The 286,872-nt window shown below is 37.9% G+C and overlaps 16 protein-coding genes, 1 long non-coding RNA gene and 1 other non-coding gene across 34 annotated transcripts in view; 10 read left to right on the top strand and 8 right to left on the bottom strand.

Annotated features, from left to right (window-relative positions):
• Nucleotides 1-46,450, top strand: part of LOC102230348 (atrial natriuretic peptide receptor 1-like) — a 46,975-nt gene extending 525 nt beyond the window's left edge. Inside the window, exons 1-23 of the mRNA XM_023344601.1 lie at nt 1-35; nt 5,604-6,348; nt 13,959-14,103; nt 14,967-15,018; nt 15,106-15,219; nt 15,298-15,451; nt 25,311-25,405; nt 26,693-26,819; nt 27,675-27,759; nt 32,679-32,799; nt 33,325-33,399; nt 33,475-33,552; nt 33,630-33,734; nt 38,000-38,071; nt 39,155-39,314; nt 40,687-40,839; nt 42,269-42,437; nt 43,482-43,628; nt 43,715-43,838; nt 44,647-44,715; nt 45,186-45,360; nt 45,449-45,547; nt 46,131-46,450. The exon at nt 1-35 is cut by the window's left edge and continues 525 nt beyond it. Of these exons, the coding sequence (XP_023200369.1) occupies nt 5,637-6,348; nt 13,959-14,103; nt 14,967-15,018; nt 15,106-15,219; nt 15,298-15,451; nt 25,311-25,405; nt 26,693-26,819; nt 27,675-27,759; nt 32,679-32,799; nt 33,325-33,399; nt 33,475-33,552; nt 33,630-33,734; nt 38,000-38,071; nt 39,155-39,314; nt 40,687-40,839; nt 42,269-42,437; nt 43,482-43,628; nt 43,715-43,838; nt 44,647-44,715; nt 45,186-45,360; nt 45,449-45,547; nt 46,131-46,276 (3,177 nt within the window). The 5' untranslated portion in view covers nt 1-35; nt 5,604-5,636 and the 3' untranslated portion in view covers nt 46,277-46,450. The remainder of the gene's footprint in view (nt 36-5,603; nt 6,349-13,958; nt 14,104-14,966; nt 15,019-15,105; nt 15,220-15,297; nt 15,452-25,310; nt 25,406-26,692; nt 26,820-27,674; nt 27,760-32,678; nt 32,800-33,324; nt 33,400-33,474; nt 33,553-33,629; nt 33,735-37,999; nt 38,072-39,154; nt 39,315-40,686; nt 40,840-42,268; nt 42,438-43,481; nt 43,629-43,714; nt 43,839-44,646; nt 44,716-45,185; nt 45,361-45,448; nt 45,548-46,130) is intronic.
• Nucleotides 46,451-47,586: 1,136 nt separating this feature from the next.
• On the top strand, nt 47,587-62,563 carry ints3 (integrator complex subunit 3). The gene is made up of 29 exons (XM_005805487.3): nt 47,587-47,925; nt 49,766-49,849; nt 50,003-50,086; nt 50,166-50,279; nt 50,949-51,033; nt 51,114-51,180; nt 51,843-51,984; nt 52,055-52,184; nt 52,622-52,719; nt 53,744-53,935; nt 54,014-54,101; nt 55,188-55,267; nt 55,356-55,447; nt 55,535-55,641; nt 55,736-55,855; nt 56,434-56,563; nt 56,655-56,709; nt 57,520-57,623; nt 57,704-57,868; nt 58,618-58,771; nt 58,886-58,954; nt 59,910-59,985; nt 60,069-60,182; nt 60,567-60,615; nt 60,693-60,860; nt 60,950-61,050; nt 61,131-61,203; nt 61,274-61,430; nt 61,631-62,563. Exons 1-29 carry the CDS (start codon nt 47,842-47,844, stop codon nt 61,706-61,708), a joined length of 3,060 nt encoding a protein of 1,019 aa, XP_005805544.1. The 5' UTR covers nt 47,587-47,841; the 3' UTR covers nt 61,709-62,563.
• A 5,135-nt stretch (nt 62,564-67,698) lies between these two features.
• LOC111610464 (C2 calcium-dependent domain-containing protein 4C-like) lies at nt 67,699-68,534 on the top strand. The gene is made up of 2 exons (XM_023344692.1): nt 67,699-67,731; nt 67,958-68,534. The coding sequence occupies exon 2, from the start codon at nt 67,966-67,968 to the stop codon at nt 68,500-68,502; it is 537 nt and encodes a 178-aa protein (XP_023200460.1). The 5' UTR covers nt 67,699-67,731; nt 67,958-67,965; the 3' UTR covers nt 68,503-68,534.
• An 865-nt stretch (nt 68,535-69,399) lies between these two features.
• On the top strand, nt 69,400-90,597 carry LOC102219656 (GON-4-like protein). Its single transcript, XM_023344599.1, has 27 exons — nt 69,400-69,680; nt 69,836-69,863; nt 69,960-70,192; nt 73,908-74,131; nt 75,091-75,165; nt 75,252-75,302; nt 75,382-75,435; nt 75,918-76,013; nt 76,599-76,691; nt 76,766-76,921; nt 77,939-78,149; nt 78,935-79,036; nt 79,225-79,265; nt 79,916-80,016; nt 80,097-80,280; nt 80,991-81,077; nt 81,194-81,371; nt 82,016-82,166; nt 82,877-83,024; nt 83,100-83,216; nt 84,164-84,844; nt 85,632-85,724; nt 86,801-86,998; nt 87,067-87,210; nt 88,395-88,618; nt 89,458-89,560; nt 89,639-90,597. The coding sequence occupies exons 3-27, from the start codon at nt 69,985-69,987 to the stop codon at nt 89,720-89,722; spliced, it is 3,804 nt and encodes a 1,267-aa protein (XP_023200367.1). The 5' UTR covers nt 69,400-69,680; nt 69,836-69,863; nt 69,960-69,984; the 3' UTR covers nt 89,723-90,597.
• A 711-nt stretch (nt 90,598-91,308) lies between these two features.
• Nucleotides 91,309-98,228, top strand: LOC102232044 (protein disulfide-isomerase A3-like). The gene is made up of 13 exons (XM_005805488.3): nt 91,309-91,578; nt 92,324-92,402; nt 92,491-92,608; nt 93,342-93,449; nt 93,534-93,660; nt 94,606-94,719; nt 94,802-94,927; nt 95,665-95,847; nt 95,950-96,058; nt 96,386-96,514; nt 97,046-97,125; nt 97,438-97,495; nt 97,585-98,228. Exons 1-13 carry the CDS (start codon nt 91,415-91,417, stop codon nt 97,672-97,674), a joined length of 1,485 nt encoding a protein of 494 aa, XP_005805545.1. The 5' UTR covers nt 91,309-91,414; the 3' UTR covers nt 97,675-98,228.
• A 386-nt stretch (nt 98,229-98,614) lies between these two features.
• On the top strand, nt 98,615-106,780 carry cct3 (chaperonin containing TCP1 subunit 3). The gene is made up of 14 exons (XM_005805489.2): nt 98,615-98,701; nt 100,701-100,762; nt 101,045-101,095; nt 101,170-101,232; nt 101,334-101,430; nt 101,536-101,653; nt 102,798-102,984; nt 103,220-103,369; nt 104,369-104,501; nt 104,584-104,665; nt 105,311-105,491; nt 105,566-105,811; nt 106,321-106,452; nt 106,538-106,780. The coding sequence occupies exons 1-14, from the start codon at nt 98,674-98,676 to the stop codon at nt 106,628-106,630; spliced, it is 1,623 nt and encodes a 540-aa protein (XP_005805546.1). The 5' UTR covers nt 98,615-98,673; the 3' UTR covers nt 106,631-106,780.
• A 1,087-nt stretch (nt 106,781-107,867) lies between these two features.
• On the top strand, nt 107,868-112,700 carry glmp (glycosylated lysosomal membrane protein). Its single transcript, XM_005805526.3, has 7 exons — nt 107,868-108,012; nt 108,405-108,563; nt 109,047-109,145; nt 109,224-109,388; nt 110,054-110,272; nt 111,692-111,960; nt 112,039-112,700. The coding sequence occupies exons 1-7, from the start codon at nt 107,911-107,913 to the stop codon at nt 112,211-112,213; spliced, it is 1,188 nt and encodes a 395-aa protein (XP_005805583.1). The 5' UTR covers nt 107,868-107,910; the 3' UTR covers nt 112,214-112,700.
• A 1,019-nt stretch (nt 112,701-113,719) lies between these two features.
• On the bottom strand, nt 113,720-120,068 carry jtb (jumping translocation breakpoint). Of its 2 annotated transcripts, none has more exons than XM_023344694.1 (6): nt 119,802-120,068; nt 117,906-118,180; nt 117,770-117,810; nt 116,849-116,934; nt 116,287-116,366; nt 113,720-115,514 (listed from the first exon to the last, which is right to left on the bottom strand). In XM_023344694.1, the coding sequence occupies exons 2-6, from the start codon at nt 117,992-117,994 to the stop codon at nt 115,358-115,360; spliced, it is 453 nt and encodes a 150-aa protein (XP_023200462.1). In that variant the 5' UTR covers nt 117,995-118,180; nt 119,802-120,068; the 3' UTR covers nt 113,720-115,357. The 2 variants fall into 2 exon arrangements, with proteins under 2 accessions (XP_023200462.1, XP_005805548.1); XM_005805491.3 differs by having other exon boundaries at nt 116,849-116,931; nt 119,802-120,067.
• A 6,527-nt stretch (nt 120,069-126,595) lies between these two features.
• LOC102232991 (regulating synaptic membrane exocytosis protein 2-like) lies at nt 126,596-174,049 on the top strand. Of its 12 annotated transcripts, none has more exons than XM_023344584.1 (38): nt 126,596-126,898; nt 127,227-127,390; nt 132,196-132,228; nt 132,366-132,467; nt 132,721-132,931; nt 133,948-134,093; nt 136,818-136,995; nt 137,813-138,047; nt 138,448-138,729; nt 144,291-144,355; nt 144,460-144,576; nt 144,651-144,750; nt 145,620-145,743; nt 145,873-145,922; nt 146,864-146,952; nt 147,033-147,068; nt 148,068-148,198; nt 148,896-149,067; nt 149,918-150,077; nt 150,273-150,296; nt 151,600-151,668; nt 152,449-152,581; nt 157,528-157,695; nt 158,680-158,789; nt 159,825-159,854; nt 160,961-161,680; nt 163,076-163,117; nt 163,277-163,315; nt 163,697-163,723; nt 164,768-164,790; nt 164,865-164,962; nt 166,097-166,246; nt 167,580-167,764; nt 168,748-168,883; nt 169,954-170,066; nt 170,716-170,817; nt 171,967-172,106; nt 173,190-174,049. In XM_023344584.1, the coding sequence occupies exons 2-38, from the start codon at nt 127,242-127,244 to the stop codon at nt 173,376-173,378; spliced, it is 4,878 nt and encodes a 1,625-aa protein (XP_023200352.1). In that variant the 5' UTR covers nt 126,596-126,898; nt 127,227-127,241; the 3' UTR covers nt 173,379-174,049. The 12 variants fall into 12 exon arrangements, with proteins under 12 accessions (XP_023200352.1, XP_023200350.1, XP_023200355.1 ...); XM_023344582.1 differs by having other exon boundaries at nt 144,457-144,576; XM_023344583.1 differs by having other exon boundaries at nt 126,597-126,898; nt 144,457-144,576; nt 145,876-145,922.
• trnad-guc lies at nt 134,135-134,206 on the top strand. Its single transcript has one exon. It is a non-coding gene; the product is annotated as a tRNA-Asp (tRNA).
• A 1,100-nt stretch (nt 174,050-175,149) lies between the features above and the next one.
• lrp12 (LDL receptor related protein 12) lies at nt 175,150-188,681 on the bottom strand. The gene is made up of 11 exons (XM_005805493.3): nt 187,965-188,681; nt 186,199-186,255; nt 185,981-186,116; nt 184,456-184,658; nt 183,953-184,200; nt 183,290-183,439; nt 182,992-183,213; nt 181,491-181,757; nt 180,356-180,558; nt 180,143-180,275; nt 175,150-178,748 (listed from the first exon to the last, which is right to left on the bottom strand). Exons 1-11 carry the CDS (start codon nt 188,017-188,019, stop codon nt 177,828-177,830), a joined length of 2,595 nt encoding a protein of 864 aa, XP_005805550.1. The 5' UTR covers nt 188,020-188,681; the 3' UTR covers nt 175,150-177,827.
• Nucleotides 188,682-195,680: 6,999 nt separating this feature from the next.
• wdyhv1 (WDYHV motif containing 1) lies at nt 195,681-207,194 on the bottom strand. Of its 3 annotated transcripts, XR_002753652.1 has the most exons (7): nt 207,086-207,194; nt 206,620-206,719; nt 205,553-205,603; nt 205,317-205,465; nt 204,233-204,357; nt 201,350-201,714; nt 195,847-198,529 (listed from the first exon to the last, which is right to left on the bottom strand). XR_002753652.1 is itself a non-coding variant. In XM_005805527.3 (6 exons), the coding sequence occupies exons 1-6, from the start codon at nt 207,145-207,147 to the stop codon at nt 201,587-201,589; spliced, it is 615 nt and encodes a 204-aa protein (XP_005805584.1). In that variant the 5' UTR covers nt 207,148-207,194; the 3' UTR covers nt 200,358-201,586. The 3 variants fall into 3 exon arrangements, 2 of the variants coding, with proteins under 2 accessions (XP_023200455.1, XP_005805584.1); XM_005805527.3 differs by lacking the exon at nt 195,847-198,529 and having other exon boundaries at nt 200,358-201,714; XM_023344687.1 differs by lacking the exons at nt 204,233-204,357; nt 205,317-205,465; nt 205,553-205,603; nt 206,620-206,719; nt 207,086-207,194 and adding an exon at nt 199,466-199,578 and having other exon boundaries at nt 195,681-198,529; nt 201,350-201,586.
• A 598-nt stretch (nt 207,195-207,792) lies between these two features.
• bop1 (block of proliferation 1) lies at nt 207,793-218,581 on the bottom strand. The gene is made up of 16 exons (XM_005805494.3): nt 218,423-218,581; nt 217,402-217,560; nt 216,708-216,794; nt 215,343-215,497; nt 215,147-215,264; nt 214,051-214,152; nt 213,764-213,976; nt 213,006-213,167; nt 212,847-212,927; nt 212,067-212,136; nt 211,543-211,675; nt 210,788-210,971; nt 209,920-210,211; nt 209,755-209,839; nt 208,266-208,373; nt 207,793-208,188 (listed from the first exon to the last, which is right to left on the bottom strand). The coding sequence occupies exons 1-16, from the start codon at nt 218,537-218,539 to the stop codon at nt 208,035-208,037; spliced, it is 2,220 nt and encodes a 739-aa protein (XP_005805551.2). The 5' UTR covers nt 218,540-218,581; the 3' UTR covers nt 207,793-208,034.
• Nucleotides 218,582-219,888: 1,307 nt separating this feature from the next.
• On the top strand, nt 219,889-230,891 carry LOC102220432 (gastrula zinc finger protein XlCGF57.1-like). 2 transcript variants are annotated; one of them, XM_023344653.1, is made up of 3 exons: nt 219,892-220,115; nt 222,294-223,620; nt 229,919-230,891. In XM_023344653.1, exons 1-3 carry the CDS (start codon nt 220,067-220,069, stop codon nt 230,307-230,309), a joined length of 1,767 nt encoding a protein of 588 aa, XP_023200421.1. In that variant the 5' UTR covers nt 219,892-220,066; the 3' UTR covers nt 230,310-230,891. The 2 variants fall into 2 exon arrangements, with proteins under 2 accessions (XP_014326686.1, XP_023200421.1); XM_014471200.2 differs by lacking the exon at nt 229,919-230,891 and having other exon boundaries at nt 219,889-220,115; nt 222,294-226,218.
• Nucleotides 229,580-232,388, bottom strand: LOC111610484. Its single transcript, XR_002753664.1, has 3 exons — nt 232,091-232,388; nt 231,944-232,006; nt 229,580-229,649 (listed from the first exon to the last, which is right to left on the bottom strand). It is a non-coding gene; the product is annotated as an uncharacterized LOC111610484 (long non-coding RNA).
• A 1,131-nt stretch (nt 232,389-233,519) lies between these two features.
• LOC106699817 (gastrula zinc finger protein XlCGF57.1-like) lies at nt 233,520-237,294 on the bottom strand. The gene is made up of 2 exons (XM_023344637.1): nt 236,979-237,294; nt 233,520-235,536 (listed from the first exon to the last, which is right to left on the bottom strand). The coding sequence occupies exons 1-2, from the start codon at nt 237,145-237,147 to the stop codon at nt 233,963-233,965; spliced, it is 1,743 nt and encodes a 580-aa protein (XP_023200405.1). The 5' UTR covers nt 237,148-237,294; the 3' UTR covers nt 233,520-233,962.
• A 2,179-nt stretch (nt 237,295-239,473) lies between these two features.
• On the bottom strand, nt 239,474-268,397 carry LOC111610415 (gastrula zinc finger protein XlCGF57.1-like). Of its 2 annotated transcripts, none has more exons than XM_023344602.1 (2): nt 243,119-243,580; nt 239,474-241,815 (listed from the first exon to the last, which is right to left on the bottom strand). In XM_023344602.1, the coding sequence occupies exons 1-2, from the start codon at nt 243,285-243,287 to the stop codon at nt 240,260-240,262; spliced, it is 1,725 nt and encodes a 574-aa protein (XP_023200370.1). In that variant the 5' UTR covers nt 243,288-243,580; the 3' UTR covers nt 239,474-240,259. The 2 variants fall into 2 exon arrangements, with proteins under 2 accessions (XP_023200370.1, XP_023200371.1); XM_023344603.1 differs by lacking the exons at nt 239,474-241,815; nt 243,119-243,580 and adding exons at nt 247,906-248,091; nt 267,275-268,397.
• Nucleotides 268,398-279,652: 11,255 nt separating this feature from the next.
• Nucleotides 279,653-281,598, bottom strand: LOC111610452 (gastrula zinc finger protein XlCGF8.2DB-like). The gene is made up of 3 exons (XM_023344680.1): nt 281,325-281,598; nt 280,501-280,904; nt 279,653-279,972 (listed from the first exon to the last, which is right to left on the bottom strand). Exons 1-3 carry the CDS (start codon nt 281,596-281,598, stop codon nt 279,775-279,777), a joined length of 876 nt encoding a protein of 291 aa, XP_023200448.1. The 3' UTR covers nt 279,653-279,774.
• Nucleotides 281,599-286,872: the final 5,274 nt, after the last annotated feature.

Here is a 286,872-nt window from a genome sequence, read left to right as displayed (position 1 = left end):
AGCTGCAGGAAGAGAAGCTCTGAGGATCCGAACAGGTAAAAGAACCGACTGGCTTTAGAAGTTCACGAATCCTCTGTCATTTCAAGCAGCCGAACCAACTCAGAGCTGCTGAGTTTGATCTGGATCACATGTTTACGTTCACTGAAGGTAATTACCATTAATTACAGTTACTGGTCTAGTTAAAGTTAACCCAGAAAGTCGCCATGTTTAATCCTGATGGAGCAATTAATCAATCAGACATTAGAAGGGTGATAACATTTTTAAAGATTTCTAAGCTTGGCTCAGGAATTAAATCCAAAACCAAATAATATTAATAATACAAATTTTACAATGTCTTTGAATTTAAATTTGTCAAAATGCATAAAACAAAATATTACCAAGTATTTTTCTGTAGTTTTGGTGCAAATATACTTAAAATAAGAAACAATTTTTGCAAGATAAAACTCTAAAGTCAAGGACACACGAGAATAAAGATGTGGGAAATAAATACCTAACCTTGTAATAATCCCAAAATATAAAACTCAGATTCCTTATCGCCATGCCAACAATACAGACAGATTAATCATTTTAGTCTTGTTGCTTTAGTTTGATTTGTTATTATTTCTTCCTCTCTGCAAAAATACAACATATTACAGATTATCTTTGTGTAGTTTCTAGTGGAAACATCTTAGTTGAGAAAACTAACTTATAAGTAGCTTTTAAATAAGATATAGGAGTTTGTTTTAAGTAAATAATTCCTTAATATTGTAACACAGGAATCTTGTTAAAAGTGAAATAATCAAAAAATCAATATTCACCAATTATTAACTAAAGACAAACTGCTTGAAAAGTTACTTGTAAGTTAGTTTTGTTGTATTTCCAGTGTACTAAGATGTTTAGACTAGAAACTGGACCAAAACTACTCTGTAATATTTTGTGTGTTTGCCTCCTGCATGTGCTGGTTCTGTCTGGGTTCCCCTGCTTCCTCCCACAGTCCACAGACATGAGTGTTAATTTACGACTCTGACTGTGAGTGAATGTGAGTGTGCGTGTTTTTGTATCTCTGCATACCGAGCCTCTCAGTCTTTGCTACGTTTGAGTTTATGAAATGAACTGTCACAGCTAAATTTAACACACATTGAATTTAATTTCATTTTTAAACATTAATTCTGGATTAATCCATAAATTAATTGAACATACAATTGAAAAATATCTCATAAAACTAAAGAAAATAAAAAGTGTCAGTTTATGGTGTTTGCAGACATTATTAATTACAGATTACTGCATTTATTACTGTGTGGTAATAATATATTGCTGATATGATGGTATGTTTTTAAAGGCATGTGTAATATTTGTATCCTTCCACTTAGAGCTCATAATAGTTTTACTCACTTCCATTACAAAAACTGATTATTATCTCAAACAAAATGTTGAAAGACAAAAAAAAAACAAGCACAGTGAAGCTAAAAATGCAGCTGAAATTTTACTTTTTTTAAAAACGGTTTGGTACAAATGTATAAAACAACTCCAGTCCAAGACAAAATAAGTTTTATTTAACTCTCCAGCTGAAATTTTAGCTCAGAAAGTAACGATATATGTGGTGAATTTTTCAGTCAGAGAGCAATAACGCCAGGAGCTAACAAACCGGCACCCTGTGGAGGGAAATAAAAGCTCTCTGTGGTTCGCCCCGTCTGCCTGTGATTCATCACGTCAATCACTTGTAATGTGAAAAACCGCGATTCTAACAGAATTCAGACAAATATGATTTCTGCTCTGGATCTAACCAGCTTTGTTACTCTTATGTGTTCTGGGTCCCAGCAGCCAGTAAGTCTGTGAATCCTCAGATATGATTCATTTTAGGGTGAATTCACACCAGCCCTGTTTAATCCACTTTAAACATACTCTAGTCTGTTTGCCTTGATAGTCTGGTTCGTTTGGAGAATACGGACCAAAACAGTGAACTCTGTGTGCGCATTCAAACCAAACCTAGGAGTTTGGTTCGAATGCGCACTGCAAAAACACAAAATCTTGTTTTTGGTCTAGTTTCTAGTGCAAATTTCTTATCACACTTCAAATGAGACAAACTTAAAAGTAACTTTTCAACAAGATATAGGAGCTTTTTTTAAGAAAATAATTCCTTAATATTGATGGGGAAAGTGCTAGTTCTATTGGCAGATAATGTTTTCTTATAAGTTAAATAATCTGTCAGTGGAACTAATACTTTTTCATCAATATTAAGAAATTATTCACATAAAACTATACCTTGTTGAAACTACTTTTGGTACTTTTAAGTTAGTTTTGTCTTATTTCAAGTTTGCTGGAATATTTTCACTAGAAATTAGACAAAAACACTTCGTAAAATTTTGTGTTTTTACAGCAAGCAGACTGAAGACCGCTCCAAATGCAGGAAATGGACTACAACACAGGGAATTCTGGGTAAACCCAACCAAAACAAATCTGTGTTTGGCTTTGGCAGTAGACATGACTAGAAATGATGAGAAATTGTCCAAGCGTTAAAAACCCGTTTTTGTTTACATTTAGTGAAGAAGGAAGTTGCACTCATGTCTTCCTCAGAGGTTTTCATGTCGTTTCCTTCAGTGGTTCTTGGTGCAGCGCCACTACAGGCGAGGAGAGGAACAGGTTTTTCAATAGTTTCGATCGCTTGACACGGTGCAGTGAGAAAGTGAATCGCAGCACCTGAAAATGTGACAAATGTTTCAACTTTGGTCCCCAAACAAACCAGTAGTTTACTGAACTACCAGGAAGGAAAATACTCCTATATACCTGAAATGTTAGAACTTTGTTGACTATTTGTGAATTTTAAAATAATTCTTTGACAAACGGGAAGCCGGTTCAGTGATTTAAAAACTGGTGATAGAGTCATTTTTGGCTCCATTTGAATCCCATATACAGATAAACGAATGGATGAGAGTTCTTGTTGGGATATTAGTCGTTTAATCCTGGAAATATTCTTCAGATGATAGAAGACCGACTTTGTAATCGTCTATAAGTGTCTCTGAAGGTTCAGGTCCTTCACTACGTCCAGATTACGAAGATCTCATCCTCTTAACGTGTTTTTTAATCTCACTCATTTGAGGTCACAGTTAGAGCTTCTGTAAATTAAAAGCAGCTTCTTTTTCTCCTTTTGAAGTTTCTCCTAACAGATGTTGATGCTGCTGTTTCCTTCCCCGTTAATTTGATCGGACGATGAAGATGCATAAAGATGAATCAGAACAACAGGCTCGGCTGTGTCCTGTTTGATCTGCTGTGTCTCTGCTGCTGTTTCGCAAGACTTATATAAGTCTGTAGGCTTGCATGAGAACAATGGTGCACACACACATTTACTGCGGCACAAACACACACACATATTTATTGCTTTGGTGTTCCTTCTGATAAAGAAAGGAAATGTGTAATTAATTATCTTCAGTGTTTAAGTTTCCCCACTGAAGATGCTCTTTGTGTTGGTTTCTGTGGTCCATCATCACCTATTAAAAATGTTCTGAATCACTTCATGACCTGAAATGCACGGTAGCCTCAGTGAGTCACAGATGAAACTGCGAAACGTTCAAAAAACCTTCTGTCAACGTATTCGTGTAGTATTCGTTCCTCAGGTTTACTGCGTTTTATTCTGCCGTCCGTCTGAACGGTTCACCGGTTCCCAGCGCGGCGCATCAGATCTTCACCGTGTCAGTTCGTCAGAAAGCGTTTACTCATTACTCGAACGGTAAACAGGCTCGGCCGCTTCTGTTTGACCTGCAATTAGCTCACAACAGCTCAGTTGCTCACATTACTTCCATATCTGTGGACCCTCAAGCACACATGGGGCCCACATGGAGCTAATGGGTAACAGTTTATGGATCCCACATGGAAACGCTGGCTGAGGTCTCACATGCTGCAACAGTTCCTCTACATCAGGGGTCTCAAACTCCAGTCCTCGAGGGCCGCTGTCCTGCAACTTTTAGATGTGCCTCTGCTGCACCAATCATAAACAGAATAATTAGGTCATTAAGGCTCTGGAGAACTGATCTACACAAGGAGGAGGTAATTAAGCCATTTCATTCCAGTGTTTTGTACCTCTGGCACATCTAAAAACTGCAGGACTGCGGCCCTCGAGGCCTGGAGTTTGAGACCCCTGCTCAAGAGGATCCATTAGTTTTGAGATGTTCACTTCATTCAGAAAAGAGGATGAATCACTCTGGATTTAATTTAACAGCAAAAGGAAAGTTTTCTAATTTGATCTCCGGAGAGTTTAGCTGGTTTAGGTTTCGCCTGACAGCCTGTTTAACACTAAAACAAATTTATTTACTAAAAACACAGTTAGCAGGCAGGCGAAAGTATCCACACCCTCTCATTTTAGTGGGATTTTGTGTAATAGATCAACACAAACGTTACGCTGAACGCAACTTTTTCACGGCAGTCTGAACAACTCTGGACTTTTCGCACTAAAATAATCCGATCTTTTCCACTTCCACATGTTGCACCAAATCAGAAACGAATCCGATTGTTGTCAAAGCGTCTGTAGTCTGAACGGTTGTGTCGGATTTTATTAATGCATCACCTGTTAAGGAGTTTCTGATTCACTTCCTGACCTGAAACACATTTTTCTACGTCATTAATGTGAGACGTTCTGCACCAAAAAACCCCGACGCATTAAATCAGGATGTAAACAAGCACCTGTTATTCTAGGGCTACAGCTAATGATTATTTTAGTAATTTATTATTCTGACCACTAATCGATTAATCAAATGGAAAAAAATCTTGTTCTGCTGATTTTTATTTACAATATTAGAAATACATGAAAATAATCAAATAATTTAGGAAAATAAACATTTTATTGCCTAAAAATGCAGTAACAGTAGAGCTTAAGTGAACTCTTGATAATTTGTAGCAAACGTTGCTTAAAAATACGAAACTCAACCTTTTGTGCTTGACTTAACATCAGTACAGTTTAAGGCTAATCTGCTAATAATTTTTTGAATTAATTGATTAATAACTGCATACACGTTTAATTTAATAAGAGTTTTTTTGGTTTGTTTTTTGCATAATTTGAACCAGGTGAAACAGGTGTTTCCAGATGAAGTTGTTTTTTTAGTGTTTAATATATTTATTGAAAGGTTTTCATTACAAATACACAAACGTACCAAAATTCCCAATGAGAAAAAGCAAATAGTAATAATAATTAATAAAAACCCAATTCCATAACAATGAACAAACACAGTCCTCACTGTCATTTAAATAAACCAGAACAATTTATGTTGCTACATAATACCAGCTTAACCAGTATAACTACAAACCATCTGATCCTCAACCTGCGTCGAGGGTTGATTTAAAAAAAGAGAAAAGATTTCAAGTAAATTTTCACATCAGATTTTCTCCTGTTTTAGAATTTTTTTCAAAATTATTATTTTAAATACAAAATGTTTATATTTTTAAACAGTTTTGGCTTAATTGCTGCTCTCATTTTATTTTTTCAGAAAATAATTTTTTTGCATCTGTTTATTCTATTTCTTTTATTTCAATAAATCAATTTCTTATGATTAATCATTTCCCACAGAAACTCAAAACGGACCATTTTAAATTATCCGAATGTTGTTGTTTAGTAAAGTGTTTTCTGCTCCCTGCAGGTTGACTGTCAGGCGACCAAACTCCTCTTCGTCATGCTGCCTCGGCTCTGCCTCCTGCTCCTCTTCTCTCTTCCCCTCAGCCAATCAGACGACTGCGTCTTCGGTTCTGGCAACGCGACCGATGACCGCCAGACGGTCACCATCGCAGCTATCTTGCCAAAGACCAACACAGAGTATCCCTGGTCGTGGCTCCGGGTGGCGCCGGCCCTCTACCAGGCCATCTCGCGGGTGAACTGTGACCCCTGGCTGCTCCCGGGCCTGAAGCTTCATCTGGTCAACGGCAACTCGGAGAACACCGACGGCTACTGCTCCGACTCAATGGCGCCTCTGGTGGCCGTTGACCTGAAATTAGCCCACGATCCTTGGGCTTTCATCGGGCCTGGATGTGAATTCTCTTCCTCGCCGGTCGCTCGCTTCACCACCCACTGGGATGTTCCCATGGTGACCGCCGGCGCCCGCGCCACAGGCTTCAAATTTTACGCGGCGGTCACCAACACGGGCCCGACTCACGCAAAGCTGGGCGAGTTCAGCTTGAAGATCCAGCAGGCGTTTGATTGGTTGCGGCACGTCATGCTGGTCTACACCGACAACAACAAGGACAGCAACTATGACAGGCCGTACTACTTCACCGTGGAGGGCGTGTACGAAATGCTGAGGGTCCAGAACATCACCACCTACGACTACTCGCTGGAGACCGACATCAACTACAAGCTGGCGGTGCAAAAGATCAGAGACAACGGCAGAGGTCAGCTTCCTTTCCCCTCTCTTCCTGCTTTATCTCCAGTGATCAGTCGAAGGCATCTGAACTTTGACCCTACAGCTGCTCTCACTGTTTGCTCGAGTCTTGGAGCTTCCTCTTCGTTTCTCCACTTCATTTCATTTACCGATTTGCTGTCTTGGAGATCCACAGAATTTATTATTGATTTTTATACAGTGCCTATAAAATGTAAGATGTTTCGACCTTTTATTGCTTTGACAAATTAATTGTTACAATTATTTTGAAGATTAATCGATTAATTGGATGAAAAAATTCACAATTCTTCCGTTTTTTTATTTACCCACTTAAGCCTTTACACAAGATTAAAAAGACATTAAAGGGGACGTTTTATGCAAAACTTACAATTTGCACATTTTTGTTCTTCCATTTGGGTTTCTGCTGCTTGAAAAAAAAGACTAAGCACTTAAAAAAACACCCAGTTATTTTTGGGCAGTTAATTAATGTTTTTTGGTGTCTGGAAACGGGACGTTTTAAAGACCTGTTGAATGTAACGTTGCAAATCAGCAGGCACTGCACTTGACCTGGTAACCCCAGGAAAGCCCAACCCGTTACCTAGCAACCACAGCGGAACTCTGCCCGTCACCTAGCAACCCAGACAGAGCTCCAGCACATTTTGTCAGTCGGTGCCATGTGTTCTACGGCTTCTATTTAAGTTGACTTTGAATTTCAGTTCAACCCACAGAAGGAATTATTTAAATAAAAGCTAGTTTTTAAGTTTATTTTCTGTCATTTGTAATTTTTTAAAATTAAATAGCGAGGAAAACAAGTCTAGTTTTTATTGCAAATAACTTAGTACACTTGAAATAAGACAAAACTCACAACTAACTTTTGTTTCCCAAGCTTTTTTTTTTTAATTATTTTTTAAAATTCTTAAAATTGTTAAAACAGTTTCATTGGCAGATTTCTTTTCACTTTTATCATAAGATTTCTTTTTGTGTTACAATTCAAATAATCTGCCAGCGGAACTAGTACTTTTTAAAATCAATATTAAAGAATTATTTACTTAAAATAAGTTCCTACATCTTGTGAAAAAGTTACTTATAAGTTAGTTTTTTCTAAGGTACTTGGTTAAGATTTTGTGATTTTGCAGTCAAAGTCCAGACTTGATTGAGATGCTGTTTTACGTCATTTGAGTTAAAATCTGATAAAAATGCTAAGGTTTCTCCAGTGAATGGCAGTCTATTCACACAGCAAAGGGTTGGTCTGAAAAACTTTTTTCACTTAATAAATTTAATCAGATATTGAGATAAAATCAAGCTGCATCCTCTTCTAGCTTTCCGTAGTTTTTCCCTTCTTCTGTCTTTTCTTTACGACCCGCCATCCGTCGTGTTTGGATGATCAATCGAGGTCCAACACTTCAGCTGCTCTGACTTCCCTGTTTTGATTCCTCTTCACTCCCATGCGCTCTTTCCCGTTTCTTTCCTCATCCTCCCTTGTTTTAGCGCTCCCTCCCTCCCTCCCTTGAAGTCGTTAAATGAAGGTTAATTATTGCTTGATTTTTCTCCGTACTGGTTAATGACTGACCTCGGTTTTATATCTTTGTCTCCAAATGAGTTTGTGTGCTTTTTTTGCTTTGTTTTACATCCTACATTTATTGGCAGTCATTTCGGTTAAGGGCCTCTGGAGTGACGACATTCCTGCATCGTAAGGGCATTCCTGCAACGTCAGGACAGTCTGGTCCTCTGTGTGGGGCTTCAGTTTAGAAACAGAATCAGTGCTGAGTGCTTTTTGCCCCCTCGGTTGGAAAGACTAATGTGAGTGCATTTGTTGCGCACACCTGTAAGTAATCTGTCCCTTTGGTTCTTTTTTGCTTATTTAATGTGAAACATGCCGCTTCCGTCACGGAATGACGTAACTGCGCAAGTTAAGGTATCACATATAACCGCACGCCCCGACTATAAATACTTACTCCAACATGAAACCTGATCATCTGATTCTTGCTAAATCAGAGAGCAGATACGCTTTGTTTTCTTTGTCTTTATCAGGATTGGACTTTTCAGCATCAAATGTTTTTTACTTGAAATTCTTTGATAATCGTTCAAATATTCCTGGATACACAAAGCAAAGAATCTGTCCCCAGGACAGCTAGAAAAGCCTTAAGAGACTCCAAAAACATCTGGAAGATGAGCAAATTGAACTACAATTCACTATGGTGGAGCATGGTGGTGGCAGCATCAGGCTGTGGTGGTCCATCTACATAAAATACAAACCAGTCCTGGGAAAAAACAGGATTGGTTGCAGAAAGGTTGAGTTGGACAGAGTTCTACCTACAGCGAAAGGATGGAACACATTTATGTATTAGAGTGGCCTAGTCAAAGCCAAATAAAAAAAATATAGATATACATGTGACAAAACCTGGAACTATGTTTGATTTTTATTTGTAAAAATCAAACATATCTTTCTATTGCCACCTAACAATTATGTGCTGAGATGTTAAATAGAGCAACATTCCTTTGCTGCAGTCCCACGAGCTCCAAGCTCTTTTTTCCACAATAAGAAATCAGTTTTACAAATTAAATTTCAACACATATTTTTGAATAATCATTTGTTTTCATCCTGCAGCGATTCAAGTAAAGCTAAATACTTAAAGTTCCCTTTACTGTACCATGCTAGAAACTTTATTTTTTTATTTCTTTGTATGTTATTTTTTGTAATCATAAGAAATCCTTTGACTCAAAGTTGCATTATTAAGATACGTGCACAATTTTACATATTGTTTCTTAATTTTTTTGTTGCCTAGTGTCGCTAAAAAGCTTCAAACTCAAAATTAGAAATAGTCTCTTTGAATTTTGGTCACATGTTGTCTATTTTAATATATAATATGTAGAGAAGACTAGCAAACATAAATACGTGCTTTATTTCAGAATATGCTCAGTTTTATCAGAGTTTACCAGAAAGATTTGATGCGGTCAACACATTTCACACTTGCTTCCATGAATCACTTGTAGTTCACATTTCGACCACTAGGCGGAAACCAAAGGATTTCTAGTAATATCCTTAGTATGAGAGGCACAAAAATCCAACAACATTTGTAGTATTCATTCTCCTGTTGGTCGTATTCATGAAGCTAATTAGCATAGCCAGCCTGGCTGATATTTCTACGACTATGTCTGCTTTGTTACTTAATCAATCAAGAAATCAAACAATGAGTTTTAAGGAGGGAAATATGCTACAGATTATTCTTTTCCCAACTTTGTAATCTTTTCCAAATAAAACCGAAATTTCTGAGGTAAACAACATTATCACGTGTAGCTGGTCTTGTGTTTTGTCAGGTCTCATGTGACAAATAGCAGCCCTGCTTTTAAAAGTCCTGGTGGTGTTTAGGAAACACCTGGGTCCATTAACTTGTCGTGTTGTGAAGGTGTTGGCGTGAAACAACCTGGCCGTTTTCCCTTAAACCTAATAACTGGTTGTGCCAGATTTGGCTGCGACGTCTGCCGTTATGTGTTGGTGGCAACTGTAATGAGTTTTTCACATCACTGTGGAGGAACTTTGGTCCACTCTTGAATTTAATCATTTTTATGCCTGAACAGTCTCTTTAATCCCACAGCATCTCTTTCCAGGCGAAAATGTTGACTTTCCAAGTTTTCTTTCTAGGTATTTTCTGAGATTAGTCTCAACATTTTTGAGATTTTAATGGAAATTTACCCTTTTTTTCTCGCTACAGTGGCCTTAATATACAGTTGTGTGCAACCCTTTACACACTGATACACTGTAAATGCACAAAATCTTACAAAGTATTTTTGATCTAGTTCCTAGTGCAAATATCTCAGTATACTTGAAGAAAGACAAAAGTAACTTTAAGCAACTTTTGAGCAAGAACTTGTTTTAAGTCAGTAATTCCTCAATATTGAAAATAAAGTACTACTTCCCCTGGCAGATAATTTTACTTACAAGAAGAAATTTTTCTAATAATCTGCCACTGGAACTAGAACTGGTTGCCAGGTAACGAGCTGGGCTTGACTGGGGTTGCTAGGTAACGGTGCCATGTCAGTTGGTTGTGAAATAAGTGAAAATAAATCTGCCAGTGGATCTAATACTTTTAATCAATGTTACAGTTATTTACTTTAAACAAGCTCATTTATCTTGCTTAAACGTTACTTGTAAGTTAGTTTTGTCAAATTTGAAAATATCTGAGGTGAAAACTGGACCAAAAAAACATAGAAAGTGGCGATGATTTCATCATCTGTTCTTTAATTTTCACCAGCACGAGGCTTGGTGTGTTACATTTTGTGACTTAATTTAAACCTTTATTCCCTTCTGTGACATTTTTCCCGTAAATCTGCTGCTGTCTGTGTGGATTTCATAAAGCCTCTGCATAGATGTCCTGTTCAGGTGTCAGTGACGTCAGTGTCGGTAACCATCAGGTCTGGACCCCAGCAGATCCGAGGCGTGCCGGGTGCAGTTTGGTGTGTCCGATGACATCATCACGGGCTCGGTCGGTAACTGCTGCCGCTGTCCTCTCTCTAAGCGACAGCAGCTGCTGCCCCCGGCAACGCTGGACGTCCTCAAAGTAATCGCCCCGTCAGTGTGTGTCTGCCCGCTTGGCAGATATAATTCATGCAAATCTGTTTACACAGTCGGATTATGGGGAAGTGTCTTCAGTTCCACGTATTGTATATCAAAACGTGTTGAAAGTTAAGACGTTTATGGTTCGGCTGAGGTTGAGGAAAGGGTTAGGCGAGAGGTTGCTATGGCAACAACTGGAGAAAGTTTTCAGAAATAGGTGTCAGTTGGATTAATGTCCTGTGAAGTCATGGAAACAGAGAACATGTGTTTTTGTGTCAGCGAAAAGTTTCTCGCTCTGCCTTTTTTTTTTTAGAGTTTTATTAAAAGCAGTTTATGAAAGACAAACATGGTGGAACGTTCTGGGTTTCACATGTGAAACTCGCTGCCCGCAGTTTATGGGTCCACCTCGGGGGACCCAGCGGAGCCGGCTGGGGAGGGCCATTTTTCTTTCTGTGGAGGACTTTGAGTGACACTGCGGAGGCTGATATTTTCAGTCTGCTCCAGATTTAAACAGAATGTGGTACGACTGGAGGGTGCAGGAAGGATGTTTTCACTTGTTCTCATGCAACTTTAATATTTTATTATCTGGTGAAAACGTATAGTGCTAATGTTTTTAACCATTCCAGATCTTTCTTTCAAAGAGTCCGTTTTTATTCTAGTGGCATAAAGGAGACCTATTGTGCTTCCTTGAACAGGTTAGGATAGATCTATAAGCTATATAAAACACGTTCATTAAATTTTTAGCACAAAATCTTAGATAATGAGATTTTAGTTCTGCCTATTTTGAGCTGTTTTAGGGCGTCCTGTCACTTTAAATCCAAATAAGCTTCTGCTGACCACGCCCCCCAACTCAATGTTTACACTCACACGTGAAAATGACTGCAAACAGATGAGAAATTGTATAACCGTACATCTTTGAAAAGCAGAAGTAGAGCCTCCTGCACAACCAACAAGGTTGCAGCATGTGATTTTTGAATGGTAAGTCAGCAACAAAACATTTGTCTTTTCCAGCAGCCATTGTGCAGCACATAAAGCAGTAAAACCAGCTGACCAAACATGCTGCAGCTCCATTTGGGTTGCTATGTGACTGGGCTGGGGTTGGCTAGGGTTGCTAGGTAACGGCGTGTGGCCCGTGGAATGTGACTTTGAAACTGATCATTTTCCAGACACCAAAAAAACATCAACTAACGCCAAAAAAATGTCTGGGTGTTTCATTGTAAGCACTCGAGCTGTTTTAAGTAACAGCGGGAACACAAATGGAAGTACAAAAACATGCAAAATCATAATTTTGCAGAATAGATCCCATTTAAACAACAGTTTTTTTCTTCAGCTCTATTGCCATGACAACATAAAGTGCACAATATGCATTAAAAAAATTAGGAAAGCAGAAACATGGAGGACAAAAAAACAAGAATCTGGTCCAAGGCTTCAGGTTTCACACGTCACATTCCCCTGTCTGCATCTTGTTGCTGAACAATCTGAGATTATCTGTGAAAATAATCCAACTATCTCCTCTCAACATGCATTTGATTTCGGTTTATTTGTTGTCTCGAGGGTTGAGTTGACACCTTTGCCGAAGTATTGTTCATAACGATCCCTAACGAGTGTCCTGTCTAGCCGCTGAGCTCGTTAGAGGAGGTTCTTTGATTATCACCATGGAAACAGAGAGCTGAGGTCACGAGCCCCGAGTCGTGTCTGGTTCACAATCTGCTGGAGTCCAACTGGACCCTGAAGCACTCTGAGAACGGCACAATGACGTTAGACGAGTGCAATGTGAGAAAACGACCAAACGAGATCAGAGTGGAAGAAAACAGCAAAATCACCGCAAACAGAGAGAGAGTCACATTTAACGTACGAACACAAACTCTTCCAAAAGCAAAAGGAGTCGAAGTGGCTGTGACAAATAAAAGTCACATTCAGGAGCCTCCAAAATAAACAAAGACTCAAATCAAAAGACACAAAAGGACAGAAAGTTGAATCAAACCAGCTTCAAGGGTTCAGCAACAAGTAAATGCAGACATAATCAAGTTTAATGTTGAAGATGATTAAAAGAAACAAAACGCTGCAAAAACACAAAGTCTTACCAAGTATTATTGGTCTGTTTGTAGTGCAGACATCTTAGTACACTTAAAATAAGACAAAACTAACTTACAGGTAACTTTTACCAAAATATAGGAGTTTGCTTTGCATAAATAATTCATTAAAGTAGATTTTTTTTAAGTTCTTGTTTTAAAGATTGATTATTTCACTCATCAGACATTTTTCCCATGTTATAAAGGGAAATAATGTGTAAGTCTTGATAACTGCAGCAAAATGAGGAATGTTGAGCATCTTGTGAGGTTTTATTTTGCTATTTATTTTACAAATAAGGAAATAATCTGTTAACTCATCAACATCAAATTATTATCAATAGTTGAAATGATTGTGGCAGCGACTGACTGTTACTATGACTTTCTTCTCTTTATTGGACGACGCTGTAAATGAGCGTAAAAATACATTCATAATTTTACCCGCTCATTTAATGTGTAAATATACTTTACTACTGTTCTTCTTTCGCTTGCTTTTGTTTTAAATTTATTTTCTTTGTTTATTCTTTTATTACATTCAATAAAGTCCCAATCAACTCAACTCTCTGAATATTATGATTTTATTCTTGTAATATTACAACTATTTTAGTAAAACTACAACTTTATTCTCATATTATTAAGTTTTTATTCTCATAATTTATTTATTTTTTACTATACTGCGTCGTAATAATATGCCAGTGGATCTAGCTCTATATATTTCAATACCAGCTCCTATGTCTTCCTGAAAAGTTAATTGTAAATTAGTTTTGTCTTATTTAAATTGTTCTAATGTATTTACACTACAAACCAGGCAAAATATTTGGTGAGATTTTGCGTTTTTGCAGTGAAAATGAAAAATCAAATATTCTGTTTCCAGGTTGGTTTTCTCCCATGAAGCATCAACGTCTCTTTGCTGACTGAAGGCTCCTGTTTGTTTCCTTCATAATAAAAATAATCTGCCCTCTGCTTGTTGTAATAAAGTGGGTTTCCTGTCTCTGGCAGTGGTGTACGTCTGCTGTCCGCGGGACATCTTCAGGAACCTGATGGTCCAGTTCTGGAAGGACGGGGTGGACATGGAGGACTTTGTCTTCCTCTTCATTGACCTTTTTGCTGAGGGTCTGAGTGGCGGACGAAACGACGTGCAGAGGTGGGTAGAAAATACTCAAGTAAGAGTAAAAAAGTAACTGATCAAATTATCAATCAGTTAATATTTAAAAATTAGATCATCAGGCTGACCAAAATATAAAGATAAATGGAAATTTTTATATTTTAAGGATGAAAATGACAATAATTCATTTAACTAGCAAAGAAATAACAAAATCAGGCAAAACAATTTTTTAAAATAAGTTTCTTTCAACAATAAACTTATGGAAATGTATCTAAAACTACAGGCTTTTGTCAAACCTGTTTGAATTTTTTGGTTAAAACATGTTTGTTCTTCCTTCCAATCCAGAAATTTTGTACCCACTAAGACACATTGTGGAAATTCACGCGAAATCAACAACTCCCAGCACTTTTTTGCGGTAACACATTATTGGGAGTTTATTGCAGATTTTTCTCAAAAATTGTCAAAAACTTTCTTACTTGTCCTAAACATCTGCCTCAGCTTTAACTGATGTCAGATTATAGTCCACGATCTATACAGTGAGTAATAAAATTTTCATTTACCGTCATAAATAAATGCAAATATTTCCAAATTAGTATCACAAAAACAATCGCAAAATTCTGGAGGCACTGAAAAGATGTTCAGTATTATTTAACTTTAAGAATTCATTAATATTTTTAACAGCTTGCTAGCTGGTTTTATCAATACATTTGTCCCTTTAAGAGCATTTGGCCCAAAATGAAAATGAGTTTTCTGGAAGCCATACATCATAATAAATTTACTCCAGTAAAAGTAAAAAGTACGATGCAGTAAAAATACTCCTAAAAATAATTTAAACATTTTTTAAAAAAGGTTACTGAAGTAAATGTAATTGAGTAAATGTAACTAGTTGATTCCCATCTCAGGCCCTGGTACCGCGGAGACCAGGACGACCACGCAGCCAAAATGGCCTTCAGGGTGAGAGGTCACTCTGCTTGTTTTTCTAAAGTAGTTCAGTCTTACAGGTGAAGATTGTGGCTCTGAATCTGTTGTTTTTACTGTCAGAGTGTGAAGGTGCTGACCTACATGGAGCCTCGGAACCAAGAATATTTCAAGTTTGTTGAACATCTGAAAAGAGACGCAAAAGAAAGTTTCAACTTCACCATCGAAGACTCTCTGGTAAACACATCCACCGTGGCAGGATGACGTCAGGCAGACATTTCCTGTTAACATGACGCGTCTGTGTTTCCCTGCCAGTACAACCTGATAGCGGCAGATTTCTACGACGGCGTGATGCTGTACGCTCAGGCTCTGAACGAGACTCTGAGCCAGCAGGCGTCGGGACCGGGACCCATCCAGAGACCCAAAGGAGATCTGGTGACACGCAGGATGTGGAACAGGAGCTTCTCAGGTGATTCTTCTCCTGTTCTGGACAGGCCTGGCGCTCATATAGGAACGGGCTGTCGGCGGTGAACCAATCAGAGCGCAGCGTTGGACGAGAGCCGTCTGCTTTGAAAATGTGTGTTATTAATCAGAAAACCACAGTGCAGAAATATCCATCTCATTTTCTGCTTTGTGTTGAAATGCAGCTGCATTTTACCGGAGTTACCAGCAAAACACGCCTTTGATTTCACAGTAAATCTACACACTCAGTAACAGCAAAAACACGTTTAATTAACTGTTTGCTCTGCGAACATAAAATGCTTCAGTCAAGACAAAAATATGAATTTTAACACAATCACAGAGCTTTCATGTAGTGATAAGCAAACAGAGCAGAGACAAGGAAGACTGAGGGCATTGATGCATGTTAAAGGGGACTGATAATGAAAAATTCACATTTTGCATATTTTTGTTCTTCCATTTGTGTTTCTGCTGCTGCTAAAAACAGACCAAGCGCTTTTAAAAACACCCAGTTGTTTTGGCAGTAAGTTCAATTTTTTTAGGTGTCTGGAAACGACCCGTTTCAAAAACCTGTTGAATGTAACGTCACAAATCAGCGGACACTGCACTTGACCTAGTAACCCCAGCAAAGCCCAAACCGTTACCTAGCAACCACAGTGGAACTCTGCCCGTCTCCTAGCAACCCAGACAGCACGTTTTGTCAGTTGGTTTCACGTATCTACAGCTTTTATTTAAGTTGACTCTTAACTTTGATTGCTAAGTCAGTAGAATCTGCTGAAAACGTAAAACCTAAATAAAGGACACAACTTTATTGTTATGTCAGAAACATCATTTTAGTCTTGTTGCTATAGTTTGTTCTGGTATTATTTCTTCTACTCTGCAAAAACACTAAAGTATTTTCAGTCTAGTTTCTACTGCAGTTATATTAGTACACATAAAATAAGACAAAACTGACTTACAAGTAACTTTTCAGTAAGATATTGCAATTATTATTTAAGACAATAATTCCTTAATATTGATGGAAAGTTTCTAGTTACAATGGCAGTCTATTTCATTTATAATATGACATTTTTCCTATATGTTAAATATTTTACCAGTGAAACTAGAACTTTTTCATCAATATTAAGGAATTATTGACTTAAAACAAGCTCCTATATCTTGAAGTTGCTTGTAAGTTTGTTTTGCCTTATTTCAAGTGTACAAAGATATTTGTACTAGAAACTATACCAACAAGGTTTGTAAGATTTTGTGTTTTTGCATCGAAAAACATTATAAAAATGATATTAAGTGCGTGTAATTGCAAGATTCAATAATCTAGCAAAAACCACACTGTTCTTTACTGGAAAACATGTTAATTTGAAAAAGCCTTTGACCGTCTATTAAAACATTTTAATCATGAGGGAACGCTCTATGAAGTCATGATAAAATTGCCAATTAACTAGTATTTTTATGATTCCTATTTTTTACCGGTGTAAATCAGAGCCTCTGCAGCCTGAAGTTGGCTCAATGCGTCCTGAGAGAAACCAGCGTGTCTCTGCCACCAATCAATCATGCAGTCGATTAACCAACGAGCCTGAAGACTTATCAGGAGCCCCGGAGCGCCGCGGAGGTCAGCATGGGAATCTGAGCCTGACGGACGCTCACATTCTCACGCTGTGATGTGTGTCAGCGGGGAGTTGGCGTGTTAGCACAGAGCTGCGGCGCAAATTTGTACCAGCTGGCAACAGGGAACAGGAAGTCTTAGGCCCAAACCGACAAACAGGGCAGGAAAGTCACGCTGCAAGGAATTTAAAGGGGAAGTTTCACTTTTCTCTGTTCTGCCTGGTCAGTAATTCAGCATTTATTTAGCATGAAGCACACAGAGATTTGTGAGGGTTGTTTTTGTGAGTCATTTTGGAGAACCTGCAATGTCAGGCAGACCCAGGTTCTAGAGTTCAGAGTCGGTCCGAGGTATATTGTCAAGGCCTTACATTGTTAGCACACACAGGAAGTCGTCAGTCATTTTTCAGAGTCCCTAACAGCTTCAGGAAACAGTTTGCAAGTGTAAAAACAAAGAGAAAATTTTTCGCCTAATTTTACTGCTGACAGTGTTGACACAGGAAAACGGAGGATGTGAGTGTGTGTGTGTGTGTGTGTGTGTGTGTTGTTGAAACTGTACCTTAAACTAAATATAATTACTAGAGCTGTACGCTGACTGCTCCTGGGGAAAAATTTCCCTTCATTAATCAGGTTTATGTTTAAATAATGAGCGGCATTAGCAAAAACTTGTGACAAAATCCAGATAATAAATTGTCAAGTAGGTGACTGATTTGGTTGTGAAGTCAGTTCAAGCTTTAATAAAACATGCTAATGCTAACATTAGCATACCCAGTAATGTTTGAGGTAATTGTCTCAACTCTCATTCCTGATATTTATTTTGTAGCAATCCTACATTGATTTATTATATCTCAACATATGACACAAGCAAGTTTTAAAGGGGGTCGTTTTATGCAAAATTTGCATTTCACATGTTTTTGTCTTGCTTCTAAAAACAAGCCAATAGCTTAAAAAACACAGACGTTTTCTGGCAATAAGTTAAGGTTTTTTTGTGTCTGGAAATGAAGCTGTTTCAAAACTCTCCTGATTGTTAAGTCACAATTGATGGGCACTGTGCTGTTACCTAGCAACCTCATGGAAATCCTGCCCGTTACCTAGCAACCCAAGCTATAAGATGTAGCAATATTTATAGAAATAACCTGGTTTTTGGGGGGGGTTTGCATTTTGGTTTGCGTCTCATATAGTCACAGCCATACTCTGTAGCATCTGTCTGTAAACATCTTCTGTCGTGTTTAGTGGAGTAAAATGCTGAGCAAATGTGTTTTTGGTTTGCGTTCCTCACTGAGATACATTCTTTATATGGAAATAAGTTGATTGAATTTGGAACAAAAGCATTTAAAAATCTGTAGCTCTCTCTTAAGATCTAGCCTGACTCGAAAACAAAGAAACCTTTTTAGACATCACTTTAGATTAGACGTGTCAAAAGTGTGGCCTGGGGGCCATTTGTGGCCCTTGAAATTATTATTTTTTTGGCCCTTGACCAGAAGTCAAGAGTGGTAAAAATTTGGCCAACAAACTAGAAAACAATTGATGACCCAAAAAAAATTGTCTGTTTTTCTTTTAATATGGCAACAGACCAATGACCTTTTTATGTTTTTGATTTTTTATGTAATAAAAATGTAGTTTGTTGAGTAGACAATACTAAAAGAAAAACATCACAATAAGATAACTTTTGCATTTTTAATTTGATGTATTTTCTGGTCCACCAGTTGTTTAAATTGTCCAGTTTTGGCTCCCAGAAAAAGTTTGGACATCACTGCTTTAGATGGTTGAGTGATTTCTGGGGACAACTGGTTCCAGTGGTTTTTATTAGAGGGTGTCAAAGTAAAGTGGGTTAAAGACAAATATACATTATCTTCATACTAAAAGATAAAAGCACAGAAATGTTCATACTAGGATGTTTTGTTCTCCTTGTGTAATACCAAGATATAAATGGGTCATTTTAAAATGAACCCCCCAAAGAAAATGCATTTCCTAATTTCATTAAATATATTATTATGGATACAAAGTTTTTCTAACAATAGAGCCCCAAATTCCTACACTGACACCACACCCAGTTGGTTTTCCCAGGAAGGAGTTAGATAACTGTTTGTCAGTTTTGCTTTAAACTTATTTGTTTGATCCAGCTTAATTCAAAAATAACTCAGACGACAATTCTGGGATTAAATATTATCAGAAATGTTTCCCCTGATCTCTTTCCCTTTGTTTGCGTTTGTCTCTTCTGTTGAGATTTTATCAAACTTTTTTTTTTTCTTCCTGAAAACCTAAAAAGCAGCAGATAGTGTTTGTTGAATTTGGACCTTGGGACTGAAATAACTTCTTCTTGCTTCACCACAAAACTAAACAGAGAAAGAAAAACTGCTGAGCAAATAGCAGAGACAGACTGCGATCTATCATCGCAGCAGCTCAAACCGACCTGAAGTTTATGGTCCATAAAACACGCCTCGGTCGGTCAGATCCAGATGTTGATTCAAACTTTCGAGAAATAACTCCTCTGTTGTTTTAGTTTGTGAAATATTTAAAAGATAAACAGATAAGAGCGTTCATCATTCCCACTGAGATGACTCACTGGGTTTCTGCAAACTCAGACAGTGAGATGGACCAGATTAACAATCTGAGACAAACCAGAAAGAGAAAATCTAAAAAAGAAAAAAACAAAATGAGACAAAATTATGGAGGGCTGAAAGTGACAAAATTAAAGAAAAACATCTTTAAATAATTTTAATAATTTATTTAATAGGCAATTTATTAAGTATGTCATTAAGTGATTAAAATCCAAACATATAATAGACAATGCACCATAAAATAATTTTATCTGTCAAACCTGCCCATTAAAGTCAAGGGGCGGGGTTATGTTTGAGAGGCGGGGCTATCTATGGAAAGGGCGGGGCTAACACTGATCTGTCAGCGTTGGTCTCATTTTTTGAGGCTGGAGGATTTTTATGGCATACGAAGCTGGCATTCAGTCTGTCTTTTCTTTGACGTCATTCACCAGGTGGTCTGGATGATAATCTCTTGGCTAATTGCAAAATTGAGCTAGTGGAGTTCAACAGATTAGCGTTAGCCTCGCCCACCCACTCATAAAATTATTTTATGGTGATGCTGCAGGAACAGGAAGCATTAAATAATAAAGTACATAATTAATTATCTGCATTGGCTATTACAAATTAGTATTTTAAGGACTTTATGACATGTTTATTAAATAAAGATAGTAAATCAAATATCTACCAACATATTTGATATATCTGATTTTGGTGATGTCACTCATCAAAATGTAAAGTTTGTTAAATTTTTGACTGTATGGGGTTTTCTTTATAACTTTGTAATTTTGTGTTTTTAATATGTAAAGCATTTCAACAGTCTTGATTGGGTGATTAAATTATGCCCAAACACTAAATTAAACATTTATTTATTTTATGACACGTTTAATTAATGTTATTTATTTAATTTAATCCCTTTTGACCCTCCATACAAAATAGACATGTTCTGAAAATTCAAATGTTTTTGCTGTTTGTGTATTTTTTTTATTCCTTTTTTATTTTTGAAACTCATTGGACAGAACAAGTTAGACAAATGTGAGGTAAATAACCAAGAGGTATTTATATAGTGTTCAGCCCAATATGGTCTAATCATACTGTCACTTTTAGTTATAATTATATATAATTGGTACCAGTACAAGTTATCCAAGAAGCCCAGCTGATTGCATCCAATCATTGAGGGAAAATAGTTTAGTATATGAAAGCAGACAAGGTTTCTGTCTGACTTAAAGAGACAGAACAGATCTGGATCCAGAGGCAGAAAGAGTCACTTTGAATTTGTTAATATTTCAAGCAAAAATAAAATACCTCAAAAATAAAAGACAAGGCAAGAAGAGAAAGAACAGCACAAAATAAGAAACGCAAAGCGATGCAGGACTGGAGGAAGTGGGTTCTGGGTGTGTGAGAAACGTCCCCAGAAAGTGACGATGCATCATGGGAAGAACCAGACAGGCAGACGGTCTCAGCTGGACAGAAGCGCTAATCTGATCACTGCGTCATTATTCATGCCTGTGATCATGAATCTGTTTATGCAGCCGCCATGAAGAGACCTGCATGAAGACGAGAAATAATCTGCCTGGTTTTATACTTTACGCTTCAGGAAGTGACTGAATGAGCCATCTTTGAAACCAGCAAACCGACCTGTTTAGATTAACTACAAACCAACAATTACACATGTCAAACTCCAGTCAGCCTTATGGAAAAAACTTGACTGGTACAAAAAACATGTGATTGACGGGGAATTTGCTAACAGAACTTTCATAGAGTTGCATGTACGTATTTGAGCCAGAAGGAACAATTTTGACTCTGTGTGGATTTGAATAAGTTCAAAGCCCAAAATTTATGATATCCGTGAATATGATGAGTAAATTTAAAGAGGGTCTGTTGTGTAAAATTCACACTTTGGATGTATTTCTGCTTCCATTTGTGTCTCAGCTCCTCCTTAAAACAGACCAATAGTTTAAAAACCCACCCAGCTGGTTTCTGTCAATAGGTTAATGTTTTTTGGTGACCTATTTCAAAACCTTCTGGAATGTAATGTCACAAATCGGCAGACACTGCCCTTCACCTAGTAACCCCAGCAAAGCTCTGCCCGTTACCTAGCAACCCCAGTCCATCGCCTAGCAACCCACGCTGAGTTCTACCACATTTTGTCAGCTGGTTTTGCTGCTTTATAGACATGTTGCATGTTGTTGTTTACATCCAAAGACAATTTGTTTAGATGCCATCCATCGCTGCACTGCAGCAGTAGAACAGTAAATGAAACCTGGAGATGTAGGTATTGATAATTTAGTGCCACAGCTAAAGACAAATAAAGCAGAATATCTGCTGAAGAACAACTCAAAACAACTCGTTTTCTTCTTTTGTCTCACTCTCTGTGTCGGCTATGCTATACACAGACTCGTTGCCGTAGCAACTGACTGACAACAGCTCCACTAGTGTATCGGGAATCAACACACACACAAAAAAACACGCAAACATTTCCCACACAAAGAGCAGAATATTCAGTCTGTTACAGTATTTTGCTTCCAGGCTTGGTGTTTATTTTGCTGTTGTTAATAAATGAACGTCTGGACACAGCGGTGGCTGATTAACTAATTAAAACTCAGCTCTACTGTTAGAGTTGGTGTGTGAGTCACCTTTCTTTCTTTAACTGAACATGAACACAGAGTCCTGCGGCACATTTACATGTGAAGGTTGCCAAAGTCAAGCTAGCATAACTGACCCCCTCCCTATTTGTTTTTTATTAAAACCTTTTCCGAGCCTGTGAAGTATGATACCCTTGGACCTTATTATCTCGTTGTCCTAATGTTGACAATTAATGGACCTTACCACAGGAGCCGCTTTTCATTGGCTGATGCCCATTCTACGTGGTCACGTGCGTGGCCGTCTCACAAACACACTTAGCTTCCCGTTAGCTAAGTACAGCATAAAGGCAGAACTGATACAACTTCTACACCTTGAAGCCTGTCTGCTACACAGTCTTACGTTAGCTAAACAGATCAATATGCAATGTGTCTGTATCTGACATACACTAAAGATTTTATTTTAGCAGAAAAGGCTTTGGACTAAACTGTTACTCCTGTTAGCCACGCTAGCACCAAGTACAGCTAGTCAATCAACCATCGCTGTGTTCAGAGAAGCTGATTAATAATCGAGACATAAATATCAAGTCTGGAAACTTGATATCGTAACGGACTGAATGTTATGTTTTTAACGTAATCTTTGCTCGTCTTGCGGGGCGCAGGCGGTTGCCACGGTAACAGGTGTGCTTAAACTACAAAGAGAGAGAGAGTAAAAAGGTAGGAGTGGTTTTGAGTTGATCACCTGTTCAGGTTATTTTACCTTTGTTTACCTTTGCTGTGACGCATTACAGCCGCTGTAGTTTCTAAACGTTGGACTAATTAGCTCGTTCGTTTGTGAGGTTACCTCATTCACAACAAACATCAAATATAACAAATATATTTCATTAAATTTTAACAAACAAATGGCTTCTACCGAGGTAATTATGTGAAATTAAATGAATTATATCCCAACTTCAGAAGATTTGCCTTTACCTTTACAGAGCTCTTTGGTTCCTCCTATTAGTCTGTAGCTTCTCATATTGAGGTCATCAAACTAAATTTCAGATCTACCATAAGTGACTGACACCTGCTGGCCTCAGGTTTGCAACCAGCTTGTGACTGAGAAACCAGTAACCTCCTCCCAGATGATGACATGAACTTGTTAGTTCCTCTGTCCATTTAGTAGCTGATATACTGTGAAAATCCGGTAGAAATGATGCACTAATCGAGTCACGTTTACATAGAAACAACTCGCCGCGAGGCTGTTTGTGAGACTTGCTGTCACCTGGGTCGGTTGTGGGCGGAGCTTGGTAAGGTCCATAGAAAGCACTGCATCCTTTTTCTTTTATATATCAGGCTTTAACATAAGCCTGATCATTAAATCATTGATCACTAAATCGTTATGTTAGCATAACGATTTAGTGCATTATGCTGACCACTGGACAGGTAAAACCATCATCGTCTGTAAGCGGTTTTTGCCCTCCATCTGGGAGATGTTGGCCGCGTGACGTCACATTGCAACATGTCTATATAAATAAGCAGACCTGAGCAGAATAAAATCTCATTATCTGAAAATGATTTTATAGAAAAAAGTGTAATGACCTATTCTAACCTGTTCAAGGAAGCATGATAGGTCACCTTTGACCTATAAATGCCAGTGTTTACATAAGGAACCTGATACTAGTATTTACCCTAACTGCATCAGAAGCTCATTTAATTTTCCCCCTATATAGTAGCTAAATTTATACCTAAACTGTAATATAATCAAAACCAGGATCACATTGAGAACTCAGACACTCGGGTCCATGAAAACACACCCTTGTCATTTCAGTGTGACTTTCACCGTGTTGATGGCACTGATAAACAGGCCGCTCTGCTTGCTCTTTATTAGATTGAACTGCTTTTATCCACCAACACACACTGAAACTAAGTCAGCACCCATCAATCACCGGCGATGTGCGTCAGAAGTGGAGAGAGCGATGCTGGTTGAATTCAGGACGAACTGGACGGGAGCAGCAAGGCGACTGAAGTAGTTGACAGTGTGGGCCAGTAGAGGGAGCTCTGACGGGCAATAACAAAGTATTTCTGGTCACTGATTACTGTCAGCCCTGTAAAACAAAAAAATCCCTGAAATAGAACCTGTCTGACAACATGAAGCAGGCGAAAAGTGTTGAAAAAGAAACGCGTCATGCTCTCGTCTAAAGAAATTCCAGATTAAATGAGAAAAGAAACACGTAGGCTTTCAGACTCCTCACACTAGCACGTAAACTATGAATCGTGATGAAATAATTGTTAATTGAAGGATACAGACTCAGATCAGTAAGTAAAAACTTTAAAATAAATATCTACATTTGGTATTTAAGATAAAACAAAAACTCGTCTGTAAATATAATCTACCCAGATCATAATTTCCAATTAGCATCTTTTTAATCCAGTTATTGATCAGCAGATCAGCTGTATTGATGTTAAGTCAAGCAGAAAGTACTAATAGTTTTTAAAAATTATTTTATGCATTGGATCAAGTTGGTCTGAAATGGTATCATTTTTCACAGTAATTTCTTGTGACTTTAGCAGCAATAACACTTAATGTTACCAGTTTATGTTTGAATTCCCACTTTGCGCCACTCTTCCTCCTCCCACTGCTTTCCTGGAAAGGTAAATGATCCAGTGTTCAGCTTTACTGGTCTGTATGGTGTAAAAAATGCAAAGTTCTCACTCCACAACACTCACATCAGGTTTCAGGTCAGGTGTGGATTTACCTCTCAGATGCAGCTGAACGCAATCGGAAAACATGAGCAGAATAAGTGGAACATCTGGAATCCAGTTCATTTACATACCAGTCTGTTTTTTAAGGTGCTGAGCTCCAAATCTGGACTTTTTCACTCTTTTTTTGTGGATGCTGTGACTCTTCCCACCCTCTCAGCTGAAAGCTGAGTCTCCTCATAATTCTTTCAGTCACATTCTTGGCTTTTGTCAGCTTGTTGGACTTTAATCAACGAAAACAACAACTGTTTTCAATCACTCTCTGCGTTGTTTTGGGTTTTTTTCATTTAAAACAACACAGATAACTGTTATCAATTATAAAATATAATCAGGAGAAAAAGCAAACAAGGCACACAAGGAAGAGGATTTTTTATTAAATTAACTCAGATAGCATGTGCTGTCTCCACAGGCGTGTCGGGAGAGGTGAAGATGGACGAGGTTGGAGACAGAGAGACGGACTTTGCCGTGTGGGACATGACGGATCCAGAGTCTGGAGAGTTTCAGGTAAAAATTCAGATTAAAGATTGAGGCCTTCACTGTGATTTATAAAACCGGGATAAGCGTGAATCTGCGGCTGTGGTCAGAAAAAGGCAGCAGGAGTTATTTCAAACCAGTTCTGGGTCTGTTAGACAGGGGTTGGCAATCCTGGTCCTCCAGGGCCGGTGTCCTGCAACTCTTAGACGTCTCCCTGATCAAACGCACTTGAATCCAACAGCTGAATCACCTCCTAAATGCAGTCAAGTTCTCCAGAGTCCTGCTAGCGACCTCATTATTTGACTCAGGTGTGTTGAAGTAGAGACACATCTAAAAGTTGCAGGAGACCGGCCCTGGAGGCCTGGAGTTGCCCACCCGTGTGTCAGGATAATAATCAGAGGGATTGTTGAGGTAAAGACTAACTAATAACTGCAGGTACAGTAATAACAACAGTTTTTGAACTTCACGCTCTAGCAGTGTGTGAAGACTGGCCTTTTCCATTAGATTATGTAAGAAACAAATTGCTTATTAACTTAAAGGTGCTTTTTAACCTTAAGTCAGATAAACTATGTATCACTTTAAAAAACAGACTAAAGGTTTGGAAAGTTTCAGTAGGAGTAACATTTTAACCCAACAAACGCCTTCTTAATGTGTTAACTGGAAATAAAATGTTAACTGCGCCGTTTCCCTTCTTTCAGTAAAAATGGAAGTAGAAAAAACGTTCAAAATGTAAAATTTGCTTAAGAGTTTAGTCTAGTTTAGATAGAAACAGTAACGTTTGTTTTTACAGTTTGCAGTTTATCTGCACCAACACCCAGATTTCTGTTGGTTTGGCGTTATTTAACCGAGGCCTGTAAAGTTTAGACCATTCTTAATGGTCTTTCAGAGTGTAACGGACAAACAGACTACTACATTTACTTTGTTTTTCTCCTCTATCAACACTGAGGTCTCTCTGCGTTCAGATACAATCATCTTAATTGCTCTAGGTAAAAACAAGGCAATGAGGGTCGATGCGATCTGCCAAATATGGTTGTGGTATGAGATTTAAAAACCAGACACTTTTTATAGCCAAATCAGTCATTTGCAATGCTGATATTGAACACACTGACACAACGATGATAAAAACATTTTTTCCACTAAGAATATTATTCCTTACAGAAAGATTCATCACCCTGTTGCACTGTTTTCATACGGTAACTGCTGACATCTTTCCACCCTGACATTGTCTTAATGATGCAAAACTAAAGCATGAATGCTCCAGAACAGCGAATCATGGTTAATAATGATAATTTAATCATTGCTGTTGTGTGTTTTCAGGTAGTGTCTGTGTATAATGGCAGCAGCAAGTCTCTGGAACTGAAGGATATTCAGTGGCCTGGAGGGAAGATACCCGTCGACATGCCAGAGTGCGGCTTCAGGAACGACCACCCGACCTGCCTCGCACGTACGGACACAGTCCACAGCACACACACATGGAAATCTGACACAAATATTTACTTTAACCACATGTTCCACTGGGTTTTATGTGGTGGACCAACATAGTAGTGAAGCATAGCTAAGAAGTGAAAGGAAAAGTTTGTTTTACAAATAAAAATCTGAAAAGAGCTCCATAAATTTTGTAGAAGCACCAGCATATCCAAGTGTTTCGGGTTCACTGCAAAAACACAAAGTCTAACCAAAGTACTTTTGGTCTAGATATACTGTAAATATCTTAGTACAGTTGAAATAAGACAAAACTAACATAATTAACCCTTAAGCAAGATATTTTAAGTCAATAATTCCTTAATATTTTCCCATGTTAGAAGTAGAATAATCTGCCAATCGAACTGTTACTTTTTCATCGATATTAAGGAGTTACTTACTTACTTAAACAAACTCCTATATCTTACTGAAAAGTTACTTTTAAGTTAGTTTTGTCTTATTTCAAATGTAAGATATTTCACTAGAAACTATATCAAAAATACTTGGTAGGATTTCATGTTTTTGCAGTGTTGTCTCTCTAACAGCTTTGCAGATTTACTCAAGTTGTTGCTCAGGTTTCTTTTCAAAAGAGCTGAATCTCTTCACTAGAGCTGAAACGATTAATCGGATTAATTGTGATTAATCAATTATTGAAGTAATCGATAATAAATAGTTATTGATTAATCGTTAACGGGAGTATATGGACTCAAAAGAATGCCAATACTTGAAAGCATCGTGTGGCTGTAGAACCGCAGTAAGATTCCCATTTTCTACATGCTGGAAGCAAACAGCGTCTTCTTCCCATGCAGGCTGATGCTTTTCTTTCTCACCCACACAGGTACAGTTACAATGCATCAGATGGTTGCCATAGTGATCTGCTTCGTCTTTATCATCATCGTCACCATCACCGTCTTCATCTACAGGTGAGACTCACGGGCTCAACGGATCCTGGTGTCAGTTTGTGTTTTCCTTTAGAAAATGTAAACTACGTTAAAATAATGTAGGTCAACAAGATACGGCAGCTGGTTAGGAATAATTTTAACAACTTTTATGGTTTATTTTTGTGTCTTTGACTGAGCAGGGAACCAATAATTGCACCATCAACTTTCTGGAATAGAATAAGAATCAGAAAGTTGAAGGGGAAGCATTATATATTTTCTTGATTCTTGCTTTATATCACAATCAAGTAACAATGTTAACTTCAGTTATAAAGATGCCACATGTCAAATGGGATTTGACTTTTTAATTTGATGCCTTGAAATTGGGCCTCTGTCTCTTTAAGAAGCTCTTTCCAACACTCCGCCTTCAGAAAGTCGTCGCATCAAAGTTTCTCCTTTAAGCCTTTAATATTGTTCAGGGTGACTTTAACAGAAAAGGGAGAATAAAGGATTTCTCAAACATTTAGGAAAGAATCAAAACACTGCAGGTTTGCTTTTGATGAGAGAATAACATTTTAACATAATATAAGTAGATTTTACAAAATAATGCCCCTTTAAACTATTACATATATGTCAGCTACTCTGCTGAATGATTATTTTCTGTAATTAATCTTACAGATAACAAAATATATTTTTAAAATATGTATTTTTGTTAATACTAAAAAAATGCCTCTCAGCGTTTTGCTTCACTGAAAGTAAGAAATGCCTTCCAGGAGTAACAGCAAACGTTGACAGATGGAAGAGCAAGCTGTTAGTGAAATCCTGAGATTGGAAGCAGAACCAAACAATCCCTTCTTCGTTTTGTTAATCGGGTACAGAGAAACCTTTGTGGCGAACGCTCCAGAATGGTTCCAGTGAAATGTGAAGTTAAGGTGCAAACAGCCGCTCAAATGAGGCATTTAAAAAGCTTAATGATGAAAACAGAAAACTTACAGGACTGAGCTTGGAAAAAATAACACCCAGTGGACTGAAGCTCAGATAAGGCAGAGAAACAGAAGAGTCCAGCTGTGAACTATGAACAAAGAGAAGCTTAAATAATCGTCGTTAGGTGACAAAGGAACCAAAAACACAAATCACAGGAAATGCGGTGCAGCTGTGGCGAGAAGAATAGTAGCGACACTGAGGGAGGAAGACTCACGAACGCAGAGGAAGCTGAACTAATGCTCAACAAACCAATAAAAGAGAGAAAAACTGACTATAATCTAAGAAAAACTGATTCAAATCCGGTTGCTAGGTGCTGGAATTCCGTATTCGTTGCTAGGTAACAGGGCTGGGCTTGGCTGTGGTTGCTAGGTAACGCCGCAGTGGTCATCGAATGTGACTTAACATTCTGGAGGTTTTTAAAACGGCTTCTTTTCAAGGCAACAAAAAACACTTATTGCCAATTTCATGTCTGTATTTGTTTTTTTAAGCACTTGGGTTGTTGTTTTTTTTAAGCAAATGGAAATGCAAAACGTGCAAAACTTGATTTAAATTACTATCTTTAATATGGAGATTTATGTATTTTTTTGCCTGTTATACGACTAAATAAGAATTAATCAGAATCTGAATTGGCACATCAGAACTGAAGGAAAACAAGAAATCAACATTTCCCAGGAAAAGCTTGATCAGTTGGTTTTTAAACACTAAAGAAGTATAATCTAGTTTTATAGACTTTCAACATGTAAAAAGAGACACAATGAAAACATAGTTTTGTCACACAAAGTTTTTTTTGTTGGTATTCTTGAGATTTTTCTGCTTCTTCTGCTGAGTTTACAGGCGTAAAGACAAGCTGTCTATACTGCCACCATCTGGTGGATCTCTGTGTTGCTTTTTTTTATGGGTTAAAAAATGTGTAATTTACAGTTTTTTACTTCTGTTTTTTAAAAATTTGTTTAAGATTTGCTTTGACTGTGACTGGAAACCCAACAACAAACACTTTTGCACATTGTCACTTAGAGCTTTATGATGGTGACCTTTACTGAAGGTCACCGTTCACAAAACTCAGAAACTCACTTTGGTTCTCACAAAGATACGGAAAAAAAACAACACATTTTTGTGGCAGTTCAATCTCTCACAGCACCTCTCTCTCTTTTTCTCTCTCTCTCCATTTTATTTTGTATTTCTCTCTCCTGTCCTCTTTCACTTCCTTTCTTTTTCACACATCCTGTTTCCTCTTTTTCCTCCGTCTTTTTTCTCTCTTTCCTTTTGTCTGTCATTAATAGAGAGGTCACAGCGAGGCCCAGAGTCAGAGGGTGGAGAATAAACATTTAAGAAACAGAACTTAAAAGGATCAGAGCTTTTGCCTTTTTAACACTAAAATTGCTCTGATCTTTTTAAAAATGTCAGCAATTTTCATACAAGTGCTAGAAGCTGAACTCATCTGCATGTTTATATGTTTATAAAATACTAAATCCACTTTTCTTAATAGATTGAGACACAATTTACTTGGAAATTAAGCTATATAAAGAAACATTATTGTTGTAACTATGTTACCTTGAAACTGATGTGTTTTTGTGGTAGATAATAAATAATTTTGTTAACATTTATGCATCAATTTGCAGTAATAAAATATTGTAATATTCGAGAGAAGTGGGAATTAGTTTGAGGGATTTTATGGGCAAAACTTTACCGAAAATATTTTTTACTTATGAATATAGCTTTGTAAAATTATAGAATAAAATTTGGGAGATTGAAAAAAAAAAAGATTTATTTCTGTGCAGTTTGTGTCCATCTGATTAGATTTTTAAAGCAGAAATTGATGCGTATCATTTAGCTCAACTTGGAAAAGTACTGAAGCCTCAAACTGATTGGACAGTAACCTGGAAGATCGACCAATCAGAAGAGAGACTGTTAGCTGCATTTAGCATCTGCAGGAAGTGTTTATTCATGCAGAATGTAACTGAAAAACCTTCACAGAAACCTTAGTTAAACAAACCGGCATTAACACAATGAGTAAATAAACAGAATAATAATCACATTGAAGAAACAAAATAATGGTAAATTGTTAATGTAAATAGTTTCAGGGTAAATAATCTGATGAAGCTCTGAAGTAACTCTATGTTTCTGTAGGTCTTTGGATTTTTGGCAGCAGCGTTTTGGATGAACTGGTCTGCCAGTAAAGACTCCTTTCCAAATTTCTAATCTACTGAAAATAAAAGCGCACAGCTGCTTTTTGTTATCCTTTATTTTGAAGGCTGATATAGTAAAATACCTTCCTTAGATGTTAAAATTAGACCTGAATTCTTTGGCTTCACTGAGTGTATTTAAACGCTAATCTCTTACTTTACATTTTTTGAACAAAAATATTAACTTTACTCAGATTTTGACCCATCCAGTCACTTTTATTGTGGGCGTACTGGTGCTAAAACCTCTCTAAAGAGACGTTAATAAAGTGAATACAATATTTTTCCTACATCTGCAGATCAGTATCTACAGTCCAGTTAAACTTAATTTTACTTTATTCACAAAAATACAAAGTACAAAATATTTTTGGTGCATTTTTTTGCCCCTTTAATTTCTCTAAATAGAGGAAAATGGTTTATGTAAGAAAAAACTAATAACGCTTGTATTTAGTTACTGTGCTGTTTATGTTTAATATCATTAATAAAAATATCAAGCAATAAATCTGGGTTTTTTTCTGAGTCCTTAGGTTAAAGCAGCACACTGTAAAACATTTGAAGTTGGTTTAACTTGAAAATGTAAGTCAATAAGAAATTTAGTTTGTGTTTAACTCAGAAATTAAACATCATGAAGTTGATTTAACAGGAGACAAGTCATCTAAACATTGTTTTACAAGTTCATTAGTGAGTTTTAACTTAATGCTGCAATTTAAACCAAACACAATATGCAAGAAAAATAAACTTGTATATTTTTTAGTTAAAGAGACAAATTTCTCTGGTTTTTTTTTACTCACAATATCAAGTTAAAATAACTACTTATTTGACTTTAGAATAATTAATAACAAACAATAGTCAAATCAATGTAACGCACTTCCATATCAGGGTACAGCAACATGCCGCTAAGCATTCTGGGAAATAGTTCCCACTCCTGTGTTTTACTTCTTTCTGGGTTTTTTTAAACTCTAGTTTATTCAACTCTTGACAAAATTAATAAAAAGTTAACACAATTTACTGCTACAAGTTTATCTTTCACAAACTCACATTTAGGTTCAAAATCTAAAACTCACTAAATTTATTTGACTTAAACAGTAGAAGACAGTAGACACAACTAAGTGCAGCTCAAATGTTTTACAGTGTAACAAATAATAAATACACTGAAAAAACAAGTTTTTTGTCTTGCTTCTAGCGCAAATATCTTAGTACATTTGAAATATAACAAAATTGCTATTTAAGCAAGAAATATGAGTTTTTCTTACGTCAGTAATTCCTGAGTATAGATTTTAAAAAGTAGAAGTTTTTGGGAGATTATTTAACTTATAGGAAAAATGTTTTGTTTTAGTTGAAATAATTTGCTTATGGAACAAGTACTTGTTTTTATTGAATCTAGCTCCTATATCTTGCTGGAAAGCTACTTATGTGTTAAATTTTATTTAATTTAAAGTGTACTAAGATATTTGCACTAAAAATACCTGGAAAGATTTTGTGTTTTTGCAGTGTATTTATTTAATTATTGTGTAAGTTGAGCAAATTCAGTGTCAATATTTATATTTTCTTTTTTTGTGTGTGTTTTGGAAATTAACCGTCCGACGTTTAGTGGTTACCATGAGCCTTTCTCGGACGACAGTGTCTTAACGCTGAAATGATCAGAAATTGTTTTGACCTCAAAAATCGTTTCTGTCTCTTCTCTCTGGTAAACTCTCCTGTCGCCTCTCTCAGTGTTTCCCCTTGTTTTTAACACACACTAATACATCACCAGCTCTGCAAACACGCACACACACACCTGTCCTCCTGTCTGTTGGATAGGAAGCTGAAGCTGGAGAACGAGCTGGTGGCCCAGCTGTGGAGAGTTTCCTGGGACGACATCCAGATGGGCAACCTGGAGAAATCGCTGAGGAGAACCTGCAGCCGCCTCACCATGTCTCTGGTACCAAACCTGCAGCATAAACACGGCCACTGTGTTCATTTACAGTATCTAAACGTCAGGGTTGTGGTTCCTCTTAATGCGGTTCCACCTGAAGCTTTTAGCACATCCTGTTGCGTGACAATATTTTATTATGGCTTTTATTTTGAAATGTTTATGCAAGAAAGTCAGAAATGACGAAATGAACCTAAATAAGGCAAGGCAACTTTATTTATATAGCACCTTCAATATATAGCACCAGTCAAAGTGCTTGTACAAAAAAGTTAAAAACAACATACAACAAGAAGATAATAGTAATAAAATTACATTAAAAATCAAGCAGATTAATTGTTGTTATTATTATGTTTATTTATTTGGTAATATTTAAATTATCTTCATTTTGAACTTTTTTTTCTTTTGCATATTATTGTTGAAACCTTCCTTTACATAAAACTGGTTTTGTTCCATATTTACCTTAACTTGTCATGGAGTCATTTCAGATGAGATGTTCTGCTTATCCTGATAATATTTATGGGTTTTTTTCTCCAGAAAGGATCAAACTTAGGTTCTCTGATGACCATGGAGGGAAACTTCCAGATCTACACTAAAACCGGATACTACAAGGTGTGTGAGAGTCGCAGCACATTAATCTGTAAATCTGCTGTAAGGGGATGAAGACGAGGATTTTCTTCCTCTCAGGGAAATCTGTCTGCCATCAAATATATCAACAAGAAACGCATCGAGCTGACGAGGAAGGTTCTGTTCGAGCTCAAGCACGTAAGGGTCCGCTCTATTTTTAAACTGTCCTGCTTCCAGACGGCTTTGATGTGATTTCAGTTTCTTGTTTTCTGCAGATGCGAGACGTTCATAACGAACATCTGACTCGTTTTATTGGAGCCTGCCTCGACCCGCCGAACATGTGCATCATCACAGAGTACTGCCCCAGAGGCAGCCTGCAGGTAAAACTTTACACCCACCAACCCGCCGGACACAAACACTTTTTACATTTAGCTCATATTGAAAATCTGATGGGGTTTTTTAGCTTATATTTGATGTCCAAAAGCAAATACATCCATATTTACAAATATTTGGATAAACTTTTCAACCAGATTTAAATATTTTTCATTCTCAGCTTGTTAGTTTTTACTTTTTGAGCTGTTTAAACTGATGGCAGCAACATTTTTTCTTTATTTTTAGCTGAATTTTATTTGGTTGGCTAAAACTGAGTCACATATTCACAGCAGATTAAAAAACTCAGAAATTATCCAAAAAGCAAAACAAAAGAAGGTTTTAAACTTTTCTTCTGCTCAAAGCTTTAAAACGTTACAGAATCGTCTCTGTGTCTGAATCACTGCGTTATTTTTACCCATCATCCTCCATGACCCACCGTCCACATCAGCCTCTCAAACCTTCAGCTCCGCAGAAGTCCTCTGCACAGCTACAGTTATCTCCCAACACTGTAACCTAGCAACCTGCCAGCAGGGTAACCTAGCAACAGCTGCTCTGGGCTGCGTGGGGTTTGGGTTGTTGCCAGATGACCACTGAATTTAAGAGCGGAGCGAGTTATTTTCTGCCCTGAGAGGACAGAGATGGGGGGTTTCTTAACATCGTGGAGGAACATCTGCGAAGAGGTTTGCCTTCCTTGTGCAGATGTGGCACCCGAGTGGAGTACCCAATATGAACCAGCAGGGATTGTGAACAGAGTTCCAACAACTAATAAAAGTTCCAATAATTTATTCTAAAAACAGGGAATCAAAAGGAAGAGGAGGCGCAGGCAGTCCTTGGCAATCAAGTCAACGAGTCTATAAAATAGATGCTTAGCTCCAGCCTCTGAGGAACCTCAGCCGCACCCTGGTCCCGACGGCTCCTCCAGCAGCCCACACGCTTCTCAACGGCGACCAGTCGAGTAACCCGCGGCCTCCAACAGCAACCCGACAGATGGCGCTTCCTGGCAACCCGTCCTCCCGTCGCTAGTTCCTGAGCCTGCTCGTGCCGTCCTCCACAAAAAGAACCAGCCCAAGTCCGTCCGCCTCTTCTCAGTAGATGTCTCACCATCGATGATTTTATCCCAGTCCCAGTCTGCACGCTGCTTAATCAGAATGCGGAACACCTGTGCTGATGCAGTGGGCGTCTCCGGGTGCGCGTGGCACGTGACCTCAAAAACATGCAACACAACAATAAACACTTCAAAACACAACAATCCTAAGCAACAAATATAAAAAACATCACTTGAACTCAAAAGGAAAAACGAGGCCACATTACCACACCCCCCCATACTTTAACAAGGCCAGTCCCGGCCGATATTTACTCCCCATAGCGAGAAGGACACTGTCCTCTTGTAGAGCGTGTAGAGCGGCGCAGTACTTGTTCTTCATTAATTACAGGGTAATAGAGCATCAAAGGCAGTTCATGCTTCCCAACGGGAAGTTGCTCCATAAGCGCGTCGGTGGAAAGAGCAATACAAGTCTTCAGAGCATTTCTGTGTAAGGTTCGTTCCTTCCCACCCTTCTCTGGACTTTGGTTAACTCACGAGCAAGGTCCTTCATCTGGGCTTTCACCTCCTCCATGAGTTCCCTTTTCAGCTCCTGTCTCCACAAGTCATTCTGTTGATGAAATCGAACAGCATTAGGGTCCCTTACCGCAGCACATGTCACTTCAGGCCATTTTGAACTTAGTTCTTCTTCCAATAGAAGGGCCTCCTGCTGGACAGCACCGAAAGTCACATCCGGATCCAAACGCACAACTCGCTTTAACATCTGCAGCATGGCACCATCCTCCAGGCCAAGCAGGAATTGATCCCTAAGGTGGGTATCAGTGGGTGCTTCCGTTTCGTCATGTTTCTGTAATTTTCGATACAACTCTCTCAACCGGAGTCCATATGCCTGGACAGACTCACCCGGTTTCTGCACACAACCAAAAAATTGTGACCGTAAAGCAGAAACTGGAACCTTTTTTATATACAAGTCATCCAGTACTGCAAATACTTTTGTCACCTTATCACGTTCATTATCACAGAGCACATTAATTTGACGTCTGGGCAACCCAGACAAAGCACCAGTCAAAATCTTTACTTTGTGTGATTCAGATAAGTCATTTGCATCTAAAAGACCTTGCATTTGCTCCTTCCACTCATTATATTTAGTATTATCACCCTGCCCTTCAAATTTAGGTATCCAAGGGGCACCGGGATAAATAGGCATCATCATTTTTTTTTAAGTTATTAAAACACCGCTCACAATCCTGCGATCCTGCCGACAACGCCAGATTCTGTGGCACCCGAGTGGAGTACCCAATATGAACCAGCAGGGATTGTGAACAGAGTTCCAACAACCAATAAAAGTTCCAATAATTTATTCTAAAAACAGGGAATCAAAAGGAAGAGGAGGCGCAGGCAGTCCTTGGCAATCAAGTCAACGAGTCTATAAAATAGATGCTTAGCTCCAGCCTCTGAGGAACCTCAGCCGCACCCTGGTCCCGACGGCTCCTCCAGCAGCCCACACGCTTCTCAACGGCGACCAGTCGAGTAACCCGCGGCCTCCAACAGCAACCCGACAGATGGCGCTTCCTGGCAACCCGTCCTCCCGTCGCTAGTTCCTGAGCCTGCTCGTGCCGTCCTCCACAAAAAGAACCAGCCCAAGTCCGTCCGCCTCTTCTCAGTAGATGTCTCACCATCGATGATTTTATCCCAGTCCCAGTCTGCACGCTGCTTAATCAGAATGCGGAACACCTGTGCTGATGCAGTGGGCGTCTCCGGGTGCGCGTGGCACGTGACCTCAAAAACATGCAACACAACAATAAACACTTCAAAACACAACAATCCTAAGCAACAAATATAAAAAACATCACTTGAACTCAAAAGGAAAAACGAGGCCACATTACCACACAGATGTCCTCACTGAAACGACCTCAGAACGGTTTCACTGCGGGAAAAAAGTCTCCACCCTGCAGAAAAGTTGCTGAGGTGAAGAAAGATCTGCAGTTTGAAGGTTCAGGATGAAGTCAGGAGGAAATTTATTTCATTTTAAAGTAGGACTTTGTTGTGTTCAAACTGAAACCTTTTACTTCGAACAAGAGCTGAAACAATTAATCGTGATTAATTGATTATTTAAATAATCAGCAAGTAATTTAGTAATCGATTAATTGTTAACTGGACTCAGAAAAAAGCTAATTTGCTGGAAGAACAACATGCTCAGAGCAGTAATTAAACCAAAACTGTGCAAAATATAATATTTGTACATTTTGCATTTAATATACATATATATATATATATATATATAAAAATTCTAAACAAAATTTATCAAGTAGTTTTAGCTTCACCTAGTTCAAATCATGTAAAAAAAAAAAAAACACCTTCACCATCGAGAAGTTAGAACTTTGCAAAGTGCATAAATAAAAATAGGCAAATTAAATGTGTTTACAAAGCTTGTTTGTTTTCTGAATACTAACATCCACACTTCTAAATTAGTTTCATTGACTCACGTTTTATCCTTTCTGCTATGGCAGCTAATTTTAACCATAATTCTTCTCTAAGTTTAAACCAAGACATAATTTATTTCAAAAATAGTGATACCAGTTAGAACTTAAATGATTAATTGAAATAATTGTCAACTAATTTAGCAATTGATTAATCGTTAACTGGAGAATACAGACTCAAAATAAAGCCCATTTTCTGGAAGAGCAACATACTGACAGAGCTGTGATTAAGTCAAGTAAAAAGAACCGAGCGATTCAATTTGATGTTAGAAGTATTCACTAAAGGAATGCTGTTATTGCATTTTTGGCCATCAAAATTTATATTCTTTCTTCAAAAATGAATTTAATTATTTGGTTATTTAATTTTTAATTTTATTGTTAATATTGTATTAAAAAGCCTTAAGTGGTTAATTTAATAATCTGCAGATCTGATTAATCAGTTAATGGTCAAAATAAAGTTTCAGCCCTACTTCAAAGCGTTGTCTTTGCACAGATAAGCTGCAAGATGATTTAATATTTTGGACTGTAAGACTTTTTTCTGCTCGCTCTCTGACTGCAGTGAGGCAGAAATAACATCCCGTACTCCAGAAATGATGGCGCTGCCGCAGCGTGGGCGCGCTTGTTTAACTTGTCGGCGTCGTTTGCGGGGTTTTACCCGCCGGCTGCTTCACAAGCCCACACAGATGATGACGATGATGATGATGATGATAAAACAGCAAACAGGATGAAGCTGCGTGTGTTTGTCTTCCAGGACCTGATGGAGAGCGACGGCATCACTCTGGACTGGATGTTCAGATACTCACTCATCACCGATATCGTCAAGGTAACGACCCGCCCAACCAAACTCCCTGATTCTGCTCTACCAGCCCGAGCTGACAAACTGTTGGACGATGAAAAAAAAGTCACAGATCTAACAGCCTAATATTCATATTTATTTTGTTTTTAAAGCATACGAGTACAGATCAAAAAACTTGCTGCTTCACGTTTTCCTTCCACTTAACTTTCTGTAAATATTCTTCAACTTTTTTTGCAATATTCTATATTTGAAGACATTAAATTTTGTGTTTTATAACCATCAAAAATATCAGATATGAAGGGTTAAAATACTTTTCTCTATGTGTGATGATTCTATAGTGCTGAGATGACCAATCGGATTAATAGTATTTCAATTATTGAAATAAAATTCAACTAATTTAGTAATTGATTAATAGTTAGCTGGAGTATACAATATCAAAAAATGCCAATTTGTGAAAGAATAACATGTTCAGAGCAGAAATTGATCCAAAACTGTACAAAAAAATATAATTTTTTCATTTACGATAATAAAAAAAACATTATTTGTAAAAAATATTCCACCCAAAACTAAAGATCTACAGAACATGCCAGATTTTTTATTCAATAAATTCTCAGAATAATTGATAAAATAACTGATTACTAATATTACCTTTAGTTACAGCCCTGATTCTACATAATGTTTGAATTTAACTTTCTGAAATGAGAGCAAATATTGAAATTTTTCACAATATTTTGGAGCTATGCTTGTACATAAAGTATATACAGTATGTATTATTATCAATCTATCAATCAAATTTTATTTGTATAGCACATTTTAGCAGCAAGGCATTTCAAAGTGCTTTAAATCATATCAAACACATATTATTGTAAATATTATGATATTTACAATATTTTTATGTAAACTAGAGAAATGTGAAAGCCTCTTGATTAGCTCTCTATTGTAGCCGCTCTGGTTTTACTGACAGTAATAATTCATTTTCTTCACCAATCCAGTAATTTTCACATTTAGCATTTGACAGGCTTCACATGCTCCAGTTATTTCCCATTTCCACCATATATTTACAATCAATCACCCAACCGTCAGTCATTTTCAACGATTATTTCTGCGCAGGGAATGGCCTTCCTCCACAACAGCGTCATCGTCTCCCACGGCAACCTGAAGTCCTCCAACTGTGTGGTGGACAGTCGGTTTGTGCTGAAGATCACAGACTACGGGCTGCAGAGTCTGCGGACCAGCAGCTGCCCCGAAGACACACACGCCTTCTACGCACGTACGGACAAAACACACACTGACCAGTTCACAGCAAAGCGCACAGGGCATCGAAAAAATATTTACTCCCCTCGAACTTTTTTACAGTTGTTGATCAAAAGAAGTTGACTCAAAAGTTTTCAGGGGCCAGAAAGATGAAAGTAAAACTCAAAATAAATAAAGCAGTCCAGTGTTTTTGTTGAAATAAATCCAAAACTTAAAAAGGAATTTGAATATTTTCTGTATTACAATAAGAGTTTTCAAGTTGTTTTTATTCTCAGTAAAAGAACAGAAGTTGGGTCACTTTCTTTCAAGACGCTTGCGAATGTTTAGCCAAGGTTTATAATTCAGATACAAGCTGATTTGATGCAGTGAAGTCGACTTTTCAGAAAAGTCTCTGACGACGTGGCTCTGCTTATTATAAACGCTTGAAATGTAAAAGGACAAAAGCTTAATATTTTCCATTGTAAGAAAAGTATGTTGGCAAATTATAAATAAAGTCTGTACACTGCAAAAACAAAATCTTACCAAGTATCTTTGGTCTAGTTTCTAGTGCAGATATCTTACTTGAAATAAGACGAAACTAATTTACAAGTAACTTTTCAACAAGATACAGGAGCTCGTTTTCAGTCAGTAATTCTTGAGTACTTATAAATATTGTCAGATTATTTCACTTATAACATGGGAAAATGTCTTGTTATAAGTGAGATAATCTGCCAGTGGAACAAGTACTTTATGTCAATAAAAATAATTATGGAATTACTTAATTCAAAATACAATAAATGACCTTAAAACAGTCCCTACTACATAGAAATGGTTCCCAATGAACAGCTGACAGTTATAAAATTAAACATATCTCAAATGTGCGACATTAATTGCGATAACAGTTAAAAATTTATACAAAACGTGGCAAAATTACACATAAAGCCCTGTATAATTAAATTTGTCTAAAATATATGTTAAAATCTAATATTTGTAAAGAAAACATAGAACTGATGATCCTAAAAGTTACAGACGGCAACAGAAAATGGGGGCGGACCTGTCAGTTACTGGTTGCTATGGTAACCACCAACTGCCAAGAAGAGCGTAGCAGGAAAAGTTACTTTTTGACTCAACAAGACGAATCTGAAGAATAAATAAACAATTTTAACAAACTTTGAAACTATAATATTGTTAAAAGAAAAACCTGTTAGATAAATGTATGCAACAAAAATAGATTGTCAGCATTTTGTGTAAGATGTTTTGTTGGATACATATAAAATATGGATCCTTCTGTTCATAAAGTGACTACATTTCAAGGAGGTGTCAATACTTTTTCTAAGCGCTCTAAAAAAACTTTTTTTTTCCAGTTAAATTGTGGGGTTTTTTTAATGAATGAACTGTTTAAATGACAGGAAAGCTGTGGACTGCTCCCGAGCTGCTGAGGAAGGAGTGCCCGCCCTGCGGCACCCAGCGGGGCGACGTCTACAGCTTCGGTGTGATCCTGCAGGAGGTCGCTCTGCTGAAGGGAGTTTTCTACCTCGACTCGCACTCCCTCTCTCCCAAAGGTCAGAGCCGAACCCAGCCCCTAATCTCTGAGCCGAAACACAAACGCGATGAAAGCGTCGGGTTGTTTACATTCCTGCCTGGCAGCTGGACGGGCCTTCGCCGTCGGCACGTCGTTAACCCTTCGCCTCGTTGGCTGCATGGCGTCAGGTGTTATCTCCACTTCTGGAATAAACATGCCGCTGCCTGGTCCGCTGCAGCAATACACAACATTAAATATGATAACAGTTAAAAACATGTACCAAACATGGCAAAGATACAGACACATTATTGGCTTGTTTTAAGCCAACAATTCTTGAATATTTACAAAATTACTAGTTCCACCGGCAGATTATTTCACTTATAACATGGGGAAATTGTCTTATTATAAGAGAAAATTATCTACCAGTGGAATTAGTACTTTTTTACAATCAATATTAAGAAATTATTTTAATTCATAACCTTAAACAGTCTCTACTACAATAGCTCCCAAAGAGCAGCTAAGTAATTAAAAACATATTTTTTAAAAATGGCAAAATTACACAAAAAACACTGTATATAATTAAATTTGCCTAAAATAAACTCAGAACTGATTATTCTAATACATAACACAGCTATAGTTGGCGGGGGAGCTGTCGGTTACTGGTTGCTATGGTAACTGCCAACTGTCAGGAGCATACCGGTTGCTATGGTAACTGCCAACTGTCAGGAGCAACGTTAACATGACTTATACAGCAATAAATGTCGGGAGAAAATAACTTTTTGACTAAACAAAATGACTTGGAAGAAGAAATACAATCTTAAAGTCCCTCTAACTTTAAATCTGAACTAAAAAGGAAAACATCAGATATTTTTTGCAGGTCTTACACCAAAATAAAAATGGCAAGAGCTGAAATTGTAGCTTAAATTTAGTCAGATTTAACACACTCCAAAAACATAAAATCTTATCAAGTGTTTTTCATTTCTAGTGGAACTATTTTAGTACACTTAAAATAAGGCAAAATTAACATAAAAGTAACTTTTAAGATACAGGAGCTTGTTTTAAGTCAATAACTCTTGAATATTGATGAAAAATTACTAGATAATATCACATATAACATGTGGAAATGTCTTGTTTTAAGTGAAATAATCTGCCAGTGAAACTAAAACTTTTTCATCAATATTAAATTTAGATAATTTTGGCCGATGTGTCAAAACATTTTTGACGCCACTTCCTTCAGGTAACGCATTAAAGGCAACAAGCTGTCAGAGTGACGTTCAATAGGAAGTGATTCCTACTGAGTTTCGGGTTCGAGAACGTCCGGGTGGGTTTCCACGGCAACCAGAGCCTTAAATATTTATTAGTACGCGGCTGTTTTGGTCCACAGGTAGAGAGGCAACATGTAGATGTAATTGTTGTTGTGGTTTCGCTCTAACCCGGCTGTTCTAACTCGATGCCTCTGCATGTAACAGAGATCATCCAGGCGGTGATCCGGGGCGGCGTCCCTCCGCTCCGCCCCTCGCTCTGCTTCCACAGCCACAGCGAGGAGCTCGGGGTCCTCATGCAGCGCTGCTGGAGCGAGGAGCCCAACGAGAGGCCCGACTTTAACACCATCAAGATCCTCCTGAGGAAGCAGCACAGGTGGAGAAATCACATTCATTCAGATGAACACACCGGAATGGGTTCATTTATTTCACTATTTGAAACTAACAAAATAAACCTATTGTGGAAAAAATCAACATTTTATAGTTAACTAAAACTACCAAAAATAACAAAGAGTTAAATTTAGAAACATTTTTCATTAACGTTAATAAATAAAGAGGACAAACTATAAGAACAAATGCACCACTCCTGGTCAAAAACAACCAATCAAAGCCAGGAGGAGGGCCTTAGTGCTGTCAATCAAACTCATGTAGGTGCTGCTCGATGTGCTAATGGAGGAGAAACAACTTACTGTTACAGGAAAACTGGACTTTATAGTAAATACACATCAGAATATATTAATAATCAATAATAATAATTACATTTAATTATTGTTTCATTGTGGCTTACAGCTAGTTAAAATAAAACCAAAAATTTATGATTTTTAGTAAATCAGAATCACAAAAAGACTTTTTATACAGAATTATGTTGATGTTTGACTGTCATCCTCCATTAAAAGGTAACTGCTAATTCAGAGTAGTGTCTCTATGTATATTAATGAAAAGTTTAGTGGAAGGAAAAAGTCTGACAGTTCTTTTGAGTTTTTGAGTGTGAAAAAGCAACGAGATCCGGCAAATATTAAAATTTAAGGCACAGCCAGAACACTTCAATTCAGTTCAAGTTAATTTGACCAACGACGGCGCAGTAAACGATGCTACGAGATAAAAATAAAACAACCGTTGTTTTTTGTACGAAAGCAAATCACGTTCTTGGCTGCTCCTTTCTTAAAATTAAAGATTCCCACATCATTAACTGATTTATTGATTATTACAAACAATTCAGCCAGTTGTAATTTGATTTCTTTGTGACACAATGAGTCTACTCGTAATATCTTAAAGGAAAAAAGGCTTGGCTTATGATATTTGAGTGTCTTTTAAAATAAAATATAAAATTTATTATCAAAAACAATCGAGGGAAAAACATTTTTAATATAAAATAAGATTTTTTTTCATTCGTTTTCTTCTTGGTTGTTTGTATTTTTAGAGGTTACGGTTCCAACATCCTGGACAACCTTCTGTCTCGCATGGAGCAATACGCCAACAACCTGGAGGAGCTGGTGGAGGAGCGAACTCAAGCTTACAACGAGGAGAAACGCAAAGCCGAGGCTCTGCTCTACCAGATACTACCACAGTAAATATCCTCCACAGATAAACTGTGTGCACAAAGTGTTTTCTGCAGCAGCATGCGGCTGAAATGCTTTTATTTTGGGGTTCCAGCTCCGTAGCCGACCAGCTGAAACGAGGCGAGACGGTTCAGGCCGAAGCTTTTGATTCGGTCACCATCTATTTCAGCGACATCGTCGGCTTCACCGCTCTGTCTGCAGAGAGCACGCCGCTGCAGGTCGGTGGAAACCATGAAACCAGCGCCTAACTGGGGGGAATAGAAGCAGAACACCGGAAGATTAAAACTAGACTGCCATCTAGTGGAGAAAGAGAGTAACTGCATCTCAGATTTCCTGTTTCTGGCGAAGGAAATCACAACAAATCGACTTTTACACGGATTTTATGTGATAGATAAACATGAAGGAATGCATAAATAGTCAACCTTTTTTACTCTGATACCCCTAAATAAGTGCAAACAAATACCTTCAGAAGCCAACTAATCAGTGAAGAGAGTTAACCTTTCAATTAGGTGTTTCAGATTTATTTAAGTTCTTATTGTGATTACAAATTTACCACAAAATGATAAACGGTGAAATAATGCTCATCCCTAATATGAAACTATTAAAAAACAAAAGTATATCCAATATAAAATCATTTCCTTCCCCTTCACATTAATTACTGTGTTTCACCATCATAAATATTTATTTTATTCATTTATTTTGAACATGGTAGCAGTATATAATAACACACATAAACAAGAAATGCAAAGGACACATATTTTTGCACCACTGAAAAATAAATGTAGGAACCACAGATTTGATTTATTTTAAGGAATTTGGGCATTTGATTACAATACAATTTTCCTCTTTTGGTGATTTTTTAAAATGTATTTATGATAATACAGAACATTTTTCATATTTTAACTTTTTTGTTCAAAAGTTAACACAAAATGTTGGAAATGTGTCTTTTATTGAAAAACAAAACTTTCTATGGCTACTCTGTTTTGCATTTGTATTAAAAATGATTTAATTTGTTTCACCCTGCAGGTTGTGACCCTGCTAAATGATCTCTACACGTGTTTTGATGCCATCATAGACAACTTTGATGTTTACAAGGTGAAACTAATGTGTTGATTTAAAATTCTGAGTATGAGGCATATGAGGACTATTTTAGATTTTTTTTTAAAGTACATTTCCGCCAAAAAATTGATAGAAATGAACTTGAAAGTCTAAAATGTTCTCCAGCAAACTCAAAAATGTTCGACTTCCAAGTTACTTTCTAGAAAATTTCTAAGATTTTTAATCGCATTATTTTTACTTTTCCAGCTCAGGAATTTCTGCATTTTTTGAAGAATTCTTTTTAAATTAATCTCAGAAGTTCTTAATATTTTTCTAGCAAATTTTTGACTTTTCAAACTCAAAAGTTTCCAAAATGATTTTCTAGTAATGTTTTTAAATTAATCTAAAAATGTTGGAGTTTCTTGACTTAAACTTACTCCTTCATTTTCCTACATTTGCCCTAATATGCCCCCATAGCAGCCAGTCGGGCTAAATGTTAACCGATTCATTTACTGCGGTCTCTTCAGGTGGAGACGATTGGGGACGCCTACATGGTGGTGTCGGGTCTGCCGGTCAGGAACGGTAAGCGACATGGTCGGGAAGTCGCCCGGATGTCTCTGGCTCTGCTGGACGCAGTCAAGAGCTTCAAAATTCGACACCGACCCGATCAGCAGCTGCGGCTTCGCATCGGCATCCACAGCGGTACAGCCGCACCGCCGCACTCAAACTAAACAACAACAAACTACAAAAACGCTCAAATGTCCTGAGTTGTTGGTGTGTTTTCGTCTAGGCACTGTGTGCGCAGGTGTGGTCGGGTTAAAAATGCCCAGGTACTGTTTGTTTGGAGACACGGTCAACACGGCGTCACGCATGGAGTCGACAGGAGAGGGTGAGACCCGCAGGAAACCGCTCACGCATCAGCAGCAAAACATTTACACCCACAGAACCCAGAAGTTAGAACTTTACAGAACCACCATGCAAGGTTCAAGCACTATTCATTAAATATAACTGGGTAAATGCTAATTAAATGTGTTTACAAAGGTTGTTTTTTTTCTGTTGGACAATTCAACTCACACAGAATAATAAAATCCACACTTATACATGAGTTTAACTGGCTCATGTTTTATGTATTTTTATCTATATATATTATAGAAGCTAATATTAGCCATATTTCTTCTCTAAAAATGTAAGCTGGGACACAATTTATGTAAAAAATATTAATACTAATTAGAGCCGAAACGATTAATTCTGATTAATTGAAATAATTAACTAATTGAGCAATCGATTAGTCGTTAACTGGAGTATATAGACTGAATTAAAGGACATTTTCTGAAAGAACAATACACTCAAAGCTGTAATTAAGCCAAAACTGTGCAAAAAAATTAAACATTTAGCATTTAAGATAACACAGTGACAGTGACAAACAATAGATTCAATTCAGTTCAGTAATGTCAGACATGTTTACCTCTCAGCCCTGAAGATTCACGTGTCAGAGGCGACTCGTCAGGTCCTGCAGGAGTTCGGCTCCTTCCAGCTTCAGCTCAGAGGGGAGATCGAAGTGAAGGGCAAAGGTCGCATGAGGACGTACTGGCTACTGGGAGAAAATGAGAAGAACTGAGAGTCAAACAGCTGGATGGCGTTTTCAGACTGGCTGATCCAAGCTGGTTTCTCCAGGGATAAACTGTAGAAAAGAATAGACACAGACAAGACGAATGTTTCATTTGTAAGATAAAACATCAAAACTTGTGTAAATACATAATAAAATGGGTATTGTTACTTTTGTTTAAATGTCTCCTGGTAGTTTTCTGTGTTCAGTTTGCATGTATTGTGTTTCCTTTTTTATATTTATAATAATAGAGCATATTTTTCATATTTTAACATTTCTTTGTTCAAAAGTCAACACAAAATTTCTGAAATTTGTCTTTTATTCAAAAGTGTATTAAAAATGAGTTGAATTTGTTTCTCCCTGCAGGTTGTGGCGCTGCTAAATGTTTACAAGGTGAAGCTAATATTTCCGCATACTAGGGATAATCTAGATTTTTTTTTAAAGTAAATTTCCGCTAAAAAATCTCTGAAATTTTCTAGAAAAAACAGGGAAATTTTAGAGGTTGAAAATTCACACAAGGCATAAATTGGGTTTTCTCCAGGTTCGCATGTGAACAATTAAAAACACACAAACTCTATTTCTACTATTTTTTTATGATTTTACACTTGCAGGTAAGAATAAAAGACATTTAAGATTATAATATTACACCAGACAAGTAAAAACATTTTTAATGCAGGAATGTGAACTAAATGAAAAGTATGTTTAATAATATCTTAATGTGACAAACGAGCCTTATCAGAAATTAACACGAATTCTAATTTATTAAATATTATTGTAGTTTATGAGGTATGTCTGTGTAGCCCTGTGATAGACTGATGATCTATATGACAAACCATAACCACTCTTTGAAGGTGTTTAAATGGACATATTACCAAAAAAGAAAAAAATTGAATTAGTTTAATAAACAGTTATGTGCTTGGTACAGTGTACAAGTACAGTAACTTTACGGAGTTATTAAAATATCATCAGTATAAGAATATCGAGTTTGTTTAACTGTAGTGCTACTCTTACTTGAGCACATTTTTGGAGGGTAGTTGTTTAAATTTTCCAGTGTGAGATTATGCTATTACAATAAAATATGCAATCATTTAAAAGCCTTTCCATGCATGCTTACCAGGGAAATCATGTGTTCTCACAATTTTTGCATTTATACGTTACTTGTAAATAAGATAAAGTTGTTTCCATGCAGGTGGATGCCTGTATAATTATTCAGAGATTGGCCCTCGATTCTTTCGCTTTCTATTGGTTGTTACTGACGTCGCTCAGACCAACGTGCAACCTGATTGGTCATAGGCCTCCGTTGTTCACGCACCGTCCCCAGCTCGCTCTGTGCGGATGTCCGTTATGTTACTGTGGTCGGACGGTGTTACGGAGACAAGACTGGTATCCAAGCTGCCTCCAAATAAGTTTTAAAAACACATATCAACTGACCGAAGTGATTCACAGCGAGGCTCTGACCCGGGCCACAGCCCCCGTGACTCTCCGTTACATCGATACAGACACCCACAACACCACTGAAACGGTAGTCCCAACCCAGCACAGCTCCGCGGGGCCCCGGCGAGGCGCGGCGGGAGCAGATGGAGCCTGCACCGGCAAAGGCGAAGCCACAGGGCCGGCTCCTGGTGTCCACCCAGCTGGATGCTAAAGACGAGTTAGAGGAGGTAGGGAGACCAGGACTGGTTAGCTTGGATACCTAATTTTTTTTTTTTTTTTTTTTTGATGAACCGAGGCAGAACGGGGATATAATAGACCCAATTAAATTAAATTTGTGCAAAAAAAGCCAAAGGTACAAAGACATGGAACCATTTTATCAAGTGCTACTGCTAACAGGCTAGTTAGCGTAGCTAGCAGAAGATTAGCAGCGGTAGTTAAGAGGAATAGACCTGTGTGTGGTGTGTGAACACCTTGTTGAAGACATGGAGCTGAATGGGATAAAGTTATAGTGTTTGTTTTCAGTGTTTGGGCTCTTAGAAACGCTGCTGCTTTTATTTACAATCTCCAAGTTCATGAAATATAGCCTAGCATGCTAATGCTACGTAAACATATGGATGAGACCTATGTGACAGTTGCGCATGCGCCCTGTTTCACATGTCAGAACTGTTGAGACCCTGTTTATTTTTATTAAATTATAACTACTTGTGGAATCATCCACGGTTGGATCACAAAAGCAACCAAAGAAAAGTGCGTTTACTTTCACTTTTCGTCTTTAACCTGAAGACGAGAAGCTGAAGTTGCACAGATTGCACTATTTGTAAGGCCACCATGTTTACCTTGACTAAAAATACTGTAATATTATGGTATTAACGTAAAGATTTTAAACTGAAATCTATAATATGACTTAGCTGGTGTTATTTAAAATACAAAAGCAACAAACATTCATGCTGCTGCTAAGTAAATGTTGAGTTATTATTGTTACATCTTTAACATTAATTTATTGTTTTGATTGTGATGCCTATATTTGCGCATTGCGGATAGTTTTAAATGCTTAGTGTGTAGAACATTGCAGTATTTATATTGCAAAGAACAGCTTGGAGTGCAATACTTGTTGGTCAATATGTTCCAAGCGTTATGAACTTGCGGTGCACATGCCAATGCAATATTTAGCCAGTTGGACAGATTCTCATAGCAACACAATGCTAAAGTTTACAAAGGATAAAGAGAAAAAAGAAGAAAGTAGGCATATATTTCAACTGGCACCCAAAAATTTACTTTTCTGTTTTGCTATTGCAGTTTCAAGGATTCCTAAAATTATTGCAAAGATAAAAATCATTTATTCTTTTTCATTGCTTTTAGGTACATGGTCAGGGCTTATTGCTGAAGTTTTAATCCACTTAGATTTAACTTCTAGCTGGATTTTTGAAATCACCCTTATATCCTGTTGGTTAATGTCTTTAAATACCAAAAGGTTAACTAATTTACACCTGAGCAGATTCTTCTTACCCTAAGGAAAGGTTCAAATTCCATATAAAAAGTAACTGTAATATTATTAGAGTTTAATGATAGTGTTTACATTGGAACAAGTTGAATTAGCTCTTTTTGTTTCAAGATGAAGTATTTACTGTTATGAGTTTAAATGGTGATATTAGGACTGTTTTTATTGCACCTACTTAAAGACTAATCAAAGATTGTTTATTAAATGTTTCACGTGAATACTTAAATATGTTAAATTAAGCAACAAGTATGGCTACTTCAGTTTCCACATTTTGCCACTAGAAATATTTTTGAACGGTCTGCTTGTCTTTCAGCCAGCTGACCTGAAGGGGGCAGCAGCAGATGTGTTGCTGTTTTAAAATGTTGTATCTTGATACTGGAGCTGTCATTTATTACCAGTTTATTTAGATTGTTTGTTTTTCTCTGATGCTGCTCAGAACAGAATGGTACGATACTTTATTACATTCTGAAACAGCAAACTTAGTTTTAATTATTCTTGCAGAAGTTTAATAAAGGAGTAATGTCAGTGTTGGTGCGTCTAATGGTTCATGTTTATTTTATGTGTTCCAGAGATTGGAACGGTGTGTTGTGATCGTCCAGGCACTGACCAATGGGCTGTCAGAACGGGAAGCCAACGATGCACTCACTGCCAACGTAAGAAACGCTCATTGTTACAACAAAGTTAACGAAGTACGACAGAACATCTGTAAAAGATTTCTTATTGTGGGTTGTCAAATTAAAGGTTGGATTTTTCTAAATGTTTTTGTGTGAAATCATGGAGCAAACGTCTGTGTATCCTTTGTGCAGGTGTGTAAAGGCCAGCAGCAGCATGAGGAGGTCTGTCTGGGTCTGTTCACCCTGGTCCTCACAGAGCCGAGCCAGGCCCAGAGGGTGAGTCGCCTCTCCATGTCTCCTTCAGCATCACTGCAACTGAATCATAACAACCTTCTGATCTGGTGTGTTGGAACAGTGCTACAGAGATCTGACGCTGGTCAACAGAGACGGGATGAACATAGTGCTGGTAAAAATCAACCAGATCCTGATGGAGAAGTTCCTCAAACTGCAGGACAATCCCAGAACGCAGGTAGAACCCATCGTCAATGTGAAGGAAATAAGACAAATCAACCAATCAGTCAAGTTTATTTGTATAGCAAGAAGGCATTTCAAAGTGCTTTACATCATAAAAACCAGTAAACATTACATTTTGCCATCATTACACATCAAATTGTTTATTAATGTTTAATTTATTATGGTTCAAAGTAACTCTAAACAGGAGGGTTTTCAGTCTAGATTTAAAGGAACTCAGTGTTTCAGCTGTTTTACAGTTTTCTGGAAATTTGTTCCAGATTTGTGGTGCATAGAAGCTGAATGTTGCTTCTCCATATTTGGTTCTGGTTTTGGTTCTTCGGAGCAGAACCAGAAGACCTTAGACGTCTGGTGGGTTGCTATGACAACAGCTGATATTTAATATATTGTGCTGCTGAGCCATTCAATGATTTATAAACTAAAAGTATTTTAAAGTCTATTCTACAGGGAGCCAGTGTAGGGACTGTAGAACTGGGTGATGTGCTCTAACTTCCTGGTTTTAGTCAGAACACCAGCAGCAGCGTTCTGGATCAGCTGAAACTGGAGGATTATTTTAGGCAGACCTGTAAAGATGCTGTTGGTGTAATCACTGCAACTAAAGATAAACACATGGATGAGTTTGTTTAGATCTGAGTGCTCAGAGTGTTAATGGTTGGTTTGTGTGCAGCTGGTGTGGCTGGTCAGGGAACTGGTGAAGAGTGGAGTAATTGGAGCGGACGGCGTCATCATGACTCTTCTGAAGCAGATAGCAGGTTAGATTCTCGCAGACTTTGTCTTTTATTTCAGAAACCAAGCGCTCTGTTTGTCTTGATGTTGCTGTTTGCTTCTGCAGGCGGAGACATTTCCGCTAAGAACATCTGGTTGGCTGAGAGCGTCCTGGACATCCTGCTCGACCAAAAGTAAGCCTCACTCACATCCATTCTATAAAGAGGACCTATTATGAAAAACTCACATTTCATGTGTTTTTGAACTTCTGTTTGGGGTCAACTTCTTCTAAAAACAACCTAGACACTTAAAGAAGTATTTTTTGGCAATGCGAAACGAGCCATTTCAAAAATCTTCCAAGCATTGAGTCATATTTTAAAGGCACTGCACTGTTACCTAGCAACCCAAGCGGAGCTCCAGCACATTTTCTCAGCTGTATGCGCTGTACAATGGCTGCTGGAAGAGATAAGTGTTTTGTTGTTGACTTGCCATCCAGAAATGACTTGCTGCGTTCTTGTTGGTTGTACACAAGGCTCCACTTCTGCCTTTCAAAGATGTACGGTTGTACAATTGCGCATTTGTTTACAGCCATTTTTACAGTGTGCGAATGTAAACGTTGAGTCGCAGCATTTTATTTGGATTTAAAGTAACAGAGACCCAAAAACAACCTATAGGAGCTCAAAATAGGCAGAACTGACCAGACTAAAATTTTATCTAAGAATAATTTGGTGCAAAAAATATGATGAAGATGTTTCATAAAGCCTGTAGATCTGTCCTAACCTGTTCAAGGAATCATAATGTTTAAAGTTTGGTGAATTTTCACAATTAAGTCTCTAAATGTTTTCGTTCTCTGAAGGGAGTGGGTGTTGAAGAGCGGGATGTTAATAGCGATGTCGGTGTACACCTACCTCCGTCTGATTGTGGATCACGGCACGCCGAACCTGCTGCCTCTGCGCCAGAAAGAAGTGGACTTCTGCATCAGCATGCTGCGGGAAAAGGTGGGAAAGGAAGATCTCCTGTTTCAGTTCTCGTTCTCACGTCGATAACTCTCTCTGTCTGTGTTGGTAGTTCATGGAGTGCCTCATCATCGGCAGAGATCTGGTTCGTCTGCTGCAGAATGTTGCTCGGATCCCGGAAATGGAGCTGCTGTGGCGGGACTTGTTGCACAACCCTCAGGCTCTCAGTCCTCAGTTTACAGGTGAGCTCAGCTTCACTACCTGGAATCTGGCCACTAGGGCTGAAAGGTGGGTTTTTCATCAAATAATCACTTTTCTTTCCTTTTTTTTTCTCACCAATGTTTCGGTTCCCATAGTTCAGAGTGATGTCAGCACATAGAGGGCGGCCATCTTGTTTTAAATCTTCTGTTTATTTGGACTTTGAATTGAATTCAGATCAACTTTACAACAAAATATAAGAGTCTAGCGAAAATATATATTTTTTTGTGAAAATAAAATCATGATGTCACAAAATTAAAGTAATAGAAATACAATAATAAACTCATAAGACAAAAGAAAAAGATCAGAGATTTTATTTTTAAGCTGTATCGCCCAGTTCTAAATGTCAGTGTAGTGTTACGCTGTCGTTTTGTTTTATTATCGTTGGTTTAATGACATGTCTGTGATGTCGTTCCTGCAGGGATCCTCCAGCTCCTGACGGCTCGAACGTCTCGGAAATTCCTTGCCTGTCGACTGACTCCAGACATGGAGACCAAGCTGCTGTTCATGACCTCCAGGGTAAAAACATAAATTCTCTTCCTCTCGCACCCTCTGAGTTTCAAACACAAGCCTTAGTGAACTGAATGACGGTGATTAAACCTGTGGTCTGTGGCTCTTAGTGACTAAATAACTGTTGATTTCAAATTTGGATATAAACAGATGCTGGTCAGTTTTTATGGAACAATTGCTAGGCCTGTCACTTTAACAAAGTTTTCTGGACGAAAAATTGATCCAGAAGTTATTATGATGAACGATAACATTGTCGTTTTGATTCAATTTTCAAGAATTATAGTGGTAGAATAATGAAAGAACATATTCTCAAAGATCAATAAACTTTAAATTCTAACAAATATTTAACACTGGAACAGGAAGACATTTTAAATATCCAAACTGAATAAACAAAACATCAGAAATAACACATAAAATTAATTATAAAGTCGCCGTAAACAAAAAAAAACTGAAAACTTTTGTCATCCAGTTTTTGTTTGAAAGAGAAAAACAATAAATCATACAAATGGAAATTCTTGAGTTTGTTTTAATTTATGGTGTGATTAATTGGTTTATTGATTGTTGCGACAGGCCTAACAATTGTATAAAATTTCCACAACAAAATTACACCAAACTTACTTTTAAATCTGTTGTCATGGTCCTAGTGACCATGACAACAGAAGTAAAACAAAGCTTGGAAAAGATTATAACTTTGTGTTGTGTTTTTATGAGTAGATTTTGATTTGAAAGTTGTAGTTTTGTCCTAATTTATTCTGAACTTCAAACTATTCATTCAAATTTAAAAATACTTTATTGAACCCAGAGGTAAATTTACATCTCCTTCCTTGTACATCATGCTTTTCAGATTTGAATTTTCAAAGTAATTATAAAACTATGTATCATTTCCTTCAACTTCCCAGTTTTTATGTATTTTGTGTTGGTTTGTCTCATAAGTCTGAGATTTTCACTCAGAATATGGAGTAGTTGAAGGGATGTGATCATTTCTGTAAGGCTCTGGTCATGTGGTTGAATTTGTGTCCTCACCTGCGCCTAGGTGCGATTCGGGCAGCAGAAGCGGTACCAGGACTGGTTCCAGAGGCAGTACCTGTCCACAGCGGAGAGCCAGTCGCTGCGCTGCGACCTGATCCGGTACATCTGCGGCGTCGTCCATCCCTCCAACGAGGTGCTGAGCTCCGACATCCTGCCGCGCTGGGCTATCATTGGCTGGCTGCTCACCACCTGCACGGTAAGAGGTCGCGACCCCAGGCTCCCAGGGGGGAAGTGGTGTTTTTTAAACAGGCTAACTTGTGAACTTTTCCTGCAGTCGAACGTGGCGGCCTCCAACGCCAAGCTGGCCTTGTTTTACGACTGGCTGTTCTTCAACCCAGAGAAAGACAGCATCATGAATATAGGTAACAATGAAACACCCAGCAGTTACTATGGAAAGCAGTATAACCATAAATATGCAAATAGTTCTGGATCTTCACACATCAATAATTAAAGCAGGTTTCAACAATCGTTTTATGTTTTGACCCATTAATTTATGCCAAACTTAAAATCTGCTTTATAAATGTCTTAAAGAGACGGCACAGCTTGTGTTCTGTTTTATATTTTGCCAGTCAGAGATCCCCTGATCAATACCAGCTTTCAGTTTCCTTATAGACATACAAAATCCTATTATGCAAAATTTGTATTTGCGTGTTTCTATATGTCTATTTGGGTTCAGCTGAAGAGTTATAAAAAAAAAACTTCCAGGTCGTTTTTTGGCAATAATATAATATCTTTTGGTCTCTGAAAAACCTCCTGATTGTTGAGTCACATTCAATGGGCGCTGGGCTGTTACCTAGCAACTCCAGCAGAGTTCTGTCCGTTACCTAGCAACCCAGGCAGAGCTCCAGAAAGTTTGGTCAGTTGCTTTTACTGCTGTGTACGTAGGCTTGTCGCAATAAGTCAATTAATTGCATGAAAAATTTAAATGAGCTCAATAATGTCCATTTGGTGATTCATTGTTTTTCTTTTTTCTCTCTTTCTGCCGGTTATTGGTAAAACTGTATGATAAAAGTGTTCAGTTTGGTTGTTTGATCTTTCAGCTGACTTTTGTTAAGGACAGATTTGTTTACAGAGACTTCATAATTAATTTTATTTATTCTTTTGTTGTGGATATTTAAAATGTCTTCCAGTTTCGGCGTTAAATGTTAATTTGAATGTAAAGTTTATTGAGCTCTGTGAATGTGTCATACCATTAGCATTATATTACTTGAAAATAGTCTCAAAAAAACAATATTATAGTTTATTGCAGTAACTTCTGGGACAATTTATCATCCAGCAAAATTTGTTATCATGACGGGCTGTACAATGGCTGCTGGAATAGACAAGTGTTTTGTTGTTGACTTATCACCCAGAAACGACTTGCTGCATTCTTGTTGGTTGTGCAGGAGGCTCCATTTCTGCTTTTCAAAGATGTCTGGTTGTCTAATTTTGCATCTATTTGGTTCCAGAACCAGCCATCCTGGTGATGCATCACTCCATGAAGCCTCATCCTGCCATCACAGCCACACTGCTGGACTTTATGTGCCGGGTAACACACAACCTGGATACTAAGCTACACACAAATACACACAAAATCGTTTCCAATGAGTAACACCTCCTACTCACTGACCCCTCAGATCATCCCTCACTTCTTCCCTCCGTTGGAGTCTCAGGTCCGGCAAGGCGTCTTCAATTCACTCAACTTCATCATGGAGAAGAGGGTGCTGGCGTAAGAGCTGCGTCTCACTCACCGTTTTATGTTTGTTAAACTATCTACATGTTGTCCTCCCACTAACTGATCTGATTTGTCTCTCAGTCACCTTGCTCCTCTGTTCGATAACCCAAAACTGGACCGAGAGCTTCGCTCGATGCTCAGGGAGCGGTTCCCCGAGTTCTGCAGCCCGCCGTCTCCTCCCACCGAAGGTAGCGCATGCACACACTGAAAGCCACTTCACGGTAAAACTCAACAGGAAACCAAAGGAAACACCTTCAGCTGAAATGTTTCTGTGCCCTGCAGTGAAGATGGAGGAGGCGGTTTCCATGGAGATGGACAACCACGTCCTGGACAAGGAAGAGGGCTGCTACGACCACACGGAGGCAGCTTTCAGCGATGACGAGGAGGAAGTCAACAACAAAGGTAGAAAAACGGAGAAGATTCACTACAACCCAACGGTGCTCAAAGTAGGGGGCGGGGGCCATTTGTGGCCCCTGAACTGATTTTCTATGTCCCTCCCCCGAGGGGGGCGGATACATCAACTAAGTTTGAAGATTTTGAACCGTGTGACAAAATATTTGTTATAATCGGTTCAGACTGGTTTGATTTAAACAACCAGTTTAAGTTCAGCATCGAGTCTGGAACCATTTCCTTTAAACCAGTTAAAACCCAGATTAATCCAGGAGTTTTATTTTTATTTTTTTGTTTTATTTCCAAAAATGTACTTTAGTTTGAACAAATAATGTTACATTGTAAGCTCTTCAACACAAACACAGAGCAGTAGTTTTATATAACTAATGTAAAATAACCATAAACATTGGCAATATTGGTGTTAAAGTTTTCATTCTACAATGTAAAATAACAAAAGTGAAATAAATGTATACATAAGTAAAATAAAATTATTTGTACCTCTTTAGCACTCCATAATGGCTTGTTTTAGGGCTGCAGATGTTCCTGATGGGACGTGACATCACTCTAACCGTTGACCAATCACTGTGCAGGAAAGAAGAGGGAGTTCCGGTTCCATCCAATCAAAGAAGCGGTGGTAGAGGAGCCAGCTGACATCACACCCTGGCTCGACCAATTAGACGACACCATGAAGGAGAAGGTTCAGCAAATTCAGAAGACCAGGTGAGAGCTCAACACCGCCCCCTTCAGGTTCGGCCTGGAAGTACAACTGTCTCCATAGCGATCGGGTTTCTGACGTTTGTCCTCCTCTCAGTGACACGGAGACTCAGTGCGAGGTCATGCAGGAGGTCGTGGATCTAATCATGGAGGTCAGTTCACTTTGACACGAAGCAGAAAAAAATAGAAATGATGTGATCAAACAAATCTTTTTTTCTGGAGTCTTTAGTCGGATTTTCACAGTGAAAGAGAGACTGGAATTGGCGCTGCAGCTTCCTGTCTGTTTAGGTCATGTGACAGTTAGCACAAGCTTAGCTTTGCTTCTGTTTTTTAATAATTAAAATACTTAGAAACAACTAACATGCATTTCAATGAGTTATAAAAAGATATTTGTTTTCTTATAGGCCATAATGTAATTAAAGCTGCAGTATGTAACTTTTCTAAAACAATATTTTTTTTACATATTTGTTGAAATTTTTACATGACAGCATAAAACAGATAATCTGAGAAAAAATAGAGGTCCTTCCGTCTTCCAGTGCCAACTAGAAACAACCAATCAGAGACAGGAGGCGGGTCTTAGGGCTGCTCATCACCTCTCGTTCCCCCCTACCTCTCCGCTTACGCTGCAGCTAGCATAGCCTATTGTGAATGCTAAAGCTAGTTAGCATGGCCATGGATTAACAGTTTTCCTGTAACGATAAGTTGTTTCTCTGCCATTGTCACGTTTAGCATTGCGTTCACAAGGTTGATTGTCAGCGCTAAAACCCTCCTCCTGGCTGTGATTGGTGGTTTCTGGTTGGAGGTGCAGGAGGATCTTTTCACAGATTATCTGTCCCTTGTTATATTGTCACAACATGGTGACAGTTTTAACAAAGATGTAAAAAACATAATTTTTATAAAAGTTGCATACTTTGATCCGGTTGATCGTTTCTGCTCCAGAATGAGTTCTTCTTGTTTTCCAGGACGACTTCGACACGGAGCAGATGTCGGCTCTGGCTTCCTGTCTGGCCGAGCTCTTCAAAGATCACTTCAGAGGGGAGGTTCTCCCCGAGGAGATCACCGAGGAGTGAGTCCATCCTCCCTGACCCGAACCGACGTTCCTCCGCTCGGCGCCAGTCCGTTTGACGTCTCCGCCGCTCTCTGCAGGTCTCTGGAGGAGTCCGTGTCCAAACCCGTCTGCCTGATCTTCAGGAACCTGGTCACCATGCAGGAAGACAACAGCGGCTTCTCGGTGCTGCTGGACATGTTGGCCGAGCTTTACCAGAAGCAGCCGAAGATCGGATACCACCTGCTGTACTACCTGAAGGCCAGGTGAGAAAACGGCCTTCAGGGGCCGACATGTTGATGTCAATCATGTTTTTATTGTTATTATTATTATTATTATTATTATTGACCCTTTGCACGTATTCAGAACGCAACACCATCCCCCATGATGGACATCAAAACAACCAATGCGCTTCTGTAAAGCCTGTCAAAAAACCACACCAGTTTTTTAGTATTGAGCTAAATTAGTCTCATAAAGTCTCACAAAGCGTACAATGAAATTAGTAAGCTTGCTTTACGGTTGTTTTTTGTCTTTCTTTTCCTTTTACTGTGGCGTTCAAAAAGTTCAATAAACAACAAACTGGACTAATTCCCTTGTTTGTTCATAGAATGTGGTAATATTCATAACTATTGTTAAATAGAATTAAATAGTTCATAAAGTGTAGGAGACAAAGTTTGTTAAATTTTAAGAAACTACGTCTCCTAAAGTAGCCATGTCAAATTAAATCTGTCTGTCTGTTTATTGATTTATATCCAGGCAGATTATATGTCGCATATCAAAACATCAGCAAATTTCTCAGCTTCACTTCAAGACATTTTATAGAAATCGGATAAGAAATATTGTCACTATGAACATTTTTGTGACAGATTCTAACTCATCCCGCATTGTGGACATGAATCAACGCTGCGTAATAATGGCGCCTGAAGGAGCATTGCTAGCGTTAGCGGCTAATAGGTGATGTCCCACACATTAACGTATTTGATTCATGTGATCATCTGTGTGTTTGTGTTGACAGCAAAGCGGCGAACGGGAAGATGATGCTGTACGAGTCGTTTGCCCAGGCGACGGCGCTCGGCGACCTGCACACGTGTCTCATGATGGACATGAAGGCGTGTCAGGAGGACGACGTCCGGCTGCTCTGCTACCTCACGCCGTCCATCTACTCCGAGGTAAATACATCCTGACCTCTGACCCTTTCCCTCAAAGAGGTTTTAGAGAGGCTGTGTTGAGCCCTCCTCCCCCACATGTTGCTGAACACATTACGATTGAAAGTGTGTGTTTAGTTTCCAGATGAGACGCTGCGGAGCGGCGAGCTGCTCAACATGATCGTAGCCGTCATCGACTCCATGCAGGTAACTCCAGCGGCGTCAGACACCATGAATGTTCTTAAAGGGCCGGAACATATAACCATAAAAACTGTTAAAATATTAACAGAACGTGTCGATAAGCACTTCTTAAAATTAAATAATATTGAGCATCTTTCCACCAGGACTTTATGACAGTTTTCACAATTTCCTTTTTTTTTCTTGCTATCAAAATTACAGATTTTATGGAACTAATTTAGAAATATTTGCACTCATGGATGACAGTAAATCTTAACTTTTAGTTACTCGACATAATAATCATTGACTATAACTTGAAGTCAGTAGGAAATGAGTAAGAAATACTGCCACCTGCAGGTTGGAGTTAGCATCACTTAATCCTGGCGTTCAATTTTCAATGAATTTATAGTAAATTTTGCTGGATGACAAATTGTCAGAGAAGTTACTGCGATAAACAGTAATATTGTTTTGAGACCATTTTAAAGTAAAATAATGCAAGAACACATTCTCAAAGATCAATAAACTTTAAACACTGGAACTGGAAGACATTTAAAATATCCCCAAAAAATAAACAAAACAGAAACATCAAATAAAATTAATTAAAGTCTCTGTAAACAAAATTGTCCTTCCAAAAAGGGCTTGTTGAGGCTGAAAAATTTTTTTATCCAGTTTTTGGTAGAAAGAGAGAAATGAGGAAAAACAGCAGGAAATTCATTTTATGATTAATTGTGAATAAAAACTTAAAACTGCACTAGTGTGAAAAATGTGTGCCTGTTCTTTGTAGAAATTTCTACATTGGGAAAAACATTGGATTGATGTAATTTGGCAGTAAACCGATTAAAACTGTTTTGATTTGATTGATAGAATAATATTTAAGCACATAATTGTTTTTCTGAAGTCTTTATTTATGTGCTCATCTAAGGGCCACACGTTGGTGTGTTAATCAAAGTTTTCGTGGCGCTCACCTGGATGTGTCTGTGTTCAGCTACAGGAGCTGATGTGTCATGTGATGATGGGGAACCTGGTCATGTTCCGGAAAGACTCGGTTCTGAACATCCTCAGTAAGGAAACGAGATCCAGAGTGCGGTTTTGCTTTCCGTGGCTGTGTGGACTCCAATGTGTTCTGTTTGTTTCTGGTCCTCAGTTCAGTCACTGGAGTGGGAAACGTTTGAACAGTACAGCACCTGGCAGCTCTTCCTGGCCCACAGCATCCCACTGGAAACCATCATCCCCATCCTACAGCACCTCAAATACAAAGGTGGCAACTTTCACTGGGCAATAGAATGTCCAAGAACTAAAATAATAATAATGGATTATCAATGCAATTCATGAATGGATGAATGGTTGGCTGGTTGGTTCATTGGATGAATGGTTGGATGAATGGTTGGTTCAATGGATGAATGGTTGGATGGATGGTTGGCTGGTTGGTTCATTGGATGAATGGTTGGTTGGATGGATGGTTGGATGGATAAATGGATGGTTTGTTGGTTGGTTGCTTGGATGGATGCATGGATAAATTGATTGGTTGATGTATTGGTTGATGTGTTGATTGACGTATTTATTGATTGATGTGTTGATTGACATATTGCTAACTGTTATTGGTTCATGTTGTGTTTTTAAAACTCTGTGTTTTTGTTCCCAGAGCATCCGGAGGCCTTGTCCTGTCTGCTGCTGCAGCTCCGCAGAGAAAAGTACGACCAGATGAAGCGTGTTTTCACGTTGTGATCCGTCGCTTGGGCTAACGTCTCCATCTTTATCCTGCAATCAGGCCAAGTGAGGAAATGGTGAAGATGGTTCTGAGTCGGCCCTGCCACCCAGAGGACCAGTTCACCACCAGCATCCTGCGCCACTGGGCGTCCAAGTACGACGACACGCTGGGGGAACATATCAAGGCTCAGCTGATCAAGAACAACAACCAGCCGCGCAAGAGGCAGAGGTGGGGACAACTACACATATCCCTTAAACCAAGGGAGCTCAAACTGGGGCGCAGGGGCAGTGAATCAGTTTCCTCTTGTGTGTCTTCAGTCTTCGTAGTTCGAGCAGCAAACTGGCTCAGCTGACCCTGGAACAGATCCTGGAGCACCTGGACAATCTGAGGCTGAGTCTAAGCAACATGAAGAATAACTGTGAGCACAGACACGCACTCAGACACTCAGACAGCAGTTGATCCTGCTCAGGTCGATGACGCATCTCCTCTTTCTTTCAGTCTTCACTCAGACTCCCATCCTTCAGGCTCTGCAGCACGTTCAGGCCAGCTGCGACGAAGCTCACAAGATGAGGTGAACATGCTAAAAACACGCATTCATCACAACGTCACGGTTTCTTTTGACCGGCACTCTACCTCTGCAGGTTCAGCGACCTGTTCGCCCTCGCAGAGGAGTACGAGGATTCTCAGGCGAAGCCTCTGAAGTCCAGGAGGAAAGCGCCGGCCTCGTCGCCGCGCTCCAGGAAGGGCGTAGCTCCGCCCACCAACAACGAGGAGGAGAGCGCCTCCAGCAGCGCTTCAGTACGTAAAAATAACTTCCTGTCTGTTTCTGATCGCTCCAGTGAAGCAAAGAGTAAAATAGGCCACCATGTTTGCTTCTTAAACTGCATAAAATGAACAATCAATTTTTTGTCGTCCTTATATAAATGTATTTTCTCAAAGATGCTAGAGGAAGTAATTTACACATCATGAACTTGTTTCTGTTTGTCTGTTTGCTGCAGGAGGAGGAAGACTCAAAGCCCAAAGCGCCGAAGAGGAAGCGGAAAGGGTCGTCAGCGGTTGGCTCCGACAGCGACTGATGAACCTTCTGACCAATCAGACGCCAACAAACACCGCCATCCGACCAGTCGCTCAGCGCTCCCCTCCCCATTCCCTACGGAGGGAGAAGGAGGCTCCGGGTTTGGGACTTCAAATCCAGGTCGTGGGTCGACTTCCTCCTGATGAAATTGATGCCGTTGCCAGGGAGATGAGGAGCGGGCTGCTGGATTTTGATCGCGCTGGGAGGAAAAACCACAAACTCTTGATCCAAACTGACCGATTTTTAGACATTGATGAGAGGGACCCCTGTAGTTTTTCCCTGGAGGGGCGTGGACTCGTGATTTCCTGCTGTTTTTAGCAGCTACTTCCTGTTTGTCTCGCTGCAGTAAAAGCATCTGTTCCTTCATGTCAGGTGAATTCTTCATAAACACAAATGATGGTTTCAGGGTCTCATTCGTCTGTTACTTGGGAGTTTTGATTGGAAAGCAAAGTGGGGGTTGCTCAAAAGCACAACGGCAGCATCAGTCATCGTCACGGCAACCTTTTACTGTATTTACTGTTGTGTACAAAAACAATCTCAAATGTGGTTTTGATTTTTCTTTTTTTTTCTGTCCAGAGCTTCTGATCTTTTCTGGCTTTTGGCAGAAACACGATGAGATGGATGCAGATCAGCAGAAGTATTTTTTTATTGACAGTGAATCTTTTACAGAGTCGCGTTTTTAAGGATATTTGGAACTAAATCTTTAAGCTTTCCAAAGCCGAGTCAGAAAACAGCAGAAGTCCTCTGCCTCAGTTTTATTTGCAGCCATATGTCTTTACAAAGCCTTAACTGGTTCAGACACAGTGCTGATTTTACAGGATGTGAAAAATAATAAATGAGCAAATGATGAACGGCTGATGTTTGTAGAGGACGAAACCATTTATCTGCTCATGCACATCTCTGGAGCCAAATGGTGCCTCCTTAACCCAACCCCGGATTAAATGGATTCATTTTCATCTCTGGATCAAAATTAGCTTCTTTCCAGGAAGCTACATTGTTGTGGGAAAGTATTTTCTCCTTAACATTGTTTTTCTAATCTTTTAACAGGTTAGAATATGTTTATTAACATTACAAAAAACGTTCATTAAATTCTTTTACACAAAATTATTTCTAGATAATTCAGGTTTTAGTCTATTTTTTAGCTCCTTTCAGAGTGAGCTGATTTAGGGCCTCCTGTCACTTTAAATCCAAAGAAGCTGCTGCTGGCCACGCCCCCCAACTCAATAGCTGCCAACAGATTCGTAATTAGAAAATGGCGAAAAGCAGAAATAGCACAACCTACAAGAATGCAGCAAGTGGTTTCTGGATGGTAAGTCAACAACAAAACACTTGTCTTTTCTAGCAGCCACTGAATAGCGGGAAAACCAGTTCATTAAAAGTGTTGGAACTCTGCTTGGGTTGCTAGGTGACGGGACTGGACTGGGGTTGCTAGGTAACGGCTCCTTGCATGTTGAATTTGACATTCGGGAAGGTTTTTGAAACGGCTTCTTTGCCGGACACCAAACATTTACTTGTTGCCAGAAAAAGTCGATTGTGTTTTTTGTTTTTGTGTCTTAAGCACGTGGGCTGTTTTTAGAAGCTATAGAAACTCAAAAGGAAGTATAAAAATGTTCAAAATGTGAATTTTGACAAACACATCGTCTAGTAAAAGTAGTTCTCAAATTTTAAAAAAATCACTAGCTACATCCCAACTGGATCGTTTCAATAGGCCCAATGGAGGTGTTTAAATGCCAGATATTTAAACGCCTTAACAATTATTAATTAACAATAACAATAATATTAATTAATAATAACAATAAAATAACTGAAATAATATTGACCACATAATACCATTTTAGGTATTTCCTAAACAGAAAGCCCAAGTAAACTTTTTAAATAAACGGGTTCCTCTTCACAATATTTATAGGTTTACAGTTAATCTGTATTGTATATTTTATTATTTAAATTGCCATTTATATTACTTTGACTTATATTGAAAAAACGTATCATCCAAACTCAACATCCTAAGCAAATAATCAAACCATAATAATAGTCTATTAAAAGCACAATAGGAAACTTGATCAATCGTAAAATGTTCGATACCATTTTGACCTCAAGCAACGCGAATGTCTGGTTCTTTCGGTTCTGGTGGGTCCGTACTGTTTCCTGATCCATTCTGATGTCATGCAGCACTGCGCCACGATGGACACAGTTTTTTATTCCTGCAAGAGTTTTTGCTTCTAAGGACATGGCGGAGTATCAGGTGGACATTTCCAAAAGACGCGGGTTCATAGCAGCTCTTTGCCGCTGCGTAGTGTCCGTCTCTAGGCAACCGTGACAGCAGCGTCTGTTCTGGGGGTCCTATTTACGTCCCGCCACTACAGTTTAACTGAGCTTAATATTTCCTGTGTTTTATTTTGGCCATTATTGTTTTATTTAGTGTTGATATGTGTATGTGATAGGCGTGTGCGTCGAACATTTATAAAAATGCGGAACAAATCCGTATTTTTTGTTCAACATTATTCAACAAATGCTAACATTAGCCTTGTATCTAAAATACAAGGCATTTTACATAATTTCATATGTATTAACTATGTTTATCATTAAGTCACTGTAAATTAACATGCTGGTGCCACACATGCTAACGACAGCATTTAAGCTAACCTTGGCATTTTGGATAATTTTAATTTATACACCAATATTAGCATACTGAATGATATCAGTAGCATGTGTGATGTCACCAGCACGTTTGCTTACATTGATTTAGTCCATTCAGTATGGTAAATATTGCTAATAAATATTAAATTATGTAAAATGCTTATTTAGGTACAAGGCTAATGTTAGCAGGATTGCTATCATTAGCATATTGAGTCACTAGCATGTCAATATTACTTGCATCACTTAAGTTAAACTTAGGATTTTGTATAATTTTAATTTATACACTAATGTTTGCATACTGACTGGAGTAATTTTGTGTTAACATGCTAGTGATAACCTATGTCCTACTGGTAGTATCTACAGGCTAGTGGCTCAATATGCTAATGATAACCATCATGCTAACATTAGTCTTGTACCTAAAATAATCATTTTACATAATTTCATATTTATTAGCAATATTTATCATACTGAATGGACTAAGTCAATGTAAATTAACATTCTGGTGACATCATAGGTGCTACTGACGTCACTTCAGCTAAATTTAGCATTTCGAATAATTTTTATTTATACACTAATGTTAGCATACTCTATGGAGTAATTTTGTGTTAGTTAACATGCTAGCGATAACCCTCGTCCATATGGTAGTATCAACATGCTAGTAACTCAATATACTAATTATAGCCCTCATGCTAACATTAGCCTTGTACCTAAAATAAGCATTTTTGCTCATTTTTTGTTTATTAGCTATGGTTTATCATACTGAGTAGATTAAGTTTTGTTAAAAACAAAGGTTATACAAACAATTTAAAAATGACCTAACTACTAGTTAACAAACAAACAATTATAAAATGACCTAACTAACTATTGAACAAACAATTGTAAAATGACCTAACTAACTATTGAACAAACAATTGTAAAATGACCTAAGTAATTACTAACAATTTTAAAATGAACTACTACAAAACAATTTTAAAATGACCTAACTAACTGCTAAACAAACAATTGTAAAATGACCTAACTAACTATTGAACAATTGTAAAATGACCTAACTAACTGCTAAACAAACAATTGTAAAATGACCTAACTAACTATTAAACAATTGTAAAATGACCTAAGTAATTACTAACAATTTTAAAATGAACTACTAAAAAACAATTTTAAAATGACCTAACTAACTATTGAACAAACAATTTTAAAATGACCTAACTACTAAAAAACAATTATATAAAGACCTAAGTACTAATCAAATTAAATGACCCAACTGGAGGAATGAACGGCTCCACAAGTGTGACTTCATCCCACCTGGGCTCCAGTTCTAATTCCTCTTCCTGCAGGGTCTCTGGATGAACCCAGACCTCCATGGGTGTGATTTTAAACCTTTTCTCCAGTTCTAATTCCTGTGAGTCTTGTGAGGTTGACAGGATCTCTGGTTCAAAGTTTTCTAGATATATGATGTCTGACACATCATCTGGATCAATAAAGGCCTTTGCAGGTGAGATTTCATCCCACCTGGGCTCCAGTTCTAATTCCTCTTCCTGGGGGCGTTTGGTTGACAAACTCTCTGCAGGAATCAAGCCTGCCATGGCCGTGGTGTGAGAGGTTTTGGGTTTTTCTGGTAGATTCACTGGAGTAACCTTAGATGAATGTTTCCGAGCGAACCTAGTGAAAAAACCCGTGATCCTCCCTTTCAGACGTTCAAACATAGATTTTGGCTCAGCTGGGCGGACACAGGCTTTCTTGGATTCCTCTGCATGCAATCTGACAAAAAGATCCTTTATCATCACTTTGGTTTCGTCAACCATGCCACTGATTGCTTGTTCAACGTGCTTGCTTGAATTGTCGTCAGAGTCGAAGCTGGAATTGACTCTTTCCACCACATATTTGACAATGAGCTTGTTTAAATTGTCAGTGTGTTCTGTTCGGACATCTCCGCTGACCTTTACGACTCTTGCGAAGGCTTCAGGCACCTTGTTGCCAACTATTACTTCTATGGCTTCAGTGGTGCAGTTGTCCTTTGGAAGAGTATCCAGAGCATTAGCTACAAAGAGCTCCAAGATATTCTCCAAAATCCTGACCAGAACGGGAGTGGTGGTGCGAGTGGGGTTTCCTGTTGCAAGACGCATCCACTCAATCCAGGTCAAACGGATGAAAAGTGGATGGATTATACCCCTCAGGGTGTTGACCGCGATGGTCTGGGTTGGAGAACTCATTCCACTTGGCATAATCGCTGTAGACTTCACTGGTTTGGGGATAAGCTTAAAGTTTTCTGCTAAAACAGCAAGAACAACAAGTACTGATCCGGGCTCTGCGACCAACGAGTGCAAAATGAGGGTTAGAGAAGAAGAAAGTGCAACTAAAGACCCTGACGTTTATGACGTCTGTTCACACGTCATAGGCATCAAACCCGCCGAATTCTATGTTCTCACGTAATAAGTCACGTTTCCTAGACTTATGTTAAAAGCTGTGTCCGAATTCAGGGTCTGCATCCGGGTCCTTCGAAGACCGCGAATATCGACGACCGGAAGAGAGAAGCTGTGAATTCGGACAGGTTTAGCCTTTAGCTAGCTGCCTAGCCTCCGCCTCAGCGTAACTTATGTTGCCTAGCAACCGTGACAGCGAAGAAATAAAAAAAAAACGGCGCCGAAGTTTGTTTTTTAGCCATTTGTTGCTACACCTGATTTGTGTATTATTTTTCACATTTTGTAGAAAAGGCTGTTCCATAGTAAAAAAGAAAAGAAATCAGTTAGTTTTATTCTAAAATGTTCAAGCACGTACAAGAAATTAATAAAAGCAAATTTACAAATGTATACTCTCCAGATCTAAGACATGTTACAGTTAAATTAAACTATTATGTTTGAAGGCTTAACTTGCTCAGAAATAAATTAAATACTTTAATAAACTGAAAAATGTCGGCGTTTAACTTCCCCTCATTGGGGGAAAACTAGCGGGAGTTTTTAAAGCGCCGTGCCGGGTGTTAGCCGTTCTCTCCCGGTAAACCGAACCGGAACCTGGACCAGGTGACGGAGGCGAGGGGAGCTGGCTGTTAATGCAGCGGGAGAGGACGTCTCCGAAACTGTCGGAGCAATTGCAATTAGGTGATGCATTAATGAACCGAGCAGATATTTGAGATTTACAAAGCTACACTCTCGCCTACAAACGTTGTAATAAAAATTTAAAAAAGTTGTGTCTCTTAAAGTGTAACATAGTGCAGGTGAGATGTTTTTAAAACGAACTGAGTCATGATGAAGCAGCCAGTAAAAACGTTTCAATCAGGCCTTTGATTAATGTGATTGGTCCCACCTGCAGTTGCTTATATAAACAACACCATGAAGGTCCACTTGGTCACTGATACCAGCGCCAGAAACTGGTTTGTAGATAACTGTTCAGGTATGGTTATTTCATTATTTTTAAATAAAAGATGTTTATGTATTCTCTTGAGGAGTGGCCGATCTGTGGTTGTATTGGGGAGGGAAACTGCTTCAGGATTGTGAAGTTGAGTTGCTGGTTCGTCTGGACCTCATCGGGATTTTATCGGATCTTCCCTGAAAGTCTAAAAGTTTACAAACTACCTCCAAACCGTAAATTTGATCCATTTGCCTCTTTTTGTCTCAAGATAAAGCGATGAAATCCGGAGCGTCCATTCGGGCTCTAGTTCTGACTCCGGAACGGATCCCGACCTTCGTCATCCCATCTTCTTACCGGGCCTCTCCCATGTTCGACCGGGACTCCCCGACCCGCTCCAGGCTCCTGTTGGAAGATGACGACGAGGACCCAACCGGAACCAGCCCGACTCGGTCCTCCTCCTGGCGTCGCCGGCGCTCTCCACTGGCCTGCCGCCATCGCGTCGCCGACACGGACCCGACGACGCGAGCGGCGATGTCGCTGCCGCACGTACCGAAGGTGACGACGTCTTACGGCTTCCGCGGCGTGTTGGCCACCACGCCGTCCACCAACCGGAGGGAGTCTCTGTTTCACCGCAGCAGACGCGTTAAGGTGACTGTGAATGCCGCGGTGCCAAAAGACGCAGCGGAAGTTTCTCCCACCGGAGGGTCCCGGGTCAGCTTGCGGCCCGTTAAGGCGCTGGGCCTGAATATGATGGAGGAGCTGAAGAAAGCTGCAGCTTCTCTGAAGGCGCTCAGTCCTGCTGCTCGTTCTTAAATGAGATGATCTCAATTTACTCAAGTTTTATATTAAGGCCATTTATTTTAATAAAGATTTTTATTTGAGTTCGTGAAGTTTATGTCATTTTATCTTTACTAAACTGACTATCTGCAGAATATGCTTTGGTGTCAAAATCAATGTCCCTTCAGCTCTAGGTCTAAATTAAAACTTGGGCTGCGTTATAAATATCCGATTTAATGAGACTGTGTGGCTGCTAAAAGTCATGGTTTTTATTTTATTTTATATATATATCAAGGGCGTAGGTTTGTTCTACGTTTTGGGTGGACCTTACAACTTACTCGCCAACTCACCAGCATTTAAAATGAATGCTACCACTGCGTAGTATATTGAAATATTAAACTAATCAATGCAGATTTTCGTTTATTTATTTTGTTTTTGTTAAAAAATACATGTTCTTTTTTTTTTATTTATATGGCAAAAATTGGTCGGGACTATTTTATATCCCTTGAATATTTCGTGACATGTCACGACCGTCCATACCCAAACCTACGCCCATGATATATATATATATATATATATATATATATATATATATATATATAGGCCTTTTTTTCCCCCAAGGGCAAATCTGTAAAGACTAAAGTCCGCATCTCTTTCCAACTAAGTTTAGCAATGGCAGGAAAACGCAGACAGTAAATTACAATTTTCGCGTGACATGGTAGCTTTAAAAGCCTCTCTGACCCCAGAGTGGAGCCAGGAAGTGACTTGCTGCCGAAAAGTTATAAAATGTGTTCACGAAGCTCAATGATATTTACACGAGCGGCTTGCCATATTTTCTAAAGTTAACGTACACCGTATATCCAATAAATGTACAAATGTCTTGCCAGACACACCCAGAAAACGCATATTGATGGCGTCACGTCGGCGCCGCGACGCCGGAAATGTAGTTCTTTTTTTTTTGGAGGCAGAATAGCCTGATAGTTGTGGCGGTAAGCTTGTGTGAGTAGCGATGGATCCTGGTGGTTAAGGTTCCGTCCACCCAGAAGCGACACCGGGCTGATAAAGACTCCTGGACGGGACGTTTTCACCGGAAATCGGCTGCGTTTGGAAGGAGCGGTCCGTTAGCGTTAGCCGCTAACCGGCTGGAGTGTTGTTAGCTTTGTAGCCGCATCCTGGGCTTCTTATCAGCCTGACCGCTCGGAGACCCAACAGGCGTGAGTTTATTTATCTGTGGGCGGCTGCTAATCAGACTAACTGCTAAATATCAGGATCCAACATTAACTTTAACACAAACAGCAGCTCAGTGAGAGGTTGCACTGCTGCTGGTGACCAACATCTGCTGAAATCTAACATTGTTTTCATTTTACAGGAGCTTCAGTCTGCAGCTGGAAGAGGCAGTGAGTTTCCTTTTTAATTTCCTGACATTTTGTGCATTGTAAAGTGTTTCTATATATCCAAAGTTTAATTAAAGGATGTTCTTCTGTCTGACTCAGAGATCAGAGGTCATGTTTCTCCACTATGAGCTCAGTCCGAAAACGCCTGAAGTTAAGCCCAGCCAAGCAGCAGCATGCCTCCAGCAGCTCCGGTGTTGGACCAGCGCCGCTCAGCTCTGATGATGTTCTGCTGCTGCCACCAGCTGCTCCATGTCAGGCTGAGGAAGGGGAGGAGGAAGGCTACCTGCTGGTGGAGGAAGACACCACTGACTCCAGCCTCATCATCACTATGGGTAACACAAACATGATGGTCTTCCTGTCTTCACATTCAGCATTGATAAACTACTGATTGTTCAAGCTGGTTCTAAGCAAAAATATGAAGACATTTTATAAGTATTATTGTACTTTTCTCTATTTTATCATGTTGCAAACATAAACTCTAATGTGTTTTAATGAACACAGAATGTTGAACTGAGTTTTTTTTTAAATATATAATTCATTTGGAATCAAAATAAGGTAGAGCTGAAACTAATGAATATTTTTGTAATTGTTTATTCTGATGATTATTCCGTCTTAATTAGGCCCGAGCAGCAAAGCGCTGCGAAGGCCTATTGTATCTGTACTGTTTTATTATTATTCTTCCACCCATTTCGTGGGCCCATTTGGGGGCTTTATCATATTCAAAAACTCACCAAACTTGGCGGAAGCGACTAGGCGGTTTAAAAATTTTGAATTTTAAGGTCGCCGCAAAAATCGCAAAAAAAATTGCTCAACGGCAGCAACTAGCAATTTTCAACAGACCCATTGCTATTCACTTACTTCATCGTAGAGACTTGAAATTCGGTACAGTTGTAGAGCTCACTAAGACGCTCAGAATTTACAAGTAATGTCATAGTGCAACTATCACAGAAAGTCGGCCATTTTGTATTGAACGTCCATTTTTTACCTCGATTTTGACGTTTACAGCCTTCGTATTTGATCGAACTCCTCCTAGGGATTTCGATTGATCGGCTTCAAACTCGGTCAGTCTGATCATAAGGCATGTCTGATTTAAAGTTATCAAATTGGTGAGTTTTGGAGCATGTTGAAGGGGGGTTACCAGGGGTCAAAGTTCACCTACACGCCATGAAACAAAAACCTCTTATATTTCCTATACAAAAACACATAGAGGGACCAAACTTTCAGTGATTGATCGACATCGGGTGTCCTAAAATACCCTGCAGTGAAATTTTTTTTTTTACGTAGGCCACGCCCCCTGAGAGCAGGAAGTGTAATGTTTTACTGTGAACGGTCGCTATCTTAGCCCTTTGACCTAATCAACATGAAACTGTGTCCAGAGGCAGAAGACATGTTGGTGTGTTGTGGATTCCAACCCCGACTGGCTGCGATGAAGCAGGTGGGCGTGGCGGCGTTGCGAACGCCGTCGAATTTCGTTTGGCTCTGAATTCCACAGTTTCGGGGTGAGCTGCTCCAAACTCACTAGGATGGATCCTTATCCATCCCCGAACAGGAATCCATAGCGATATTTGGTGGGCGTGGCCTAATTTCTCTATAGCGACCCCTAGAGTATTTTAAATGAACAGCCCCAAGCCATGCTTAAACCTAGAATTACGAAACTTGGTACACATGTGTATCTTGTCAGGACGTACAAAAAAGTCTCTTAGAGCCATGGTCGAAACCCAACAGGAAGTCGGCCATTTTGTATTGAAGGTCCATTTTGGACCTCGAGTTTGACGTTTACAGCCTTTGCATTTGATCGAACTCCTCCTAGGGATTTCGATTGATCGGCTTCAAACTCGGTCAGTCTGATCATAAGGCATGTCTGATTTAAAGTTATCAAATTGGTGACTGTATGAGCTTGCTGAAGGGGGGTTACCAGGGGTCAAAGTTCACCTACTCGCCATGAAACACGAAACTCTTATATTTCCTATACAAAAACACATAGAGGGACCAAACTTTCTGGGATTGATCGTTATGGGGTTACCTAAAATACCCTGTGGTGAAATTATTTTTTTACGTAGGCCACGCCCCCTGAGAACAGGAAGTGTCATGTTTTACTGTGAACGGTCGTTATCTTAGCCCTTTGACCTAATCAACATGAAACTGTGTCCAGAGACAGAAGACATGTTGGTGTGTTGTGGATTCCAACCCCGACCGGCTGCGATGAAGCAGGTGGGCGTGGCGGCGTTGCGAACGCCATCGAATTTCGTTTGGCTCTGAATTCCACAGTTTCGGGGTGAGCTGCTCCAAACTCACTAGGATGGATCCTTATCCATCCCCGAACAGGAATCCATAGCGAAATTTGGTGGGCGTGGCCTAATTTTTCTATAGCGACCCCTAGAGTATGTTAAATGAACAGCCCCAGGCCATGCTTTATCCTAGAATTACGAAACTTGGTACACATGTGTATCTTGTCAGGACGTACAAAAAAGTCTCTTGGAGCCATGCTCTAAACCCAACAGGAAGTCGGCCATTTTAGATTGAAGTTCATTTGACCTCGATTTTGACATTTAGAGCCTTCGTATTTGATCGAACTCCTCCTAGGGATTTCGATTGATCGGCTTCAAACTCGGTCAGTCTGATCATAAGGCATGTCTGATTTAAAGTTATCAATATGGTGAGTTTTGGAGCATGTTGAAGCGGGGTTAGCAGGGCTCAAAGTTCCCCTGTGATCGACTGTGTAATATGTAATTACAAAGGGGATCCTTTATCATTCCGTAGTGCAATGCTGCCCTCTGGTGTCGAATTACTGAAATTACTGAAATAGTTTCATTATTTTAGTAATTCGACACCAGAGGGCAGCATTGCCCTACGGAAAGACAGAGTTCAATTTTGTAATGTAGGAAAAAATTAAAAATTTGTAATTCTACTGTGAACGGTCGATAGCTTCTGCACCAAACTTTGCACGAGTGACCCTGGCGGGACCCTGACGACCCTATGTCATCATATTATGACGTCATCTAAGCCCCGCCCCCTCAGAACCGGAAGTGCCGTTTTTTTCCTTGGAAAGCTCTGTTTATGGCTCTCTTGACCTAATCAAGGTGATTCGGATGATAAACTCTGTCAATGCTCGCTGCTGGCTGAACCGTGTGGGCGTGGCCAAATGGCAAATATCAGTCCCTCGCCATATGCATACGTTTGGCTCTAATTCACGCATGGATCATCCGATTGGCACCAAACTGGATATGTATGATCTTTGTTCACCTCTAAAGAGCCCGACGGGTTTGAGATGTAATTTGACTCCACTGCGCCCCCTAAGGTAAGACATCGGCCGTATCTCCTCGACGCATGGACCGATCTGCACCAGATTTTTCGACAGTCGTCGGGGAGCGCCGCCGAACGCATTCACGCGTGTCGCCCGGTGGACGGGCGGAGAAAATGCGCGACAGCTACTGCGGCGGCTAGCGGGCGGCGGTGCTAGAAACTGCGGCGGAGCTTCCGCGGTGGGGAGTTGGCTGCGGCTCTGGAAAACGCGCGAGAGCTTCTGCGGTGGCCGGAACCCCCGCGGTGGCCAATAGGCCGGAGCGGCGCTTGCTGCGAGGGCCGCCCGAGGCTGCTTGCAGCTTTAATTTTTTTTCTTTTTAAATATTGAAGAAATAAATTTAAAAATGTAAAAAAGGGAATATTATTACTGATTAGATTTTTTTGGGAAATTGCTGCAGTTGAAATTAAGTATGTCTTGGTTTTTAATTCATATTATTATTTTTTGGTATTTTCTGCCAATTTTATAATTGACTTTTTATTTTTACCAAACTAAATTTAATATTTTCTTTTATCTTTTATCTACGTGTGGTTGTAGTGAAGCACCTTAATCACCTGCGGTTGCTATAAATGTGCAATATAAATAATCTTTGAATTAAATGATTCCTGTTATTTCAAACTACAACTATTTGAACTCTTGACAACGTCCATATTAAAATCCTAATAAAACACTGAGATTTGTGGTTGTAGCACAACAGAATGTGGAAACTTCTTCTTCTACTGACAACTCAAACATCTCTGTCTCAGAGGACAGCCAGAAGGAAGTAAAGGCTCAGAGGAAGAAGGCGGCGAAGCGGAAAAAACGGACGCTGAACGAGAAGGAAGTTGATGATCAGGGCAGGAAGTCAGAGACGGAGGAAGAGGAAGAGACGGGCGTGGAGGTGGAGATCGACAAAGATCTGGACCAGGCTCTGGAGACGAAGTCCAAGCAGCACAACCTGACCACTGTGAACGTTAAAAACATCATTCATGTGAGTTCTGGCTGCACAGATTGAGGCTTTTTCTGTCTTTTTTTCCATCCCAAATACAGACGGACTCTCTGAGTGTCAGGACAGAAATGTTGTTTTCTAACAGGGGAGAAATTTTTACTTTTTTATTTTGCAACTAAAGATTATTTTAGATTATTTGATTATTGTATTGTTCATTCTGACAATTATTTGGATAAAAAATTGTCACATTCTACAGGCTTTTCATTTAATTACTTAAGCCTTTTTGATACAAAATTAGTAATACATTAAAAATGCAAATAAACAAATATTTAAATAAATAAATAAATTTAAATCATTTATTTTGCCTGAAATGCAATAATTGGATTCCTTTAGTTATTTTGAACTGAGTGAAACTAAATGTGCCACATTAGAAGTTAAACATATTTGCAGATAAAAATGTTTTTATCTTAAATGCAAAATTGATTGTATTTTGACATTTATTGTAACTTTAGTGTAAAATGTTTTTTATTGTATAAATTTGTTGTATTTTGTACAGTTTTGGGTTAATTTCTGCTCTGAACATATTGTTTTTTAGCACATTACCTTTTTTGAGTCTGTATACTCCAGTTGACAATTAATCAATTTCTAAATTAGTTGATGATTATATAAATAATTGATTAATCACGATTACTTTGATTAATCATTTCAGCAATAAATATGTGTTTAACCACTTGACCAAAGGAAAAGTCAAACACAATGTCTTTAACAAAAAAATAGACTAGTAAAACATTTAAAAATCTGTTTAAAATCTTATTTAAAAAAATAAATTGTAAAGCAACGCTGTAAATAATAAGCATAAGTCGTTGTTTTTGTCCTTTGAGGAACATAAAAAGACACTGAAATATTAAGTTATTCAGTTTATGCTATTTATGGTGATTCATGCAAGCAAAATAAAATGTTTCGATCTGTAATGTTTGTTTTTTTGTGTGTTTGTTTTCCAGGAAGTGATCACCAATGAACATGTGGTTGCCATGATGAAGGCGGCCATCAATGAGACAGAAGCCGTTCCTCCGTTTGTGAGTCTCCAGTTAAAAAAAACCCACTTAGTGCAGCTCCAGTAGAGTTCTCACATTCTTATATTTATGAGTATTTTCTGTTTCAGGAGCCTAAAATGACTCGGTCCAAGTTTAAAGAAGTGGTGGAGAAGGGTGTGGTGAGTCTTTTTCTGAAGAGATAAATGATCTGAAATGCAGCTGCAGCGATAGTTTGTTCATGTTTCCGTTTCCCATCAGGTGATTCCCACCTGGAATATCTCACCCATCAAGAAAAGCAGCGACGCCACCAAGGTAAAACACAACAATGCACCATTTTTACCATGATATGTCAGTCTGAAATTTTCTCTTCTGTAGTAAAAACCCACATGTTGGTTTTTATAATTTCTACTTAATTTAGGTATATCTGTTTAACTCATTAAAAACGAAACAATATTGTAAATAATTCAAGAACAGGAACTTTTTTTGGTCTATTCAAAGCACGGATGTCCAGACTTTTTATCAAATTATCATTTCAAAAGTGAAGGAAATATAAATATAATTTTTAAAAACTAAAATCACCAAAAAAAAGTTTTACTTACTAAAAAATAAACTAAGCATGAACTGCTTTATTTAAATAATCCCTTTTTTTGTTGTAGGAATGGGATAAAAAAATTTTTGGGGAGATTCCGTTTATTCTCTTTTACTATTTTTGATTTCAAAACACTGTGAAGTTATAAAGTATCTATATGTTGTCAATAAATTATGAAGTGTTGCCCCAAATAATTTTGTTTCAGGCTCCTCAGTTTGTGGACATCCCACTGGAAGAGGAAGACTCCTCTGACGAAGAATATCGCCCAGACGAGGAAGAGGAGGATGAAACGGCTGAAGATGTGAGGCTCTGATTTTAATGGCTACATCTCATTTATTTTCATTAATAATTAATTCCTGTCAGTGCTGGACGGTATGGCTGACAAATGTATCCCAATACAGGCGCTTCATATCAGTCAATATTGATAATTATTGATTCATTGTTCTGTTTTAAATATCTGAATTCTGCCAGACTAGTGACAGGACCTTTCCTGTTTTGTCCAGTTTTATTCCATACTGTCGTTTTCTATTTTTAAGTTATGAAGCACAGTAGTGAAACTTTAAGCTGCTGCTGTGCCAGTTACTGAGTAGGTTGTTGCTAGGTAACCATAGATTGAGTGAGTTGCTAGGTAACCATAGAGAGAGTGAGTCAGTTAATTACACCAACCTGGTTTAGCCCGCCTTCAGAGGTCGAGTTGCTAAAGTCTTTCCTTTGCCTACATCTCCCAGAATGCTGTGCGGTTCTGGATCGGAGTTCAGTGAAATTATTGAATATTTGGTTAGACGTATTATCCATTGATACTGATCGTTTGTCTATAGCTATGTATATTATTGGTTTATTGCCCAGGCCTAATTTTCTGTTGTTTTTATTTATTTTCATTATTCAGACGTTCCAGGAGAGCGACATGGAGAGCACAGCTTCGTCCCCCAGAGGGACTCGGCTGAATCGAGCCGAAGATGACAGCTGCAGCCCCTGGCAGGTAGCGACTGACAACCACAGGATTGGCTGAAAGTCGCCATTATCTACGGTCACGCTGTGTCTCTCTTTTGTCAGACGTCTCGAATTCGGTCCCGGCGTCTGAAGGACGGGTTAATGGGGCCCCCTCCTCCTCCTAAAGCCCCGCCCTCCAAAGGCGCGACAGACAGCAGCTTCCTGGAGAAGCTGCACGCGGTTGAGGAGGAGCTAGCTGGCTGCATGGAGCCGTACCAGGTAACTGTAGTAGGGCCGGCCAAAACCTTTTTGGGGCCCTAAGCAGATTTTCTTTTGGGGCCTCCATTACAAGAAACATGTCAATGCCAGACACTTCATCATTCCGAAGCTACTCTTTATTTGTAACATACCTGCTATCATTAGCATCATCTGTAGTTAGCTTACATTATACCAGTGTTATTGTGATTTTCAACTTCCATGAATAGCAAACTAAAACAAAAATTTGACTTTGAAATGGAGAGTAGTAGTAACTAGTTACATTTACTCAATTTACGTGAGTTGCGTTTGAAAAATTTGAAAAATTTACTTTCAGGAGTATTTTTACTACACTGTACTTTTTACTTTTACGTGAGTAATTTTTTTATTAAGTATTTCTACTCTTACTTGAGTAAAATGTCTGGATTCTCTATGTGCTGAATGAAAAATAAACATGTTTTCACCAAAAATACACCATAAGCAGACACACACCTGCAATTTTTGTTAAAGTTTCATAAGTTTTTTTTATTGAAATAAACTGATTTGGAAATAATTATATTGCCTGATTTTGTTATTTTTTTATTACTTCTATAAATTATTGTCAGTTTGGTCCTTAAAATACCAACATTTCCACATAACCTTATATTTTGGTCCATCTGATTATGTAATTTTTAAATATTTAATGATTGATAATTTGATCAGTTACTTAGTACTTAAGTAGATTTTTTTTTTTTACCAAATACTGTTTTTTACTCCTACTTGAGTAGTTTGTTGGACTGCTACTTTTTACTTTTATTTGAGTAAAAATATGTCAAAGTAATGCAACTTTTACTTGAGTACAATTTTTGGCTACTCTGCCCTCCTAAGTGTGCCATATTATTTCAACTATTTGAAGATTTATGTAAGCCTTAATTTCAGGACAAAGATGATTCTGATGGACTAAATAGAAAAACATGCCACACTTTTCAGATTTTATTTGTTTAAAACCTTGAAAACTAAGCTTAATTTTATTTCTACTGGTTATTAATCTAACTTCCTCAGCCTATGTCTGAGTCAGAGGATGAGTCCGGGGTGATGGCGTACCGGACCCGGTCCAAGCGTCCTCTCCGCGACGTCCCGTTAGGCCAGCTGGAGGCGGAGCTCCGAGCCCCCGACATTACCCCAGATATGTACGACTCCAGCTCGGCGCCGGAGGACCGGGACTGGACCGACTGGCTGAGAGGCCTGATGAGCTCAGACGTTGATAACGAAGGTAAGCGATCGTCGTAAGTTTAGTTAAAAAAAAGTAACTTACAAGTAATTGTAAGTTGATTAATAGTAAATAAAATCAGTTTCAGTCGATAATGTCAACCTTATAAGTCTTAGACTTTACTTTAGTGTTGTAGTTTGGCCGCCATCCAGCAGAGGGCGCCGCTGGGCATTCTTAAACGGAGCCATTGAGAGACATAAAGATGGCGGAGATAACACAAGAACGGCAAAGAGTCACGGTCCAACCAGAGTACGGTGTGGGATGGAAAGTGAACTTTATGCGGTTCTGTTTTGAAAAATAAACACTCGACAAGCTCCTTAAGTTTCGCTCTAATAACGCTCATTTAGTCGAACTGCTTGACTGGGAAGCGTCAACTTCTTATTTAAAAGATGAACTGATGACAGAAAAGCGGAGGAAAAAAAAAACAGTCAACCACAGACAATACTTATGGATCAACATTAATTAAGTTTTTCTTATATTTTATCCTTTTCATCTTTTATTTTTTTTTATTTAGCAATCCAATAGACTCCTTTTTTATTTTATAAATATGTCTAATTTTCATATTGTGAGAAAGCCACAATGTAAAAATGCAATTATGTGTTTTTTAAATTCAGCATATTATTAAAAATTTCGCCCTTCATTAAAAATTGTCGGCCCTCTTGATACAAGAGAAAACTCAGGTTTTTATGAAAATGGTCGCTAATCAAATAGTCATTCATTTATGGGGAAGATTAATCAACTTTAAATTAAGTAATTAACTGATAAGAAACTGTGTCTCTATCTACCAGAGGAGTGTGACGATGAAGATGATCCAGAGTACAACTTCCTGGCCGACATCGATGAGCCCGACCTGGAGGATTACCGTGACGACAAGGCCGTCCGCATCACCAGTCAGTACAGATCGCCTGTAAACTAGTCATGCAGCTTCACTGTCAGTCATCAGGGGTGAAACTGTCACTGTTTCCTTCAGTTTGTGTGAATATTTTCCCCTGATTTCTAAAAGTGGCTTCATTAGTCCATCTCTGAAAGCTGTTTCTCTTTTGAAATTGTGAATGATGGACGTTTTTCTCTCCTTCAGAGAAGGAAGTGAACGAGCTGATGGAGGAGTTGTTTGAAACGGTACAAAACTCTCTTCATTCATTCATTCATTCATTCATTCATTCATTCATTCATTCATTCATTCATTAATTGGTGAGCTCCCTGGTAATGAATAAACTACCAACTGTAAAGAAAGTATCAAATACTTTTTCTGCTTTTTTTTATTACTATTGATTCTTGTGGTAAAAGCATCAGTTTAATCTGGAGCTGAAGTGTTTCCAGGTTTCACTAAGGATAGAATGAAAAACATTTATGTTGCAAGATAATTTTTCCTTTCTCCATCTATCCATCTGTCTGTCCATTTGTTCGTTCATCTATCTGTGAATCATTCTTTTCTCCTTTCAGCATATTTATCTGTCCAATCAGTCCATCCTGCCCATTCATAAATTCATAATAAATGTTTCCATTTAGCCTTTTTTTAACAGTAACTGAATTTTGGGAATTTGAGTTTGGAAAATGAAAGAATTTTAACATAATAAAAGCTACAAACTGATTTATTTCCTTAACTTAACTCTGATCTTCACGATTCTTGTAAAGTTGAATGTTTGCTAAAAAAGAAAAACAGCTGAAGGTTTTCAGAGCTTATGCTTAGACCGGATATTAGTGAACTCAGCAATAGCTGTGTTAGCGCTAACCTGAAGCTAATGTTCAGATGTGTGTCTGTGTCTCAGCTGAAGGAAGACCTGGCTGGACAGGAAGTGGACGACGAAGATGAGGAGCAACAGGAGGAAACTCCCGCTTTTCAGGCCTTAACGGTGGAGGAGCAGCGCGTGTACGTAACACACTGACGAGCATCGCTATGACGACAAGGAGGCGCTTTTACTTCCTGTTGACTGCTGGTTTCTACCTCAGAGACGCGGCCGAAGACGAGGCTGAGGACGAGCCAATCACAGGGCTGCAAACGGTGAGGCAGCAGCTGGCTCTGATCAGGAAGCGGCGGCAGACAAACCCGATGTTCAGCGCTCAGAGTCCAGAACCGTTCACCCTGACGCTCAGCCCACAGCAGCAGCAGCGGCTTCAGCAGCAGCTGCAGCAGGTACCGATCCGGACCGGGTTCTGCTCTGCACCAGAACCTCAGTTCAACTCTGAGCTCTGACTAAAAGTGACTTTTACTTCAATTATCTGTTCTGTGAGTTGTGCAATGGAGTACTAGGGCTAAGATACAAGAATTTTAGTTTAATTACGTGAATTTAGTCATAATATTAGCAGAATGGAGACACAATTTTACCAGAAGAACGATTTAAAATTACAACAAAAATAAAAAAGGTTTTATGGAAAAAAGCTTTTAGCGTTATCAAGATCTAACTTACAGCAAACTATTAGGTCTATACTAGGGGAAAAAAAAGTGAAAAAACTAAAGTTACAAGAATAAAGTTGTAATATTATGAGAATAATGTCATAATTTTACAATAATAAGGTTGCGATACTATAACTGTATTCTTGTAATATTATGACTTTATTCTCTTAATTAAAAATGTTTTAAATCGTAGTCTGACCCTAATATTAAGTTGTAGATTTGACCTGAATTCAAAATCCAAATAAATAAAAGCTGTAAAGAACGCTTGTCAAACAAGATGGCCGCCCTGGGCGCTCTGATATCACTCTGAAATATGGAAACACATTTCATATTTCAGGAGTGGATTAGTGGGGGGAAAACATAAAATTTTCCAAAAATAAAATCTTCAAAAATTCAATAAATCATTTTCTCACCCAGTCCGACCTTTGACCTTCCTCTCTGTGTCTCAGCACATCCAGCTGCTGACTCAGATCAACCTGCTGGCCTCACCTGTCCCCAAGCTGCACAGTGAGGCAGAGACCACCAGGCAGTTCCTGGTAACTTGCTTTCTCCTCCTCTAGATTAAGATTTAATCCCAGGTTTCCCCCATTTGGTTCGACTGTCAAACTGTAGGGAAGACGCTGCTGAAGACGTTTCTGTTCTCATCTTTCAGTTTGAGTTGGACATGTTGGCTCAGAGGGTAGAAATCTTCAGGTCTGCAGATGATCCCGGTTTCCGCAGTGCTTTCAGAACCACCAACCTGCAGGGGGCGCTGGAGCTTCTGGAGGAACTGCGGCAGACGCCCATCGACTACCGGCCGCAGAGCCACAAGCCCGACGGCAGAGGACACAGTGAGTGTCTGTCCGACCCTCACAGCGCGACCACAAGGCCTTAAAACGTCTTAAAATCAGTTATATGAAATTAAGGCCTTAAAATGTCTTAAATTCATCACACACAAAAACTTACGTCGACTTTACGATCTTCAATTTTGACGTGGCATCCCCAGAACATTTTCATAGAGGTGGCCAGATCAGGCCAGTAAAAATTTTAGGAGCTAAAAAAAATAAAACAAGACATTTATATAATTTTATTTTTAGAATTATTGGGCTTACATTGTTGAATAAGGTTACTCTGTATGCCTTTCTAACACATGGATATGATTCTCTGGGGGATCCAGAGGGGCACCCAGTTTTTTGTAAGAGGGGCTCATGTCCCCTCTGTCCCCCCACTTTGGGGCGTCACTGGTGGCAGAACTATTTCATCTCATATATTTTATGTGGGATTTTTCTCATGGAGGTTTACTATCAGGCAAAAGTTTGAGTTGTGTGCAGACATCAGACATTACACAATTTTGGTTCCCTGCCTTTCTTGTGTACATCTCTGTGGTGATTAAACTTTAAATTTTATTTACAATGGTTTTATAAAGTTAGAAATGTGAGTTGGTTTTCAGTACAGCAGCCGTACGGTTTCAGTTTGTGTTTTTCGGTCTCTTCAGTGCGCTGTTTCCCCGTCATGCCAGCTGAGCTCGCCTGGCTGTTCGCCACGCGACCCGTGTTCCTCTACCCTGAACTGCTGCCTTGTGTCAACCTGGACCCAGCGATGTACTGCCCCCGCAGGACGGCGGCCTTCACTGCAGCAGAGGACTGGTAACTTAAACACCATTAAAGAGAGAATCTACTTCATTGAGCTGAAATTAGAGATTCAGTTCCTGGTTTTCCACAAGATCTGACCAAGGCAAATAAATCATCTTTTAGTGATTAATCAAATTTTTGAGAATTAAATTTTTGGAAAATCTGGATTCTTTTCTTCCAATGCACTCTTTGGATTTTCATAGTTCAGAGTGATGTCAGGGAGCCCGAGGCCGCCATTTTGTTTTGAAGCATTTTTACAGCTTATATTTATTTTGACTTTGAATTCAGGTCAACTTTATGACAAAATATAGGAGTCGGGCTAGGTTTTTTCTTTTCCTTTTTTTCCTTCTTACAAAAATAAATTCATGATGTTACCAGAATAAGATTATAATATTTAGAGAATGATATAGTAATTTTAAGACGTTTTTCTGGTAAAATTGTGTCTTTCTTCAACAAATATTATGATAATATTCTCATATTAAAACAAAAATTCTCATAGGTTGGCTTACAATAAATAACTGCCAGTAAATAAACGATAAAATAAATAAATAAAAGCCACTTAAATGTTTTTTGGTCATTTGTAGTTTTTTTTTGTTTTTTTTTTTAGAAAAGATAGCAAGAAAAAATAGATTAAAAAATAAAACTTACTTTAAAGTGTTAGAGGGAAAACCGTAGCAAACTGGGAGTTGAATTTGCGTGTTTTTTTTTTAATCTTTTCTCCTCAGTCTGCTGGTCCTCGGCCTCAGGAACATGGAGGGAGCCTGCGACCCGCCAAAGCTTGTGTCTCAGTTTCTGCTCAGGAAAACCGTGGTGCAAGTCCGCCGCAGGATCCTGCAGTGCTGCAGACCTGGAAGTCCTGACAACATCGTAAAAGTACGGGGAAAAAAATCACTTGCAGAGAAAGCCATCCTCTGTTCTCATTAGTGACCGACTCCTCCTCCTCTGCAGGCCTTCAGGTACCAGCAGGTGGTGTGGCCCATGCTGGTGGCCTGCAGTAATGTTGACCCAGCCGAACTGCGCCCCCCAGTGGCGAGAGACGAGAAGAGCATGCCTCTCTGGCTCGTGGTATTAAAGCAGTTTCCTTCAACAGAATAAAGTTACAGTGATGGAGAAGAGCTAAAGAAAACCATGAAGTCAGAGGTTCACAAAACAAACAGAGCTTTATTTAAACAGATTTATTTATGAGACAAGTAAAAATCATCAAACTCAACCAACAGAAGAAATCAGAACTAAATAGAATAGAATATTCTGTATTGATCCCCAAACGGATCAATAGGTTATTAGTTGACAAGCTACTTTGTCAAAGGTGTTAAATGTTAATGATACAAATATAACCATAAACAACAAAATTTATAAGGTATATATCGAGCTCTGGAAAAAATGAAGAGCCCACTGCACTGAACCCCATTAAAACCTCCTGGTTATTGGTTATTGGCATTTTTTTAGTTATTTTGACCATTCCCCATTTTCTGCTAATAAATACTAAATTTTTGCTTGGAATTTCAGATACATGTTGTCAGTAGTTCATAGAATAAAAGAACAATGTTCATTTTACTCAAACATAAACCTATAAAGAGTAAAATCAGAGAAACTGATAATTTAAAGTGGTCTCTTAGTTTTTCCCAGAGCTGTATATATATAAACTTTAGAGTAATGCAAGTAATTCAAATATGACTTAAAATAAATAAATAACAAGCATACACATGCAACTATGTTAATCTATAAATAATCTCTAAATGAGTGAAGAGAAAAATTTGATTTAAATTCCTCAGACTTGCGCTTGTAAAGTCTGATGTCTGCAGGCAGAAATCAATCAAGTTTATTTGTATATATGCACATTTCAGCAACATGGCAGTTCAAAGTGCTTTACATCATAAAAACATTACATTCATAGAAGCCTCTGTTGTTTTTTTAGGGGTTACCGCCCCTTTAAACCTTTAGGAATGATTTTCTGTGGTGTATTTTGGTAAAATATCAAGTCACCCTTCAATGTTCTGTTTTTTCTTCTCCAGCGGAGCCTTCCTGTTATCTGTCCCGTCATCAAACTCTTCAACAGCCCGCCCGGTTCCTCCCCGGAGGCGCCGGCCTTCAGCAGGCGGGGTAAAACCCGACACCTGACGCTGCTGCGGTGCAGCTACAGCTTCCCGTCCGGGACCAGGTACCCGCCTCGCCTCCCTCAGAACCTGGACTTCAAACGCATCGGGTTCGTCCTGCTGCAGCCGCCGCCGCCCGCCTCGCCTCCAGACGCCTCCGAGGGTCCGGCCGACCGCGCCTCCCATGTCCTCCTGAAGCGCCTCCTGCTGAGCAGGAAGGAGCAGAACTCTGACATCATCATCACCTCCACCATCTCTCTGCCGACGACGGAGCAGATTAAATACCACTGCAGGACGCTGGCCGGCCTGAGGAGGAGGAAGACGAGGCTGTGTTCTCCTGCTGCAGGGAAACCGAGCCTGAAGGAAGTCGCTTCTCCTCAGGGTTCTGCTTCCTGTGTGGACGCTGTTGACGAAGACGAGGCCACCACTGAGGAAGAGCTGGAGGAGGAGAGCAACGTGCTTCTGGTTTTATCCGAATCTTCGCCCAGCGCTGCAGGAAGCGTCTCCCATGACGACGATGACGACCTGCTTGGTCCGGCAGAGTCAGAACCGCAGAGGAAAGCAGCAGAAGATGAAGATGAAGAAGACGCCCAGCAGCAGGTAAATTAAACTCTTCTTCTTCTTTTATTGTCACTGTGCTCAAATGAAACAAACAAAATAAAAAAATGGCAACTCTGAGGCTAGTCAAAATTTTTTTATAAAATAATAACATTATATTTTAATATTATATATATATTATATTGATTCAATTTATAACCAGAGTTGAGTAGCAACAAGTTACATTTACTCAGTTGCAATTTATTTGAGTAACGTTTTGGAAAATAATCACTTTTAGGAGTATTTTTACTACGCTGAACCTTGTACATTTTGCTGTTAAGTACTGCTACTTATATTTTAGTAATTTTTATCAGAAAGTATCACTACTGTTAGTTGAGTAAAATGTCTGGATTTTCTACCCACTCAATGAAAAACAAGCATGTTTTAACCAGAACTTCACCAGACACACGTCTGATGTTTTCTGTTAAAGTTTCATAAGTTTCTAATTAAAGGAACTGATTTGGAAAAACGTTTCTTCTCCCTGATTTTATTTTGTAATTGCTATTTATATGAATTATTTTAATTTCAGTCTCTAAAATACCAAAATTTCCACATACATTTACATTCTGTTTCATCTGATGGTGTAATTTTTAAATGTTAAATGATTGATATTTTGATCAGTATAATTTTTACCAAATATTTTTTACTCTTAAGTAATTTCTCAGATGGGTAGTTTTTACTTTTACTCGAGTAAAAATTTCGACGAGGTGCTACTCTTACTTTAGTATAATTTTTTGCTGCTCTACCCATCTCTGCCTCCTGCCGCGTTAAAATCTAAATCTGTTTTCAGGAGAAGTTTTCATCGGAGGAAACTGAGGAAGAGGAGGACGATGGTCAGAGGGAGTCGGAGGACGTGGTGTTCGCTCAGGATTACCTCCACAGAGTAAGAACAGAAATACTCCTTACAGTACATGGAGACAGTATTCACAGCTCTAGAGGTTTTCAGATTACAGCCATGAACATTATTTATTGTTTTGTTGGAGTTGAACTCCACAGAATAACACGAAGTGATGCATAGCAGGATGAGGAAGTGATGCACGGTTTATGGAATTATTGTTTTTATTTGTCCACAACCCGACTCAGTAGTTTATAGTACCACGCTTTGCTGCAGTTAAAGATGTAAATAACTGGTTGTGATAAGCAAAAAATCAATGTTTACATACATTTAATAAAATACATAAAATACATTTCTGTTACTTTGCAGGTCTTAAATAAATTCATAATGGTCTTTAAAAGTCTTAAATTTGAGTAGGTAAAACCTGCAGAAGCTCCCTGTTGGTTTGTGATAAACTTTAACCTATAGCTGAACAGTATGGCTTAGAAATGTACCACAATATAAACGTTTCATATCAGTCAATTAATAATTATTGATTAGTTGTTGTTTTTTTTTAAATATCTGTAATATTTCCAAACTGGTGCCGTAACCTTTCCTGTTTTAGCCACATTCTTCACTCCACGTCGTTATATTTATGAAGCACAGTGGTGAAACTTTAAACTGCTACTGCGCAAGTTACTCCACTGGTTGTTGCTAGGTAACCAAAGAGCGACCATAGAGTGAGAGAGTTAAATGCTTTAGATTTTTTTTATATAAATATATAGTTTTAGTTGATTCCACGAATTTGGACATTTGTTTTTCCCAGCATAGCACAAAAATTTAAAATAAGTAAATAATAATAATAATTACTAATATTAGTAATAATAACTGTACAACAGTAAATAACAATTAGCAGTGCTTGTCTTAAAAACTCATACATATAAGTATGTTGGTAAAAATACATTCAGCATTTAAAACGCACAACTCTAGAGACTGTGTGTGTATTATAAAGATATCAACAGATATTTATAATAAGTATTGATCTCATGTCTATCGCTGTATATTTATTATTGATTTATTGTCCAGCCTGTTTTAAACTGGACTTTTTCTCTCTCTCTTCTCCGTTCTGACTGGTTCCTGTGTAGGTGTGTGAAGCGGTCCAGGTGCGTCCGGGCCTTTCTGAGCAGCTGCTGCAGGTGTTGGATGAGTTTTCAGCCTTGGGGCCCTCAGGGGCCCCGGAGGTTCTCTATGACAGGCTGGGCTGTTTGCTGCGGCCGTGGCCTCAGCTGCTCAAAGACTTCGCCGCCTTCCTGAATCCCAGACAGGCGCGCCGATGTGGACTGGTGAGTGGAGTCTCTGCCACCGTGATTTAGTTCAGGAAACAAGCTGAGCTGCTCTTCCTCTCCACCAGCTGCTGGAGCAGCGGCTGTTTGAGCGCAGTCGGCGGTTCCTGAGGCGGATGGGCCGCAGCCTGGGGGAAAGCTCGCCGCTCTACCAGCAGGTGGTGTCTGTGCTGCAGGGAAGCTCCGCCCCCTCATCGGAGGACGTGGACAAGGTAGGCGGCGAACACAGAGCCTTCTCGGGAATAGTTTATTTTATTGGTTACCATGGTAACCGTTAGTGGCATCAGTCTCTGTGAGTATTCCCAAGATCTATGGTTCTCAGTAAGGGTGCACTGATTTATTGTCGCCAGGTTCCTTAGATTGGCCGATATTTACATGTGAAGCCGATCTTATCTACCTCAGTAAAGGTCTAAAAATCAACCTCTGTCCTCTTCTGCTCGGCCGTTAGAGAGATTTGACTGACAGACCGGCCCACTAGTTCATGTCTGCATGTTTCCTGTTAACAATAGCCACACCACTTTTACCAACTCAGTGACTGTCTTGCTGTATTTAGCGACATTTCAGATAAAAAAAGGCATATTACAAAATTGGAATCAGCAGGTCAGGCTTTTCAAAGATCGGTAATCGGCGATCAGCCATAAAATTTCAATCGGTGCACCACTGGTTCTCCAGCGACACGCCAAACACAGAGGCTACTGACCTCAATTTATTTGTTCCCGCTTTGATTCCTGGACCGTTTGCTTCCTCTTCATCCAGTCCATTTACTGTTTATGTAATGCAACCAGTGCCATAAAAAATTATGCTTTATATATGTACTACTTATTTTAGTAGTCAATTAATGTAGCGATTTGTATGATGATTAATTGATTAAAGAGTTTGCTCATTATACAGATGTTTCATTTATCCACTTAAGGTTTTTTGTTGCAATATTAGAAATGGATTAAAAGGTGCAAATGAACCAATAATTAATTTCCATTTTATAAGAGTTAAAAAAAACATTTTATTGCTTAAAGTGCAATAACATTACATTTCTTTAGTGAATTTAAACTGGGTGAATATATAAAAAATTCCACTTAAAGAGTTTTGGATAAAACATATGTACAGACAAAAGAGTTATTATTTTAAAGGCAAAATGTATATCTATATTTTGTACAGTTTTGGCTTAATATCTGCTCTGAATTTTTTCATCAAATGGTCTTTTTTGAGTTTAGCTTCAGTTAATTAATTAATTATTAAGTCAGTTGACTATTATTTTAATAATCGATTCCTCACAATGAATTGTTTTGGCCCATATACATAGATAACATACAACATTCTTCTAATTTTTATGATTATTTTGTAATTTGTTTCCCTCTTGTTGGCCCGTCTGTCTTCTCTTTCTGCTGTTTCCTCTCAGGTTTCATCTTTGCTCAGGAAGCATCCAGACCTGCAGGACGAGGTCCAGGAGATTTTCCAGCAGCTCCACTGCTGCTCCCGGACCGCGGCGGACTCCGCCTGTCGGAACCCCAGCATCGACGCCTTGGTGGAAGGTGATGAAGATGACGACAGGGAGCAGCAAGCGGTTTGTGCCAAAAACATCACAGTTTCCTCCAGTGGAGAGAAGGTCGTGGTTTGGACCCGGTGAGAACAGATCACTTGTTTATAAAAGTTTCATAAGATCAGGACGTTTTTGTCATGTTTCTAAATTCTCTTTTCAAGAAATCGGAGTTCAAATTTAATTGTGCACACACTGAAACATTTCAACTACCAACTGAGAAGCTAATGCAGCTAATTTTCTACCTTAATGTTCTTTTGTAGAGTTTGACCTGACCTGCGTTGTGTTTTTACATTATAAAACTGCACAAAGTAGCACAGCATTGTGAGGTGGATCGAAAATAATAAATATAACTGTGAAATGCTACGTTCTGCTGGCGCTTAAATGACTGATCAGTTAATCATGATCAATCAATTTCTGAAATAATCGTCAACTTATTTTGTAATTGATTAATCGTTAATTGGAGTATACAGACTGTAAAACAGGCCACACTCAGAGCCAATCTTAACTCAAACCTACATTAAATTTAAGAGAAAAAATACTTTAAATAATGTTTTACCCAAAACTAACTGGTTATCATAAAATTACTGCTTCAATCTCCAAACATTATGGCTTTATTCTGATAATATTAAAACTTTATTTTCGTTTTTTTTATTTTTATTTTTTATGTAGCCTGACTCTTTCATCATAGAGTTGACCTGAATTCAAAGTCCAAATAAATAGCAGCTGTAAAAAAAAAAAGCTTGTTAAACAAGATGAACTATGGAAATCCAGGGAGAGCATTGATGAAAAAAAACAAACAGATTTTTCACAAATGTAATCTTTAAACACCAAAAATTATTTTAACCTCTAAAATTGATTAATTAATCAACTTTGTTAAATCAATTAATTGATCAGTTTCAAGCAGCTGTTCTTCCTGTTTCAGTGAAGCTGATCGCGCCATCCTGACAGCCTGCCAGCAGAGAGGAGCCACAACGAAGACATTCAGACAGGTGTCTGCCTTGCTGGGCAATAAGACTGTCAAACAGGTGAGAGTGGGCGGAGCCTCAGTGTTCAGGTGCATCGCCACTTCCTGAGCTGAACTGACGTCACGTGATTTCCTGCAGGTACGACTTCGTTTCCAGGACCTGATGAAGCTTTTCCTCTCCGCGTCCCAGAGGTCCAGCAGAGCAGAATCAGCTCCGGACTGATCCGGAGGCTCCTGGAGGAGTTTGTTTCTGACCACAAAGTGGATCCGTTTCTGATCCGGTGACTTCTGATGGAGGTTTACCTGAAACCAGCCCAGCAGAGGGCGCTCATGTTTAGTTCAGGAACTTTTAAGTGGAGGTGGAAGAGCCCAGGGCAGGTCACTTCCTGTGAGGGGATAAACACAGAAACACAGCTAAAGCTATTCTTATTTTAGTTTTGATTTGACCCTGGTGCTGTGAAAAAGGTTCTGAAAGTCCAACTTTCCTCCGAGCTTTAACCCTGAATGTGCCGGTCACTGTGAACATCTTAGGAGGGAATTCAGAGTGTTTGTGCTTCTGGTGAACCAGCTTGAACATATTTATTGTTGTGTGTGTTTAATATGTCTGTAATGACCTCAGTGATGCTGGGTTGATGCTCTGAAGGTTTTGGTTTCAATCCTAACATTCCCACTGCCGAGCTGAAGACATAAGGAATGAGTGTAAAAACTAATGCTGGCGCTCTCCATGTTGGGTTCCTGGACTCTGAAATGCCTTAAACATTTGGTTTCCCTTCAGTCTCAACACATCTGTTTTTGCTGGCAGCTTTAATTATTCAGGATTGGTGGTCAATAGCCGTTTAATAGCAATTAACATAAGTTAGTATTCCCTTAAGTAGAATTACGACTTCTTTTTTTGCTGTAACTTCTACTAGCAAGTGTTTTTTATACTAAAACTCTGAACATCAGAAGAAACAATTATCTTGTAATAATAGAGCAAAAAGAAAACTTTTCAAGAGCCTTGATCACATCTTCGATGAAGATTTTCTTGAAGTGACTGCTTTTTTGTATTTAACATGGACAAAAAAAAACACATTTAATAAAAATGTCCTATATTTTTTTGAAATATTCTTTCTTTTTCTTTTTTATTTGCATCAACACCAAAACAAATGTAAAATACCTTTTGCAGATGCTACAGCAGGAATCTACAAACTGCCTTTTAATTGTTTTTATTTAATTCCATCATTTAAAAAGAATATTTAATGGGACATGTATTGGTACAAATATTTTATAGTACATTCACATTACAAATTTGTCTTTCCCACTGTCTAAAAGATATTCTACCAAATACTGAATAAATGTATTTAAAGTTATTAGTAGAATCATCTATGCATACTTAATATACAATCAGGGGATAAAATAATTATAGTTTTTGATAATAAAAAGTGAAGGAACAGTTCTTTAAAATTGATATTCTGTTTGACCAATGGCGTGCTTACATCACATCGCTTACATGTCGCAGGACCAATCAGAAAAGAGATTTTTGCATTTCTCTCCATATGTCCCGCCTTCTATTTGGCAGTTGTATATTTATTGGCATCTTACAGAGGAAGCTATCGAAAGCTATTTATACTTCAAATTAAAAGCTGTTACTTTGATTTGCAAATTAAGGAGTATTATTTGGAATCATTTTATGTTAAATTAGTACAAATGTTGAGTACCGGGTACCTCTTTTTAAAGAGATGGCGTCGAGAGATAAAAATAAGAAATCATTGTTAAACCGTCAGCTATTATTTTGCTAGATGTGACCGGAAATGTCTGTATTTCGAGGTAGCTTAATGCTAAATGTAGAGACAGTCTTCCTCGCTCAGTGACAGCTCAATTTCCTTCGTGTTTGTTTATTTTTCCCGTCACATTTCGGTCCCGCTCTGTCTTCCTTATGACGCCCGTCATCCCCGTCCTGTCCGCTGTCTCGCTGGCGCTTGTGTCTCTGTGTCCAACCGCCCTGTGCGCGCGCAGAGACGTGCTCGAGCTCGGGGACGCGGACTTCGACTACCTGGCAACGGAGCACGAGACCATGCTGGTGAAGTTCTACGCTCCATGGTAACCGTTTCTCCTCGCTCCGGACATCCAGGCAGTGGGTTTGATTTGTATCGCATGCCGCTGCAGGTTCCTTGGATTTTCTCATTAATTCCACTTCAGAATATCTGGATTTTAAAGTTGCATACGATTAAATACTCTGCCTACCATCTAGCTACAAGAATATTGCGACTAATCTTTGAAACTAAACATCCATGTTAAATGTCTATTACGTTTTGGGGCAGATATTAAACGTTTTTTATAAAGCTGTCAGCTACTAATTCTTTTGTTTTGTTCATCCATCCGGCTCCCATCAATAGTTCAGTCTATCCACCCATCTATCTGTCCATTCACCTATTCATCCCTCCCTCTATATTCAGTCCATCCATCCATTCATCCAACCATCCCTCTTCTGCCCATCCATCCATCCAATCAACCGATCATCCTCAGTCCATTTATCCAACCGATCATCTTCAGTCCATTTATCCAACCAACCATCTTCAGTCCATTTATCCAACCAACCATCTTCAGTCCATTTATCCAACCAACCATCTTCAGTTCATTTATCCAACCAACCATCTTCAGTTCATCCATCCTCCATGATGTTCTGGTCTTGTTCCAGTGGGTAAAATTCTGGAAAACCTTTGTTGGATTCAGTGGGATCAGAGACTGATTTGGGCCTAGACAGAGAGCGGTACACACCTCCAATCAAGGTTGACTCCATACTTGTTTACCTCTCGTCTTTTGTCTCATTTCTTTTGTCTCCCAGGTGCGGCCACTGTAAGAAACTGGCTCCAGAGTTTGAAAAAGCAGCGGGTCGACTGAAAGGAATCGTTCAGTTAGCAAAGGTTTGTTGATATTGTTTCTATTGCTGTTGATGTTATCATCACAAACAGAGAAAAATAGAGGTTTGACTCATTTCCCTCTGGCTGCCAGGTGGACTGCACTGCTAACTCTGAGACCTGTGGTCGTTTTGGCGTCACTGGGTATCCGACTCTGAAGATCTTCAGGTCTGGGAAGGACTCTGCTCCGTATGATGGGCCTCGCTCTGCAAGTAAAAACATAAAACAAGAAAAACCAATTTAAAATTTAAAAACTAGAGGCTGTACTAGGTATAAAACCAGCTGTTCATTATAGATTTATATCCTGATAGACATCATATGTCCAGAAAAATAATCACTCCAATGGATTTAGACAGACTTTGTTTCAAGGTTCTAATAATAATAAAATAAATATATACATTAATATATTTATGCAAAGAGATTAAGAGTACCAGTAAACCAAAATTTATTAACTGGATTAATGAAGTATCCACAACTCTCCTAATGAAAAAGATTACTTGCAGTATAAGGGGAATCTATCAGTATTTCAAAACTTCAGGCTCCTTTTGTTTACTACTTTTAGTTACTAGTGATCCTCTAGTGTCCTAAAATTACCTTCTTTCTTTGTAAACTTCTCTTCTTTGTTCTGTGTGAACTGCATACTTGAGTTTGTATTTTTTGAAACACACAATAGTAAAATAATTTGGACTAATCCTTGAAAAAATAGAGAACCCTTTGTTGTTTTGATTGTTGTTGGGTTTTGTTTTTTCTCCTTTCTCATGCGTTGTCTATACATCTCATAAATAAGTGGCTTGCTAGGAAAGACAATTTATTTGCAGTTGACATTTCCTTCAATGAGAGGGAATGTTTTTTTTCTGTAGCATTGGAAGCATTTTTGAAAACCCAATAAAAGTTCTGTTGGAAAAAGAGTTAAAAACACTAATTTGTGTTGATATGTTTGTTCAGGTGGGATCTACAACTACATGACGAAGCAGACCGGTCCAGACTCACTCCACCTAAAGAGTAAAGAAGACCTCCAGAACTTTGTCAGCAACTACGATGCCAGCATTGTCGGTATGATACCGCCTGTCCTTTTGGGCTGGGTCCGCCTGGTGGCCCTGTTGCTCTCCTATATAGTCGTGTGTTTTTGTTCTCCAGGTGTTTTCTCAGGTACCGATGCGCCGCGTCTGGATGAGTTCCTGAAGGCGGCCGGTCTGTTGAGGGAACAGTTCAGGTTTGCTCACATCACTGACCTGCAGGTCGCCGAGGAGCAAACCCAAACCGAGTGAGTTTTCCGACACAAACACTGAGAAACACAAAGTCTTACCAAGCATCTTTGGTCCAGTTTCTAGTGCCAATATCTTAATTTTGTTTTGTTTTTCAAGTTTACCAGCTTACAAGTAACTTTTTGGGAAGATTTGGGAGCTTGTTGTATTTAATAACAAATTATTTAGTCAGAGTTGGGTAGTAACTAGTTACATTTACTCAGTTACATTTAATTGAGTAACATTTATGAAAAAAAGTACTTTTAGGAGTATTTTTACTACACTGTACTTTTTACTTTTACTTATGTAAATTTCTGGATTCTCTACCCACTGTGAGTAAATTTACTAAACAAAGAACAAAAACTTGATTTAACCAGAAAATCACCAGACACACTCTGGCAGTTTTTGATGAAGTTTTATACGTTTTTATTGAAATAATCTGAGTTTGAGACAAATTGATTTTTCCAGATTTTTTTGTGACTATGTTATTTATATAAATTATTTTCATTTTGGTCTTTAAAATACCAAAATTTCCACATAGCTGTATTTTGGTCTATCTTATTATGTAATTTTTAATATTAAATAATTGACGTTTGGATCTGTTAATTATTACCAGAGTCGCCTTTTTACCAAATACTTTTATACTCTTTTGTGAGTAATTTCTAGGATAGTTAATGTTTACTTTTACTTGAAGAAAAATATGTTAACTACAATTTTCAGGTACGCTACCCTCCTTACAACAAGACATTTCAAAGCAGTATTTACATAAAACAAGCTGTTTTTCTAAAAAGTTACTTATAGGTTTGTTTGGTCTCAATTCAAGTGTACAAAGATATTTTCACTAGAAACTACACCAGAAATACTTGGTAAGATTTTGTGTTTTTGCAGATTTACACATGTTGAGAACAGTTTTCAGAATTAAATAATTTTGCGGCGTTTTCTTTACTTTTCTTTATTTTTTCCAGGAGCGTTTTGCTCTTCAGGCCTCCCAGACTGGCCAACGCCTTTGAGGACAGTGTCGTTGTCTTCACGGATTACCTGACCATCAGCTCTCTGAGACGCTTCATCAGAGACAACATGTGGGACTTTTTCCACTTTGCAGATAAAAGAAGAAATCAGTTTTTTTTAACTTGGTTTTATTCTCTGTTTTTCTGTGCACAGCTATGGTCTCTGTCCTCACATGACTATGGAGAACAGAGACCGCCTCCGGGTTCGTGACTTGCTGACTGCGTACTACGACTTGGACTACCATCACAACGTCCGAGGGTCAAACTACTGGAGGAACAGGTGACACACCGTCACGCAAGACGGGTTTATTTCTGGGTTTCTGTCTTTGCATGCAGGCTACAGAGTCTTTCTGCAAAGTTTTTTAATGCTCAAACAAGCGATGGTTTTTGATTCCTTCATCTGAAACATTTCAGTGTCAGGTTTTTAAATGGTTATGTACTTATGGCTCTGCAGACGATCAGAACTGTCATGTCTGGAGCTTCAGTAGTTTGATCAGTGAAAGACAGATCAACTGTTCAGGGAGCAATATTTACATTTCCTCTGAAAACAAAGATCCAACAACTGGTCAGGTGAAGCGGACTAATATGGATGGATGGATGGAAGGATGGTTGGATGGTTGGATACTTTAATGGATGAATGGATGGAGGGATGGATGGAAGGATGGTTGGATGCTCTGATGGATTATTGGACATATTGATTCCTCTCTGATCGATTATTGGATCCTGATTTGATCAGCTCTTACAAATATCTTAACTTACCATGAAATCATGAGTCATGAAATCCAGTTTAGACTGGTCAGCGTGAAAAGATGTTGGATATTATTTCATTTTAATAATGAAATAACACTGAATACTGAAGCAAACAGCTTCTTATTGATGTGTCGACACTTTACTGGGTTTTATCAATAGATTCTGGTGCAACCGGCCCTTTAAGAACCCTATGGCCCAAAATGAAGATGAGTTTTCTGCCTTGTAGAAAGAAGTGTTCATCTCTCTCCTCTTCATGCTTGTTGCCAGGGTGATGAAGGTTGCCTCCAAATACAGTGGGCGTGGCCTAATCTTCTCAGTAGCCAATAAGAGGGACTTCCAGGCGGAGCTGGAGGACGACTACGGCCTGGGGACGGCGGACGGCGGCGAGCTACCATTTGTCACCATCCGGACCAAACTGGGCCATAAGTACACCATGAGGGAGGAGTTCACGTAGGTAACATGGCCGACTAGGGCCGCATGCCGCTGCGCCGGCGTAGAGCCAAACGCGTCTGGTCGCCTTCTGGTTACCCAACCTGACGGCGTGCGTTTCAGGAGGGATGGCCAGTCGCTGGAGCGGTTCCTGGAGGATTACTTCGCAGGTCGTCTGAAGCGTTACATCCGATCAGAACCGGTACCGGAGAAGAACGCCGCTCCTGTGAAGGTGAGCGGTAAGGCTGTGTTCGTTCACTCAGCAGGAAAATGCAACAAAATCCACTTTTTTTTCTGCATTTTCTTAGATTGTAAAGTAAGAAAGACCCTGAGCCTGTCGCTGGACGATAAATTGTCCCAGACTTTATCGCGATAAACGATAATATTGTTGTTTTGAGGCTGTTTTCAAGTAATGGTAGAATAATGCAAGAAAACTTTCTCAAAACTCAATAAACTTTAAATTCTAATGAACATTTAACACTGGAAGTCCTTTAAATGATTGATGGAATGACCTGTGGAGGTTCTGCTGTGACCTCTGACCTCTGCTTGTCTTCTGCAGGTGGTAGTTGCCGAGTCGTTTGATGACATCGTTAACGATCCAAATAAAGATGTTCTGATCCAGTTTTACTCTCCGTCGTGTCCACACTGCAAGAAGTTGGAACCGGTTTACAGGGAGCTGGCGGAAACGGTACAGGATTTGGGTTTTTTGTCGCATTTAAGGCGTAAAACAAAACGGATTTAGCTGCAACAAACTCATCGTTTCATTAGGAACAAACTACACCTCCGACTAGGGCTGGGCAGTCAATCGATTTTATCAACTGGTTGAATTTTTGAGGATTTAATATTTGGAAAATCAAGAGTTTTATTTTCATCAATGCATTTCCATAGTTCAGAGTGATGTCATCAGGCTGAGGGCGGCCATCTTGTTTGACAAGCATGTTGAACAGCTTTAATTTATTTGGACTTTGAATTCAGGTCCAAATAAATAAAAGGCTAATGACAATGTTACAAGAATAAAGTCTTAATATTTCCAGGATAAAGTCTTAATATTTGGCGAATGAAACATTTTTATGAGAACTCTAACATAAAAAATAACAAAAAAATTATTATTCAATATTTAAAAAAAGTTTCTCGTAATTTTAAGAATTCTTCCGGTAAAATTGCATCTTTATTCAGCTGCTATGATGACAGCATTTATAATCTTCCTCTGTTTTCTCAGCTGTATTCTAATCCAAACGTCGTCGTTGCCAAGATGAACGCCGTCAATAACGACGTCCCGCTGGGATACGATGTCCAGGGGTGAGGTTTCACTTTTTATCCTAGATCAACTTTTACACGTTTTATTACGTAACAACCAGAGTCATGGATTCTGTTCCTCGCAACTTTTCAAAAGTTTCTCATTTTTATTCTTATTTATCATTAATTAATCTGTCACAATAAGGAATTAATAGATTTATGGTATGATAAATTAAAATAAGCACAAATTTGCTTCTCTGTTATAAAATGTCAGTTAAATCCATTGAAGTTTGAGTTTGTAAAGTGAAAAAGATTTAAGACGTTAAGAAAACTTTCAGTAGATCTTTGTTTTATGCTGTTTTCCCCTCTTTCCAGCTTTCCAACCATTTATTTTGCTCCAGTGGGTAAAAAAGATGATCCTGTTCGATACCAGGTAACTCTCAGCCGGTCCAGGTTCGGTTCTCTCAGGTGCAGCGGGTCGTCTCATGAGGTTAGATGACGTCTCCTGCTTTTTTTTTCCAGGGAGCTCGGGAGCTGAAGGACTTCTTGAAGTTCCTGAAACAAGAAGCGAGTCACAATCTGGTGCTGCCCGGGTTTAAGGAGGAACTGTGACATTTGTTTACCCGTCGATCTTAACCGAGAAAGAATAAATCACGATGTCAGTGAGAAACAAAGGGACAAAGTTAGTTCTGCTCTCTCTGACGGACCTGATGTAGAATCAGTGAACCTCCACAGAACCGAGTCTGCCCACATTTCTTTCTTTATGCCCAAAATAACTTCTTATGTTGCCTCACTAGATTTATTTATGTATTTATTTATATTTGAAGCCATCACATATGCATTGGGTTTATTTTTTGTATTTTAACCCAAGCTGGATGCTATATTTATTTATTTATCATGTGTACAATTTGTATATGGTGCTTTGATGTATTTATTTATATTTTACGAGAGACTTTAAGCTTCTTGACAAACTAACAGATGTGATGATACTGATCCTGAACTCCGCTCTGAGCCTTTTTACTCTGTAATCTCTGCTGGGACTGTTTAATAAACTGTTAACTCACATCTGGCTGTTTAAATAAGAGCTTGTGTACTTCTTAAATGAGTGATAGCGTATGAAAATCTGTTTTAAAATTTTTGTTATTATTAAATGTGAAAATAAGTCTAGGTTAAATGTATTATTGTTCCTCCCTTTATTTTCTGTACTTCAACGTACAATAATAACCCTCAACAATAAAAGACTGATTTATTAACGCTGCAAACCCATAAACATAGTCTTAAAACATTAATTTACCGGGACAAATGTGCGTGTGGTGGTGTCAAAAATAATGTTAATATCTTTATTACTTCAAAAACATTTTTAAAAGTATATATATTGAAAAACAAGAACAGCTTAATACAATTTGTAAGGGGTCTCGTACAGATTTTCTCCTTAAAAGGCGGATTGCGTGCGAAATTTATTTCATTCACTCTATTGGTAGATTAATGTGTCAATCAAATTAATTCTCGTCGCTGATTGGTCAGGTTTTGGGTCCACCCTTTCGGACCCTCCCTCGCGCCGTACCTCCCAGAACCTTCCAGGCGGCTGCTGTCCGGTGCACGTTGTCAAAAATGATCGGCCAGCAGGTTTTAGTGCTCAGTAAGTACTGAAATTCACCTAAAGTTAAGTTTTTATTATTTCGGTTAGAAGTATTGTTCGCCTGGTGTTCTGGTTCCGCTCATTTTGTTGGCGTTAACACTCAGAGCGGAGCGGCTGAAGCACAAAGCGGCTAAGCAGCAGCATGTGCTAACCAGGCTGGTGCTGTTCGCATCACGGCGCCACTTCCTCAGTGCGGGTTAGAGTTAGCATCGTTAGCTCCAGCTACACGACCATCACCAGACTGAACGTCTCCACCCAGCCGGTGTTAGCATCTTTAGCTTAGAGGCGAAGAAAAGCGTGAGGGAGATGCTAGGTTAGGCTAAGCTAAATCGAGCTAACTGTCACCGTTACTCAGCATGAACATGTGCCTGTAAGGCTGAAAACTGACAGACATACACGTCTTTGTATGCATTTGTACTAAACATTGAGCTCTAAACACGGTTATAATTTTTGTTTTTGGTATGTTGTTAATATATGTAAGGAATTTGGCTGGTTTAGGAAACGTCTAAGCAGTATTGTACTGGATTGTGTTGGGTATTTTATTTAATGCGACCAAGCTATTTTACATTATTAGGAAAAGCATTGTTTTGATATACCGGTGTATAATATTTTAGCTACTTTACTGAATAGATTTTTTTTAATTTGATTAATATAGGAAGTATACTTGTATCATTTATTACCATCTTCAATCGACAGCCAACAATGAAAAAGTAAATTTTCTATTCTCCAATTTGTTTTTGATTTTAAAAAACACTTGTTTTTTTCAGTTTTTCAATTTTACTATCAAATCAAAAATAGAAAGTGAAAAAAATGAGACAGAGTTGAATTTTACTTTAATATAAATACCAGGCAGTTTACATTTGCACAAAAATTTGAAACCAGATCATATTGTACAATCTAAATGCTTTTAATTTGACACAGAAAAGCTACAATAAATCCTATTGTTGTTAAATTAATATATCTTTAGTTATTACATTTATGTTATCTAATATTTATTAAAATCATTCACACAATACCTTTTTACTCTGCTGGCCAATCCAACAAACTGACCATTGGTGTGTTTTCTATTTTATAATTCTGTAGTATTTTTAGAATGTTTTATTCTACTTTTAGTCTTTTTATTTTACTATTGTCTTGTTTCTATATACCCCTGCTATACAGCAATAAAAAATTATGTCCTTTATTAATAAAATGGATAGGACTGACATCCTGTTCTCTTAGGATTTAAGTGACCGAAACGCAGCGGAAAATTGTTGTGAAGACTTTGTGATGATGAGAAAGATTGATTAACCACATCAAATTATAGTAATCAGAGCAAAATCGTAATTGTATGACTGCTTGAATGCAGTATCTGGCAGAATATTGCTTTTCATCAATATTCAAGATTTCATGTTTTATTTTTCTGCTGTTATGTGAAAATTAATACTTTGTTTTGTCCTTAAAGCAGGGTGACTGCACATAATTAAAATAACTTTTAATTCATGTAGCTAAAATTAAGGCCTTAAAATGTCTTAAGTTTTAAAAAAAATTTTTAAAGTTGGCCTTATGTACTTTGATCACAACCATTATATTTTTTATGGTGACACTAACTAATCATGTATATTCCATTTGGTTTTATTTTCTTGTGGGACATTTCTGTCAGGCATAAGATTGAGCCTACAGACATTGAGACGGTTAAGGCTACCGCTTACTAGCTGTACAGCTAATTACCCATGGTACCTAGTTAGCTTTAATGCATCTATCATAGGTTTAGTGCAGCTACAACTATTAGCATTGAAGTTGGAGGTTTAGTGAATTTAAAATATGGTGGTCAAGCACCAGCCTTACCAAGTCTTAAATTTCATCCATAAGTCTTTAAAAGTCTTACATTTAAATTGGTAAAACCTGCAGAAACCTTGCTAAAGTCTTAACTACTCACCTTAATCTTAAATTAACTTTTTTCATCCTGATGCCACATCATCCAGGCTTGTTAATATCTCTGTTTGTTTTCTCCCTCCAGATCAGAACGTGAAGAGAGAGTCGGGACGTAAAGTCCAGACAGGAAACATCAACGCTGCAAAGGTCAGTTTGAACCACAGTGTTGTGGATTTCTACTAAATATTTCTCCTAAAACATCAAGCCGCTTCTTAAAGGTCAGACGCTAGCTGCGTTTCCATTGACCACGTAATTGTGCAATTTGACGTTTCAAAATAAATTCACTTAACGGAACCACGGAAATTTCTAAAAAAAAGTTTTGCTTACATTTGTGATGGAAACGCAGCTGGTGAATCTGTTCACTACAGATCTGAACGTCATGACGGTTCTGGTTTGTGGTTCTGTCTTTAACGTCCCAGTTTATTTCAGACCATTGCAGATGTGATCAGAACCTGCCTTGGCCCGCGGGCCATGATGAAGGTGAGTGTGCTCCAACATCGTCATCACATCCATTCTCTGCAGTGGTCAGTAATCCTCCATGTTCTTCCTCCCAGATGTTACTTGACCCCACAGGAGGAATCGTCATGACAAATGACGGGAACGCCATCCTCAGAGAGGTCAGGGTCACTGATGACTTCCTCAGCTTGGACAGATTGGAAATGTCCAACATGGATGTTTGGCTTTGTTTTCTTCCTAACATCAATCTCTGTGGTAACAGATTCAGGTGCAGCACCCTGCAGCCAAGTCTATGATTGAGATCAGCCGCACGCAGGATGAAGAGGTGGGAGACGGCACCACCTCAGTCATCATTCTGGGTAAGGATTTAGATTCTTTAAATCCACAGAATATCGCTTTAAAACAATAATATTAATAAAGAAAAACAGATGTGATTTGATCAATGATTTTTCTTTGTGTCCCAGCTGGAGAGATGTTGGCCGTCGCTGAGCAGTTTCTGGAGCAGCAGATGCATCCGACGGTGATCATCAGCGCCTACAGGCAGGCTCTGGAGGACATGCTGGAAACCCTGAAGGAAGTCAGGTAGACACAATCTTTTCTCAGTCACAACTCTAGCAGGAAACCAGCCAAAAATAAAATTAAAACTTTAGGACAATGGGGCACCTGGAACGCAAATTGCATATTTTTGTAAGGCCTTTGGATCTCTCCTGCTTCCAAAAACAAATGCTTTAAAAAAAAAAACAGTAATTTTTTGGTAATATGTTTTTAGGTGACTGGAAAATGAGTTGTTTCAAAAACCTCCAGACTGTTAAATCACATTCCAGGGCCACTGTGCCGTTGCCTAGCAACCCCAGTGGAGTTCTGCCTGTTACTTAGCAACCTAACCAGAGCTCCAGAACTGGAGCTGCTTTGGTCAGCTGCTTTTACTGCTGTATGTGTAGACCTGTCACAATAAATCAATTAATCACATGATAAATTAAAACAAACTCTATAATTTCCATTTGTATGATTAGTTTTTTTCTCTTTCTCTTGCTACTAAAAACTGGATGAAAAAAGCTTTCACTCTGATGGTTGGTCTCAGCTGGCACTTCTTTTGAAGGACAATTTTGTTTACAGACATTTTATAATTCATTTTATTTGTTGTATCTGTTGTTTTTGTCTATTTATTTTGGATATTTAAAATGTCTTCCAGCTCCAGCGTTAAATGTTTATTAGAATTTAAAGTTATTGATCTTTGAGAATGTGTTCTTACATTATTATGCCATTATATTAATTGAAAATGGTCTCAAAACAACAATATTATAATTTATTACAATAACTTCTGGGACAATTTACTGTTCAGCAGAATTTATCATGACAATTCTAAGCATGTGCTGTACAATGGCTGCTGGAAAAGACATGTGTTATCTACCAGTCATAAGTTGTTGCATTCTTGTTGGTTGTGCAGGAGGCTCTACTCATGCTTTTCAAAGATGTATGGTTATATAATTGAGCATTTTTTTCCCCAGCCATTTCCATATTTGAGTGTAAGTGTTGAGTTGGGGAGCGTGGCCAGCAGCAGCTTATTTAGATTTAAAGGGAAAAGATGCCCTAAAACAGATCTGAAAAGACTAAAATTTCATTATCTAGGAATGGTTTCATGCTGTTTTGTATAGCCAACCTGTTCAAGGAAGCAAAATAGGTGACCTTTAAGCAGATCACCAACCCTCTGTCTCTCCTCCTGCAGCACCCCAGTGGACACTTCAGATCGCTCCATGATGTTGAAGATCATTCATTCGGCCATCAACACCAAAGCTCTGAGCCGCTGGTCAGAATTGGCCTGCAGCATCGCGCTGGACGCCGTTCGGACCGTCGAGCTGGAGGAGAACGGACGCAAAGAGATTGACATCAAGAAGTACGCCAAGGTGGAGAAGGTGAGACCGCCAGGATTCACTCAGCCTGTAAAAACACCAGGAGGTTTAGAGGTGTAGAAAATTCAATCCAATTCAAAAATACTGAATTATTGTGCTTGCAGTTAGTTTTTGTTTTTTAACATCTTAATTTGAATGCTTTGTAACAGATCACTAGAGGAGCATTTTCAGAATAACTGCAGTTTGTTTTTAGCTGCTTTAAAGCTACATCTTGTTCTAATTCCTGTGGTGCGTTCAGGTTCCAGGTGGGATCATCGAGGACTCCTGTGTGCTGAAGGGCGTGATGATCAACAAAGACGTGACTCACCCCAGGATGAGACGGATGATCAAAAACCCTCGCATCATCCTGCTCGATTGTTCTCTGGAGTACAAGAAAGGCGAGAGCCAGGTAAACATTTATAGCCAGGCATTTTAATTGATTTTTCCCCCCTCGCTCTTTTCTTAAAAAAATAAATAAATAAATAAAAAATAATACAAATGACAAGCTATGAGATGTTTTGTTTAATTACAGGAATATACAGTAGTTGTAATAGCAGAAAAAAGATCCAATCATACCAGAAAAATATCTTATAAAAAAAAGTAATTTTAATGAGAAGAAAGCTTAACTAGATTATTTTTTGTTACTATATCATTCTCATACGACAGGGGTGTTCAAAGTCGGTCCTTGAGGACCGGCATCCTGCACGTTTTAGTTCTCTCCCTGGTGGTAGCAACAACCTTTTCAGCATGTTAGTGTTCTTCTTAGGTCTTCTAAGAAGAACACTAACATGTTCTTCTTCAAAGGTTTAACGCACCTTTGATCCAGGTGCATTAAACCAGGGAGAGAACTCAAACCTGCAGGATGCCGGCCCTCCAGGACTGACTTTGAACACCCCTGTCATACGACAACTAAAGAAATGTGCAGCTTTGAACACCTCCAGGTTCTGTTCATCTTTGATGGCCTGGATGAGAGTCGACTTCCACTGGACTTCCGAAACAGTCTGGTCCTGACTGATGTTACATAATCTAGTATTACTTGAAACTATGATTTTGTAAAATCATGGCACTAAAAAAAAAGTAACCTGGTTGTCCCTTCGATTTTGTTGTAGAGTGCATTAGTGAAAAAGAATCCATATTTTCCAAAGGCAAATGGAGAAAATCGGCCTACAAAATGCTAATTAATGTGCAACTGCTTTTTAAAAAATGCTATCTTGTTTTATCTTCACCCCCCCCAAAAAAACTTCAATAACTTTAACAAATTGACTATATAATGTAATCAGTAGCAGATCCGTGAAAATGCATAAAAAGCTGTCGCACCATACCAAAACGAAATGGATCTAAAGCATTTCGAAAATGTTCTTTTTCTGAACTCATTTATATGAAAATAATTTCATATGGTTTCCTGCAGACTGACATCGAGATCACCAAGGAGGAAGACTTTGCCAGGATCCTAAAGATGGAGGAAGAGTACATCCAGCAGATCTGTGAGGACATCATCCGCCTCAAGCCAGATCTGGTCTTCACCGAGAAAGGCATCTCAGGTACCAGAACCCATCACACCTGAACATGTGACTTCGTTTCTGCTCCTCTGGTGTCTTAACGTGTTTTTTTTTTCTCTCTCAGATCTGGCTCAGCACTACCTGGTGAAGGCGAACATCACCGCCATCCGCCGTGTGAGGAAGACTGACAACAACCGCATTGCCAGGTACGCTGCTTTCTGCTTTCAGCTTTTCCACGGCGTCTGAAGTCAATAAGATGATCATATCTCCAGGATGAAAAGCAGTTAAAAATTAAATGAAAACTTTCCGAAAGAAGTGGATGTAATGATGCAAAATGTATGTTTTTTTATGCTCCAGGCGCTTAAAAAAAATAAAACACCACCCAGGCGGTTTTTGGTAATATGTTAATGTTTTTTGGTGACTGGAAAATGAGCCGTTTCAAAAACCTTTGAAATGTTAAGTCGCATTCAATGAGCACTGCAGCGTTACCTAGCAACCTCAGCAGAATTCCATCTGTTACCTAGCAACCTAAGCTGAGCTCTGGCTTTTTTCAGCTGGTTTTACTGTTGCAAAATCGCTGCTGGAAAAGACAAGTGTTTTGTTGGCGACTTAATGCACGGACACCACTTACTGCATTCTTGTTGGTTGTGCAGGAGGCTCCACTGATGCTTTTCAAAGTAATACATTTGTATAATTTCATATTTGTTTGTAGCCATTTTCACATGCGATAGTAAACGTTAAATTGGGGGCCGTGACCAGATGTAATGGACATGTTTTGTGTACCCCATAGACTTTTTCCTAACCTGTTTAAGGAACAATGATAGATCACTTTTAAATGTTTTCTTCATCAGGGCGTGTGGCGCTCATATCGTCAGCCGGACAGATGAACTGCGTGAGCAAGACATCGGCCTCAAGGCGGGGCTGTTCGAGGTGAAAAAGATCGGGGATGAGTATTTCACCTTCATCACAGAGTGCAAAGACCCGAAAGCCTGCACCATCCTGCTGAGAGGAGCTAGCAAGGAGATCCTGGCGGTGAGAGCGGCAGCCCACTTGTTATATCAGCCTGGCAGACTGGTTCGTTTTGTAACTGTGTCTGCGGTCTGCAGGAGGTGGAGAGGAACCTGCAGGACGCCATGCAGGTGTGCCGTAATGTGCTGCTTGAGCCGTTCCTGCTGCCAGGAGGCGGCGCTGTGGAGATGGCTGTGTCGAAGCATCTGACGGAGCGTTCCCGCGCTCTGACCGGTGTGGAGCAGTGGCCGTACCGCGCCGTGGCCCAGGCGCTGGAGGTCATCCCCCGAACCCTGATCCAGAACTGTGGAGCGTCCACCATCAGAGTGCTGACATCACTGAGGGTAAAAGTCCAAATAAATAGCCTCCCTAGAGCTGAGAAAATCTATTGTGACGATTAGTCAGATTTTAAAAATTGACATATTCTGCAGATTTTTCATTTAAACCACTTAAGAGTTTTTATACTAGAATTTATTTTTTGTTATCTTAAATGCAAAATGTATATATTTTTTGTACAGTTTTGGCTTAATTACAGCTCTGAGTATGTTTTTTTTTTTTTTTCTAAAGCAAAATTTCCTATTTTTGAGTCTGTATACACCAATTAGCGATTAATCAATTACTAAATTAGTTAACGATTATGTTTAATCCTTTGTGTCCGTCAATATAAATTAATATTTAGTGCATCAGTCAGAAAATGCATTATGAACAGGAAAAACGCATAAATATGTTACAGGGCCAGCCAAAATTAAAAAAACAACAACAACCTTTGACCTATATTCTGGAACATACGGTAACTCGCCTGCTTTTTAAATCTGTGGAGCTCAGCGGGTTAAAGGTCGCCATGTCTTTTCAGGCCAAACACACCCAGGAGAACAGTGTGAATTGGGGCGTCGACGGAGAAACTGGCTGCCTGTCTGACATGTCCGTTCTCGGCATCTGGGAGCCACTGGCCGTGAAGGCCCAGACCTACAAGACTGCAGTGGAGGTCAGAACCGCGGCCCGATCAGAACCAGTACCGCCACTGGTGTTCATTACTCTCAACTCTTACCATTCTCTCCTGTGATAAACAGACGGCCATTTTGTTGCTGCGCATCGACGACATCGTCTCTGGTCATAAGAAGAAGGACAAAGACGAGCAGATGGGAGGACAGGGCGCCGAGTAGGTCCAGTTGGATCCGTGTTGACCCAGAACATCGGAGTCACTCCAGCTGTGTGTGTGTGAGTGGATGTGTGTGTTTAAACTCTGTATGTATGCATGTGTGGGGACCAGATGACTCGCTGAAACTTAATAAAAACAAATTTTGAAACCTGAACCTGTCTGCTGGTTTTGTTTATGTAAAACCGGAGTGCTCAAGTCCAGTCCTGGGGAACTACCATCCTGAAACTTTCAGAGCTGATCCAGGCCTGTTGGAGTAAGGATGCATCTAAAAGTTGCAGGACGGTACCTCTTGAGGACTGGACTTGAGCACCCCTGATGTTAAAGTTTATTTTCGCTAGAGTTCTGTTGGTTCTTTTCGCGCCTGAAGCTTTTATGCATCTAAACAAACTGGAGAGAAAGAATCCTGAGGTCTGCTGAGATAAATACAACTGTGAATCAGAAGTCAAGCTACTATTGCTGTCTGAACAAATGCTCTAACCAATTAGAGCCAAGAGGAGAGTCTTGGTGCTGTCTATCATTCTCATGAATAAGCTGCTAAATGAGCTTCTTTGTCACTTGTGACCATGCTAACTAGCTTTAGCATTCACAACAGGCTATGTTAGCTTCAGGAGAGGACAGCAGTGCCACTTTTTGGGTAATTGACAGCAGTAGGACCCGCCTCCTGGTTCTGATTGGTTATTTCTAGTTAGCCCAGGGAGAACTCAGATAAGCTTGATTTTTTTTCTTTCCAAATTATTATACCATATTTTCACAACATAGTGATTAACTTATTTTTTATTTCAACAAATAAGTGGAATAGTTTTTATAAAAGTTACTGCATCTTTGAGGACTCAGTATTTGTCTGAATTCACCAAAGATTTAATTTTTGGTATTTCAATGTTTCCTCCTTATTTATTTAACCTTTAAAAATATATATAAAATGAGTCAGCCTACACTTCAAATTGTGGTAGTTTCAGCTAGATATCTCCAGTCATGCTATTACCAGATTATACTAATTTGTGTTAAAAAAAAAGAAGAAAAAAAGTTTGATTTAGAAGATAAATTGAATTTTACATATTTAGAAAATTACAAAACTTAACAGGAGTTATCTTATCTATCTACCGCTGTGTTAGACTAGCTAATAGCAGCAGTAGATAATCTATCACAACGGAACATTGAAATATTTTTGCTTAGATTTCATTTCCTGCAGTAGCTGACGTAATGACGATTTGGGCGGGGCTTCTAGCAGTCAGCTGACGTGAAGCAGGCGGTCATGTGACTCACCACACAACGGTCACAACAAAGATGTCGGCTGCAGGGATCGGCCGGGTTTTCGTGATTTTAGTCGTTTGTGTTTTTAGTTCGTGTGAAAGTTTGTTCATCGGAGGAGATTCTTACAAAAGAGAGGTAATGAAATAACCAAAAGCCGAATATGTTTTAAATTAATTGCCTTAAAGGGCTGAATTACAGCAGCGAGAAACAGGAAGTGAAAGTTTTTATTAAACAGAAAATTAGACTTAAATCTTTCACTGTTCTTTAATGGGATTCGTTAAAACCTGCTTGATAATTGTTTAGTTTTTTAAATTTATTTTTTTAGAATGTTATTAGTGTGGGAAAAGCAGGATGAAACTCAGTATACTGATTTAATTTGATTAAAAACAACACTCATGTGACCTGAGAGACGAGATAATTGCACTGACTTTAACAATCTTAACATACTGTAATCTATAAACTGTTAATGACATGATCAGTGCTGCTGTTTGATCATAGCTGATTTGTTTTCTTCTTCTGTTCTTCAGCTTACTGTGAAGTTGTACCCGAACACGACGCCCTCTGGCGGTGAGCTCCTTCACGTGAGAGCTGTGGGCGGAAACGACACATTGCACTTCCTGTTCTGCAGCCAAGGGGCGCCAACATTGCTGATCGTTCACACCAACTCTTCTTCCTCTACTGTCAAGGTTTGGGCAAAATTCATTGGCACTGAACAGCTTAAAAAACAATTATTATACATTAACTAGCTAATTTAGCTTATTTTATTGGGTGGTCACAGTATTAAATATCTGATTGTTATACAAGTACTTAGTTTATTTCTATCACTGCACAAAGCTTAGTAAAGTTAGCATGTTTCACCTTTTCACATAAGTCCAACAAATCCTCATCAAAAAGTTGACTGGCATTAAAGTGAGTAAGAAACTAATTATTCATTAATGTTTTATCTTTATTTTTTAATTAAGACCATGGAAAGCATGTTAATAAATATTTAATATTGCAAATGTTCGCTAACTAAAATGAGGTGTATGAGGAATATGAGGTGTGTCTTGTTTACTCTTGTAGTAAATCAAGAGCAAAAATAATGTCAAGCCAGAATAAGTCATATCTTTCATCTATTTATTTTTTTTACCCCTCTGGTATCTAAATGTGTCTAAATGTTTGTTTTTCAGGTGAACTGGCCTGAGTTTTTGGCTCGTAATACCAGCGGCAGCCTGACAGTGGAGCCGCAGAGCAGCGTCCTGTACAGCACCGCCGTTGTCTTTAGCCGGGTCAGAACCAGTCTTTACCCTTGTAGAACAAACCCGACTGTGTGTTCACTGGAAAACCTTTTTTTTTTCTTCTCTCAGCTGTTGGAGTACGATGATGAAAACGACACAGCCGAGGCAAAATCCAACTTCTTCCCCGCCTACGAGCTGAAGGACTTCATCTGGACTCGGATGAACCTGTCCGATTCCACCGCGACGCTGTGCGGGTCTCCCCCACGGCCCGGCAATGGGTCGCTTTGCCTGCAGGTGGGACACTGGGACAACCCAGGACAGTCACACCAATGAGCAACAATAACATTATTATTATTATTATTATTATTGTTGTTGTTGTTGTTGAACTATTTCTCTGGATGGTTAAGGGAAAATTCAGAGCTTTTATGACTTTGTGACAAAGTCATAGAAATGATGCATATTCTAATAAATAGCTTTTAAATTTGACTTATTTTCTAAATATAAATGAGTTTTGACCCCAATTCTTGTACTATGAAATATTATCTCATAATTATGGCTTAAGTATTTTATATTATGAAATACAGGAGCTTAATTATGTCATAGTTATACCATAATTATGTGACGTGAAATTGACTTAGAATGATTCCATATTTTTTATGAATATTTTTCATAAATATATGGTGGTGCACAAATAATATTGAACTCTTATTATTGTTAATGTAATAATACTTATGACATAATTCTGGTATATTAAAATATAATTTAATTTTCATGTAGATGTTCATCATCCCTCTTGTCTTTCCTATAATGTATTTATAGGAAAGTCAATTTTGAGTCATGCTATGACTCAAAATTGAGTGATATTCATAAGATGGAGGCAGTATTTTTATTCTTATTTAATAAGTGCCAGAGATGGGTTTTCATGTTGCCTTAAATTTCCTAACCTTTTTGTTTTCCAGTTGTCTGTGTTTGGCTCAGAGGGGCGTGTTGACCTTGAGCCCCGCCTCCTCCATTCTGCTAACTCCTCCCAGTTGGAGGTGTGGCTTAACGGCCTGCCGCCCCGATCCAATACGTCCAGGTTCATGTTGGAGCTGGAAGCGGTGGGCGGGGCTTATCCACTGAACAAAGTGGAAGTTCGAAAGTTCATCGACGACGAGTACACACCTTCAATATTCCAGGTGACAAAACTTTATTTTAAAGTTCTTTGTTTGCATTATTTGATTTTATATATATTTTACCATTTTATTCAGCGTTAATGTGAATTTTTTAATATTTAGTATATATAGAAACGATGGCCTGCTTTAATGGTCTACTGTAACTCTTCTGTTGTGATGTTTTATTTTATTTTTTGTATTATTATTTATTTATATTATTTATCTTTTTCTTCAGCTTATTCTATGATTATTTTTTGTACAGCACTTTGGTGCAGTTTTAAACCTGTTTTTAAAGTACGACATAAATAAATTTGACATTAATCAAACTCTAGTTCTTTAATCTAGAAAGTTTGATCCGTTTGGGGAATGTGAATGCCTAATCGAACTCTAACTAGAGAAGCAAACTCTGGAACTCGTGGTCTCGGTTTGGTTGAAGTGAATTCTACTGCGGTTCGAATGCATATGTGAAAACAGGAAGTGGACTAGAGCACAGAGCATTCTGGGTAAATACAACAAAAATAAATTTGTGAGTTTAGAGCTAGAGGGAGAAATGGGACATGGGTTTTTTTAATCAGTCAAAATAGAAATCTTGCTACTGCTAAAATCTGACGCTCCTCCATTTTTCTTTACATTTTGTGAAGAAAGAAGTTGTACTCATGTCTTCTTCAGAGGTTTTCACGTAGTTTCTTTCAGTAGTTCTTGGTGCAGCGCCACCACAGGAGAGGAGGTGAACTGTTTTTTTCAAAGGGTTTGGTTGGTTTGACACAATGTAGTGTAGCAATTTTGGTCTCCAGTTGAACAGAGTCTACTGGACTATGAGGTGTGGAAACCCTTTGAGATCCACTTTTGGGCTGAGTTGTCATTGTGTGGCAGAAAAGCACAAAAGTTGTAATAAAATGCTGTGTTAGTGCACATATTAACTTATTTTGAAATCTCTAGAATCTGACGAAGGTGACATGATCAGTAATCAGTCATTGGTTAATCAAATGTCACATTGTAAGGCAGAAATCCCATGGCAACATCATGATTTAAAAAAAGACTTTAAACTCAAGTCTCATTGTGTTTAAAGAGTCAAGTTGTTCGCAGTCCTACTGGGATCTGGTTCTGGTCATAATATAATAAAACTACCAAAAATGTTGTGAATTATCACAGCCGATGACATTTGGGATTCAAAATTAGATATATAAGACAATATCTGGCTCTATCAACATGAATTTCTGGCAACCCTGTTGTTAGTATTGCCCTTCCCATGCTGCTTTTTTTTTAAAGCATTTTAAAATTTTCTGTACGTAAAAAAATGTGATCAAGTGAATTTTCCGTGAATTATTTAGAGTCACATTTCACAGAAAACTTTGTGAATACTGAACCGTGACTAGGCGGGGATTCCGGTGTAAACTGACCGTCTCTGCTGTTCTTTAACCGGGTGTAGTTTCTCTCCTTCAGGTGTCTCTGTGGGTGTCTTCACCGAACAACGGCTCGGACATCCTGGGTTTCGTCCAGTGGAAGCCAGTGGCGTACCGGACGTCCCGTCCGAGCCTGGAGGACGCAACGCCGTGCCGTAACTCCGATCCACGGCAGCAGAGCGGGAACTCGACGTCTGCTTCATCGGCTCTGATTAAAGGTTTTTACTCCGACCCAGCAGCCATGGGGATGAACGTTAGCTTCGGCATAGCTGGAGAACCTTACTACAACAGCACCATGTTCCTCAGCTGGTTAGTTCATCTATTTGTTTTTTTATTTAGTGTTTCTGATCCGTCTGCCGTTAAATCGACGTATTCCATCTCTCTCAGGACGATGCTGGTGGGCGTCGGCTCCCCTCCGATTGACTCGTTCTCCCCGCTGGTGATCGGCATCTTAACGGCTGGTCTGGGGATTCCCATCGTCCTCCTGCTGGGGGGCGGAGTCTTCGTCTTCATAGCGAAGAAGCGGGAATCCTCAGGAGCGGGCTACGAGCCAATCAACTGACAGCATAGCCCCAGCCAATGAGATGTTGAGACTTTTTTTTTTAAACTTCGGATGACATCACTGACGATTCAGCCAATCGAGAAGCAGTCAGTTTAATATTTCAGCCGTAACTCAGATCAGTTTCAGTCAGTAGATTAAATTGGCAGGAAGCAGAAAATTGTTTTAAGCGAGCATGACTGAGATTCAAAAGCATTTATTTTATATAAATAAAATTAGCTTTCTTTCGTTTTTTTTATAAAAATGTATAGATATTTCATATAATGTTGAGATTTTAAAGAAAGTTATTACTTCGTATCTCAGGTTTGGCCTCAAAATAGAAAGCTACTGATTACACAACATATTTATTTTATTACATATTTTTTGTTTGGTTTGTTATAAACCTGGAGGAAACGTTGCTTACGCCACAAAAACACAAAAATATTCCCAAGTATTTTAGTGTAGTTTCTAGTGCAAATATCTGACTACATTTAAAGTAAGACTAAACTAACTTGCAAGTAACTTTTTAGCAAAACATAGGAGTTTGTTTTAATGGAATAATTCCTTAATATTGATAAAAAGGTTGCAGTTGCAAGGAAGTTTTTTACTTATAACAAGCTTCTATGTCTTGCTACAAAGTTACTTGTAAGTTAGTTTTGTCTTATTTCAAGTGTACAAAGATATTTGCACCAGAAACTAAACCTAAAATACTAAATGTATATTAGATATAAATAAATGTACCTAAATTGTTGTTGGTTTGAGCCTGAGCATCACATATTCTGACCTAAATTGCATCAACCAATCAGGATTCACCATGAAATCACTAAGAATTTATTTAGGACATGAACCAAACCTCATTGTGAGATTTTAACTGTATTATTATTATTTTTTTTAAATTTTTGTTATCTTTATATTTTGCAGATTTAATGTTAAATTCAAGATTTTGTTTATTCGATGTGGAGCTGCTCAGCAGCTTGGTCTTCAAAACGTTTTGCTACAATAAAAAGTGGAACGTGTTATTTCAGTGATTTGAAGCGTTGTCATTAACCGTATATTGAAGCAGTCTGAGTTTTGATCAATCATTTTTTGGTTTTTAGATTTTGGGTAACATACATGATTTATACAAAGTGTGGGAAGGTTTGGATTTTGCTTTTGAGACTTTCCAGGTCTGGATAATTGTGGAAAAAGACAATTGAGGAAGGAAAATGTTTGATTTTTCAAATAACGTTTCTGTTAATTAAAGGAATGAAATTTTAATAATCTTTAACAAATGTAGTAGTTTTCACAGTGATTTGCCACGTAAATGCATAATGTTTAACAATTCTACCCAACAGTGTTAGTTTTTGTGTTTAAACTAAATAGTCAATCATACCTCCAAGCTGCTTTTTAAAAGGATGTTTAACAAAATAAAAGGTTCAAATTTCAGACTGCTTTAGAGAATCTCCAGTCTAAGATTCCCAAATTGTTATTTAGTTGGTCCAAGGCTTCTGTACGTTGAAAAAAAGTTGATCAAATATACTGAGATTGACCTTATTTGTAACGTATTTATTGAAATAAAGCAATAGACATTTTGAACTAAATCAAATCAGGTAACTCACACTGTTTTATGTTTCTCTGTGGTTTATTTTGTCAGAAACGTCACAGAGAAACAAAAAACGTCCAACATAAACCTATTATTTACAATAAAACATCAGTATGAGGCTGAAACACTTTGATAAAGGAACATAAAATTAAAAACAGTGCCTGTTTTGGTTGCCTTCTATAAAGTGTGAAGCAGCAACCAATCAGAGCTCAGCTAGAGGAAACGTGAACCAATCAGGTGAAGAATGGGCGGATATGATCGATGACGTCACGTCCTGACCAATTTCAAACTTTTAATTCTTTCCAGCGCATCCGGCATGTAGAAATGAGACATTTTCAGACTTCACAGTAGATTTGAAACTATAAAAACACTAAAAAGTTCGCCGCGAGTTCGGGTAAGATTACTATACTGTGAGCTGAAAAAAATTACAGAAACAGGAAGGAAACAATGGTTCGCATGGCAGAATCCAAACTTTTTTTTTAACGTATTCTCCTTTCTTTTAGGGGTGTAAGTCATCATTATTGAGTTACTCTAAAGTTGATTGATAAGCGGACGATCTCTTAAAAAACAGTTTTCTCTTGTATCAAGAGAAAACCGTCTTTCTAAAACAAAGGGCTAACTTTTGTACCATATACCAAATTTAAAAGAAGAAACATATTTTAACATTTTCTTGAGTCAGCTGTATTAAAGCGATAACTTCAGGAGCTTGACGAGTGTTTATATTGATAAACAGAACCGCAAAAACTGCAATTTGTATCCCACAATTTACTCCGTTTGGACCGTTTTTTTCCCCCGTTATGATACGGTCGCCATTTTCTGTTTTTCTTGTTTGGATCAACGGCTTCGCTTAAGGATGGCGGCCGAATCAGAACACTGAAAAAAGGTCTAAGCGGCCGTTATTAATCGATTGGAACTAATTTAAATATAATGAACCATTAATTGACAAATAATTGTTTATTTATCCAGAGCTTAAAAATACTTTCATCAAATTTCTGCACAGGAACCAAAATACAGCCACATCAACCAAAACACGGATGTAAAAACAGTTTTTAATGGCAAACTGAAACAGAACTGCATCTTTAAATATCAGATTTGAATCTTTTTCAGACTTTTATTTCGTACTTCTGCAGGAAAATGTTTAATCTTGAAAGAAAAAGACTTTTGTTCCACACTTCAGAAACAGCTGCTGCCAATTGTCACTTCCAGAGTCCATATAAGGAAGTTCCTGACTGTGACATCAGCGCGATGCAGGAAGAGACGTTTCAGCTTCTCTTCCTAAGGTTTGTCAGTTTCACTTCTGTTTTCATCCAGATCAAACTACTCCTTCCCTGATTTCTCTATAAACTCTGTTCATTAAAATATAATCTACAGTTTGCATCATGAGTCCGGACTCTCATTGTCCCGGTTTTAGTGTTTGTTCTGCTGTTTTAGCAGAGAAACAGTCGCTGGTGAAGAGGAAAAACTTCACAGATGGGGAGCTGAGCTCAGCCAGCTCCATGGAGGACGTCCAACAAGTCCGGTCCAAACCTGGATCCATTTTAAAAATACTGCCAAAAGATTTAAAAACCTAACAGGACCCTCTTCTCCTAGATGGACTCGATCTGTCGGCGGACCTTCTCAGAGGCAAGGCGATCCAGCCAGCGCTGGCGGATGACCACCAGGACGGCGAAGACGACCGTCAGAGCCAACATGGCCGCCTCAAACTTCCAGAAGAGATGGTCCTCCATCAGGGCGGAGCGACAGCTGGGAGGAGGAGGAGAACGGTAAGTGTCTGTTTACACTAGAACAGCATTTAATCTGGATTCGTTTCAGATCTGATATGGAGAAATATTCCCAGTGTCCCCAGTGCTTGATTTGAAATTTAAATTTACACCAATTTATGGCGGATATTTAAATAAAAGGATGGGATTAACACAGAGAATGGAAGAAGAGCACAAAGGAGGGACAGAGGAAGGAAAGAACAAGAAATTAAGGAAGGAAACAAGAGAGAAAGGACACAAGGAAGGAAGGAAAGAAAATAATGCCAGAAAGAAAGGAAGGAAGACAACAAAGAAGAAGAAAGAAAAAACACATGGAAAGACGAGAGAGGTAGTAAGCGCAAAAGAAAAAGGTGTTAAAAGAAGGAAGGAAGAAATATAGGAAGCAGGAAAGAAGAGAGAGGATGGAGGAAAATTCACAGAGACAAGGGAAGAAGAAACCAAGGAAGGAGTGGAGATAGGACACAAGGAAGGAAATAAGGAAAGATAAAGAAAAGAAGCAAGAGTATGAGGAAAGAATACAGATATGGAAGGAAGAAATACAGATAAGGGTTAAAGAAGGAAAAAGAAAATGGTGGAAGGAAGGACGTTTCTTTTTCATATTTTAAAAAAAAAAATTCCATTCCTATCCTGACCTGAGAGATGAAGAAGTTCACATTGAGGAGAGTTTTAATCTCCTAACAGAAAAATCCCTCAATGTGTTTCTGTCTGACCTCTAACAGGAAACTTCAGTCTCTTTTAACCCTTCAGGTTCTGACCTCTTGTACTCCTGTCTGCTGGTCTTGGTGCAGTTCACCAGCTCCACGTATCCCGTCTCTCTGCAAACCGTCTGCGTCTTCTGAAACACACACACACACACACACACACACACACACAGACGTTTGAAGACATCATCAGCCAATCGAGACCCAGCTCTTCATCGTCTCAGAACGGCTTCCTGATTGAATCTCAGATATAAAACTGATTCTTCAAGTACTGAAGGTAAACTAAAACTCAGACAGCATGAGATTCCCTCTGTGAGTTAAATGACTGAAAATACATCAATTATATTATTGCATCACAATCTGATTAATGTAAAACAGAAAAGATAGAATTACTCCCACTGCTCCTAAAATTACACTTAAAAATCTAAATCATTCTATCATTATTTTAAAGACGCATAAAATTTAATTAAAGACGCTTATAAATTAGCAATTGCATGATTAATAAACATAAGTACTTATCATAGTAAGACATTTTCCTTAAATGATAAACGGTACGTTAATGCCCACCCCCAGTAATCTGTAGATAAATAGAGCACAACAAGCTGAGTTGACGTACAGCGTTAAAGTCGGTGCAGCGGTTGCATTCCTCCAGCACCACAAAGTTCTCCAGCAGCCAGCAGGGGGCGACAACAGGCTTCACTGCTGATGCAGAAGAACAAAAGGTCAAAAAAACAAACGTGAAAAAGATGCTGAAGGTTTGGTCTCAGCTTTCAGATTAGTCCTGTTGTTTCCCAAAAAGATCTATACAGATACTAAAATGATTAAAAAATAGAGTAGGAATATCTTTTTTAATTCCAGAAATAAAAACAACCAGATAAATTAACAGTGTTTAGAGGTGAATTAGAGGCAACGCTGCTTTAGAATGAGTTAAAGAGGTTAGAGAAAAAAGTGTATATTGTGTATGTCATTACAATTTCAGGATTAAAAATGGTGGCAGAGGTCAAAATTATGGATTTCTACACAAATTGGAATCATTTTGTGGGAAGTGCTACAAAAAAGTGAATTTAAATGCTAAAATAAGTAAAAATGAGGTTAAGAATATAGTAAAATTCTACAATTAGAAGAAATGGAAGAGGAGACGATGCTAGATTTTATCATAGTACCCAAAAAAATGTTGGGAAATTTATAAAATGTATTGCAATAAAGAAAGAAGATGATTATATTTAGAATGAGATTTGGTCACGCAGAATTAAAAAGCATTCTTTAAAATAATCAAACTGGTTGCTGGGTTCACTGTGAACAAATGGAAACAATGTAAAAAAAAATACATTTGGACTATAGTAAATATCCACACAAAAGAGAGATTTAAATAAAAATATAAGAAGTTTTAGGTAAAAGAATTGCTTCAAATATCACATGAGGATGTAGTTTTTAGTTTCTTAAAAGGAACGGGTATTTCTGGGGGAAAATAGTTTTATTAGTGATGCCAGGCAACATAAAAAATAAAAGAAGGATGTTTGAAGCAGCCGAGGCGTACCTGTCGTCTTCTCCTCGCTCAGCAGCGCCGCTCCGAACACTCTGGAATGAAAAAGCATCAAAACGGCCTTTCAGCCCCAGAAACGCCGCTCTATTAAAACACTCTCAGACTCTGAGGCCTGCGGGTCCAAACCCACCTGAGCGAGACGAGACCCCAGAACAGAGCGTGGAGCAGGAGGATCCGAGGCCGACAGCAGGCGACTGGGATCCGGCAGTTGCTCTCCATCAGCCTGCCTCCCCAGCTGGAAGGTGACAGCGCCGCCACCCTGTCTGCTGCTGCTGCTGGTTACTCACCAGTAACCCACTGGTTCCGGTGCTGGTGCAGGCTAACGCTTGGATTGGTTTGCTGCCTGGTTTGTTTACATGGTGCTCAGATTTAACTGGGTGAGTTAAGGCAAAAGGCTGCAGAGACCTGGAAGAGAAAACATCATAAATCAGTCTGGATTTTCTCCATGTTATGATCTGATTAGGAAAAAAAGACAAACATTTACCAATTGTTTGCATTAAGAAATTAGTTTTTTAGTCTTTTTTGAAGCTATTTTAAGATCCCCGTTTGGGCCCTGCTGATTTTTGATTATTTTATATTTGCCAACCTCTAGCTACAGTTATAAATATTAGAGCTGCAACTAACGATTATATTAGCAATTGATTATTTTCATCTACCCACTTTTTAAATGACATTAGAAATACATTAAAATATGCAAACAAACAAATAATTGAATGAGAAATAGCATTCCTTTAGTATACGCTTGATCATTTGTAGATCAATTGATTAATCAACAAATTAGACTGGGATACATCGTCATATACTGCAAGCAGTTTCCTTGTGAACTTTGGTGCTTTTTTGTTTGTTTGAACAGCATAAGCAGCATTATTGCTTAGTTTGACATTTTAGACTCAGCAGTGAAATGGCTCTTTTAACCGTTCTACCACAAGAGTTTATTTAGTCAGAAACTCAATAAAATAAAACTCAAAGTGTGATGTGACAAATCACAGATAAACTATGGAAATTTCATATAAATCAAAGACAATGAATTTAATAAGCATATTATGCTTAGAGGAAAAAAGTGGAGGAAAACAATTTTAAAAAAATTGTGAACACAAATACATTTCTAGAACGTGTAGGAACTTTTGTATATAGAGGAAAGAAAAACCTCTATATACAAAATATATCGAGGCTATATAAAAAAGAAGTTAATAAAAAAGTGTGTAAATGTGTCCATATATATATATATATATATATATATATATATATATATACAGTATATATATAAAGACAATAAAAAGACAACCTTTTTGTAATAAAAAGACACCGTTGGAAGTATATACAATCTTACTGATGAAAAATACATTATAATATGTTAGATTTTTATGCTAGATTTAAATAGTTTCTCTCTCATAAAGAAAAAAACAGTTGCTAAACAACTCAAAGCTAAATGATCAACTTCTGCTAAAAATACCTGACCAAGTCGTGTCATAAAGATCTACAAGGTACAATAAATGCAGTAAAAATAAGTTAGAAAGCGAGACAAAGTACAAATAAATATGCCACTTGAGAAAATTGCTAAATAGTAATTGTATAATTTTGGAAGCACAACACAAAGAAAAAAAACAATTCAAGACTTTCCACGGGGTTGTGTTCCACAGCAAAGACAGAAAAAACTCCCAGCTAGTCATATTGTTTTTTTATTTTTTTATGTATTTATTTATTTTTTATCTTAAGTATTTTTCACCTTATTTTCCGCCTCATGGAAACATTTGGACACAAATGTTTAACCAGATTGGGATTATATGACCAACAGATGGTTTATAATCAGCTGGCTGTAAACACAGCTCAAAAACATAACGACTCAAAAACGATCAGCCGGCTAATAAAATAACAATTTATCAATCTGAACTCTGGTTACTTACAAATTTTAGAAATAACTCGGATGCTAGGATGAGGCAGCAGGGATTTACAGTCCTACTCTGAGTGTTTACCTAAAGAAGAGAAGCTAACGTTAGCAGCTGTTAGCTCAGCTCTGAGCACTGACCGTGATCCGCTGAAACAGCCGCCATTTTTAGATCCAACGCGGCAGCTGAGAGGAAGAGCAGCCGCTTTACAGCGACGGTTGAAACACAACGGTCGTTGAAAATGACCGGAGACCAGACAGAGAGACTGCTGAAATCCACAGGCTGTTACCGGACTGTCTGACGGGCCGCCTCTGCTCACGACGACACCATAAAGCCCAGAAACGTTCCGGTAAGGAGACTTCAAAATAAAAGCATCTCCACTGCGTTAAGCGGGTACTAAAGGAAGCAGATTTTCGTTATTTCTTTAGTGTATTTATTTTACATTACTTGCAAAAAACAAACAAACAAAAAAAAAAACAGTATGAGAAAAATAACAAGTAGACAGTCCACTATGATCCACAGCAACATTGCCTGAGGCTAAAATTGTTCAGCACTTAAGAAATAGTTAGATAAATAATGGTGTTCATGAAACTTTACTTTCAATAAAAAGTGTAGGATTTCGTCTTACCTTTACAAAACGTGTAATCTATACGAGCAGCAAATGTTTAACGACAAAAAATCAGAACAGATTATGATGGTACATGTGGTTTGAAGGTTTTCTAAGGAGTAGTTTAACCTGTTTACAAGTTTTTTTTTGTTTTGTTTTGTTTGTTTGGAAACTCACAGATGTCATGATTCGCCTTTGTGCAAACTTCCCAAAACATGGATCCAGTCCCCATCCAGAGTCCAAACATATTTATTGTTATTATTAGTGATTGTAGATTGTTTGGTGTGAATGATTTTTACTCAATGCCAGGAGGGAGTAAGTTTGACTGTAACATTAACATTTATTGTGAAGGGGAGACAATGTCACTTCCGTCAGTTTCCTCAGCTGAGTTGGAAACGTAAATGTTGGCGGAAGTCAGTCAGATGATCCACACCGCCGCCTAGAGGCCATGACTGAAAATTACATTACACTTTATAATGTCAAAATCAGAGTCATGACTAAATATTTGCACCAATGCAGAGAATTTTTTAATATGAATACAAGATATGACCCTCATAATCTCTGCAAAAGAACAAAACCATTTATGTTTTCATTTTTAAATATAGAGTTTACATGAATGTAAAGAAAAATGAACAAAAGCAAATCGTTCAGTTTGTAGTTTTTTGTTGTTGTTGTTGTTCAGATGCTGTGAAGGAAGAAATGTGAACACCTGGAGCCTTGAGGGCAGCGACACACCTGGCCAGGTGGAGTCTTCTGTCTCCTCCACCAGCTGCGGCCCCAGCAGAACTTCTCCAGGTTACACTGGAGAGAAGAAGCAAAGAGGCACCGATAAAGACAGACAGGTTTGGTTTTAGTTTAGTTTTACACTCTGGGGTTCCACACCTTTCACTTTGAGAATTCAACACACATTAACAAATCTCAGTTTTCCACAACCTAAAACGTTTGAAACTAATACTTACAGTAGGTAATATAACATAATACAATACAGTTCAAAGTACTATGATTTATTAAATGTTTACTGCAAAAACACAAAATCTTACCAACTATTTTTGGTCTAGTTTTTTGTGCATATATCTTAATGCACTCGAAACAAGACAAAAATAACTTATAAGTAACTTTTCAGCAAGATATATGAGCTGGTTTTAAGTACATAATTCCTTAATATTGATTTTAAAACGTTCTGGTTCCACTGGCAGATTATTTCACTTATAACAAGACATTTTTCTATGTTATAAGCGAAATAGTCCGCCAGAGGATTGAGTACTTTTTCATCAATATTAGGAAATTATATTGCTGAAAAGTTTCTTGTAAGTTAGTTTTGTCTTATTTCAAGTGTATTAAGATATTTGCAGCAAAAAACCTTTTATGATTTTGTTCAGTTGACCTTTAAATGACACAACAGGCTCAGCAGTAAAATTACATTAGAACAATGAAGTTTATGTAGAAAGCAGAAGTCACAATGAAAATGTGTCTGTCTGTCATCCTTTGTTTTTTTCTTTCCTGTGTGAGAGTTGTCATGGCAACAGTCATCAATAATTTTGCTGCTTTCTAGACTTAGATTTGCTCTTTTTTTAATCAATTTGTGCAGTTTTTAGCTAATCTAAGCTAAAACATATATCCTCCATCTAAACCTGCTTGTTCTTGCACTGTTCCAGGTATTGATCTCCACTAGTCATTATATTTAATTTCTTTTCCATGTGTTTTGTGGAATGGTGTGGGAAAAATCATCTCATCTCGAATGTAAAAAAAAAAAAGGAGATGATTGAAGATTTCAGGAGGAACAGAGTTAGATCAAACCCTATTTCCATCATGGGAGGAAAAGTGGAGGTGGCTGAGGAATATAAATACCTCTGTGTTCATTTGGACATCAGACTGGACTGGAGACGCAAAAGAGTGGACTGGACCTCTGGAGGAAGCTAAGATCCTTCAAGGTTAGCAGCAAGATACTGCAGATCTTCTATAAACCTGTTGTTGAGAGCTTCATCTCTTCTGCCGTCATCTACTGGGGCAGCAGATCAGACCTAAAGAGGCTCAACAGCCTGATAAAGAAGGCTGGTTCTGTCCTGAGGAATCTCTGGAGATGACATGCAAAGAAGGATTCTTCATAAAATCAAGAAGATTATGGACAACTCTGACTGTCCTCTTCATGAAACTGTCCTGGGTAAACAGCGTCTTCAGTCAGAGGCTCAGCAGTAACTCTGGCGATCCTTCCTGTCGACATCCATCCCTATCTACAATAACTCTTTGAAGAATTTGAATCAAAATAAGACATAACCACATTTTATTTCCCTTTGGGATTAATAAAACACTTTTCAAATTGAATTTGAATATTATCACCTTCCTAAAATAATGGCCAAGTCAGTTTTGGCAAAAGTGATATTCTTTTGCCAAAATCACTTTCAGTAAAAAATGACTTTTGCCATTATTTTAGGAAGTTAATTGTATTTTTAGGAACCCTGATGTTAGGATAGATTTTGTGTCTCTGTTGACGCTGTGTTGTGTCAGATATTTACCACTATTGTGACTCTGCGTCGCTTCAGGCGTCGACAGATTCCAGGAAGTCGCATAAAGCCGTTTTTCCTCAGAGACGTGACGGTGTTTGACTCCCAGTTTGCAGAAACTTTCTCCTAAAATCAACCAGAGAGATGAATTACCCTCCAAAGGATGTGCAGCAACTTTAAACACAGTTGGTCTCCGAGTTCTTATGTTTTAGTTTTTTGTCTAGTTGTCTTTGTTTGAGCCACCCGTCCTACCTGCAGCGTTGCCGTGGCAGGAGTGAAGAGCGGCAGGCTGCAGTCAGCCCTCTGCAGAGGGCAAATCAGCAGCAGAAACACGGCACAGGCATTCGGCTTCATCTGTCGATCATCTACCGATCAAACCAATGAATCAATAAATCCTCTGAGCGTCCAGATCCTCCCGCTGAGTCTTCGTCCAAAAGCAAACAGGCTGAATGACAAATATGACAGAAGGGAAAACAGAATAATCCTCTTAGTCTGGTTTATGAGTCATGTGACCACGTGATGACATCACTCTGAGCCCAAAAACTACTGACAGATCATCGACACCCACAGCAAACATGAAGCAGAAGGAGCTCAGGTCAAAGGTCACGCCTGGCCATTCCTCTGAAAACACAGTCACAGATGTGAATTAGGTGGCGGCGGCATCATGCTGTGGGGATACTGACGAGACGAACAGGGGAGAAAAATACGGAAAAGTCCTGGAAGAAATCCTGCTTGAGATTAGAGCTGCAACTAACGATTATTTTAGTAATCAACCACTCTGGTGATTAATCGATTAATCACTGGGATAGCTCGGTTTTCGAGTCCTTCCCATATCGGCTCAACAGGGCCAAAAGGCCTGAGTCGTCCACCCTGACGACTCTGATGGCTCAAATTAGCATCCCTTCTTCAATTGTAAATGTGGCCGTTGACCGTCAGGCCAGAAGGTAGGAATGTGAATAGTCCATGTTGGGGGTGGGTATCTATGATACCTGCAGGAGATCAGGTCTCCTGTAGGTAATGCTCTTCAGTTTAGTTTTGAAGCATACATGAAGTGTTTTTGGAGAGATGTGACCTTTTGCAGCTGATCCATGATGTTGTGCTGCATTATCCAGGTCATTTTGCCAAATGTACATAGAGTTTGCAAAACAGAATCTGTTTCAAGAAATATGCAAAGGTTTTTCTAAAAGAAATTAGTAATGTTTCTCTTTGAAATAAAGCTAAGAGGGTATAACATGACAGTTTAGAAATAAACTAACCAAATTAATTGTGTTGATCCACCTCAAAAAAATCATGCAAAAAGTGTAAGCAAAAGAAATCTGGGAGACTTTGCACATGCAAATTTGCATGCAGCCTTTTGTGCTGTGGAGGATAAATAGGTGACTGCTTCACCTATTTAGTTCACAAGAACTAATGGCATTTATTTCAGTCATTATCTTGCGGGGGGTGACCAAGGTTCCATCACTATGTGACAGCTGGTCAGCAAACCTGGCAAACATGATTGACATGGCAGCACTGAATGCACATGTGCTTTATCAGGCATGCATTGGGGTGCAGGAGAGACGGGTGGACTTCCTGGTTGAGCTTGCAAAAGAGTTCGGTAACTCTCATGTGAGTGAGAAGAAGGCACACAAGGAGAAACTGCTTCGGCAACAACCTTCCACACCCAGCTCAGGCAAAAGGGCGAAGTGCCAGGTCAACCATCGATGCAGGATGCGTGTCCTGAGGCTGAAACATCATCAGTGACCCCTCACACCCCCACCATGGACTGTTTTCCCTGCTGCCCTCTGGAAAGAGGTTCTGCAGCATCCGGTGCAGGCCCACCTGGTTCCGAAACAGCTTTTTCCTACTTGCCATCAGACTTTTATTTTACTCACAACATTGGAACTTCAAACATTATCCTGAGCCGTATGCAACGAAATTTCGTTCTGTATACACCCTGTGCATTGAAAATGACAACAAAGTCAGTCGAAGTCGAAGTCTAAGGAGCAATTGTGCAACTGTGAGATGCGTTGAGGCCATTACCAGGGTACTGATAAGGTAATGGCCCTATTTACTGAACAAAAGCACCTGCTAGATAAAATCCTTCAGGCCAGTTGGACTATCGAAGCCGAAATAGGTATACGTCAAAGTGGACTAACTCAAGCCATTCTATAATCAATTAATCCGATAAGAAAAATGGTACATTCTGCAGATTTTTCATTTAATCATCTTATTATAAGATATTACAAATACATAAAAAGATGAAAACGAACAACTTACTCATTTCAGTTTTTAAGTAACAAAATATGCATTTTATTCCCTAAAATGAAATAACATAGCATTTTTTTAGTGTACGGTTTTTGTTTTTTTACAGAATTTAAACTGGGTGAAGTTAAAACTAAGTCACTGGAGGAGTTCTGGGTAAAACATATTTACAGACAAAGAAGTTTTGTTTTTATCTTAAATGCAAATCTACACATTTCTGTACAGTTTTGGCTTAATTACTGCTCTAAAAATTTTATTCTTCAAGTAAATGACTTTTAAAAAAAAAAAAATCTGTGTACTACAGTTACTGATTAATCAATTAGTAAATTTGTTGACGATTACAATAATCAATTAATCACGATTAACCATTTCACCGTTTATTACAACATATCAGAACATTTGATGATAAATCTTAGCTTTTTAGAAATGAAAACAACATTAAGCTCTATACTCAGCTCTGTTTTTAACATGTTGTCCTTGATTAAATAAATTTGAATTGAATTGAAATATCAGATCATACTTGTTATCGCAATATTAAATAACAACTTTAATGTTAACAAAGGTAAAATTTGGGGAGTTTCAGTGAGCCTTAGTATAACTTAATTACATTTAAAGTTCAAAAGACCTAATTTGCTGGAGCCTTCAAAGGTTTTTTTCTCACCTTATTAGAATCAATATGAATTAATAGATGCTTTAACAAAAAAGATGGGATAATAAGGAATTAAGTTATGTTCGTAAAGGAATCCATGCACTAGCTCAATATGCATATTGCTGCTGTTTATTATCAATATTACCAGTATGATTGTTTTTAGTGGTGTTATTATTGGTTTTATCCAGCAGAGGGCGCAATTACCTATATTTTTAGTGGGGAAATATTGTGAAATAGTTTTTTTTAATTAATTGCTTAAATTTTTAGGGGTGTTAAATGTTGATTTTTATAAACTAGATTAAAAATATCTAATATTTTATTACATTAGATTATATTTATCATATTACATTATATTATATTATGCACTATTTTGGGGGGGGGATATCTCTTCAGTTCAATGTTGGCAGTTTGACAATAGCGTTATTGATTGTTACTATTATCATTATTATAGTTATTACTGTTATTATTAATATTATTATTGTTCACACAGGGGTGCAGTTTTCTTTAGAATGGTTCCCAAATTGTTTGTGTATTACAGACATATTATATTATATTATATTATATTATATTATATTATATTATATTATATTATATTATATTATATTATATTATCAGGAACTAAATATTTTGTCCGGTGTTTTTCCCCCTCTTATTTTTAACGTTAAAATTAGAGTGTTTTATTTATTTATTTATTAGGTTACCTGATATAAATATAATCGTTGCTATTCTTATCACCTCTTTGTGGATCCAGAAATAGTGTGAAAAGCTCCCAGGCCGAGTGTGCTGGAGTCATTTATAGCTAATTGATTGATTGACTGCTGTGAGAGCTCGGTTGTATTTCTATCTTTGGCTGCAGGTCTATGTTTAGCCTGTGGAGAGGAGAGCGGCCTCCACCACCGCCCACCCGCCCAACGACCAGCTGATCTTTGTTGCACGTAAGCGCCGTCTTGTCGTGGCTCCGCCCCGCTTCCTATGGAGGATTTATTTATTTTCTCCTCCGTCTCCTCCTCCTCCTCCTTCTCCTCTGGCGCCGCTGCGTCCATTATTACCGAGAAGAAACGGAGAACGAGCAGCGAGAAAACTCGACCACTGCAGGCCGAGCGGACCGCCTCGGAAGACTGAAGGATGAGCGCCGACCGCGGGACGCAGAGCCGACCGGAGCCGCCGCCACTGAGCACCGGAGGAGGCAACATGAGCTCGGACTAAGCAGGCGAGAGGACTCCGCTGCGTCCGTCGGTAAGGGATGGATGGATGGATGGATGGATGGATGGATGGATGGATGGATGGATGGATGGATGGATGGATGGGTGGATGGATGGATGGGTGGATGGATCGATGGATGGATAAACAGGTGGTCTGATGGCGGATGATGATGATGATGATGATGGCACAGCGCCGCACGGAAACGCACCTGGAAGAAATAAAATGTGCGCTCTGCGGCTTTGCAGGCTGCATCATAAACATCATCATCGTTATCATGATTTATTGACGGTATTGACGGCTCTCGGCCGCGCTGAAACACTCCGACACCGACTGGACTGACTCCGTCCTCCTTGTCTTGCAGCGGCTCTCGGTCGGGATGTCTGGAGCGGCCGGACCTGCACCGCCCACCGGGGCCGGACCGGAGCTGCCGGACCTGAGCCATCTGACCGAGGAGGAGCGGAGGATCATCCTCTCCGTGATGGAGCGACAGAAGAAAGAGGAGGAGAAGGAGCAGAGCATGCTGAAGTGAGTGGTTTTTTGTTGGTATTTTAAATTAATCGGCAGTTATCAATATTTCCCTGGTACCATCTGCTGCAGAAGACACGATGTTCAAAAATAAAAGGCTGCCATGTGCAGTAAAGATGAAGGTTATACCTCCGATATTTACTCACTTTCTCAATAAATAAACGGTCAAGCTGAGCAATGAATAAATCACCGCAAATAAAGGCTAATAATGAGAAATAAAAGAAAGCTTATTGGAATCAAATTGGTAATTAGATGAAACCCAGAGGAAGCCTGACCTGCAAAAAACGTTTTGATAGATAGATAGATAGATAGATAGATAGATAGATAGATAGATAGATAGATAGATAGATAGATAGATAGATAGATAGATAAGGAACACATGTACTTCCAGGTTTTGTACATTAAGGCCTACTTATAAAAACAAATATTTCTGCCACATTATTTAGAAAACTAACATTGTACATATGGTATTGGTTTCAGAAGAGTTTTCATCCTCGTGAATTCACAACTGAGCATTATTTTAGACATGCCAAACCCATAGGGGGCAGTGTAGCGCTAAGCTAAAGCCTGTCACCCAATCAGAATCCTTAAAAAAACAGCACGACTTTCTGTAAGGACTAAACATGGCGCTGAGAAGTTTGTGTGAACAAGGTTTTTTAAATCTCTACTTTGATCTGAGCTTTTATAAATAATTGTTTTTAGTGACATTAAACTGAGTTTTTAGTGGATAACAGCCTGAAACGTATTAGTTTTCCCAGATGTTACTACATGTGGACTAGGCCTATGTCTGTGAAAAAAACAAAAATCTGCAAGAAACTTTATCAATTTTCAAAAATTTCCCTAAGCTCAGCAGTATCTCTAAAAACATATTAATTACAGCATCAACAAAAAAAGGGGGAGAAAATGTAACAGTTGCTACGCCAGGTCTCTAAGTGGTGATGTAATGGAGTAAAGCATAAAATATAAACAAACAATTGTAGTGAATATGCCTAAAATCTGCTGTAATACCTAGAGGTTGGGGACCAAAGTGATGGTCATCTAAAAAGTCCAACAAGTCTGAACAACTCAGTTATATCTGCTCATTGTTTAGCACTGAAACTACAGAGATGTTCTGACGCTACAGATCGGATCGCTCTTTGCCAGCCACATGGAGAGGACATCAGTGCCATAACCAAGTGTGTTATTTAATTTCCCTTTGGGATCAATGAAGTATTTGTGAATTGAATTAATACAACTTTTGGTCCCCAAAACCTGGAGCCCTGGGCTACCGCCCCAGTTAAATAGAATAGAATAGAATAGAATAGAATAGAATAGAATAGAAGTACTTTATTAATCCCAGCAGGGAAATTACTTCGCAGTTACAGCATAGAGACAAGACACAATAACAACTACCACTGAGTAGTAGCTGTAGATAAAATAAAATATAAAATATAAAATGCTATGAATTGTAAAAATATAACATGCTGTCAATATAAAAAGCAACTTAGAGCAGTCCTTGCAAAGATTCAAAAAATGCAGATATGTATATGTAAATATATGTACAGCAAGTGTGCCACAGTGCAGTTGTGCAAAATTGGACTGATTAGTGCAGAACAATGATTTAGCTTTTATTGTACAGTGAGATGGCATGTGGCAGGAAGGATTTCCTGTATCTGTCTCTACGACAGCGGAGCTGGAGCAGCCTATGTGAGAAGGTGCTCCGCTGTCTGTCCACTATGTGGTGGAGAGGGTGCTGTTTATTGTCCATAATAGACAGAACCTTCTTCAGTGTCCTCCTCTCCACTACAGTTTCCAGGGACTCCAGCCTTAGTCCCAGTACAGAGCCAGCTTTCCTGATGATTTTGTCCAGTCTATTAGAGTCGCTGGTTCTGATGCTGCTTCCCCAACACACAGCAGCAAAGAAGATGGCGCCGGCAACAACACTGTGATAAAAGGTCTCCAACATCATAATTATGTGTTATTGAAAGATTGGAAAATTAATACCTGAACACCACCTATAAAGTCTTAAAAAATGCAAAGACTTAAATAAATAAGCAATCCTTAGCCTGGTGGGGGCACAAGTAAAGCCTGGTGGGCTGCCATGCTCGTAATGCACTAGGGAAAATAATTACGGTAATAATAGTAAAAACTGTCACCTGTGCATAGTTATAAAAGAAAATTTGATTCAGAAGAAACTACTTCAGACCAGATCAGAATGGAGATCCTGACATGTGGTTTTTACCCAGAATGCACTGCTCCAGGATCTGTGTGTTCACGTATCGTTGTGAACCTAAAACTGGGGGGTTTTCAGGCTGCACGCTTGTCACCCACAGCCCTTCTGTTTCTGTTGGTTTTAATTGGACTCCAGACTAAATCCAGTTATCTCATTAGTGGGAGTGTTGGTGGATCGGTGGCTGTGGTTTAACACGAGTCAAAGTGTCTTGAACTTTTGAGATCTTTGAAAAATGCAAAGACTTTGTGAAAAACGTCCAGTCATTTTGTGTTTTCTCTGCAGAATAAGGTTCAGGAAAGAAGGGGGATAAATAAGTAGCTGTTCCTCCAACAGTAAAGAGTTTAGTTTGAGTAGTTTATGAGGTGAAAACAAAACGGAGATGAGCAAACAATAACATCAGTCTGTCATATTACTAATTATTGCACACATTTGTAAAAATAACTTGAGATGTTCATTGTTCATGTTGCTATATCCACGTTTTGCCACCAGATGTCTCTAAACTCAGAGTCTCATGTTTCTATGAAGGAAGGAAGACTTGAGTTTTATTAGAATCTGATACATAAAGACAATATTGTGGTTATTTTCTCACAGAATGGAGAGTATTTAGGAGTTACACTGTAAAAACACAAAATCTTACCAAGTATTTTCTAGAGCAAATATTTGGTTCAGTTGAAATAAGGCAGAACTTTTCAGCAAGACACAGGAGCTTGTTCCAAGTAAATAATTCCTTAATATTGGTTTAAAAAGTACTAGTTCCACTGGCAGATTATTTTATTTATAACGTGAGATAAATGTGTTGTTATTAGTGAGATAATCTGCCAGTGGAACCAGAACTGAATATTAATGAATTATTTACTTAAAACAGGCTCCTACATCTTGCTGAAAAGGAAGTTGTAAGTTAGTTTAGTCTTATTTCAATAGTTGGTCTAGAAAATACTTGGTTAGATCCATCCATCCATCATTGAGTTTTTGCAGTGTAGGATGATGAATGGATGATTTCCCCCCAGGTCCCGGTGATCACATCATCAGTCTTGTCTGTTTGTACTTTGATTTAAGTTTTTATGTGTTCAATTAATTTACTTTGTTTTGTTTTTGATTTTCTGCGTAAGAGTTGCTGACGTCCGATGGAACAATGAGATCAGATGTGTTTCATTTTAAGAAATAAACAAATAACAGACCAGAGCTCACAAAACAAATAATTATAACGACATTACAGCAAAACAAAAAAGTCCACAATGATGTGAAAATGGTTTCCCAATGATTAAATAAAAGCTTAATTCCTTCTTACCTACAGTGATTCATCAGTGACCAATTTAAAATATTAATTTCTTATCTGATCAGTTTGAGTCTAATTGACTGAATCGCTCTTTAATTAGTTAAGAAATATTGCTGGACTCATAACACTGTTGTGTGTTATTTGCTGGTTTAAGCAAATAATTCCTTAATATTGATGAAAAAGTTCTAGTGAAGACAACTAAATCACAGATCTCCAGAAGCTCTTCATTAACCATCAGAACCTCTAGAACTTCCTTATTTATCTCATAAAGTTGTTGTCTGACCAGTAGAACTTTATTATTGATCAAATTAGAATTTTATCTGCCCTTACTATCATTATTAATTATTTACAAGTTACCTGTTGACCAGTAGAACCTGATCATTAACGACCAACGTGAGCTTTTCACTGACTGCTGAACCTCATCATGGCCTCAGGAATCACTTTATTTGTCTCTTGGACTAGAAAGACACCATATTAAGGCTCACACAGCATATCCTCAATGCTCAATTCAGATTTATTTCTTGTTTTTTTGCATAGTCGTTCATACTACCGAATGGTCCAACAAAAATCAACTTCCAAAGCGATGTGCACAGAAGAACATTTACGTCAGATATGTTTATGGAAGTAATAATGGATGCTGCCATTACTGAATCATTTTTAAAGTTTATTCAGCAATGGGAGCCGACAGTAATGTCAGAGAAATCATGACAGCACAAAGGTAGATAACATGAAACGAAATGAAATGAATGAGCGATAGCATTGACTGCATTTTCTGTGCAGAAGTTTCTTTGGATGTAGTCAGAGCTAAAAGTGGTGAGATTGTGATGTGATGAGCTTCAGCGACACAAACTGCTTTCATAATTTCATAATTGTAATTTTCATTCATTGTTTACGTCCTGATTTACCGGATCTGGCTTCTTCTGGTGCAGAATTATGACGTCAGTGACGTAAAAGTTGGACAAAATGTGACATGACTGTTCAGACTGCAGGCGCTTTGAAAACAATCGGATACGTTTGTGAATTAGTTCCTCATATAAAAGTGACTCAAATCTGATTTTAAATTAAAAAAAAAGTCAGATCTAACAGTCACATCTGGACCAATTACAGTACTACAGGACAGAGAAACAGAGAATACAGAGTTACAGTTAGCAACACGTAACTAGTTTACCTATTAGCCCATCATAGTTCATCTTCAGCTTTCTGTTCTGTCCATGTCTCCATGTTTCGGTTCAGTTTGTGCTTCACTTTTTTTAAACTTCTCTTTATTGTTTTTATTCTGTTTCGTCTTCATCCTCATCATGGCCTTTGTGTCTTCAGGGATGAGGAGGAAGTAAAACCTCCCCCAGCTTCGTAAGTACCTCAGAGTCCGCTGTGCTGTTTGAAAACCCCTGTCCTGGCCAGAACCTCCTTCCTGTTTCCCAACCTGACGCCTCAATCCCACGGCGAACCTGCTTCCTGTCCGCTGACTGTCTGTGTTACCTGGACAGGTGGAATCCGCTCTCAGGGTTCAGTCAGTTGGTCAATAATGTTGCAGCCAATGTGTCCGAAGTTCTGCAGGTTAAAAGTCCGACTGACAACGAGTCTCAGACGTGAGTAAAACCGAGAAGGTGAACTGATCGGAGGTCTGTTTCTGGCTCAGCTCAGATATTGATCGATTATTGGATATTTTACCAAATCAGATTTGATCTGGATCATTCATGAGGATCAGATCACTGCAGAAAAAAGTCTCTATCCAGGAAATATCACAAGCTAGTGGAGAGATTGGAAACAGTTGTAAAGTAGGCAGAGTTTGACGCAGAATTTGTCTTGAAGTCAGTGTCTGACTGCTCCTGTTCTTTACAGGAAGTTACATCAGCAGTTTGAGATGTATAAGGACCAGGTGAAGAAGCTGGGGGAGGAGCCTCCTGCGGTGCAGATGGCGAGGGCGGAGTCTCCCACCTGCGGCGTCTGCCACAAAACCAAGTTTGCGGACGGCTGCGGCCGAGCCTGCTGCTACTGTCAAAGCCGCTTCTGCGCGCGCTGCGGCGGGCGTGTCCCTTTAAGAGCCAATAAGGTTGGAGTGTGAGGCCGTATTTCCTCCTTTGGACCTTTAGTTTTTCTTTTTGCAAATCTTAACATCCACGTTCTTCAGCTTAACTCTGAAGATAACCACAATCTTCATGGCTTTGTTTAAGTTAGTATAAGTGTTGATTTTTTTCCTCTATATGATAATTTGATTTCAAGGTACCTTAACTCCAAAAAAATAAAGAATATATTTCTAAATATTAAAGAGTAAGACATTGAATAAGTCATGCAAAAAGTGTGATTAGGTGTAAAAACATTATTAACAGTTAATCCAGTGTCATTTAATCTCAAAACTCTGCAAATAAAACAACAAAATGTGTTTTTTGCAAAAGCATTTATGCTCCTTGAACTTTCACATGTTTTCACTGTGTTTTATTTGGATTTTATTCGATAAACTAACACAAAGTGTTTTGTTTTTGCAACTTGGAAGGAAATTTATTCATGGTTTGATGTGTTTCAGCCCCATTTACTCTGACATGCTAAGATCTTGGCTTCTCTGTGAAATATCTACTGGTTTGTTAGTGAAGAAACAGCATCATGAAGACCAAGAAACCCAGCAGACAGGATCAGAGATGAAGCTGTTTAGGTTACAAAACGATATACAAACTCAGAACATCTCGCAAAGCTTCAACTATCATCTGAACATGGAAAAAAATGGCACAACTACGAACTTATCAACCTAAACTAATTAAAAAGCAGCCAGAAAGTCCCATGGACACTGCATTTAGCGTGACCAGGGTGAAACATAGAGATGGCAGGGTAATGCTGTGGGGTTGCATTTGTTTCTTGTGCATAGGAACGCTGGGAGAACAATCCTGAAAGAAAACCTGTTAAAACTCAAGAGCTGCAATGAAATGGATTAGATCCAAAGGATAGAATGGTCCAGTCAAAGTCCAGACCACTTTGAAAGCCATTTTGGTATTGGTCTATCACATAAAATCCAAATAAAACACACTAATGTTTGAAATGTGAGCACATATAAACGTGTGTGTTGTTGTGTTTTAGGTGATGTGGGTTTGCAACGTGTGCAGGAAGCAGCAGGAGATCCTGACCCGGTCGGGAGAATTTTACCCCAACGCGTCGCCTCCACACGGGCCGATGCAGGGGGCGTCGGGGGCCGTGGGGCCCCTGAGCAATGGAGCCACAGAGCAGTAAGTGTCATTTAAAATATTAGACAACAAACAACAATATCTCCTCGTTAGTATAGTGGTGAGTATCCCCGCCTGTCACGCGGGAGACCGGGGTTCGATTCCCCGACGGGGAGTGAAGTTTGTTTCAGGTCCCTCTTGAAAATGAGATCTAGATCTCAACGGGGTTTACCTGATTAAATAAAGGAATATTATTATAACTCTTCTAGATGCAGGATAGAGAAAACAACCCACCATCCAACTGAGACCCAATATTTGATCTCTGATTGGATTCAGAAACGTAAACGTATGGTTTGGCACGAAGAAAAACTAAAGATTGGGTCTTTTTTGTGAAAAACAACCATTTCAAACATAAAATAACTTGGCTACATTTTTGTGTTTTCTTTTATTTTAATACTGGAACTAATTTGGGAAACTGCAGACGCGCTACATTTTAACTTTAAAAACAACCAAAAACTCACTATCAGTGCCGCCACATTCATTTTTTAATTACTTTCTTTTAACAATTGAAATAATTCTAATAATTATATCATCAGTATGATATACTTTTTCTCTTTTTCCACAGAGAGTAGAGATATCTCTGTTTATCAGTGATAAAATGTGTCATTCAAAGAAGCGCTTCTCTTCCTGTGGTTCTCTCATTGTTTAAACATCTGTGGTGCTGAAAGTGCATCAATTGCTTTTCTACATCAGTTTTATAGCAACGTGAAGGTGATGGAGAACCAGGAAATCTAACATTTTAACAGCCACCATAATGAAACTACTACAACGACTAGAAGCAGTCATTTTGACCGCCACATCTTAACCTCAGTTAATTCACCTGGCAAGCTTGGAACTAAAATAAAACTTAATTTAATTACAAACGCAATGCATTTAACAATATAATACATTGTTTTTAATTTAAGAAATTAAGTTTAGTTATTCATCAAAAAAGGTGGATTTTTAATTAGTTTGATTTAACATTTTTTAAACTTTTTCTTTTGCAATTTTTTTTAAATTGGAAAAGGTAAAAAATTAACTATACATAAATATAATTGTTGTTTAATCTCTTGATTCAGTAAGATTTAGGAAAGCACTGAGTGGTTTAATACCAACACCGATTTTTTTGTGAAAAAAAATAACAAATGGAGCACAACATCTTTGGGGGATCAGAAATTTGAAGTGTTTTTTAGAAGCTGCTTAAGGCTTAAAGGGGTTTTTATGTGTGACACACCAAAAAGAAATACATGTTTTACTATTTTTAAGTTAAAACAAACCAAAAATCTGATGTTAAATCTGCAGCAACAGGTCAGAAACAGGCAAAAAGGATATTTTTCTCTTTTTTTCGGTGTTTCTTAAACATTTAACCCTCAGTTTTGTCTGGAGGTTTTTACTGCTGAGTCAGTAAAATTCAGACTTGTCCTTTTGACGTCTGACTGGTCATAATTAGATCACACACATAATTTACCTCCAGACCCCATCTCCAACACACACACACACACACACACACACACACACACACACTGTGCCTGCCCTCCCCATCAAACACGCACAGCCCCCATACACACAAACTCAAACACACACGCTAATCAGATTAACAGAATAATAATCCCCTCAGCTCACTGGGGATTATTGCTGCTACTAAATACAGCAGGCTAACACACACAGGCTAACGGGAGCTAGTAGCGGTGATGTAATACCCCAGGTGGGCGGAGTCAGAGTGAGATAGAGGGCGCTGAAAGGGGCGGAGCTTCAGTTGTACTCCAGCTGTCAGGTACAAACCTGCTGAGTGTGTTAATGTGTGTCAATGTGTCGTGTGTTGAACCGGCACAGAAAAACAGAAACAGGCTCTTTGTTCATATCTCTGAGCAAAAAACACACGACTCAAACACGATGATGTCTGGATCCTCGTCTGCTCAGAGTTTCATTCGTCGTCCTGCAGCTGCGTGACGGCTGCGTCGGCGCGCACTGACAGGAAGCGGTGGCCGCAGGAAACGGTGGCCGTATGTAAGTCTGCGTCTCGCACATCCAGTTACAGGTTAACGCAGAGTTTGTGATCTTTGTTCAGAGAAGATTCAGTGAGATTCTGGGTGGTTGGAGTGAGCAGTTTTACTCTGAGAAAACAAAAAGTTTTCAAAGTTCACATTATTTATAATTAATTCATGTCCCTCAGTTTACTTGATAAAGGAAGGAAGGCGGGATCTCAGGTTAGGCTGCTGGACGACGTTCAATGAAAAGAAAAAATCTGGAATTTGGTATTATTGGGTCTGGATGAAGAAAAAAGAAAAGAAAGATGTATTCTGTCTTTCTGTTCTTGTTTCTTACATTTCATTCTTCCCTCCTTTTTCGTTCCCTACTTCCTTTGTCTGCTTCCTTCTGTCATTCTTTGCATTTTCTTTTCTTCCTTCTGTCATTCTTTCCATCCATCCATCTGTCCATCAGTCCATCCGTCCGTCATTTTGTCTGTCCATCCATCCATGAATATCCATCTATCAATCATTTTGTTCTTCCATCCTTCCATCCATCCATCCATCCATCCATCCATCCATCCATCCATCCATCCATAGATGCGGTTTGGATCTCTGTAAATTAAGATCTTCGCCTGTAGACTCGTCTCTCTCCCCTCACCAGACATGAACACCGCCATGTTGGAAACACTTCAAATACAGAAACAATTTCATCGTCTCCTTTGTTTACGTGAAGCAGTGTCTCCTCCCTCCTGATTGGTTCGCTCCCTGTGTCCGACAGGCGGCGGAGCCCCTCCGCGTCGTACTACGATGGTGGCGGCAGGATGCCTCGCTCGCCTTCCGACCACGGCTTGGACCGCCGCCCCCGCTCCACGCACAGCTACCATGGCAACGGCGAGGAGGAGTTACGTGTCCAGAGGCGACCAATCAAAGACCGGCGCGGCCGCTGGCACTCACAGGTGGGACAACAACGACGAAACGACTCTTATGTCGCAGTGGTGATTTAATTTCCAGAATGTTGTAATGTTCAACGTTATGTGTGCAAAAAAAGGAAAGAATATTGTTTTTATTTCTTCTTCATCATTGTTTCATCTCATTCAATAACTATAAAATATGTAATATTTCTATAATAATTTAAAAAGCCGCTTAGAGAAAGCATGAAGTGAATGCTTTGTATAACAAACATGATGGATGGATGGATGGATGGATGGATGGATGGATGGACGGACGGACGGACGGACGGACAGATGGAGGGATGGATGGACGGACGGATGGAGGGATGGATGGACGGACGGACGGACGGACGGACGGATGGATGGATGGATGGATGGACAAAACGATGGATTGATGGATGGATGGACAAAACAATGGATGGATGGATGGACAAAACGATGGATGGATGGATGGACGGATGGATGGATGGATGGATGGATGGATGGATGGATGGATGGATGGATGGATGGATGGACGGATGGATGGACAAAACGATGGAGGGATGGATGGATGGACATAACAATGGATTGATGGATGGATGGATGGATGGATGGATGGATGGATGGATTGATGGATTCTATGTGATGATTCAGATTTAAAGGTAAAAAATTTTTTATTGAATTTATTCAAATATTTAAAATGTTTTCTGGTTTTAAGTTTCAGTTTAATCCAGATTAAATTCTGGATTAAACTATAAATCCAAACTTCGGAACCTGAAGCTAACTGCGGCGTTTTCTGCTAGACTTGTGTTAGGAAGCTCACCTGTTCTCCTTCCTGGATCAGGACCACCCATTTGACCCGGTTCTGGTGGACCGTGAGCTGCGGCGGCGCCAGGAGGAGGAGTTTCAGGCTCGCTACCGAAGCGACCCCAACCTGGCCCGCTACCCGGTTAAGCCGCAGCCGAGCGAGGAGACCATGAGGATGCTGGCGCAGGTCGGCCGGGTCCGCCACCAGCGCCGGCACAGCGACGTGTCGCTGGCTGCAGCAGAACCGGAACATCTCAACCTCAGACACACGGGTCAGGATTTACTCTTGGCTTAGCATGCTGCTTATTTCTCTTTCCCACTTCCACCCAAAATGGCCCTAGATTAATTAAAACAAGAAAAATAATAAGAAAAAAAATCTTTGTAAATTTGAAATAAGACAAAACTAACTTACTTTTCGGCAAGATATAGGAGTTTATTTTAAGTCAATAATTTGTTAATATTGATGAAAAAATACTAGTTTAATTGGCAGATTATTTCACTTTTGACATGGGAAAGGTGAAATTATCTGCCAGTGGAACTAGAACTGGTTGCTAGGTGATGGACTGGGATTGGCCAGGGTTGCCAGGTAACGGCACAAAAAGACACATAAATCAGTAAATAACAGATTCATATTAATGTCTTGCTTTATTATCTCATTATTTCGCTCCTCAGCCGTCCGCCAGAATCGGCCTCAGGGACTGATTGGGTCTGGAGGTCAGAGGTCATTCTCAGTTGACAGGACTCCCAATCACCTCAGCCCCACGTCTCCTCGACGCAGCCCGTTGCCACAGCAACTCCTGGACCCGAGCTCCGCCCTCAAGAGGAAGCCCACCAATGAGAGCATGGCGCAGAGAGGGAGGATGATGGGGAAGATGCACGTGATTGGCAGCTTCAGCAGTTCAGAGGAGGAGCTGCTGACCACACCTGAATACACCAGCTGTGATGAGCCTGACAGTAAGAACTACAGGAGAAGAAAGCTACGTAGAAACACTCATCCAGAGTATCAGAACGTAGAAACACTCATCCAGAGTATCAGAACGTAGAAACACACATCCAGAGTATCAAAACGTAGAAACACACATCCAGAGTACCAGAACATAGAAACACACATCCAGAGTATCAGAACATAGAAACACACATCCAGAGTATCAGAACATAGAAACACTCATCCAGAGTATCAGAACGTAGAAACACACATCCAGAGTATCAAAACGTAGAAACACACATCCAGAGTACCAGAACATAGAAACACACATCCAGAGTATCAGAACATAGAAACACACATCCAGAGTATCAGAACATAGAAACACACATCCAGAATATCAGAACATAGAAACACACATCCAGAGTATCAGAACATAGAAACACACATCCAGAGTATCAGAACATAGAAACACACATCCAGAGTATCAGAACGTAGAAACACACATCCAGAGTATCAGAACGTAGAAACACATGCAGAGTATCAGAACGTAGAAACACACATCCAGAGTATCAGAACGTAGAAACACACATCTAGAGTATCAGAACGTAGAAACACATCCAGAGTATCAGAACGTAGAAACACATCCAGAGTATCAGAACGTAGAAACACACATCTAGAGTATCAGAACATAGAAACACACATCCAGAGTATCAGAACATAGAAACACATCCAGAGTATCAGAACATAGAAACACATCCAGAGTATCAGAACGTAGAAACACACATCCAGAGTATCAGAACGTAGAAACACACATCCAGAGTATCAGAACATAGAAACACACATCCAGAGTATCAGAACGTAGAAACACACATCCAGAGTATCAGAACGTAGAAACACACATCCAGAGTATCAGAACGTAGAAACACACATGCAGAGTATCAGAACGTAGAAACACACATCCAGAGTATCAGAACGTAGAAACACACATCTAGAGTATCAGAACATAGAAACACATCCAGAGTATCAGAACGTAGAAACACATCCAGAGTATCAGAACGTAGAAACACACATCTAGAGTATCAGAACATAGAAACACATCCAGAGTATCAGAACGTAGAAACACACATGCAGAGTATCAGAACATAGAAACACATCCAGAGTATCAGAACGTAGAAACACACATGCAGAGTATCAGAGTACCTTGCTGTAAAGTTAGAGTAGATTTGTTTTCTAGAGTAGCGCTACAAATTGAGATTGAATTGAATTTTTAGCTTGATTAGCCGTGAACAACAATAACCCACAAGTCAGAAACATAATATTTTTAATAAGGGTAAAAACTCACAATATATACAGTAGTTGCTCATAAAATAATATGGTTTTTCTATATTTTATTGTGTAGTATCCATTTATTCAGCACTTCAATCACCCCATATAACATCAAGTGCAATTTTAATTTAGTATGTAATATTATATACTAAATTAAGTTCTCAGATATAAATAAAATGGACTTAGAAGATGGTGGTAACTGCAAAAATCAAAATCTTACCCAGTATTTTTTGATAGTTTCTATTGCAAATATCTTAGTACACTTGAAAGAAGACAGAACTAACTTACATGTAACTTTTCAGTAAGATTTTGTAGCATGTTTTATGTCAATAAGTTTTTAATTCTGATGAGAAAGTACTACTTTCATTGGCAGATTACATAATATGAGGAAAATGTCTTGTTATAAGTGAAATAATATTCCAGTGGAACTAGAACTTTTTAATCAATATTAAGGAATTATTGACTCTAAGCTCCTTTATCTTGCTGAAAAGTGACTTGCAAGTTAATTTTGTCTTATTGTGCACTATTATGCACTAGAAACTAATAAAAAATACCTGGTAAGATTTTGTGTTTTTGCAGTGTAACTGTCGTCGTGGTGATAAATGAATATGCTTCCTGTAACAGAATATCGCATCAGTTTAAATTGTCTTCTGCCCTCTAGTGGAAATGTGAAGTATTTTTGCCTTTTTCCTGGAACTTGCCTTTCAGTGATATCTTGAGTTTTCAGGCTTTAAACTGAGAAAACAAGAAGCAGGGAGAGTGGAAAAGGAGACACTGTGTGTTCTCAGTGTCTCTGACTTAAATTAGCTCAGTGTGATAATCTTCTTACAGCTGAATCTGGCTTCACCTCCAACCAGCTTCACCTGCACTTCCTCAGCCTCACAACAGAGGGTTCCCGTGAGAAAACTCTCTACTTTCCTCTCATCATTTCCATATTTTGGTTGCAGGTTTCTGGTTTTTTATGGTGGTACTGTTCCACATTAGACAACTTTTTTCCCAGTTTTTTCCTCTGATGCAAATGATTGGCCATTGCCTTTGTGTTAAATTCTTTGGGAGTACCTCCAAGTCCCACTAAATGTTGTAGAGAGTTGTCTCTAATGGATTGGTTTGTTAAAGATTAACATTTTTGAACTCATTCTGTGTTTCTTCTCTCTGTATGCTTCTGAAAACATAAAAAACCATCAATATCCTACATTTTTTTGGACATTTTTATCTGTTTTCCAGGCCATTTTATAGCACAACCAAGTAACTGTTGCCTTCAATTGTTATACAAATGCTGCATATATCAAATTTCACTTAAAATAAATTTTGCTTCCTGATTTCACGCCTTGAAATTGGGGCTCTGTCTCTTTAAAACCTCTTGCCTTCAGGAATTCATCACAACATCCAAGCATGAACTCACTGCAGCTCAGATGGACATGAACTTAAAGTGTCCACACATCCTTAAAATGTCTTAAATAAATTTTTAAAAAGTGAATTGCCCTTTAATATGTTACTCAAAGGTCTGAAATTTTGTCTATTTGCACTATTTTATCTCATATATTCTATTTTTGTATTTTTTATTTGTGGGACTTTCCTGCCAGGCTAACATTTGAGTGGCACTCAGTCACATGTGTTGCGTTTTGTGACTTGAGAAGGTTGAGGCTACCGCTAGCTAGCAACGGTACATTAGCAGCTTTTTGTGTCTTAGTCATGTTTTCAAGTTTATCTCTAGCTCGCTGGTTGATGTTTGTAGATTTCTGTGGAGATGCAGGTCTTAAATATAATTCATGACAGTATTAAAAAGTCTTAAATTTGAGTTGTTGAAACTTGAGAAACTCTGGAACTGAAACAAGGCTCTTGGCGCTTTCAAACTTAAGTTATCATGTAAAACATTTCTCTATGAAGCTGTGCTGATTTTAGTTTTGGTTTTTGTCCATCGTTGCTCGGTTAATCTTCTGTGTCTACGTCTCAGGGGCCAAAGTCATGAAAGACGATGGAGTCTGATTGGCTCAGAGTGGCTCCTCCCATCGGGGTCAGAGGTGAGAGATCAGCTCAGAGTCTCTGACGCTGCATTACTGAAGGCACCTGGACCGCAGGACGCAACATAAAAACCTCCGACAAACTCGACTGGAAAACAGAACGGATCCTGGAGAAGCTGGTCGATAATCTGGCCATGGTGGGAGACAAACATCTCAGCCTGTCGGTTCTGATGGGTCACAGAATCAGCGTCGATGCTTTCCGTCAATTGGATTACATGTGAAGAGTTTGGATTACCAAGAGTTGCTGCAAGGAAGCAGGAATAGAAACAGTTCAGTGCAGGAGGGAACCAAACTGTGGACAAGGCGGCCTGGATCTGCTGCTGAGCTGCATATTTTGCTCATTTTCCTGGAAATCTGTTGGATTTTTCCAAGTTCTTAAGGTTAAAGTTTCAAGAAAGTGCTTGGAGTTGCTGAAATGTTTCTTCCAGTTCGCAGACTCTCTGACCCAAAGTGAAGCAAACAGCAGGTTAGCAACCGGTGAAGTTCAGCTGAAGCCACGATGCTGCCGCTGACAGAGAGACGGACTCTGTGTTTGGCCTGAGCTAATCTTGTTACAGACAGGTATGAGCAGCCCTGCAGCCTGCAGGCAGAGCTCGGGGCAAACTGCGATCCCTCACCCAGAGAGAGGAGGACCGAGGAGCTGCAGGTTCACCTCCTGCTCTTCTTCTTCATCTAAAGCTTCTTTTTTTATCATGCTGTCGTCCTCTCAGACCTGTGAGTACTGCAGAGGCTTTATGGCAGCGATCTGCACCTGATGACGGGTCTAAGTGGACTTCCTGTCCGTTTATAGGCTCAAACACTCTGTTATTGCTCTACATTTACCTGCATTTAATCGTCTTTCACTGATGACAGAAAGTTTATAGGTTCAAACTGCAGGTGACGGACAATAATGCTGCATAAAACTGATCCCAGAGCTGTTTTCACTGCAGAAAAACAAAATATTACCAAGCAGTTTTGGTCTAGTTTCTAGTGTAAATATCTTACAACACTTGAAATAAGAAAAAATCTAACTTAGAAGTAACTTTTCAGAAAGATACAGGAGTTTGTTTTATCTGCAATGGAGCAAGTACAAATTATTGACTTAAAACAACCTCCTACATCTTGCTGGAAAGTCAGTTGTAAGTTAGTTTTGTCTCTATTAAAGTGAACTAAGATATTTGCACTAAAAACTAGACAATCAATAAATCAGCCAAGTTTATTTTTATAGCACATTTCAGCAACACAGTAGTTCAAGGTGCTTTGCATTGTGAAAACATAACAAAAAAGAAACATATTTTAGTCAACAGTTGTGAAAACCAACAACAGACATTACATTTAGTCAAGAACCATTGTTAAAATCATCAATACACATGAAATAAGTCGGTCAATGTTCAATTTATAATGGTTCAAAACCAACTAAACAGCTGGGTTTTAGTCTAGGTTTAAAGGAACTCAGTGTTTCAGCTGTTTTTCAGTTTTCTGGAGGTTTGTTCCAGATTTGTGGTGCATACAAGCTCAATGCTGCTTCTCCATGTTTGGTTCTGGCTCTGGAAATGCAGAGCAGAACCAGAACAAAAATACTTGGTGAGATGGTGTGTTTTTGCAGAGTTATGCAGCATCATTGGGAGTCAATAAAGAAGACTTTTTTGTGGAAACGGAATCAGAAAAAAGATATCTGTAGTTGTGAATGGATGTGATCTCATTGTTTCCCCTCTGTGGAGGAAATGGATGTAGGTTATCAAACTGGCTTTTGACTGCAGGACAAACTGTCTACTGGAGGAAGTCGGTGCAACTCCTTTATTAGCAAAGCATGTCTGTCAACAGCTGTGAAAACTGAAGCTGGATCTAAGAAGAAAACCAGTCAAGGAATCAAAACAGAAACACACCAAATTCACACGGATCGGGACATATTCCAATTGAAATAGTTCCCTTATTGTCTTTTTAAATACAATTTCTTTTCAAGAAGATTTTAGAGGGATGTACATCAACAAAGGCCAAACCAAGCAGAGATACTTCCTTTAAAAAGAGAGAACAGTAAGGGATGCCATAACAAAATGTATCTATAAATATTAAATAGCTGAACGGTGTTATGCTGGATCTTGTGACCGTATGCAGAAGCCAAGCAGGATTTCATTTCAGATGTGTTTTAAAGGAAGGAAAGAGAAAAAACAAAATAGAAAAGTTGATTTGGACCAAAGATTAAGTTTTTTTTTTAGCTTTCTGAGTTTTAATTGTTTTTATTAAATTTGTTTTGTTGTTTTCAGGAGACATGGAGAGCCAGTGGTGGGATCATGGTACCTGGCATGGCGAGCCTGCACCGATGTCTATGGTAACTCAACAAACACGCCCTCCATCATAACATCCGTTCCCTGTCTGCCTTTCTGCCTGGCCGTTTTTATGAATTAAACAGTATTTTTTGTCATTCGTTAGCAGCCGGTCACATGGCAACAATCCAAAGATGGGGAGCGTCTGATTGGTCGAATCGTCCTGAACAAGAGGATGAAGGACGGGACGGTTCCTGCAGATACAGGAGCCCTGCTGGGCCTCAAGGTGGCGCTGCTGTTTCTCTTATGATCATCCCAGTGGTGTCCAGTGGCTTGCTGATGGGCACCGGGTTTTTTCAGGTTGTTGGTGGGAAGATGACGGAGTCTGGCCGTCTGTGTGCGTTCATCACCAAAGTGAAGAGAGGAAGTCTGGCAGACACGGTGGGACATCTGAGACCAGGTAAACACAGTTTGTGCTCATAGATTACGTCTCTTATTATACGTTAAATGTTGCTTTCTTCAACTTACAGTAAAGTTGTTATATTTGTTATAAAACGTCTGATTTTCTGTTTCCATCAACCTGATTGTTTTATTTTAGTCTCACTTTGTAAAAGAATCTTGACTTCTCATATTTTTTGGGTCATCTACATTGGCATATATTACTGGGTTGGACGTCATGTGATAACACACATCATGTCAGTCGGTTGCCTCGGCAACAGATCTGTGTGTAGAGTAGACCGACCCAATTTTGGTAGTAACTAGTTGCATTTACTTGAGTAACTTTTAAAAAAATCTACTTTTAAGAGTATTTTACTACGCTGTACTTTTTACTTTTACTTGAGAAATTTTATTATAAAGTATTTCTACTCTTGAGTAAAAATTTCTGTTTTTTCTACCCACTGAATGAAAAACAAACATGTTTTAACCAAAAATTCACCAGACACAGACACGCACCTGCAGTTTTGTTAAAGTTTCAGAAGATTTTATTGAAAGAAACTGATTTGAAAAAATTATTATGTTATTTTTTTTCATTTTGATCAATAAAGTACCAAAATTTTCACTTAACTTTATATTTTGATCCATTTAATGTAATTTTAAATCATTAGATAATTGATAATTTGATCAGTTACTCAGTACTTGAGTAAACATTTTACCAAATATTTTTTTACTCTTACTTGAGTCATTTCTTGGACAGCTATCTTTTGCTAGCTATAGCGGCTAATAGGCTCCATCCAATCCAGTAATAAATGTCGAAGTTCATCTAGTCAGTGTGGCTCGTTTGCTTTTTGCAGTGTAAACTGTGACATATGTTACATTTTTGATCTCCAGGTGATCAGGTTCTGGAGTGGAACGGCCGGGTTCTTCAGGGCGCCACATTCAATGAGGTCTATGACATCATCATGGAGTCCAAACCAGAACCGCAGGTGGAGCTGGTGGTCTGCCGACCGATCCGGTGGGTCACACATCTGGTCCAGTCCGAGCTAACAAATTAAAAATGTTTACATATTCTGCATCATATCTAACTTTAAAATATGTTTTATTAGATGCTAATGCTAACGGATATCTGTTGGTTCTTGCTCAGCAGAGACGTTTCAAGAGCAGCAGACGCCTCCAGTGTTCACCTGGACTCCAGTGAGTTTATACACAAAGAATAATCCAACACAAGCTTACAGAAAACCACAGCAGTTAAACTTTTTCCCTCAGAGTACGACATTAAGGCGTTCCTGTTTTAGCTCAGTTAGAATTAATCATATTGTTAAAATTCAAATATTGATCCCAAAGAGAACTTAAATTTAGTTGTAATCCTTACTAATTTGAATTCTTCAAAGACTTACTGTAGATGGTGATGGCAGAAAAAATCTGATGTAGCAGTCTGTGTTGCAGCGACTTTGAGGAAGCCTCTGATGGAAGACACTCTGATATTGTTTTCATTTTCTACATTAGTTCGGTTCTTTTTGGAGGCTTCTGTTATTTATTTTAAATTTATTTGGATAGAATATTGCTGTTAACTTTTTTAACCATTACAAGGTTTTGTTTTTACAATTGTTAGCAGCTGATAAACATCTTGAAAGCTCAGATAATACCTGATCTCTAATAACTAATGCCAGAGTAGTTGGAAAATGAGGCTTATTGAATGCAGAGAAGGGAAAGAAGCAGGAAGTTCAAACCTTTTCTTCCTGTTACCGTAATGTATAGATAGATTTAAAACAGAACAGCCAAAGCAAATGAGGTGGATTAGCATTGATTGCTAATGGAAACTGAGCTGTTAGCATGTCAACACAGTCATGAGATTGGAGTTGCAACATTTAATTTCCATTTGGGACAGTTCCTTTGGTCTTTTTCTTGCTAGCACAGAGAATAAGCAATAAGCAATAAATAATATTAAATTTTTTATTTTATTTATATTTTATTAAAAAATGATTGAAAAAATAAGTTATTATTATTGTATTTTTCTTTCTCATCTTCTCTCCAACCTTCTGAGGTTTTGAAAAACAGTGTTGTAAGCTCCTAAAGTATCGCGTGTTGGACAAAGCGGGCTCTAGTGGAACTGGGTTTTGTTTTTCTGTGCTCAGGTTCCAGTTCCTTCGACTCACAGAAGGTCGGCCCGACCATCTCCGTCACCTCTCCCATGAGCCCCAGCGTTCTGTCGGGACAAGTCTCCGTAAGTTCAGCCAACATCTCGCACCCAGGCCCAGAAACCCGTAAACAGACGTTTCCATGGTGATGTGTATGTGTTTACAGAGTTCAAACAGGCCTCCTCTGGTTCCCAGGATCCAGGTAACCTGTAGAGAGTTAGGCTGTAGGTTAGCTTGAGTTTGGTGTTAGCTGTAGAGTTCATCAGTTTAGTGTAAAATAGATGCTTACCTGCAATTTATGAAACAACTTTTCCAAATATGTGTCATTTTTTCTCGTGATCCATATAAGAAAACATGAAACATTGTACTGAAGTAAGACTTCAACATATTTTTACTCAAGTAAAAGTAAAAAGTAGCTTAAAGTATTTGGTAAAACTGATCAAAACAACAATTATTTAATATTTAAAACGACATCATCAGACAGACCAAAATATAAAATTATGTGGAAATTTGGGTATTTTAAATATTAAAATGAAAATAATTTATATAAATAACAATTACAATATAAAGAAAAATTTTCCAAATCAGTTTTTTTCAATAAAAAACTGATGAAGTTTTAACAAAAACTGCAGGTGTGTGTCTGTGCTGGTGAATTTTTGGTTAAAACTTAAGTTTGTTTTTAATCAGTGGGTAGAAAATCCAGAAATCTTACTGAAATAAAATTAGCATTGCATCATAATAAAGTTATTCAAGTAAAGGTAAAAAGCACAATGTCCTAAAAGTAAAGTTTTAGTTAAAAATTTTATAAGTAAATTAAACTAGTTACTAATCTGGCTGTGATTTTTTTTTTAAGAGACAATTTCTCCTTTTTGGCATACAAATATTTTTATTTTAAAGACAGTTCTGTTGTGATCACATGACCAGAGAAAGTGACACAACAGGATGGAAATAAATATTAGTTACTAAAATCGGTCCAGTTTTACGCTGACGCTAAAATATCGTTGACCTCTAGTTTTTTTTAACTGAGAGCAGCTGATTAGAGTCTCAAATAATGGCTGCAGAGCAGAGCGACCATGAGGGATGCCCCCTAAAAAATGGAGCCCTGGGCTACTGCCCTTTATAAAGTTTGAACCAGTATGAATGGGTCAGATCCATTCTCTGTTTCGTTTCTAATGTTGCTGTATTTAATGTTTTAATACAGATCAAACTGTGGTATGATAAGGTTGGTCATCAGCTGATCGTCACGGTCCTTGGAGCCAAAGAACTTCCTGTTCGGGACGATGGACGACCGCGAAACCCATACGTCAAGATCTACTTCCTGCCGGACAGAAGGTAGAAGAACAAAGAAAAACAAAACTACATCATTGCTATTATTCTGTAAACCTGAATAACTGATCAAATTATTAATCATTTAATATTTAAAGAAATTAGATATTTAAAATGCTTTAATTATACTTAATATTTAAAAATACTGGATATATTTTAAAATACAATTTTTATATATTAAATATTTAAAAAATATATTATAAATATAAAGTTAAGTGGAAATTTTGACATTTTAAAAATATAAATAACAAATTATAAACTAACAAAATCAGGCAAAAATGTTTTTTTCCAAATCAGTTTCTTTTATTATAACATTTATGAAACTTTAACAAAAAACGCCCATGTGTGACTGTTTCTGGTGAATTTTTTGATTAAAACATGTTTGTTTTTTTATCAGTGGGTAGAAAATCCAGAAATTTTACTCAAGTAAGAGTAGAAATAGTTTCTAATAAAATTACTCAAGTAGAAGTAGAAAGTACAGCATAGTAAACATACTCCTAAAAGTAAATTTTTCCAAAACGTTACTCAAGGAAACGTACCAAACTCTGATAATAATTAATACAAACTAGCAAACACACTCTAAAAACTAATCAAAACTAACTGAATTAGAAAAAAAGTCACAACAGAATAAAACTGGACTATAATGAAAAAGCCCAAAGCTATTATAACCCCAGTCCTTGTGCCTCATCTGCTTCCTTCCCAGTGATAAGAGCAAACGCAGGACGAAGACGGTGAAGAAGTCCCTGGAGCCTCGCTGGAACCAGACCTTCATGTATTCCCCGGTTCATCGGCGCGAGTTCAGGGAACGGATGCTGGAGCTCACCGTCTGGGACCAGGCCAGAGTCCGAGAGGAGGAGAGCCAGTTCCTGGGAGAGGTGAGCACACGTGGAGCAGAGACTAAAGCAGTCTTTATCATATGTGGCTGGTCCGCGGGAGCCCCCTAGTGGTCCTCAAGGTATTGCATGTAAACGACCGTTTATTTCCCGTGACGTTAGGTCACGTGCTCAAAGTGCGACGCTACAGCTAGCTTAGCAAAGGATTGTGTTTAAAAATAATGATGGATGGATGGGTTAAAATCGGGCCACTCACAATAAAACAACTCCAGAACTATTTATGTGATCGGAGGAAACTAAGTCAAACCTGCTGAGAGTTTTGATTTGTCGTTCGTTAACGATTTATTTGATTCTTTTGAACGGCTCCGCGTATTATGCTCTGCTCACTACTAACGACTATTAAATGTAATTAATTAAATACAATAGATAAACGCAGTTGATAGAAACGGGTGGATGATTTTATATTTATTTTTTGTTTCTGGCAAAGCAACTCAAGTTTGTTTTTCTTTTAATTGTGCTTCTAAATTACAAGCTGTAAATGTTATTAATGCACACAACACTTGGTAGTAAAGAACAACCTGTTTTTGATTTCCATTCTTGACATTGGAAATCCAAACTAAGAATCTGTAAATAATTAAAAACACCCTGAGTAGACGTGTTCATGGCTTTTCACATTTGTTAAGCAGCATGGAAGAACAAAGAAAACAATACGTGCGTTAAGAGACTAATATTTTCATTTTAGGTTGTATATATTAACATGTTGTGTTAATGAGGGGTAATTTGAAGCTAGATGGTCCGTAAGTGTTTGTTAAACAGGTTAAGGGATCCTCAGACTGAAGGTTTTAGGTAGGAACAGCGTCCTGACGTTTCCCCGTGTTTCGTTTGTCGTCAGGTCCTGATAGAGCTGGAGTCGGCGCTGCTGGACGATCAGCCTCACTGGTACAAGCTGCAGCTTCATGACGTTTCCTCGGTGCCGCTGCCCAACGCCTCCCCCTACCTGCAGAGGAGGGGACTGCAGACGGAGCCGTCCCAGAGCAGCAGGAGGCTTCAGAGTGAGGGTCACACCAGAAACACACCAACTCTCATTCAGTCACATTGTTTTTCTTATGTTATCGCTGCTTATTGATACATTTTTTATCAATTTTAGAAATATAGATCTTTATTTTGTGTCTTTATTCCATCATGTCATTTTTTTAACATCTATTTTTTGTTTGTTTGTTGTTTCACTTCTTATGATGCGTTACCAGATAAAGGTCCTTACTTTAACTCAGGTAATAACACCTGTGTGTGTGCCCGTGTGTCTGTGTGGAGTCTTCTGAATTTGTGTTGCAATTTTTGTTTCTGCAGCCATAAAATCAGAAACAACCAGGATGGGCAATTTGTAAATCTGTCCATAGAAATGTTAAAGGGGACCTTTTATGCAAAATTCACATTTTGCACATTTTTATATTTCCCTTTTAGTTCCTACTGATTCTGAAAACAGCCCAAGCATTTAAAAAAATGCAATGTGGGCCGTGCTGTGGTGGCGCAGGGGGTTAGCACGCCCCACTTTTGGAGGCCTTAGTCCTCGACGCGGACGTCGCGGGTTCAACTCCCGGTCCCGATGACCTTTACCGCATGTCTTCCCTCTCTCCTCACCCTCCTTCCTGTCTGCCTACTGTCGCAAAAATACGAGCCACTAGCGCCGCAAAAAATAAAAGTTTTGCCAATAACTTAATGTTTTTTTGTGTTTAAAAAAGAAGCTGTTTCAAAAAATTTCCGATGTTAACGTTTTTGTTGCTAGGTAACAACCTGACGAGCTCCATCCTGTTACCTAGCAACCCAAAGGAACTCCAGCACATTTTGTCCACTGTTTTTACCGCTGTACAATGGCTGCTGGAAGAGACAAGTGTTTTGTTGTTGACTTACCATCCAGAAACCACTTCCCTGACTCTTGTTGGTTGTGCAGGAGGCTCCACTTTGGCTTTTCAAACACGTACGGTTGTATAATTGTGTATATTTGTGTATAATCTGTTTGCAGCCGTTTTCATGTGGGAGTGTAAACTGCAGCAGCTTATTTGGATATTACGCGTAACTGTAATTTTCCTTAAAGAATTAGTGTAGATGCTCTAGCAGTCAGTGTTACAAAAGTCTCTGACTGAAGACACTGATAGAAGTTTGTTTGCTTTTTGTTTGTGGATGAAGGATTGTTATGATGCTTTTGACTCATAAATGGCATTAACAGGCTAAATGTGGTTCCTTGTATTCACTCCCCATTAACATTTTCATATCCTGTCACATTACCCCACAAATTTCTATGTATCTTATTGTGATTTTAGGTGACTATCAATACAAAGGAGAGCATTATTCTCAAGTGAGAGGAAAGAGACAATGGTTTTTAACATTTCTTGTTACTAAAAAGACACTTTGCACAACCAAAGGTTTTTGCCTCAATCAGAGTTGCATATTTATTTTCTATTTTCATTCTGCTCCTGAGTTTGACGGTTTTCTATCTGTTGTGCTTCCAGCTGAAGATGACACGTGATCTTCTAAAGATCCTCCTTCTCGTTTCTCCCTACCTCTGTGTGTTTGCAGGATCTCAGAGGATCAGCGATAGCGAGTTTTCAGATTACGACTGTGAAGACGGCATTGGCGTCATTTCAGGTAACCACAGCATCCCACAATGCAATTTACTCATCTTTTGAAAAAAAAAAAAAGGGTGTACAAAACATTTTGAATTTCTACAAAAAAACATTAACTGGAACACAATGTCTCCACTGGTAAAAATCTGAATTTATTTGGTAAAAATTAGATTTTCTTTTTACCAGTGGGATTAGTAAAAATCTGATTTCTTCTAGTGTTGAATTTACTTTTTTCTAAAAACAAAATGTTCAAACTGTCTTTTTATTATTGCTACTTCAAGATAACATAAGATGTACTTTATTTATTCCAGAATTGGGTAATTATTGGGCAGCAGCGCCATGACATGGACAAATAAGAGACAATATTCTCAATATAAATTTAAAAAAATACACAAAATAAAATATACATGTCTACAAAATAAAATAGAAGTGTTATCTATTAATGTATGATAACACATTATACAAGTACTAATGTATGTACATATTTTATGGAAATGGAGCCGTGATCATGAGCAGTAATCCGTAATAATTAGTTATTGTTAAAGTGTGATGGCATGTAAGATTTCCTGTTTAAATGTATAATCTCATTTACCGGAGTGTTCTGACCAAGTTGACAATAAAAAATTTAAACTTCTGAGACTCAGAAAGTTACTTTAATTCCTGGTTATTTTATGGACCTGATTTTCCGTCTGTTAAGTTAGAAACTTAAAGTTTTTCTCACAAGTTGTAGTTTGACTAAACGTTTTATCTTTAGATCACATAAATGTAGACGAATAAGCCACGTTTATTTGTTTCAATGCAGATTACAGGCAGAATGGGCGGGACTTCCACAGCTCCACCCTCTCAGTGCCAGAACAGGTGATATCGTCCAATCACTGCTCCCGATCTGAGATGGTGCGCAGGTCACGGTCGCCAAGCCAACCGCCTCCACAAAGGTAAATACTGAGCAGATCGCATCGCATGGCAGATAAATTCATTTTAGCTTTTGGAGATTTGATTTTGTGAAAATCTGGATTTTACTTGGGTTTCCATAATTCAGAGTGACGTCAGAATCCCCAAGGCGGCCATCTTGTTTTAATGTGTTTTACAGCTACTATTTATTTGGACTTTAAATACACATAGGCAGACTTTACTGTCATTCAGTTGGACATTTAAAATGTACATATTGAGTGAAATGTCATTGTAGGGCTTCAATAAATATAATAAAATAAATAATAATACAAAGTACTAATATAAATATATACAATAAAAATATGACTTAATTAATTCAGGTTAACTCTGCCACAGAATATATATATATATATATATATATATATATATATATATATATATATATATATATATATATATATATATATATATATATATATTTTTTTTTTTTTTCTTTTTTTTTTATATATATATATATATATATATATATATATATATATATATATATATATATATATATATATATATATATATATATGTTTTTTAATTGAGAATAAAGTAGTAACTTTATGAGAACTTCAACATGAGAAATTAATGAAAATGAGGAATGTTGAGCATTTTGTGAAGTTATTGATTTTACACATAAGGAAATATTTCACCTTTTATCACATCAGCATCAATTTATTATCAGTAGTAGTATTATTTGTTTTGAAGAAACAACCTGATTCTCATTAAAAAGTAACTTTTTTCTTGTAATTTTAAATAAAACATTTGATAAATGTGTGGCCTTATTCTCCTAATAAAGCAGAAATTCTTGGCGCCTGACCCTAATACTCCAGATCAAAATAAAAACCACTTTTTAAAAAATATTTTCTGTTATTTCTCGTTTAGGAAAGAAACCAAGGTAATAAATTGGTAATATATTATCTTGGTAAATTGTTATTAGATGATTCTAGTTTTAGATTAGTGGATTAAAGAGCAACGAGGTGAGATTTCTTTTTATGAGTTGAAATTACTTGCTGCTTTTCGAGGCACAATGTTTTTTGTTCTTTGAAGATAGCCTTTTATTTTTACCCAAACTTTTCTCTTCTTCTGTGGCTCTTTACCTCTCTGACTTCTGACCTCTGGTTGCCAGCGGCAACCCTCTGAATCCGTTGTACCGGGAGGACGCGGTGCGGCTGCTGCGCGGCTCCAAACTGAGTCGAGCGTATTCTGACGCCTGTCAGTACAGCAGCCTGGACAGGTAACCGAGGGAAACAGCACCAGCACACGTGGACTGGAGCTAGAGAAGCATGAAGTCCGGTTCCGGCTTAATTAAACCTTTAGAATGGGAAAACTTTAATTAATAAATCAGTACTGAAGTTATGGAAGAGCTGCAGTTGGATCATTGATGTAATGCTGGACTGGACATCACGTCAATTAGCGCGCGCCGTTGCTGTGCTTTGAGTCAGGAAGATCTGTGGTCGGAGAAATTACACAATAACATGAAAAAAGGACGCCATTTTTTTCCATTATTTGACAACACAGCAATAACTAGATAACAAAGGTATACATTTCAGTGGTCAGGAAAATGTTTTAATTTGATACACTTGAACGTGATCGCCGCTCTGCTGGCTAGCAGAGCTGTTGTCGGTTGGTTACCATGGCAACGGGTCTTTGGGTTTAGAAACTTTAGAGTAAAGCCGACTCAGAGCGCAAGAAAAGAACAAAGCAGAATACGAATGGTTTCGAGTTGCTCTTCCCCTGTTTTTCAGCGTTATTTTCCCTTGCTGTGTAAATCACTGCAGCTGCTGTGATTTATAAAAGTTCAATAAACGACAAAAACTGGAGTAATTGCTTCCTTTGTAGATTGTTGCAATATTCATAACAATCATCAAATAGGTTGACATTTTATAAAGTTTAGGAGCCATACTTTGTTAAATTTGAACAAACTTTGGCACCAGTAAAGATGTAAAATTTAATTATTGACCAGCATTACAGAGAAATTAGCTCAGTCCTCTCTTGCATTTTCACAGAACTGTTAGAAACCAAATTATTTATAGATTTATATCAAAGGATAACACAGATCAACTTTCTAAGCTTCAACTGAAGACATATTTTATAGAAATCTGATAAGAAATAAAGGTGCTACGAACATTTTTCTAACAGATTTTGCATCATTATTATGACTCTCTGCACTATAATTGCGCCTGCAGGAGCGTCACTAGCATTAGCGGGTAACAGGCGCTGTCCGATCCAGTATGATGTGCTGATGTGTTGGACCATGAAAAGCAGAAACGGGTCTGAACTGGATGTAATGCACTTTAGTCCTGATGTTAGAGCTGATTTATGTTCAGGTTTTAGTTGAGAATAACTTCGTCTCACTGTTGGTTCCTTGAGTCGGTTCTGGTTTTAGTTGTATAGTTTCACACTTCACACCTCTGACTTAGCATTAGCCTCCCTTAACGTTGTAGCACCACCTTCCTTCTTCCTTTGCTGTTTTTGGTACTTTAGTAGTAGAAGTTGTGGACATTTTGGTGTTTAGTTTGTGCTGAACATCTGGATTCAGTTCCTCCTCCTCTGTATTCAGGCGACACCTGAGGAGAATGTCTGTCGCCAACTCTCTCGATTCCTACGACAGGTACAGCTGCAGTAGCTAGTTGTAGTACCAGCAGAAACAGTTGTTACATTTTAAAGAGTAAACATGTAACTATTGATATGCTTCTCTGCATGTAAGATACTTTAACGGTGCACAACAAACCTGGACAAACCATATAATGAATGGGAGTTGTGAGGATTACAGGTAAGCTCTGCTAGTTGTTAATTTACAGGTGCATCTCTGTAGATTCAGTAATTTAATTCAAAAGAAGAAACTCATATGTTGCATAGATTCACAGGGCCGGATTTACAAGGATGTGGGGCCCGGGGCTGTAGCCAGCTTGGTGCCCTGTCCATTAAAGGAAATGTATTTTACTAAAGAAAATTAAAGTACATTAATAGGTAGTCGCCTTATTGGTAGGTACTAATCATAACTCCATATTCTTCCTGAAGAAACCGACTATAACTTCATAATTTTCAAATACAGGAATATTGTTTATGATCATAAAAATCCCCAAATATTGATGCACCTCAACTAATTTGGGCATATAAGTTTTATATAACATGGAATATTTGCAAAATATGTATTCATTAAAAAAATAAAGAAGAAGAAAATCTTTGGAGTCCTGGGCTACCGCCCCTGTAAGTGCTTTCTAAAGTGATTTATTTCAAGTGCTTCAACCACTAAATGCCACTGCTTGAGAAGTTTGTTTGTTCATGGAACACTGTATCTAAAAATATTAAACGAAAGTTTAGTGGAAGGAAAAATGTTTGTTAATAAGAGGTGGGCAAGTAACAAGGATGATCCTAACTTGGAATAAAGCAAAGTCATTTCATGAGTTTGGGGAAGATTCACAAGGTGTGAACCGTAGCTGCAATCAGTGAGCAAAATAAAGCTAGAATTTTATCGCACTATTTTCTGTTATTATTATGATAACAATAAACATGATTGTTTTATAAAAAATATTCTCATTTGAAACAGAATTCTTCAAGATGCCACTTAAGATTTATACCACTAAACTACACCCAATAACTACATTTAGTCATATTTTCTGCTATGTTTATGCTCTCCTTGAACAAATAGTGTAGAAAATATGAAAAATTACAGTTTTGTTTTTAAACATTATTAAATAATTTTGCCATATGTTGTATAATCTGTATCTTATGGTTCTTATTTGTAGCTGTTTCTTGAGAGAAAATGAACTTTGGGTTTTTATTAGATGTGAGTCAAATATTGCCACAATAGTAGCAATATATCACCCTGTGTGTAGTAACTCAAAATAATGCAAGAGTGTCAGTTTTTGAATTGAATTACTGAAACAATTAATTGAGATGCAGCCATAGTGTAGAAATAGTGAAAGGTTTTCAGTGTTTGACGTTGTTCTGTTCTGCAGTCAGGACTTCATCCCAGACTTTCCCTATGAGCCAGAAGCTTATGACGAGGAGCTGCTGAGGTAAACAGACCAGTTACAGACTGGAGGACACCCAGTTAGCTGTAGCTGTAGTGAAAGAGGTTTGGAAAGTGCTTCTTTTCTGAATAAAATCCTTCAAAGTGCTTCAGATTCAAACTGCGTAATTTCAAAATAAAATGCAATCTAACGATTTGATTAAAAGCCTAAATTTATAGTTGAAACCAGAAATTTTAAGATAATAAAAAGACAGTTAAGCATTTTTTTTTTATCACAAGCTATAGTTAAAGGATTAAACCTTTCTTGTTTTAGGTCCGTTAGAATCACCAAAATTATTTATTTTTGCTAAATGATAGAACATTTTTCATAATAACATTTTCAGGGTAGTAACATGTATAAAGGGACATTTCAAAACATAAACTTTTATTATATTTTAGTTTAAAATATTGTCACAATATATTAATAACATTAATAGATGATATCATAGAATCGTGAATTGAAACTGTCTTCTTTAGTTCATTTGTTTTGTTTTTATCTCCAAGCTTATCTCCTGGAAAAGCTTGGAAACTTACCTTGAAAATGCTTGAGAAGTTCTTGAATTTTACTGTGGGAAAAGTGAACGAACCCAGAAAACAGTTTGAAAATGTCGACTGAATTGTTGTCGTCTTTGACTTCTTATTTTCCTTCAGGGAAGTCTGAGCTCTTCTTCTCTGGAATTCTGACTTTTATGTCCTTCAGTTTTAGTTAAAAGCTTTTATTTTTCTGTTCTCACCTGTTCTGGTTTTTGTTGAAACTTCCTGGGAAACATCGTGCCAAATATATTTCCTCTCCTACAAACCGTGCCTTTTTTACTTTTGAGATCCACAGGTGACCAGAACAATGTCCACTCCGTGTCACTAACCCATCCCCCAGGTGCAGCGGTTGTCATGGTGACAGTAGTTGACAGTTGTCATGGTAATGCGCAGGTACAGCAGGGGGATGGACCGGAGGGATTACTACAGCCGCTCTCGCTCAGCCGACCAGCGAGCGATGGCCGACCGACCCGTCTACGCGCGGTCTCACTCGACTGACCGCGCTGACTCCTCCTACCTTAGGTCTGGTCGCTCTGCCCCCCCTTCACCTGCACTGATCAGGTGACCCGCTGCTGACCAATCAGGAGGCGGCTCAGTCTCTACGGTGCTTGCCAAGTGTCGTTTGGAGCATGAAGTCCAACTCTTTATTTATTTACTAATCAGCCATTTTAACCCTCTTTGTTTTTTGTTGCATGTTTGGCAGCCTGACTTGTTGTTCGTTGCCTTTTGTTTATTTGATTTGTTGTTTTGGTTCGACCGTTATGTTGCAACCATGCATGTGTGCAACCCAGAGAGAAAACATTTAATTTATCGTCTGCCTGCTTGGCTTTCCTGCAACCTGCTGTCGAATCCTCTAACACACACAAACACACCGAGTAACTGTCCTCAAATTAAAAACTGGACAAAAAAAGCTGTACATACATTAAAATATACATTGGAGGATTGGTTTGTTTTAATTAGGGCTGGAACAATTAATCGCGATTAATCGATTGTTAAATAATTTCAGCTAATTTAGTAATCAATTAGCCATTAACTGGAATACAGAATCAAAAAAGACAATTTGCTGAAAAAAAAAGCCAAAACTGTGCAAGCTACTGTATATATACAGTATATAATCAAGACACTTTTGTCTGTACATATGTTCCACCCAAAACTCCTCAAGTGGACTAATTTTAGCTTTACTTTATTCAAACCCATGACAGGAATGCTATATTACTGCACTTATATGTTTATTTTCTTATTTAAAAAATATTTCCAATATTGCATAAAGAAAGTTTAAGCGGTTAAATGAAAAATCTTAACAATTGTGCCAATTATTAAACCCAGTTAATTGATTAATCACCAGAATAATTGATTACTAAAGTAATCATTAGTTGCAGCTCTAATTTTAGCTATTGATGTTGTGTTTAATTTACTAAGCGAATGCATGGTTCCTAATCAAACTTTGACATTTGATTTTTCTTCCTTATTTCTGTTTGTAGTTTATTTTCTGGATACTCCATTGCCTTATATATTTATTTATTGACTTTATTTTTTTTAAAACAGGGCTAACGCTCGCGTCGGATCCAACATGACGAGTCCCACCGGAACGGCGGTCTGCCCTCGCCGCGGACGCCAGCTTCCTGTTGTCCCTCCAAAAGGACCTCTGGACCGAAGTATGTTTACTGGAGAACAGCTGATCTTATTGCCATTGGCTAATAATAATCAATATTATCTGCATTCAAGATATTTATCTACTTCATTTAATTTTTATTTAGTTAATTTATGCAGCATCAGTTCACCCATCTTGAGACACATAGTCAAAAAAATTTATATCCAGAGAAGGATAATCACATTCAATGAGTCCAGTACAATGTAATATATACAAACTCAAATTACGTTACATGCTTTATTTTGCTTTTTAAAACAGTTTCAGCTTTTTATTTAATTTCTGGGGAAATCAAAGTTTATCCCCTCTAACAAAAACAGAGACATTTCTGATTGGTTCTAATTTTTAGGGAGTTTTTTTTTAGTTCATGTCAAATTTATTTATAAATCACATTTTAAAACAAGTTTTCCCAAAGTGCTGTAAAAAGCAAGAGACAAACCAAGACACAAAATAAATATTTAAACCCTCATAAAATACTATAATTTAGGCAAAGTTCTAAAAGAGAAATCAGAATCTACGTTTTCTTAAAAACTGAAAAATAAAGTTTTAGAAAATCTTTTTAGAAACTGATTATTAATCAAAAGCTTTGGCCCTCAACATGTTACAGTCGACAGCAAAAAGTAAATGACAGAGTTTGAGGTTAAATAAATCTTTTGGTGCGATGAAGATAAAGTACATTTGTTGTTTTCTTTACTGCTTCTAAATGAGTCGTTTTAACCGATTTCTCCTTATTTCTGGTGTTAACTGAATACATATAGAAATGCTTCATGTACTTGTTTCCACCTGTATTACTTTATTTTGCCATTTGATCTGTAAATTAATTTTAAAATCTCATTGACATGAATGACCTGGACAATAAAAGCACTATAAAACGTACTTTCAAAGTTTTACAACTTATTAAACATCAGCAATCATCAAATTATAAATAAAAATTAAAAAGTCCGACAACATATTGATTCACCTTTTATAAAATTAATATTTTCTGTGCAGCGGATCCTGCTGAGTAGAGTTTAGCCGTCTAACGCTGAGTTGTTTCTTTCAGATGGAGAACCTTTTCACTGTGTTCAGACAGGTAGTGACTTCACCACCTGAGTGTCGTTCGTTAGAAATAGAGACATTCTCTGCATGTGTTGGGTCCTTAAGAAGAACGTTGTGTCGTAGCTGTAGTTGCTGATAAATGGAGGATAAAAGTGATGATTAGATGGAACAGATTAAGATGTGTGTGTGTGAAAACACTCGTGGACGTCACTGTGGGTTGATCAGGGCTTTGTGGGAAAGTCCTAGCTGCGTTGTAATGCAGGTGTGTCAGGGGTTTACCTGCACTGAATGTCTGAGGGTTCAGCTGGTGGATCTATTGGCTGGTAACTAGCAACCAAAAACTTCACAAAGGTGACATATTATGCAAAATTCTGATGTTGCATGTTTTTGGACTTCCATTTGGGTCTCAACTGCTTCTAAAAACTGCTCAAGAGTAACAACAAAAAGCACCCAGCCATTTCTTGGCAATAAGTTCAAGGTTTTTGGTGCTTGGAAAATTAGCCATTTCAAAAACCTCCAGGTTATTAAGTTTCATTCCACGGGCACTGTGCCGTTACCTAGCAACCTCAGCGGAGTTCTGCCCGTTACCTAGCAACCCAAGCAGAGCTCCAGGACGTTTGGTCAGCTGTTTGTAAGACTGTATAGGCTGTACATGACTGCTGTTGTCTTACTGCATTCTTGTTGGTTGTGCAGGAGGCTCCACGTCTGCTTTTCAAAGATGTACAGTTGTGTAATCGCACATCTGTTTGCAGCCATTTTCCCTGAGCTCAAAATAGGCCCAACTGACCAGACTAAAATCTCATTATCTAAGAATGATTTTGGGCAAAAACAGCAAAGGACATGTTTTGTACAGGCCTCAGATCTGTCCTAACCTGTTCAAAGAAGCATAATAGATCACTTTTAATCAATGAAGTTGATTCTCAAAGTTGTGTGAATTCAGTGGAAAGAATCTGGAGTCATTTTCTTCTTCTGCTACCTGCTGAACTTGATGCCTCCTCTCTGTGTTTTAACTACAGTAGTGATGTGATTGGTCATGTGACTGGTTAGCCTCTGAAGTTGATCATGCTGTCATTAATCCTCTCATTGTTTCTGTTCATCTTCTTGTTTCCTCTTTCTTTAAACTGAACTGCTGTTCATCAGTTTTGGCCACACCATCTGCAGGAGCACCAACAGCCCCAGCCCCACCCACGTCCCCTCATGAATTCCCGCCCCCCATACAGAAACATGCCGCTCCTCTAGTCAATCATCAACCTCCTCCAATGATACGAATTCAGGGGCCACCAGCTCATCCACCTCCATCCACTCCTATTCATCCTCCACCTGTCCCTCCACCTGTACGCGCACCTGTGCCTACATATGCACCCGTTCCTCTACCTGTACGCGCACCTGTTCCTACATCTTCACCCGTTCCTCCACCTGTACGCGCACCTGTGCCTACATATGCACCTGTTCCTCCACCTGTACGCGCACCTGTGCCTACATATGCACCCGTTCCTCCACCTGTATGCGCACCTGTTCCTACATCTGCACCCGTTCCCCCACCTGTACGCGCACCCGTGCCTACATCTGCACCCGTTCCCCCACCTGCACCTGCTTCTGTGCCTGCACCCACCCCTGGTCCTCCACCCACACCTGTACCTCAACCTGCGCCTCAACCTGCACCCACAGTCACACCAACACCTATAGCTGCCCCCGTTTCCATCCCAACACCTGCACCTACTCCGGCCCCGCCTCCTGCTCCTGTTCAGCCCCCTCCTCCTGTCGTACAACCACAACCACCTCCTGAATCCACTTTACCCCCAACTCCATCCCCAGCCCCTTCACCAGCACCCTCACCAGCCCCACCCCCTCAAACTCCAGGTGTGTATTTCTGTGGGCTGGTAGGCTGATATTGACCCTTTGCATCTATATCACCTAATTGCGTTGAGGCGCCATGACAGAGGTTTGGAGTATTGAAAGAAGCGACTGCGATTGTTTTTGCCAATATAGCCTTGCTTTTATTTGCTCAATTCAACCTGATTTGTCTGTGGAAGTAGTACGTCTGTTTGGGGCTCATAGACTAGTTGGCGGTATTTACAAAAACTGGACATAGCTAGCTTAGAAACCGACCCATAGCTTTTCCCTTATATTTGCCTGAATTCCAGCCACATGGTTTAAACCAATGTCATAAACAACTTTTCTCCTTACACCGGAGCGTATGAAAGTCTAGTTGCAGGGTTTCCCCCAGTGTATTATAAGCCTGGTGGGCCCCCAGGCTTTATTTGCCCCTCATCAGGCTAAGCATAGTTTGTTTTAAATAGGTTGTTTTCTACACCAGTATCTGTGAGCATAAATATGGATTAAGCTAGGGTTTATAGTTGATGCATTGAGTTGGGTGTGAACCTGAACCTGCACGTTAGCTTCACATGCTGTTATTTTAAATTGCGGTGTCTGCTTGTGCTCCTCCGAATTTTTGTAACTTCTACACAAAAACACAGACTGTCCTAGCGCCTCTACCACTTAGCTTAGCAGGTTTTCTAGGGGAAACCCTGAGATGCTTGCCAGTTTTTCTCAAACATGGTTGGCTACATGATGGTGCGGCATTCTCTCCAGGCTTACTAAGAAAGAGTCTGCAAACCTTAGTTACCGTCTACAGACAACGGCCTCCAGACCTTTAATGGTGTTTCATTTTGACGTTTAGTAAATGATAGACGTTTGCTGAATGTTCATGGGACTGTAAACATTCAGTGTTAGATTGATAGACGTGTACCTTCTCCATGATACAATGTTTGATTGCATCTTACTAATTTTATGTATGAAGATTAGTAATCATCAGTAAAAGTGTTTACTGCAAATCCTCGAATACACAGAGGACTGCCAGTCCTTACCATTGACGGCTGCTATGAATTATTGTCTTCTTTCCTCATCAAAAGACGTGCAACAAAATTACAAATTTGGTTAGCTTCTTGTGAGCAGCACTTTACGGTCATTTTTACAGTGAAATCAACTAAATGCAAGCGATATTTAGGGACCAAATGCCTGTTTTTGATTAAATTTACAGGCCTTATCATGCAGATAGGTCGTTTTGACATCCATCATGGCAGAGCGGCTATTTTCTGAAAAGCGTGATGTCACATGCAAACGGTCAATTCAGGAGTTTAGTGCTAGAATGTTCCACATTTCTCACATTCAATACTATTCATTCATCTAATGCTTCATTTATGTGTTCATGTGTTCATGTTTGTTACATCATCACATCATGTCTGCATGTATCAGACCCAGAGAGACGCTCAGCTACACCTGGCGGCACCAGAAAAGGCAAGTCCACTCAGGGTGGTCTGATGATGAGTTCAGGTGATTCTTGAACTCGTAAACTGAAGCTTTGGGTTGTTGTTGACAACGAAGAGGGGGTCACCTGAATGATGTCACTGTCACTGTGGGTTTGACCAATCACCTGTCTCTTTCTGCATGATGCAGAGGTCACATGGGAGGACCAACAGAGGAAAACACCCAATGGTACGGCAGCACCCTCTAGTGTTTAGATTGTAGTCACTGCAGTCTGGAGAGGGTATGGTTTGCTTTAGTTGGTATCCCTTTAATTGTTAGTAACCTTCCAGGTAAAGACCCGTCAGCCATAATTTGCTTGTTACCATTATTGTCATAAAAACATTGTGAATATTCCCTTTTTAAATTATTGTTTCTTTTTTGTTGTGTTAGTGGCTTGTAGCTAAACACAACACAAAACATTTTTTTATGACAATAAAATGGGACGAAGAGCTGAGCTCTGAGGTACGCCGTAAATATATTTATAGTAACAGGTGAAACTGATAATGCCCAGCTCTCTCATTTCATACACGATTTGTCCTGATCAATTTGTTTGATTGTTGTTGTTTGAAGGAGACATGTTGCCAGCGAGTGGAGAAGGTAAAGAGCTTCTTTCTTCTTTGTAGTTTAGATTTGAGCTGCTTTAGAGTTTTCTAGTGCTTGACTCAAGCTTGGTTTTCATCTCTGGTTTAAAAGATAGAATGAAAAACTGAAAGTAGTCATCCTTTTCACTTCGTTTTAGAAAATGTTTGACCCCTAATAATTTAGTCCTGTTTTCTTTGGTAGAAACAAAAGGCCAGGAATGGACACCACTAGCTAAAAAGTTAGCTGTGCTAACCCTAAGCACTAATCATAAACATTAAATCTGTTAGCGCTAATGTGCTACATATCAACATGGTATTTAGTTGAATCTAATGCTAAAGCGCTAATTTCAACCATGTTGACACTCCACCATGTGTCAATGACACAACATATGCAACCATGCAGCTTTAAATTGGTTATTGAACACCTATCAACATGGTTACACTTCTTTTGAACAGACCTTTCACTCATAATTTCAGTTTTATAGTTGTTGAGTTTTGCTAACTCTGTTGCTTTAATTTGCCTTATTGACCACGGAGAGGCTTTGGTCAGAAAGCACACAGGCCCTCAGCGCATTTTAACCATTTTACTGTGGAACAGCAATGCATTCTGGGTACAGAATAAACATGAGAGAAAATAAAAATGCTACATACATGATCTTCGCTCGCTTCAAAATAGCAGCATGAATTTAAATGTCTAACTACTTAACAAGATCTTAACAGTCAATAACTAAAACTTCAACATGGAGGTTCATTCAAGTAAAAGTTTAAAAAAGCACAAAAGAGGAGATTAGGGGAAGCTAAATGTGCTAATAGTTTTCAAATCTAAAAATTAGTCCAGCTAAAAATTAGTTGCGCTATTAGCGCACAAGAGGAAGTGTTTCCACCACTGCATAAGAGCATATTCTGAATTCAAAAACAGCTTCATGGTAACGTCTCTGTCCATAGAGACAAACCTGGACGTCACTGTTTTAAATTAAACACAATAAAATCCCATGATGACATTTTGTGCCACATTTCAAATTTTTTATTTTAAACTGATCCTCCTCTTGTGTCTCTGCAGGTGTGATGAAGGACCCCACTAAGGTAAAATGCTAACCCACAGCAATCCAAACCATGTCATGGCCTTACTCACCTGTTTGCTCATCTTCTGTCCTCAGATGAGGGACAGCCTGTCCTTTAAATCGTCAGACAGCGACGTCAGCGACGTGTCTGCCATGTCCAACGCGTCTGAAACCAGAACCGCCCTCAAGATCAGGTGAGAAGCCAGAAACCAGCCTCACGGTATTAACATATTTATGAAATTTGCCTCTTTTTGCCATCTTTCAACACAAACAATCAATGCACTTTATTAGGTTATGGATCTCACATTCTTTTACAAATTAAATATGAACATGTTGATGCGAATTTACAGTTAGCCTCTTTTGCTTTTAAATTAAATGCAACCTTCAAATTTTGATCTGTGAGCAAGAACTGCACAAAAAATCTTGTTTGCAGTTTGTCACCAGCAGTGTTGGTCAGATGAATCTAAAATTTAAGATTTACAAATTTAGCCAATAAAGCTAATTCTGATTAAATCTGTCACTAAAATCCTCAGAAAATGCATTAAATGGTGTGATTGTGTTGGAAAATGACAAAATGTGGACAAGTTGCAAGTTGCTTTACTATCACATACATTAAGTTAATATAGGACTGAGACAATTAGTTGGATTAATTGTAATTAATCAATTTTGAAATAATTGTCTAATCGTTAACTGAAGTATGCAGACTCTAAAAGGCCAATTGTTGACAGAACAAGACTGTGAGCAGTTGATAGATAGATAGATAGATAGATAGATAGATAGATAGATAGATAGATAGATAGATAGATAGATAGATAGATAGATAGATTGATTGATTGATTGATTGATTGATTGATTGATTGATAGATTTAGCTACAATTGACCAAGGAAAGGAATGCTATGTTGTTACATTTTCAACAATAAAAGGTTTTTGTTGTCATTTACAAAATTATTTGTTTATTTGCATTTCCTTATGTATTTCTAATATTTTATATAAAAAAGCTTAAATGGTTGGTTAAATGAAAAAATTGCAGAATGTACCAATTTTTTTCAAAACCTGATTAACCGATTAACAATCAGAGTAATCAATTAAAAAATAATCGTTAGTTGCAGCCCTAATCGATAGAACAATTAACTTCCGTCTCAGATCTGTCGTCTTTTCATTTTCTACTGCCTGCTTTATGTATGTTAAGTTTCACTTTATTTATTTTTTGCATGCTGTTTTTTTTTTTTTTTTGACGATGTTTGCATGTGAATCTTTTCGTCTGCCATCTTTTTGCATGTTTCTCCATTTGCATGCTGCCATCTCGTCCTCTGATTGGCCGAAACAGTAAGGCAGAGTCTGTGGAGGACCAATCAGGGGACTTGGGTGGCGGATCAGAGGGGGCACAGGAAGTAGAGGGAGCAGCAGAGGGCGAGTCTCAGCTCCATAAGAGCGAATCAATGGAGGAAGGACTGGAGGAGGAGGCGCAGTCTGAAAAGTAAGAAGGATGTGCATTTTATGCTTCAAAAACACAAAATCTTACCAAATACTTCTGGTCTAGTTTCTAGTGCAAATTTTTACTACATTTGAATTAAGACAAAATTAACTTAAAAGTCAGTTTAAGTAAAAAATTACTTAATATTGCTGAAAAAGTTCTAGTTCTACATGCAAATTACTTCACTTATAATATGGGAAAATGTCCTGTTATAAGAGAAACTGTTACCTTTTAAAATCAACCATTTACTTAAAAACAACTCCTAGATTTTGCTGAAAGGTTACTTGAAGGTTAGTTTTGTATTATTTCAAGTGTACTCAGATATTTGCACTAGAAACTAGAAAAATACTTGGTAAGATTTTTTGGTTTTGCAGTCTAACCCGTGTGCAGACTCATTCAGTCCAATCCAGCTGAACCAGTAGGAGACGCAGTGACGTACCTTTGTGAAATGGTCACACTTTGCAAAAAGTCAAAATCTTACCAAGTAATTTTGGTCCAATTTCTAGAGCAAATATCTTAACACACCTGAAATAAAACAAACTAACTTACAAGTAGCTTTTTTTTTTTTTTTTTAGCACAATAGGAGTTTGTTTCAAGTCAATAAGTTCTTAATATTGATGAAAAATCATCAATAATATTAACTGAAATAACAGATTATTTCTACTACTATGTACATCGTCGTTATTGTTTTCATTATTCTGACATCAGTGGTATCAGCAAGACAATAGATAATAAAAAACATGTGTACACAAATTTGAAAGTACAGTAGCAACCACACAATTCATATATATGAATAGGGAGTTTTAGTAAATATGTTAATCTATTTTTCCGCTTCTTTTTAAGCTAAATATATTCTTGTTTATGTCTAAATAGTATTATTGTAAAAAACATGAATTGGATGACACAATGTCTTGTTCTTACTGTGTGTTTATTTCTGTATATATTTGTGTATAAGTGGATAAATATATATTTCCTCTCATTTGTTTGTTCCTTTTTTAGCTACTAAAGGTATAATATGCAGTTTTTCTTTTATATGGCTCAAAATAAAGCAGTAAATATCAATGTCATGAGTGATTATTGACTTAAGATAAGCTCCTATATCTTGCTAAAAAGCTACCTGTAAGATAGATTTGTCTTAATTCAAGTGTACTAAGATATTTGCACTAGAAACTGGACAAATATACTTGGTAAGATTTTGTGTTTTTGCAGTGAATGTTGCCCTCAGCAGTGTTCATGTCACCCAGCTTCTGGTGTTTTTATTTTATCCCTCTTAATACCGTTAGTTTATTTAACCTTTTTTGTTTTGACTGAGAGAAATATATTTATTTTACTTCAGAGCTGCATCTACCTCCGGTGCTCCTCTCACCAAGTCCTCCAGCGTCGGCGGAGAGATTTGCTCGTTAGGGAGAAACGACGACGACGACGACGACAAGAAGCGACGCTCCAGCTTCGGAGCGAGGATGATGGGAATGGTGGGACTGGGAAAGAAGAGTCAGAGCGCGTCCCAGCTCAATCCAGAGGGTCGGTCCCAGTTCGATCAAAGCTCACAGACAAACAGGAAGTCAGATCTTAACAGAAACAGGAGTTCCACAAGGACCATTTAAGAACTTTTTTAATTTTGTCATTTCAAAATTATAATACCTGATTATTTATGTAATATATTCTCTTTTACCTGATATAACAATTCAATTTGATTTAAAAAATACTTTATTGACCCCAAAAGGAATTAAACATTGTTGTAACTCATTTCTTCTTCAAATAATATAATACCACTAATTTTAAATCTTAGACTTCAAGCCAACTTCTATTTCCATTTGAAAGACATAAAAAATATTGTGATTTCTTTTACTCTTTACTATGAACTATGAGCAAGAGTAACCTTGGAATAGGACAAAGCTGACATAAGTAACTTTTCAGCAAGTTATAGAGGTTTGTTTAAAGTAAATAATTGATGGAAAAAGTTCTAACTGGCAAGGGGCACTAAAACCGTTACCTGGCAACCCTGCCCAAGCCCAGCCCGTTACCTAGCAACCAGTTCTAGTTCCACTGGCAGATTATTCCATTTAGAATATTTTTCCCATGTTAAAAGTGAAAGAATCTGCCAGTGAAACTAGTACTTCTTCATCAAGGTTAAGGAGTTATTGACTCAGAACAAGCTCCTGTGTCTAGCTGAAAGTTACTTGTAAGTTAGTTTTGTCATATTTCAAGTGTACTAAGAGATTTGCACTAAATACTAGATCAAAAATATTTGGTAAAATTGACCATTTTTGCAGTGGCCAATTGTTAAGATTGCGTTCAGTTTTTTGGCAGAAATTTCCCCTTTTTATTTCTTCCTATCTACAGTGGCCAAAATACGCTGCCATACATTCCAGATGCTTTATGTTAACTAATTTCATGCAGTCCAGAACAAGTTTTTTAGTGCTTCCATCTGCTCCTGCAGGAGATCTACACCCTAAAACACTCATTCATATTTGTGTTAAATCTCTTTTGTTTGTCCCCTACAGAGGAGGAGAAGAAGAAGAAAGTGATAAGACTTCCTGTCCAGAGGAGCGTAGAAACCGGTTTGGCCATCGAGTTTAAATCTCGATTCACCCGACAGCCGAGTCGAGATCCGGACGCCGAGGATCCAAAACCCGGAGCGTACGCACTTTTCAGTTCAACACTTGTTTCTGTTTCGTTCTGGTCACTGTCTCTTTTGAAAAAGAATCACACTACCATCCTCCAGTTTAGCGTCTTTTATACCTAATTTCCACTGAGTGTCACAAAGCTGGTTGGGCTTCGTCTTCTTTATATGGTGGTTGGTAATAAACATTTTTATGCGCATTACTGCCATGTACTGGAAAGAGTGGATCAGGATGGTAAATATATCCAGAGGTGGTAAAGTACCCAAAATTATACTCAAGTAAGAGTAGCACTACTTCAACATATTTTTACTCAAGTAAAAGTAAAAAGTATTTTGGTAAAAAGTCTACTGATTAACTGATCAAATTATCAATCATTTAATATTTAAAAATTATATCATCAGGCGGACCAAAATGTAAAGTGAAAAGTTTTGGTAATTTAAGCACAAAAATGACAATAATTCATATAAGTAAAAAAAAGAATAATAAAATCAGGCAAAAGAAAAATGTTTCCCAATCAGTTTCTTTCAATAAAAAACTTCAGAAACTTTAACAAAAGCTGCAGGAGTGAGTCTGGTGAATGTTTGGTTAAAACATGTTTGTGTTTCATTCAGTGTTTAGAAAAGCCAGAAATTTGACTCAAGTAAGAGCAGAAATGCTTCACAATAAAATTACTCATGTGAAAGAAAAAATACAGCATAGTAGAAATGCTCTTAAAAGTAAACAGAAAAAAAGTTACTCATGTAAATGTAACCAGTTACTACCCAACACTGAATATTTCTCTTGTTGGACAGGTTTGCATTTTCTGTATTTTCCGTTGGCCATAAAATTTAAATTACGTAAATAAATCAGTTTAATTGAAACACATCAATTGAAAAAATATCTCATGTTTCTTAATAAAGTTTTGCACTGCAATGAGGGGATTTTTCAGCCAAAATGTAAACATTTTTGTATTTTGCATTTTAATTGCATGACGCAACAGGTTACTAGCAGAACATCGAATAAGTTTTTCACACATTTGTAATGGGAAAGCTGCTAATGCCTAATAATATTAATATGTCTGCCTGTTTGTTTGTTTCTTGTCGTCAGTCTGATATTTCCAGGAGTGAAATTGGCGTCAGATAAGCAGTTCACCGGCTTCCTGGAGGGATTAGGTCCCGGCCAATTGGCTGGACGCCAGACGCTGGCCACGCCCCCCATGGGTATCAATTATTATCAATATTTAAACATTATTTATTTATTCAATCATACATCATCCTCATGCAGTCATTCACATCTATACTTATTTATTTTAGAATTTCCACTTTTAACCATAAAAAGTTTTACTTTTTTTTCAATTACTTATTTTTTATTTTGAAAAGGGCAGATTTAAAGTTACACATTGATTAAAATAATTTTATAAAAAATCTTTGTTGTTTAACATTTAGTGCTGAGAATGTTTCTTCATCTATTCTCTATGTCTAAAAATATAGAATAAATATTTGTTTACATGTTGCAGTTTTCACATTCTTTCTAGTTTCTGTGAGGAGCTACTGTATCTGTCTTAGTTGATGAGTATGGAGGGTCAGCAGTGACAAAATTAAATAAATACACCCTTGTCCCTTAGTGGGGTCGGGAGGTGCTGGTGCCTATCTCCAGCTAATGTTCCGGGCCGTATTTTATGATACATTCAATTAATTAAAGGATGTACAGTATATATTTTATGGTATGGTAATTTATTTAATTTAGTCACTTCCTGCCCTCCATAGAGGAGGCTATGTAAGGATAAAAATATCTGCAGGAAGTGTCTGTTTGTATCTAAAAGCTCATTTAAAGAGACTTGATGCCAGCTGGCGGCTGTGTGTTGATCAGGGGACATCCAGATCGGGATGGTCTACAGGAAGGAGCGGCTGGACGTGGAGGTGATCCGAGCCCGGGGGCTTGTGGGTAAACAGGGCAACAAGAACACTCCAGGTGACAAAACAAACATTTTATAATGTTGAAGATTAAAAAAATTAAGCCAGTGCTGTTGATAAACTAGGCTGGAACTGAGACAACAACATGAGAGATGCAGACAGAATTACAGTGGGATGGTTTAAGTCTAAACATATTCAGAAGTTAGAATGGCCTAGTCCAAGGATTTGTGACTTTTATCATTTTAAAGAGTCATTTTTGCTCGCAGTCCAGCTAGCTAGCTCACACTATAAAATCATACCAAGTATTATTTTTGTTTAGATTCTAGTGCAAATATCTTATTTTGTTTTATTTCAAGTGTAAAAGCTTATAAGTAATTTATCAGCCAATAACTTATTAGGAGCTTATTTTAAGTAAATATTTTATAAATATTGCCTGTAGTGCTTGGTTCACTATCAAATTGTTTTCATTTATAATTTGGGAAAAATTTGTCTTTTAAGTGAAATAATCTGCCAATTGAACTAGAACTGGTTTAAAAAAAAAATTAATATTAAAAATATATATTGACTTAAAACAAGCTCCTAATTCTTTCTGAAAAGTTACTTTTAATTTAGTTTTGTCTTACTTCAAGTGTAGTAAGATATTTGCACTTGAAACTAGACGAAATGTTTGGTAAAATGTGTTTTTGCAGTGTATGCTCTACTTTTTGATGGTCTTATCAAATAAAATCCACATATAACAGACGAGGTTCTCTCCATCCATGCTGAATAATTCATAGATTGTTTGAAACTTTAAGAAAACTGTAAATAATAAGGGATTTGGTTTATTGCTTTTTCTATGATAGCTGGATAATATTGAGCTATAAAAGACTCTGACTGGAGTGATGCTAATATTAAAGGAGAGCCTGCAGCTCCCCCTGGTGGTGGGACGGAGCATTTATCCAGAGAACGTTAAAACAGGACAGAATGTAGACACACGTCAACATGTTGTTACCCTTTATTAGCTAATATATATAAGACTCTATAAATTATCCACATTCAGTTTTTCAGTCTTTTAAAATGATCTACAACCAAAACTGAGAAGAAATATCATGTATATGTTATAAATTATGTTTCTAATAAAGGACAGAAATGCAGCTATTCTTTCTACAGATGAACGTTTTGTGTGTTTTTACCAACTGATTCATGATTCTGTTTGCTTGTGTTGCAGCTCCTTATGTGAAAGTGTATTTAATGGATAACGGGAAATGTGTGCTGAAGAGACGAACGCGTCTGGCAAGAAAAACTCTGGACCCGCTTTATCAGCAACAGCTCCAGTTTGAAGAAAACCCTGAAGGAAAAGTGCTGCAGGTAAAAATCAGGGAATACAAAAGTTACACACAGATCTCCCCTTCAAACAAACAGAACCAAAAATACTGTAAAATATGTTATTTTTAACTCAGACATGCAGAAAAATAAACCATACAGCTCTGTGATGGATTATATTGATCTAATCTGAGGATTATTGATGAAAAACAATCTATTAATGTTCTTTTTTACTACTTTATGTTGCTTAAAAAAAAGAAAAGCAGGTCAAAGGTCACATTTTATTGTGCTTACAAATATTATGTGCACTTTCTTAGGTCATCTGATGTTAAGAAATGTGATATAAAGAAAGAAAGACTAATTGAAAGTTATTAGGTAAAAGAGGTTAGGAGAAATGTTTGAGACCTAAAAGACGAGAACTCTACATGAACTTTTAAAAGCTCTGTACGAAGAAGACTACCAGTAATTCACCACATTGGACTGTAATAGTTTATTTTAAATATCTATTCCAATTCTGACCTGCATTCTTCCTCTGACACTTTGGTGTCGACCAGCAGTTTATAATATCTTTGTATGAAGAGTAGTTTATATTTAGGAGATATATAACAATACCTGTGAAAGGAAGCAGCTGAAAGTCTCATTTTTCTACCCATAATCGGTCAGTATTTTACTCTTGAGGGCTAAACTACAATACAGTAATAAAACGGTCAACATCATGCTGAGGACATTTAGCCATCAGTAGCATCAAGCTAACGCCACATCCGTTAGGTAAGCTAAAATACCGCTTTTCAACAGCTAATTATTGTCTGGATAAAATGTTTGGTGAGAGTGGTTAAACATCTACAGATGTTGGAACAGTTTTTACTGACAAAATGTCAGGTCTGCTTTAAAACAAACCTTATGCTCACAAACAACATCTGGATGGTCTGACTCTGGTATAAAAAATATGCAGTTGCAATATATGCAAAGATTGTCCACAAAAAAGGCAGTAATAGTGTTTTATAAAGTAAATGTTGTCTTTTGGTTGCAAAGTATGCGCTTTGTTTAAAATAAAATTTTCACTTAAAAATTTTATTTAATAAATAAAAAAAACTGAAAATGTGTCTAAATGTTTGCTTGTCGCTGCAGATCATCGTCTGGGGCGACTACGGACGGATGGATCATAAATCTTTCATGGGAGCTGCTCAAATCCTATTGGACGACTTGGACCTGTCCAACATGGTGATTGGCTGGTTCAAACTGTTTCCAGCCACCTCATTGGTGGACCCGGCATTGGCGCCGCTAACAAATAAGGAGACCGAAGGCGGCAAATCGTAGCATCAGGAGTCGGGACCGACTGCGTCGTCGCGTCATATGGGCCTCGAGGCGAGCCAGAGGGGACAAACGGTCGCTGGGTGCAGTGACCCTCCTGTGCTCCTGCATGCTGCATGATGATGTCGCAACGATGACGTACCAGTGCCATGATGATGTCATCGGGGCGGAGGGAGGCTCCTCCCCTCGCCGAGGAGAGGGAGGGACCGGTTGGGCAAAAGATGCTTTGAAAAAGAGAGGCCAAAAGACTCGCAGCTGCCAGCCAATCACAGCAGCTCCTCTGTGTCATGTGACGGGCGGCCTCTGTTTCCATGGAGATGCAGGAACATGGAGGTCTGCTGCAGTGTGTTTTTTGCATGGAACGACAAAAAGATTAGAAGAAAAAAAAACCCTGTCAGAAACAGAGAAAACAAACCGACACCCTGGGAATGTCGCCTGAAAACTGGAAAATAGTTTCATCATTTATGATTTTTGTAAAATATCCCTGACATGCGACTCATTTTTCAGATTACATAACGTGACTTTAGATCCATGAACGTTCTCTAAAACATCGTCAGTCCTGTAAGGTTTAACGTTCTGCTGCTATGCCTGCTACAGCCTTGTTTTAAAAAACTGGGATGCTGTATAAAATGTAAATAAATACAGAATGCAATGATTTGCAAATCATTTAAACCAAATTTCTCTTTGAAATGTCTTTTGTTTGTTCAGACAAGAAATGACTCAAAAACAAAAAATGTACAAGAAAAGGAAAAAAAGGTGCTTTTTCTCTACATTTTGTGTTGCCGTCTTTTTCCCATAATGGATTAAATTATTTTCTTCCACAAGAATCTTCTTACAATTAGGGCTGGGTGACATATTTAGTATCCAGTTTTTGTTTTCTGAAGATTTAATCTTTGGAAAATCTGCATTTTTTTGCACTCCTGGTGATTCCATAGCGAATGATTTCAGAACGCCCAGGGCGGCCATCTTATTTGACAAACCTGTAAAATTAAAAAGTTGCAAGAAAAAATGTAAAATTTTGAGATTAATCTACGATATTTTCAAGCATCAAAAGTTGAAATTTGCTAGAAAAAAAGTTTTCTAACAATTTTTTTTAGAAAAAAAAAAACCTGGAAATTTGTTAGTTTGAAAAGTTTGCAAGAAAACATTCAAATTTTGAGATTAATCTAAAAAAAAATTCTAGAAACATTTTGGAAATTTCTGAGTTTTAAGGGTTGAACAGTTTAGACTTTTAAATCTCAGAAATTTCCACGTTCTCACAAATTTGACTTTTTTTCCTTTCTACAATGGCTCTAATACGTTGTCACTTGAATGCCCCTCCATAACAATGCGATTAATCTTTGTTATTATGAGCAGCATTTTGATACTTTCTTTTATGTCACATTTGCTTATAAATGTTAAACATAATCCAGTTTGGCAAACACAAAGCTTTTTTGCAACACATCACCAGCAGAGGGCAGCAGAGGCAGGGAAACTATAAAACATGGGAGAAAAGAATAAATACAGAACACTTTACATTTAAAGATGTTACATAGTTTTTAAAAATCAAAGTTAAGAGTTTTTAGAGTGTACTCTGAAACTTCACTTTATCTTCATTTGAATGAAATGTTCAATAATGATCAAGTAACAGAACTGCTTAAAGACCTGCTAATTTAGACTTCAAACGACAAAAAAACTAATTCAGGAGGTAATTTCTGTTTACCATACCTGCATAAGGCAGTCTGCAGTGTATTTGGTGAAAATGTGAAGTGAAAGAAGATAAAATCTCTCGAGTCAATTCACTTGATGTGAACCTTTAATCCTTAGTGCAGTTTGCCAGGTTTTAGTTTTACAGACTCAAAGAAAAACACCAAACAAGTTGGATCATGCAAGTCAGAAAAAACAGCTTCACAATAACAACTTAACACAATAATAATAACCATAGTAATATTAATAATAATAAATATACACAATCACACTCACACAAAGTCAGCCGAGTACCAAAACAGTAACGAGGATCAGAAATACAGACGCTTGAATGGCTTCAGTTTGGGTCGGGAAAAGAGGAGCCACAAACTAAAAACACGACGTTTATAATGCAGATATGATCGATGCTGCTTTTCGTTCCAGTTGTGGTTCTTCTTGGACTTTTTGGTCTCATTTTTTGTTTTATCAACTATCATAAGTGAATGAGAAGAAAAACCCAACAACTGGAGCGGGCGAGACACATTTTCCGATCCAGAACAAGCGGCATGAAGGACGGAAAAAAAACAAAAACTTTCAAGACCGCGATGAGGATCACATGACCGGGATCTCTAAGTGAGGATTTAGTTATAAAAATATTAAATTAAAGGTTAATAAAATGACATTGTGCTTTATATTCAGTAAAGGATAAAACTTTGTCCCAATATCTAACAGCTGACGGCTAATATCAGCATAAAAATCAACATTAAGATGTTTATATTGGCCACAGAGAAATAAAACCTAAAATAAAGTCAGCCCACTAGCAGGCCTCTTTGGAAACCTCCACTGGTCACATGATCCTCATCATTTCCCTTAAACAGACTCAACCAGCAGCCTTAGAAATGGAGGGACCTTTGAAACTTTTCCATTTGATCTGGAGTTCCCACAAATCACCCGGTCGTATGGTTTCCTTATCAAACAATTCCATTCTTGACTACAGAGAACCATCAGTTTGATCATTACTGTCGTACCATTAAGCAGAACATTTGCCTGCGATGAATAACAAGTGAACATGAGGACTTTGGGTCATTTTGCCTCTTTGCCAACAACCTCTTAGTCTCTTCTTGCCTCCATTTTGTATCTGTAAACAATAAAATGCGTACCTATATCCTTAAGCCATGGCGTACCAATTTATTTTTTGCTACAGTTAAATATTTTTATGAAATTCTGTTATAAATAGTGAGAAGAAAAGCCCAAATCTCACCCAGAATTTCTTAATTTAATTGTAAGTGACCTATTGCTGGTAGATATTGTTGATTGGAGTCTTATGACCACATTTCCTTGTGTCTAACGGTTTAAACAACACCATCTCATACTAAAAAACAAAATCTGTTAAACCGGTAACATAACAGCGTGGCGAAATGGCTGGTGGCTGAACGCGTGGTTGGCAGGCGGTAAACAGCAGAGGAACCACAAACCGTTTAGTTTTTTTGGTCGTACCAATAGGAAACAGTGACATCACACCCAAGACTCTGATTGGTACATTTATCTGTAACCTTTAATCCAGCTAGCATGCTAACAAACCGTAAAAGAAATTAGACAGAAGCTCTAGTCCAGTGTGACGTGCTAGCACTGTATGCTAGCTAGACATTTGAAGTGAAAGCTCTGGGTGGCATTTATAGCATTAGCTCGCTTGTTAGAAATGAAGAGTTAACTTGTTACTCTGTGTTAGCATGTTAGTCTCAGGTTTACTGAGTTAGCTGGGTAGAGTTTTACAGAAAAATAATGGCAGTCCTAAAGCTAACGTGTTTATAATGTTACTTGGATGTTGGCATGTTAGTAGATCAGTTAGCATGTTAGCTAATATATGAGAAGACGATGAAGCGCCATTTGCCTGCGAGAGGGAACAAGAGAGCATGTGGGATTTCAGTAATTTTGCTTCTTTGCTGACGACCAGTTAGTCTCTTCTTACTATCATTTAGTGCCTGTGAACAAATACATTTGTACCACCTGTATATTCAAGTATTTTCATGAAATTCTGAGATTAATAGTGAGAAGAAAAGCCCAAATCTAACCCAGAATTTAATAATATAGTGTAAGGGATGTAAGATGCAAAGTTGTTAGCAGTGGTGTGTGATCAAACCAAAGGAATGCCAAGTGACCTATTGCTGGTAGATATTATTGATTGGAGTCTTGTATCTAACAGTAAACAGCACTGTTTCATACTCAAAGAAATTTGGATAACAAAACAGCGAAGTGGCAAAATGGTGGCCGAACATGTGGGGTTGGCAGGCGGTAAACAAACCGCAGAGGAACCAAAAAACTTTTTGTTTTTTTGTTCGTACCAATAAGAACCAGTGACATCACACCCAAGTGTCTGTTTGGTACATTTATCTTTAACCTTTAATCCAGCTAGCATGCTAACAAACTGAAAAAGAAATTAATTAGTAGCTTTAGCACAGTGTGATGTGTTAGCATTGTTAGCTAGATAGTTAGCTATTTGAAGTGAAACGTCTGGGTGGCATTCATAGCATTAGCTAGCTTGTTAGAAATGAAGAGTTAATTTGTTATTCTGGGTTAGCAAGATTAGCGAGTTAGCATGATGCAGCTTCAGAGTAAAAGAATGGCAGCCCTGAAGTTAGCGTGTTAGCTAGCAGAAGAGTAAATTTAAGAGATGTGTTAGTAATGTTACTTGGAAGTTGGCATGTTGTCTTGTTAGCCAATCAGTGAGTATGGTAGCCAATGAATGAGGAAACGCTGGACAGTTAGCATGTTAGCTGGCAGGCTAGCCTGCTAGCAGAGCAGCAGCAGCTCGTCGTCGCTGCTCTCCGTCTTGCCCGTGGCCTCGAGGCAGGCGTCGGGGATCTGAGCGGTGTGGACCATCCCGCAGTGTTCACAGGTGCCGTCCCGTCCCCCACGGCCACTCGCGCCACGGTGGTGATGGTGGACCGGGCCGGCGGCGCAGGACGGGTAAGGCTCCAGCAGAGGCTGTCGTATGTCGCTAAGCGATGAAGAGGAGGAAGATGAAGAGTCCGAGTCAGAGACAGGGATGAGGAGCTCAACGTCTTCCTCTTCCTCTCTGCTTCCCCGTCGCTCGGCAGCCTCAGGGTCGTTTCTTCCCGTCTCCAGCTGGCGCAGTGGGCTTTGATTGGTCCACGGTTGGTTCTGCTGGTTCTGGTTAGTTCTGGTCAGATTCCTGGCGAGGCGGTGCAGGTTCTGGGCCAGGCGCTGCAGGGCGGTGGACGAAGGAGGCTGGGGCTCGGAAACGTCCGGATCGGAGCTGGTCGTTACCACGGTAACCGGGCTGGACGGGGGCGGGGTTTCTCTGGGCCGATCGCGGCCTCGGCTCGGCGTTGAGGCCACAGACGCCGCCACCGACCCGACGGCCTCCACGGCGGAAGGAGGCGGGGTTTTGTTAGGCAGCGGGGCGACGGGCCCGCCCACGGCGCCGACCCCTCGCCCTCTCTCCCCCTCTGTGTCGGTGTCGTCGGAGTCGGGAGACAGCAGGTCCGAGCCGGAGCTCCCAGTGCTCCCAGTGCCGGAGCTGTCCTCCAGGTCAGCAGAAACGAGAGCCAGAGAACCAGAGCGGCGAGATCGAGAGAAGGTGAAGAGTCTGCGCCACAGGTTGCGATGGCGGCCAGCGGAGGGAAGTCTGATGGAGGTGAAGCCGAGCTGAGAGCGCACAGCCTGGCGGAGGTTTTCCAGAACCGACGCCTGAGGAAAAACGGACCAGAGAAAACCTTAAACAGACGGGTCCATTTAAAAACACAGAGCTGAGCTCACATTATTATTAACAAGAACCTTTCACTAAAAGAGACGGGATACAGACAGAACATTTCTCCAACTAACTGTTTTAGTATCTATTATTCGATCAATTATTCTGATGATTAATCAAATATTTTGACTATAAATTAATTATTCTGACGAATAATCAATTAATCAGATTAATACCAAGTGTATATTCTGCAGATTTTTCATTTAACCATTTCAGCTTTTGTATACAGTGTTAGAAATACACTGAGAAAATGCTAATAGAACGTTTTATTCCTTTTTAAAATAAATATATTATTGCCTAAAATGCAAAAATATAACATTCATTTAGTGTTCACTTGATCATTTGTAGTAAAGGATGCATCTGCAGAGCATTTTCACAGACTATGAAAGGATTTTCTTATTTTAAATTCAAAATGAATATATTTTTGTGCAGTTTTGGCTCTGGGGGAATTGTTCTTTCAGCAAATGGATTTTTAAAAACGATTAATCGTTTGGTAAATTGGTTAACGGTTGATTAATCACAAGTAATGCGATTAATCGTTTCAGCCCTACATTTCTATGTGTGATTTAGATCTTAGAAAACATTTAATGCCTCGAAAAGAATAGTTTGCTATTGGTTTTTCATTTGTCTCAAGAAATGCCTGCAGAATATCCATTCACTTTTGGACATTTAATTTCATAACTATAACTTTGAAAGTCAAAATTCTGATTAATTCTCTCAATTAAGATTTAAGACTCAAAATCATAACATCAGCGTTCACATTTCTAAAGTATTTTTCAAAGGAGATAAATGAATTAATGATCAGATGGATATTTAAAAGTTGAATTGGTGTAATAGCACTTTGCTTTATGATTGTTGAACAACCTAAATAACAGATAAAAACCATAAATATATTATTTGTCTATTTAATAATTTAGCAACAGATATGGTTTTTGAATTGAAAATGTTGCTGTTATTAGTCAATAGTATTTGATTAAATGATGATAAACAAACTACAGAATATAATCCTTAATCAAGTCAAACCTCTAATAAAAATTTTTATTTTTATTTCTTAGTGTACAAGAGGCAGTGTAGAAATTTAATAGTCGGTATAAAGTCACCTTAAAGCAAGACATTAATTGAAAGAGTAACTCTGCAGTACAATCAAGTTGCTGTTGGACTCCTGACAAACTAAATGTTTTCAGTTCTGATGATTTTCTGTTCGTCTTGTATTTCCTCATTGAGCCGTAGAAGTAACACTAGATTTTCAGCAGGTTTAAGTGAAAACTTATCCAGTAAGCTGAATAATGGTGATGTGTAATCATGCATTTCTGGACCAACTGTGTATCTGTACCTGGTTGCCAGAACAGACAGGGAAATCCTCCACCGGGGGGATCAGGCCCTGAGCGATCAGCTGGCCGTAGGAGGGCGGAGCCTCCCTCCTCAGCAGCTCCGCCTCCACCCTGGACAGCTGCGTCTCAAACGACCTGCGGCAACCACACAGTTTTTATCCCCACCAGTCGCCCAGCAGAGATCCAACAACCTGCAACGCAGCGCGACGCCTCACCTGCGCTCAAACATGCGCAGCGAGTAAAGCTTGCAGGTGCAGCCGAGGGCGATGACCAGCAGCAGGCCGCAGATCAGGCTGCCGATGACGGCGGCGGTGATGACTCTGGTGGGGACGATGATGGGGCAGCTCTCCTCGTCGCTGCCGTCGCCGCAGTCGTCCTGCGCGTCGCACACCCACGACTCGAACACGCAGCGGTTGTTCTGGAAAAAATAAATAAATAAATAAATTAGTTTTACAGAACTAAAAGTGACACAATGTGTTTTTAAACAGTAATAGACACTGAGGTTGCAACTAACAATTACTTTAGTAATAAATTATTCTGACAACAAATCTGCAGATTTTTCATTTAAATCACTTTTTTATCCAGTATTGGAAATGCATAAAAATATACTTAACATTGCATACTTATAGTGAATTTGAACTAAATGAAGCTAAAAACTCCATTTGAGGAGCTTTGGCTGAAACACGTTTACAGACATTTAAGATGTTTTTATCTTAAATGTTAAATTTGTACATATACATATATAGTTTTGGGTTAATTACTGCTCTGAATATGTTGTTTTTCCAGCAAATAACATGTTCAGTTTACTCCAGTAAACATTTAATTCATAACGAAATTAATTGACGATTATTTCAATAACTGATTAATTAGCCCAACGTAAGAAACAATGTTTCTTCACCATATTCAATCAAATCAAGTCAAAGTTTATTTTTACAGCACATTTATAACAACCTCAGCCGACCAAAATGCTTCACAACAATCACAGGTAGATAAATGATGAAACAAAATTTTTTATTAAGTTTGGTCAAAATAATAAGCAATTATAAAATTTGCATACCAAAAACCAAGACGTAATTAATTTCAGCTGCAGCAATTTACCAAACAGAAAAATGTACTAAAAATAATAATATCCCATTTTTTAAAAGTTCCTCTTAATGTTTTTATTTATTCACCAATGTGCCTCCTCTTTCCCATTTCATCTGTAATGTTTGAACGTTTCCCTCGTTTTAGTTTCATCAAATTCAAACTGTTTTACTTTGCTAATCGCTGCATAAGGAGGTTATCTTTAACTGCTCCTTTGGGACAATAAAACTAAACATTTCCCGGCCTGCAGTCGGCCGGTCGTCTCACCTTGCAGTGGAAGTTTCCAGGTTGGCAGAAGAAGCAGTTTTTTTCATCTGACCCGTTGGGACAGCGGTTCTGGTAGTTGCAGCGGTCGGAGCGCGGGTAGCAGGCTCCGTTCCTGGAGCAGGGGAACTCGTCCTCCTGGCAGGACGAGCAGTTCAGCTCGTCCCGGCCGTTCGGACAGTGCCAGTAGCCGTCGCAGCGCTGCTGCTCCGTGTAGCAGCCCCAGTTCCCCCCGCAGGGAACCTCCCAGGGCAGGCAGAACCCATCCACCTGCAGCCGAACAGAACCGGGTCAGACACAAACACAACGATGGAATGGAAACTGATAAAACAGCTCAGAAAATAGTAAAGCTTCAAAATAAAATGTGCAAAGTTTTTCATACCAGATCCAATTTCTAGCTTTTTTTTTTCTAAAAAAAATAAATTACAAATGACAAAAAATATTTTTTTAAAAAGTGGCTTTTATTTCAGTCATCTCTTCTGCGAGTTATACAACGGAGTACTAGGGCGAGGCTATGAAAAATTTATTTAGAATATAGTCATGATTTTAGCATAATTATACCAGAATAACGTCATAAAATTAAGAGAAAAGTTGTTTTAATAAGAGAAAAGCTTCTAAAGTTATGAGGTCTGTGTTTATTTCTTCGAAACAGTCGTTTGCTCAAACGTTTCAAAATCCTGCGACAGATTGTAATTTAACACGCTGACGTGTTAAATGATTAACTTCCTGTATAACTTCACAAGATGTTCAACAATCTTTCTTTGAATTTTTGAGCAGAAGTTCTAATAAAATTACATCTTCATTTGCCTAATATTATGACATTACTCTCATATTTATAATAATAATAATAATCTTAGCCTGGCCCAAATATTTTGTCATACAGTTGATCTGAATTCAAAATCCAAATAAACAGAAGCTGAAAAACTCTCTTGCCAAACAAGATGGCAGCTCTGGAGGTGATGACATCACATCCAAAACACAAACTAAAAAAATGCAGATTTTCCAAATATTAAATATTAAAAAACCAAAAAGTCAATTAATCGACTAAATCTATTTATCGCCCAGTACTAGAAAACAGTGTGAAGTTGGCCTGTCTCATAAACAATAAATCAATTAATGGCATTATAATTTAAAGCAAACGTAATAATTTCCATTTGCATGATTTCATTTAATTGTTCTCTTTCTACAAAAAACTGGATGATAAAAGTTTGTAGTCCCTTTTTAAAAAAAATTTATTTTATTTGTCGTTTCTGTTTTTTTGTTTATTTTGGATATTTAAACTGTCTTCCAGTTCCAGTGTTAAACATTCATCAGAATTTAAAGTTTATTTATCTTTGAGAATGTATTCTTTCATCATTATACCATTATATCACTTGAACATGGTTTCAAAACAACAATATTATTGTTTATGGCAATAACCTCTGGGACAATTTATCGTCCAGAAAGTTTGTAATCGTGACGGGCCTAATAGTGAAAATCTTTTCAGAACCGAGTCTGGACCAACCTGGTAGGTGACGTTGAAGCCTCTGGCGGCGTTGATCTTGTCAGCGTAGAAGTGAACTCTGAGCTGACCGGAGGAGGAAACCACGGCAACGGGCGCTCTGGAGTCGAACGCCGTCAGCACCCGGAGGAGGCGGCGAGGGTTCTCCTCCAGACCGTCATAGACTTTAACATAATCGCCGTACCCGGTCCCGTCCAGCTTAAAGTCGGTGAACCTGAGGATGACCTGCAGGAGGAAGAGCAGGATGATCACAGAGGTTCTTCTTCAGATTTCTGCCTGAGTCCAGGGGGACAGAGGTTACCTTCCGGTGGTCACCAGTGTCAATCAGCCAGGTGCAGTTACTTCCTGGAGGGTAAAAGTCGGGGTAGTTTGGGGAGCTGAAGGAGCCGTAGAAGTTCCTCAGCCACTCGCCACAGGTGGGAACGTCGCAGTCGATCTCATCGCCGAGATCCTGAGAACAGAGAAACACCGACTTAATCAGAAACGTTTTTTAATTAGGATGAAAAACTGCTGAGTGATGAATTATATGGAGAAAAAACTGAATTAATCTGCCCTCCCAGTCGACTTGTTGTGTCTCTTAAACCTTTGAGATCTAAGTTTCAAATCTCCGCCTGGATATTTTTGCTTATTTTAATTGTACGCAGTTCTTTAAATGTCCTGTGAATAAATATTTTTGCCCATTTCTCCACAACAACTGGAACTTTCAATATCTAGCAGTTACTTTCACAATTTACGGTCTATTAACAGATTCCTCCTCAGATTAATTTCACTCCCTGCTCCGAAAGGAGTGAAAAGCGCAACGTCTCCCCTTTCAGAGACCGCTGGAATTTTTGAGATAGCGCAAAGTGTTGCGGAATTACGGCACTGCAAATTTGGCTGGATCGTTGGTGCTACGATTGGTCTAGAAGAGTTCATAAAGTCCATTCGTTCTGTTGGTGTCGCCTGCTTTGAACCGGGCTCTCACCTGGCAGTCGATGCTGCCATCGCAGCGCAGGCTGTGGGGCAGGCAGGTGTAGATCCGGGTGTACCGGGACAAGCAGGGGAACTGGTTCAGGTTGCAAGGCTGGAAGGAAAACGGCGAGTCCACACACAGCTCTTCGTCCGAGTTATCCCCGCATTCATCCATGGAGTTACAGCGCCACCAGTCCGGGATGCACTTCCCATTAGAGCAGTGGAACTGGTCCACATCGCAGCTGGACGCCTCCGGTTTACCTGCAACGTTAATCCTGATTAACGACAGCTGGAATCTCTCTGTGCTGCCCTGATGTCTCCATTTAGTTCTCGCTCTGAGGATTTAAATCTGAGTCTAATCCAGAATTACATCACTGCTCTCTGAACAGCCATTACGCAACAAACAGGACGACATGCCAGACCGGAGAGATCACAGGATGATGGAGACAGGAAGGGCGTCTCTTCAAATCACCGCCACTCTCAAATCTGACCAAGAGCTGAGCGCGCCGTCCTCACCGGTGATGTAGGACAGCCGGAAGCCTTTCCCCGCCAGGCCGTCGTCAGAGTGGAAGTGGATCCAGACGTGATCCTGGGACGAGATGTAAGGGGGCGGCAGGGAGGAGCCGCAGACCCGCAGGCCGTCCAGGCTCCTGTAGCTGCTGATGGACATCCAGTCTGAGGTGCAGCGGTGAGAACCCTGCAGGTCGAAGTCTTGGAAACTACAAAAAAAATAAATAAAAACGTTCTTCATCCTGGGAGAGAATGACTGAAATATACAGAGGAGGAATAGGGCCAGTGAAAAATATAAATAAAAAAGATTCTGAGTTTTTAATCAGAATTGATGTCGGATCTCAGAAGAAAAAGAGTCCGAAATTAAAGTCACAATTTTGAGGAAAAAAAAATTTAATTCTGCAAAAAAGTCTGTTTTTTTTAAAAGTCAAATTTGAGAAAAAAAAGTCATGATTCTGAGAAAAAAAATCAGAATTCTGAAAAAAAAACATTTTGAAAAAAAAGTGAGAATTTTAAAGAAACCATTGAGTGCATTAACTAACAAACAACACACATTAACTATAAAAAGTTTAAATGCAGGAACTGATCAGCAAAAAAGGTTTGAAATGTTTCCTAAAACTAACTCTGAAACAGGCCGGCACATGTCTGATTTAACTTTAGGTCTGAACGTCAGCCTGAACTTTGACCCTGAACTGAAATAAACCCAGCACAGACGGATAGCAGGAAACCACAGGCAGAGCAAAAGCACATCATGAACCAAGCAGCCGGCCAATTAAAAGGCCAGTTTTCTAAAATAATCCCTCAAGTTCAACCAAAATATGCGTCTAAAAACATTCAGAAAAACCAACTTCCTTCTTCAAATAAATATGAGATTCAAATCAGGAGTCTGAAAACTTTATAATCAAAGGATCCATGTTTATCCTCAGCTACAAAAACGTCGCTTAGAGCTGCAACCTAAAAAGACAATTAATTACTGATAAATATCTACTGTAGGAAATGAACCACAATTTTACTTATATTTTTCTTAAGTTTATGGATTCATTTTCTTATTGGATGTTGATATTTGTGGTAAGTGATGTAATAAAAGCAGATACTTTCCAGTGACAAGAAAAAAATATATATTACTGGTACTTTTTGTGACATTTTGTTGTGGAAATTCAATGCAAAAACCAGACAAAATGGTTGGTGGCCGGCAGATACTTATCCACTTCAGCAAAGGTTAAAAAAAAAAATCAACCTTCGTCCTTTTCTGCTCTGCTTTTAGAGGCTTGATTGAAGGACCGGCCCACCAGGTCGTGTCTGCTCATTTACAGTTAACAATCATCACCCCACTGTTACAATCTCAGCAACTTTCTTGCTATATTTAGCAACACTTCAGTCAAAAAAAGTATCGGTCAGAATCAGCAGGTCAGGCTTTGTAAAGATCGGTAATCAGAATCGGTGCAGCTCTACTCGATGCTGAAAAACTGAAAGGTTTAAGTTAATATTAACATTAATATAACATGCTGGCTTGCGGTGTAGCGCGCGTCACCTGATGGTGATGGAGTCCCCGGGTCGGGCCCTGATGTTCCAGCTGCAGTTGAGCCTGGCCGGGTACTGGAAGGGCCAGCCGGGGCTGGTGATGATGCCGCTGGACGCCCACAGGAGCTCGGCCACGTCGCCGCAGGCTGCATGGAGGGAAGACGACTTCTGTTACAGTTTCACTGCAGGAATCGCTAAACATCGACAGCTGAGAGACTCTGAACGCACCGTTAGAAAATCCAGACACGTAGACGTTGTCATTCTTCTGAGAAGAAGCAATGCATCCTGGGAGAACAGCACATTCATACGCATTAGGCTTATTCTTATTCTAAATAACAAACAACAGATTTTTTTATGATGGTAATCAGCCAGAAATGCTTAAATGAAACAGTTTCATTTAAAAGAAAAGAGCAATCTGTGTTTTCAGACAAAGCAGAACTCTAAAGCAAATTAAAATATGAAGGTTTTATTAAATAAGTAAAAAAAATATTTTCCATGATACACATGTTTTCTCCTCCTGACAGTCAGATGAATAATACTACGATGAATAGCATTATGCTGATGATCTGATTATGTCCCTGCAGAGCATCACTTTAATGCTGTTCCTGTGGAGGATTATGGGATGGCGTTCTCATTTCACTGGTAAACACTGGCGTAATGCAACAACAAAAAAAGAGAGAGAAAGCACTGATTCAGCCTTTCTAAATTTTTAATGCAAAAGCAGTGATTTATTTAAAAAAACAGCCCAAATTTAACCTGATCAAATAAATCTGACAATAAAATGTACATTTTTGTTTAAAAAATTTACATGTGAAGTTAAAATAGGTGATCTATATTTAAAGATTGAGAAGCACCAGAAATCAGAACTACAGATTTTTCTGAACATTAACAGATTTACAAATTTTTCTGTTTATCAAATCAATTTTTTGTCTCTTAAATCATAAACCAATAGCAGGGACTTTTCATACCTTTTAAAAAATTTAAGTTAAAATAATTTAAGGTGACAAATATACTTTGATGCATAAATTGGAATTATTTTTACATTTTCTCCAATTTCTGTTTGATTAAAAACAAATAATTTATGACATATAGTAGACCCTCAGATGAAAGAAATTACACTGAATGACATAAACTGACATAAATTGAAATAACCCAATAATTAACAAAAAGCACATTAACAAAAATCAAGATATTTTGTTTGATTGTAGACAAAAAATCCAATCAGATACAAAAAACTCGTCATAAATCAGGGGGAAAAAACTGAAATTAGTAATTACCAGGAAAAGTCACATCTTCATTTAAACATAATTAGGCCTGTCGCAATAAGCAATAAATTAATCGTATCATGAATTAAAACAAGCTCAATAATTTTTATATATATATATAATTTGCTGTTTTTCTCTCTTTTTACCAGAAAAACTCTTTTTAGTCTCAACTTGCCTTTTTTTTAGGACAATTTTGTTTACAGAGACTTCATTATTTATTTTATTCTGTTTTGTTTCTTTCTTTTGAATATTTAAAATGTCTTCCAGTTCCAGTATTAGATGTTCATTAGAATTGAAAGTTTATTGATCTTTGAGAACAAAATGTTCTTGCCATTTTTATGCCATAACCATTATATAACTTGAAAATATTATCGTTTATTGCAATAACAACTGTGATCATTTATTGTTATTGTCACGGGCCTAAAAGATCATCACATTAAGGAGCAATTACCAGAAATAATCTGTGTTTATAAACACTGATTTTCAGCTTAAGAAACATTTATACCTTTTTAAGGATCTTTACATGTTTTATATAATAAAAATCGAAACTAGAGGGGAGTTTTTAATGTTTGTAGTGAGATGACACCCTAAAAATGGAGTCATTTAATCGCGAAAACTGTTTACAATAGAATAGAGATCAATAACCAAATAATTTGATTGATTTTACACTGATGCAGTCATTAAATAAAATCTTTCTGACCCATTTGAACCCAGGAAGCGAGCACTTACCTGACAGGAGCAGCAGGTAAACGACCCTCTGCCTGCAGTCTGAACTGAGGGCCATAGTAACCCTGGAGTCGGAACCAGCTGTTGGGCTTATTTCTGATCGATCTGATGCGATGATACCAAGGTCACAGAAGAGAGCGCTGCATGTCAGCCGACCACATTAATAATAATTTTAAAAAACACCAAATTCCAGACTCAACGCGTTAAAATCTCCATAAAATCCTCCTCTAACGGCCGCCGCTGACCTGCGCCGCTGGAAACAAAGACATCCGAGCCCGTTAGCTTCAGCTAGCAGCGCTGCGGTTCTTACTAGCTGGTTAAAGGATTCATAACGAGAACAAGCTCCGCTGGTTCAGCACACCGACACATGTTGAGATGAAATACGGCTATCTAACTGCAACACGAGTAGATATCCCCCCCCCCATAGAGGAGCGATAACAGGCGGACTGCTGCTAATGAGCCCAACGGTGGAGAAAGTGGCCCAGAAGCCGAAACATGCTAACGGAGCTACATGGCCATCCAGCCCGTCCACCGTCACAGCAACCAGAACCCGAACCCAGTAACAGGCCAGCTGACCCGATAAGAGTTCAAAGAGCCGGTACTGAGCCCAGCAGAGCCGCCGTTACTCTGTTTATGGGTCCAATAGCATCTTTACGGTTCCGGTTAGCTGTTAGCTTCGAGTCAGACTGAAGAGCAACAGAGAGAGAGATAGAGAGAGAGAGAGAAGCTCCGTCAGTGACATCACGATCCTTCTCTTTTCCTTTTTTATCCTTTTCTTCTTTAAATTTTTATTTATAATTTCCTTCTTTTATTGTTTTCTTTCCTTTACTTTTAATGTATGTTTTTCTTTCTTTTACTTATACATTTACTTTTGTTCGCTTTCTTTGACTTTTTCTTAGTTTTTTATTTTCTATATCTTTCTCTTCTTTTGATTTTCTTTCATTCTTTCTTTTTCTGTCTTCTTTCTTAATCTTTTTCTTTCGTTTACTTTTCTTCTTTTGTAATTTTTGTTTTTATCCATAAATCAGGACCATAATATCAAAAACCCAAATAAAATCACTTAACACTTTATGAAAAGTTCTGAAACACTTTTAAGATAAAAAATAAAACCCGCCATGTATGTTGTCTCATCATGTTTTCATTTTATAAATCAAGAAAATACAATTTTTATTTTTTTTAGATAGATTTTTATTTTTATTTCGCACACATCTACATACACCCCAGTTTTTCAACTGCATAAATCTTCATAACAGCACAACATTGTCCTTTTCCACAACAACAGCACATCTGTTGTCTGTTGCTGGGTCTCACTTTCTGGACGGCAGCTGGAGCTTTTCTCGGCTGTCCTATTGTTGCCTTGATTGGAGACTCAAAACCCCCACAGGCCCTAAAAACTGTCCATCTGCTGTAAACCCCCTCACCCACAACCACATGCCACAAAGAAAAGACTAATACTGAGGTCACAGAGCTTTACATTAACATATCTATGTATTTAAGGGGCTCAGATGTGATTGGCTTCATTGTAGCACCACTGATAATCAGGTTTATTTTCAGGTTTTAGGTTACAAAATATGTATTTTGCTTCCATGTCACACTGTGTAAGATCTTAGCGGTTACTTTTCGCGATATGTTATTGCAAAAACTAAAACAATAGGAAACATGTAATTTGATTCTTATAGGAATTGACTGAGAGACACCAAACTGAATTAGGGATATGGGAAATGGAAGCAAAAAAAGAACTTTATAAAATATACAACTACCAAACAAACACACAAAAAGTTACGTTGTGAATTTTGTGGCGAAGTTTCTTTCAAACTGCAGCTGAACATTTAAGCACCTATATAAAGCTTGAAAAAGCTGTAGATGAACAAGGAGAAATATTAGAAAATAACATTCAGTACATGATTGAGTTGATATTCATAGTTATATTGTTTATATTAACATAATTTGTATCATACTCACGTATTCAAAGCCTTCCTCTTCAATGGTCTTCCTAAGATCTCGCCTCCATTCTCCTATTTTTTCCCACATTAGTTTTCCGTGACTCATTTCGATTCCAGTTACTTTGCTCAGAAAACCAGAAGCACAGTTATCACCCTTTCTTCCACATCTTTCTTTACATCGTGCTCCAACACCAAAGTGTCAGCTTTCTTCATGATCTCTTCCTCCAGACTTTGGAATGATGAAGCTGCAGAAAACGTCTCGTCTCATTTCCAGGAGTTTCTCCAGCACATCAATCTATGAAGAACCATCATTATTTTCCTTTTTATATTCCAACACACAAGAACAAAATGTAAAATTAAGACTCAACTGTGTAAAATACAAACATTTTCATTCATCCTCTGCAGTTCCAACTCCCTCTTTCTCCTTATCTCCCTGTGATTCTTCACTGTCAGGAAAGATACCAAGACTAACATGAATATAGCAGCAAGAAAGGTGGAGGGAAGAGAAATAATAATAAAAATCAATAAATATTGCATTTTAATTATATTTTTTGCATAAAATCTAACATATAATAATGTATTAAAATGTCATTTCCCATGTTAATCTCTCTTATTAACGATTTATAAAGCTGCTTGTTTGTCGCACTAGCATAGCAAGAGCAAAATGAAAAAGTTTTTGACAATAAACAGATCAAACCTTCCTGCTACAAAAAAAGAAGAAATTTTAATAGCAGCTGGACCACTAAAATCAGAAGGTTTCAATCAGCATTTATGCTAAATAAACGTAACAATTAAATACTGAATGAGAGTGCGGAAAATCATTCTAAAAGTTAATGTTTATTTACACATTAACATTGTCTGTGGGTTGGCAAAAAGTGTCCACAGCCAGAAACTAATGCAATTTTGGGAACATGGCAAAGGCAACCTTTGCTAATGTTGGAGCAGAAATTAGAGAGATTAAATAAACAAGTTGACATGTAACATTAGCTACAATTAGCGTTGAAATACAGCGCCTCATTAGCATACCAACGCAATATTTGGCGATCATTAACGGATCGTTATGCCCCTCTTTTATCACAAACGGTATGAATATAACGGAAAAATAACTGCCGCCAATAGCTCAATATATAATTAGCTGCCCAACAAGGCACCTGATGTAAAATGCCAGTTTTTTTGTTTGTTCTTTTACACCAGCATTGAACAAAGACGGTAATATGGTATAGAATGATAAATCAACTAAGTGATAAGTCAAAAATGATAATATTGAAATTATTTAATAAAATCTGGGAGGAGGGGAAATTACCAGAGTTATGGAAGGAATCTATAATTGTACCAATAGCTAAACCAGGAAAAGATCATTCAAAAACAGATAGTTACAGGCCAATAGCATTAACTTCAAACTTATGCAAAATAATGGAAAAAATGATTAATAATAGGTTAGTGTATTATTTAAATAAAAAGGGATTTATTTCTAATTATGAAAGTGGTTTTCGGAAAGGGAGGAGCATTAATGATGCAACATTATGTCTTGAGCATGAAATCAGAAGAGCTCAAGTAAACAAGGAAAGTGTAGTGGCAGTGTTTTTCGATATTGAAAAAGCATATGATATGATGTGGGTAGAGGGTTTATTAATTAAATTATACAAATTGGGGATTAAAGGAAAGATATATGAATGGATTAAAGACTTAACAAATAGAAAATTACAGGTAAGAATAGGTGAGGTTGTTTCAGATAAATATGTAGTGGAAAATGGTACCCCACAGGGAAGTATTATTAGTCCATTATTGTTTTCTGTTATGATAAATGACATATTTGAAAATATTGGAAAGGACATGGGCTGTTCACTCTTTGCAGATGATGGAGCTATTTGGAAAAGAGGGAAGAATATAGAGTTTATAGTTAAAAAAATACAAAAGGTTATTATAGATATAGAGTTGTGGGCATTGAAATGGGGGTTTAAAATCTCAGTGGACAAAACGAAGGTAATTATATTTTCCAAAAAAAAACAAAAAAACAAATAAGGTTATAGAATTAAAATTATATAATCAGAAAATTGAACAGGTAAAGAGTATAAAATTCTTAGGTTTGTGGTTTGATGAGAAATTAAAGTGGAATATTCACATTCAAAAGATTGTTGATAAATGTAAGAGAAAATTGAATATATTAAGATGTTTGGCGGGTAGTGATTGGGGAGCAGGGAGAAAAACCTTAAAGCAAATTTATACGGGGATAATTAGATCTGATCTTGATTATGGGTGCTTAGTGTACGGTTCAGCAGCTAAAACTCACTTAGATAGATTAGACAGGATTCAACATCAAGCACTAAGAGTATGTACCGGAGCATTCAAAACAACACCAACAGCAACATTAGAAGTAGAAATGGGAGAAATGCCACTAGATCTAAGGAGAACTACATTAGGAATTAATTATTGGCTAAATTTGATGGGCAATAAATGTGGACATCCAACTCGGGAAATTTTAAAATTATCTTGGGAAAAGGAAAAGAAAGAGATGAAGAGTTATGGATGGAAAATTGAAAAGGAAGTAAAGGAACTTAAAGTGGACACTCTGGAAATTAGTCAAACAGATCCAATATCAGTTATACCACCGTGGATTTTACCAGAAGCTATAGTTGATTTATCAATATTGGTAAAAAAACAAGATAAGTCAAATGTTGTAGAAAGGTATGCAGTGCAATCACATTTAAATAATTACTATAGACATGTCCAAATTTATACAGATGCTTCAAAAATCGACGGAAAACTAGGAATAGCATGTACAATTCCAGATTTCAAAGTGTATATTGGGAAGAGAATCACAGACGGGCTATCAATTTATACAGGAGAAATGTTAGCAATACTTTTGGCTTTACAATGGATTGAGGAAGTAAAGCCTTTACAAGCAATAATTTGCTCTGATTCAAGCTCAGCTTTGCTAAGCATAAAATATAATAATACGGACAGTAGGATGGACATTTTATTAGAAATATATCATAATCTGTTTAGAATACAACATTTGGGATTAGTAGTTACATTTGTGTGGGTTCCAGCACATATAGGGATAGTAGGAAACGAGAAGGCTGATATAACGGCAAAGAAGGCAATACATAATCCTATTAGTTTTACAGTTAAGATGAGTAAATCGGAAGGGAAAAGTAAAGTCAAAGAAGAGCTGATGAAAATATGGCAGAGAAGGTGGGATAAAGGGTTAACAGGAAGGTGGTTTTATAAAATTCAGGTGGCTGTAGGAAAGGAAAGAATAGGAAGGAGGAAAGAATAATAACAAGGTTAAGGTTCGGTCATACAGGGCTTAATTATTCACTTTTTAAAATACAAAAGCATAAAACTGGAAAGTGTGATTATTGTGAGAAGTCTGAAACAATAGAGCATGTTATTTTAGAGTGTTGTAAGTATGAAGAAGAGAGAAGATGCATGCTGAGAGAGTGTGTAGGTATTAAAGAAAGGTTTAATTTAATAGAATTTTTGAGGAGAGATTTCGGGAGTAGACATATTCAAATAATTATTCGGTATCTTAAAAAAACAAAGCTATTTCATAGGATATGAGTAGAGCAAGTTGGGTGTGAATGTGTAAAGAATATCAAAGAGGGGTATATAAAGCTATAAGTAAGTTGGATAATATAAGCAGGTGTGTATGTGTGGGGGTATGTTTAATCAGGAGTTAATGGAGGGAAAAGGTAGAAAGTGAAAGTTTATAGACCATCTCGAACCACACTCCATACTGGTAAGTGGCGGTAATGCTACTGTAAGTTTGTTACCAACCGCCAATAAATACCAAGAAGAAGAAGAAGAAGCAAGACGGTAATACTAAGGAATTTGTAACAGCAAGTTACTTGTGGTACTCGGGTCGGATGTGGCGGTCTGAGCAGAAGGCCATGGCCATGGAGGCTCGGGGGGTCCAGACCCCCCAATCTTGGAAAAGTCTAGAATTCCCCCCCACAACCCAAAATAATAATAATTGAAAAAACGTTTGCATTTAAACAATATTAATATGAAAAGGAAAAAGAAACAAAGGATGAAATAAATCTACCATTCATCTAAGAAAAAAAAAGAATTAATTTTTTCCTCCAACTTGTAGGAGGAGCAACAGCAGAAAGGCGAACGGGGCACAGGTTCTATTAGAGCTGCTGAAACGAGGAGCTAGCTGTTAGCTGTGGCTCTGTAGCACAAATAACAAAACGCTCCAATACTTAAATACTTAAAGCAAAAATACATGTAACACCTTTTATATAGTTTCACTGCTAAATAAGAAGAAGCACATTAACAATAAAAAAAATCAGACTGCATTTCATTATTTTGCTACTTTGGCTGAATTATGATAAACAGCCTTGTTATGCCTTGGACATTTTTTTTTGCAAAAATAACAATAACAACCTCAAACAACATGTCAATAACAGACATTACAAAAATGTTATGCCTTGGAAATCAAAACTAACAAAACTGCAACATGGACCTTACCAGAGGAGCCGCTTTTCATTGGCTGATGCCCGTTCTACGTGGTCACGTGCGTGGCCGTCTCACAAACACACTTAGCTTCCTGTTAGCTAAGTACAGCATAATGGCAGAACTGATACAACTTCTACACCCTGAAGCCTGTCTGCTACACAGTCTTACGTTAGCTAAACAGATCAATATACAATGTGTCTGTATCTGACATACACTAAAGATTTTATTTTAGCAGAAAAGGCTTTGGACTAAACTGTTACTCTTGTTAGCCACGTTAGCACCAAGTACAGCTAGTCAATCAACCATCGCTGTGTTCAGGGAAGCGCTGATTAATAATCGAGACATAAATATCAAGCCTGGAAACTTGATATCGTAACGGACTGAATGTTATGTTTTTAACTTAATCTTTGCTCGTCTTGCGGGGCGCAGGCGGTTGCCATGGTAACAGGTGTGCTTAAACTACAAAGAGAGAGAGAGTAAAAAGGTAGGAGTGGTTTTGAGTTGATCACCTGTTCAGGTTACTTTACCTTTGTTTACCTTTGCTGTGGCGCATTACAGCCGCCGTAGTTTCTAAACGTTGGACTAATTACCTCCTTCGTTTGTGAGTTTACGTCATTCACAACAAACATCAAATAGAATAAATATATTTCATAAAATTTTAACAAACAAATGGCTTCTACCGAGGTAATTATGTGAAATTAAATGAATTATATCCCAGCTTCAGAAGATTTGCCTTTACCTTTACAGAGCTCTTTGGTTCCTCCTATCAGTCTGTAGCTTCTCATATTGACGTCATCAAACCAAATTTCAGATCTACCATAACTGACTGACACCTGCTGGCCTCAGGTTTGCAACCAGCTTGTGACTGAGAAACCAGTAACCTCCTCCCAGATGATGACATGAACTTGTTAGTTCCTCTGTCCATTTAGCAGCTGATATATTGTGAAAATCCGGTAGAAATGACGCACTAATCGAGTCATGTTTTCATAGAAACAACGCGCCGCGAGGCTGTTTGTGAGACTTGCTGTCACCTGGGTCGGTTGTGGGCGGAGCTTGGTAAGGTTCATTGCTTTCATAGACTTAAACTTTTTTGTCAAAGGTAGCAAATATCTCAACATATTTAGCCCTTAACTCTTACGTTAATTAGAAGAGTTTGAAACGGGAGGGAGGGGCTGAGGAGTGGCCGACAGCTCAGTGTGTGGAAGCCAAGAACGGAAAAACAGAAAGTTATGCCTTTATTTCTCACCGTCTTCAATGTAGAGCCTTTAAAACCACTAAAAGAAATCTGAATATTTTTCTATATAAAATGGTGCTTCAAGTGTTACATTTAAGTTATGATACTTCCCAGATATTCATTTCTATCTACTTGTTTGCTTTCAGCCATGACAAAATTAAAGTGGTTTAAAAATAAAGCAACTTAACAAGTTCTAATATAAATAGCCCATAACTTGTATTGGGAGCCAGTACAATAAATCAATGTTCATGAGGAATTTTATTAAGAGCAGTTACTCATTAAAGCTTTTTATTTAGAACCTTACATTTTTTGTAAAGGTGTAGCAGAGATTAGATCAGTGAGACTGAACAAAACTCATATAGAAGCAACACTTGAATTGTAGTTGAGCTTCTCAACAGTTTGCTTACTGAGAAAAACACGTTGGATGTGCATTAATAATCAGTTTTGGTCCTGCAGCTTGAACGTGGTTTAAAAACTTTTTAAACCACGTTACGTTACATTTCAATATAAGTTTGCCGGCCCCCCAAAATTGCTCTAAAGAAATTTTCCTGTTTGTTGTCCTCCCCAATAATGACATGGAATTTACTCCCTTGTGGCTCCGTAGGGCCGCAGGCTGCAGGGAAACGACAACACAGAGTGGAACAGATACGGAGTATGATTTTGATGGTGATTGTATCAAAAACAAAAACACTAAAAATAATACAATTCTTTACAATCAGTTCCCAATCACGGCCACTGAATTCAGTGAGATGAGAAAAAGACAGTAAGACAAGTAAAAACAAAGCAGATTTAGCTGTAAACCTGTACTCTTGCCTGTTGAAAACAAGAAATGCTTTGGAGAGTGTCTGAAAAGTAAGTAAAATTTGATTTGTATAGCACCTCTCACACAAAATAACAAAGATAATAGATTAACATTATTAGATTAGCACAGTTAGATTAAGAGTTGAAGCAAGGTGTTTATATATTTCAAATAAAAAACATATACATCTTTTTTTCCTCAATTTGAGTGACTGAGTCAGCTTTGTAGGCACAGACACAGCTTTCCAAATCTTTCCACAGCTTACTGAGACCAAGGCGTTGTGATAGCCACACAAAAGCACAGACTTTGTTTTCCTTAAGTCATTTTATAACCACTCTGGCTATTTTCACCATTCAACTTTTACACTATTCAGCTTGTTTTGCTAATGCCGGCTATGTCTTTTGATATTCATAACCTTTATACTTTTTATAATATTCAGTTTTTCATTAAATTTTCAGCCCCATTGAAATTAATGGAACAGGGACAGCCCCCTCCTGTGGCAGAATTGAGAATTACAATATAAAATGTTTGTGTTTTACTGTTGATGTTTCGAATAGATCTCTATTTTTGATAGGGAAACATCAGACAGGGAAATGTTACTGCGGGGAAGATGACACAGTGGAACATGTTATTTTGAGTTGTAGGAATTATCTGATTCAGAGAAACAAGTTAATTAGGAACCTTAGTAATATGAAAATGAAATTTGACAATGTTGATTTACTGCAAAAGGACTCAGGAAGCAGAAGATGTCAGGCTATATTAGATTTTTTGAAAAAATGTAAGTTGTATAATAGGATAGGGTTTTTTTTTGGTTGTTGTTTTTTTTGTCATGTGGTCCACACTCCTTACCAGTTGGTGGCGGTAATGCTCACCTAAAGTTTAATGCTAACCGCCAATAAATTTCAAGAAGAAGAACAGTTGATGTTTCAGTTCCTGTCTAACTAATTACAATGAAACATCCAGTTTCAGAGCTGTCAGGGGGGAGACAAGGCAGTGGCCATTTTGAGGTTGGACAGGTAAACACCTTTTGTGCTGTTTAATACCTGCGACTGTTTGACATACAGGCTGTTTAAGTATTTTACATCCAGCAGATTATTGGTTGCTAATGTCCTAAGGTTAGACGATATATTAAAATTAGCATTGTCAGCTATTATGCTAGCAAAAATCAACATAATTATCATACCCTTTAAGCTAATATTTTAACTAATTTGAGCTTTTACATTGGTTTTTCTGTTTTTTGTAGTTACCATGCTAGTGCTAGCCTAGATGCTATAGTGAACATTTTAGCTAGCTTTGGTTTTTTAGCTAATTGTAGCTTTTGCATGGATTCTTTCACTCTGCGTGGAATATGGTAGGTCAACATGCTAGTGCTAGCCTTGGAGATAGCATGACATTTTAGTTAACTTTAGATTTTACATGGGTTCCTTCACCCTGCATGGATTATGTTACTGCAGGTCAACATGCAAGTGCAAGTTTTGGTTTCAACTGTACACAGGGGAAATTTTCTAAAATTAACCTTCACGATGCAACAGAAAAAGATCAACAGGAAGCAGCTAATGAATGGATTACTCTGTTAGTCATCTTTTTATGGCCATGCAGGCTGTAGTTTTGGTAGGCTAACAATAAGTGGAATTTTCACTCAAGTATTTTTCTTTCCTCACTGCTCTCCTCCAGTTTGCCAGATGCTTCCACATCATTTTACCATTCTTTGTTTTATCCCCAGTCATGAGGTATGATAGACAGGAAGCACAATGGCGATCTTCTCTGAAGATTTTCTCCAAGTTTGCCTTTACATTCTTCTTGTGGATAGCTGGTATTTTACCAGCTTTCTTAATGATCTCGTTCTCCATCTGCTCCCGACATGATTTTGGCGTAAAGTAGCTGCAGAAAAGATGTTGTCTTTCCACCAACATATCCTCCAACTCATCCAGCTGCAATAAACTGAGCAGTTCGGTTCTTTCTCTGAGCTCCATTTTTAGTGATTTTGTTTTCTCCATTAGTGGCATTTCAAAAAGGCCGAAAGCACTTTTCAGTGAGATCCACTGACTCTGTTGAATATAGACAAGGTTTCTTTTGATCTTCAGCTCCATTTCTTTCTTCTCTCTCTTCGCTTCAAGATTTTTCCAGTCTAAGTTATGAGAAAAGTGGGGAAAAAAGCGTTAAAAATACAAAACAGTAAGAGGCATTGGCAATCATTACAAAGCAGCCTAATCATATCCAGACCATTTTTAGAAAAAAAGAGAAATAGGACACAAACTATGAACCATTTAAAAAATATACCATAAAATTGGTTTGTTTTTCAAACCTTTTTAGCCTGAGGATCACTTAACAAACATCACAGACTACCTAGCCTGAAATTGCCCAACGATAATACAACATGTTAACATAAACAACCTGAAATGAAAATATTAATCTCCCTTATTGTTGTTTTCTTTGTTCATACAGTACAGACCAAAAGTTTGGACACACAGTTGTGTCCAAACTTTTGGTCTGTACTGTACATGCCGTCTGTTAAAAGTGAAAAGCCATGAACACGTCTACCGAGGGTGTTTTGAATGATTTACATATTGTGAAAGTGTGGATTTCCAACTATGTCAAACATCAAAATCAAGAAAAGAAGTTGTTCTTTACTACCAAGTGTTGTGTGCATTAATAACATTTTCAGCTATTTGTAATTTAGAAGCACAATTTAAAAAACAAAATAGCCTTGAGTTGCTTTGCCAGAAACAAAAATCCTCTTCTGCAACATTAAATATAAAAAATTCCAACCATTTTTATCAATAATATCTATTTACTGTATTTAATTAATTTAATAATTTTTAGTTGAATAAAAAGAGTATTGTTAGCAAAGTTGTAAAAAACAAAGAACAGTTCTCACCAACAGACTCGCTCCTTCAGAGCCGTTCAAAAGAATCGAATAAATCGCTAACAACAAATCAAAACTCTCAGCAGGTTTGACTTAATTTCCTCTGATCATATAAATAGTTCTGGAGTTGTTTTATTGTGAGATAAATTTGTACATTTAAAATTTAAACTTATAAATGCTATGATTTGACTAACTTACAAAGAGCAGCCACAGTGGCACCTGCTGCTGCAAAACAGAAAGTGCTGCTCCAACTTATTCCTCCTGTTCCCTCTCCGTCCTGTTCAGTACTGCCAGTGCCACTCATGTCTGCTCTGAAACAATAATGTTATAAAAAGAAGTCCGATTGAAAATGGGTCGAGTGAGAAATGACACTAACAGTGAACAAGAAAGAAAAAGAGGAAGCATTTTACTGGGCCTGACCAATCAAACCAGGTCCTGTCTGATGGAAACATGGGTTACCTGTTCTCTGGACCGCCAAATTTACCATACAGATTAAAATCATTGAGTTGTTAAGAGATGACTTGTTAGTGGGAAAAAGAAAAGAATTGGATAAACTCAAATAACCTAAGCTCTGTTTTTCTGTACTTTCACTTACACAAGGGATAGATGGGTGGAAATCCAAAGACATTAAGCATTCACCTGACATTCAACCTTAGAAATGACTAAAAACGTATTGATTTTTATCATATTCAGTCATGTTAAAAAAATACATAAAATAAAACAAAGAAGATAAATGTAATTGGATAGTCTTGACAAAATTGTACGTAGAACCTGAAATAAATTTGTTCTGTTTAACCGGCCATAATTTGTGCTATTCAAAAGAAAATCTACATTTTAGGCGACTTACATAATCCGGTTGGTGACATCCACGTCTGACTGTGATCTGCTTCAGTTTAGTCCAGACAATAATGACGAAACTCACACCTTCCTCTAGACCTGGGTCAGTGTAGCCACTCCTTGCATCTTAAAATAATAAACCTATCATGCTGGAGTATGATTATGTGGTGGAACAAGTTTCACCAAGTATCTGTTTATTGATCAACTGTATCACTGAGCAGGACGTTAGACCAGTTTCTTCTCTTTACTGGAATTTACAGACAAGGTTAAAGTTTTTATTTTTTTATTATTATCACCAAAGTACAATCAGGTTTCCAGCATGCAGAAAGACATAAAACCATAAACACCAAGCAATATGGAGCAGCGTTTACCTGCAGATGCCAGCCAAGCTATATGATTAATGGCAAATTACAGCAATTATGAGCTTCTCCTGATTAACTGCTTACCTTTTCATCCAATCTGATGATAAAGGGTGTATTCACATAAGGAAAGCACTTTGGACTGCTTGTTTGGTCCGGTTCAAATGCAGATTTTATTTATTTCACTTGTTGAGGTTTGCTTTTACTTTCACTTTGTACTTTTTGAAAGTAAAGTAAACAAAACCAAGCAGGTGAACCTCATTGCTCCGATTGGACAGAGTAGAGTCAAAGACTGATTGGTAGCTCTTACTGTCAAGTAGAAAAATGTCTCCAAAAGGGCAAGTATGCCAATTTTTATTCCTACATGTACGCTATTGATACATATTTTAAACCATATCCTGTTTAACTATTCTAATCCTAACCATTGTCTGTGTCTTTTAGTTAGGTTGTTAACAGCTGTTGTTAAATTTATCATTATGTCATGGCAGTCTAATATAAGACAGATAATCTGTCTTCTCTCTTTGTTCCCCCTATAACATGCAGAAATATACCACTCAGTCAGAAACAACCAATCAGAGCCAGGAGGCGGGTCTTAACGCTGTCAATCACTCATGCTCAATAAACGGCAATGCAAACAGCCACCTCAGTAATTAACTGCCTTAAAAACAACTACCAATAAAACTAGCATTAGCTGCGTTTCCGTAGCAAATGTGCTCAAATTTTATTGATTTTAGCTAAGGAGAAAAACTGAGAGTTTCAAACAGTTTTAGGCGTAGATGGAGGTCTGGGTCCAAAGCATGACCTTAAAAAGTAAATAACCACCTTTTTAATTCTTATATTGGTTAAAAGAAGCTCTTTTTTGTTTCTTAATCAATGTTTTACTCACACTCTGCTGTTTCCAGTTAGAAGTTGGTCCATCTTGTTTTCCTCAAGCTCTGATTTTAATGTCAACATGTCCATAGACGATAAAAATGTTTTTATTACTCAGAAAATAATCCACAGGTCGAAACTAGAGGATCCAACATCAGAACCAGGATAAAAGTCCAACACAACCGTTGATTCTGAACAATCTGAAGCAACAATGTCATGTAACCACATCTGCTGCTGGTGGCGTTGAGGAAGATCAGGGTGAAGACGATGCTGTGGACGGGTTTCCAGTGTATGTGAGCAGGAAGTGATCCAGACTGTAGACGGTTCCCCAGCCGCCAGCAGGGCTCATACTGATGAAGTCATCCAGGTTCATCTGACTCTCTGAGGAGGAGAGGCATCAAACCAGTGACATCATCATCATCATTATCGTCATCATCAGTATCATCACGAAACACTTAAGTGATTGTGTAGATTTGGGGCAATAATTACAAAACTTCTCTACAGGTGTTACAAAATAAAGAAATTAGAAATAATCTATAAAGTGGGATATTTATAAAACATGAACACGCTTTTTGTAAAATCTGAATTATTTAAATTTATTGACATAGTGAAACTACAGACGGCTCCAATTTTGTACAAAGCAAAAAATAAAAAAAATACCGAAAAACCTTAAAAAAAAAACTATTTAAGACTAACGAGCAAATTTCCAATTTAAAATATGCAAATTCAGGAAAAAACTGTAAGTGAAGTAAAACTGTGGAATAATTTGAATGTTGCACTTGTCCAAACATAAAACTAATAAAATGATCATACAAACATGTAATAATTGGTAGATATAATACATAATATTACACAGTTATTATATATTAACTGTAATATTGTTACAGTTATTGTTATTTTTGTTACTGATGCTAGTTTTTCTTTTGGTGATATCTAAAGAAATAATTGTTTTGCCATTGTTAAAATTAAATAGCCAGTAAACTGACGGTTTAACTTGTCCGTTATTGCGCAATAGCCAGCCCCGCCCTCTTCATCACAACTCCCTTGGGCTGACTACTGACCAGTTCTCCGTCTAACAGGTCCGGAAAATCTCTGAGACCTGGGTATTACCCTAAAAGTACTCTATGAGAGATAATCTGTTTAAACTGGTGGCGAAAGCGATTCGTCTAGCTCTAACTACCTCCAATCCAGAAGTTACGACCCTTTACAGTTAAGAAACAATCAGCTGAGTAGCCCTCGCAGCTGCATAATTCCAATAACCACTTCTGTTAACGGTAGCTCACTTTCTAAATTATAACTCGCTCTTGGAACCGGCTAGATTAAGTTTAGTGACTTAGATGTAAGTCCCAGGGTCATTATTTACACTCACCAAAGGAAATTATGAAGCCTCCTATTTTCTAGAATCGTGTACATTAGTTTTACCTCAATTAAAAGAACGGAAAATGATTAAATCACTCAATTAATTCCAATGTCCACCAACCTCATCAGAATTTTATATTATAAATTTATTAAGCAAGCTTAAGCAGGGATATACGACATACAAATCAATAATCAATAGTATATAATTCAAAAACAGTGTAATAGAATTTACATGTACAATCATACTACCCTATCTCCTTTCCCTAACTTATGTCGCAAGTTCTAAGATAAATATTTAGGGGGCAGATGCAACTCACACCCAGTTGATGGTGAATCTCGGCAACAGAAAACATCCAAAATCCTTGGTCAGAGTCTTTGTCCTTGTGTGGAAAATCCTCCTTAGACTAGAACAAAGTAGAGTGGATCTAAATCCTTCGAAAACCCAGCTCTTTATCCCTCAGGGACCTTTGTCTTTCCTCCAAGTCTGTTGCAGTGGTTGAGAAAGTTGGGTGTGGCAGGGCCGACGATCGAATCAGAACCCCGGGTTGTGGCGGTCGGATCTTGTCCCTTCTTGGCGGCGTGAAGTCTCAACTTTTCCCGTGGTTCCGAGGTGCGGTCCGTTGCTGTTTCTGGATCTGCTTCTACTTGTTGACTCTCTTCCAGCGCCGCAGACTAAGAACGGTTGCTTCCTCTTTTCAGCCTGTTTTTATACACTTCTCCACCATATGTGTGTATGTGAAGGTTTTGGTCTACGTGACTTCCTGCACATCTGCTGATTTTCACGGAAAACCCCGACGGCCCCTCCTGTCTGCTGAATAGTGTGGAAAGTACCGTCCTTCTCCAGCGTGTGGATCTTAGCTAACCACACCGCCCCACCCATCCTGTGCGTCCTGGCCATCTGTTCAGAACTGCTTGCGACAGCAGAAACTCACAAATTCCCCTTCTTTTTCTACTCACTATTCTCCCTGTTACTAATCCTTAAACACAGTCAACCTATATTAAAAACCACTTACATCGATTTTCAAATCATCACAACTTTGATATTCATTAAGAATTAATCACCCCTTTCACTTATTTATAAATCAAACATAATCATTTCATTATTGTTACTGTTTCAGATCATTATTCAGAAATACATTTCAGAATGTTATTTAGTGATTACTTATACCCATCTCATACATATACAATCAATTATTATTATAATCAAAGCACAAGATTGAATATACAATCAATTATTATTATAATCAAAGCACAAGATTGCTGTATTTCTCTCAGGCCTTTATGCACCTTTTCTGCGTGTACCTGGAAAGATCTCACAACCCCATGCCAGTTTTCTTAACAAACTATTAAAGGGTTTAGTTCTTATGTATGGATTATACATGTAGTAAATGTAAATATATATGTAAAGAGTGGGAATATTGATAAGTTTATACTTCCACCAACTTTCTTGAATATGTAAAACTAAAGTTTTGACATTATGCTTCATGCTGTATTTCTATGTACATATTCAAAACAAAATAAACCCTGAAAGAAGATCTACCTGCCGTCTGGATGGGTGCGTATGGAGGAGGACACATCTTCCAGGTTCCATCAGGGTTCCTCATGTGAGATCGATCAGACGCAAAGTTCAACAGGAAGCTGTCAGCAGGAATCACACGCAGCTTCCTGTCACAGACACAGGCAGACATTACTGTGGCATCATCAGATGTGTGACCTTCATCTTCCTGCAGCTGATATAAATTCCCTAGTATTACTGTTTGTTAGCTGTGAACGCCTCTCTAAGCTGTAACGCTAGCCCAGTGCTTTTCAAAGTGGGGGCCACCAAGGTGCTATGCTATACTATGCTATGCTAGGGGGGGTCAGAAAATAGAAGAAATTTAAAAACTTTAAAAATCATTGCTTTTTAATTTAATTTTTTAAAAATAAAATATATATTTTTAGTCATTGCATAAAATATGTTAAAACAATCCATTGAAATGTCATTTACCGTGCTAATCTTTCTGATTGGCTGCCAGTTAGATTTATAAAGCTACTTTGCTCGTCGAGCTAGCTTAGCAAAAGCAAAACAAAATGGAAGTTTTTGAAAATAAAAAGATCAAAGGAATTGTAAAAAAAAAATCTGAAGATATCAACCAGCATTTATGCTAAACAAACGTATTATTATTAAATATTGAATGAGAGTGAGGAACAACATTCTAAAAGTTCATGTTTCTTTACACATTAGCATCGTCTGTGGGTTAGAAAAGGTGTCCACGGTCAGAAACTAATGTTATTTTGGGGGAACATGGCAAAGGTAACCCTTGCTTATATTAGAGCAGGAATTAGAAACGATACATAAACAAGTTACAAAGAAACATTGGCTTTGAAGAACAGCGCCTCATTAGCATACCAAAGCAATATTTAGATCGTTATAAGTGGGCCATAAAAGCGTTATGACCCACTTTTATCACAAACGGTACGAATGTAACGGAAGAATAACTGCCGCTAACGCCTAAATATATAATTTTCTAAGGACCCTTTAGCTGCCCAACAAGCGCCTGATGTAAAACACTAGTTTTTTTTACGCCAGCATTTAACAAAAACAAATAGACAGTAATATAAGGGAATTTGTAACAGCAGGTTACCTGTGGTACTCGGGTCGGATGTGGCGGTCCGAGCGGAAGGCCGTGGCTCCGTAGAGCCGCAGGCTGCAGGGAAACGACAATACAGAGTCCAGATCGTAAACCAGAGAGTCCGACTGAGGGCGCACCTGAAGCAGGATCACATGGTAGTCCTGAAACACGCAGCGGCGCCGTTAATGATGCCAAAACAAAACATCATCATCACAATCAGGGATGAACAGGTGGAGGAAACAACAGACCCAGATCACAGGCTGGTCGCCATGTCCGGATTTCTGCTTCCACAGAGGAATCTGAGGGAAAACAGAGAACATCATCAGCTTCAGAGAAAAATCAGCTGCTCTAAATGTTTGATGATGTTTACCACTGAGACTGTAGAAATGTGTAAATCTTTGCTCAAGACCTAATTTTGCTCTTTGGCGTTTCATTCAGTTTGAGTTTCTTTTATAATGACAGATATGGAGAATATTTGTATTTTATTTTGACTATACTTTTCATTATACAGCTCTGGAAAATTAAAAGACCACTTAAAATGATCAGTTTATCTGATTTTACTTTTTATTACTATATGTTTGAGTACAATGAACATTGACGACATGTCTCAAAAATTTCAAGCAATAATTTAAAATTTATTTGCAGAAAATGAGTAAAGATCAACAAATTAAAAAGAAGCATACCTCAAATAATGTAAAGAAAACATATTCATATTCATTTGGAAACGACAATACTAATGTTTTAACTCGGGAAGAGTTCAGAAATCAGTATTTGGTGGAATAACAGGAGGTTTTCAATGGGTTCAGTGACGTGGACTATTAATTTTTTTCCAGAGCTGTATATTTTTCTTATTCTTATTGATATCTTACTTTTTTTAATTGAGTGAATTGTACAACACTTTGGTCAACAGCTGTTTCTTTATGAGCTATATTAAATAAAAGTTTTAGGTTTTTGTTATATAATCTTACCTAAAAGGTGGCTTGGAAAAATATTCACACCCAGCTTCAACTGTGATGTTTTTCAGTATAAAAAGGAACTATCTCCTGCAGAACGCGGTTCTACAATCTGCCCCACACGTTTCAGATTTTTTTAGCATTTTAAAAAAATACATACGCTTTTCCTTCCCAGTAATGTTAGTAAATAAAAAAAATTAAAAAAAAAACTGGTCTCAGTACTTCTTACGAGTGACAAAAGTATGTTAGAATATCAACAGAAAGTCTTCAAATAATCACATCTTATTCATTTTCACTAACTGGTTTATAAGGAATCTACATTCAGTATTATTAGAGGTCCATATTTATCCCCAGCTTCTCACCATCCGTTTGTCATTAGAGATAAAAACGACAAACAGCTGTTCCAGTGGAGCAGTTCTCTCTTTCTGAACAAATTCACACAGCTTCCACACATTTTCTTCACTGCAAAACAAGAACAGAAAACACTAAAATCAATAGGAAAATCCAGGCTAAGGAAATAATGACACCTACAGGACAGCAGTTCAACACGTTTTTAAATAAACATGTAAAAGGTGGAAAAAACACCAAGATACAAAAAGCATCAGTTTGTTAGACTTGATGAGAAATATTACATTACAAAATAAGTTAACTGCAGCTCGGATTTTAATTGATTTGCCTTTATTTAAAGCTAACACGTTTTTTGTCCTTTGTACTTATTTACATTTGAGTATAAATCCCCCGAACAGCACTCGCATAAAGCACAATCAACTACATCAACATTCAAGTGATCTACTTTTAAATAATAGCTGTTGTTTTAATCATATTTACCAATAACAGCTGGTGTAAACACAGTTTTCGGGGATCGGTGTGATTCTGTGTACTGTCGTCATGATCTAGTGTCACACCAGAAAAGGTCCGCCGGAAACAAGCAGCGACTTGATAAAAAGCTTTCAAAATAAAAGTTCCTAACAGAGGTCTGCAATCTTTACAAACCAGAGGCATTTATTCCCTCGGTCAACAAAATTATATTCTACTACAGGAAATCTGTTGTAAGTTTTAAAGAGCAATCTTTTTATTCCTATTTTAAGATTTTAATATAAACATTTCTTTTAAATGAGCACATTTTCTTATACACCATGTGATAAAGCAATTCAAAAAGTACATATAATACTGTAAATAATATAAAAAGGGATCTGAACTCTATTTCTATGATTTTTTAAAAGCAGCTTTTAGTCAAACAAAACCTGAATCACCAGACTTCAACAACACTTTGCAACTCAGGATGTTAAATATTAATGTTAATAACTGAATAGTTTTCTGCACTAAATCATCAAAGATCCCAAATAAATGTGGGGTTTTTTTGTTGAATATTTTTCATTAAATGACAGTAAATTGATTTTCTCTAATAAGGGTCTGAATTGAGCAGCTAAATGAAACAAAATGGTGGATTGGTCCTGATTTATGTTTTAAATCCCACTAAATCTGTTTCAGTTGTTTAAAACAGATTTTTCAGCAGATTAAAACACAAGTGAACATGAGGAATAAGAATATTATATTTTATTGAGTACAAACAAACATAAAAACTACAGGAAAGAACCTCCTCACTGTTGTATCCTAGCAACCAGTCAGAGCTGGTTGTATCCTAGCAACCAGTCAGAGCTGGCTGTATCCTAGCAACCTGGTTGCTAAGACTGGAAACCCAGCAACCAGTCAGAGCTGGTTGCTAGGATACAACAGGGCGGCAGAGATCCCCGCCACTGTCATAAAGGGCCGGTTCTCAGGTGAAGAGTCTGATGGTGGCGTCGGCGCCGGACGAGAACACCCAGGGTTGCGTGGGGTGAAAGGTCACGTCCAGGACGCCGAGGTCATGAGTGATCACATGACCCCGCAGAACTTTGACTGGGACGATCAGCGGGTTCTGCAGCAGATCGCTGGAAGACAAAGGAAAAGCTGAAACACTTTGATCCTTAAAGCAGGTGTGTGGCATGTGAACGGGAGGAGGTTTTACTTGTAGACGGTTCCGTGGCAGACGATGACTGATCCGTCGTCTGACGCTGAGGCGAACAGCGGGTAACCTCTGTGGTACGCCACACTCCTCACCGCCTTCTTATGATGTCTGATGGCCAGGAAGAAACCAAACCAATCAGTATACACAAAAACATCAAAACAAAATATAAAACCTACAATTCAACCCAGTGGTAGGGCTGCTAGGGCAGTCCACCAGCTGCCCCACCATGTTTTTGTGTTAAAAAAAAGGCTAAAAATTGAGAAATAAAACAACAACAAAGATATAAATATAGCAGTGCACTAAATAAAACTAGTGGTTCTGTAGGTTTTGTATGGATAGTCAAATCCCATTACCTTTTTTAAATATATAGAATATTTTATTATATATAAACCTAGCTTAGCCCATCTTTGCTGTCACTGTTACTGATGTATTATAACAAAATAAACAACATTTAGCCTGGTGGGGGGTCAAGTAAAGCCTGGTGGCCCGGCAGGATTTAATGCACTGGGGGAAACCCTGATATTTCAAATGTTTTATATCTGAAAATTCAAATAAATATAACTTACAGTAATATAAACCCAAAATGTTTATTATCAGAGCTGCTGCTGGTGTTTATTCTAATAATAGATTATTCTATCAATTATTTTTTACAATTAATGGAGTAATTAATCAAAAGAAAATTGGCACATTCTGCAGAATTTTTAGGTAACACACTTCAGGAATGCAAAGAAATGCTGAATTCCTTTTTAAATAAACAACATAAAACATTTTATTGCCTAAATAGCAATAATGTATCAGATGTTTTTTAAAATAATTAAGATAAAATAGACAAATAAAAACCAAACATGCATTTAAAAAAACAGGAAGCTTCTGTGTATCAATTATTTATACACAGAAGCTTAAAGTATATTTTGAATGATTGTTGTTTGCTTTTATTGTGTAGATTTCATTGCATATCTATTCTCAATTTTTATTTATTTATTTTTTAACTCTACTACCATAGAGTTGGAGAAACACAAAAATACCAGCGTTATCCTATAATGTGTCTTTGTGCAAATCGTAATAAATTCTATCTTATTCTGATACTTTATTGTACGATTGATCATTTGTGGAAAAAGATGCGTCTGCAGCTAAAGAAAATGAGTGACTCAATGTCATGTAATTTACTGTTAGATAACTAGAATCAATGAATGTGTGATTGAGCTGAAATAATTTTTTTGTAAAGTGTCGCGACGACATTTGTTGTAAACTTGTGCTACATAAATAAACAGAATTGAATGTACTAGTAAAACCTTCTGAAAAAGGTAACTATCAAAAATAATAAAAACCTGAAATATGTTTAATGAATGAGTTAAATTTTTTTAAGTGAATTTCTGAGCTAAAATAATATTATATATGATTCACTAATAAGTCCCTTAACATGAAAAACCTTAAATTACTGAGATGAATTTGTTCATTAATACCTAAATCATGAGAGATAAAAACGTACCGCAGCATCTTGTACGGTTTCGTTGAAAGGTCGAGGTCGAACCAGCTCATCCTGCAGTCGTAGCTCCCACAGATCACATGATCACCTGCAGACAGACAGGTGAGACTCAGGCTCCGCCCCCAGCAGCAACACGAACACTGGAATGAACAGAACCCGTCCACCTACCTCCAGAGTGAACGGCGATGCTGGAGATCCACTTTGAGTTGGCCTGGAGCTTCTTGGTCATTTCCTGCTTCACCAGGTTGTAGATCCGGACCGACCGCTGCGTCGCCACGAAGAAGTAGGGCCTGATGGGGTGGAAGGACACGGCCTGGACCAGGCCTTTGTTCCTCCTGAAGGGGTTCTGGCTCCGCCGACGGCTCAGCTGGTGGATGAACACCTGCAGGTGGCTGGAGTGATCCGGCATCACAGACGCCAGGTAATCTCCTTTACTGTGCCACGTCACCTGGTGGACGGCCTGAGGAGACGGATTCTCTCTGTTAGTTCCCTTTAAAGCTGCAGCACGTAACTTTTATTTAAAAATATGTTGTTTTTTTTTTTTTACATATTTGTTAAAAATGCCAGCATGTTGTCACAGTTTAATATGAGACAGATCATCTATGAAAAAAATCTATCTCCTTGTTCCAGACCAAAAACAACCAATCAGAGGCAGGAGGAGGGGCTTAGCGCTGTCAATCAACCTCATGTACTCGCTAGTTAATGTGACAAAACAACTTGCCGTTACAGGAAAACTATTTATCTGCTGTTATTGGTGGCTATGCTAACTGGCCTTAGCATTCATAGGAGTGCTAAAATCCGCCTCCTGGCTCTGATTGGCTGTTGGAGACGGCAGAAGAGCTTTATTATTTCACAGATCATCAATCTTATACCATACTATCATCACAATGTTACATGCTGCAGCTTTAAATCATGGTTCTAAATCTATTCAGGGGAATTATAGTTGTTATTGTGTCTTATCTCTATGCTGTAACTGCGAAGTAATTTCCCTGCTGGGATGAATAAAGTATTTCTATTCTATTCTATTCTATCTCACCTTGGGATGTTGGATTTTGAGGCGGATGCCCTGATTTAGCTCCTCCCCCTCCGTTTCTGACCAAACTACAGGCTGAGACCCTTCAGAGGGCCCTTCCTCCTGCTGGGCAGAGAGAAGCCTCTCCGACGATGAGACGACCTGTTTATCAGCCAGAGCTGGAGACAAGACCAACACAGCAGAGCCCCTAAAAAACCCAACGAGAACAAGATGTGAGACATAGGGCTGGACAGTAAATCAATAACAAAATATTTATCTGCGTGTATGTCTGTCAGACAGAATATTCAATAATTTCACTGATTTCAAACCAGAACCCCACAGCATTCTGGGGGATGTAGGCAGAGGAAATGTTTTAGCTGCTTAACCTCTCACTGCCAGCTAAGCAAAGTTGGTGGAATCAACTGACTCACTCTCTCTGTGGTCACCTAGCAACTCACTCATTCTTTGGTTACCTAGCAACAATCTGCTGAGTAACCGACGCAGCAGCAGTTTAAGGTTTTGCCACTGTGCCTCAAAACTGCTTAAAAATAAACAACAGTTTTCACATGGAGCGAAAACTGGATAAAACAGGAAAGGTCACATCAATGGTTCGACTGTATTTCAGATATTTAAAACAAAAACTAATCAATAATTATAAATATCTACCGACACGAAGCACTTGTATCGTGCTACATTTTTCAGCCAAATTATCCAGCTCTAGCGAGACATGTAGGGGATCAGACAGAGCGTCTTTATATTCTGAAAACAGAGATGCTTACACAGCGACAGCCACGAGGCAGAGCGACGGGTTCGGGTTCCAGGCAACGCTCTTCACGGCTCCGCCCACTGGGACCGTCTTCAGGCAGCGAGACGAACACACCTCCCAGAGCCGGACTGAGCCGTCATCACTGCCTGCAGACACAGCAAACGAGTGATTTTATTCAAAGATATATTGTTTAGTCAATATACACATTTTCATTTTACTAGGCATGTTATTAAAAGGTGATGGATTTTACCAAAAGTTTGGATCATTTAATGTCAGAATACTTTAAAGGTTTATCTGGTGAGGGTATGTTTGAGAGAGACAGGAAATCATAAGATCTTTCATATTTTAACGTAAAAATTGGACTTCAATTGGCATGTCTTATTATTGTTTTATTTCTGTTACATTTTATTGTCTGTTCTACACAAATAAAATGAAATACAAATGCATCAAAATCCAAATAATACTACATGTTACAGACAATATTAAGGCTTTATTAATTAGTGATGTATGATTTTGTTTGATAGGAGGAGTTCTTACCTGAAACGAGCCACTGTCCTGATGGAGACACGCTGATGGAGCGAACCAGGCCGCTGTGACCTCGATACACCTGGACACACAGAAACACACCAAATTAAAGCTCAAAATGAGGCCTGCAACTTGGAGCTATTGATTATTCTACTGATTATTCTGATGATTAATTCGTCGGATAAAAGAAATTGGAACATTTTGCTGATTGCTAATTCAATATTAGAAGTACATAAAAAAAATCTAAATTCAATTGCTTTTTAAATAAAAAAAATTTAATATTTCATTGCCTAAAATGCAACAATGCATTAATTTAGTGAAAGCTTGATAACTTGTAGCAAATTATGAATCTGCAGCTAAAAAATATACTTCTAATATCAAAATGAGAAAAGTTGACTTATCAAAACATTATAGATGATCTGTAGATTTAACTGATTACTAATTGGGCAGCAAAAGTTGCTTAATGTCAGATCTTTTATTGCAAAATTTGAACCAGATAAAGCTAAAACTGCTACTAAAAGAGTTCTGGGTAGAGAACATATTCATAAACAAATAAGGATTTTTTATTTTTAAATGGATAATGTTTATATTTTTGTACATTTTTTGGTTGATTACTGCTTAAAGTTTGTTGTTTTTTCAACAATAGCTTTTTTTAAAATCACCTGTTAATGATTAATTGATCACTAAATTAGTAGATGACTATTTCAATAATCGATTAATCACGATTTATCGATTCATCTCTAGTTGAAAGCATCTAATCTTTGCGTCTTTTAAGTTTTGTTTTTATTTTACCAGAGCCTGGGTTGTCGGAAACGGCTGCAGGTCCTTCGGTTTGGGAAGTTTGGGAATCAGATCTTCTGGGTTGACGTTCACCTGCAGGAAGACGGGGAATCGTTAACGTCACTAATCGGCTCCACCTGCTGGATGGAGGAGTAACGAACAAGTGGTCACCCTCATCTTCCTCTGTCGGGGACACAGGTAGAGGTCGAGGCAGCGCTCAAACCTCTCGTGGATGAACCGAGAGAACGCTGGAACCTGACGGAGGCTGGGATACTTTTTGGGGATAAACGGCAGTTTGCGGTCAGACGGATCCTGCTGCTCCCAGAGAGCTTTCTGTGAACAGAGAGAGGAAGAAACAGACCATAAGTCAGGTCTATTTGTACAGGACAATTCAGAAACAAGACAGAGTAAAGTGCTTTAAAACATCAGTCACCAATTGTGAAACAATAAACATCACATTTTGTCAAACGCAATAATCAAAATAGTCAAATATGTTGGTCAATGTTCCACTTACTGCTAATCAAAAGCAACTAAACAGGAGGGTTTTTAGTCGAGATTTATAGGATCTCAGTGTTTCGGCTGTTTGTTTGTTCCAGATTTGTTTTGCATAGAAGCTGAATGCTGCTTCTTCATGTTTGGTTCTAGTTCTGGGGATGCAGAGCAGAACCAGAACCAGAAGACCTGAGAGGCCTGGAAGGTTGATACAACAGCAGAAAATCTTTAATGTATTGTGGAGCTAAACCACAATACATTAAAGATTTTGTATTGAGCCGTTCAGTGATTTATAAACTAACAGTATCTTGAAGTCTATTCTCTGAGCTACAGGGAGCCAGTGGACGGACTTTAGAACTGGGTGATGTGCTCTAACTTCCTGGTTTGGGATTAATTGATTTACTGTTTATTGCATTTGGCCCTAGCAGGAGACTAACCTCCTCGTCTGTGAACATGAACTCTGGCGGAGGGTTGTAGGATTCCTCGTGACCTGGCAGAGGGATCTTAGGAGCCGGCAGGTGCATCTTGTGCTTGGCCAGAATGGACGAGTCCTCATTGGCCCACAGGTCGTAGAATCGCCCCCTACTGTCGTCCTGAACCCGCCGAGGTTTAATCCAACCCATTTTGATGGCGTGAACCAGCTTAGAGACCTGCAGGAAGGTGAATTCAAACATTTAGAGACGTGAGAAGCTGATAAAAGTATTTGTGTTTTGGTGGTTTTTACCTTCTCCTTTTCGATGAGTGAAGGGATGAAGCTGCGCTTGTCTGCAGGTCTGTTTGTGACTGGATGAATCATGACGTCGTTACTGAAGAACTCCACTGTGGGCTGAGGATGAAGCAGAACTGAGTCAGCAGAAATCTCACAAAACTAAATTACTAAATCTGCAGTGAAGACAGGGACTAACACAAATATATATTATGATAACGAGTTTCTTCCTGCCGTCTGTGTTACTATTATCAATATTAGTAGATTATTATTTTTATTTATTTTATTTGTTTCTTGCAAAACTTAGATTATGTAAGTATAGTACAAGGCCTGTTGAAATAAGCAGTAAATCAATCAACCGCATGGTAAATTAAAACAAGCGAATAATTTCCTTTGGCAGATTTGATTGATTTTCTCTTTTTCTCTTTCTACCAAAACTAGATGATAAAAGTTTTCATTTTGTTTTGTTTTTTTGGCCTTAACAAGCCCCTTTATTTTGAAGGACAATTATGTTTACAGAGACTTTATTATGCATTTTATTTGACGTTTCTGTTGTTTTATTTATTTACTTTGGATATTTAAAATGTCTTCCAGTTTCAGTGTTAAATGTTAATTAAAAATGTAAGTATTCCTTGGAAATTTGTTTTAGAAAAATAAACAGGAAATATTCTGCTGCTTCATGAAGATTTATGAATCTTCATGAATGAAGATTCATGAAGATTCATGAATGACAAAACGAAGGTTTAATGACCTTGTGTTCGGTCTTCACTTTGTGTTCTTGCCATTGACAGAAATTTAAATATTGTTTTTTATTTCTGTACTTGTTTTAGCATTGTGTGTTTTTTCATTTTTAATTTGTGCATTTAAAAAAAAGTTAAAACTTTCAATATCACAGGTTTTTCATTACATATTTCTGATAACTACTGTCAGTAAGTGATATATTTTATTAAACTGAGTTAAACTCACTTCTTCCTCCTTTACAAACAGAAAAGTTTTGGTAAGATAATTATTTTGTTATTGGATGTGTTTGCACATGCTTCCTTTTGTCCTACTGGTTATTTGTTTTATTAGTTTTTAAAATTTCAGTTTGAAGTAAACAAATAAACATAAATACCTCATATTCATTGAAGTTGACGTCTCCAAACTGTCCTTTCTGCAGACGGTTCACCAACTCGATCTGCTCGTCCGACAGCACAATGTCGCTCGCCGTCTTCTTGTCATGAACCGTTTTCCTGTTAAGAAAACATCATCACGACTTCCTGTCTGAAACTACAAGGAAAACAGACAGTTTTCATCCTTCCTGTTCCTACCAGTAGTCGGGATTCTCCATTTTCTCCAAGAAGTCATCAAGCTCGTCCTTGTTCCTGATCGGTTTGAAGATCTTCTTCCCGTCTAAATCGTAGCCGACGTGAGGGAAGTCTTTGTACCACTCCATGGGGATGTTTCCCACCGTGTTCCTGATGTCCTGCAGGACGATTCACAGCATTAGGACACTTAAAATTCCCACAGTAAAATTTAAGCACGTTTCACGCATTTTCAAGGCGAGTTTTCAAAATTTTCCAGCACTGCACTTTGGAAATAAAAAAAACAAATACATTAAAGAAGACAATTTCAATTCATAATTATGTGACACCATAAATAACTGTTAATGTATAAAAAATAACCTCACCTTTATTTCAATTACACAGATAAAAACTTGAACATCAAACATTTCCCAAACATTAAAAACACGACTGAAATTCAAGCACTTTCAAGGATTTCAAGCACCTGTGTGAATCCTGGATTAAATAGCGATGAGGCACACGAGGGAACAGAAACAAGAAACTATAAACCAAACCTTTTTCTGCAGGCGTGACATCTTCACAACAAACATTTTAATGTGTGCGTCACAGAAATGTGTCCCCTATTTAGTTTATTTTTTAGGGCTGCAACTAACAATTATTTCAGTAATAAGACTATTCTGACAATTTAATCAATCTGATTTTAAAAATTGGCCCCTTCTGCACATTTTTCTTTTAACTACTTATGCAATATAAATATATTTAAAGATGCAAATAGAGTCATTAAATTCACTTGTTAAATAAAATAAACATTTTATTGCCCAAAATGCAACAGCGTGGCATTCCTTTAGCGCAGGGGTGGTCAATCCTGGTCCTCCAGGGCCGGTGTCCTGCAACTCTTAGACGTCTCCCTGGTCCAACACACTTGAATCCAACAGCTGAATCACCTCCTAAATGCAGTCAAGTTCTCCAGGGTCCTGCTAACGACCTCATTATTTGACTCAGGTGTGTTGAAGTAGAGACACATCTAAAGGTTGCAGGAGACCGGCCCTCGAAGCCTGGAGTTGCCCACCCCTGCTTTAGCGAATGCTTGATGATTTGTAGCAAGTCAGAATATTTCCTAATTTGAGTCTGTATGCACCAGTTAACAATTAATTGATTACTAAATTAGTCAACGATTAATTCAAATATCAATTAATCATAATGAAGCCAACTAATCGTTTCAGCGGCTTTATTAAGTTTCAAAAAATGTTATGCTAAGGTCAGATTTGGTCTTGTTATTAAAAAAAAGTTTAATTAACTTGAGAGTATCTAGTAGATTATGAACGGACCGTCTGAGAAAACGAAAACACTCGAGGACACAGAGAGCGTCTGATTTTCAAAAACTCGTCCCACCTCCTCGTCTGACGTGTCATGGTCGTATTCGTCTTCCTTCTTCACTTCCTTTTCTTCCTCTGGTCCTTCCTTCTTCTTCACAGTCGACTGAAAAGTATCACAGCAGATCATCAGGTGAGCAGAACAGGTGAGTCTCTGCCAGCCAGTCAGAAATCAAGTTCATCAGGGGTCTGAAACTTTTACAATCTAAAGAGCAAAATATCCACTTAGTCCTACTGACTAAAACTCATTTAGAGCTACTAATGTGATATAATCTTTTTTGGCTATTTTCAAGTAATATAATGGTCAATAACTAAGATTTTATTATTATTTTAGAATAAATAAAAACAAAACTTTTCAATAAATAGTTTCCAATGTAATAACAAAAATGGTTGTAAAAAATAACAGGCTTAGTTATGTAATCGTTCAATGAATAAACAACTAAAAACTGCATTTTTTAAATTGTATCTAATATTCAAAACATTATTTGTTTTATGCACTGCAAAAACACACAATATTACCAAGTAATTATCTAATTTATAGAGTAAATATTTTAGTTCGCTTGAAATAAGAAAACTAACTTACAAGTAACTTTTCAGTAAGCTATAGAAGTTTATTTAAACTAAATAAGTCCTTATTATTGATGAAACTGTACTAGTTTTAATAATAAGACATTTTTCCCATAAGTTAATTTATCTGCCAAAGGAATTAGTACTTTTTCATTCTGGTCCTGTTCATCCTCATCATCTGATCCTCCCTTTTCTTCCTCCTCGTCAGAGTCACTCCCAGAATCCTGCAGTCCTGAGTAGACGCTCTCCTCGCTGTCTGATAAATCATCATCTTCTTCCAAAGATTTGTTGTTCAAATTGAAAAGCTGAGGAGCAAACAGACATTTAACACCAAACTGTAAACATCTTAAAGGTTCAGACATGTTTAAAAAAAAAACCACCAAGAAACCCTAAAATCCAATTTTTTTTCAGATCAGGGAAAGCACCATATTTACTACAAAGTTATTAATGAAGGAAGGAATTAAAGTTAGTAACACTTAGTATCAATGAGGTGTTAAAAATAAAGCCAGAAGTGAGAGAATATTGAAATAAAATCTGTAAAAATGTCTGTGGTTCCTTAATGCTGCAGAAGAGCGAGAGAGAGTAAGACTTTTAGCAGATAACATGAAGGCTACATCAGAGTTGCTTTGTTTTATCCTTTTGATGGTTCAACCTGTTGCAGTAGGTTACTCAGTATTCAAGTGTCTTATCCAAAAAACATTTTTAAACTCTTACTGCAGGGCGATTTATGGGGACTCTACATGTAGCTCAAGTCAATAATATTGTATAAAGTTCAGGTAATTTTTTATTATGTTTTATTAGAGAACAGGTTATATTTAGCATTACGAATATTGTGTATTTTATTTGCAAGTGGTGCAAAACCGTCTTATTTGATGTTGGGGGAATAAATAAACTTCAACGTGGGCTGTCATCTCTTACAGCAGCTTCCCGGTATAACTTTAATAAACTCTGTAAGGTTAAAGGTCACGGCCCTTCACGGTCTGCAGCTCGTAAAGGATTAAATTTGATAAAATCAGAACAGAAAACTGTCTCATTTTCTTCAACCTCAAACAATCCCTCGACTGTTTTGCTTCGCCTTCAGTGTGTTAGCATGCTAACAGCTAGCCACCAGTTCCTGACCACTTCACCCAGTTCGCCTCCTCTTCCTCCTGTCAGTGAGAGTCTCACCTGATCTTCCTCCTCTTCTTCATCGTCCTGTTTACTCCTCTTTTTGTTCGTTTTCTCTGTTTTCTTCATGCCGGTTCTCTGTTCGGCTTTCTGCACGTTTCCTCTGCTGGCCTCCATTGAACCACGTGGGGAACCTCCGGGTTCAGAGGTTACGCGGCGGAAATCGAGGAATGGTTTATTTTCTTGCGCCCCCCTCTGGTCAGATGCAGGAACTGAACAGAAAAGCTCAAAATACTGAAATAGATCTTGAAAAATAAATCTATTTATTCCATTATTAAGTTTTAATTTAATAGAATTTGGTTTTCTAACAAGGGATAAAGAGTAGAATTATGGTAGTCATTTAATTATTATAGCAAAGTAATTTTATTCATAAATACCGTTTCTTTACAATTACATAAATTTTCAAATTCTTTTATACAGATATGTTAATATCTTAAGTTAAGATTTAAAATTCCTTTTGTATTTTTAATATTTGCTGCTTTATTTTCATCACACTATACATAGTGTATAGTGTATAAAGTTTTGTGTGATTATTCCTGTTTGTATTCATAATTTTTTCTCTTTTCTGCTCAGTTCATTGTGTCAAAATGCACTTTTAAAAAATTAATAATGTATTCCTTGTTAAATTTTCAAAATAGATTTTTAAAAAAAGAATAGAATAGGTTTTGGACCTAAGTAGAGTCATTACTTTTATCATGCCGTGAAACGTTTTCTATGCTTTTTCTCACTAGGTGAATATAAATTTTGTGCAATGTATGACGAAGTCCATGTCAAGGTCAAAGGTTCTTCAAAAATCCCAGATTCTGGAATTAGTATTGGTTAACTAAGAAAACAATGGTAAAAAAAAAAAAATAACTACCTGGTCAAATAAATACATGAAATAATTTTTATTTAAATTTTTCTCAAGATTTAATAAATTCTAATCACTCTTTTCAGATGACTGAATTATTTCTGTTAAGAAGATAATTTCTTAGAGAAAAGTAGCATTTGTTTTCAAATCAAACAAAACTAAATGCAGATCACTAACAAGTGTAAGAAAAGTGGACAAGAAAGCATACTTGCAAAAATACATTGTAAAAAGTCATTTTTTTTCTTATTTTTTCTAATTAATTGGATATTTGAAAAGCCATATTAAGCATACTAATATGTGATATACCAAATATGTCATATTTTACTGAATTGATCTTGCACTAAAACCTTATTAAGCAATGCTTTTACTACAAGTACGTATGTAGATATGTATGCACTAATTTATTGTTAGAGATTTTGCTGTAGATCTTAATTACAGTTTGTAATTAATGTTTATGTTAAAAATATTGATTATTATTGCTTATTTCCTCCTAACAAATTTCACACGGATATTTTCGAATAAAGTAGGGAACAATAATTAAATTCAGAGACTGTTTTTGGCTTCCCCTGTTAAGATAAACTGGAAGTGGAACGAAAAGTTGGGCTCCAGTTTCCCCCCGGAGCGCCACAATGAGACAACAAGTCATTAATAGCAGCGAAATAGATCGGATTCCCGTCTGTGGGCAGAATTGGATCATTTTAGCCGTAGGATGACGGTGATGTGAATGTTTACAACAACAATATGTTCAGTTCGGCCTCTTAACGAGTTCACAGAAAGCGACCGAAGAAGAAGAAATGGATTCAGATCACAGGCTGCTGGATCTGAACCGAAGACACGGAGCAGGTTTGTAACAGATTAACAGATTTGATCAAACTGTTTTAAACGCGCTTTGTAGGTTGTTGTGTTTATTTATAGATTATTATAGGGATAAAATAAATAGTGGAGTGAATGTCAGCAGACAGAATAGAAATATCTCTTTCAGGTATTAATACAGGATAAAACAAATAGTAAATATTTGAAAAGATGTAAACATTATTGAGTTTGTTGGAAGGAGAGATGGTGAGAATCCAACAGCTGCTGGAACGAAGCACTAAATGCATATATATGGTGCAGTTGTGGAGAAAATATTCAGCTTGTTGTTTAACTTAGAATATTAATATGGTTTAAAACATCACGTCTCACTCCAGAGGTCAGTTTGCTTTTCTTCTAGTTTTTTTGTTTCGCTGAGGAATTTAATTACGCAGCGTGAGGTGGCTGAATATTTATTTCTAATTTTGGAAAAAGCTAATTTTCTGAGAGTCGTGTGAAAAAGATTGTAAAACTGGCAAAAGTAACTTCATATAACTTCAGAATGATTCGAAATTGTTCGCCATTTATTGCTGCTAATGTTTTTATCCAGGCTGTGACTGTTATTGCGTAACCTCATGGTCACAGCCAGCAGCCACTATAATCAAACAACTGAGAGTGAAACAGAGATTTGAAGATTCTAGATGGAAAACTAATTCTAACTAAATTAAAGATGTGATCAGTGATGTTATTTTAGCCAGAATCCTTCTGTCTCCCCCCTGCAGTGGGTCAAACACACAGCTGTCCTTCCTGATGAGCTTGTCATTGTAAAAATGATCACCTGTATTTTATTCATCTAGATCAGGAATGTTAAACTTCTTTTATTTCAAGTCACATCCACTTTATGAATTTCCTCAAAGAGTCAGTTGTGGCAGAATGCAATAAGAAAACTACCCATTAATAAGGTGCCAACACTGCAAAAACAAAATCTTACCAAGTGGTTTTGGTCTAGTTTATAGTGAAAATATATTAGTACACTTGAAATAATACAAAAATAATTTACAAATAACTTTTCAGCAAGAAATCTGAGTTTGCATGAGGTCAGCAAAGTAGTAGTTCCACTGGCTGATTATTTCAAGATATATATCTTATAAGTTAATTTATCTGCCAATGGAACAAATACTTTTTAAAAAGATCAATATTAAGAAATCATTTACTTAAAGCTGGCCACCTTATCTTGCTGAAAAGTTACTTTTAAGTTAAGTTTGTCTTATTTCACTTGGCAAGATTTTATGTGTTTGCAGTGAAAATATTAAAGTTTTTTCTGCGATCGATTAGCACTTCTTAAAATGTAACAATTTTTAACATCTTTCACAGTGAAGTAATTTGGTTCTATACAAAATACTATCTAAGCACACAACTGTTATCTTAATATTCAATATATGTGACTCTTTAGAGTCTGGAGGGCCACATAAATACTTATGGCGGGCCGGATTTGGCCCATGGGCCTTCGGTTTGACACCTGTGATCAAGATGGAGGAGTTGTATTCTGCAGCTGCACGACTTGTAATAATCCGTCCCTCCAGGATGTTTTTTGCGTTTGTTGCTGCCTGTGATTACTGATATTGGGGCATCTTTTTCAAAACGTTGCAGTCAAATTTGCAGTTTTAAAAAAAAAATTATTCCTATAAATAAACCTTAAAAAATCTTCAGTCTTCCAAAAATGTTAAAATTGATGCAGATAATCTTCCCCCCGGAAAAAGACAGGATTTTAAACGTAGTTAATATTTAAATGAAAACATTTTCAAGTACTTTCTTGAGATAGCACTATTAATACAGATAACATCATGTCCTGAGGAGATCAAGAGAAGAATTCCTTAATGGTCATTCAATTAACATGAACTGTTTACACAATATAAGCAAATCCTACAGAACTTCTCAAAATTATTTTTGCAGCAACAACAGAAAAAGCAAATGTTACAGTTTGACGTCACACATACTTTCACCTTCCAGGTTCGGCTTTCAAGAGACGTCATAAAACAGGAAGTTAAATTATAAAGAGGCTAAAGGTTTTCCCAAAAATGTGTCAAAGCCCCACTCAGTTCAATACACATACAGCTCAATAGATTAAAATATTAATCAACTTTATGGCTATTAATTAAATCTAAAATTCACATTTGTAATCTGTAGATCACACAGTATCCTGTAACGTTGTTCCTTTGTTTGCCTGTCCAGATCGTCTACGGCAGAATTTCACAGACCATCAGGATGGGAACTCTAATATGAACCAGGAGAAACAAGAACTAGTTCAGATTAAAGAAGAATGGGATGAATTGAAACCGCTGCAGATAACAGACAGCAAGAAGAAGCAGGAACTTCTGACTGTAACTGAGAACCAGGCGGCACTACAACATCAGAGGATAAAGGAAGAACAGGTGGAACTACAAGTTCTGCAGGTCAAAGAGGAACACAATGTGGAACAAGAGGTTACGCACAGATCGCAGAACCATGTGGAGCAAGAGGATCAACACATAAAACCAGAACCAGAGGAACTGGAAATCTTGCAGGTGAAAGTGGAAGAGATGGAAATGCGTATTAGTCAGGATGAGGAGAAGGTTTCACTGAAGCAGGAGGCTAGTTCCTTTGAGGATAGAGACTGTGTTGAGCCAGAACCAATCATAAATGGACCCGACTCCCAGGACTCTCCAGAAGCTGAGACCCAGAATCAGGAAGGGAGCAATCCTGAAGACTCCGAATCAAGCCGGGATGAGAACCTGTATTCCTGTGACGTTTGTGATAAATATTTTACACTCAGTAGTTACTTAAACGATCACATGAGAACTCACACAGGTGAGAAGTCTTTCATGTGTCTGACCTGTGGAAAAACATTCACTCAGAGATGTAACCTGACCCGTCACATGAGAGCTCACACGGGCGAGCGACCTTATCCGTGTGAAGTGTGCGGTAAAGGTTTCAACGACAGCGGGGATTTAACTCGTCACATGAGAACACACACTGGTGAGAAACCTTTCTCGTGTCTGACCTGTGGGAAGGGTTTTACCAGGCAGATCAGCCTGACCGCTCACTTGAGAATACACACGGGTGAGAAGCCTTACCCATGTCTGTCATGTGGGAAAAGTTTCACTCAAAGCAGCGCCTTAACTGTCCACACGAGAACCCACACGGGTGAAAAGCCGTATCCCTGCAGGGTGTGTGGGAAACGTTTCTCCCGGAGCTGCCACCTAAACGTCCACATGATCACTCACACAGGTGAGACATTCCCGTGTCTCACCTGTGGGAAACATTTCACCCACAACAGTGCCTTAAACGTCCACATGAGGATTCACACAGGCGAGAAGCCTTATCCATGTGGGCTATGCGGTAAATCCTTCTCTCGGAGTAGCCTACTGACTGTTCACATGAGAACGCATTCGGGAGAGAAGCCCTATCCATGCGAAGTGTGTGGGAAGTACTTCTCACGGCGCAGCCACCTGACGGATCACATGAGAACCCACACGGGGGAGAAGCCTTTCTCTTGTCAGACCTGTGGAAAGTGTTTCAGTGGCAGGCATAGTTTGAAGTTTCACATGGGGACTCACACACGAGAAAATGTTTAATCTGAGAAATCACATAGTCTGTAGTTCATTAAGATGCACTTATTGGGCACTTGTGTAAATAATTGATCTTGGAAGTTAAAAAAAGAGTACAACTTTCAGTTAATTCAAAAGTAAATAATATAACAAAACTTATATTTATAACCTGTAATTTTACCTTTTAAACATTTAAAGAAAATTATATGTATATTTATAGCAAATATACCCACTATATATTTTACTTTCTACTAAGGTTTTATTTTTTTAAGTGTGATTATTAATGTTGGATTGTGTGTTATTTGTAGAATGGAGGTGATTGACACTGCTAACTAAAAAGTTAGTTCTGCTAACACTAAAGCACTAATCATAAACATTTCTGCTAACACTAAAGCACTAGACCAACATGGTAGTTAGTTGAAGCTAATGTTAAAACACTAAATTCAATCGTGTTGATACCCACCATGTGTTAATGTCATGACATGGAGTATGTCGCCCTATACAAGGTGAAATCTGTGGCTGCACGCCTTCAGGAGGAGATTCTTTAGAATAGACATTCCCCCTCATAGTTTCAGTTTTATAGTTGTTGAGTATTGCTAACGCTAACGCTGTTGCTCATTTTGCCTAATTGACCAGTCAGAAAGCACACAGCACATCAAGAAGATTTTAAACTGTTTACTGTGGAACACTAATGCATTGTGGGTACAGAAAAACATAATTTGCTGCTGCTGCATCACAGATGGAGAACAGGATGAGAACCAATAAAAAGGCTCTAAACAATTAATATATGTGAATGTTTGCATGTATGGGTTTAACACTTCTGGTTGTTCATGTCTTGTATTTGTCCGTAAACCTCATTTATTGCCACCTAAACGTCCACATGCTAAACGTGCTAGAAATTAGTTCTGCTAGTAGTAAACTGGAAGACTTTCTAAACTCCTATTTATGTTGGTTAAATACTCTTACTAAAGGAAACTTTTTTTTATCTTGGTCCCAGATTAAAATTTTGTTAGAATCTTAGAATAGAAATATTCTTTACTGTCCCACAACGGGGACATTTCTGTGCAACGTCTACAAATTCACAGGCTCACAGAACAATTGAACATAAAAACATATACAAAACATAATAAAGAATGAAAAATACTTTACAATAAGGGCACAATTTTGACATAAGTACCACGCAGTTAGAAAAAATACTCCAGTCCAGAGGACTTTCATAAGAGTAAACATTAAAGTCTAACAAAAAGAAAAAACAGAAAAAATCTGTGCTGCTTTTTCACATCACTGTAAGAATTGGCTTCTTATTTTCCATCTGCACAGCAGTTATGTTAAAGTTGTCTGAATGAAAGTGTATGAATCATACTTCATTAACTTAGATGTAGTCAATGTTGGCCATTTTTTTCTTATAAAAGGAACTAAACCTTTTTCTTTCCTTTTACAAAATCTAGGCCTCATTGGACATGGATTAAAAAAAATTATAGATCTGATTTTGCAAACAGTCTTTAATAGTTTGATCAAAATAACAATGGTCCAGTTGTGAACATAATTATTTTTAAACTATTAATCCGAGCGAATAATCCATCCATCGCTCCCTTCAACCGCCTCCTTTATTAAATGTTTAAACCCAAACCATGCTAGAAGACCATTACTAGAGAAACACTCCATTTCTGCAGGGAAGTCATGCCAGACTGAAGAACGCCAACAACAGCCTGGAGAAATACTCTGCTGACTGGAAGTGCGCCCTTTGGTCGGGTGAGATAAAATTAAATCTCACCGGCCATAAATGCATTGCTTGTGTCTGGAGAAACAAGGGAGAGAAACAGCTACACACTACAAGATTTGCAATGGAGGATTCCTCGTCGTCTATAATAAGAGATCATTAGGAGAAAGACGCGATACAAACATAGCTGAAGAACAACTCCTCAATGAATCCAATCTGCCTCCATTTATGTGTACTTATTAAATTTAAGATGGTACAAAGGCTCCATACTGTCAAAACTCTTTCCCCATGTGAACACCATTTGTGACGGGAGTAAACTTTACACTCTGCCACTTTTTCGTCGTGTCCTGTTCTAACAGAATTCTGGTCGTAACTTTTGAAGCTTATTTAGGAGGTTTTAGAGTCACCATTCACCCATTTCTCTCTTTGGTGCATCAAAAAACAATGTTTCTCTCACAAAGCCGCCATTGAACTGTATGTCCTGCTCCTCCCTTCTAGCACATCGGCTCATTCTCTCGAACTAGAAAAGTGACCACTCCACAGATGGATCTGTCATGTTAGAAGTTTTTTTTTTAATTAAAGAGTTAGATTGACTTAACATGGCGCCCTCTGCATAAGGTGTTATTTGTTCTTTGGATAGTCACTGTATAACCCCATGGGGGCTTTTTGATGTTTTTCCCCCATGTCCTGTTTTGAGTGTTTATTCTCTGTGTAAAGTTTAATAAATCTACATTGACAAAAGAAAAAGCATGGTGGCGGCTTCAATGCTTGGATTATTATTCTCTCTGCATTTGGATGCTTTGCCCACTGTAAAACATTTGAGTTGCATTTAGTTGTGTCTACTATCTAATACATTTAGCCAGTTTTAGATTTTGAACCTAAATGTGAGTTTGTGAAAGATAAACTTTCAGGAGTTAGTTGTGTTAACTTTTTATTAATTTTGTCAAACTTCCAAGAGTTGAATAAACTGGAGTTTTTAGGTTAATACTGAAAGAAGACAAAGACAGGAGTGGGCATTATTTCCCAGAATGCTTAGCGGCATGTTTTTGTATCTGAGATGGAAGTGAGTTACGTTGATCTGACTCTTGTGTTTTATTAATGTTTATTTTAATGTCCTAAATGTTTCTGGGCAGAATTCATTGTTATCTTCTAATAAAATTCATTTTCAGATCAGAAATTTTGTCCATGGAATTTGACACAAAACTTTAAATCCTCCTAAAGTAAAAATAAGTTTATTTTAACTTGATAATGTGAGTAAAATAACATAAATGTGTGCTCTTTAACATATTGCATATTGTTAAATAATTATTTGGTTAAATTGCAGCATTAAGTTAAAACTCACAATTCAAATTTAATTAACTTAAAAAACAATATTTAGACAACGTGTCTCTTGTTGTAAAATCAACTTCATAAACTTTAATTTCTGAGTTAAAACCAAAACCATTTTCTTGTCGACTTAAATTTCATTTTCAGGTTAAACCATCTTCAAATGTTTTACAGTGTTGCTGGAAGGATTTTTACTTTGACAATTTTACTTCTATGATGCGTAACCGTGGCAACATGGTTTTGTTTTTACAACCGCAAGCAGCTGATTAGCATCTCAAAAGCTCAAAGAAAGCGATTTAAATCAGAGCTGCAAAAGCAAACCTGGTGGATTAGAAATTGGTTTCCAACAACTGATTGTGTTATGAAGGACACGTTACTTTGGAATATCGTCTCTGCTGCCTGAATATTGATCTGTTAGCATGTTAAATCTTCAGTCAGAGGCCTTTTCAGAGTCCTTGCAAGACTGACTGCTACCAGAGATCTTTCCTGCCCACAGCATCACCATCAACAGCAACTCTTTCAAAATACTTGAATGATAAAATGGTTCTTTACTAATCCTGTGGAAATTCAGGTATCCTGCGGCATCCATAAAAGTTACCCATTCCCAGATCAAATGGTTAAAATTCACATAATAAAAAGATAAGAAAGACAGTATGGTGCAGAAAGTGTCTGTCAGTGTAAACACACACAAGGCACAATGACTGAGAGACAGAAAATATCAGAAGTAGCCTCTTGTCTCCTTTTATTAGACTCAAAGTTTTTTGTACTAGAGACTTTCTGATTTTAGATTTTCAAAAAAACGTTTATCAAACGTGTAAAAAATAATCTACAGAAATCCAAAAATCCCACATCAAAGCTGGTGGTTAGTGCTGAGACAAAGAGGCTGTTTGTGAAAAATAATCCAAAACGGCAATACCCATATTTACAGCACCATACTGAAAACGTTATGTTAGCTACGCCTAAACAATTTTACAAAAACATTTTGTTATATTTAATCCATTTCCAGTATTGTTATTTTTTAAGTTCAAATTAAAGCGGAACTAAAGTTAGTTCACAGTTTCTCCCAGAGCGTCACAGGGAGAAGCACGGGAGATCCAAACACAGCCTGACAGCGTTAGCTTGGCTTCGGAGACTGTCAGGAGACTCCATCTGTTCTTTTAGGCGGAGCATTTCACTGTCTGCATTAAAAATGTCTTCAGTTCAGCCTCGGAGAGCGCTAAGTAAGGAGCATGAAACTCCCGCTGAAGAAACATTTCCTGAGTTTAAAGAAATCATCGTCAAGTCCGAAGAGGAGGTCGATGGTAAGCTCAGACTGCTGGACTTCACAGCGGTAGATGTGGAAAAAATACAGCGGCGCTCATTTATTTGGGTTGTTGGGAGGATTTGAGCTCATATGGTGGGTTTAGTTTAACGTCGACACTTCTACAGCTTCATTTAATCAGGTAAATGCGGCTTCGGGCCCATTCGCCGCGGTCAAGCCAGCCCCCATTCCCAGAATATACGGCGAAGCCCACAAACGAGCCAGACGCCACATTGGCTTCGTTGTCCAGTAGAAACAACGCGTCATCGCGTCCGCCATATTGAGAGTGGCGAGGGTGCCTACATAATTGATGGAAGCGTCCTTGGAAAGTGCTTTTTTTGTTATTGTTTTCAAAGTAACGTTTACGTTCAAGTCATTTTGTTAAACCATTTCAAACACAAAAATGTATAAATTCTTCCTCTAGTAATGATGATTTAGACAAAGTTAACACCATCTTCAGTTTAAGATACAACGTTTTGGCTAAAATTCAGTTAACAGGCAAATGGATGTCTCATGGATACACAAAAAAAATTACAATAGAAAATAGCATTAAAAATAAAATGGGTAAGATTATGGAAAAAAGTTTACTTTTGTGTGTTTGTGCAGAGTAGTAAAAGTAGTCTTTTTGCAAATAGACTAGTACTATCTTGATTATGATCATGAAACTTCATTTATTACACCTATTCTGTCTCATAAATATTGGTTAGGAGGTGAATATTTATAAACTATTTTTATTGTATCAAGAATGAGTTAACTCACTCTAAACTCGGTTTCAGTGACATCTAGTGGAGAAATAGGAGACTGTTTAGTTGAGTATAATTGGCCTAATGAGCTTTTTTTTAATGAAAACCCGTTTTTATGGTGACCTGCTACACTAAACATGTTCATTTTTTTGCACAAAATCATTTTTGGATTAAGAGATCTTAGTCTGCTTTAGAATGAGCTGCTTTAGGGCCTCTTGTCACTTTAAATCCAAATAAGCCTCTGTTGGCCACAACCCCAAGCTCAACATTTACACTTGCATGTGAAAATGTTTGCAAACAGATGCACAATTATACAACTGTACATCTTAGATGAGCAGAAGTAGAGCCTCCTGTACAACCAACAAGAATGCAGCAAGTGCTTTCTGAATGGTAAATCAACAACAAAACACTTGTCTTGTCCAGCAGCCACTGTACAGCGCATACAGTGGTAAAACCAGCTGACCAAACATCCTGGATCTCAACTTGGGTTGCTAGGTGACATGCCAGGCTTGCCCTTAGGTTACAGGGCAGTGCCCATCTAATGGGACTTAACAACTGGGACACCAGACATCAAACGATATTAACTTATTGCCAAAAAACAACTGAGTGTTGTTCTAAGCACTTAAACTGTTTTAGAAGGAGTTGAGACCCAAATGGAAGAACAGAAATGTGAAAAATGTAAATTTTGCATGACAGGTTCCCTTTAAAGTCAAGTGGGCTTTCACATTTCACTCACATTTCTAATCTTTTCTTCTTTCTCCTCATCCAGATTTGCCTCAATTTTATGACAGTAAAGATGACCAGCAGCCCTCTAGCCAGGAGAAGAAAACCAGTTTGGACGAGGAGGAATCAGAACCTCTTCTGATGAAACGGGACCAAGAGGAACAAGAGGAGCAGGTGGAGCTGGTACATCTGGAGATAAAAGAGGAAGAGGAGGAACTCTACATCAGTCAGGATCAAGAGAGCGTTGTGTTGAAGCAGGAGATTGATACGTCAATGATGACTCTTTACAATAAGAAAAAATCTGCTTCTAAACGTAACCAGGAAGCTCCTGAATCTAAGAAACAGGATCCCGAAGGCCCTGGATCCAGAAAAGACGAAGAACCAAAACAAAACAGCTTCCTGAAAACTCATACATTCAAGAATCTATACTCCTGTAAAATTTGTGGCAAAATTTTCCCTCAAAACAGTCACTTAACGAGACACATGAGAATTCACACAGGTGAGAAGCCGTTTTCATGCGTCACCTGTGGAAAATGCTTCAGTCAGAAAGGTAACTTGGCGTATCACATGAAGGGTCACACCGGCGAGAAGCCCTTCTCGTGCATCACCTGTGGAAAAAGCTTCAGTTTCAAAAGTATTTTACTCATTCATTCAAGAATTCACACGGCTGAAAAGCCCTTCTCATGTCTGACCTGTGGAAAAAGCTTCACCCAGAAAAGCAGTTTGACGTATCACATGCGGGTTCACACGGGTGAGAAGCCGTTCTCCTGCATGTTCTGTGGAAAAACCTTCAGGCAAAGATCGAAATTAACTCGTCACACCAGAATCCACACTGGCGAGAAGGCGTAAAACTGAAGCATCGAGGTGCTTTTGAAACTCAACTGTTCAGAATCTGGAGTGATTAATACGTAATCACAGCTTAACTACATTTTTCTGACGAAGAAAAATAAGAATCGCACTAAAATATTAATTACACTAATGTAATGTCTTTCTGCCAAGTTTGACTTCCCAGTTTAAAGGGAGGTTCAATCGGCGAACCAAACAGTGCTGATGTTTGATCTTTTTGTCTTCCTTTGCATGGATCTTCATTGACTTCAAAGCAAGTCTGACTTGTGATGTTTTTCCAGTGTATTTTTTTTCATATGCAGACTGTTTTGAAGAAGGTTTAGTTTAGAGAATGTGTTGATAAAATTATTTAAATGTCTGATTTAAAAATGTCTTGGAATAAATAAAAAAAAATGTCTGTAGGTTTTACAGAACAAAATGGACTGCTTGTGAGTTTTTCCTCACAACAAACATGAAATCCTGGTTGCTAATAGGGACCATTGAAGTTTAAATACATGAAAGCATAACTGACATTTTAATGTGAATGTTTTCCTTCGTGTTCAGTGTTATGAATAGAAAAGGAATAAAAACCTGGTTGAATACGCATCATTGTTGTCTGGAGTTTTTTTAAAACAAGTTTTAAGAATTAAAACTAAGAGTTTTAATCTTGTCATAATGGATGTTTAAAGTTTGAAATGACAATCCGATTTATGATTAATTGACACAAAAGAATCAGCTAATTTATTTCTGCAGGTTGTTAAAAACCTATGGTTGTGGTTAAACGTTTAAGCAATTATATTTGATCGAAACGTGAAAATAGCACAGAAAAATTATCACTTAATTTTCTCTGCAGGGACATGTGAGTAACGGATTAAATATTGCACAAAAGACTTATAAATAAAATGACAAAAAAAAGTATAAACTTGTATAACACAAGCAACAAATTAATGTGTCCATGTAAAATGTACGGAGCATTAAGGACCAGGCTTGGGAAACTTTACACTAGACTGCTGCCGAAAACATTACAGTGAAAGAGCGGCACACTTTCTGGCGGCATTCCTTTTTCATTTCATAAAGGCTGATGTTTTATGTTTTTATACTTTTAAATAAGAATGATTGACATGAAACAAGCTCCTATATCTTGCTGCAAAGTTATTTTTATATTTTTCCAAGTCTATTAAGATATTTGGACAAGAAACTAGACAAAAATTATTGGTAAGAGTTTGTGTTTCTGCAGTGTACCATAATTTTTGTCCAAACCTGTTTTAGATTTTGTTGAATCAAAATTCAAAAATAATGTTTTTTTAAGGGTTAATTTTTAGTAAAGTTTTATTCATTACTTTTATCAGTTGTGGATAATTTTCTGTCAGTGACCACTGTGGGCTTTTCGTTCATTAATTGGTGCGTCAATACTATAAGCAGAAAATGCACTAAAACAAAATCAGAGATGCTTAAAAATAAATGCTGCTAAAAAAAACATTAATGGATTATTGAGAGATTAGTGATAATCATTAGTTGCAGCCATAGTTTTATAACTGAACTGTAAGTAAAGCATCAATAGAGCCATGTAGCAAATACATATTTAAAAGCTTTTCTTTTTTTCATTATCAGAGCTTCCCAAATTTTGTGTATCAACAGTAAATAAGTTTTTCACTGACCAACATTTCCATGATCAGGAGAGGAACAGTAGTGCAGTCCAGGAGGACCCGGAACCGGAACATCTGCAGATGAAACAGGAGCAAGCAGAACTTCAACATCTACAGATCTACTGTAGATAAAAGACCAAAAAGAACCAGAACACCTACAGATAAAACATGAAGCGCAGGAACTATGCATCGGTCAGGAAGAAGAGATGCTTGTGCCGAAGCAGGAGACCAATACCTTCACACTGACTCCAGCTAATTAGAAAAAAATGCCACACTGAACCAGAACCAAATGGAACCCAAATTATCTTACAAGTTGCTTCTGAAGCTGAGAGCCAGGAGCAGGTCTGTGTGACAACAGGGGACGAAGACCCAAAACAAAAAATTAAAAGATGTCAGAAAACCAGTTCTCAACTGCAAGAAAACTCTCACAGATAAGAAGCTGTATTCTTGTCAAATTCATGATAGTTTGTTTTTTCAAAAGAGTCACATGACGAGAACTCACACAGGTGACAGTCCTTTTTCATGCATCACCTGTGGAAAACGTTACAGTCAAAAAACTGGTTTAGTTTATAACAAGAGAGCTCACACAGGTGAGAGGCCTTCTAAATGTAATTTAACTAATCACATGTGACCCACACAGGAGAAATGAAGCAAACCAATCACAGTTCAACCAATCACAAAAAGAAAGCCTACTAGGCATGCCGTGGTGGCAGATGGGTTAGCGCGACCCACATTCAGAGGCAACGTAGCCTCGACGTGGCTGTCTCGGGTTCGACTCCCGGACCCGACGACGTTTACCGCATATCTTCCCCCCTTTCCTGTCAGCCTACTTTGAAAAAGGGACACTAGAGCCCACAAAAAGACCCCTTGCAGGGCGATAAAACAAAACAAAAAGAAAGCCTACTAAAATAGCTTGAAAGGTTTAGTGGACTCCAGGTATTTAACAAATAGTTAAATTGTGTAAATCTAAAGTGTCTATTTTAATAGATGATACAGCAAATATGCAATAATACACACAGTGGGAACTGACTTAGGAGTAGCACAGAAGCTAACATCTATACTTTTTCAAATCGCTGGTCTTACAACCAATCTGTCAAGTAGCAGTGCACTCAGTTAGGCCAGCTTCCCAAGCTGCAGTTTTGTTTATGTTCTTTAGATCTACAAAATATTTGATTCTTCAAAAGAGTCAATGAATAGATGAATCTACGAATACTGAACCACGAATAGAAAGGGGTCCAGTGTAATACTCCAATAGTCCTCGTCATTTTTAGATTGATACTTTAAGACAACTGATTACAATTAACTAACTCCATTTAAAATGTAATCATGTAACTTTTTGAATTACTTGAATAATGTAAGTACACTTACATTTGTTTTCAATTGTTATTTGAATCTGTAAATGTCTGTAAATTCAACTTGCTATGTCTAGATCTAGATGCTGCTTTTAGCAGATTGTGATGTACGTAGTAATTACAATGACTTTTTAAAGGTAACTGATTTACACCAACTTTTATTACCTTTTTATGATGTATTTTGGTTGCATTAAATAAAATCAGGCAACTAATCAACTCTATGTTGGCCTTTTTATTATATTTATATATATATTTCAACAATTTACCACTAAAATGAAAAAAGAAGACCATCATCATGGTAAACTGACTTTATTACAAGAGACTTAAAAATAGTTTCACTGACAGTCACTTTCATAACAGAAGTTGAATCTATATCAAAATATTTTCAAACATCCTAAAAACTAAAAACCTTCTCAAACTGTGTAACTGATGAAAAAGACATAGGTAGAACAACAACCAGTTTGTTTAGCTTTAACAAATATGTCAGTAAAGATATTTCAACAAAAAATGTAAAATATATCAGTCATCCTTCCAAAATCAGAAATAAATATAAAATTTAAAATTTATAAAATGTTAAATTTGCATACATTTAAGTATCTTTAATTACAAGTCTTTTTTAATGTCACTGTATTTACATTAAAAGGAAAGTTACAGAGGAACTTGTTCACTTTAAAACATCTCATCTGTGATTCCCCGTGTGAACACGTAAACTCCTTTTAGTCTTGTAACTCTTTCCACAGGTCCCACAAAGGAAAGGTTTCTCACCTGTATGACTTTTCAAGTGAGAATTTAAACTATTTTTGGTAGACAGACCTTTTCCACAGATCCCACAGGAAAAAGGTTTCTCACCTGTATGAGTCCTCATGTGATAAGTTAAAACAGATTTATATCTGCAATTTTTTCCACAGGTCCCACATTCGAAAGGCTCCTTGCCTGTATGAGTTCTTGCGTGAGAAGTTAATCCATCTTTTGTAGGAGACTGTTTTCCACAAATTTCACATGAGAAAGGTTTCTCACCTGTGTGAGTTCTCATGTGTTGAGCTAAATTGGTTTTAGTGATGAACCTTTTTTCACAGCACTCGCATGTGAAAGGCTTCACACCTGTATGAATCCTCATGTGACAAGTTAAACTGTTTTTTGTAATGAAACTTTTTCCACAAATTTCACATGAGAAAGGCCTCTCGCCTGTGTGAATTCTCATGTGAGAAGTTAAACTATTTCTGTCATTAAAACCCTTTCCACAAGTCATACATGTGAAAGGCTTTTCACCTGTGTGACCTCTCATGTGATTAGTCATGTGACCTTTTTGAGTGAATTTTTTTCCACAAGTCATACACGAGAAAGGCTTCTCACCTGTATGAATCCTAATATGAGAAGTTAAACAAGACCTGCTTCTGAAACGTTTTTGGCAGGTCACACATGTGAACGGCTTCTCTTCTGTGTGAGTTTTCATGTGAGTAGTTAAATTAGTTTTATAAATGAATGTTTTTTCACAGCTTTTACACGAGAATGGCCTCTCTCCTGTATGAGTTCTCTCGTGAGAAGTTAAAACCCTACTTTCCCTAAAACTCTTTCCGCACATCAAACATGGGAATGGCTTCTCACCAGTATGAATCATCATATGCATTGTCAAGTGACCTTTTCGAGTAAAGGCTTTGTCACAAATTTTACAGGAATATATATATAGTTCCCTGTGAGTTTTCTTGTGGGTATGTTTTAAACCCTCAGAAGTTACTTTTTGCCCTTTGGTTTTCTGACATCTCTTGTTTTGCTTCTGCTCTTTTTCTCTCTTTTCTCCTGGGTCTTCAGAATTGTTTCCTTCCTGATAATGGTTATCTTCAGGAGAAGCATGAGAGACAAGTTGGTTCCTGTTTGATTCTGTTTCATTGTTGATTATTTGCACGTTAAGAGGAGTCACCAAAATGTCTCCAGTCTCCTGTTTAATCACAAACTGCTCTTCGTACTGAGTGATGCAGCGTTGATCCTCTTCATCTTTAAACTGCTGTTGTTCTGGTTCCTCTTGTTCTGGTTTTATGTGGAGATGTTCTGAATCTTCTTGTTCCTGTTTTATCTGTAGATGTTCCAGTTCCTCTTGCTCGCACTTTATCAGTAGATGTTCTGGCTCTATTTGCTCCTGTTTTATCTCCACAGATTCACGTTTTACTTCATTTAAAGTCAAGTTCTCATCCTGGGTGTTGAGTTCAGTAATCACTCCAGATTCAGCGAGTTCATTCACACAGTCTTGTGGAAGATCTGGACAAAAAAAGACAACACAAGCGTATAAATTTCAGTAAAATATAAACTTCACTTTAATCCCGTCATGCATCTAAATAGGCTGGACATCTGGCCTAAGGGCCTTTGGAAAAAAACCTCCGCATCTGTCGATAAAAAGTGCCTTTAAACATCTACATTAAGTTCCAACTAGCAACATTTAATATTAAATGTTGAGTAAAACACCATTCCTGTATGCAAATAATTATTACTTGGCACATAAAACTGAATGAAAGTGACAAGGTATGAGAGTTACATGCCTCAAAATTTGTTTAAGAGCATGAAGATAGAAAGTGATGACACTAAAAACATTTGACATTTTGGTCGAATGTGACAGCAACGTGCAAAATTAATCATGATGTAAAAGTGACTGATTTATATCTGCTGCCTTTGCAAACACAAAATACACACATTATCTGAAAATAAAATAATAAAATAAATAATGTTTAAATATGAACTACACTTGGCCTTCCGCCTGTGCTCTCTGTAATAGAGATAAAAAATATTCTGGAGCATGAATGAGAGTAATTCTGAAATATCTGTAAAAACCCTGTCCTGATTTTTCCCTGTTTTTCCCCACAATTGATCTATTTTTCTCAACAAGTTTCTCTGCTTACCTGCGAAGAACCTGCATCATCGTCCCTACAGCTGGTCTCTGGTCTAATGTCTCCTTTCTAAATACACACCTTCCAATGTGGCAATGAAAATCTCGTTCCTATATGTGGAAAGCAATGGCAAACACAACCTCCTCACAAAAATGAAGTAGGATTAGGTTTCATCCTGACTAACTGTCGGTGGAAATGATCACTGCCTATTTCTTTGTTAAATGTGTCTAATGACCCTTTTACTCAGGCAGACGACTAAATAAAAACTTTCACAAGTATAATAATTCCTCTTCTTTAAATTAATGGCATCTAACTCTGCTGGTCACCACTGAGATACTAATGTGGAGAATGATAAGTCCAAGTGTAAAAGTGGGCCGAAGACACCATAAAAAGATCCATTCTCTCCAGCATTGTTCATTAAAATGGTACAGCAACATTGATGTAGATAAGAAAATATGTATACAATAGGCACATTTAAAGATATTCTAGACTGTTGCATTCAGCAAATACATGTTCTCTCAATACTTTAAGTATATTTAAAAGCAAGTACTTACTTTGACTCAAGTTAAATGTTGATGTGTTTTTTTTTTATTTCTACTAGAATATATTTTTGTAATTTTGACATTATATGATGGACAGTAAGTAGTTCAGGTCACGGTTGATGATTTAAAGTATTTTATATTCAGCTGGAGCCTATTTGTTATTCCAGTCATATAATTTGGTGCAACAGCCCTTTAAATACGATGCCGAGTTTAGCGTCGGTCCCAAAACAATTTTCTTTAACTTGTCCAATCAGTAAAAGGCGAGGCTGTTTCATACCAACTCGGTCTAAGATAATCAGGGGCCTCCGGGAGAAATCCAGCAGTCTGCGATGATCATCCATCTCTTCCTCCGACTTGACGATGATTTCTTTAAACTCTGTGAATGTTTCTTCAGCAGCAGTTAACGGCTCGTTGGTTAACTCTCTCTGGCGCTGAACTGAAGACATTTTTACTGCAAACACTCGAATATTTACCTAAAACATCAAATCCGTATTCTAACACAAGGAACGCTGACGCCTTCTCTGTGCTCTGTTAGCATTTCCTGTGTGTTTCACTGTGGCGCCACTGAAGAAACTGTGAAAGAGTTTTAGTTCCGCGTTGAATTTTCAAGTCCCCTCGAACGACCTCTGTTTTATAATTCTCTTAATAATGTGATTATTTAGAAGTATTTATTTTTCAGTACTTTGATTCTCTAAGTGAAAGACACTATATAGGCTAAGACACAAAGAATGACCGTTAATTACTGAAATTTTGCTCTGACATCTAATATATTTTTAAAAATATTTAGTATTTAAATATTAAAACATTTAATTCAGAATCAAAGTGTTACATGAAACTATGCAGCTTTTATACAGTTGTATATGTACACACGCACAATGACTTTTGTGTATATATATATATATATATAAATATATATACATATATGTGTGTGTGTTCCTTTAATACACACTGTTAATATCCTGCTTGAAAACACAATTTTAAATCCATTTTATTTTAGACTCCTATTAATACTAAAATCTTGATTTAAAATGTAAAATTAGCAGGATAGTGTTAATTTTAAGAATGATTGTTTTCTGTGTGTTTCACTGTGGCTCCACAGAAGAAACTGAAAAAAAATTTTTTGGTTCTACGTTAAACTTTCCAGTCACCCCAGAACCACATCTTTTTTACATAGGTCTGGTAAAAAATTTGAATATTATTAAATCATTTTCTGAGGGACTCTCAAAATCCACTGCTAAACTGAAAAAACAAGACCATCATGATGATAAATTGCACTTTATTTTATAAGAGCTACAAATGATTTTACTGACAGTAAAACTATTTGCATCTACAGTATATCACCAATACATTTACTAACACAAATGCAGCTTCTCCACAGATTAGTTATACACAGACACACACACATATATACAGTATATATAGTATATGTGTGTGCAAGTTTTATATCTGCAAGTTTTGTTATTGCAGAGTCGTTTGGTTTGGTGCAGCGACAATTCAAAGAGGATGTCGAGTTCAGAGTCGCCCCGGACAATTTTCTCTAACCTGTATCATCAGTAAAACGTGAGGGTGGTTCCTACCTATTCGGTGTAAGATTATCTGGGGTAATCGGGAGAAATCCAGCAGTCTGCGCTGATCATCCATCTCTTCCTCCGACTTGACGATGATTTTATAAAACTCCGTTAATGTTTCTTCAGCAGGAATAAACTGCTTGTTGATTAACTCTCTCTGAGGCGGAACTGAAGACATTTTAACAGCAAACAGTCAAATATTTTACCCAAAACACCAAACCTGAATTCAAACTACATTCTAACAGAGGGGAAGCTAACGCTGCTAGCTACTCTGTTTTCATTTCTCGCGTGTTTCACTGTAGCTCCACGGAAGAAACTAAGAAGACTTTTAGTTCCGCTTTAAATTTTCTGATCTCCTATTAATCTCCTCTTTTAATAAAGTGATGTTAAATAAATTAGAATATTAATTAAAAGTAGTGTCTTTTCCAGTACATCACTTTACTAAGTGAAACACACTATAACTTAAAACACAAAGTATGATGTTTTCAACCATATACAATGAACAAATTAATTATAAGAATTTTGCGCATACACAAACACCCTTTTAAAGATTAGAATATTAAATAACTATAAAAAACCCTTCAATACAAAAATTAGAGCAACATGAGACTATGTTTAAAGCTGTCAAGATTAATTGAGCAAAATTTGTATTCATGTCAACGTTACGTTTTTTAACTATTTTATGAACCAAAAACTTAAACTCACAAAATAAATTTACCAACATTCTCAATACTCCAAACAATAACAGATGTAATTATGTTGTCTTGTTAACTATTAACTCAGTCTCATTTTAGACTTTATAGTAGAAAATGCATTTCAGTATAATTCAGCCATTTTATTTATTTGATATTTTTGTATCAGTGGAAAAGGTTAATTTATTGCTGTAACAAAAAGCAGAACTGCTTCAAAGTCATCACATTAGCTGTAGGTATAAAACACTACTCTAACCTGTCTGAAACATCTCACAGGACACACAACATATGAAGCCCAGATCAGATTACATCTGAACAAAAAGGGTTTATTAAACCCATGTCTGGACTCAAGAATGCAACTGGGAGTCTTGCCAAAACCAACAAAGGAATGGGAGAAGTTGCAAACCACTCAATGAGTGTTCAGGGTGTTGCAGTGCTCCGCACCTCCCCACTGCCATCCTGCAAAGTTAGAACAGATCCTAATTAAGAGTCAAAATGCACTACAAGATTGAAAAAAAAAGATGACTTTATTATATAAGAAGTACAAATAGTTGTAATGACAGTCACTTTTGTAAGAGAAATGGAATTTATATCACTTATACATTTACAAACATCTTTTAAAAATCCTTAAACAAAAACTCTGTATAATGAATGAAAGACAAGAAAATAAAAATTATTTTACAGTTCAGAATAGCTTTAACAAGGATTTATGTATTTAAACCAAAAATAGTAAAATATCTGCAGTATCAACATGATTTAGTCAACCTTATGCCTGCGTTGTTGAAATCTTATAATCAGCATAATTTCCTTCCTGAATTAGAAACAGAGAAAATAATGAAAATAATAATGTGTGATAATTAGATTCAAATACAGAAAACATTATGAATCCCAATGGGCAATTACCGGTCCATACATCAACTCTTAATATGAATCCACTAACAGAAAACATTTAAATAATTGAACAAAAACTCTGTATAAATACAGCAAAAGATAAACATAAGATTTTATAAGCTTTACATTATAATTCTGAACATTTAAACCATTTATTCCTTCAACACACCCTTCAAATCCATTTCATTTAAGATTCCCGGTGATTATTATCTGAAATCTGGTTTTAAGATGTGAAATTAGTAGAATAAGGTAAATTTTAAGAACTTCAGTTAGAAGTCTTATTTGAAATGCTTTTTTGAACTAAGCTACAACAAATCAAAGATATGATCTAAATGTAATTAAAGCACAAAAAGCAAGTTAGAGAGCACCATGGTATTTGAGGTTCACATAATGCTGTCTCACATTTGTTAGTCCTCGTGAATAGGTAAACCATTTTCATAGGTGAAACTTTTCCCACAAATCCCACATGAGAAATGCTCCACACTTGTGTGACCTATAACGTGACTAGCTAAATTATTTTTGTGAATGACTCCTTTTCCACAAGTCATACATGTGAAAGGCTTCTCACCTATGTGAAGGTTCATGTGTTTGACTAAATGATCTTTTCGTGTGAAACTTTTTTCACAAGTCATACATGTGAAAGGCTTCTCGGTCATATGAATCCTCATGTGAGAAGTTAAACGAGATGTGCTTCTGAAACCTTTTCCACAAGTTCCACATGAGAAAGGCTTCTCACCTGTATGAATTCTCATGTGAATAGTTAAATCAAATTTGATTCTGAAACTTTTTCCACAAGTCATACATGTGAAAGGCTTCTCACCTGTGTGAATTCTCATGTGATTAACTAAATGATCAGTTCGAGTGAAACTTTTTCCACAAGTCATACATGTCAAAGGCTTCTCAGCCATATGAATCCTCATGTGAGAAGTTAAACGAGACGTGCTTCTGAAACTTTTTCCACAAGTTCCACATGAGAAAGGCTTCTCACCTGTATGAATTCTTGTGTGAATGGTTAAATCAGATTTGATTCTGAAACTTTTTCCACAAGTAGTACATGTGAATGGCTTCTCACCTGTGTGAAGCTTCATGTGATTACTTAAATGATCTTTTCGACTGAAACTTTTTCCACAAGTCGTACATGTGAAAGGCTTCTCGACCATATGAACCTTCATGTGAGAAGATAAACAAGATGCGCTTCTAAAAAGTTTTCGACAATTCACACAAGAGAAAGGCTTCTCGCCTGTATGAGTCCTCATGTGAATAGTTAAATTTCTTTTGTTACTAAACTTTTTTTCACAAGTTCTACATGTGAAAGGCTTCTCTCCAGTGTGGCTTTTCATGTGAGAAATTAAATTACCTTTTTGAGTGAAACTTTTTCCACAAGTAAGACATGTGAAACGCTTCTCCCCAGTATGAATCCTCACGTGTGTCATCAAGTTACCTTTTTGAGAAAAGATTTGATGACAAAATTCACAGGAATACACATTTTGGTCCAGGTGAGTTTTTTTGTGCTTTCTATGTTTTGGACCTTCGGTGGTTCCTTTTTGCTGTTTGGTTTTCTGACATCTCTGGTTTTGTTTCTGCTCTTTGTCTCTCTTTTCTCCTGGGTCTCCAGAATTGTTTCCTTCCTGATCCTGGTTCTCAACTACTGGACCCTCCATAGTGCTTGAAAAGTGGAAAATAAGTTGGCTCCTGTTTGGTTCTGTTTCATTGCTGATTTTTTGTACATTAGAAGGAGTCACCAAAATATCTCCAGTTTCCTGTTTCAACATAAGATGCTCTTCATCCTGACTTATGCAAAGCTGATTTTCTTCTTCTTTGAACTGTTGATGTTCTGGTTCCTCTTGCTCATGTTTTATTTTAAAAGGTTCTGGTTCCTCTTTATCTATAGCTGAATTCCCATCCTGGTTGCTGAACTCAGTGAAATCTTCCTCCTCTTTACACACACAATTTTGTGGGAGATCTGGACAAAATAAACAACCAACAGCTTATAAATTTAGGTAAAAACAAACTTCATGTTTATCCATTGATGCAACTGAAACAGGCTTTATTTCATATGAATATTAAACTTAATCGATGTTGATCTTCTGATGGGAGAGTCAATAGATGTGCATCATAATACAATAAAAACATTGTTTTATAACATTCTGTTAATCTTCACCTTTCAATTAAATTAACTTTTAAAGGACCTTCGTAAGGAAGGCAAGGGATGACAAAATTAAATATACCATACTTGTAAATGTTCCTTTAAGGAACAAAATATATCATGAAATTATGAAATATTCAATTAAATAAATGACTTCTAAAATGATTAAATCTACCTTTTTAAATAATTTATTTTAATTGATTATTTAAATTATTTAGTTATTTAATTGACTATTTCCATGTTCCTCTTGAAAATGAGATATAGATATAGAACGGGGTTTACCTGTTTAAATAAAGGAAGTAATTTTAAAAGAATTTGTAAAATGTAACTTTAAGAAAAACATATCTAGAATATATTTTATCATTTCACTATATTCTTTTGAGGGATATCCGTATAGCACTTTTCAGCTTTACATCAAGAAAACAAAAATAAAAAAATCATAAAACCAACTTGAGAACTTGCAGTTTTCTAGAAGTTTGTTCCAGATTTGTGGTGCATAGATGCTAAATGCTGCTTCTTCATGTTTGGTGCTGATTCTGGGGATGCAGAGCAAACCAGAACCGGAAGACCTGAGAGGTCTGGAAGGTTGATACAACAACAGCCGATCTTTAATGTATTGTGGTGCTGAGCCGTTCAGTGATTTATAAACTAACAACAGTATTTTAAAGTCTATTCTCTGAGCTACAGGGAGCCAGTGTAGAACTGGGTGATGTGCTCTAACTTCCTGGTTTTAGTCAGAACACCAGCAGCAGCGTCCTGGATCAGCTGCAGAAGGGCGATTGTTTTTTTTAGTCAGACCTGTGAGGACACTGTTACGTAATCAGTGCGACAAAAGATAAACACATGGATGCGTCTCTCTAGATCTTGCTGGGACACTAGCCGTGTAATTGTAGAAATGTTCTTTAAGTGGCTATAAGGCAGACTTTGTAGCCGGCCTTTCTTTCCTTCAGTTAATATTATGTACATCCATGATCTAACTAAGCTTTCAATGGAACTGATCTGTTTCAGGTTTTTATTGTTGTAATATTTTAGCATTTAGTTTCATGCCCAATTCAGCGTCGGTCCCAAACAATTTTATTTAACTTGTCTCTAATAATTAAGACGGGACAGTGGTTCCTACCTATTCGGTGTAAGATTATCTGGGGCCTCCGGGAGAAATCCAGCAGTCTGCGATGATCATCCATCTCTTCCTCCGACTTGACGATGATTTCTTTAAACTCTGTGAATGTTTCTTCAGCAGCAGTTAACGGCTCGTTGATAAACTCTCTCTGACGCTGAACTGAAGACATTTTTACTGCAAACACTCAAATATTTACCCAAAATACCAAACCCGTCTTCAAACTACATCCTAACAGAAGGGAAGCTAACGCTGCTATTTGTGTCCTGTTTTTATTTCCTGTCTGTTTCACTGTAGCTCCACTGAAGAAACAGTGAACGGCTATTTATGGCACAGTGACATAAACAGTGTCAAAAATAGCAATCACTATCGCAATCACTCAAATATTCCTACAAAACACCAAAACCCTTGATCAAAATGCCTTCTGACAGAACAACTATCGCTGCTATCCGCGCTGTTTATTTCCTGTGTGTTTCACTGTGGCTCCACGGAGGAAACTGTGAACGACTTTTAGTTCCGCTTTGAATTTTCAAACTCTCCTTGATCCACCTCTTTTAACAGTTAGACTAAATAAATTACGTCAGAATTGTATTTTTCAGTATCCCAATTTACTAACCGAGACACACTACATAGGTTAAAATACAAAACAATAATGTTTTAAACTCTTTCCTTCTCCTCAGCATGTTATAATCGATCCTTACCTGCTGATGGTCTATATTTGCTCCCTGACTTTGCCCTTTTTATTGTGACAACATGATTTCTTTTAAATATGTGAAAAGCATAGTATGCAAAACATTTGTACATAAATGAGGGATGTACAAAGGGATGTAACCAAGGCAGGGGTGGGTAGAGTAAGCAGAGAATAAAGTCAATAGAATAACAAACAGAAAAGGATTAAAATAACTTGTGATACTTAGATTCAGATACAGAAAACATTAATCCCAAAGGAGAACTCAGTAGTTGTCTACCAGACCATGTAACCGAGTTCTGCTTCACTCCACTGTACCAGGCTGGCCCAAGTAACCCCTCGACTCTGCACCGTGTAGTCGTTTTTAATAAAGACAAGGAGTTTCTGGGTGATCAGGCAGTTTATTTCCTTAGGGTGGTCTGGGAGGCCGGCAACAGGAACACTGTTTGAAGACACGAGAGGTGGGGGATGTGCGATGAAATATGAAACAAGCTTACTTTGAGTTGTACATGGAGGTGGCAGGTAGTAGCTGCTGGCTGCAGAACACATGGGTGCTTGTCCTCGTCTGTTGACAATAACAGAAGATTCTTGAGCCAGACAAGAGACAAAGAGAATGCCAAGAAGCGTGATCTGGGAGGACGGACAGGTTAAGCACTCAAGAGGATTGAGGATGCCAGACAAGGTTTAAGCACTTATTATGGAGACGAATTCTTGAACGAGGGAATCCACTTTCTGCCAGGATATATTCTGGTTTTTTGGGGGGTTTTTTTTACAGAATTTCTGTCAGACGTTTCCCGTTATTTAACAGTTTTTTCCGTAAATTAAAGGTTTTCTGTGTTTAAAATTTAACATGGAAAAATTTTAAATTCTGGAAAACAATTGCTAAATCACTGAAAAAAAATTAGCTGGAAATTCCGTAAAAAAAACCCAGTAAATGTACTGGCAGAAAATTACCAGGACATTGTCGGTTTCTTTTACGGATTTTTTATTTTTTTTACTGTGTGGTCAGAGCAGGTATAATTTTAAAGAAATTAATGAAAACAATTACACAGGTCATCTGAAGTCATCATCAAAATCTTCAAAGCAAAATCAGCAAAGTGATTTTTTTTCACTGTACAAATGTTTGACAGCAATTAAGCTTGATTTGAAGACTGTGGGAGGAGTTATGAAGGGGCAACTTCACTCAGGTGTTATTGCAGAATAAAAGATACAGAGTAATTTCACACTTGAATTCATATTATATCGTCTGACCACTGTGAGTTCTCATGTGAATAGATAAACTCTTTTTATGGATGAAACTTTTAAAACAAGCAATACATGATAAAGGTTTCACATCTGTGTGAATCCTCATGTGGGTAGTTAAACTAATTTTTTTTGTGAAACTCTTTCCACAACTAATACATGTGAAAGGTTTCTCACCTGTGTGAATCCTCATGTGGGTAGTTAAACTACATTTGTGAGAGAAACTCTTTCCACAACTAATACATGTGAAAGGTTTCTCACCTGTGTGAATCCTCGTGTGTCTCATCAATTTGCTGTTTTGAGAAAAGGTTTTATCACAAACTTTACAGGGATATAATTTTTTATCAAGGTGAGATTTTTTGTGCTTTTTCTGTTTTGGACCTTCAGTAGTTCCTTCTTTCTGTTTGGTTTTCTGACATCTCTTGTTTTGTTTCTGCTCTTCGTCTCTCTTTTCTCCTGGGTGTCCAGAATTGTTTCCTTCCTGATTCTGCTTCTCATCTTCAGGAGAAGCATGAGAGACGCGTTGGTTCCTGTTTGGTTCTGTTTCATTGTTGATTCGTTTCTCATTAGAAGGGGTCACCAAAATGTCTCCAGTCTCCTGTTTCAGTACAAGATGCTCTTCGTCCTGACTGATGCAGAGTTGATTCTCTTCCTCTCTGAACTGTTGATGTTCTGGTTCCTCTTGCTCCAGTTTTATCGAGACAGGTTCTGGTTCCTCCTTCTTGTTGCTCGGCTCTTTGAGAATCTCCTCCTCTTTACACACACAGCATTGTGGGCAATCTGGCAAAAAGAAAAAACAAAAGCCTATAACTTTAAGTAGAACACAAAAATTTCACTTTAATTTGTTGGTGCTTCTGAACAGGCTCTATGGCATGTCTAGGTGATATTAAAGCTTGGTTGGCCTTGAACTTTTTAAATTTTAATGAAAACAAAACAGAGGTGATGGTGTTTGGACCCAGTGGCTCCTGTGAGTCTTCCTCTGTTGACCTGGGACCCTTGGAGGTTTATTTTAAACCTGTTATTACAGATCTTGGTTTTAAGGTGGACAGTGATTTTAAATTGGATAGTCAAATCAGAGCCGTGGTTAAGTCCAGCTTTTATCATTTAAGGCGATTGGCGTCAGTGAAATCTTTTCTTTCCAGGCAGCATTTTGAAACAGTGATCCATGCTTTTATTTCAACTCGATTGGATTACTGTAACGCACTTTATCTGGGAGTTAGTCAGTCGCTGCTCTCACGTCTGCAGCTAGTACAGAATGCTGCTGCACGACTGCTGACAGGAACTCGAAAGAGGGAACACGTGACCCCTGTCCTGGCCTCACTTCACTGGCTGCCGGTATATTTTAGGATTCATTTTAAAATTCTTATGTTTGTTTTTAAATCACTACATAATCTTGCCCCGGCTTACCTCTCTGAGCTTCTTCACCCATACATACCTTATCGGTCTCTTAGGTCCGCAGATCAGCTGCTTTTGGAGGTACCGAGATCAAGAAGGAAGCTCAGAGGGGACAGGGCTTTCTCTGTCATGGGCCCCAAATTATGGAACAACTTGCCTTTGCAGGTCAGGGAGGCCCCTTCACTGTCCACTTTTAAAGCTCGTCTTAAAACCCATCTATTTTATTTGGCTTTCAACTCTAGCGGGATCTAGTTTTAAATTGTATGTTTTTGTTTTTAAACTGTAAGTTTTTATTTTATGTTTTTTTTATTGTTATGTTGTGTTTTGATGTACAGCACTTTGTATCAGCTGTGGTTGTTTTAAAGTGCTTTATAAATAAAGTTGGTATGGTATGGTATGGTATTTTATTTGAAAATGAACCAACATCCCTCTGACTGGAAGGGAACAAGGTGTGTCAAAATACAACTCTGGAAAAACTGCACAGTTTTGTAAAAATCAACATCTCTGCATGTATGGTTGGCATTTCATTCCAGTGTCAGTTGAATTCTAACCCAAGTCCACCTCAATGTTTGCGGCAGGAATGGCATAAGGTCTCCCAAAAGCAGTGTGAAATACTGGAGGAAAGCATGACGAAACACATGACATAAAAACATTTTGCTAGACAATGTCAAACATAGAGAAGTTTAAGTTATTGTTATCAAACCTTATCAAATATGGAGTTTTGAAGCCAAAACTGCCAACCATGAGAATCAACTCATTTAAAGTTTAAACTCAGTTTCACACAAACACAAAGACCCTATAAATGTTGGGCTGTTGAACTGGACCATTCAAGCTAATTTTTTGTTAGCAGCTTAGTGGCCCTGGGGCCCTTAGTGGCTGCTTAGTTTGCTATGCCTTGTGCCGGCTCTGGCAATCAATGCAGGAAAATTAATTTGTGGTGAATCTTGCATTTTCTTTAAAGTACAAATCCATTTTATTTCATTTGAAAAGATTTTAATCAGAGTAAAACTGGTTAATATAATTTGAAAGAAAACTCAATCTCATTTTACTTTAAAGACAAAACTATCACAAATACTTTTTTGCAGATTTTAAAAAAAAACATTCAATTCTTTACATTCTAGCTTTGATTTTAAAAGCTTTTAAAATAAACCCCACTAACTCTCTCTATTGTACAGAATAATACAAATCAATCGCTCAAGTCCAATCATGTGAGAATGTTCTGGAAGGGAGTCCATGTCCGGTCAAACTCTGTTAATGCATGAAATAGTCAGTGGGCCCCCAAGCCTCTTCATCTATCAGCATCAGTACTGGCACTCCTCAGGGCTGTGTGCTGAGCCCTCTGCTCTTCACGTTGTACACACACAACATACAGTTTGACATAAACAGTATGTTAATACAACAACATACAGTTTATCATTATTGTTTTTTAATACAGAATATACCAAAAAGAACAAGAAAGCATCTCTGAAGGAAAATGTGTCACGGTTGCACATCTCCAAGTATCCAAATGATCACATTTAACAAATACAACAATTTTCAGCTTTATAGACATGAAACCCCTCCAGTCTTTCATTCTAGTTTTAAACCAAATCAGTTCTATAGTGAACCTCAACATAGAACATGTATGGAAAATACTTCTACTGCTTTTCACCTGTGTGACGCCTCATGGCGAGTCAAACTACCTTTGAGACTAAAGATTTTTCCACAGTTTACACATGAATATGGCTTTTCACCAGTGTGAATCATCATGTGCTGAGTTAAATTCCGTTTTCGAAAAAAACTTTTTCCACAGTTCACACATGAAAACGGCTTTTCACCATTGTGAATCATCATGTGCTGAGTTAAAATCCGTTTTTGACTAAAACTTTTTCCACAGTTCACACATGAAAACGGCTTTTCACCAGTGTGAATCATCATGTGCCGAGTTAAATCCTGTTTTTGACTAAAACTTTTTCCACAGTTCACACATGAAAACGGCTTTTCACCAGTGTGAATCATCATGTGCCGAGTTAAATCCTGTTTTTGACTAAAACTTTTTCCACAGTTCACACATGAATATGGCTTTTCACCTGTGTGAATCCTCGCGTGCCGAGTTAAACTCTGTTTTACACTAAAACTTTCTCCACAGTTCACACATGAAAACGGCTTTTCACCTGTGTGAATCATCATGTGCCGAGTTAAATCCTGTTTTTGACTAAAACTTTTTCCACAGTTTACACATGAAAACGGCTTTTCACCTGTGTGAATCCTCGCGTGCCGAGTTAAATCCTGTTTTTGACTAAAACTTTTTCCACAGTTCACACATGAAAACAGCTTTTCACCAGTATGAGTTCTCATGTGAGCATCAAAAACAGATTTTGAAGTCAAACGCTTTTTACAGATGACACATGAGAAAGGTTTTCTTCTTTCCTGATTTTGGTTCTCAGTTTCAGCAGCTTCCTGGAAGATGACTTGGTTCCTGTTTGGTTCTGATTCAGTGTGGTCTGTTTGCTCATCAACAGGAACCAACATGCAGGTATCAGTCTCCTGTTTTAATTCAATCTGTTCTTCAGCCTGACTGCAGTAAACTTCTTTCTCTTCCACTTTTATCTGATGATCTTCTGGCTCTTCCTGTTCTTGTTTCACCTGCACAGGTTCTAACTCCTCCTGGTCCAGAGTGGATCTCCTCTCCTGGTTATAAACGTTACACTTCAGGGAATCTGGACAAGAAAATAGAGCAAAAGAGCACTTGTTAACTTTACTGAAGTAAATAGGAGAAATTGTTCATCGTTTAAAACAGCAAGGAACAAAAAACCCACTTGAAAATTCAAGAGCGCAGACAGAGATACAGATCAGTCGATATATTCAGCTGACATTTGGAGAATTCTCAAATCAACAGATGTAAAAAATATATTTTATTTATTACAAAATTAATTGTAGTCGGGATTATTGTTCATATTTAACAGTAAAATGTATTATTTCAAGATATTTATTTTTATTACTTTGAATTATATTAAAATTTTATTTTAGTCCACTTTATATTTTTATGGTTTATTTCTAAACATGAGTTTATTTGTAGGTTTATTTGTTATTAACTTTCGTAAGTTGGACATTAAGAACTGTGGGTCCATTTTCTGTAAGTATAGGGACTGGTATAGGACCAGCATGCACTGGGTTGGGTCTGTGGGTTTTGACCAGAGCAGGAGAGGAAACAATGAAAAGTAGTGATGGTGAGATGCAGCTTCATGAAGCCCTGAGGAACTCCATCCAATCATTCGACTCATGAGCCGATGCACCGCGGTGCTTCATTTTCTCTACTGTGACATCAACTGGACAATATATGTAAAATAAGCAACGTGAAAACAACATGAAGCTTTACAATGAATAAACAAGTTTAAAATCTTTGTGATTCTGATACATAAATTCTGATTAATCTGGTTGTATGAAACAATGGCTGGATCCAAAAGAAACTAGAAACAAATAGAAAAGAGGGTTGTGATTGGCTTGTAGGCCTGTCACGATAGCAAATTTTGCTGAGCGATTAATTGTCTCAAAAATTATTGCGATAAACGATAATATTGTTTGAAGACCTTTTTACACTGATTTTATGGAAATGACGTAATAATGCATGCGATTTCCTGCCAAAGATAGATACACTTTATTTTCAAAAGACCACTAAACACTGGAACTGATAAACAAAATAAACAAAACAACCAAAAACGAAAATAAAATGGTCTCCATTAATAAAAAACGCACTTGAAAAATAAAACTAAACAACATAAAGTAAAAGTGGAAATAAATACTGCATTCAATCAAAAGAGTGCAGATTATGAAGTCTGTATACTATATTGCCCTTCAGTAATAATTAGATTTAAATAGAGAAGATGAATTGCAACTACCTGATGCAATAGTTCACACTACACGATTTTTTGCTCCTATTTTTCCCCATACAACAATCTTAGAACGTTGGTCTTTCTAAGATTGTGTGGTGTGTTATGGTAGATCGTCGTTGCCGCTCCGATCCAAATCAGTGGTTTTCTCCGACTGGGCGCTTTAACGCAGCCTGTTGAATGTGACAGGCAGCCAATCAGAAAGCGCGGATTCTCCTCCGCACTTTCTGAGGGGAAATTACGAAAGGGAATCAGAAACAGCTGAGCAACCCGAAGTCCAGCGGACATTGGAGATGATACGTGGAAACAACATTAATGTTTATTCAACATGCAAAGAATATAGAAATGACAAGAGGAGGAGTTGGAGCGAAATTGCTACTGCAGTTGATAAACCCGGTAACTTTTCAGCAGTTCTTCGTTAAGGTGACGTAAATAGGTTCTAATGATTTTCATTCAGTCAGGACTTTACGCTGACACTAGCCACATGCATTGCAGGTAGATTGTAGTAAAGCATTGATTAATGCCTGGTTTTAAAATTAGTTAAAGGGCAAGTCCACTTAATTTTTCACTACCTTCCACATCTTTAATAGAGTCTAGTTTAAAAACTACAACAGCTAGACTCTTCTGACCTGGACTGGGTTAATCTGCTCTCACAGCAGAATATTTATAACCATATTTCTGATTTGTGAAACTTCAATAAAGGTTGATTTCACCACTTTTTAATCTCTGTTATAGTATAACTGCTCAAATTCCCAAACTACCATAACACCTAAACTCTTGAAACCTGGACAAGATTATTTTCAACTAACAGCAGAATATTTAAAACCATCTTTGTGATTTGTGAAACTTTTATCCGATTTGTGGAACTTCAATAAAATGCCATTTTTACCCATCTTTGTATCCAGCTCATATTAAAACTGCTATAATGCCAAAACTACAACAACTACGTATTTCAAACTTGGACTAGATTATTCTTCTCTAATAGCAGAATATTTTAATTCATGTTTGGGATTCATGAAACTTCACTAAAGTTTAGATTACTATTCACACTTGTTCCATGCAGTTTTTTAAAATTCCAATTCAATTCTAATTCAAAACCACTTAATTAATCCTAATGGGAAATTAAATGTTGGTGTTACTCATGAATTCTTCCAAGGGTTATTGTAGATGGAGATGGTTGTTGGAAGGAAAGATCTTCTGCAGCCGTCTGTTACATAAAGTTTCACAAATCAGAAAAAAGTTTCCCAAATCAGATAAAAGTTTCACAAATCCCAAACCAACTTCAGCTTCGTGTAGTTAAAGGAGGAAAAGCCATAAAAGGTAATTTTATTTCTACATCAATAAGCCATTTTCACAGCGTAATTGTGATTCCTGCGTTCATTTACCGGTTAACAAAACATTTATACGGGAAAAGAACATTTACTAAAATGATCCTCATACAGAAAGGTGCAGACATTTAGACCTTAACCTGCATCCAAACGCTGGTGGTTCCTACCTATTCGGTGTAAGATTATCTGGGGCCTCCGGGAGAAATCCAGCAGTCTGCGATGATCATCCATCTCTTCCTCCGACTTGACGATGATTTCTTTAAACTCTGTGAATGTTTCTTCAGCAGCAGTTAACGGCTCGTTGATAAACTCGTTTAGAGAAACAGTCGAACATTCAACCAAACAGACCATGCGCCATTTTCTTTGTCTTCTTCTTCTTTGGGATTTTATGACTGTCGTTCATTCATGTCATCGCATTACCGCCACCTTGTGGATCTTACGATCATCACATCTAAAGATTTCTCATACAGTGCCAGTTCTCTTTGAAAAACGTAAAATCTTTTCTTCCACTTTATTTAAATAAAACAAATACAATATTAGTATTCCAGTTTTCCACAAATCCAAAGTTAATATTGTCTTCTGATTCGTATCTCCTACATCCCGCAACATGTTTCACAGTTTCTTCACTCCACCAGATCAGAACCTTTCCTATAGTTTCCGTATATCCACAATGATCGCTGCTGCTTTGTTCGGAGTTACCGCTGGTTCCGCCCATCCTGTGGCTTATTGAGAGCCGATCAGCACCGGCTTGTTCACTGAATTGTGCGGTGCTGGTGGTCGAGTGTAAAAGACTTTTACCGGTTTTATCTATTTGATTTTTCTACCGGTATTTTAATAATAGTTTGTATTTATTTCTTTTTTAGCTCTGAGGATTGAAGGTGGTGCGTTTGGCCCAGATGGTGGCGCCCCCTGTTGCTGTGGCTGTCCCGTGATCAACATAAATCGATTGAGGGAAATCCAACGAGTGTTTGTGACGTCACGGTGTTTGGTGATTCTTTGCTCGGGAGCCTCCGATCCAGAACCTGTCAGCACCTACCGCCAAGCCTCGGCAACTCAGCTTAGTTTTTCCTAACTTCTTCTCATCTACATAGAGGTATTATTTAATTTTACTGTTTTTATTTTAATAAATTATTATAACTTTGAAACAGTGTCTATTGCAATTCACTCTAAATTTCCCCTCTCGCTGCTCCTCTTTTTATTCAGACTTGGGAAACCCTAGTTACAGAAGTTAACAGCTGCTAGAAAAAGCAAATTAAAGTAAGATAAATGAGTACATATGAAAATAAGAAATTTAAAATCTAACAAATAGCTAAAAATGCAATTTATACCAGGTGAGTCTTTCTCCCCTACAATGTGGACCGGTACCAGTACTGGACTGATTCTGATCCTTCAAATGATTTTAACATAACTTAGAAGTTGATGTAAAAATAATGTTTGTTTTGGCCACAAAATGATTATGCTCAGCAGCAAACAACAAATCACCAACTACAGCATAGAGCAGCTCATCCATGTAGCAGCTATGTAGCCTGACGTAAAAACATTTTGCTAGTGTCAAAAAAGAGGAAATTTAATGCTAGCTTTGGACAAAATGTTTGGCTCTTTCCTCTTTAATTTCTTCCCGGGATCCTCGGCGAGTGACGGCGTGCTGCTAAAACGAAACAACAACAAAGCGTGTTGACATCACAGATCACAGAGTTTAATCCCATACAAAGCAACGCATGAATCAATTAACAAAGCTGCAGAGGTACAGAGATATGCATTTTTCTCATAAAAATAAAGACACACAAGGGGAAGACAAACAAACATAAAACAAAGACAAAAAAAAGCAAAAATTAGCGGCCGCTGTCTCTCTGCATTTTCTCTCCTTTGGTCATCTTCTACCAAATTGGTGTTTCCCTATTTAATTTATGCAGCCAAGGCGTTCCGTTCTTTGACCAATTGGAAATTCCGTGTCTGTTATTACGCAATAGCCAGCCCCACCCACTCCTCACAACTTCTCCCGGGCTGACTACTGACCAGTTCTCTATCTAACAGGTCCGGAAAATCTCTGAGACCTGGGTATTACCCTAGAAGAGATCTATAAGAGATGATCTGTTCAAACTGGTGGCGAAAGCGATTCGTCTAGCTCTAACTACCTCCGATCCAGAAGTTACGACCCTTTACAGTTAAGAAGCAATCAGCTGAGTAGCCTTCGCAGCTGCATAATTCCAATAACCACTTCTGTTAACGGTAGCTCGCTTTCTAAAATATAACTCACTCTTGGAACCGGCTAGATTAATTTTAGTGACTTGGATATAACTCCCAGGGTCATTATTTACACTCACCAAAGGAAATTACGAAGCCTCCTATTTACTGGAATCATGTACATTAGTTTTACCTCAATTAAAAGAACTGAAAAATGATTAAATGACTCAATTAATTCCAATGTCCACCAACCTCATTAGAATTTTATATTATAAATTTATTAAGCAAGCTTAAGCAGGGATAGGTGACATACAAATCAATAATCAATCGTATATAATTCGAGAGCAGTATAATAAAATCCACATGTATAACCATACTATCCTGTCTCTTTTCCCTAACTTATGTCGCAAATTCTGAGATAGATTTTTAGGGAGCAGATTCAACTCACACCCAGTTGTTAATGGATCTTTAGCAACAGGAACATCCAGAAGCCTTGGTCAGAGTCTTTGTCCTCGTATGGAAAAATCCTCCTTAGAATAGATGCAAAGCAGAATGGGTCCAAATCCTTCGAAAACCCAGCTCCTTTATCCCTTCAGGACCTTTGTCTTTTCTCCAAGTCTGTTGCAATATTTGGGTTGAGGCATGACCGACGGTCGAATCAGGAACCAGGGTTTGGGCATCAGGTTCTTGTCCCTTCTTGGCGGCACGGAGTTTCGACTTCCCCGTGGTTCCGAGCTGCGGACCTCTGCTGTTTTTCAATCTGCTTCCCCGTGTTGACTCTTCTCCAACGTCGCGGACTAAGAACAACTGCTTCCTCTTTTCATCGCTCTTTTATACTTTTCTCCACCATATGTGTGTGCGGGCAGTCTGATCTACGTGACACGTGACTTCCTGACCAACTGCTGACTCTGGTGGAAAACCCCGTCGGCACCCACCCTGTTTGCTGAGTAACTGGAAAGCCCCTTCTTTCCCCAACTTGCAACATATCAGCAGAGCCTCACTCATCCTGCTGATTCTAACATTATAACTTCCTCTCTTTTCTATAACTCTCTGTCATCTGTTACAAATCATTAAGCACATTCAACTTGTATAAAACATTTGAATCACTTTTCAAATTATCATAGCTTTGATATTAATTAAGAATTAATCACATTCCTTACTTATTATAATCATTACCATATTCATTACATTGTTGTAATCATTACAAATCATTAGTCAGAAGTACATTTCAGAAAGTTATTTAGTGATTACCTATACCCATATTACCGATTGTATTCATACATATTCAACTTAATTATTATTTTAATCAAATCACAAGATTGCTTTATTTCTCTCGGGCCTTTATGCCCTTTTTCTGCGTGTACCTGGAAAGATCTCACAACCCCATGCCAGTTTTCTTGACATCCGTAAGGACTCAGAGAAACTTAAGAACCTCCCTGATCTACGGCAAAGATTGAAGGCCGTCTGGTTTTCGTCTCAGTAAAAGGGCGGACCACTTAGTGCTCATCGCTGTCTGATACGGGCGCCGAAAAGTCTCTTCCCCCATCGGAATGTTACTTTTATTGCTCTGTCTTCAGAGGGGGGGAGAGGGCCCTGCTTGTCTGATGCCTGCTTATTCAGCTCCTTACCGCATCTCAGACGAAAACTGTTCCAAATACAACCCCTGGCAAAAAGTATGGACTCACCAGTCTTGGATGAGCACTCATTCAGACATTTCATGCTGTAAAACAAACTCAGATCAAAAACATGATACAATATTAAGGTCGTTCCAAAGTGCAACTTGTTGGCTTTCAGGAACACTCAAAGAAATGAAGAGAAACTATTGTGGGAGTCAGTGAATGATACTTTAATTGACCAAGCACAGGGAAATAAATATGGAATCACTCAATTCTGAGGAAAAAAGTGTGGAATCACTCAAATTGGAGGTAGAAAAAAAAGGACACACCCAGTCTATTTCCTTTCCCTAAATGGACACCTGCCCCAGATTAGATGTGCCCGTTAGTGTGCAGTTCAAAACACCTGCAGTCATGACACCTTGGAGGGCTGCTGGACGAAGTGGAGTGGTGAGAACCATGGCTCCAACAAGAGAAATGTCCCTTGAAACAAAAGAGAGGATTGTGAAACTTCTTGAGGAAGGTAACCCTTCACGCATGGTTGCTAAAGATGTGGGCTGTTCACAGTCAGCTGTATCCAAGATATGGACCAAATACAAACAGCATGGAATGGTTGTTAAAGCCAAGCGTACTGGTAGACCAAGAAAGACATCAAAGCGTCAAGACAAACAACTTAAGGCCATTTGTCTTGAAAACCGAAAAAGTACAACTAAACAGATGAAGCATAAATGGGAGGAAGTTGGAGTCAATGTATGTGACCGAACCGTAAGAAATCGCCTAAAGGAGATGGGATTTCAATACAGGAAAGCTAAACGAAAACCAGCATTGACACCTAAACATAAAAGAACGAGACTCCAATGGGCTAAGGAGAGGCAATCATGGACTGTGGATGACTGGATGAAAGTTGTCTTCAGTGATGAGTCAAGAATCTGCATTGGACAAGGTGATGATGCTGGAACTTTTGTTTGGTGCCGTTCCAGTGAGATTTATGAAGAGGCCTGCCTGAAGAAAACAACCAAATTTCCACAGTCCTTGATGATATGGGGCTGCATGTCAGGCAAAGGCACTGGGGAGATGACTGTGGTTAATTCTTCTATCAATGCACAAGTTTACATTGACATTTTGGACAGTTTTCTCATCCCTTCAATTGAACAGATGTTTGGTGATGATGAAATAATTTTCCAAGATGACAATGCATCGTGCCATCGGGCAAAAACAGTGAAGGCATTCCTTGAAGAAAGACACATTCAGTCGATGTCATGGCCTGCAAATAGTCCAGATCTCAACCCAATTGAAAACCTGTGGTGGAGATTGAAAAAAATGGTCCACAAGAAGGGTCCAACCAGCAAAGCTGATCTGGCAACTGCTATCAAAGAGAGTTGGCACCAAATTGATGCAGAATACTGTTTGTCACTCATCAAGTCCATGCCTCACAGACTGAAAGCTGTTATAAAAGCCAAAGGTGGTGCAACTAAATACTAGTGATGTATTTTGAATGGTCTTTTGTTTATGCGTTTTTCATGATTCCATACTTTTTTCCTCAGAATTGAGTGATTCCATATTTATTTCCCTGTGCTTGGTCAATTAAAGTATCATTCACTGACTCCCACAATAGTTTCTCTTCATTTCTTTGAGTGTTCCTGAAAGCCAACAAGTTGCACTTTGGAACGACCTTAATATTGTATCATGTTTTTGATCTGAGTTTGTTTTACAGCATGAAATGTCTGAATGAGTGCTCATCCAAGACTGGTGATTCCATACTTTTTGCCAGGGGTTGTAAGAGTATTGAATATAACTGTTACACATGTCGTAGATTAACTGTATTAAGCACTAAAATTAATCATTTTTCCTTAACACTAGACAATGTCAAACATTGAGAAGTTTAAGTTATTGTTATCAAACCTTATCAAATACGGAGTTTTGAAGCCAAAAATACCTCAGAAATATACAGAGCCAACCATGAGAATCAACTCGTTTAAAGTTTAAACTCAGTTTCAAACAAACACAAAGACCCTATAAATGTTGGGCTGTTGAACTGGACCATTCAAGCTAATTTTCTATTAGCAGCTTTACAAATCTTTTACATAACATTACCAAGACACATTAAAACAAACCTTTATCTTGGCGTTTTTCTATTCTTCCTTTCTTTTCTCCCTCCCTGAAGGATAAGTCCTTTTTGGAGACATTTTGCTGACTTGTCTTCTGACCGGAGCTTTTCACGTTTGGATGAGGCTCATGTTACCAGCGAAGCGTGCGGTACCTACCGCGGCCACCAGGGGCCGCCAAGAGCATATTGTTTCTTTCTATCAATAAAAAAATAATTTCTACATACATTATCAAATATATATATTATTGTAAAAACAAACCACTTAATAGTGACATTGTGTGGTTTTGATATTATGACAGAAATTATTACTAAGAAAAATAAATAAAATCAGCTCCACTGAGGGGGCCCCCTAGTGGCCCTGGGCCCCTAAGCGGCTGCTTAGTTTGCTATGCCTTGTGCCGGCTCTGGCAATCAAAGCAGGAAAATTAATTTGTGGTGAATCTTGCATTTTCCTTCAAGTACAAATCCATTTTATTTCATTTGAAAAGATTTTAATCAGAGTAAAACTGGTTAATATAATTTGAAAGAAAACTCAATCTCATTTTACTTTAAAGACAAAACTATCAAATACTTTTTTGCAGATTTAAAAAAAACAACACTCAATTCTTTACATTCTAGTTTTGATTTTAAAAACTTTTAAAATAAACCCCACTAACTCTCTCTATGGTACAGAATAATACAAATCAATCCCTCAAGTCCAATCTTGTGAGAATGTTCTGGAAGGGAGTCCATGTCCGGTCAAACTCTGTTAATGCATGAAATAGTCAGTGGGCCCCCAAGCCTCTTCATCTATCAGCATCAGTACTGGCACTCCTCAGGGCTGTGTGCTGAGCCCTCTGCTCTTCATGTTGTACACACACAACATACAGTTTGACATAAACAGTAAGTTAATACAATAACATACAGTTTATCATTATTGTTTATTGATACAGAATATACCAGAAAAATAAAACATCAATGAAGGAAAATGTGTCATGGTTGCACATCTCCAAGTATCCAAATGATCACATTTAACAAATACAACAATTTTCAGCTTTATAGACATGAAACCCCTCCAGTCTTTCATTCTAGGTTTAAACCAAATCAGTTCTATAGTGAACCTCAACATAGGACATGTATGGAAAATACTTCTACAGCTTTTCACCTGTGTGAATCCTCATGTGATGAGTTAAATTCTGTTTTCGACTAAAACCTTTTCCACAGTTCACACATGAAAACGGCTTTTCACCTGTGTGAATCATGTGCCGAGTTAAATCCTGTTTTTGACTAAAACTTTTTCCACAGTTCACACATGAAAACGGCTTTTCACCTGTGTGAATCCTCATGTGCCGAGTTAAATCCTGTTTTTGACTAAAACTTTTTCCACAGTTCACACATGAAAACGGCTTTTCACCAGTGTGAGTCATCATGTGAAGAGTTAAAACCTGTTTTTGACTAAAGCGTTTTCCACAGTTCACACATGAAAACGGCTTTTCATCATTATGAATCATCATGTGCCGAGTTAAATTCCGTTTTACACTAAAACTTTTTCCACAGATCACACATGAAAACGGCTTTTCACCTGTGTGAGTCATCATGTGCCGAGATAAATCCTGTTTTTGACTAAAACTTTTACCACACGTCACACATGAAAACGGCTTTTCACCAGTGTGAGTCATCATGTGCCGAGTTAAATCCTGTTTTTGACTAAAACTTTTTCCACAGTTCACACATGAAAACGGCTTTTCACCAGTGTGAATACTCATGTGATGAGTAAAATGTTGTTTTCGACTAAAACTTTTTCCACAGTTCACACATGAAAACGGCTTTTCACCTGTGTGAATCCTCATGTGCAGAGTTAAATTATGTTTTAGACTAAAACTTTTTCCACAGTTCACACATGAAAACGGCTTTTCAACTGTGTGAATCCTCATGTGCCGAGTTAAAACCTGTTTGTGACTAAATCTTTTTCCACAGTTCACACATGAAAACAGCTTTTCACCAGTGTGAATCCTCATGTGCACAGTTAAATTCTGTTTTAGACTAAAACCTTTTCCACAGTTCACACATGAAAACGGCTTTTCACCCGTATGAGTTCTCATATGACCATCAAAAACAGATTTGAAAGCAAAACACTTTTTACAGATGTCACATGAGAAAGGTTTTCTTCTTTCCTGATTTTGGTTCTCAGCTTCAGCAGCTTCCTGGAAGATGACTTGGTTCCTGTTTGGTTCTGATTCAGTGTGGTCTGTTTGCTCATCAACAGGAAACACCATGCAGGTATCAGTCTCCTGTTTTAATTCAATCTGTTCTTCAGCCTGACTGCAGTAAACTTCTTTCTCTTCCACTTTTATCTGATGATCTTCTGGCTCTTCCTGTTCTTGTTTCACCTGCACAGGTTCTAAATCCTCCTGGTCCAGAGTGGATCTCCTCTCCTGCTTTTCACCTGTGTGACGCCTCATGTGGTTAGTCAAACTATCTTTGCGACTAAAGATTTTTCCACAGTTCATACATGAATATGGCTTTTCACCAGTGTGAATCATCATGTGCCGAGTTAAATCCCGTTTTTGACTAAACATTTTTCCACAGTTCACACATGAAAACGGCTTTTCACCATTATAAATCATCATGTGTTGAGTTAAATCCTGTTTTTGACGAAAACGTTTTCCACAGTTCACACATGAAAACGTCTTTTCACCAGTGTGAATCAACATGTGTCGAGTTAAATTCCGTTTTACACTAAAACTTTTTCCACAGTTCACACATGAAAACGTCTTTTCACCAGTGTGAATCAACATGTGCCGAGTTAAATTCCGTTTTACACTAAAAAACTTTCCACAGGTCACACATGAAAACGGCTTTTCACCAGTGTGAATCATCATGTGCTGAGTTAAATCCTGTTTTTGACTAAAACATTTTCCACAGTTCATACATGAAAACGGCTTTTCACCTGTGTGAATCCTCATGTGCCGAGTTAAATCCTGTTTTTGACTAAATCTTTTTCCACAGTTCACACATGAAAACGGCTTTTCACCAGTGTGAATCCTCATGTGCCTAGTTACATGCTTTTTTTGACTAAAACTTTTTCCACAGTTCACACATGAAAACGGCTTTTCACCAGTGTGAATCCTCATGTGCCGAGTTAAATACTTTTTTTGACTAAAACTTTTTCCACAGTTCACACATGAAAACGGCTTTTCACCTGTGTGAATCATCATGTGCTGAGTTAAATCCTGTTTTTGACTAAAACATTTTCCACAGGTCACACATGAAAACGGCTTTTCACCCGTATGAGTTCTCATATGAGCATCAAAAACAGATTTGAAAGACAAACGCTTTTTACAGATGTCACATGAGAAAGGTTTTCTTCTTTCCTGATTTTGGTTCTCAGCTTCAGCAGCTTCCTGGAAGATGACTTGGTTCCTGTTTGGTTCTGATTCAGTGTGGTCTGTTTGCTCATCAACAGGAACCACCATGCAGGTATAAGTCTCCTGTTTTAATTCAATCTGTTCTTCAGCCTGACTGCAGTAAACTTCTTTCTCTTCCACTTTCATCTGATGATTTTCAGGCTCTTCCTGTTCTTGTTTCACCTGCAGAGGTTCTAACTCCTCCTGGTCCAGAGTGGATCTCCTCTCCTGGTTATAAACGTTACACTTCAGGGAATCTGGACAAGAAAATAGAGCAAAAGAGCAATTGTTAACTTTACTGAAGTAAATAGGAGAAATTGTTCATCGTTTAAAACAGCAAGGAACAAAAAACCCACTTGAAAATTCAAGAGCGCAGACAGAGATACAGATCAGTCGATATATCCAGCTGACATTTGGAGAATTCTCAAGTGAACAGATGTAAAAAATATATTTTATTTATTACAAAATTAATTGTAGTCGGGATCATTGTTCATATTTAACAGTAAAATGTATTATTTCAAGATATTTATTTCTATTACTTTGAATTATATTAAAATTTTATTGTAGTCCACTTTATATTTTTATGGTTTATTTATAAACATGAGTTTATTTGTAGGTTAATAGCTGTTTAGTTTTTGTTCCTTTGTTATTAACTTTTCTAAGTTAGACATTAAGAACTGTGGGTCCATTTTCTGTAAGTATAGGGACTGGTATAGGACCAGCATGCACTGGGTTGGGCCTGTTGGTTTTGACCAGAGCAGGAGAGGAAACAATGAAAAGTAGTGATGGTGAGATGCAGCTTCATGAAGCCCTGAGGAACTCCATCCAATCATTCGACTCATGAGCCGATGCACCGCGGTGCTTCATTTGCTCTACTGTGACATCAACTGGACAATATATGTAAAATAGGCAACGTGAAAACAACATGAAGCTTTACAATGAATAAACAAGTTTAAAATGTTTGTGATTCTGATACATAAATTCTGATGAATCTGGTTGTATGAAACAATGGCTGGATCCAAAAGAAAACTAGAAACAAAAAGAAAAGAGGGTTGTGATTGGCTTGTTACTCGCTATGTCACCAGGGACAACGATTTATTACTAAAAAATAAAAACTTTAACTGCTCAGGTTTAGGTGGGTTCTCTGTCTTACCCGCTTCATTACTCGACACATCACTAATGAAAAGTTTGATCTTTGTTATTTGCTTGTCAAACTGGGAGAAATAAACTATAAAAGCAATCTTCAAGGTTTTTGAACTTCTTTTACCTTCGTACGAAGCATCACCTCAGTGCAGCAGTCAGTGTTGGGTAGTAACGGATTACATGTAACGACGTTACGTAATTTAATTACAAAAAAAGAGTAACTGTAATTCGCTACAGTTAAAATGAGAAAATGTGTAATTCAGTTACAGTTACTTCCGAAAATATTAAGAATTACAAATTTAGTTACATTTTTTAAAAAATATGAACAAAAACCTTTGTGAAATATGTAACGATATTTTTATTGCTTTGCGCCCTATATCGCCGTTTCCCGCTGCGGCTCCTTGTCTCTATCATATTTGCCAGCCGCAATGCCACTCTGATGGTCCATCCTGTGCTGGCGGAGCCTCCTGGAGGAACAGCAAGCGAGCGGACGGTTCCATTTCAGCTCAAGCAGCGCATCAAAAATGACAACCTTCCAGCACTGGAAATATAAGGAGCATTTCATTTACATATGTGAAAATGGCTCAAATTTAACCGTGCAGTGCAAGAAGTGTTTGCCGGCTATCAAGAACTTGTCCACGTCGAAGCAATCTATGTCAAACCTGAGGAAACATTTAGAGGTAAGTGCAACTCACTGATAGACGAAGCGTATTGTTTTACGAATATTTGACTGTTTGGTGTTGATGCATGACAAACGTTGGAATCTATTCTTTCCCATGAGACATTGTATACAATGTGATAGTGTAATGGTTTTCATGATGAACATAAAGTAAACTAGAAAATTCCTGAAGAAATGTAACGGGGGCCTGCCAAAGTGTGCCCGTCGGTTTGGACCCAGCGTTCTGATGCTAAACATTAGCATCAATGCTAAGCTTAGCTAAATAGTAGTCATTAGCTTGTGGAATTTTATCACTTGCTTCGCAAGTCAGTCAGTCACTACTCTCCTTATGTATTGCTATGGGCAGGCCCCAATTAATGCTACTTTGAACATATAATTATTAATTATAGTATATTTTTCTTCTATCTTTTTTTCTCTCTTTTCAGAGGAAGCATCCAGGCGTTCTTCTGAAAGGCACGTTTAGTCCATCTGATACTCGGGACCCATCGTCCATCTTAATTCTTGATGCACTGTATTGTGCCGTGTTTAATTTTACAAGCAAGGGTGTGCAAAGAAAAAAATCAAGAAAAATAAAATGTGATGTAAAAGTCTTACTTTGCTTATTTATTACTAAACTAGAGCACTTCATTGTCATTGCACATGTATGAAGTAATGAAATGCAGTTTGGCATCTAATCAAGTGCAACGTGTGCAGATTGTACAGCATGCAGTATTTAGAGATAAAATGCAGTTATTCACAGCTAGGGTAAGGAAAGATGGTTGATAGATATGTGCAGCAGAATAAATAAATTACCCCTAGGGAAATGCATGTATGTGCAGAGCCACTGTAGATAGGGCTATACAAGTGCGAATTGAAGAGGAACACTGTACAAATGTTGGGATGGTACAGTAAGGTATGGATAGAGGGGAAGGAAAGACTGGTCTTTGGGAAGAGTTCAATAAGGTGACCGCTGTAGGAAAGAAGTGGTTTCTGAACCTGCTTGTGTTAGTCTGCAAACTGCGTAAATGGTAGAGCCTGGGGGAGGAGCAGAAAAGAGTATGGCCCGATGAGAGGAGTCTGAGAAAATCTTACATGCCTGGTGCTGGCATCTCTTCTTGTGGACCTCCTGTGATTGCCTGTCAGCAATTCCCTCTCAGCTTAGTGCTCTTTTAAGGTTCCCACTCAGTTCTCAAAAATTAAATGTTGAACATGGGTCAATACTCATTAAAACCTCAAAGTAATCAAAAGTAATTAGTTACATTACTTTTTAAAAGTAATCGAAAAAGTTACACTACAATTACATTTTAAACAAGGTAACTTGTAACTGTAACGGATTACATTTTTAAAGTAACTTACCCAACACTGGCAGCAGTGGCTTGTTGACTGAACTTTTATAGGATGTTTGGTTTGACAAACAATCGCCACTACAATTTATTTATTACAAATTATTACATTTTACAGCTACTAACACACTATTATTGTTTCATGCTGTTTGCTTTACTAACCTTGCGCTGCATTGTTCACATTTCTCCTGTTTTCAAAAGTAAGTTTGATTAGTTAGTTAAAGGAGGAAAAGCCATAAAAGGTCATTTTCTCTCTACATCAATAAGCCATTTTCACAGCGTAATTGTGATTCCTGCGTTCATTTACCGGTTAACAAAACATTTATACGGGAAAAGAACATTTACTAAAATGATCCTCATACAGAAAGGTGCAGACATTTAGACCTTAACCTGCATCCAAACGCTGGTGGTTCCTACCTATTCGGTGTAAGATTATCTGGGGCCTCCGGGAGAAATCCAGCAGTCTGCGATGATCATCCATCTCTTCCTCCGACTTGACGATGATTTCTTTAAACTCTGTGAATGTTTCTTCAGCAGCAGTTAACGGCTCGTTGATAAACTCGTTTAGAGAAACAGTCGAACATTCAACCAAACAGACCATGCGCCATTTTCTTTGTCTTCTTCTTCTTCTTCTTCTTTGAGATTTTATGACTGTCGTTCATTCATGTCATTGCATTACCGCCACCTTGTGGATCTTACGATCATCACATCTAAAGATTTCTCATACAGTGCCAGTTCTCTTTGAAAGACGTAAAATCTTTTCTTCCACTTTATCTAAATAAAACAAATACAATATTAGTATTCCAGTTTTCCACAAATCCAAAGTTAATATTGTCTTCTGATTCGTATCTCCTACATCCCGCAACATGTTTCACAGTTTCTTCACTCCACCAGATCAGAACCTTTCCTATAGTTTCCGTATATCCACAATGATCGCTGCTGCTTTGTTCGGAGTTACCGCTGGTTCCGCCCATCCTGTGGCTTATTGAGAGCCGATCAGCACCGGCTTGTTCACTGAATTGTGCGGTGCTGGTGGTCGAGTGTAAAAGACTTTTACCGGTTTTATCTATTTGATTTTTCTACCGGTATTTTAATAATAGTTTGTATTTTTTTCTTTTTTAGCTCTGAGGATTGAAGGTGGTGCGTTTGGCCCAGATGGTGGCGCCCCCTGTTGCTGTGGCTGTCCCGTGATCAACATAAATCGATTGAGGGAAATCCAACGAGTGTGTGACGTCACGGTGTTTGGTGATTCTTTGCTCGGGAGCCTCCGATCCAGAACCTGTCAGCACCTACCGCCAAGCCTCGGCAACTCAGCTTAGTTTTTCCTAACTTCTTCTCATCTACATAGAGGTATTATTTAATTTTACTGTTTTTATTTTAATAAATTATTATAACTTTGAAACAGTGTCTATTGCAATTCACTCTAAATTTCCCCTCTCGCTGCTCCTCTTTTTATTCAGACTTGGGAAACCCTAGTTACAGAAGTTAACAGCTGCTAGAAAAAGCAAATTAAAGTAAGATAAATGAGTACATATGAAAATAAGAAATTTAAAATCTAACAAATAGCTAAAAATGCAATTTATACCATGTGAGTCTTTCTCCCCTACAATGTGGACCGGTACCAGTACTGGACTGATTCTGATCCTTCAAATGATTTTAACATAACTTAGAAGTTGATGTAAAAATAATGTTTGTTTTGGCCACAAAATGATTATGCTCAGCAGCAAACAACAAATCACCAACTACAGCATAGAGCAGCTCATCCATGTAGCAGCTATGTAGCCTGACGTAAAAACATTTTACTAGACAATGTCAAACATTGAGAAGTTTAAGTTATTGTTATCAAACCTTATCAAACACGGAGTTTTGAAGCCAAAAATACCTCAGAAATATACAGAGCCAACCATGAGAATCAACTCGTTTAAAGTTTAAACTCATGTTCACACAAACACAAAGACCCTATAAATGTTGGGCTGTTGAACTGGACCATTCAAGCTCATTTTCTGTTAGCAGCTTTACAAATCTTTTACATGACATTACCAAGACACATTAAAACAAACCTTTATCTTGGCTATTTTCTATTCTTCCTCTTTTCTCCCTCCCTGAAGGATAAGTCCTTTTTGGAGACATTGTTTTGCTGACTTGTCTTCTGACCGGAGGTTTTCACGTTTGGATGAGGCTCATGTTACCAGCGAAGCGTGCGGTACCTACCGCGGCCACCAGGGGCCGCCAAGAGCATATTGTTTCTTTCTATCAATAAAAAAATAATTTCTACATACATTATCATATATATATTATTGTAAAAACAAACCACTTAATAGTGACATTGTGTGGTTTTGATATTATGACAGAAATTATTACTAAGAAAAATAAATAAAATCAGCTCCACTGAGGGGCCCCCTAGTGGCCCTGGGGCCCTTAGTGGCTGCTTAGTTTGCTATTGCCTTGTGCCGGCTCTGGCAATGAAAGCAGGAAAATTAATTTGTGGTGAATCTTGCATTTTCTTTAAAGTACAAATCCATTTTATTTCATTTGAAAAGATTTTAATCAGAGTAAAACTGGTTAATATAATTTGAAAGAAAACTCAATCTCATTTTATTTTAAAGACAAAAATATTGCAAATATTTTTTTGCAGATTTAAAAAAAAACCCACTCAATTCTGTACATTCTAGTCTTGATTTTAAAAGCTTTTAAAATAAACCCCACTAACTCTCTCTATTGTACAGAATAATACAAATCAATCCCTCAAGTCCAATTTTGTGAGAATGTTCTGGAAGGGAGTCCATGTCCGGTCAAACTCTGTTAATGCATGAAATAGTCAGTGGGCCCCCAAGCCTCTTCATCTATCAGCATCAGTACTGGCACTCCTCAGGGCTGTGTGCTGAGCCCTCTGCTCTTCATGTTGTACACACACAACATACAGTTTGACATAAACAGTAAGTTAATACAATAACATACAGTTTATCATTATTGTTTATTGATAAAGAATATACCAAAAAAAAACAAGAAAGCATCTCTGAAGGAAAATGTGTCATGGTTGCACATCTCCAAGTATCCAAATTATCACATTTAACAAATACAACAATTTTCAGCTTTATAGACATGAAACCCCTCCAGTCTTTCATTCTAGTTTTAAACCAAATCAGTTCTATAGTGAACCTCAACATAGGACATGTATGGAAAATACTTCTACTGCTTTTCACCTGTGTGACGCCTCAAGTGGTGAATTAAACTCACCTTGTGACGAAAACTTTCTCCACAGTTCACACATGAAAATGGTTTTTCACCAGTGTGAATCATCATGTGCTGAGTTAAATTCCGTTTTACACTAAAACTTTTTCCACAGTTCACACATGAAAATGGTTTTTCACCAGTGTGAATCATCATGTGCCGAGTTAAATGCTGTTTTTGACTAAAACTTTTTCCACAGTTCACACACGAAAACAGCTTTTCACCAGTGTGAATCCTCATGTGCTGAGTTAAATTCTGTTTTAGACTAAAACTTTTTCCACAGTTCACACATGAAAATGGTTTTTCACCAGTGTGAATCATCATGTGCCAAGTTAAATCCTGTTTCTGACTAAAACTTTTTCCACAGTTCACACATGAAAAAGGCTTTTCACCTGTGTGAATCCTCACGTGTCGAGTTAAATTCAGTTTTACACTAAAACTTTTTCCACAGTTCACACATGAAAACGGCTTTTCACCAGTGTGAGTCCTCATGTGATGAGTAAAATTCTGTTTTTGACTAAAACTTTTTCCACAGTTCACACATGAAAACGGCTTTTCACCAGTGTGAATCCTCATGTGCCGAGTTAAATCCTGTTTTTGACTAAAACTTTTTCCACAGTTCACACATGAAAACGGCTTTTCACCAGTGTGTATCCTCATGTGCCGAGTTAAATACTTTTTTTGACTAAAACTTTTTCCACAGTTCACACATGAAAACGGCTTTTCACCATTGTGTATCCTCATGTGCTGAGTTAAATCCCGTTTTTGACAAAAACTTTTTCCACAGTTCACACATGAAAACGGCTTTTCACCAGTGTGAATCCTCAAGTGCCGAGTTAAATCCCGTTTTACACTAAAACTTTTTCCACAGTTCACACATGAAAACGGCTTTTCACCTGTGTGAATCATCATGTGCTGAGTTAAATCCCGTTTTTGACAAAAGCTTTTTCCACAGTTCACACATGAAAACGGCTTTTCACCAGTGTGAATCATCATGTGCCGAGTTAAATCCTGTTTTTCACTAAAACTTTTTCCACAGTTCACACATGAAAACGGCTTTTCACCAGTGTGAATCATCATGTGCCGAGTTAAATTCCGTTTTACACTAAAACTTTTTCCACAGTTCACACATGAAAATGGCTTTTCACCAGTGTGAATCATCAAGTGCTGAGTTAAATCCCGGTTTTGACTAAAACTTTTTCCACAGTTCACACATGAAAACGACTTTTCACCAGTGTGAATCATCATGTGCCGAGTTAAATTCCATTTTACACTAAAACTTTTTCCACAGTTCACACATGAAAACGGCTTTTCACCAGTGTGAATCCTCATGTGCAGAGTTAAATTCTGTTTTTGACTAAAACTTTTTCCACAGTTCACACATGAAAACGGCTTTTCACCCGTATGAGTTCTCATGTGAATATCAAAAGCAGATTTGAAAGTCAAACGCTTTTTACAGATGACACATGAGAAAGGTTTTCTTCTTTCCTGATTTTGGTTCTCAGCTTCAGCAGCTTCCTGGAAGATGACTTGGTTCCTCTTTGGTTCTGATTCAGTGTGGTCTGTTTGCTCATCAACAGGAACCACCATGCAGGTATCAGTCTCCTGTTTTAATTCAATCTGTTCTTCAGCCTGACTGCAGTAAACTTCTTTCTCTTCCACTTTTATCTGATGATCTTCAGGCTCTTCCTGTTCTTGTTTCACCTGCACAGGTTCTAATTCCTCCTGGTCCAGAGTGGATCTCCTCTCCTGGTTATAAACGTTACACTTCAGGGAATCTGGAGAAGAAAACAGAGAAAAAGAGTAATTGTTAACTTTACTGAAGTAAAACGTATAAGGCAGAAATGAACAAAAATCCATTTGAAAATTCAAGAGCGTAGACAGAGATATAGATGAATCGACATATCCAGCTGACATTTGGAGAATTCTCAAATGAACGGATTTTAAACAAATACTATAAATTATATTCAAATTTCATTTTAGTCCACTTTTTTAAAAGCCCTGAGGAACTCCATCCAATCATTCGACTCATGAGCCGATACATCGCGGTGCTTCATTTGCTCTACTGTGACATCAACTGGACAATATATGTAAAATAGGCAGCGTGAAAACAACATGAAGCTTTACAATGAATAAACAAGTTTAAAATCTTTGTGATTCTGATACATAAATTCCGATTAATCTCGTTGTATGAAACAATGGCTGGATCCAAAAGAAAACTAGAAACAAAAAGAAAAGAGGGTTGTGATTGGCTTGTTACTCGCTATGTCACCAGGGACAACGATTTATTACTAAAAAATAAAAACTTTAACTGCTCAGGTTTAGGTGAGTTCTCTGTCTTACCCGCTTCATTACTCAACACATCACTAATGAAAAGTTTGATCTTTGTTATTTGCTTGTCAAACTGGAAAAAATAAACTATAAAAGCAATCTTCAAGTTTTTTGAACTTCTTTCACCTTCGTACGAAGCATCACCTCAGTGCAGCAGTCAGTGTTGGGTAGTAACGGATTACATGTAACGACGTTACGTAATTTAATTACAAAAAAAGAGTAACTGTAATTCGCTACAGTTAAAATGAGAAAATATGTAATTCAGATACAGTTACTTCCGAAAATATTAAGAATTACAAATTTAGTTACATTTTTTAAAAAATATGAACAAAAACCTTTGCGAAATATGTAATGATATTTTTATTGCTTTGCGCCCTATATCGCCGTTTCCCGCTGCGGCTCCTTGTCTCTATCATATTTGCCAGCCGCAATGCCACTCTGATGTTCCATCCTGTGCTGGCGGAGCCTCCTGGAGGAACAGCAAGCGAGCGGACGGTTCCATTTCAGCTCAAGCAGCGCATCAAAAATGACAACCTTCCAGCACTGGAAATATAAGGAGCATTTCATTTACATATGTGAAAATGGCTCAAATTTAACCGTGCAGTGCAAGAAGTGTTTGCCGGCTATCAAGAACTTGTCCACGTCGAAGCAATCTATGTCAAACCTGAGGAAACATTTAGAGGTAAGTGCAACTCACTGATAGACGAAGCGTATTGTTTTATGAATATTTGACTGTTTGGTGTTGATGCATGACAAACGTTGGAATCTATTCTTTCCCATGAGACATTGTATGCAATGTGCTAGTGTTATGGTTTTCATGATGAACATAAAGTAAACTAGAAAATTCCTGAAGAAATTTAACCGGGGCCTGCCAAAGTGTGCCCGTCGGTTTGGACCCAGCGTTCTGATGCTAAAAATTAGCACCAATGCTAAGCTAAGCTAAATAGTAGTCATTAGCTTGTGGAATTTTATCACTTGCTTCGCAAGTCAGTCACTGCTCTCCTTATGTATTGCTATGGGCAGGCCCCAATTAATGCTACTTTGAACATATAATTATTAATCATAGTATATTTTTCTTCTATCTTTTTCTCTCTTTTCAGAGGAAGCATCCAGGCGTTCTTCTGAAAGGCACGTTTAGTCCATCTGATACTCGGGACCCATCGTCCATCTTAATTCTTGATGCACTGTATTGTGCCGTGTTTAATTTTACAAGCAAGGGTGTGCAAAGAAAAAATCACGAAAAATAAAATGTGATGTAAAAGTCTTACTTTGCTTATTTATTACTAAACTAGAGCACTTCATTGTCATTGCACATGTATGAAGTAATGAACTGCAGTTTGGCATCTAATCAAGTGCAACGTGTGCAGATTGTACAGCATGCAGTATTTAGAGATAAAATGCAGTTATTCACAGCTAGGGTAAGGAAAGATGGTTGATAGATATGTGCAGCAGAATAAATAAATTACCCCTAGGGAAATGCATGTATGTGCAGAGCCACTGTAGATAGGGCTATACAAGTGCGAATTGAAGAGGAACACTGTACAAATGTTGGGATGGTACAGTAAGGTATGGATAGAGGGGAAGGAAAGACTGGTCTTTGGGAAGAGTTCAATAAGGTGACCGCTGTAGGACAGAAGTGGTTTCTGAACCTGCTTGTGTTAGTCTGCAAACTGCGTAAATGGTAGAGCCTGGGGGAGGAGCAGAAAAGAGTATGGCCCGATGAGAGGAGTCTGAGAAAATCTTACATGCCTGGTGCTGGCATCTCTTCTTGTGGACCTCCTGTGATTGCCTGTCAGCAATTCCCTCTCAGCTTAGTGCTCTTTTAAGGTTCCCACTCAGTTCTCAAAAATTAAATGTTGAACATGGGTCAATACTCATTAAAACCTCAAAGTAATCAAAAGTAATCAAAAGTAATTAGTTACATTACTTTTTAAAAGTAATCGAAAAAGTTACACTACAATTACATTTTAAACAAGGTAACTTGTAACTGTAACGGATTACATTTTTAAAGTAACTTACCCAACACTGGCAGCAGTGGCTTGTTGACTGAACTTTTATAGGATGTTTGGTTTGACAAACAATCGCCACTACAATTTATTTATTACAAATTATTACATTTCACAGCTACTAACACACTATTATTGTTTCATGCTGTTTGCTTTACTAACCTTGCGCTGCATTGTTCACATTTCTCCTGTTTTCAAAAGTAAGTTTGATTAGTTAAAGGAGGAAAAGCCATAAAAGGTCATTTTATTTCTACATCAATAAGCCATTTTCACAGCGTAATTCTGATCTCTGCGTTCATTTACCGGTTAACAAAACATTTATACGGGAAAAGAACATTTACTAAAATGATCCTCATACAGAAAGGTGCAGACATTTAGACCTTAACCTGCATCCAAACGCTGGTGGTTCCTACCTATTCGGTGTAAGATTATCTGGGGCCTCCGGGAGAAATCCAGCAGTCTGCGATGATCATCCATCTCTTCCTCCGACTTGACGATGATTTCTTTAAACTCTGTGAATGTTTCTTCAGCAGCAGTTAACGGCTCGTTGATAAACTCGTTTAGAGAAACAGTCGAACATTCAACAAAACAGACCATGCGCCATTTTCTTTGTCTTCTTTGTCTTCTGCTTCTTCTTCTTCTTGGTATTTATTGGCGGTTGGCAACAAACTTACAGTAGTATTACCGCCACTTACCAGTATGGAGTGTGGTTCGAGATGGTCTATAAACTTTCACTTTCTACCTTTTCCCTCCATTAACTCCTGATTAAACATACCCCCACACATACACACCTGCTTATATTATCCAACTTGCTTATAACTTTATATACCCCTCTTTGATATTCTTTACACATTCACACCCAACTTGCTCTACTCATATCCTATGAAATAGCTTTGTTTTTTTAAGATACCGAATAATTATTTGAATATGTCTACTCCCGAAATCTCTCCTCAAAAATTCTATTAAATTAAACCTTTCTTTAATACCTACACACTCTCTCAGCATGCATCTTCTCTCTTCTTCATACTTACAACACTCTAAAATAACATGCTCTATTGTTTCAGACTTCTCACAATAATCACACTTTCCAGTTTTATGCTTTTGTATTTTAAAAAGTGAATAATTAAGCCCTGTATGACCGAACCTTAACCTTGTTATTATTCTTTCCTCCTTCCTATTCCTTCTTCCTATTCTTTTCTTTCCTACAGCCACCTGAATTTTATAAAACCACCTTCCTGTTAACCCTTTATCCCACCTTCTCTGCCATATTTTCATCAGCTCTTCTTTGACTTTACTTTTCCCTTCCGATTTACTCATCTTAACTGTAAAACTAATAGGATTATGTATTGCCTTCTTTGCCGTTATATCAGCCTTCTCGTTTCCTACTATCCCTATATGTGCTGGAACCCACACAAATGTAACTACTAATCCCAAATGTTGTATTCTAAATAGATTATGATATATTTCTAATAAAATGTCCATCCTACTGTCCGTATTATTATTTTTTATGCTTAGCAAAGCTGAGCTTGAATCAGAGCAAATTATTGCTTGTAAAGGCTTTACTTCCTCAATCCATTGTAAAGCCAAAAGTATTGCTAACATTTCTCCTGTATAAATTGATAGCCCGTCTGTGATTCTCTTCCCAATATACACTTTGAAATCTGGAATTGTACATGCTATTCCTATTTTTCCGTCGATTTTTGAAGCATCTGTATAAATTTGGACATGTCTATAGTAATTATTTAAATGTGATTGCACTGCATACTTTTCTACAACATTTGACTTATCTTGTTTTTTTACCAATATTGATAAATCAACTATAGCTTCTGGTAAAATCCACGGTGGTATAACTGATATTGGATCTGTTTGACTAATTTCCAGAGTGTCCACTTTAAGTTCCTTCACTTCCTTTTCAATTTTCCATCCATAACTTTTCATCTCTTTCTTTTCCTTTTCCCAAGATGATTTTAAAATTTCCCGAGTTGGATGTCCACATTTATTGCCCATCAAATTTAGCCAATAATTAATTCCTAATGTAGTTCTCCTTAGATCTAGTGGCATTTCTCCCATTTCTACTTCTAATGTTGCTGTTGGTGTTGTTTTGAATGCTCCGGTACATACTCTTAGTGCTAGATGTTGAATCCTGTCTTGTCATGAAGTGCGGGTGGTGAGAGTGGTGAGGCAGAGGCAGCGGACCCAGGTATGATGAATTATGATGGTTTAATGAAGAAAACTAGTCCAAACAACGAGCAGCAGGCACATCGAACACACTGACCACGAATAGACTGAACATTGACGAGGACCCGACGAGGAACAAGGAACACAGGTGGAGTTAAATACACGGGAGGGTAATCACAGAACGAGACACACCTGGGAACAATCAAGGGGAGGACAGGACAACGAAGAGACTCAAGGACACAAAACACTCTAAATGAACACAGAAAACACAGATCCTGACATGTCTAATCTATCTAAGTGAATTTTAGCTGCTGAACCGTACACTAAGCACCCATAATCAAGATCAGATCTAATTATCCCCGTATAAATTTGCTTTAAGGTTTTTCTCCCTGCTCCCCAATCACTACCCGCCAAACATCTTAATATATTCAATTTTCTCTTACATTTATCAACAATCTTTTGGATGTGAATATTCCACTTTAATTTCTCATCAAACCACAAACCTAAGAATTTTATACTCTTTACCTGTTCAATTTTCTGATTATATAATTTTAATTCTATAACCTTATTTGTTTTTTTGTTTTTTTTTGGAAAATATAATTACCTTCGTTTTGTCCACTGAGAATTTAAACCCCCATTTCAATGCCCACAACTCTATATCTATAATAACCTTTTGTATTTTTTTAACTATAAACTCTATATTCTTCCCTCTTTTCCAAATAGCTCCATCATCTGCAAAGAGTGAACAGCCCATGTCCTTTCCAATATTTTCAAATATGTCATTTATCATAACAGAAAACAATAATGGACTAATAATACTTCCTTGTGGCGTACCATTTTCCACTACATATTTATCTGAAACAACCTCACCTATTCTTACCTGTAATTTTCTATTTGTTAAAAAGTCTTTAATCCATTCATATATCTTTCCTTTAATCCCCAATTTGTATAATTTAATTAATAAACCCTCTACCCACATCATATCACATGCTTTTTCAATATCGAAAAACACTGCCACTACACTTTCCTTGTTTACTTGAGCTCTTCTGATTTCATGCTCAAGACATAATGTTGCATCATTAGTGCTCCTCCCTTTCCGAAAACAACTTTGATAATTAGAAATAAATCCCTTTTTATTCAAATAATACACTAACCTATTATTAATCATTTTTTCCATTATTTTGCATAAGTTTGAAGTTAATGCTATTGGCCTGTAACTATCTGTTTTTGAATGATCTTTTCCTGGTTTAGCTATTGGTACAATTATAGATTCCTTCCATAACTCTGGTAATTTCCCCTCCTCCCAGATTTTATTAAATAATTTCAATATTATCATTTTTGACTTATCACTTAGTTGATTTATCATTCTATACCAAATTTTATCTTTACCTGGCGCTGTATTTTTGGTCTTTTTAAGCACTCCGTTTAATTCCACTTTGGTAAACTCCACATTCAAAAAATTATTTGTATCTTCCTCATTCTCCATTAAATTTTTATACTTAAGAACAGTATTTTCTCTTCCCTTTCTTCCCTCTTCGCTAATGTTATTTGTACTATGTATCTTACTAAAAACTCTTGCCAATACCTCAGCTTTTTCCTCATCCCTAATTATATCTACATCCTCAATTTTTAATACAGGATAATCAAACTCTTTTTTAATTCCATTCATTTTTTTAATTACTTTCCAAATCTTCTCAATTTTTGCATCTCTTCCTATTGTACTACAAAAATTTCTCCAATAATCTCTCTTAGCATTTTTAATAATCTTCCTTACTACTGCTTGCTTCCTTTTATAATCAATTAAGTTCAAATATATTGGGTTACGTTTTAATACCTTTAAGGCTTTATTTCTTAATTTAATTACTTCCTTACACTCACTTGTCCACCATGGCACCTTTTTCTTATCATTAATACTCCCTGACCTTTTAATAGACTTCTCTGCAGCTTCCATTATTATCTCTGTAATACTTGCATTTACTTCATTTATATGCATATTAAAATCTACCTTATCTAAATACATTTCACTCACATATCTAAACTTACTCCAATCAGCCTTATTAAAGTTAAATCTTTCCCCTCTATTTTTATATTTATTTCCAATTATTCCTACCCTTATAGTTATAGGATAATGATCACTACCTATTGTAGTTTCCTTGTCAACCGACCACTCACAGATACCCGCTATATCATTCGATACAAATGTTAGATCTATATCTGATTCCTTCCCCGTTTTAACATTGATTCTTGTACCCCTTCTCTCATTAATACATACCAAATTTTTCATTTCTATTACTTCTTCTATAATTTGCCCATTTTTATCATTACTATTACCCCACAGTGTACTTTTTGCATTGAAATCCCCACACCAGATTACTCTCCCCTCTAAATACTCTAATAATTCTACCATTATTTCAGCCATTAACGATTTACATGGATTATAGAAATTTATTATTTTAAATTTACCTCCCTGCTCCCATGTTTCAATTATTATGAATTCTAGTTCTTTCCCTTTTCCTAAGACCCGATATTGTATCCCTCGTTTTATAAATATTCCGCAGCCACCTCCTCCTCCCTCTTCTCGATCTCTTCTTATACTAACATATCCCCTAATCACAAAATCTAATGTTGGCTTTAACCAAGTTTCCTGCACACATATTATATCTGGTTGGACTTCAAGCTCATCAATATAACCTTTAAATTCCTGTCCATTAGCTATCAGGCTCCTAGCATTCCATTGAAGTATTAGCATAAACTACTTTCACCTGCTGCTCCCGAATTTTTCTCCACCTCTAACTTTTTATTTATTTCTTCCCATGTTCCTTCCTTAAACCCCAAGAATTTTTCGGCTCCTTTCACTATTATTTTAATCTTCTCAGTTTTGTTCTTAGCTTGATCAGTACAGTTGATAACATATGCTATGAATAAAACTAGATTTTCCACTGAATAAGTGATCTTAACTTCAGGTAGTATTTTAGTTTGCTGTTTTGTTTGGCTTCTCATTTGCTCAATCCCTCCTTTTTCCTGTTCCCTCACACTTTTTACAGCTTCTGCATAGCTAACATTTTTAGTTGTTTTTATCTGCACCACTTCTTTAGCCCTCTTCCTAACCTCGCATCCTCCGTACGTGACCCTATGATTTCCCCCACAATTACAACATTTCTCTACTACATTTTCCTTACATTCTTCAAATTTATGGTCTTCCCCACATTTTGGACATCTCTGCTTTCCTTTACATACTGCCGCAATGTGCCCGTACCTTTGACATTTATAGCACCGAAGTGGTGGTGGTGTATAATGTCTGACTTGGAAGCTTATATATCCTATTTTTATGTTCATTGGCAGCTCTTTTTCCTCAAACTCCACCAGAACTGACATACTCCCCACTCTCTCTTGTCTTCTTCTTCTTCTTTGGGATTTTATGACTGTCGTTCATTCATGTCATTGCATTACCGCCACCTTGTGGATCTTACGATCATCACATCTAAAGATTTCTCATACAGTGCCAGTTCTCTTTGAAAGACGTAAAATCTTTTCTTCCACTTTATCTAAATAAAACAAATACAATATTAGTATTCCAGTTTTCCACAAATCCAAAGTTAATATTGTCTTCTGATTCGTATCTCCTACATCCCGCAACATGTTTCACAGTTTCTTCACTCCACCAGATCAGAACCTTTCCTATAGTTTCCGTATATCCACAATGATCGCTGCTGCTTTGTTCGGAGTTACCGCTGGTTCCGCCCATCCTGTGGTTTATTGAGAGCCGATCAGCACCGGCTTGTTCACTGAATTGTGCGGTGTTGGTGGTCGGGTGTAAAAGACTTTTAACGGTTTTATCTATTTGATTTTTCTACCGGTATTTTAATAATAGTTTGTATTTTTTTCTTTTGTAGCTCTGAGGATTGAAGGTGGTGCGTTTGGCCCAGATGGTGGCGCCCCCTGTTGCTGTGGCTGTCCCGTGATCAACATAAATCGATTGAGGGAAATCCAACGAGTGTGTGACGTCACGGTGTTTGGTGATTCTTTGCTCGGGAGCCTCCGATCCAGAACCTGTCAGCACCTACCGCCAAGCCTCGGCAACTCAGCTTAGTTTTTCCTAACTTCTTCTCATCTACATAGAAGTATTATTTAATTTTACTGTTTTTATTTTAATAAATTATTATAACTTTGAAACAGTGTCTATTGCAATTCACTCTAAATTTCCCCTCTCGCTGCTCCTCTTTTTATTCAGACTTGGGAAACCCTAGTTACAGAAGTTAACAGCTGCTAGAAAAAGCAAATTAAAGTAAGATAAATGAGTACATATGAAAATAAGAAATTTAAAATCTAACAAATAGCTAAAAATGCCATTTATACCAGGTGAGTCTTTCTCCCCTACAATGTGGACCGGTACCAGTACTGGACTGATTCTGATCCTTCAAATGATTTTAACATAACTTAGAAGTTGATGTAAAAATAATGTTTGTTTTAGCCACAAAATGATTATGCTCAGCAGCAAACAACAAATCACCAACTACAACATAGAGCAGCTCATCCATGTAGCAGCTATGTAGCCTGACGTAAAAACATTTTGCTAGACAATGTCAAACATTGAGAAGTTTAAGTTATTGTTATCAAACCTTATCAAACACGGAGTTTTGAAGCCAAAAGTACCTCAGAAATATACAGAGCCAACCATGAGAATCAACTCATTTAAAGTTTAAACTCAGGTTCACACAAACACAAAGACCCTATAAATGTTGGGCTGTTGAACTGGACCATTCAATCTAATTTTCTGTTAGCAGCTTTACAAATCTTTTACATGACATTACCAAGACACATTAAAACAAACCTTTATCTTGGCTTTTTTCTATTCTTCCTTTCTTTTCTCCCTCCCTGAAGGATAAGTCCTTTTTGGAGACATTGTTTTGCTGACTTGTCTTCTGACCGGAGGTTTTCACGTTTGGATGAGGCTCATGTTACCAGCGAAGCGTGCGGTACCTATCGCGGCCACCAGGGGCCGCCAAGAGCATATTGTTTCTTTCTATCAATAAAATAATAATTTCTACATACATTATCATATATATATTATTGTAAAAACAAACCACTTAATAGTGACATTGTGTGGTTTTGATATTATGACAGAAATTATTACTAAGAAAAATAAATAAAATCAGCTCCACTGAGGGGGCCCCCTAGTGGCCCTGGGGCCCCTAGTGGCTGCTTAGTTTGCTAATGCCTTGTGCCGGCTCTGGCAATGAAAGCAGGAAAATTAATTTGTGGTGAATCTTGCATTTTCTTTCAAGTACAAATCCATTTTATTTCATTTGAAAAGATTTTAATCATCTGGTTAATATAATTTGAAAGAAAACTCAATCTCATTTTACTTTAAAGACAAAACTATCGCAAATATTTTTTTCCAGATTTAAAAAAAACCCACTCAATTCTGTACATTCTAGTTTTGATTTTAAAAACTTTTAAAATAAACCCCACTAACTCTCTCTATTGTACAGAATAATACAAATCAATCCCTCAAGTCCAATCATGTGAGAATGTTCTGGAAGGGAGTCCATGTCCGGTCAAACTCTGTTAATGCATGAAATAGTCAGTGGGCCCCCAAGCCTCTTCATCTATCAGCATCAGTACTGGCACTCCTCAGGGCTGTGTGCTGAGCCCTCTGCTCTTCATGTTGTACACACACAACATACAGTTTGACATAAACAGTAAGTTAATACAATAACATACAGTTTATCATTATTGTTTATTGATAAAGAATATACCAAAAAAAAAAACAAGAAAGCATCTCTGAAGGAAAATGTGTCATGGTTGCACATCTCCAAGTATCCAAATGATCACATTTAACAAATACAACAATTTTCAGCTTTATAGACATGAAACCCCTCCAGTCTTTCATTCTAGTTTTAAACCAAATCAGTTCTATAGTGAACCTCAATATAGGACATGTATGGAAAATACTTCTACTGCTTTTCACCTGTGTGACGCCTCAAGTGGTGAATTAAACTCACCTTGTGACGAAAACTTTTTCCACAGTTCACACATGAAAATGGTTTTTCACCATTGTGAATCATCATGTGCTGAGTTAAATGCTGTTTGTGACTAAAACTTTTTCCACAGTTCACACATGAAAACGGCTTTTCACCCGTATGAGTTCTCATGTGAGCATAAAAATCAGATTTGAAAGACAAACGCTTTTTACAGATGTCACATGAGAAAGGTTTTCTTCTTTCCTGATTTTGGTTCTCAGCTTCAGCAGCTTCCTGGAAGATGACTTGGTTCCTGTTTGGTTCTGATTCAGTGTGGTCTGTTTGCACAACAACAGGAACCACCATGCAGGTATCAGTCTCCTGTTTTAATTCAATCTGTTCTTCAGCCTGACTGCAGTAAACTTCTTTCTCTTCCACTTTTATCTGATGATCTTCTGGCTCTTCCTGTTCTTGTTTCACCTGCACAGGTTCTAACTCCTCCTGGTCCAGAGTGGATCTCCTCTCCTGCTTTTCACCTGTGTGAATCCTCACGTGCCGAGTTAAATCCTGTTTCTGACTAAAACTTTTTCCACAGTTCACACATGAAAAAGGCTTTTCACCTGTGTGAATCCTCACGTGTCGAGTTAAATTCAGTTTTACACTAAAACTTTTTCCACAGTTCACACATGAAAACGGCTTTTCACCAGTGTGAGTCCTCATGTGATGAGTAAAATTCTGTTTTTGACTAAAACTTTTTCCACAGTTCACACATGAAAACGGCTTTTCACCAGTGTGAATCCTCATGTGCCGAGTTAAATCCTGTTTTTGACTAAAACTTTTTCCACAGTTCACACATGAAAACGGCTTTTCACCAGTGTGTATCCTCATGTGCCGAGTTAAATACTTTTTTTGACTAAAACTTTTTCCACAGTTCACACATGAAAACGGCTTTTCACCATTGTGTATCCTCATGTGCTGAGTTAAATCCCGTTTTTGACAAAAACTTTTTCCACAGTTCACACATGGAAACGGCTTTTCACCAGTGTGAATCCTCAAGTGCCGAGTTAAATCCCGTTTTACACTAAAACTTTTTCCACAGTTCACACATGAAAACGGCTTTTCACCTGTGTGAATCATCATGTGCTGAGTTAAATCCCGTTTTTGACAAAAGCTTTTTCCACAGTTCACACATGAAAACGGCTTTTCACCAGTGTGAATCATCATGTGCCGAGTTAAATCCTGTTTTTCACTCAAACTTTTTCCACACTTCACACATGAAAACGGCTTTTCACCAGTGTGAATCATCATGTGCCGAGTTAAATTCCGTTTTACACTAAAACTTTTTCCACAGTTCACACATGAAAATGGCTTTTCACCAGTGTGAATCATCATGTGCTGAGTTAAATCCCGTTTTTGACTAAAACGTTTTCCACAGTTCACACATGAAAACGGCTTTTCACCAGTGTGAATCATCAAGTGCTGAGTTAAATTCCGTTTTACACTAAAACTTTTTCCACAGTTCACACATGAAAACGGCTTTTCACCTGTGTGAATCCTCATGTGCAGAGTTAAATTCTGTTTTTGACTAAAACGTTTTCCACAGTTCACACATGAAAACGGCTTTTCACCCGTATGAGTTCTCATGTGAATATCAAAAGCAGATTTGAAAGTCAAACGCTTTTTACAGATGACACATGAGAAAGGTTTTCTTCTTTCCTGATTTTGGTTCTCAGCTTCAGCAGCTTCCTGGAAGATGACTTGGTTCCTGTTTGGTTCTGATTCAGTGTGGTCTGTTTGCTCATCAACAGGAACCACCATGCAGGTATCAGTCTCCTGTTTTAATTCAATCTGTTCTTCAGCCTGACTGCAGTAAACTTCTTTCTCTTCCACTTTTATCTGATGATCTTCAGGCTCTTCCTGTTCTTGTTTCACCTGCACAGGTTCTAATTCCTCCTGGTCCAGAGTGGATCTCCTCTCCTGGTTATAAACGTTACACTTCAGGGAATCTGGAGAAGAAAACAGAGAAAAAGAGTAATTGTTAACTTTACTGAAGTAAATCGTTTAAGGCAGAAATGAACAAAAAACAATTTGAAAATTCAAGAGCGTAGACAGAGATATAGATGAATCGACATATCCAGCTGACATTTGGAGAATTCTCAAATGAACGGATTTTAAACAAATACTATAAATTATATTCAAATTTCATTTTAGTCCACTTTTTTAAAAGCCCTGAGGAACTCCATCCAATCATTCGACTCATGAGCCGATGCACCGCGGTGCTTCATTTGCTCTACTGTGACATCAACTGGACAATATATGTAAAATAGGCAGCGTGAAAACAACATGAAGCTTTACAATGAATAAACAAGTTTAAAATCTTTGTGATTCTGATACATAAATTCCGATTAATCTCGTTGTATGAAACAATGGCTGGATCCAAAAGAAAACTAGAAACAAAAAGAAAAGAGGGTTGTGATTGGCTTGTTACTCGCTATGTCACCAGGGACAACGATTTATTACTAAAAAATAAAAACTTTAACTGCTCAGGTTTAGGTGAGTTCTCTGTCTTACCCGCTTCATTACTCAACACATCACTAATGAAAAGTTTGATCTTTGTTATTTGCTTGTCAAACTGGAAAAAATAAACTATAAAAGCAATCTTCAAGTTTTTTGAACTTCTTTTACCTTCGTACGAAGCATCACCTCAGTGCAGCAGTCAGTGTTGGGTAGTAACGGATTACATGTAACGACGTTACGTAATTTAATTACAAAAAAAGAGTAACTGTAATTCGTTACAGTTACAATGAGAAAATATGTAATTCAGTTACAGTTACTTCCGAAAATATTAAGAATTACAAATTTAGTTACATTTAAAAAAAAATATGAACAAAAACCTTTGTGAAATATGTAACGATATTTTTATTGCTTTGCGCCCTATATCGCCGTTTCCCGCTGCGGCTCCTTGTCTCTATCATATTTGCCAGCCGCAATGCCACTCTGATGTTCCATCCTGTGCTGGCGGAGCCTCCTGGAGGAACAGCAAGCGAGCGGACGGTTCCATTTCAGCTCAAGCAGCGCATCAAAAATGACAACCTTCCAGCACTGGAAATATAAGGAGCATTTCATTTACATATGTGAAAATGGCTCAAATTTAACCGTGCAGTGCAAGAAGTGTTTGCCGGCTATCAAGAACTTGTCCACGTCGAAGCAATCTATGTCAAACCTGAGGAAACATTTAGAGGTAAGTGCAACTCACTGATAGACGAAGCGTATTGTTTTATGAATATTTGACTGTTTGGTGTTGATGCATGACAAACATTGGAATCTATTCTTTCCCATGAGACATTGTATACAATGTGCTAGTGTAATGGTTTTCATGATGAACATAAAGTAAACTAGAAAATTCCTGAAGAAATGTAACGGGGGCCTGCCAAAGTGCGCCCGTCGGTTTGGACACAGCGTTCTGATGCTAAAAATTAGCATCAATGCTAAGCTTAGCTAAATAGTAGTCATTAGCTTGTGGAATTTTATCACTTGCTTCGCAAGTCAGTCAGTCACTGCTCTCCTTATGTATTGCTATGGGCAGGCCCCAATTAATGCTACTTTGAACATATAATTATTAATCATAGTATTTTTTTCTTCTATCTTTTTTTCTCTCTTTTCAGAGGAAGCATCCAGGCGTTCTTCTGAAAGGCACGTTTAGTCCATCTGATACTCGGGACCCATCGTCCATCTTAATTCTTGATGCGCTGTATTGTGCCGTGTTTAATTTTACAAGCAAGGGTGTGCAAAGAAAAAATCAAGAAAAATAAAATGTGATGTAAAAGTCTTACTTTGCTTATTTATTACTAAACTAGAGCACTTCATTGTCATTGCACATGTATGAAGTAATGAAATGCAGTTTGGCATCTAATCAAGTGCAACGTGTGCAGAATGTACAGCATGCAGTATTTAGAGATAAAATGCAGTTATTCACAGCTAGGGTAAGGAAAGATGGTTGATAGATATGTGCAGCAGAATAAATAAAATACCCCTAGGGAAATGCATGTATGTGCAGAGCCACTGTAGATAGGGCTATACAAGTGCGAATTGAAGAGGAACACTGTACAAATGTTGGGATGGTACAGTAAGGTATGGATAGAGGGGAAGGAAAGACTGGTCTTTGGGAAGAGTTCAATAAGGTGACCGCTGTAGGAAAGAAGTGGTTTCTGAACCTGCTTGTGTTAGTCTGCAAACTGCGTAAATGGTAGAGCCTGGGGGAGGAGCAGAAAAGAGTATGGCCCGATGAGAGGAGTCTGAGAAAATCTTACATGCCTGGTGCTGGCATCTCTTCTTGTGGACCTCCTGTGATTGCCTGTCAGCAATTCCCTCTCAGCTTAGTGCTCTTTTAAGGTTCCCACTCAGTTCTCAAAAATTAAATGTTGAACATGGGTCAATACTCATTAAAACCTCAAAGTAATCAAAAAGTAATTAGTTACATTACTTTTTAAAAGTAATCGAAAAAGTTACACTACAATTACATTTTAAACAAGGTAACTTGTAACTGTAACGGATTACATTTTTAAAGTAACTTACCCAACACTGGCAGCAGTGGCTTGTTGACTTAACTTTTATAGGATGTTTGGTTTGACAAACAATCGCCACTACAATTTATTTATTACAAATTATTACATTTTACAGCTACTAACACACTATTATTGTTTCATGCTGTTTGCTTTACTAACCTTGCGCTGCATTGTTCACATTTCTCCTGTTTTCAAAAGTAAGTTTGATTAGTTAAAGGAGGAAAAGCCATAAAAGGTCATTTTATTTCTACATCAATAAGCCATTTTCACAGCGTAATTGTGATTCCTGCGTTCATTTACCGGTTAACAAAACATTTATACGGGAAAAGAACATTTACTAAAATGATCCTCATACAGAAAGGTGCAGACATTTAGACCTTAACCTGCATCCAAACGCTGCTGGTTCCTACCTATTCGGTGTAAGATTATCTGGGGCCTCCGGGAGAAATCCAGCAGTCTGCGATGATCATCCATCTCTTCCTCCGACTTGACGATGATTTCTTTAAACTCTGTGAATGTTTCTTCAGCAGCAGTTAACGGCTCGTTGATAAACTCGTTTAGAGAAACAGTCGAACATTCAACCAAACAGACCATGCGCCATTTTCTTTGTCTTCTTCTTCTTCTTCTTCTTTGGGATTTTATGACTGTCGTTCATTCATGTCATTGCATTACCGCCACCTTGTGGATCTTACGATCATCACATCTAAAGATTTCTCATACAGTGCCAGTTCTCTTTGAAAGACGTAAAATCTTTTCTTCCACTTTATCTAAATAAAACAAATACAATATTAGTATTCCAGTTTTCCACAAATCCAAAGTTAATATTGTCTTCTGATTCGTATCTCCTACATCCCGCAACATGTTTCACAGTTTCTTCACTCCACCAGATCAGAACCTTTCCTATAGTTTCCGTATATCCACAATGATCGCTGCTGCCTTGTTCGGAGTTACCGCTGGTTCCGCCCAACCTGTGGCTTATTGAGAGCCGATCAGCACCGGCTTGTTCACTGAATTGTGCGGTGCTGGTGGTCGAGTGTAAAAGACCTTTACCGGTTTTATCTATTTGATTTTTCTACCGGTATTTTAATAATAGTTTGTATTTTCTTCTTTTTTAGCTCTGAGGATTGAAGGTGGTGCGTTTGGCCCAGATGGTGGCGCCCCCTGTTGCTGTGGCTGTCCCGTGATCAACATAAATCGATTGAGGGAAATCCAACGAGTGTTTGTGACGTCACGGTGTTTGGTGATTCTTTGCTCCGGAGCCTCCGATCCAGAACCTGTCAGCACCTACCGCCAAGCGTCGGCAACTCAGCTTAGTTTTTCCTAAGTTCTTCTCATCTACATAGAAGTATTATTTAATTTTACTGTTTTTATTTTAATAAATTATTATAACTTTGAAACAGTGTCTATTGCAATTCACTCTAAATTTCCCCTCTCGCTGCTCCTCTTTTTATTCAGACTTGGGAAACCCTAGTTACAGAAGTTAACAGCTGCTAGAAAAAGCAAATTAAAGTAAGATAAATGAGTACATATGACAATAAGAAATTTAAAATCTAACAAATAGCTAAAAATTGTAATTTATACCAGGTGAGTCTTTCTCCCCTACAATGTGGACCGGTACCAGTACTGGACTGATTCTGATCCTTCAAATGATTTTAACATAACTTAGAAGTTGATGTAAAAATAATGTTTGTTTTAGCCACAAAATGATTATGCTCAGCAGCAAACAACAAATCACCAACTACAGCATAGAGCAGCTCATCCATGTAGCAGCTATGTAGCCTGACGTAAAAACATTTTGCTAGACAATGCCAAACATTGAGAAGTTTAAGTTATTGTTATCAAACCTTATCAAACACGGAGTTTTGAAGCCAAAAATATCTGAGAAATATACAGAGCCAACCATGAGAATCAACTCGTTTAAAGTTTAAACTCAGTTTCACACAAACACAAAGACCCTATAAATGTTGGGCTGTTGAACTGGACCATTCAAGCTCATTTTCTGTTAGCAGCTTTACAAATCTTTTACATGACATTACCAAGACACATTAAAACAAACCTTTATCTTGGCTTTTTTCTATTCTTCCTTTCTTTTCTCCCTCCCTGAAGGATAAGTCCTTTTTGGAGACATTGTTTTGCTGACTTGTCTTCTGACCGGAGCTTTTCACGTTTGGATGAGGCTCATGTTACCAGCGAAGCGTGCGGTACCTACCGCGGCCACCAGGGGCCGCCAAGAGCATATTGTTTCTTTCTATCAATAAAAAATAATTTCTACATACATTATCAAATATACGTATATATTATTGTAAAAACAAACCACTTAATAGTGACATTATGTGCTTTTGATATTATGACAGAAATTATTACTAAGAAAAATAAATAAAATCAGCTCCACTGAGGGGCCCCTTAGTGGCCCTGGGGCCCTTAGCGGCTGCTTAGTTTGCTAATGCCTTGTGCCGGCTCTGGCAATCAAAGCAGGAAAATTAATTTGTGGTGAATCTTGCATTTTCCTTCAAGTACAAATCCATTT

This window comes from Xiphophorus maculatus, chromosome 13, assembly GCF_002775205.1.
Source record: "Xiphophorus maculatus strain JP 163 A chromosome 13, X_maculatus-5.0-male, whole genome shotgun sequence".
Lineage (NCBI taxonomy): Eukaryota > Metazoa > Chordata > Actinopteri > Cyprinodontiformes > Poeciliidae > Xiphophorus > Xiphophorus maculatus.
The sequence above is the reverse complement of the archived record's forward strand: the minus strand, read 5'-3'. Positions and strand labels throughout refer to the sequence as shown.

Bases quoted from the DNA above. Each gene is read 5' to 3' on its own strand.
- LOC102232044 (XM_005805488.3), top strand. From the start codon at position 91,415: ATGACGCCCGTCATCCCCGTCCTGTCCGCTGTCTCGCTGGCGCTTGTG. The intron at 91,579-92,323 runs GTAACCGTTTCT...TTTGTCTCCCAG, and splicing joins GTGAAGTTCTACGCTCCATG to GTGCGGCCACTGTAAGAAAC. The intron at 94,928-95,664 runs GTGACACACCGT...GCTTGTTGCCAG, and splicing joins TCAAACTACTGGAGGAACAG to GGTGATGAAGGTTGCCTCCA.
- jtb (XM_023344694.1), bottom strand. From the start codon at position 117,994: ATGGAGAGCAACTGCCGGATCCCAGTCGCCTGCTGTCGGCCTCGGATC. The intron at 116,367-116,848 runs GTACGTCAACTC...TGTGTGTTTCAG, and splicing joins GCTGCACCGACTTTAACGCT to AAGACGCAGACGGTTTGCAG. The intron at 115,515-116,286 runs GTCAGAACCTGA...TCCTCCTCCCAG, and splicing joins AGCAGACAGGAGTACAAGAG to CTGTCGCTCCGCCCTGATGG.
- LOC106699817 (XM_023344637.1), bottom strand. From the start codon at position 237,147: ATGTCTTCAGTTCAGCGCCAGAGAGAGTTAACCAACGAGCCGTTAACT. The intron at 235,537-236,978 runs GTATGAAACAGC...TTTTTTGTCCAG, and splicing joins GATTATCTTAGACCGAGTTG to ATCTTCCACAAGACTGTGTG.
- LOC111610415 (XM_023344602.1), bottom strand. From the start codon at position 243,287: ATGTCTTCAGTTCAGCGTCAGAGAGAGTTTATCAACGAGCCGTTAACT. The intron at 241,816-243,118 runs GTAGGAACCACT...TATTTTGTCCAG, and splicing joins GATAATCTTACACCGAATAG to ATCTCCCACAAAATTGTGTG.
- LOC111610464 (XM_023344692.1), top strand. From the start codon at position 67,966: ATGAAATCCGGAGCGTCCATTCGGGCTCTAGTTCTGACTCCGGAACGG.
- ints3 (XM_005805487.3), top strand. From the start codon at position 47,842: ATGGAGCCTGCACCGGCAAAGGCGAAGCCACAGGGCCGGCTCCTGGTG. The intron at 52,720-53,743 runs GTAAAAACATAA...ACCTGCGCCTAG, and splicing joins TGCTGTTCATGACCTCCAGG to GTGCGATTCGGGCAGCAGAA. The intron at 53,936-54,013 runs GTAAGAGGTCGC...CTTTTCCTGCAG, and splicing joins GGCTGCTCACCACCTGCACG to TCGAACGTGGCGGCCTCCAA.
- LOC111610452 (XM_023344680.1), bottom strand. From the start codon at position 281,598: ATGGTGGTTCCTGTTGATGAGCAAACAGACCACACTGAATCAGAACCA. The intron at 280,905-281,324 runs GTGAAAAGCCGT...TGATTCACACAG, and splicing joins GCACATGAGGATTCACACAG to GTGAAAAGCCGTTTTCATGT. The intron at 279,973-280,500 runs ATGAGGACTCAC...TTTTATGCTCAC, and splicing joins AACAGAATTTTACTCATCAC to ATGAGAACTCATACGGGTGA.
- LOC102220432 (XM_023344653.1), top strand. From the start codon at position 220,067: ATGGATTCAGATCACAGGCTGCTGGATCTGAACCGAAGACACGGAGCA. The intron at 220,116-222,293 runs GTTTGTAACAGA...TTGCCTGTCCAG, and splicing joins GAACCGAAGACACGGAGCAG to ATCGTCTACGGCAGAATTTC. The intron at 223,621-229,918 runs TGGCAGGCATAG...CAAAATTTTCCC, and splicing joins ACCTGTGGAAAGTGTTTCAG to TCAAAACAGTCACTTAACGA.
- cct3 (XM_005805489.2), top strand. From the start codon at position 98,674: ATGATCGGCCAGCAGGTTTTAGTGCTCA. The intron at 98,702-100,700 runs GTAAGTACTGAA...TTCTCCCTCCAG, and splicing joins CCAGCAGGTTTTAGTGCTCA to ATCAGAACGTGAAGAGAGAG. The intron at 100,763-101,044 runs GTCAGTTTGAAC...AGTTTATTTCAG, and splicing joins GAAACATCAACGCTGCAAAG to ACCATTGCAGATGTGATCAG.
- wdyhv1 (XM_023344687.1), bottom strand. From the start codon at position 201,423: ATGGACATGTTGACATTAAAATCAGAGCTTGAGGAAAACAAGATGGAC. The intron at 199,579-201,349 runs GTGAGTAAAACA...TTATTGTTTCAG, and splicing joins CTAACTGGAAACAGCAGAGT to AGCAGACATGAGTGGCACTG. The intron at 198,530-199,465 runs GTAAGTTAGTCA...CTCATAACTTAG, and splicing joins TGCCACTGTGGCTGCTCTTT to ACTGGAAAAATCTTGAAGCG.
- bop1 (XM_005805494.3), bottom strand. From the start codon at position 218,539: ATGGAGGCCAGCAGAGGAAACGTGCAGAAAGCCGAACAGAGAACCGGC. The intron at 213,168-213,763 runs GTTAGTCTCCTG...CTCTGTTCACAG, and splicing joins TCATGTTCACAGACGAGGAG to AAAGCTCTCTGGGAGCAGCA. The intron at 210,972-211,542 runs GTAAGCATCTCT...TGGGTTTTTTAG, and splicing joins TGCCTCGTGGCTGTCGCTGT to GGGCTCTGCTGTGTTGGTCT.
- glmp (XM_005805526.3), top strand. From the start codon at position 107,911: ATGTCGGCTGCAGGGATCGGCCGGGTTTTCGTGATTTTAGTCGTTTGT. The intron at 109,146-109,223 runs GTCAGAACCAGT...TTCTTCTCTCAG, and splicing joins CCGCCGTTGTCTTTAGCCGG to CTGTTGGAGTACGATGATGA. The intron at 109,389-110,053 runs GTGGGACACTGG...TTTGTTTTCCAG, and splicing joins ATGGGTCGCTTTGCCTGCAG to TTGTCTGTGTTTGGCTCAGA.
- lrp12 (XM_005805493.3), bottom strand. From the start codon at position 188,019: ATGGCCCTCAGTTCAGACTGCAGGCAGAGGGTCGTTTACCTGCTGCTC. The intron at 184,659-185,980 runs GTGACGCGCGCT...TTTTTTTTGTAG, and splicing joins GGGGACTCCATCACCATCAG to TTTCCAAGACTTCGACCTGC. The intron at 180,559-181,490 runs GTGAGACGACCG...TATTTTTTCCAG, and splicing joins CTGGAAACTTCCACTGCAAG to AACAACCGCTGCGTGTTCGA.
- LOC102219656 (XM_023344599.1), top strand. From the start codon at position 69,985: ATGAGCTCAGTCCGAAAACGCCTGAAGTTAAGCCCAGCCAAGCAGCAG. The intron at 83,025-83,099 runs GTACGGGGAAAA...CCTCCTCTGCAG, and splicing joins GTCCTGACAACATCGTAAAA to GCCTTCAGGTACCAGCAGGT. The intron at 84,845-85,631 runs GTAAATTAAACT...ATCTGTTTTCAG, and splicing joins AAGAAGACGCCCAGCAGCAG to GAGAAGTTTTCATCGGAGGA.
- LOC102232991 (XM_023344582.1), top strand. From the start codon at position 127,242: ATGTCTGGAGCGGCCGGACCTGCACCGCCCACCGGGGCCGGACCGGAG. The intron at 134,094-136,817 runs GTAAGTGTCATT...TGTGTCCGACAG, and splicing joins AGCAATGGAGCCACAGAGCA to GCGGCGGAGCCCCTCCGCGT. The intron at 147,069-148,067 runs GTAACCTGTAGA...GTTTTAATACAG, and splicing joins CTCTGGTTCCCAGGATCCAG to ATCAAACTGTGGTATGATAA.